At 47.6% G+C, this 272,595-nt stretch overlaps 22 protein-coding genes and 4 non-coding genes across 50 annotated transcripts in view; 18 read left to right on the forward strand and 8 right to left on the reverse strand.

Annotated features, from left to right (window-relative positions):
- Positions 1 to 294: 294 nt before the first annotated feature.
- GPR162 (G protein-coupled receptor 162) lies at positions 295 to 6,465 on the forward strand. 3 transcript variants are annotated; one of them, XM_033117789.1, is made up of 6 exons: positions 295 to 624; positions 1,663 to 1,854; positions 2,177 to 3,474; positions 4,421 to 4,610; positions 5,236 to 5,387; positions 5,690 to 6,465. In XM_033117789.1, the coding sequence occupies exons 3-6, from the start codon at positions 2,608 to 2,610 to the stop codon at positions 6,236 to 6,238; spliced, it is 1,758 nt and encodes a 585-aa protein (XP_032973680.1). In that variant the 5' UTR covers positions 295 to 624; positions 1,663 to 1,854; positions 2,177 to 2,607; the 3' UTR covers positions 6,239 to 6,465. The 3 variants fall into 3 exon arrangements, with proteins under 3 accessions (XP_032973680.1, XP_032973679.1, XP_032973681.1); XM_033117788.1 differs by lacking the exon at positions 1,663 to 1,854; XM_033117790.1 differs by lacking the exon at positions 1,663 to 1,854 and having other exon boundaries at positions 2,177 to 2,961.
- A 1,190-nt stretch (positions 6,466 to 7,655) lies between these two features.
- P3H3 (prolyl 3-hydroxylase 3) lies at positions 7,656 to 17,013 on the forward strand. The gene is made up of 15 exons (XM_033117804.1): positions 7,656 to 8,236; positions 9,158 to 9,310; positions 9,667 to 9,868; positions 9,952 to 10,083; positions 10,585 to 10,721; positions 11,441 to 11,530; positions 11,785 to 11,837; positions 11,972 to 12,039; positions 12,143 to 12,267; positions 14,702 to 14,803; positions 15,046 to 15,196; positions 15,434 to 15,551; positions 15,626 to 15,701; positions 16,514 to 16,654; positions 16,810 to 17,013. Exons 1-15 carry the CDS (start codon positions 7,739 to 7,741, stop codon positions 16,975 to 16,977), a joined length of 2,214 nt encoding a protein of 737 aa, XP_032973695.1. The 5' UTR covers positions 7,656 to 7,738; the 3' UTR covers positions 16,978 to 17,013.
- A 1,363-nt stretch (positions 17,014 to 18,376) lies between these two features.
- On the forward strand, positions 18,377 to 24,389 carry GNB3 (G protein subunit beta 3). Its single transcript, XM_033117796.1, has 10 exons — positions 18,377 to 18,518; positions 18,769 to 18,855; positions 19,118 to 19,156; positions 20,336 to 20,442; positions 20,521 to 20,584; positions 20,712 to 20,874; positions 20,978 to 21,044; positions 21,121 to 21,322; positions 22,705 to 22,921; positions 23,799 to 24,389. The coding sequence occupies exons 2-10, from the start codon at positions 18,799 to 18,801 to the stop codon at positions 23,903 to 23,905; spliced, it is 1,023 nt and encodes a 340-aa protein (XP_032973687.1). The 5' UTR covers positions 18,377 to 18,518; positions 18,769 to 18,798; the 3' UTR covers positions 23,906 to 24,389.
- A 1,029-nt stretch (positions 24,390 to 25,418) lies between these two features.
- On the reverse strand, positions 25,419 to 27,578 carry CDCA3 (cell division cycle associated 3). Its single transcript, XM_033117798.1, has 6 exons — positions 27,474 to 27,578; positions 27,096 to 27,271; positions 26,703 to 26,832; positions 26,140 to 26,436; positions 25,902 to 26,005; positions 25,419 to 25,776 (listed from the first exon to the last, which is right to left on the reverse strand). The coding sequence occupies exons 2-6, from the start codon at positions 27,213 to 27,215 to the stop codon at positions 25,621 to 25,623; spliced, it is 807 nt and encodes a 268-aa protein (XP_032973689.1). The 5' UTR covers positions 27,216 to 27,271; positions 27,474 to 27,578; the 3' UTR covers positions 25,419 to 25,620.
- Positions 27,579 to 27,736: 158 nt separating this feature from the next.
- On the forward strand, positions 27,737 to 41,843 carry USP5 (ubiquitin specific peptidase 5). Of its 2 annotated transcripts, none has more exons than XM_033117794.1 (20): positions 27,737 to 28,515; positions 31,287 to 31,412; positions 31,678 to 31,744; positions 31,920 to 32,053; positions 32,207 to 32,352; positions 32,609 to 32,793; positions 33,251 to 33,345; positions 34,068 to 34,261; positions 35,013 to 35,084; positions 35,395 to 35,482; positions 35,610 to 35,735; positions 36,223 to 36,376; positions 36,706 to 36,880; positions 37,522 to 37,610; positions 38,792 to 38,983; positions 39,477 to 39,620; positions 39,697 to 39,842; positions 40,049 to 40,202; positions 40,498 to 40,582; positions 41,185 to 41,843. In XM_033117794.1, the coding sequence occupies exons 1-20, from the start codon at positions 28,306 to 28,308 to the stop codon at positions 41,276 to 41,278; spliced, it is 2,676 nt and encodes an 891-aa protein (XP_032973685.1). In that variant the 5' UTR covers positions 27,737 to 28,305; the 3' UTR covers positions 41,279 to 41,843. The 2 variants fall into 2 exon arrangements, with proteins under 2 accessions (XP_032973685.1, XP_032973686.1); XM_033117795.1 differs by having other exon boundaries at positions 27,738 to 28,515; positions 38,792 to 38,914; positions 41,185 to 41,832.
- A 1,049-nt stretch (positions 41,844 to 42,892) lies between these two features.
- On the forward strand, positions 42,893 to 46,070 carry TPI1 (triosephosphate isomerase 1). The gene is made up of 7 exons (XM_033117797.1): positions 42,893 to 43,133; positions 44,270 to 44,393; positions 44,506 to 44,590; positions 44,665 to 44,797; positions 45,098 to 45,183; positions 45,490 to 45,577; positions 45,706 to 46,070. The coding sequence occupies exons 1-7, from the start codon at positions 42,908 to 42,910 to the stop codon at positions 45,819 to 45,821; spliced, it is 858 nt and encodes a 285-aa protein (XP_032973688.1). The 5' UTR covers positions 42,893 to 42,907; the 3' UTR covers positions 45,822 to 46,070.
- Positions 46,071 to 46,399: 329 nt separating this feature from the next.
- Positions 46,400 to 48,889, reverse strand: SPSB2 (splA/ryanodine receptor domain and SOCS box containing 2). Of its 4 annotated transcripts, none has more exons than XM_033117803.1 (3): positions 48,751 to 48,889; positions 47,736 to 48,488; positions 46,400 to 46,751 (listed from the first exon to the last, which is right to left on the reverse strand). In XM_033117803.1, exons 2-3 carry the CDS (start codon positions 48,397 to 48,399, stop codon positions 46,624 to 46,626), a joined length of 792 nt encoding a protein of 263 aa, XP_032973694.1. In that variant the 5' UTR covers positions 48,400 to 48,488; positions 48,751 to 48,889; the 3' UTR covers positions 46,400 to 46,623. The 4 variants fall into 4 exon arrangements, with proteins under 4 accessions (XP_032973694.1, XP_032973690.1, XP_032973693.1 ...); XM_033117801.1 differs by having other exon boundaries at positions 46,625 to 46,751; positions 47,545 to 48,488; XM_033117799.1 differs by having other exon boundaries at positions 46,400 to 48,488.
- A 4,891-nt stretch (positions 48,890 to 53,780) lies between these two features.
- LRRC23 (leucine rich repeat containing 23) lies at positions 53,781 to 63,620 on the forward strand. 6 transcript variants are annotated; one of them, XM_033116105.1, is made up of 8 exons: positions 57,657 to 57,737; positions 58,238 to 58,413; positions 58,499 to 58,608; positions 59,057 to 59,310; positions 59,931 to 60,061; positions 60,730 to 60,866; positions 62,442 to 62,739; positions 63,309 to 63,620. In XM_033116105.1, the coding sequence occupies exons 2-7, from the start codon at positions 58,288 to 58,290 to the stop codon at positions 62,707 to 62,709; spliced, it is 1,026 nt and encodes a 341-aa protein (XP_032971996.1). In that variant the 5' UTR covers positions 57,657 to 57,737; positions 58,238 to 58,287; the 3' UTR covers positions 62,710 to 62,739; positions 63,309 to 63,620. The 6 variants fall into 6 exon arrangements, with proteins under 6 accessions (XP_032972000.1, XP_032971996.1, XP_032971995.1 ...); XM_033116104.1 differs by having other exon boundaries at positions 57,659 to 57,786; XM_033116107.1 differs by having other exon boundaries at positions 57,686 to 57,766.
- Positions 63,621 to 63,893: 273 nt separating this feature from the next.
- Positions 63,894 to 71,509, forward strand: ENO2 (enolase 2). 3 transcript variants are annotated; one of them, XM_033116101.1, is made up of 13 exons: positions 63,894 to 64,019; positions 64,573 to 64,699; positions 65,114 to 65,213; positions 65,856 to 65,951; positions 66,106 to 66,164; positions 66,474 to 66,543; positions 67,019 to 67,152; positions 67,381 to 67,603; positions 68,520 to 68,717; positions 69,511 to 69,712; positions 69,980 to 70,088; positions 70,251 to 70,309; positions 70,606 to 71,509. In XM_033116101.1, exons 3-13 carry the CDS (start codon positions 65,129 to 65,131, stop codon positions 70,673 to 70,675), a joined length of 1,305 nt encoding a protein of 434 aa, XP_032971992.1. In that variant the 5' UTR covers positions 63,894 to 64,019; positions 64,573 to 64,699; positions 65,114 to 65,128; the 3' UTR covers positions 70,676 to 71,509. The 3 variants fall into 3 exon arrangements, with proteins under 3 accessions (XP_032971992.1, XP_032971993.1, XP_032971994.1); XM_033116102.1 differs by lacking the exon at positions 64,573 to 64,699 and having other exon boundaries at positions 63,906 to 64,019; XM_033116103.1 differs by lacking the exon at positions 63,894 to 64,019 and having other exon boundaries at positions 64,622 to 64,755.
- Positions 71,510 to 75,610: 4,101 nt separating this feature from the next.
- Positions 75,611 to 87,275, forward strand: ATN1 (atrophin 1). 2 transcript variants are annotated; one of them, XM_033116111.1, is made up of 10 exons: positions 75,611 to 75,794; positions 79,979 to 80,172; positions 80,330 to 80,467; positions 80,618 to 80,731; positions 81,439 to 83,480; positions 83,705 to 83,927; positions 84,293 to 84,989; positions 85,879 to 86,022; positions 86,354 to 86,534; positions 86,727 to 87,275. In XM_033116111.1, exons 2-10 carry the CDS (start codon positions 80,146 to 80,148, stop codon positions 86,758 to 86,760), a joined length of 3,600 nt encoding a protein of 1,199 aa, XP_032972002.1. In that variant the 5' UTR covers positions 75,611 to 75,794; positions 79,979 to 80,145; the 3' UTR covers positions 86,761 to 87,275. The 2 variants fall into 2 exon arrangements, with proteins under 2 accessions (XP_032972002.1, XP_032972003.1); XM_033116112.1 differs by having other exon boundaries at positions 81,442 to 83,480.
- An 814-nt stretch (positions 87,276 to 88,089) lies between these two features.
- LOC117029556 (U7 small nuclear RNA) lies at positions 88,090 to 88,152 on the forward strand. Its single transcript, XR_004424288.1, has one exon. It is a non-coding gene; the product is annotated as a U7 small nuclear RNA (small nuclear RNA).
- On the forward strand, positions 88,105 to 89,892 carry C10H12orf57 (chromosome 10 C12orf57 homolog). The gene is made up of 3 exons (XM_033117466.1): positions 88,105 to 88,456; positions 88,745 to 88,921; positions 89,662 to 89,892. Exons 1-3 carry the CDS (start codon positions 88,405 to 88,407, stop codon positions 89,811 to 89,813), a joined length of 381 nt encoding a protein of 126 aa, XP_032973357.1. The 5' UTR covers positions 88,105 to 88,404; the 3' UTR covers positions 89,814 to 89,892.
- A 409-nt stretch (positions 89,893 to 90,301) lies between these two features.
- Positions 90,302 to 105,116, forward strand: PTPN6 (protein tyrosine phosphatase non-receptor type 6). The gene is given in 19 exon segments (XM_033117635.1): positions 90,302 to 90,602; positions 95,241 to 95,363; positions 95,572 to 95,766; positions 98,437 to 98,495; positions 98,498 to 98,625; positions 98,782 to 98,882; positions 98,934 to 98,949; positions 98,981 to 99,094; positions 99,244 to 99,340; positions 99,733 to 99,812; positions 99,982 to 100,131; positions 101,209 to 101,340; positions 101,458 to 101,612; positions 103,581 to 103,649; positions 103,727 to 103,799; positions 103,801 to 103,902; positions 103,999 to 104,090; positions 104,504 to 104,645; positions 104,926 to 105,116. Coding segments are annotated over 18 exon segments (1,815 nt in total). The 5' UTR covers positions 90,302 to 90,588; the 3' UTR covers positions 104,619 to 104,645; positions 104,926 to 105,116.
- Positions 105,117 to 109,339: 4,223 nt separating this feature from the next.
- PHB2 (prohibitin 2) lies at positions 109,340 to 114,268 on the reverse strand. The gene is made up of 10 exons (XM_033117211.1): positions 113,934 to 114,268; positions 113,681 to 113,765; positions 113,295 to 113,374; positions 112,172 to 112,356; positions 111,591 to 111,720; positions 111,390 to 111,493; positions 110,885 to 110,962; positions 110,431 to 110,507; positions 109,894 to 109,899; positions 109,340 to 109,683 (listed from the first exon to the last, which is right to left on the reverse strand). The coding sequence occupies exons 1-10, from the start codon at positions 114,058 to 114,060 to the stop codon at positions 109,656 to 109,658; spliced, it is 900 nt and encodes a 299-aa protein (XP_032973102.1). The 5' UTR covers positions 114,061 to 114,268; the 3' UTR covers positions 109,340 to 109,655.
- On the reverse strand, positions 111,056 to 111,320 carry LOC117029510 (small nucleolar RNA U89). The gene has a single exon (XR_004424247.1). It is a non-coding gene; the product is annotated as a small nucleolar RNA U89 (small nucleolar RNA).
- Positions 114,269 to 114,282: 14 nt separating the features above from the next.
- Positions 114,283 to 119,830, forward strand: EMG1 (EMG1 N1-specific pseudouridine methyltransferase). The gene is made up of 6 exons (XM_033117212.1): positions 114,283 to 114,614; positions 118,078 to 118,179; positions 118,284 to 118,425; positions 118,757 to 118,815; positions 118,897 to 119,046; positions 119,564 to 119,830. The coding sequence occupies exons 1-6, from the start codon at positions 114,447 to 114,449 to the stop codon at positions 119,675 to 119,677; spliced, it is 735 nt and encodes a 244-aa protein (XP_032973103.1). The 5' UTR covers positions 114,283 to 114,446; the 3' UTR covers positions 119,678 to 119,830.
- Positions 119,831 to 120,030: 200 nt separating this feature from the next.
- On the reverse strand, positions 120,031 to 153,561 carry LPCAT3 (lysophosphatidylcholine acyltransferase 3). Its single transcript, XM_033117209.1, has 13 exons — positions 153,274 to 153,561; positions 125,949 to 126,056; positions 125,326 to 125,432; positions 124,685 to 124,778; positions 124,483 to 124,520; positions 123,890 to 124,068; positions 122,972 to 123,080; positions 122,144 to 122,230; positions 121,882 to 122,048; positions 121,167 to 121,314; positions 120,930 to 121,088; positions 120,689 to 120,817; positions 120,031 to 120,445 (listed from the first exon to the last, which is right to left on the reverse strand). Exons 1-12 carry the CDS (start codon positions 153,422 to 153,424, stop codon positions 120,701 to 120,703), a joined length of 1,464 nt encoding a protein of 487 aa, XP_032973100.1. The 5' UTR covers positions 153,425 to 153,561; the 3' UTR covers positions 120,031 to 120,445; positions 120,689 to 120,700.
- A 2,334-nt stretch (positions 153,562 to 155,895) lies between these two features.
- On the forward strand, positions 155,896 to 156,029 carry LOC117029482 (small nucleolar RNA SNORA42/SNORA80 family). Its single transcript, XR_004424222.1, has one exon. It is a non-coding gene; the product is annotated as a small nucleolar RNA SNORA42/SNORA80 family (small nucleolar RNA).
- A 282-nt stretch (positions 156,030 to 156,311) lies between these two features.
- On the forward strand, positions 156,312 to 156,415 carry LOC117029505 (small nucleolar RNA U13). The gene has a single exon (XR_004424243.1). It is a non-coding gene; the product is annotated as a small nucleolar RNA U13 (small nucleolar RNA).
- Positions 156,416 to 158,196: 1,781 nt separating this feature from the next.
- Positions 158,197 to 159,672, forward strand: LOC117027980 (integral membrane protein 2B). Its single transcript, XM_033116074.1, has one exon. It carries the CDS (start codon positions 158,386 to 158,388, stop codon positions 159,097 to 159,099), a length of 714 nt encoding a protein of 237 aa, XP_032971965.1. The 5' UTR covers positions 158,197 to 158,385; the 3' UTR covers positions 159,100 to 159,672.
- A 6,191-nt stretch (positions 159,673 to 165,863) lies between these two features.
- Positions 165,864 to 179,733, forward strand: C1S (complement C1s). Its single transcript, XM_033118125.1, has 12 exons — positions 165,864 to 166,036; positions 166,911 to 167,076; positions 167,307 to 167,514; positions 167,707 to 167,884; positions 168,743 to 168,868; positions 169,301 to 169,500; positions 169,704 to 169,857; positions 170,220 to 170,335; positions 170,733 to 170,811; positions 171,291 to 171,419; positions 177,417 to 177,491; positions 178,529 to 179,733. The coding sequence occupies exons 2-12, from the start codon at positions 167,054 to 167,056 to the stop codon at positions 179,320 to 179,322; spliced, it is 2,082 nt and encodes a 693-aa protein (XP_032974016.1). The 5' UTR covers positions 165,864 to 166,036; positions 166,911 to 167,053; the 3' UTR covers positions 179,323 to 179,733.
- An 8,972-nt stretch (positions 179,734 to 188,705) lies between these two features.
- Positions 188,706 to 197,573, reverse strand: C1R (complement C1r). 2 transcript variants are annotated; one of them, XM_033118284.1, is made up of 11 exons: positions 196,780 to 196,820; positions 196,480 to 196,729; positions 195,062 to 195,254; positions 194,597 to 194,743; positions 194,299 to 194,495; positions 193,869 to 194,016; positions 193,637 to 193,758; positions 191,877 to 191,955; positions 191,371 to 191,526; positions 190,033 to 190,107; positions 188,706 to 189,587 (listed from the first exon to the last, which is right to left on the reverse strand). In XM_033118284.1, the coding sequence occupies exons 1-11, from the start codon at positions 196,803 to 196,805 to the stop codon at positions 188,818 to 188,820; spliced, it is 2,163 nt and encodes a 720-aa protein (XP_032974175.1). In that variant the 5' UTR covers positions 196,806 to 196,820; the 3' UTR covers positions 188,706 to 188,817. The 2 variants fall into 2 exon arrangements, with proteins under 2 accessions (XP_032974175.1, XP_032974176.1); XM_033118285.1 differs by lacking the exon at positions 196,780 to 196,820 and adding an exon at positions 197,408 to 197,573 and having other exon boundaries at positions 188,818 to 189,587; positions 196,480 to 196,708.
- A 2,492-nt stretch (positions 197,574 to 200,065) lies between these two features.
- C1RL (complement C1r subcomponent like) lies at positions 200,066 to 211,059 on the reverse strand. 2 transcript variants are annotated; one of them, XM_033118196.1, is made up of 7 exons: positions 210,938 to 211,040; positions 210,574 to 210,716; positions 210,200 to 210,428; positions 205,159 to 205,348; positions 203,934 to 204,056; positions 203,717 to 203,791; positions 200,066 to 202,325 (listed from the first exon to the last, which is right to left on the reverse strand). In XM_033118196.1, the coding sequence occupies exons 2-7, from the start codon at positions 210,660 to 210,662 to the stop codon at positions 201,553 to 201,555; spliced, it is 1,479 nt and encodes a 492-aa protein (XP_032974087.1). In that variant the 5' UTR covers positions 210,663 to 210,716; positions 210,938 to 211,040; the 3' UTR covers positions 200,066 to 201,552. The 2 variants fall into 2 exon arrangements, with proteins under 2 accessions (XP_032974087.1, XP_032974088.1); XM_033118197.1 differs by lacking the exon at positions 210,574 to 210,716 and having other exon boundaries at positions 210,938 to 211,059.
- Positions 211,060 to 221,952: 10,893 nt separating this feature from the next.
- On the reverse strand, positions 221,953 to 225,887 carry RBP5 (retinol binding protein 5). The gene is made up of 4 exons (XM_033116242.1): positions 225,657 to 225,887; positions 225,190 to 225,368; positions 222,982 to 223,083; positions 221,953 to 222,535 (listed from the first exon to the last, which is right to left on the reverse strand). Exons 1-4 carry the CDS (start codon positions 225,727 to 225,729, stop codon positions 222,482 to 222,484), a joined length of 408 nt encoding a protein of 135 aa, XP_032972133.1. The 5' UTR covers positions 225,730 to 225,887; the 3' UTR covers positions 221,953 to 222,481.
- A 1,526-nt stretch (positions 225,888 to 227,413) lies between these two features.
- CLSTN3 (calsyntenin 3) lies at positions 227,414 to 254,014 on the forward strand. The gene is made up of 18 exons (XM_033117192.1): positions 227,414 to 227,788; positions 230,202 to 230,324; positions 230,772 to 230,967; positions 232,298 to 232,506; positions 232,773 to 232,922; positions 233,163 to 233,348; positions 233,800 to 234,081; positions 234,883 to 234,995; positions 238,128 to 238,290; positions 239,131 to 239,187; positions 240,086 to 240,243; positions 240,380 to 240,528; positions 244,900 to 245,126; positions 245,430 to 245,600; positions 246,432 to 246,577; positions 246,813 to 246,948; positions 252,592 to 252,794; positions 253,035 to 254,014. The coding sequence occupies exons 1-18, from the start codon at positions 227,725 to 227,727 to the stop codon at positions 253,173 to 253,175; spliced, it is 2,874 nt and encodes a 957-aa protein (XP_032973083.1). The 5' UTR covers positions 227,414 to 227,724; the 3' UTR covers positions 253,176 to 254,014.
- Positions 254,015 to 269,664: 15,650 nt separating this feature from the next.
- The window catches only part of PEX5 (peroxisomal biogenesis factor 5), a 17,737-nt gene continuing 14,806 nt past the window's right edge, over positions 269,665 to 272,595 (forward strand). For 2 of the 9 annotated variants that reach the window (XM_033116991.1, XM_033116994.1), the window contains exons 1-4: positions 269,670 to 271,154; positions 271,745 to 271,907; positions 272,243 to 272,278; positions 272,544 to 272,595. The exon at positions 272,544 to 272,595 is cut by the window's right edge and continues 81 nt beyond it. In XM_033116991.1, coding sequence (XP_032972882.1) covers positions 270,952 to 271,154; positions 271,745 to 271,907; positions 272,243 to 272,278; positions 272,544 to 272,595 — 454 coding nt within the window. In that variant the 5' untranslated portion in view covers positions 269,670 to 270,951. Of the gene's footprint in view, positions 271,204 to 271,299; positions 271,600 to 271,744; positions 271,908 to 272,242; positions 272,279 to 272,543 lie in introns of those variants that run through there. The other 7 variants (XM_033116998.1, XM_033116993.1, XM_033116995.1 and 4 more) reach the window with 7 other exon arrangements.

Raw genomic sequence — 272,595 nt, forward strand, 5'->3', positions numbered from 1 at the left:
GGTACCTGCACCCCACAAGCAGCCCAGCTTTAGTACCACTGCCCCGTTACTCCCCACAGCCTCCAGCACATGTCCCTCTGAGCTACACCCTAGACACAACCCTCACACAGATACACACAGTGACACACTGTGACACATGCTTCCTCCTCCCGGAACTGCTAGCTCTTCAGTCCCCAACACCACCAGCTGCCTCTTGGAGCTTGTGTTCGTGTTGAAAACGGGATGGGGTGGGGGTGGGACACGAACCATTTCACCAATGAAGCGGATTCCCCTCCATCCTCCTCACCCCCTCCCTCTCGGCGTCTTCCTTGCCCCTCCTCCTGCAAGTCACCACCGTCCAGTTCCACACCCTACACTCGTCCCCCTTCCCCCGAAAAGCTTTGCTTCGGTCCCAGACCCGGGGCTCACGGGAAAGAGGACTCAGGGAGACAGGGTCTGGGGAACCCCTCGGGGGCAAACACTGAGTGCGTGGCGGGCTGAGCGGAGAGGCTGGGACCTAGGGGAGGGAGGGAGGCCCCTAGTGGGGGAGGGGGAGGGAGGAGGAGCTGGAGCTGGCGGGCCGCGAGAGCCCTGCGAGCCGCGGCGGGAGTGCGGTCTCCAAGGCAGTGCTGGGCGCAGCCAGAGGTAAGCCGACCCTTGCCCGGTCCCCTCCCCTCTTTCCCCCGGCTGCCTCCTCTCCCCTCAGACCGGCCCCTCCTCCCCAGCCACCTGCTGTTTCTGCGCTGGAGAATCTGGTGGGCGGCAGGAGGGAGGAGCCGCCTGACCTTACCCCTTCACCCCGAAGGGCGAGGGACCCCTGTCCGCCATGGACTCCCCCAGATTCCCACTCCCACCTTCCTCTGATCTTTCTCTGCCCTTCACCTCCTTCTCTCTGTCCTTCACTTCCTTCCTGCCTCCCTCCCTCTCTCCCCATCTCTTTCTTCATGAGCCCACCGCTGGGCCTGAGTAGGGGTGGGTGGAAAGGGGTCCGAGGTTGTTGGGGAGGGAAGTGGGGGAGGCTCTCCTGACCAATTCCCTCCACCTCCCTCTGGCTGGCCATTGCCATGGCAACTAGGGTGTACTGGGCTCCGGAGAGAAGACAAAGGTGGGGGGTGGACTAGGACCTCTTGAGGAGGGCAAGGATCTGAGGTTCTTCCACAGGAAATAGAACCTCCTACTGCTGTGCCCCATTTTTACTCTCACTTACCCTAAAGCCATTATGCCCACCCTTACTGCCTCCACTCTCTTCAGAGTCGCACCTGATTTCCTCTTAGCCCCCTCCCCAGGGCTTACTGAAGCTCAGCTGTCATGAAATTCTGAACTATTCTCCTTCCCATCAGAGGGAAACTGAGGCTTGGGCAGAGGAGGAAATACCCGAGGTCTACCAGTGGGAGTCACTACCTTATTGAACATTGGGCTTTTCTTCTCAGCCTTGGTATTCCCTACTCCCTCCCCACCCCCAATCCTCTTCCCTCCAAAGCCTCCTCTCCAGAGGTCTCTAGGGTTTACTTATTTTTCGATCCTATCACTTTGCCCCCTCTTTCTTTCTCTTCTGCTAAAACTCTCCTCTTTCCCTCTAGTTCCCCTTCTTTCCATTTCTGGATGCTTCTGATGTCAACGGTTTCCCCACCTTCAGGTTCCTAGTATCCCCTCATCCCAGCCTCCTTTCTCCCATCTTCCCAGATCCCTAGTGAACTGGAGGGCAGTCACGCAGGCTCGGGGAAATGGGGCTGAGCACCAAGGCCATGGGACCAGGAGCCTGGAAGGTTGGGGAGAGTCTGTAACACTGTAGCCCAGTCTACTCTGAACCCTCAAGAAGAAACAAGTCAGATGTCTGCCATCAGTAGCTCTGAAGGGAGATTCAGGGGCATGAAGGTAGGGGTTGAACAGTACTGAGTAGGGTATATGAGAAGATGAAACCTGACAATGCCAGAAGGAGGTAAAAGGGCTGAAAAGGGATGGGAGATGGGAGGTCAGACTACCTTCTTCCTGGAGGTCTGGAAAATAGAGTTCTTATCTGTGTGGGGTATTTGAGCAGCCATCTGATTTAAGGCAGAATATTCTGAATGACCCCATGATCCCCAGTAATCAGTCATTTCTGCAGTTTCAAGAGAAGGGGAGCACAAGAAGCCAGTTGTAGACCAGTGTAGGCCCTACCTTCACCCTCTCCATTCCACATCTCATCTCTCTCTTGCAGTTTGTCCAGGTGGCTGAGCCTTACTCCCCATCCCTTGGGCATCCAGAAGATCCCTGACTGGTCAAGAACCAGAAGAAAAAGAGACCTGCAAGTCCTGGCATGGGGGCCAGAGCTCCTCAGCCAGCTTCATAGTTGGGAAAGCAGCCAGTTGGCCTCTCCTGTCACCTACAGGGATACTTCAGGAAGGGCCCCACCCAATATGGAGGCTGAGGACCACCTCTGCTGACTCCCAGTCTCCTCCCCTATCCTCTACACCTGACCTTAGCTGGGTCAGTCATGCAGTGCTGAGCAGTAGGGTGGGCCTAGGAGTGGCCGGCCTCACTACAGGGCAAGGATTGTGGGCAAGATGGAGGTGTGTGTGAGTGGGGCTCCTGGGTGAGACCTATCCCCCACCCCCAGGAGTTCAAGGGGGGTGGGGGGCTGAGGATAGGATGGCTCGGGGTGGCGCAGGGGCAGAGGAGGCCTCCCTGCGCTCAAACGCGTTGTCCTGGCTGGCCTGTGGGCTTCTGGCCCTGCTGGCCAATGCCTGGATCATCCTCAGCATCTCTGCCAAGCAGCAGAAGCACAAGCCACTGGAGTTGCTGCTGTGCTTCCTGGCGGGCACACACATACTCATGGCGGCTGTGCCGCTCACCACCTTTGCTGTGGTACAGCTTCGGCGTCAGGCTTCCTCCGACTATGACTGGAATGAGAGCATCTGCAAGGTCTTTGTGTCCACCTACTACACACTGGCCCTGGCCACCTGCTTCACAGTTGCCTCACTCTCCTACCATCGCATGTGGATGGTGCGTTGGCCCGTCAACTACCGTCTCAGCAATGCCAAGAAGCAGGCACTGCATGCTGTCATGGGCATCTGGATGGTCAGCTTCATTCTCTCCACACTGCCCTCCATTGGCTGGCACAACAATGGCGAGCGCTACTATGCCCGAGGCTGCCAGTTCATAGTCTCCAAGATTGGCCTGGGCTTTGGTGTCTGCTTCAGCCTCTTGTTACTTGGGGGCATTGTCATGGGGCTGGTCTGTGTGGCTATTACTTTCTACCAGACGCTGTGGGCCCGGCCCCGGAGGGCTCGGCAGTCCCGGAGAGCGGGGGGTGGGGGTGGCGCCAAGGGGTGTGGGCCAGGGGGTTTGGGTACCCGGCCAGCCTTTGAGGTGCCAGCCATTGTGGTGGAAGATGCCCGAGGGAAGCGCCGGTCCTCGCTGGATGGCTCCGAGTCAGCCAAGACATCCCTGCAGGTCACCAACTTGGTCAGCGCTATCGTCTTTCTCTATGACTCACTCACAGGGGTGCCCATCTTGGTGAGATTGGGGTCCTCCTCCTGTTCTTCCCAAACCAGGCCCCAGCACAATCATCTGACCTCCAACTCCATCAGCCATACAGCAGTTTCATCACCCATCTTCCTCTCCTCTATCCATCCCACTCTATTCATGAGCCCCATCTCTATCATCCATCTTCTACTGGGTTTCCCCGAAAATAAGACCTAGCTGGACAATCAGCTATTATGTGTCTTTTGGAGCAAAAATTAATATAAGACCCGGTCTTATATAATATAATATAATAGACCGGGTCTTATATAATACAAGACCGTGTCTTTATATATAATATAATACCAGGAATATAATATAATATGTAATATGATATATAAAATATAATAAATATAATATAATACCAGGTCTTATATTAATTTTTGCTCCAAAAGACGCATTAGAGCTGATTGTCCAGCTAGATCTTATTTTTGGGGAAACAGTAGTTCCCATTACTACCAGTTTCATCATGTTTTCCAGTTCCCACTACTCAACTCCATCACCCGTCCTTCAATCCCCACTACCTATCCTCCAGCTCCATCATCTACTCTGAGGCTCCACTATTCCGCCCCCCAGACCTATCATTTAGCTGCCAAGCTCCACTCTTCATTCTCTAATTCCCTCTGGATACCACAGGATCTCTGAGCACTCCCAGAGAGCTAACTTCACCACCCCAGCTTTTTGCATCCCATCTACGCTATATTCCTAAGTTTCTCTTGTCTTCAGGTTTACTGTATCACCGCTGCCCCTCTCCCTCTGGTACTCTCCCGACCTTCCCTGTCTTCTCTTCCAACTTTGCCTCTTTCATGATCCAATGTGATCCCAGCCTACCCTTCCTGACTTCTTGCCCACCACCTGCACTATGATAGTGGATCTGGGTTCAAGTGGGCCCCCTGGGCTCTGGGTACTGACCAGGCTCCATTCCTCGTCCTCCCACCAGGTGGTGAGCTTCTTCTCCCTTAAATCGGACTCGGCTCCCCCGTGGATGGTGCTGGCTGTGCTGTGGTGCTCCATGGCACAGACGCTGCTGCTGCCCTCCTTCATCTGGTCCTGTGAGCGCTACCGTGCTGACGTGCGCACCGTGTGGGAGCAGTGCGTGGCTATCATGTCCGAGGAGGATGGTGACGACGGTCAGAATGGGGACACAGCTTTTACTTTCCTGGGCAACGGCTCCCTTTTCTGCCCCTTTCTACCCGCCCTTCTCTGTGCGGGACGGGCTGCCCGGGAGTGCTCCCTACTGGACAGAACCTGCGCTGCCTGTGGGCTGACTCCTGGCTTCCTTGTCCCTAATCACACACCATGACATGCACCCACCGCTTCCTTCTGCACTGTGGTCTCCTTCCACGGGGTGACTGTTCCCCTCTGGAAGCCTGCATTACCTGGTGCCTAACACAACAGTCCAGCCTAACACAACCATAAAGGAAAGCTGTGGAACTGGGGAGGCTAACCTTTCTGAGAGAGACCTCAGCTATAGGGACAGCTCTTGGCTGGGTGGGGGTAGGAGTGGGGGTTGGGGGTGGGGCTGGGGGGGTGGGAAAGACTGTTTCAGTAATTATGTCTATGTATGACGCACTAGGGATTCAGCATTGAGCACAACAGACACTAGCCACTCGCATTTTCCTTTTGGAGCTTACAGACTAGTGGGAACAGAAGGATTCTTCAGGGAACTTATAAAGGGGGCAGGAGTTTTTAAAGGGGGGTGGGGAGGGGTGGGTGTTCCTTGCTTGTAATCACTCTGCCCCTTTTCTCTCCCAGATGGGGGCTGTGATGACTATGCAGATGGCCGAATGTGCAAAGTTCGATTTGATGCTAATGGAGCCACAGGACCAGGGGACCCCTCCCAGGTGAAACTGCTGCCTGGGAGGCACATGCTCTTTCCCCCTCTTGAGACGGTCCACTACTTACAGGTATGGGACTAAGAAATACACCTTCTAGAGTATCCCCTCACTACTCTTCTCCAGTCTCTGTTATCCACCCCAACACCGCATTGCCTAGCCCTGGCCTACAGAACACATAAGGGATACGGGAAAGAAAGGCATGGTAAGAGAGGCTCTCCTTCAGACCTCTGAAAACCAGGTTTGCCCATCAGAGGATGTTTTACAGAAGTTTAAGGGGGTCGAGCCATCTTGCAGGGTCCCCACTTTGGTCCCTGCCTCTACCCCCTTTGTCCCTGCAGCACCTCTGGGTCTACCTCTGCTTCTCTCCCCAGGTCCCTCTGTCTCGGCGTCTGTCCCATGATGAGACCAACATCTTCTCTACTTCTCGAGCGCCAACCTCCTTCCTGCATAAGTGGTCATCCTCTGATGACATCCGGGTCCTCCCTGCCCAAAGCCGGGCCCTGGGGGGCCCTCCTGAATATCTGGGACAAAGACAAAGGCTGGAGGATGAGGAAGATGATGAGGTTGAAGGTGGAGGGCTAGCCAGCCTTCGACAATTCCTGGAGGGTGGGATTCTGGGATCAGGTGGGGGGCCCCCACGGGGTCCTGGCTTCTTCCGGGAGGAAATCACCACCTTCATCGATGAGACACCTCTGCCTTCTCCAACTGCCTCACCAGGGCCCTCTCCTCGGAGGCTCAGGCCACTGGGCTTCTCACCCCGCCGACTCTCCCTTGGATCCCCTGATAGCAGAGCCATTGGACTTCCTTTGGGGCTAAGTGCAGGGAGACGCTGCTCCCTGACAGGAGGTGAGGGGAGTACAAGAGCTTGGGGAGGGTCCTGGGGCCCAGGTAACCCCATCTTCCCCCAGCTGACTCTGTGAGCCCAAGTGGGACTACTGGACTTAGAGGAAGGGGCCTGGATGGGTAACACCTCATTCTGGCCCTGAGCCTAGGACAGCTGCCTCCAGACTCTGGGGAGATAGGCGCTGGATCTGGGGCCCTGGGATCCTGGATCCCCTGCTGTCTCCTATCCAAGTGACCAGATGCCCTACTCACCTTCCATCACCCCTAGTAAAATGTATTAAAGTCTGAAGTATTACCATGGAAACCTCTGTGTCCAGTGTACTATGGTGGCAAAAGGGTATGATCAGAGTTTTGTGGGGGGTGGGGGTGGAGTGACTCATAGAGGACAAAATAGAGCAGGGACAGTGGACAGAGGCACAGAAATACCCACAGAGAAAGACAAAGTCAAACATGCAGACGTACATAGAACATACACAGAGAAGGGCTTTTAACGGCCTCTTATGCTGGGGGGCATTGGGAGTCACTTGAGTTTGCTGGTTTGGGGTGTGAAGAATCTTTATTCAGATTTGTGGAAGTAGTTTCTTTTTTCTTTTTTTCTTTTTTTAAGATTTTATTGGGGAAGGGAAACAGGACTTTATTGGGGAACAGTGTGTATTTCCAGGGCTTTTTCCAAGTCAAGTTGTCCTTTCAATCTTAGTTGTGGAGGGTGCAGCTCAGCTCCAGGTCCAGTTGCCATTATTAGTTGCAGGGGGCACAGCCCACCATCCCTTGCGGGAGTTGAACCAGCAACCTTGTGGTTGAGAGGATGTGCTCTAACCAACTGAACCATCCAACTGAGCCATCCCGGCGCTCAGCAGCAGCTCAGCTCAAGCAGCTCAGCTGTGTGCAATCTTAGTTGCAGGAGGCAGAGCCCACCATGTGGAGGTAGTTTTACTCTGTCCCCCCACTCCCCAGCTCTCCTCCTTCCCCCAAATCTGTGTAGGGCCCACTTTCTGGGCAGGAAAGGGTTTGGGCCTGATTTGGTGTCACAAGCCCGGAGTGTAATCTCCTCTATGATGCATTCCAAAGCTCTTTTGCCCTGTGTGTGTGTGTGTGTGTGTGTGTGTGTGTGTGTGTGTGTGGTCTGTGGGAAGCATCCACAATCCTATTCCTGGTCCTAAGAGTGAAAGGAAACACCACCACAGTGGTGAATCCCAGGGGCTGGAGTCAAGGGTCCGCGGAGGCTCCTCACACTGTCCTCTAACGCACCAGGCCCGCTCCAGTGCAGGCCTTTGCCCTCCTCACTCCGTGGTCTGTTTGTTGCTCTGCTTCTTGTCCCACACTGCAGCACTCGTTTTACAGACTTCTTTCTCCACTTTCTGCCAGGCTCCTTCTGACTTTTCTCTCATATTGTCCTCTCGTAGGGTTGGGTCTCGGCCCCATCAGCTCTCTTTGGCCCCGCTCATTCATTCCTTCTCCCTTCCTGTCCTCCCTCCTCTTCATCTCTCTTTCCTTTCTCCTCCCTCTCCCTGCCCCCTTTCCTCTCTCCCTCTCTGCTCCCTCATTTCCCTTCGGCAGCCGCGGCCGGTTCGGGCACAATGCTCCGGCTCCTGCACTTGCTGCTGCTCCTGCTGTTGCTGCCTCCCCCCGGCACTCCGGAGCCCCCCGGCCTGGCCGCGCTCTCCCCGGGAGCATACCCCCAGGCCCCTGACTTGCTCTACGCTGACGGACTGCGCGCCTACGCGGCGGGGGCCTGGGCGTCGGCGGTGGCGCTGCTGCGGGAGGCGCTGCGGAGCCAGGCTGAGCTGGGCCGCATGCGGCGGGACTGCGGGGTGCGTTGTACGGCGGAGCCGGGGGCCGCTCTCCCCGCCGCGCCCCTCGACGTTCCAGGGCCTGATTCCCGGCCCCGCCTGGCGCCCGGGGCCTGGGAGCCGCTGTTACTCCGCGCCGCGCTGCGCCGCGCCGAGTGTTTGAGCCACTGCGCCGTGCGAAGGTTGGGCCCCGGGGGCGCGGCGCGGCTCCGCGTGGGGAGCGCGCTGCGGGACGCCTTCCGCCGCCGGGAGCCCTACAACTACCTGCAGAGGGCCTACTACCAGGTGCGCCAGCCGCCGGGGCCGATTGCGGGGTCTTGCTCCGACCCACGTCACTGTCCTACTTGCGCTCCCCGGGAGAGGGCGGGATGCCAGCGCCAGGGCTCGGGTAGGGATGTGGAGGGCGGTCAACGGACCTCTCCTTAGGAGTAGGTCCTTCCAAAATCACATCCAGGATCTACTGAAGTCGCAGAAGGACAGCCTAAGGGAGAGTTCGAGCAAAGTTGGAATGGGGGGGAGGGTCGTGAAGCGGGATGGAAGTAGATCGAAAATGGAGGGAAGGGGCCTGGAATCTCAGTCGGTCTTACTGTGACTTCCTTGGGATGAAGCGGAGGGGTAGAGGTGAAGCCCACTGCTAGACGGGAAGTATGGAGAGGGAGTTAAGTGAACCTTTGCTTGGGGCAGCACCGAGCTTAGGGAAGTTAAGAGCAGTGGGGTCAGGCGGAGGGCCGGGTGTCAGGGAGTGGGGTGGGAGGACAGTGGACCCTGCGCAGCTACTAGGACGGTAGCTGTTGTCTACGTGGCTGTGGGTGTGCGGTGGGTGCTGGTCGCACACCTAAGCTCAGGGTCCTAGAGACCTGCGGGTTTTGCTGGTCACTCAGGTCTCCCCCACATTCCGCCTCACTTAGTCATCGCTTCCACTTTGTCTCTCAAACTGAGGCCCCTCTGCCCATGTCCCACTGACTGCAAAGTCTTCAGACCCCCTTTCCTTAGCTGCCAGACTCCTGAGAGTCCCAATATAGTGGTGTCTAGGGGCTCTGGAGGTTGGGAGGTGGGCAGTTCAGACTGACAAGTCTTCCAGGAGGCCCTGGGGCAGTCCCACGTGTGTGTCTCGGGTGGGGAGGCTGGTGAGGGGCAGAAGTCTGACAGAGGAAGTCAGTGCCATCACCTCAGGGCACTGACTTCCTCTTCCTTCCTGCTTCTCAGCTTAAGAAGTTGGACCTGGCAGCAGCTGCAGCTCACACCTTCTTTATAGCAAACCCCAAGCACCTGCAGATGCGGGAGGACATGGCTAAGTATAGACGGATGTCTGGGATTCGGCAGCAGAGCTTCCGGGACCTGGAGACACCCCCACACTGGGTGAGACCCTCAGCACGACCCCTGCCCCACCACCAGCCATTCACTAGCAGGATACACAGGACTTCCTGGACTGTGGCCCTGTGTATCTTGTGCATCAGGAGATATGGTTACTGTCCTCAGTGACCCTGGATGGAGAGTCCCTCTCTGGGACTTAGTTTTCTTCCTGAGGATCACTGAAGTCCCATGCTCTAACATTCTATTCTGACGCCCACTCCTGTCTTCCCCAAAGTGAAGTGGGACCTGGAGTGCATGCCCCAAATGAGACTAACACCCTTCCTCCTCTTTTTATCTCCCAATCTTGTTTGGAAACCCCTCCCCCAGGATCTCAGGTGACTGACCACTCTCCTCTCCAACAGGCAGCCTATGACTCGGGTCTGGAACTACTCGGGCGCCAGGAGGCAGGACTGGCACTGCCCAGGCTCGAGGAAGCCCTGCACGAGAGCCTGGCCCAGATGGAGAGCTGCCGGGCTGGCTGTGAGGGGCCTGAGGAGCAGCAAAGAGACGAAGAGGAGGAGGAAGGAACTGGGAACCACGGGGGTCTCTATGAGGCCATTGCAGGTAAGGAGCTGGGAGGTTGGCTGGTTCCTGGTGCCAGGAGGAGGAGCATGACAAGCTGAATGGCTCATGTGTGTCCTCCGCAGGGCACTGGATTCGGGTCCTGCAGTGCCGGCAGCGCTGTGTGGGGGACACAGCTACAAGGCCTGGACGCAGCTTCCCTGTCCCTGACTTCCTTCCCAGCCAGCTGAGGCGGCTGCATGAGGCCCATGCTCAGGGTCAGTTGGGGAAGAGTCAGATCTGGGGGGGTGGGGGGGTGATGGGTTGGAAACACGGAAAGTGAAGTTTTGTTTCTAATGGTATCCTGAGCCCTGTCTCTCCATCCCTCCCATCTGTCTCCAGATCTATTGTTGGTCAGGGCTCCAAGGGGACCATCACTTTCAGAGGACTAACTTGCTTTCCTGTGGCATCATTGTGGAAAGCTCAGGAGATGGGTCACAGGGCTCCTCTGTCCTTGCTGCTTCTCACTTTCCTTTATTCTCTCTTCTCTTCTTCCTCTTTGAACTCTGCCCATTCAGCTCATGTATGTTTGAGTAAGCTGTAGAAAGAAACACTGGAGGAGCACGTTTGCCAGGAGGAGGGGGTCTTTGGAGTTGGTTGCCATTGGGAGACCACCTTTTCTGGCTCTGCCTGTCCTACCTGTCATCACTGCCTCTGCCCAGGGAACATGGCTGTTCTCGGTCTGTGTGCCCCATCCTACCCTATTGCTCTATCTCCAGTGGGGAATTTGTCCCAGGCTATAGAAAATGTCCTGAGTGTCCTGCTGTTCTACCCGGAGGACGAGGAGGCCAAAGAAGCTCTCAACCAGTACCAGGCCCAGCTGGGGGAGCCAAGACCTGGCCTTGGGCCAAGAGAGGTAACTCCCCCACACACTTACCCTGTGAGGTAGCCCTAAATCAAAAAAATGTATCTGTAGTAACCTGGATCCTGCCCCCCATTCTGGCTTAAACACTCTACTGTGTTTCCCCAAAAAGAAGATCTAGCTGGACAATGAACTCTAATGCATCTTTTGGAGCAAAAATTAATATAAGATTTTTAAAATTAATATAAAATATTAATATATTACTATGAAATAAGAGCGGGTCTGTAATATAATATAATATAATATAATATAATATAATATAATATAAGATGATACGATAAGATAATATAATACCGGGTATTATATTAATTTTTGCTCCAAAAGCCGCGTTAGAGCTGATTGTCTAGCTAGGTTTTATTTTCAGGGGAACACGGTGGTCACCAGAGGCAACCCCAAGTCCAGTATTGACTTGTCTCCAACCCCTGCTCCCCACTTCAGACTGGACTTCTTAGTCCAGGCACCAGTCTTTCCCTGTTCCCTGAAACTCACCCCTGCCTGCTTCTGCCTCGTGCACACGTTTCTCCTCCACTTTGAGCCCAGATGTCTTGAAGCTGCTGAGGGAGGAAAGTTGAATGGAGAGGCGCAGTGAAGTGTTTCAGCAGCCTGTAGACTGTTCCCCAGAATCTGGGGCTGCCCTGCTGTCCTTCAGCCTTTACTTCCCTGCCCTACTTAACTTCTCCTTGTCTTACCCGCTGCTGTCTACCCCACCTCAGGACATCCGGCAATATGTCCTTCGATCCCTGGGGGAGAAGAGACAACTCTACTATGCCATGGAGCACCTGGGGACCAGCTTCAAGGATCCTGTGAGTAACTCCACTTCTCTCCATCCCACTTCTATGTATAAAGTGCTAAGAATAGCACCTGTCAAATAGTGCTACGTAAGTTGTTTTTTTTTTTGTTGTTGTTATATTATTACAGAGTTTGGTCCAGCTCCCAGGGGTTTTCCCACCTCTACCTTGCCCTGTGGAAATAGGAGAACCTTAATGTGGTAGTTTAGTCTAACATCAGGGTTTAGGGCTGGACTTGGTGGGTGATGGTGCTTTTCTTGACTGTTCAGGATCCCTGGACCCCAACAGCTTTCATCCCTGAGAGGCTTAGAGAAAAGCTCAGGTAGGAGATGCCTGTGGTGGGAGGGGCCTGGCCTGAGCTGGAAGGTGACAGAAAGGGTCCTGGGAGGCTGGGTCTGGGGAAGATGGATCTGGACTGGTCTGTACATCCAACTGAGCATATTTCTCACCCCTGAGAGAGGATCAAGAGCAGCGGCCTTGGGATCAGGAGCCTCCACAGCCGAAGCCCTTGACTGACTGGAAGGGTAAGTCCCTGGGAGAGCAGGAGACAGGGCCTGACAGCTGGGGCTACTGCTGGGCCTGCCTTTAGGGGCCCTCAATCCCCTCTGACTTGCCCCTTCCCTGCAGATGTCCTCCTCCTGGAGGGAGTAACCTTGACCCAGGATGCAAGACAGCTGAATGGGTCTGAGCGAGCAGTGTTGGATGGTCTGCTCACCCCAGCTGAGTGTGGGGTGCTGCTGCAGCTGGCCAAGGTAAGAAGACCTATGAGTTAAGTGGCATAGTTGGCTAGTAAGGGACCCTTAGGCACAGCTGCCTGCTCCCTTGCTCTTGGCCTGCCCCCTGGACTGCCCTCTCTGATTCTCCAGAGGGGACTTACCACTGCCTTACTGCTGTGGACAAATTCCTTTTTCTCTCAACTTAGAGGGTGTGGGGTGGACATTCTTTACAAAGGAATTTTGCTAGAAATTTATAGGAAGAACAAAACAAAAAAAATCATAAAGACATAAAGAAGTGTGAGTATGTAGGTGAGGATTCTTTGGAGTTTCATTATTGGCTTGGTGGATGGCTCAGCGGACACACAGGCTTCTTTTTCCATTCATTACATCCCCTCCTAGTTTGGGGTTGAATGATCCATATTCACCAGGTTGAGTCTGCCATTTTATGAAGCTTCAGTCCTCATTCTAGGCTAGTGTTCCTTCAACACACACTCTTTGAGTACCTGCTGTGTACTCGAAACTTCTAGATTTCAGGAAGAGGTAGATGAACACAGATCCTGCATTTGGGAACTCACTGTAGAGAGAAGGAATCAGACGTGGACACACATTATTAGAGTGGGTAGTAAGTTTGATAAAAGAAGTATGTCCTCCTCCAAATAGAAGCTCCAAAATGCAAAGTCCTCGAAGGCTTGGGTGGGGGGTAGCATTTGAGGTCAATCTTAAGGATGAGTTAACCAGGCAGAGAAGGGGAGGAGAGTCAGGCTATGAGGGGTATTCTGGGAATTGTAGTGGAGCACAGGGGTTAAGAGCATGGGTCAGCCCTACCAATGACTACCTGTGTGACCTTGGGCAATGTTTTTTAATGTCTCTGAGCCTAGTTTCCTCATCTATAAAATGGGCTAAATACAGTGGTTTTGTCGTAGGGTCATTGTGAGGATTAAATGAAGTAGAGCATAATTAGGTCTTGGAAGAGTATAGAAAGTGCTCAGTATTAGCTGTCACTATTATCATCAGGCTGTATGTTATCCAGAGGTGGTATAGGAGAGAGACCCAGAAGTAGAGGCACAGGAGAGATGGTGAAGGGCCTTCTGTACCCTACCAAGGAGTTTGGACTTTATTTGTAGATGGTGGACAGCTTATTGAAGGATTTAAGGAGGGGCTGACTTTCGTGTTCCTGTAGAACCTCCAAGTGTAGAGTCTGGAGTCACCAGCATACTGTAGGACTGGTAGATCCCTCTAGTGGTAGTGTGGAGAATACAATGAGAGAGGAAAGTAAGGGGGAGACCCTGGGGTGATGCAAAAGTGTCCTTATTTCAAGGGAGTGAAGAGAGGGGGACAGGTGAGAAATATTTAGAAAATCAAAGGTGGAGAAGTTAAGAACTAAATCTGTGTGGAAGATTATGAAAGAATTGCATCAAGGATAACTCCCAAGTATCAGACCTTTCTATTCCTTAATTGCATTAAACTCATTCTGGCCTCAGGACCTTTGCACTTGCTGTTTCTACTGGCTGGAACATTTTTTCTCTCAGATATTTAAGTGGCTCTTTTATATAATTTGATTTCAACTCAGATTGTCACCTTGTCAATTAGCTGCCTTCTAGCCCTTGCCTAGGCATTCTCAAGGTTGTAGCCCTGTTTTTATTTTTTTCATAACACTTATCTGAATTGATCTGGTTTGTTTATGTATTATCTGAAAATACAAACCCCATCAAAGCAGGGACCTTTTCATGTTCACAGTTTTGTCCCTAGTGCCTAGAACAGTGCCTGGCACATAGTAGGTGCTCAGTACAAATTTATTGAATGAATCAATACAAGAATAGAAGGTTAGATGGCTTGGGTCACATGGTGTCCTCTCACAGATGAGGTTTATATATGGGGTAACTAAGCAGTGACACTTTAACTGAGTTTCAAAAAGCAGACAGAAGAATAGGTGTCAGGACAGGGACATCCAAATACCAGGAGAGCCCCGGGTGATAATGGTCATGTAGGTAGTTGCGTTATTAGGACACTGCATCAAGGGTTTTCACGTTCTCCAAGAGTGTGTCAAGTGGGAAGATGTCAGAGAGAGATACCTCAGTTGGACCTAGCCGATCAAACTTCCTGCTGGGGTCCTGTTTCCAGAAAGACTCCTCTATTCTTGGCTCATCAGGGATGAATGATCAAGCCCTTCCTGCACCCCTTTTCCTGCTGTCCTTACACCCTCAGAGGTCCTTTCCCCACTGTAGAACATTCTCCAGAGTTCTGTGCACAGGCCCTTCAGCAAGTGGGATTCCGTATCTACCAGAGAGTGACAATATAGACATGAAGATAGTCATTCTCTGGGGAAGGGCAGCAGCTCAGGAAAAGGAGCCACCAGAGAACTCTGTTCCAGGAAATGGGAGGGTTGGAGGGAAGGTCTTGTAGCCCTGTGGGCAGTGAGGTGGGAGACAGTCCAGGGCCAAAGGCTACAGTCAACTCCTTCCCTATTTAGGATGCAGCTGAGGCTGGAGCCAGGTCTGGCTATCGGGGCCGCCGCTCCCCGCACACCCCCCACGAACACTTCGATGGGCTCACGGTGCTCAAGGCTGCACAGGTGAGAGAGGAGGCACCCATGCCCTGGTCTGATGGAGAAGAGGGCATGCAGGAGGCTGGATACCTGGGATTGAGTCCTTGAGTCCTCTGCCCAGGGTTGAGGAGGGGGTTCTAAGACCTGAGGGCCTGGGATGTTGTCATGGAGCCAGTTGGGACTGATGGACAGAACTGGCTGCTGAGAGACTCCAAACCCACCCTTTCATTGCCTCCTTCCTCTCTGGCCCTTCACTGCACTGCCTACAGTTGGCCCGGGCTGGGGCTGTGGGCACTCAGGGCGCTAAGCTGCTTCTGGAGGTGAGCGAACGTGTGCGGACCTTGACTCAGGCCTACTTCTCCCCGGAAAGGCCCCTGCATCTCTCCTTCACCCACCTGGTGTGCCGAAGTGCCATCGAAGGTAGCTGTCAAGACCCTACTGCTCCTCCCCAACCTCGGCCCCTATGGGTCACTGCACAACCTCAGCATCCCCAAACTGTGTGGGGTCATCCTCACTCCTGAAAGACTCTGACTCCCTTTCCCAAGTGGGGGCCTGGCCTTTCTGCCCAGCTGTGACCCCCGAGCTGCAGGGTGGGTGTGCATGGTGGTGGGTGGGCATGGGGCACGGAGGCATTCACCAGGACGCTTTGCTTCCCAGGGGAGCAAGAGCAGCGCATGGACCTGAGTCACCCAGTGCATGCCGACAATTGCATCCTGGACCCTGACACCGGAGAGTGCTGGCGGGAGCCCCCTGCCTACACCTATCGAGATTATAGGTGGGCAGCCCCTCCAGAGGTCAGGTAGGTGGGCCTGGGTTGGGATCTTACTGCCTCCTGTCTTCTTCTCCCAGTGGACTCCTCTACCTCAACGATGACTTCCAGGGTGGAGACTTGTTCTTCACAGAGCCCAACGCCCTCACTGTCAGGGTAAGTGGGGTGGGGGAGGGTAGGGGTTGGGATGAGGAGCCCAGCTGTAGGCTCAGGATTCAAAACAGAAGGTTCCCAGAGGCAAATGCAGGGAAATGGCTGGGGCCACCTTAACCCTTTCCTTTCCTGGCCTCCCCAACCCTCTCCATCGCTTGTTCAGGGGCTCTCCTAGCAGAGGTTGACTGTGCCCCCCAGGAGATCTCAAAGTGGCCCCTGCAGACCCTGCCTTCAGTGTTTGCCTCATCTCCTAAAAAAGGGTGGGTGAGCACAGGACCCGAAGTCCCTATTCCAGGTAGAAATTAGGGGTTAGAATTGGGTAGGAGGAGAGGAGCAGTGATTTCTCATTGTCTATTGCTCTGTCTTAACCAACCACCTCCGTCTCTGCTTATCACCATCAGCTACCTATAATGCAAGCCCTACTTGGGGTGGAAAAAAGTCCCCAAGATCCTTATCCCCAGTATCGAGAGTCTGGTCCTGAGCTCATTTTCTCAGATTGCTTCACACCCAGTTCAAAGGATAGACAGGAAAAGTCAAGGCATGGGGTTGAGGTGGGGAGTGGAACCAACAGAAAGCCCTTGATGGAGACATCTTCTCCCTTTGGCTCTAAATCTTCTGTCTTCAGTCTGGCATTTGTGTTTCCCAAGTGGAGGCCAATTTCCCATTTTCCCCAAGATGGTCCCTGAATTAAGGAGTGGGAAATGATGGACAAGAGAGCTGACCTTTCAGTGCCCCCTGCCCCATCCTGTTCTGAGAGTCAGGGCCAAGGTCTCTGAGGGCCTGCCCTTAGAGCCGAACCTGCCCTCATCCCTCAGGCTCAGGTTCGTCCTCGCTGCGGGCGCCTTGTGGCCTTCAGCTCTGGTGGGGAGAATCCCCACGGTGTGTGGGCCGTGACGCGGGGCCGGCGCTGTGCCCTGGCACTGTGGCACACATGGGCATCTGAGCACAAGGAGCAGGTGAGGAGGAGCAGGAATAGGAAGTGATGTCTCTCCTAGTGTATGAAGCGTGGACAGGCTGATGGGTGAGGGGCAGGAACTGAGATGACTCAGGGAGGGTCCTTGGGGCAGGGTGCATGCAGGGTATTGGGTCAGACCGACCTCCCACCTCCCAGGAGTGGACAGAAGCCAAAGAGCTGCTGCAGGAGCCAGAGGAAAAGGAGGACGAGGAAGAGGAAAAAGAAATGCCCAGCAGAGACCCTTCCCCAGAGCCTCCCAGCTACAGACTTCAGCGGGTCCAGGACAAATCTGAGAAACCGCCTCGGGTCCGAGAGGAGCTATGAGGGGCTAGCCAGCTCCTTGGGGATGTGGCCACTTGACTTATGAAGGGCTGCCTTGATGCCAGGGCCCACGAGAAGCCCCCCTGTGACAGAAGCAGAACAGTGAGGTCTCTGTCCCTGTACCCCTACTATTTTGGGGAACACAAGGGCCATCCAACCCTGGTCTCAGAGGACACTGCGCAGACCAGCCCAGAGCTCACCAGGTCTGGGGAGCCAGGCTTGGCCCCAGCTGATGGACCTCTGGCCCTAGGACTGACAGAAGACATGATGCCTCCCTGGAAAGAAATGGCAGGAGGTAGGGTCTGACTGCTTCAAATGAGGAGGATGAGGGAAGAATAATAACCCCACTGCCTTCTCCCAGCCTGTCAATAAAGAATGAGAAGATCCCTCAGCCAGGGCCTGTCAAGTGTGTCAGTTTCTGTGGCGGTTGGAGGTGGGAGTGGCTATGGCTGGCCTGGGAGGAGACAGGTGTCTTCTGGCCTCCCAGAGGCAGGGCCACTCAAGCCTGTGATTTGTCAGGGAAATCTCAGCCACCTGCTCCCCTCATGCAAATGAACCCAAACCCCTGACAGCTGCTCCTTGGGCCTCCCACTCTAAGCCCTATCTTCCCTCTGAGCTTGGCCGAGACTTAGGGCAGCCTGATCCTTCTGACTCTTGCCTTCACAGCCCCAGCAGGACTCCGTGAGTCATGGGGGCAAGGAGTGGGCCAAACCCCAGATGGGAGCAGGAGATTGGTTTGCCCTCTACTTACAATCCTTTCTCCATCCAGGGTAGGGGCAGGCCTGTGCATCCTTCTCTCTGAATCCCCTGTACCTCCCCTTCCTCCGTTCCCCCCCTCTCCCAGGATCAGACCCTGGGGCAGGTGGTTGGGGTTTGTTGGGAAGAAGGATTATCCAGATCAATCCCTTCTAATCTCCCTGTATTCACCAGAACCCTCTTCCCCCACCATCCTGAGCTAAGGGACAGTTTTGGGTATTGACTATGGGCCGTCTCTCACTCTCCTATTCTGGCTATTGGACCGGTTGCTAGGTAAGCCCTGACTGCCAAGATCATCGCCATTGGTGGGGGCCAGGGCCTGAGGGGGTGCTGCAGCTATAGTGGCTACTGCTCCCAAACCCCAACCCTTAATCCTCACAGCTTTGTTCTAATCCCATGGGGCCTGAGGCTCTTCTCTCTGCCTGCAGAGAGACTTAGCAGGGAAGCACCCCTTCTACCCCTCCTACTCCTAGGGCTTGTTGTGGGGGGCTGCTCCTCTATAGCCCCACACTCCTGCTCCTTCCCCTCCCCCAGGCTGGGCCCAAGTCTCTGGAAGCCACCCACCTCTCTCCCTGTCCCCTTCCTCCTCCCCTGCCAGCTGATTTCATTGGCCCTACCCTTCTCTGTCAGTGCCCTCTCCCCCGCCCTCCCCAGAGTGGGGCCAGGCCAGGCCAGCTCCTCTGGCAGCAGAGCCCGGGCAGGTGACAGGCTGGCCTCGCAGCTGAGGGAGTGAGGAGACGCCTGGGAATCAGAGCTGGAAACCTGGGAGAGGTCCAGTCAGAGTCCAAGTAAGAGGGAGCTGGCCTGGTTCTGTGTTCTGGGGTTGGGGTCTGCAGGGAGGGGTCGGGCAGCACTGGGGCTGGCTGCACAGGACTCCAAACTTGGAGGGGCTAGTGGGGGACATGGTGCAGTCCACCCAGTCATTTCCCTGTTGCTTGGAGTGGGCTCCAGCCCTCATGGCAAGTGTGATGTGGGGTGTGAAGGACAGAAGCATGGCCTGCTGGGGCTCCCCCTACACCTAACTCATGTTCCTGGCAGGAGCCGGGACGACCCCTCAACCTGTCAGCCATGGGGGAGATGGAGCAGCTGCGGCAGGAAGCGGAGCAGCTCAAGAAGCAGATTGCAGTAACCCCAGAACCTTCCCTCTGGGGACCCCAGAAAACTTGGAACTGGGGACATGAGGAAGTGTGGCCTGGGGGGAAGGAGGCTGGGTTCGCTCTTGAGTGACATCTTAGAGACCCCTGACCTGGAAGTGACCAGAGACTTTCTGAAATTGGATCTCATATTTGAGATGTCCCCAAATTGCAGAGCCCCAAGCCCACCTGCCTCAGAGGCCCGTGAACTCCCCCACCTCCCTTCCCTATCCTGATGTCTGCTTTTCCCCCAGGATGCCAGGAAAGCCTGTGCTGACATTACTCTGGCAGAGGTGAGACTCCTGTCCCCCTGAGGCGGGGTCTGAGGGGAGCAGAGGGGAGGGGAGCTCCCTGACCAGCCCAAGCTTTAGTACAGCATGTCCTTGGAATGAGGAATGACATTATTTCAACGAACAGTGAGATCTTCTCTGGACCAGGCACCATATTGGAGGCACCATACTGGCAGCTAAGGCCAAGATGCTCTCCTTATCCTTGTCCATAAAACAAGAGTGATTGCACTCCCTCACCTCGCAGGATGTAAATCACTTAGCTCTAGAGACCCCACAGTTGCTACTTGTCTAATACTGTACTTCATTAATTTTGAGATGCACATTTCTTCATATTTTGACATTTCTGAAATCAAGATGCATCAAACACTAGATGATGCCTTACAATTAAAATTGGCAGCATTTTTCTTAGTGATACATAGAAGAATGGTGCTTCTTAGAGTTGGTGGCATCTTAGATGGCATTAAATATTCTAGTAATAAGAGTAAGCATTTCCCAACACTTACCATGAGCTAGACACTGGGGCTAAGTTGCTTAAATACATAATTCCATTCAATTTTAATGACAACCCTATAAGGTAGGTGCTATAAACATTTGATAGATGAGGAAATAGGCTCAGAGAATAATTTGTAACTTGTCCAATATAACAAAGCAGGGAAATGGCAAGTGAAATCTATTGGTCCTGGAGCCTCAGCCTAAGTCTAGAAGCTGGATAGAGTTTAAGACACACAGGATCACAAATTTCAGGAGTTCAAGGTCATGGTGATATCTTGGGTACCAAGTTAAAGAGTTGGCCGTGTGGCAGAGAGTAATTGCAAGCTCCTAGGGGGTAGGAACAGTTGAATGCATCTCTTCCCAAGTTCGTGTTCGGTGACTTTACATTGGCATCTTGAAGTTGATTACGGTGGGAAAATTACAGCATAGAAATCACCCTCCCACCCCTCTCCATCCTCCCTCGTCCCCCACTGGAGAGGTGGTTGTTAAACACTTAACAACATGCCACTGGCCATGCATGTGGCTGTCTCCTACGTCAACCTAAGCCACTCCAGGGCAGGGACTTATTTCTCTAAGGGTGGGGCTTTACAGCCTGGCACAGAACTGAAACCTGTACAGATCGGTGGCTGGGACACTGCCATCTGGGCATGTACCGTGCTCACCTGATTTCTAATGCCCCCTTTTTGGCAGCTGGCATCTGGCCTAGAGGTTGTGGGACGAGTCCAGATGCGGACGCGACGGACATTAAGGGGACACCTGGCCAAGATCTATGCCATGCACTGGGCCACTGATTCCAAGTGAGGCTTGAGAGGAACCCAGAGGGAAGGGGTAGCAGGAAGAAGAGGCTTCGGTGACATGGGGTGTCCTCTCCCTAGGCTGCTGGTAAGTGCCTCGCAAGATGGGAAGCTGATTGTGTGGGACACCTACTCCACCAATAAGGTACCAGCACTGCCTCCCACTCCTCCATCACCCCGTCCTTCCTTGGGGGCTTTATGCCTGTCCACCTGCCCACCCCAGTTGGGAGCTCAGCCCGGGTCCTGCCTCTGCCCACCCTGCCCTTCTGCAGGTGCATGCCATCCCGCTGCGCTCCTCCTGGGTTATGACCTGTGCCTATGCCCCGTCAGGGAACTTTGTGGCATGTGGGGGGCTGGACAACATGTGTTCCATCTACAGCCTCAAATCCCGTGAGGGCAATGTCAAGGTTAGCAGGGAGCTCTCTGCTCACACAGGTGAGAAACCCCCTCTTCCCATTCTGTTCCGAGGGGCCCTGGGAAGCCCCTGGCCTGGTCGGTTGTGCCTTGGCAATGAGGGCACTGTCCTAATCACTCCCAGGTTATCTCTCCTGCTGCCGCTTCCTAGACGACAACAACATTGTGACGAGCTCAGGGGACACCACGTGGTGAGTGCTGGGTGCTGGGCTCCAGAGGCAGTTCTGTCCTGGCCTTTCTCTGTGACAGCCTCTCCTCATCCGGCAGTGCTCTGTGGGATATTGAGACCGGGCAGCAGAAGACTGTGTTTGTGGGACACACGGGGGACTGCATGAGCCTGGCTGTGTCTCCTGACTTCAAACTCTTCATTTCGGGGGCCTGTGATGCCAGCGCCAAGCTCTGGGATGTGCGGGAGGGGACCTGCCGGCAGACTTTCACTGGCCATGAGTCAGACATCAATGCTATCTGTGTGAGTCCCCTCTGTGTTCTAACTCCCAGGACCACCTCACCACCCCACCCTCCAACACACACATCCGTCACCCTCTCCCAGAGCTCTCCACTCATTTCTTTTTAACTTTCCACTTTGAAATTTCACCTAACAGAAAAGTTGTTAGAGTAATAAAAAGATTCCCATCTACCCTTTACCCATTCACTGTTAACATTTTATCACATTTGCTTTATCATTCTTTCTCTGTAGAGGGAGGGATGGAAGGATGGCTAGATAAACACATACACTTCGATGTTGATATAGATACATTTTGTTGGTATTTTTTTCCTTGGGTCTTTTGAGAGTAAATTGCAGACATCATGACACTTTACCCCTTAAATACTTTAGTGTATATTTCCTAAAAACAAGGCTATTCTCTTACATAGCTACAGTGTAATTTTTTTTTAAAGATCTCAATGTTTGTTTGTTTGCTTGTTTTTTAATTTTTTTATTGGGGAATATTGGGGAACAGTGTGTTTTTTCCAGGGCCCATCAACTCCAAGTAGTTGTCCTTCAATCTAGTTGTGGATGGCGCAGCTCAGCTCCAAGTCCAGTTGCTGTTTTCAATTTTAGTTGCAGGGGGCACAGCCCACCATCTCATGCAGGAATTAAACTGGCAACCTTGAGAGCTCGCGCTCTAACCAACTGAGCCATCTGGCCGCCCCTACAGTGTAATTCTTAAAACCAGGAAATTTAACATTGACACAGTACTATAGTCTACAGTTTATATTCACATCTCACCAATTATCTCAAAAATGTCCTTAATAGCAGTGTGTTTTGTTTTGTTTTTTTCTGCCAGGAACATGTATTGCATTTTTTGGCCACATCTTGGTTTCCTTTCAACTGGAACTGTTTTTCTACCATTCTTTGTCTTTCATGACATTGACATTTTTGAAGAGTACAAACCAATTTTCTGTAGACTTTGTATTTGAGTTGATCTGACATTTCCTCATGATGAGATTCAGGTTATGCATTTGTACGTGGCCCTGCTCCTACACACTCTGATCTAGCCGACTGTAGTAGGAAGAGTCTGGGACAACCTCCGCCTTTCTGGCCACGTGACCCTGAGCAACCTGTCTGCCCTCCCTCAGCCTTGTGGGAATAATGCATGCCGGTAACACTGGCATGAGGAGCAAGCGAAGGGTGTAGGGGAGCCACCGGTGTGCAGCTGATGCATGATAAACGTCAGCCCTGAAGAGCGATGCTGCAGCCATTTCCCACTGCAGGCCAGGGAAGGGACAGGCAGGGAGGGCTCAGCAAAGCAGCCTGCCCTGGCGCTACCAGGGCAAGAGTCAGGCAGAAGGCAGGTGAGGCAGCAGCTGCCCAGGTCTGAGTCCTGACCCTCTTGCCATCTGTGCCCTCAGTTCTTCCCCAATGGAGAGGCCATCTGCACGGGCTCGGATGATGCGTCCTGCCGTCTGTTTGACCTGCGGGCCGACCAGGAGCTGACTGCCTACTCCCACGAGAGCATCATCTGTGGCATCACGTCTGTGGCCTTCTCTCTCAGCGGCCGCCTGCTCTTCGCAGGCTATGATGACTTCAACTGCAATGTCTGGGACTCCATGAAGGGCGAGCGTGTGGGTAAGGGCCAGCCCCCCTCTACTGCCACCGCAACTGGAAGGACCCTCTGGCCAGCTCCCCTTGTTGGGATCCTCTTATAGCCATTCCCTAATTACTAGATAACTCTGAGCTCTACCCCTAGAATCCAGTCCCTCTTGGTTCTCAGTGTAGGACAATCTTCTCTCAAAGAAAAGTTGCTCTAAGGTGTCCTTCTCTACCACCCAATGGTAGGGCTGCTCCCTGCCAAAGGAGCTCCTTCAGGTTATCTCCAGATCTGAGGACCCTGAATGTTCAGTCAGGTCTGGCTTTCAGGGCCGTCTGCTGAAGGAAAGGGCAGGCTCATGGAACTCGGCAATGAGCAGAATCAAGATGCAAAGTTACCTGAGGCCCTGACCCCAGCCTAGGGGCTTATCTAGGACCAGCCTGGTGTGAAGTTGAATCAGATAGTGTGGCTTCTTCTCTTGGGAGAGGCCAGGTGCTGAATGAAGTTAACACAGGCTAGAGTCAGGATCCAAATTCTAATTTTGTGGCTTCCTTTCTGAGTGCCCTTGCGTAAGTCACTTCTCTCTGGGCCTCACTCTCTTCATTTAGAAGCAAAGGAACAGCATGACGGGGTTACCATCCCCATTTCCAGCGCTCATCAAGGTGCTCCCTGCTTTTCTCATAGCACACGGACATTTCCAACCTTTCCCTCCCTCCCCACCTCAGGTTGTTAACAGAGAGATTGGCCTCAAGAGAAACACCATTGCTTAGGGCTAATCCTCTTTTAGTCTTCCAGTCTCCACCAGGGGCTGAAGAGTTAAGCCCCGCTACCTTACCTAGGATTCCTGTGTGTGCACACACGCTCCCTGCCAAATCAGCACAGGGAGACCGGCTGACTCCTCTCCCTTTTCCTCAGGCATCCTCTCTGGCCATGACAACAGGGTCAGCTGCCTGGGGGTCACAGCTGATGGGATGGCGGTGGCCACTGGTTCCTGGGACAGCTTCCTCAAAATCTGGAACTGAGGAGGCTGCAGAAGGCCATGAAGACACTCAGCTGTGTCCTCCCATGCCCAATTTCTTTAAGATTCCTTTCAAGGCTTTCTCCTCTACACCCTAGCTCCTCTGCCATTCCCAGCAAGCTTTCTCCTTTGAGGACTGTGGGGAACATGGGGGTTGTGCCTTTGGGAGGCAGCATCAGGGACACAGGGGCAGAGAACGGCCCCATCTCCTCCCATTGCCTCCCCTCTCCATAGTCCTGACAGCTTCTCCCATAAAGAGAAGGACAGCTGACCCCTCCCAGCCCTTGGCAGGCCCAGTAGTCTTCTAGTGTAAGGCCCTAGGCCCTTGGATTTCTCCCCTAGAGCTACTACCTTTGTCCAGGGTGTAGCCCCGTGACTATGGCTCTGGCACCACCAGAGTCCTGGTCCCCTTCTCCTTCATGCTTTCTCCTTTTTCTACCTTCTTTTTCTCTCCTAAAGCACCTGCAATAAAGTAAATCTCCCTGGTATATCTGTGATGTTTGGCTTCCATCCTACTTCTGTTCCAAAAGGATTCATTTCCCACTTAAGTAATAAAGTATTATAGGCACAGTGATAAAGGTTGGGTACCAGACAGCTTGTGGGCAGAAAGTAGAGTGGAAGCAGAAGCCCAAGTCTTGTGGGGAAGACCTGAGCTGGGTCAGGAGAGAAGGTATTCACCACATGGCTGGGGAGCATGTGCACAGCAGTTCACTACAGCCTGCCTATGGTGCGTATGTGTGTGTTTGTACAAGAGGGTCATGTTGAGAAGGAATCAGATTATAAAAGGCCTTGAATGCCAGGCTACAGTCTAGAATTGATCCTAAGAGCAACGGGAACCATTAAAGAGTTTGAGCAGAGTAGTAATGTGATCAGCTACACTTCTCAGAAAGATGGGCCTAGCAGTAGTGTAGGTTGATGAAAAGGAGGGAGGGGAGACAGGAGGGAATGGAAGGAAACAGGTAGGAGGCAGGTGGCAAGACTTATAAGAGCAATAGGACAGACAAAGGGGACAAGGGGAGGGATGGGGAAGAGATTAAAGATGCAGAATCACTAGGGTTTAGTGACCAAGTGCATAGGTATGGGATATTAAGAGGGAAGGATTCAAAATGATGGCCAAGGTTTGGGTTTGGGCAACTGGGTGGATAATGCTATTATTCACAGGGATAAAGAAAAGGGGATGAGACATAGACTTTTGGGGGAAGATCACAAATTCAACTTTAGACAAACTGACTTTGAAGTGCCTGTGGGGCAGCTGGATAAAGGTCAGCGTTAGATAGAGAGACCTGGAAGTTACCAGAATATAGGTAATTAGTAGCTAATCCCCAGAAGTGAACACCTGGGAAGAGTGAGAGGAAAGAGCCAAGGACAGAGCCCTGGGCAACACCAGAATTTAAGGAAGGTGCCTATAAGAGGTTTGGAGATATTAGTACGGGGCACTCAGGCCAGGGAACATAAGCTCCCCAGGCTGCCTCTTATATATGGAGGACCTAGTACAAGCTTTAGGTATAACACTTAACATCATTTAAAACTACTTCCTTTAATATACAAGAAACATATAAGACACAAAGAAAGCCCAAGAAAGCTCTCAGTTCCAGAGTTGGTAGTTTAGGGTGGAGTCAAAGAAAATGAGCCTTTCCAGTGTCCCAGGGAAAGAAGGGGTGAGAGGACGTGGACTATCACTAGATCCCTGGTGAGCACAGGGCTGGGGCCGCACACAGCCTAGTTCTCTACCAAGGCAAAGTGCTGGTTTTCCTTGTCATGGTCCTGGCCTTGTTCCCATGCTCGTCCTCCAGTTCTCAGAAGTCGTCCAGTTCCCAGAATGGCCCCATCCTTTAGTTCCCTAACATTTTCACTCAGGGGAGAAGGTCGCTTACCCTGCAAAAGGCAGTGTGGAAGTTGGAGGGTGAGAGGTTCTTCAGGAGATGGAAGATCAGGTGAAAGGGCCTCCCACGCTCTATATCAGCTTTCCTAGTAATGGCTTTCACCCTCTCTCCCTTTACCTGTCGTGGTGTCAGAGACCCGGGGGAGTTGTCGTCCTGCAGGATGGTGAGGGGCGATCTCCCTAGCACCTTGCTGTTTGATTTCCGTCTATTGCACTTAGAACCTAGGGGGGTAAGGAGTTAAAGCAAAGAGCTAAAATTAGGGGCTTACAGTTTATTCCTCTTAAACGATCTGTGGACATTATCCCATAACATGATCCCAAGTCTCTTCCGTATACCTTGCCCTTAGATTCTGTACCTGAAGATCGGGGTGTCTCGGCGTCTCTCAAGGGCTTGTCTGAGCCCTGGCTGGCCATAGGGGTTTCTGAGGGCTGTCCTGTTTCCTCCTCAGAAAACACCTGCTTGGAGGGGAGTTCAGTCTGACTCCAAGGTGGCATCTGGTCCTCAAGGGAAAACTGGGTGCCCAGAGGCAAGTCCAGCTCAGAAGATGAAGGTACCTCTAGGTGCAGAACAGGCTCTGGGGGAAGGCTCGGTCTGGGGCCTTTGGTCTCAAGTACTTCACTCAGCTGTTTCACCAATGGGCTTGGGCAAGGCTCTAGAGGGAAGAAGTGAAGTGAGACAAATACTTCAGCAAGGAGGAAAAGATACAGGAGCCTTAGGATTCATGTCCTGATGTGTGAGGAGTTGGGAAGAGGGAAAACAAGGTGAGAGGGAACAAAGTGTAGGGAAAAGAGTAAGATGTGCTTAAAGCAAGAGGATGGAGGCCCCTTTAAGAAGGAGCCCTGAGAGGCTTGCTTCACTGACCCCACCCAAGGATGCTGGCTGACAGTCTTATCAGAATTCCCGGGGCCCAACACTTACCTCCATTGCTGGTCTTCATAGGTGTCCGTGCAATGCCAAGAGTAGGAGAGCGGGGATCTGAGCCCTGGGCCTGATTAGGACCCTCCAGCTGCTCCCCTGCTGATAAGTTTGGCTGTGGAGAGCTCTCCACCTGTCAAGATCAAAGGCTAGAAAAGTCTGGGCCCTGAATTTCCTTCCCTCCCAAGTCTCCACCCTTTGGCTGATGTTCCAGGGAGGAATTGCCAAGGCCTTCAGACATTCAACCTACCCTACTTAGTGAAATGAGAATGTGGAAAATAAAGCCTCAACGGAGGGGGGTGGGAGGCAAAGTGGGGGCTCTCTTAGAATCACATTAGGCAGAGGCCTAAGAATTCACACAGTTTCTCTGCCTAGCCCCCACCCGGCCCAGAGTACCTGGATGGGAGTGCGCTGGATGCCGGCCGTAGGTGAACGCGGGTCTGCCACTCTTGCCAGATGCTTGTTGTGCAGCGGAGGCCGCGCTGGAGTGACTGGCACGCTCTTGGCTGAGCCCATCTCAACCAGGAGGAATAGGGTGGGGCAGGGCCCGGCCCGGGGCAAGGAGGGGATGCCTGTGAGAAGTTACTCAGGTCTCAGTCCTCACCGCGACCAAGTCCGACCTGGGAATCCACACCACCCGATCTTCCCAGTTCCCAGCTGAGGAACCTCCTGGCCGCTGGGCCAGAGGCCTCTGCGGGAACGACTGGTGCAGCTGACTAGGCGGCTCATTCCGGGCCAGCCGAACTTATTCACTAGCTAATTCCAATCACTTACCAGGCTCCCACTCCACCTTTGGGTGCACAGCAGCTCGAGCCTCAACTACCGAAGCTGTTTCAAACCTCCCGCCACGCCCCCTGCCGTGACCCTATTGGCCGAGCCGACGCAGAATCCTATAGGCCCGCTATTAAGACCCGCCTCCAGTGTAGGAAGCCATTGGCCTGGGAGACGTCTATCATGGGAACCACAGGGCCAATGGGCAGCGGTTTGGCTTGCCCAGGGCTGACGCCTCCTCGATAAAGGGGACTTTTGTTCTGTATTGGGCTGCGCGTTGTCCATCATGAGATTTTGAGGAGTGCTAATCTTCGCTTTTGAGACCTTCAGTTTCAAAACCAACTGATTTTATTCAAAAAAAATAATGAATTATTATGCTACAATGTACAGATGCAGGCGGAGACGGAATTATGAAGATTTTTCTGAGGCGAGAGAAACAGTAATCCTGACTGGTTGACGGCATTATCAATCATTCGACTCTAACCCTCTCAAACTCCGCCTCATTGGATAACCCCTTTTCAAATACCAAGAATACAACTGCCCTTCTATTTTCGGATTGGACAAGTCCCCAGGAGTTTCTGAGATCAGTTTCTGCTCTTCAACAGAAGGCACGCGAAGGGGACTGTGGGGCCCCAGAGTACGAGCAGCGAAAACTCCGGGGTCCACCTCGCTGCTCTACAGGCGCCCTACCCTGGAAGAGTGGGATTGGTTCTTTAGACCATCGATTGCATTGGAAGCGCTTTTCATTGGCGTTAGTCAAGAGTAGGGCAGAAGGCGGAGCACTAGTAGGCCGACTCCGTCCAACTGCCATTCTCGCGCGTCTTCTCTGTAGCGCATGCACCTAACCAGTAGTGCTCATTGGACCGCAAGAGTAGGGGGTGGGGAACTAGGAACGGTGGGAGCCGCTGTGTGTGGAGGAGCTGCTGCCGGTGTCATGGCGGAGCTGAGTGAGGAGGCGCTGCTGTCAGTATTACCAACGATCCGGGTCCCTAAGGCTGGAGACCGGGTCCACAAAGACGAGTGCGCCTTCTCCTTCGACACGCCGGTAAGCCCATTCCCCACGCCCGCACGGAACACGACTTCCTTCCATCGCCCTGGTCATTCTGCCGGGGCCTGCAAAGCTTGGGCTACCGCCTCCTTGCGATGCACACTGGGACTTGTAGTCTTCCACGCTGTTCCCTGCCGTTGCTTTTAATTAGCTGGAGCTGTTGTGTGACTACCGCCCCCGGAAGACACCGCGTCCACCTCGCCCGCTCCCCGTCTCGTGGAGCATTATGGGGATTGTAGTCGTTCATTCCCCGCTGCCGTTCTAAGCTAGGGACACAACCCGATTGTTGGACTACATCCCCCAAATGGACGCCTGCGGAAGCCTGGGAGTTGGCCTTGCCTGCCGCGCATGGTTCTCCGGGTTTTGTAGTCTCGTATAGGAGGGATGGGGCGACCCCCCACTGTTCTGGGCCGGGGTTGGGTTGGAGAGTGGGTACTGCAGCTCCGAGGCGCCCAGTAGTCTGGAAGTGGCAGTGAAGAAGGCCAGTTCTGAGGAAAGCCGAGTTACAGAGCCTCCACCCATGGTTAATATAGACAGGGGGCGGGGAGGTGGGTCATTGGTTTTAGGGAGGGGAGAAAAGAGAGGAAAGCTCTAGTCGTTTCTCCTTTAAGATGAACTATGCCCGCGGCCCTCTCTTCTTTTCGTCCATCACAGAGCAAAGGGAACTCTTTTTAAAGTATTCCCAGAGAGACGGTTTCTTTTTTGGAGACTGCTAAGGCCCCTTTCCCATTCCGCTCCCACTCTTGACTAGTTAGACAAAGCCACCACCCACACCATACTTCACGTTTTGCTGGCTCCACCCGGTACCTCCCTTTCTGCAGTTCTGCCATCCTGTGTCACCCTCAAGCAGAGACAAGCCTCCAGCCAGGCCAGAGCCTGAACTGAGAGGGCAGCAGTTTGGTTGGGATCCGCCCCCCTCACCACCCCTCCCCTCAAGCCGTGGCTGGGCCCTGCCCAGGGTGTTCAGCCAAACCAGCTCATGGCCAGGAAAACTGCAAGTCAGAGTGGAAAGTCTTCATTAATGCATCTCCAGTGCTGAGTATAGCAGCATGATCTAAGGCCCTGTTCAGGATCATCACTGATTTGTGGTTTGCTTGGTTTGTAGGCTTTGATCTGGGCCTCAGACAATATGCTACTTCTCTGAGTCTGGCTTTGGCAGAACTAAAAGAGGATTGCTCTAAGCAGAGTTCCAGGGTTCCAGTCCTTGGTGAAACCAGCATCTTTTATTTCCAACAGAGGAGTTTAATCTCTGCAGAGCTTCCTGGTGCCTCCCAGGTTATCAGATACATGGCTTGGTGAAGCATCATCTTTCTCAGGAGGAAAAGGTTTTTCTTATTTACCAACCAAGTCAGTGGATCCCTCTTTACATTACTGTCTCCTGGTAACTACTTTGAATATCCAAAAGGGATTTTTGTAATCTTACTACACTTTTCTTCTCTCACCCCAACTCAAGAATTCTCCAGTGCCAGCGGAGTTGCTTTGCAAATCAACTTCCAGCATATTTGATTATCTTCAAATAGTGTTCATGGTAGAAAGAGAGCTTATATGATATGACTTCCCTGATGAGAAATGCTCTATTTGTTTATGAACATTGTTATTCACACTGCTCTAGGGAGTGGTACACAAACTATGGGACCAGGAACTGCCTTAGATGGTACCCTATTTTTAATATCACAGCAGAGAGTTTTTCAAGGCCACTGAGGCTTATTCCAGAAAGAAGATGCCTGATGTTCTCAGAACCTTGGATCTGAGGGAAGGCTCTGTTGTCTCCAGTTTCCTCCCCCACATTCTCCATCGTTTTATTCACAAAGGCACTGGTAGACTTGCTCAGTTTGGGGGAAGCCCATCCTCCCCCATCACCTGTGAATTAGGGTAGACACTTTCCCTGTTTTTTGTCTGGCTTATGTGTGTTCTAGCTGTCTCAGCAAGTATTGTTAGATTGTCTTAGAAAGGCTTTGAAGTTGGAGGTTGATGGGACTTCAGTAGGGATTTAGTTATTGGTTAGAGGGGAGGCAACAGGGTGGTGGCTGGAGAATGCCGGACCTCATGTCCCTGCCTTACTGGGTCCAAGTTTAGTTTAGCTGTGAACTACACGCAAAGCATTGTTTCTCTGGAGCCAGGCTTCAGCAGGGGAAGAGGGAGAAGACTCAGTGTGGACCAGGGTTTGAGTACCTAATAGAGTGTGGTAAAGGTCTGGGCTTGCTGGCAAGCTCGGGGGTTAGATGTACTGTTCAGGTGTTAGAATCTCTGTTTCTCCAGTCTAGTAGGTTTTCTGAATCCTGGAGATTGGGCAGGATTTGTCATGGTGTCCCTGGTTTAGGTTCAGTGTCTGACATGTAGGTGTTTCGTCTCTGAGGCAGAGACTATCCCCTCTGAATATAGTCTCTGGCATTGTAAGTCCTTGGCATTTTATCCCCATTTTCTTTCTGGATCTCTTGGCTCCAGAGATGAGGTAGACCAAGTTCTCTGCAATTGTTTGGAGGGCTCCAAAGCCCAAAGAAGGAGCGAGAAGGAAGAAGACTGGTGAGTGACGATAGGTGTCATTCAGCTCCTGGTGTCCTTGTTATTGTCAAAGTCATAGGAGGATGGGGAGAATCTTAGCCGTGAACTAGGTCCTAAGAGGCTAACTGACTTGCCACGGGCTACACAGTGTTAGACAACAGAACCTTTCTTCTGGAAACGAGCAGTTTCTGAGCCCAGGTCTTAGTTTCCTCACCTGGCCAGACTTCATCCTTCCCGTGTTTCCTCCCCTGCCTCCTGTCCTGCAGGAGTCTGAGGGAGGCCTCTACATCTGCATGAACACATTCCTGGGCTTTGGGAAACAGTATGTGGAGAGACATTTCAACAAGACGGGCCAGCGAGTGTACCTGCACCTCCGGCGGACCCGGCGCCCGGTAGGGAGGGACAGGGGCTGGGGCAAGGCCTGGGACATTCAGGCACAACCCACTCATCCCTCATTTTGAATATGTGTTCCATTCTGACCCCCCGTAGGCCTCAGTTTCCCCCCTCACCTATTTCTGTTGGTGTCATTAAAACCCAGCACATGTGGTTTTTAGCTCCATTCTCTTCTGAGATTCACCTACTCCATCCTGCCCATCCTCGCCCTTTGTCCTTTCCCTGGTGCTTCTTGCTGATCCTGCCCTTCCTGCCTCATTGCAGAAAGAGGAAGACACCACTACAGGCACTGGAGACCCCCCTCGAAAGAAGCCCACCAGGCTGGCTATTGGTGAGTACCACTGCAGTCCTGTTCTTCTCCCTGGGTGGGGCTTTCTTGCTCTCAGAGGTACTAGGAGAGCCCCAACCCATGGGCCTGCTCAGTGGCCCTCCAGCTGTAGAAGCGATGAAGTGAAGTGCTGTACCCGTGGTCGTTGTCCTATTCTCCTTCTTCCCTGTCTCTCCAGGTGTTGAAGGCGGGTTTGACCTCAGCGATGAGAAGTTTGAATATGATGAGGATGTGAAAATTGTCATTTTGCCGGATTACCTGGAGATTGCCCGGGATGGGTTGGGGGGACTGCCTGAGTTTGTCAGAGATCGGGTATGAATACCTTCCCCCGACAAAAGATTCTAGGGCAAGTGGGGCTGGAGCAGTGATGTCTTGGGCAAGCACTGAGAAAGCTGAAGACCAAGGACTAGAGGGGACTGTGGGGCTGGGGGTCGGCTACTGTCTCTGACCCTCTGCTTCCCCCAGGTGACCAGTGCGGTGGAGGCCCTACTGGCCGCCGACTCAGCCTCCCGCAAGCAGGAGGTGCAGGCCTGGGATGGGGAAGTACGGCAGGTGTCTAAGCATGCCTTCAGCGTCAAGCAGCTGGACAACCCTGCTCGAATCCCTCCCTGGTGAGGCCTAGCCCCTCCACCTTGGGGCACAACCCCCAGAGCAGGGGCAAAGAGGCCATCCTCCTCTGATGAGAGAGAGGGTCGGGAGCAGGACAAGGAGGAGACTTGGGGGAGAAGAACTAAGCAAGGGTGCATCCAGAGGAGAGGAGAAGAGAGAGATCTTGGGCTGGCTGGGGTGCCCACAGAGCCCCCTTTGTCTACCACTCCCAGGTACCCCTCACCCATATTTCAGCTCATTTTCTTCTCCCTGGGTTAGTGGCTGGAAGTGCTCCAAATGTGACATGAGAGAGAACCTGTGGCTCAACCTGACAGATGGCTCCATCCTCTGTGGCCGACGCTACTTTGATGGCAGTGGGGGCAACAACCACGCCGTGGAGCACTACAGGGAGACCGGCTACCCGTTAGCCGTCAAGCTGGGCACCATCACACCTGATGGAGCTGGTTGGTACTCCCACCCCGCCTCCACACTGCAATGTGTCTTAACTGTTACTTACTTTATATGACACGAATAATACATGAACACGTTCTCTTGATAAACAGTGAAAATACTGCAGATGAGACTAAATCTTCAATTAATTGCCCCAAACCCCAGTCTCCTTCCTAGAAGTTACCATCATTATCTGATTATTGAGCATCTTTCCCAACCCATCTGACCCTAGAACCTTATCCTATGGGGCAGAGTCACAATTAATTCCAACCCTCACCCTGTTTTTTACCCCATCCTCCCTGACAGCCAATCCCAGAAGGGTTTGTGACCTCACTGATGTTCAGGGGAACCAAGAGGGTTCTCTACAGGCTCATCCTTCTGTCCCAAGGCCCCTCAGGCCATGGGGTGGCATTGGCGGCCAGGCCAGTCCTGAGCCACCCCCTCTGACACTGCTCCTGCCTGCTGCCCTAGACGTGTACTCATATGATGAGGATGACATGGTCCTGGACCCCAACCTGGCTGAGCACCTGTCCCACTTTGGCATTGACATGCTGAAGATGCAGAAGGTGAGACCTGTTCAGCTTCACATCCTTCTCATTCCTGCCCCTGCCCCAGTTAGGCCCTTCTTTCTTGCCCAAGACTGAGGTAGTGTATTGAAGAGAGCTGCCACAATTATCCCAGTCCTCAAGACATGTGGGCTCTGAAGAACTTTCTAGAATCATTTATTCATCCATTAAATGCTCCTGAGTACCTACTATGTGCTCGTCACTGTGTGAATAAGTCAGGTGTGGTCCTTGCTTTCATCAACTCATATTCTAGATGGAAAGGCAGATGTTAATCATATACTCACACAAATAAGTGAATAACCACAAACTGTGAGGGGCGCTGAAAGAGACATGGAGGGCACTGCAGTGGTTTACAGCAGGGGACCTGGCCTAGTCCAGGGCATCAGGGAAGTTTCCCTGAGGCAGTGTTGCTTGAGTTGAAGACCTGAGGGGTAGGGCGGGGTAACTTTGGAATGGGAAAAACACTTCAGGTAGAGGGAATTGCATTCATTTCATTCCCTCCTTCAACCAGAGGCCTGATGACTCCCCGGCCTCTGGGACAATAGCTTGTGGCCTTCCAGAACTTGGACTGGACTGTATCCAGCATGCCTCGCCTGTTAGAGTCCATAATTCAACAAATTCTAGGCTCCAGCTGGGTATCATCCTAGACCCTGTGAGAGATCAATGTAAAAAATCCAGGGCCAAGTCTCTTACCCCCCGTCTGAAGTGTTCCTTCCCTGCAGACGGACAAGACGATGACCGAGTTGGAAATAGATATGAACCAGCGGATTGGCGAGTGGGAGCTGATCCAGGAATCTGCTGTGCAACTGAAGCCCCTGTTTGGGCCCGGCTACACGGGCATCCGAAACCTGGGTAACAGCTGCTACCTCAACTCGGTGGTCCAGGTGCTCTTCAGCATCCCTGACTTCCAGAGGAAGTGAGTGGTGCCCCCACTGCTGGCCCCTTGGCTCTATACCCCGAACATCCCCGCTCCTCTCCTAGTCGCCAGCCTGTAGGCACACTCCTTCAGCTGCCCTCAACACCTTTGTTCCAGCACAGTCTGTTCCTCTGACACTGTGGCTGGTGTGCTTTGTGCCCGGGGCGCAAGTTGTAGAATACACCACTGTCACCCAGTCATACCCACCTCACTGACAGAGCAGAACACCAAATCCCAGGGCTCTCTGAGGCCTCCTGACTGGCTCAAGGGTGAGCAGGTGGTCTTTATTTTAGGCCAGTGACATCAGATGAGCACCTAACATGGACATGTAGCACTTGGGGAGAGGGGAGGGCTTGGGACACTGAGATAGAAGAAAGGCAAATGCTTACCATAAATGACTTTATCGTCTGTTTGGGATGGACCTAATGCATACGTGAAAATTTAAAATGTATTGATAAGTTCTGTTCAGTAGTATATGAACTGTGTTTAGCTTTCTCCCGGGTGGTCTTCTCCCTTCCCTCTGGCTCTGTCTTAGGAAGGAGGCTGGGAAAGACTGCCTCAGTGCACTGCATGCTGACATAGTTGAGACGTGAGGAAGGGCAGGTTGCTGGAAAGAAATGGACTCCAAGGTTCAACCACATAATTCCCCACTCAGGGAGCCTTTTAACTGAGCTGGTAGATAATTACTCCCTTCCCTTTTCCTCTGAGCCCAGGCCAAAGCCCCTCCAACTCTCCTACTCTTGGCTTTTAGGTATGTGGATAAGCTGGAGAAGATCTTCCAGAATGCCCCAACGGACCCGACCCAGGACTTCAGCACCCAGGTGTATGTAGCCAGGTCCTGTGTACGAAGGCTGAGAGCCTCGCAGCCTGTATGTCTCCTCTCTGCTCCGTGACCACCTGACGTGGGCAGCAGTTTAGCCCATGGCCAGTTAGAAGCTTGCAGATGATTGCCTTCTGGGCATGCTGTCTGCCTTGAAATGGGTTCCTGTGGAACCTTAAGATTTTGCACAGTTTAGAGAGTTGTCTAAGGAGAGCCATGAGCAGGGGTTGAGTTGGGGAGGAAGAGGTACAGATCGACATCAGATTATCATTAGGTGACTAAAACTAAATGGTTCTCTTGGATGTGAACACAGGGCCAAGCTGGGCCACGGCCTTGTCTCCGGAGAGTATTCCAAGCCAGCATCGGAGTCGGGTGATGGGGAGCAGGTGTCAGAACCAAAGGTGAGCCTGGGTCTCTGTCCTTTTCAGGCTCTGGAATTATGGGGAAACTAAGGTGTGGGAGATGTATAAAAAGGCCACTTGGTGGTCTCTTAAGCACCAACTGAGCTGCTGCCCTGGCTCTGCCTAGGAAGTTCAAGATGGCATTGCCCCTCGGATGTTCAAGGCCCTCGTTGGCAAGGGTCACCCTGAGTTCTCCACCAACCGGCAGCAGGATGCCCAAGAGTTCTTTCTTCACCTCATCAACATGGTGGAGGTAAGGACTGAAGATGACAAGGGAGGGCGCTCTTCACACTCCTCCATCCACCTGTACTTTACTCCCTCTCCCTCTACCCCTTCTTGCCTTGTCAGCCCAACCTAGTCCCACCCCTGTACTGGGCAGTCTGCATGCCTTGCACCTTCCCTGTGGTAGCCATTGCACCCAAGGAGAATAGGAGAGCCAAGCAGAGATCCTTACACTTAGTGGGTTTGCTGCCTCATGAAAGATACACCCAAAGAAAATGCTGTGAGGATACTTACTGCTTATCAAGAGAACTCCAACACAGTCCCACGGCGCTGTGCCGGGCCAGAATCGGGGAGGGCGTGGGTAATTGGGGAAGGCTTCTACTCTGCCTTTGCATCTGCATGCTCTCAGCGGCAGTCTCCCTTCCCCTCCTCTCCCTCTCTGAACCCCAGGGACCCTTTTAGGCCCCCATTCCATTCCCTGGCTGCCCAGACTTCCCTACCCTGACTCTTTCCCATAGAGGAATTGCCGGAGCTCTGAAAATCCAAATGAAGTGTTTCGCTTCTTGGTGGAGGAAAAGATCAAGTGCCTGGCCACAGAGAAGGTGAAGTACACCCAGCGAGTGGACTACATCATGCAGCTGCCTGTGCCCATGGACGCGGCCCTTAACAAAGGTAGATGGCTCAGCCAGGCCTGGGTATGGGTGTAGCCCGGGCTGTGAGGAGCGCTGGGCACCTTCGAGGAGCAGAGCGCATGGTATGCTCTGCTCCCCCAGCCCGAGATCCGAAGCTTGACAGTGGGGGAAAGAGGATTAACCTTGCTCACAGCTTGTCAGCAGAGCTGTATTGAGAAAGAGAAGCAAGATCCTATGTGGATGAGCGGCACATGGGTTTGGAGAGGGTGGAGAAGCTGAAGTAGTCCAGGACACAAGCCAGTAATACCAGGATAAGGAGGGAAAGAGGCAGCATCCTCTGAAGGATCCACCTACCAATTCTGTCACCAGAGGAGCTTCTGGAGTATGAGGAGAAGAAGCGGCAAGCCGAAGAGGAGAAGCTGCCACTGCCAGAGCTGGTTCGGGCCCAGGTGCCCTTCAGCTCCTGCCTGGAGGCCTATGGGGCCCCCGAGCAGGTGGATGACTTCTGGAGCACAGCCCTGCAGGCCAAATCAGTAGCTGTCAAGTAAGTCCTATTGGTCTGGGCCGAAGGTTTCCGGCCTGTGTCGGGATAGTCCCAAAGATGCTATCTGCTGCTTTCCAGTTCTCTAGTCCCTTTTTTGGGGTGGAATCTCAGGGTTGCTTCAATTGAGGCTGGTAGTCTGGCCCTGGCGAAACCAAGAGGCCCTAGCAGGAGCAGACATGAATGATTACTACATGTTACCTTGTCCTGCCCCAACCACTCCATTTTGTCATGGGACAGGGTCACTTGTTAGTGCAGTGTCTCTCCATTCACTCCCTCAATCCTGACAGCATAGACATGCAGTATCAGTTGTGGACAGAATGTGGATTTCCAGCAAGTGGCCTGACTTTTTGCCTAACTGTTGTTGGCATCAATTAGAGTTGGATCTGTAAGAGTGCTTTGGGCTCAAGCGAATTCAGCCATCCTCCCCTTTGTTGCTCCTGCCAAGAAGACAGCCCTTCCCCTGGCTTCTGCTGCTCCTTGTCTGCATACACTCTGATGCCGGCTCAGGGCAAGATAAGAATATGGAATATCTTCTGGGCTGTTAGATCTTCTGCCCATAAGAGGCTGAACCCCAGGGAGGGGGTTTCAGGAGAGGAGAACCTTGGGATTGTCTGGGTACCAGGACATTCTCTCTTCCCTAGGACCACACGATTTGCCTCATTCCCTGACTACCTGGTCATCCAGATCAAGAAGTTCACCTTCGGCTTAGACTGGGTGCCCAAGAAACTGGGTATGGTGGCTGGGACAAGCGAGGGAGGTTAAGCAGAAAATGCTAGAAAAAGAAGGGGCCTTAACACATGTAAACTAATGTTTTTCTAACTTTCCTCTGAAAGGGGAAAACATTACCTTAGATGTTTCAAAATATGTCTAGTTTGGAAAGCACTGACTAAAACTATTAAGATTTCTTTAATTTTATAGTTATGATTTACAACCAAAAGTGATTTTCATAGTTTTACTTTTCTATTTAATAATTTTTTATTTTTCAATTACTGTTGCCATACAATATCATATTAGTTTCAGGTATACAGCATAATGATTAGACAGTTATATAACTTACAAAGTGATCACCCCTATAAATCTAGTACCCACCTGGCACCATACATAGCTATTACACTATTATTGACTATATTCCCTATGCTATGCTTTACATCCCCATGACTATTTTATAACTACCAATTTGTACTTCTTAATCCGTTCCCCTTTTTCACCCATCCCCCAGTCCCCTTCCCATCTTGCAACCGTCAAAATGTTTTCTGTATCTATGAGTTCATTTCTGTTTTGTTTGTTCATTTATTTTGCTTTTTAGATTACACATATAAGTGAAATCATATGGTATTTGTCTTTCACAGCCTGACTTATTTCACTTAGCATAATACCCTCTAGGTCCATCCATGTTGTTGCAGACGGCAAAATTTCATTCTTTTTTATGGCTGAGTAATGTTCCATTATATATATACCACTTCTTATTTATCCATTCATCCATTGATGGACACTTGGGTTGCTTAGTTTTATTTTTATAATCGGTAAGATGTTTTCATTTTGATAATCTTGAAATAATTAGCTCTCATGGGTCTTACAGGCCCCTGACAGCTTTGAGAACTGCTGGTTTAACTTCGTTTCCTAGATGAGACACACAGAAGTATAAAATCATTCTGTTGCACAAGTTGGAGGCCCCCTTGCCCAGAGCTCATTTATAGTAGATCTAGGACTAGAATCCAGGTCTCCTGACTCCCAGGCCCACAATTATTTTTATTACACTGGGGACCACTAATATTGGTACTCTCTGAACAGCTCCTTAGTACAGAGCAGTGCCAAGATATGGTGGAGGGGCTTAAGAGTCCCAAAGTTCTTTTTCAGGGAGGGCCTCAGGTTGCTGCTGAGGTAAGCCTTTACTTGACATTCCAACTACAGATGTGTCCATTGAGATGCCAGAGGAGCTAGACATCTCCCAGTTGAGGGGTACAGGGCTGCAGCCTGGAGAGGAGGAGCTGCCTGACATTGCCCCACCCCTGGTTACTCCGGATGAGCCCAAAGGTAGCCTTGGTTTCTATGGCAACGAAGACGAAGACTCCTTCTGCTCCCCTCACTTCTCCTCTCCGACATGTTAGTGACTCTTCTTCCTGCCTGTCTCTCTCCCTTGCTGATGGGGGTCTTCCCTGCCTGCCTCACCCCAACCCTGTCCTTTGTGTTTCTCCTGTCCTCCCTTTCAAATTTCCTGTGCTCTCTTGATGGACATGAGGACTTACTGGAACACTCCCAGCCACGTTCTCTGTGTGGTGGCAGTAGCACTGGCTAGTTGCCTCTCTGCCCTTGACCTCATTGGTTGGGGGCATGGGCTGGGTATCATACTCCAGAAACGGTCCATTCTGTGAAAGTGGGCAAGTAAGAGAATCCATGGGGGATCTTTAGCCTTAGTCCTGTGCCTTTAGGATACTGGCCCCACACTATGTTGTGTTGTCTGTCGTTTTAGTTCTAGGATAAGAAAAATGCATGGAATGGATGGTTGGGAGAGGTCTGGGGCTGGGCTGTGGGAGGGAGGAGGAGCAGAAAGTGGCCTCAGCAGTTAGTCACTGTGCCCTCACTTCTCCCACCACAGCCCCCATGTTGGATGAGTCTGTCATCATCCAGCTGGTGGAGATGGGCTTCCCTATGGATGCCTGCCGTAAAGCTGTCTATTACACGGGCAACAGTGGGGCTGAGGCTGCCATGAACTGGGTCATGTCACACATGGACGATCCAGGTATGCAGGGGTAGGTAGCGGGGCGGGGCGGGGCCACCACTCTCCCCTAAACACTTCAACCCCTTCACATCCGCAGATTTTGCAAACCCCCTCATCCTGCCTGGGTCCAGCGGGCCTGGCTCTACAAGTGCAGCTGCAGACCCCCCGCCTGAGGACTGCGTGACCACCATTGTTTCCATGGGCTTCTCCCGGGACCAAGCCCTCAAAGCTCTGCGGGCCACGGTAGGGACTGTCCCCAGCTCAGGACTGGGGCCTGTAGGGTCGAAGGGGGTGGGAGCGAGGTTCCATCTTTTGTAAGCAAGACCAAGGACAGCCAGTGTGGTATGGCCAAGGGTGGCCTCCACCTGTGACGAAGGAGCTCAGGCTTTCCCTGTTGACTTTCTTTCTCCTGAACACACTGGAAATGTCATACTTCCCTCCTCTCCAAGAACAATAGTTTAGAACGGGCTGTGGACTGGATCTTCAGTCACATTGACGACTTGGACGCAGAAGCTGCCATGGACATCTCCGAGGGCCGCTCAGCTGCCGACTCCATCTCTGAGTCTGTTCCAGTGGGACCTAAAGTCCGGGATGGTCCTGGAAGTGAGTGTCCCAGGGCAATAGGACAGGCCTGACGGGATCCCGCCAGTCTCCTACCCCAGATCCTCATTCCAAGGCAGCTCTGCTTCCCCTGGGGCAGAGCAGGTGGAAGCTTCCTTCCACTGACAGTACTGCCAAAGGTGGGATTCTAGGTGGTGGAGACAGACTTTTGACCCCATACATGCCCACATTCCCTGAAACGCATGTCAGGAGTTTGAGCTGTTAGACTATATTTGGTCTGTCATTCAAGGATCCCTTCTAATTATCTTTTCTGCTCTCCCCCTCTCTCCTTCCCTAGAGTATCAGCTCTTTGCCTTCATTAGTCATATGGGCACCTCTACCATGTGTGGTCACTACGTCTGCCACATCAAGAAGGAAGGCAGGTGAGGGGCCAGCAGTGTTCATTAGGAATGGGGGAGTGGTGGTGGAAATGAGTAGGGCCATCCTGGAAATCCTTAGAATGTTTGTGGAGAAGGTGAAAGAATGCCTGATGGCAGCCACACATACACCAAGGATGAGAGAATTCCTAACGGCAGAGATTGGCCAAGTACAGCCCGAGGGCTGGATCCGGCCATTGCTTCTATATGTAAAGTTTTAATGAGCATAGCCACACTTACTCAGTTAAATATTATCTGTGGCTGTTTTGACGCTGCAACTGGAAAGTTGAGTAGTTGTGTCAGAGACTGGATGACCTGCCAAACCTGAAAAATTTACTGTCTGGCCCTTTACAGAAAGTTTGCTGACCCCTGCCTTACAGGAATGGGTGGGGGTGGCTGTAAAGATACTGGAGGATCTGAAGACACTGAGTAGGGGAAATGCTTGTGAGTCACTCCATTCAGACAGGTAGCAGCTGGACTGTAGGTTTGAGGGCCTTTCCCCAGAATCACCAGGATCGACTCCAGGAGCTATGTCAGAGAAACCTAGTTGAAGCAGTGTGGATGGCCCAGTTTGTTCATCCTTTTTCACCTCTCTCCAACCTCCCCAGATGGGTGATCTACAATGACCAGAAAGTGTGTGCCTCTGAGAAGCCGCCCAAGGACCTGGGCTACATCTACTTCTACCAGAGAGTAGCCAGCTAAGAGCCTGTCTTTGACCCCTTACCACAGAGGGCAGGGGACAGACCACCTGGCATGAGGGAGAGGGGCTGGGGAATGGACTGCGGCACCCCTGCTCTGTATCCTTTTTCTTTTTGTCCCCAGCAGCAGGGAAGGAAGAAGCTAGAGGCCCTAGGAGAATGGCCAAGCCAAGTGGCGGGGCACTCAAGAGACCTTGGGGATAGAGCAGGAATGGGACTGGAGGGTGGCCGCCTGTCTGTGAGACTATGTTGCTTCCCGCCCCCCCAACCCCCAATCCTTAGTTCTCTGCTTCTCTAATCCTGCCAGCCCCTGGTGTGGAGGGGGCTTGTTTGTGTGTGTGTGTGGGTGTCGCTTTGTGCAGCCTGTTCCACAAGAGGGGGTGTCCCTGCTCCACTCCCCCTTTGTGTTTGCTCCCTGTGTGGTCTGGCCAGGAGGGATATGAGGGAAATGGGGACCCCCTTGGACCCCCTTGCCCTCCTGCCTAAGTCTTTTCCCCACCCTGTCTCTTCCCTGTCCTTCTCTGGAAAATGCCAAAATACATGATGTGAATAAAAGTACAATGGCTAAATTGTGTCATGGGTGTTGTTTTTTCTTCAAATTTTTCTCCCCCAAGTCATTGTCCTTCAACCTTAGTTGCAGGAGGCGCAGCCCACCATCCCATGCGGGAATTGAATCGGCAACCTTGTTAAGAGCTCATGCTCTACCCAACTGAGCAATCTGGCCACCTCATAAACTGTGTCATGTTTGTTACCTTGCTTACCTTCCTTGGGGCTTAGCAGGAGGTCCAGTGTCCAAAAACTCCCAGCCTTGCCCCCTCTGTAGGCAGTTCTCTACTTTTCAGTAGTTCTGGAGCTCTTGGGACATTGAGGGTGAGGTGAGGGCTGGGGGCTGTCAGATCAGGGGAAGTGGAGTGGGGGTGACAGCAAAGATGGGGGTGAAAAGCCCTTCTTTCCTGCCTCCTTCCCTCCCTCTCCTCCAGCAGTCACAAGCACTTCCAGCAGGGGGCCCAAGTGGGTGTTTCCCAAATATCCCTATTGTCTAGGGGGGCCTGAACCTGGTACCGGGCCCCAGGCCCTGCAGTCTCTTGACCAGCTGGAGCAGAGTGGGATACTCTTGGGGGAAGGGTTCTGAACTGTCTCTTAGCTGCACAGTTTCTGTGCCAATGTGGGCCGTCCCTCCCCCTCTGAACCCTGTCACTTGCCCAGTAACTGTGGGCTAGGCTTTCCCTGTGTGGGTCAAAGGTGCCTGCTCAGCAATCAGGGATGTAGCTACTCGGATGGGGGAAGGGGGTTCCTTTCCCCAGCGTTGGATTGATGCCCCTTAGAGCCCCCTCAGTCTTCTGAGCAATGTGGTATACGTCAAGCAGTTGGGAATGGTGGGGGCCGGCTGCTAGCTAGCTTTCCTGGGAACCACCTCTGGCCGTATGGAGGGCTGTAGTCGCGAAGTGGGGGGATTCTCCGAGAGCAGGGGCTCACAGTTCTCACATTCTCTCGAAAGTTCGGCAACAGGCTGAAGTGACTGAACCCCTACGCCCCTAGAACGTTGCTACAAGAAAGGGTAACAACAGAACGCTGCCACTTGAGCGGCGGGCGGGCCGGGGGGAAGGACTTGCCGGCAGGGGCCGGGCTAACCATGGCAAAGGACGGGGAGGAGGCGGAGTTCTACCTCACCGCACTCTATATAAGCGGGCAGTGGCCGCGGCTGCGCGGTGATACTGACCTTCAGGGTAGCGGCTCCAGCGCCATGGCGCCCTCCAGGAAGTTTTTCGTGGGGGGGAACTGGAAGATGAATGGGCGAAAGACGAGTCTGGGGGAACTCATCAGCACTCTGAACGCCGCCAAGTTGCCAGCCGACACCGGTAAGCCTTGTCGGGGAGGGATCTGGCTGGTGGGGGAGGGCGGGCGTGGCAGCGCCCTCTCCCGGGCCACCTGATGTCCTCGTAGACCTGGATGCAGGGCTGGGGACGAGGGCTGCTGGGGATCTGGACATTGACCCAGCAGCGCCGTGGCCCTGCAGCCGCGTACCTGGCGTGTGTCGAGGGGGAAAAGCAGGGCCACATTTTCTGGTGCCTTCGGAGAGTGGAGCGGGAAAGGACTTTTTGGGTCTTCGGGAGGAAGATGGCCCCGGGGCACGGACTGGGCTGCACCACGAGGAGTCCGGGGTGGAAGCGAAGGCTAGCCCCAGCCGGCTACGGGAGAGGCTGGCAACAGCCTCCAAGTGTGTGTGTATCGTGGGGGAGGCGGCTGAGTGGGCGTGCGGGCGACCAGCTACCTACCCCTGGGCCCGGCTCCGCGCGCTGCCGCACGTAGGCCGAGACTCCTCCCCGCGCTTTGCCAGCCGGTGGAGTGCCCCCCGCCACGCTGCTTTGGCCTCAGGAGCGCCCAGCTCTAATCCTTTCCCCGGGGCAGCCTGGAGGACTCCTGCCTTCCGTAGAAAGGGGCTGAGCTGTTGGGAATGAGTCATCCTACTCCTTCCAACCTGGAACCGGGAAAGTGCAGGGCCTCTGTAAGCTGGTGCTGTCCTCAGTCCTTCCATCCACCTAAATCACAGAACCACGGACTGGATCAAAAAGGCATCCTTTTTTATTCCCTAGAGACCCCAGTATAAACCCCAGGGGTTGGCCCCTTCTGCTTTTGCTAAAAATCCTTGCCTTGCCTGAGGGAGGTGGGGATGGGCTATTTTAGGGGGAGGCGGGGTTGGCCCCCAGAGAATGCTGAGTCTAGGAGGTACCCAGACCCAGAATAGCCCAGGGAAATCGGAGCCACAGCTTTGAAAAGAGCAGAGGGCAGGGTGAGGGCCATGGCCTCCCAGGGGCACTTGCAAGGGTCTAGGACTTGGGAACAGGCCCAGTCTGGGCTCAGTATGGACAAAAATCCTCTTGCTGGCGTGAAAAGAGAAGGAAAGTAGAACTAAGAAAGCTGGTGAAGGCTAGGGGGCTCCAGAGCACTGGATGGAGTTTGGAGAATGACGACTTCCTTGTGATCTCACCCTCAGAGGTTGTTTGTGCACCCCCCACTGCCTACATTGACTTCGCCCGGCAGAAGCTAGATCCCAAGATTGCTGTGGCTGCACAGAACTGCTACAAAGTGACTAATGGGGCCTTTACTGGGGAGATCAGGTGAGATGTAGGTGAGGCCCGGGGTGTGGGAACCCTGCCCTCACCTTCCTCATTGAGTGGAAAGCCACAGGTGGGCTCCCTGTGGAATTGTGGCTTCCATCTCTTTCTTTAGCCCTGGCATGATCAAAGACTGTGGAGCCACGTGGGTAGTGCTGGGGCACTCGGAGAGAAGGCACGTCTTTGGGGAGTCAGATGAGGTTAGTAACCTGGAGAGGAGGTAAGAGATGCCGTATTCCAAGAGTGGTGTCTCACCAAGTCTGTTCCTCAACAGCTGATTGGGCAGAAAGTGGCCCATGCCCTGGCTGAGGGACTTGGAGTGATCGCCTGCATTGGGGAGAAGCTAGATGAGAGAGAAGCTGGCATCACTGAGAAGGTCGTTTTCGAGCAAACCAAGGTCATCGCAGGTATCTCTGGAGAAAGGGATCTATAAGCCTAGCCAGGGCCACGGAGGCACAGAGGGTGAGGTCAGATGCCCTGCAGCCTGACTGATTCCCTTGCTGATACTGGAACAGAAAGGGGAAGGTGGGAACCCTTCCCTATCACCTATGCTCCTGCTCCATGGCTTTGATGCCTCTTGGAGTTCCTTCAACAGCCACCAGGGGGCAGAAGGCCATCCTTGTTCTTTAGTCCATGGGTATCTATCTACCTGGCCAAATAGCTCCTTCCTGTTCACCCTTCTTCCCTCTGTGATCTCTGTCCCACAGATAACGTGAAGGACTGGAACAAGGTGGTTCTGGCCTATGAGCCCGTGTGGGCCATTGGTACTGGCAAGACTGCAACACCCCAACAGGTAACAAATCCCAGGGGCCCCCCCTTATTCCTACCCTGCCTCAGCAGAACTGGCAACCACAGAGACCATCTGGGCCAGCCCCTCATTTTAAAGACAGGAGCCCCCAAGCCCAGAAAAGGAGAGTGATTTGTCCAACGACGTCCATTCTAGGGCCTGGGGGGTGATCGGAGCCCTGGTGTTACGGCTTGGATCCCAGGATTTCTGGGATTCCCTGAAACCACACTGCCTCTCTACGGGTGCCCAGGGATTTTTCCCCTTTGAGGGAAAGGCTGAAAGAGTCTTATTTAGTCTGGCTTCTTGTTCTAGGCCCAGGAGGTACACGAAAAGCTCCGGGGATGGCTTAAGTCCAACGTCTCTGATGCAGTGGCTCAGAGCACCCGCATCATTTATGGAGGTGAGTAGGTTTGGCTCTAGCCTGACGTGGGGTAGACAGAGAACTAGACTGATCCCTCAGACATGGAGGTGGGGATGGAGTATGCCCATCCCATCCCTGACCATTCCCCCTTTCTTTTCCCTTTCTAGGTTCTGTGACCGGGGCAACCTGCAAGGAGCTGGCAAGCCAGCCTGATGTGGATGGCTTCCTCGTGGGTGGTGCATCCCTCAAGCCTGAATTTGTGGACATCATCAATGCCAAATAATAAGCCCCATCCATCTCTGCTACCCTTCCTGCTATGCCAGGGACTACGTAGCTCAGAAGCCCCGTAACTGTACCCCGCTTCCCACACATGCTTCTGATGGTGTCATCTACCCCCTCTTGTGGCCTAATCCAAATTATACCTCTTCCTTTACCGTTTACACCTTATCCCATAATGGTTGGGACCAGGCCAATCCCTTCACTTATTGTAATGGTTGGAATAAAACATGTCACCAAGGTGGCTTCTCCTTGACTGAGAGGTAGAAGGGGTGGAGTTTGTTTGTGGGTCCCCTTAGTCCCCGGTAAAGGCAGGAGAAGCCACCCTTCTCTCCCATCTCGCACCATGGGGACAACAGCTTAGAGCCCTGTCGACCCCTCAGAGGCCAGGGGTGTTGTCCTTGCCCCTAGTGCCAATGCCTGTGTGTGTTGTGTATGTGATCAGTCCCACCTGGGGAGAGGGGAAATAAACACCTGGCACTAAGCCTTGTGATTCGTCCTTTACTCCTGTACTTTTCTCCACACCATCTCTTTCCTTTTTTGAGACGGCCACAGGACTCGTGCAAAAAAAATACCACGAACAGGTTTTTACGGTAGCACATCTCTTACTGTTTTTACTTGAAAAAAAGTCTGTGTACCAGGCCACCACAGTCTTAAATAAACAGCTCCCTCCACCCTCTGGGTAGCTTGGGTTGGGATAGGGGCCCAGCCTCACTGGCTTTAAGTAGCTGGTCTAGGCCAGCCGTGCCTCCTCCCTGGCCCCTGGGAGGGGTGGCATCAAGGCCCCATGCATCTGTGGTATCACAGGGTCACTGGTAGAGCAGATAGCGCTTCATGGCAGGGGGCAAGGGCAGAGCAGATACCTGGCCCAGCCGAGTAGCCCCCAGTGCTTGGCGCACGCACACGCGGCTCAGGTGCAGAAGGGAGTGTGGCTCCGCTGGGAGAGAGAAGGAGGGGAAGGTAAGTAGGGGTGCAGCCACCAGCCAGACATCCTCAGACTACAGGGTTCCCTTCTGCTTTCCTGTGCCAAGTCTGCTTGGTTGAGAGGGAGATCTAAGGCCCCCTGAAGTTCTGCATCTGCTCTTGGGGTGGGAGGCATCACATCCCCAGGCAGAGCTGGGGGTGATGCTCTAGCTAAGGCCCTCTAAGCAACTGTCCAAGGTGGCTCTGACGGGTAGAGCTGGCCCAGGCTTTGATTCCAGACAGGCCTTGGGGCTGGGGCTGATAAGCTGAAAGGATGGCCCTCCATTCTGTAACAGCTCATCATGGGTGATGGGAGAAGCATCCAGCCTCTGCTGAAGATTACAACTTCGGAGAACAGGTAACTTCAATCAGCTCCAAGCCTTGGCTGCATTAATTTCCCCAAGAAAACCCCGCCCCTGCAGCACCACCCAAACCTTGCCTCCACTGCTCTCCTCTGGCCACCGGCACCGGGCCTTAATGTCTCCTTCCTGGGAAGTCTACCTCTGAGGAAGTAAGTATGTGTCACAGGTCAGAGCCCAGGAAATCTGGTACACACCCTGGGTGGCTGGTACACACCCTGGGTGGCTGGCACTGCCAGTTCTCTTTCTTTTGGACTTGTACACCTAGCCTAGTACCCATTTAACCCTTTGCACCTCTGTTTCAGGGACTCATAGCTCCTCTAAAGCCCTAATCCCAGGAGTACCTCCCTCCACTCTTGAGGACTCACCACTTACTAGCAAGTTGATTTCCCAAGACCCACTTTTTACCTTTATTGCTGTTGGGAGGATTAAATTAGGTAACAGCTGTGAAGACCCTTAGCCATTCCTGGCACTGAATAGGGGTAGAAGGTCGGTCAGATGAGGGCTCGTTCCCTCTACGCTTGCAAAGATGTTGAGCTTCCAACCCAAACCACAGCCACCAGTAACAGAACACTTCCCACACCTGCCCCAGGCCTCACCTCTCCTTTCACCCAGGTAGCTGATGCGGACCTGGCACTGGCCCCAGACAGCGCTTACTGCTGGATAGAGGGTCCTGCCCTTCAGTCCCCGGAAGGCTGGCCCCAGGTAGGTTCCCCCAATAGCGTAGCCCAGAGTTCCCTCCTCCATGTCCAGAACCACCAGCAGCCTCTCCGGCACTTCCAGCTGTTCACCCTGAGGTCCGGCTGGATATTGAGGGGCACCGGGCCCCTTGCACTGATGGTACAGCTTCCCCCGCCCAATGTCCCAGCCCCATGACTCGCTGTTGCTGCCCAGCAGCGCCGCGTAGTGGTCAGCCTGCAGTGGGGCGAGGGCCGTGGCCACGCCCACCACAGCGTGGGTGCCCCTCTGCTCCTGGGGCCAGCTGATCTCCCAGGCGTGCAGGCCCCTCGAGTAGCCCCTCTTACCCCGGGCCCCATCAGTGCTCTGGGCCACGGGCCGCCGCTCAAAGCACAACCCCTCTTCCTTGACCTCGATGTTTTCTGAGCAGTCCTTGGGGTTCCACCCGTGGCGCCGTTGGGTCCCCAGGTCAGGAGGGGGAGCAGATAGCAGCTCCTCCAAGCCTTCCGGACAAGAGAGGTCGGGGCACAGGGCCTGTGAGGTAAGGGTGCCGTTGTTGCCCCCTGCCAGGGCCGTCTGGCCCATGGAGGTGAGGAGCTGGGGGACTCCCCGAAAGAGTCTTGCTGGGGCGTCTCGTCTCCCTTCTGCAAGTTGAGTTCCTGTTCGGTATTGACCTGGAGAGGAATTGGGAGAGAAGAGGGTGTGAAGTGCACGATCCTGGCGGAGGGGGCTCCTCACCCTGGCGCCTCATCCTTTCACCACGCGTTTGCCCACTGCCCCGCTCCTCCCTCTTCGTTCCCCCAAAGCTCCTCGGCCCATCACCTTGCCCTCACCCATCTGTCCCCGTCTCCCGAGATTCTCGCGAGTTCGTCCCCTTCGAGCCTCTCTAGGAGCCATCCCCTCGCCCTCCCCCTGCCCGCCTCACCGCTCCCGAACCTCGCTTGGCTCCCCAGGCCCGGAGGTCGCCGGGCCTCAAGAGGAGCCCGGCCGAAAGTCGCTACGCGCACCGGGCGCAGAACGCCAGGCGCAGAACGCCGGCCGCTTCCGTGTACAGCGCCGCCCCCAGGTCTCACCCAGGCCCGAGGCCCCGCCCCACGGGGGCCCTCTAGTTGCCGCCGCAGGTCGCGCTCCGCCCCGAGGCCACGCCCCCTCTGGGAGGCTCTCGCGGGCGGTTAACCCTTCTCTTACATCACTTTAGGATTCTTGGAGGTCTGTTCTCCACAGGCAAAACCTTTGAGCAGCTGGGCAATCAACTCCCGATCCCCTAAAGATGAGGGGCATAGGGTCAAAGGGGGGGGGGGGGATTGTGTTTCATTGTGCTGACCTCTATTTCCGTGGTCCTATGATTCTGGATCATTGTTTCTGGGCAGATTTCTTTCTGACCCAGTTTTGAGTCACCCGGTTCTAAGTCTGAGGTCCGAACACTTGTGTTTCGGTTCTGAGCGGTAGGTGTCATAGGTCGCCATGCTGTTCTAGTCTTCATCCTGGATGTCAATCCATTCCTGAGCTGTTGGTCTCATTTGGGAGAGTGTAGTGGTTAAACCTTGGTTGTGGGGGAAGCTATGCCACTAATTAGCTGTGTGACCTTGGAGAGGTTGCCAAACTTCTCTAAACCTGTTTTCTCTTGTGTAAAATGGGAATAATGGTGGTACTTACTCATAGGGTTGTAATGGAGTTGAAATAATCCAGGTAAAGCACTAAATGTGTACGCACTCACTAAGCATAGCTATTATGTTTATTTAATGTTTAGTAAGTGCCCACTCTATAAAGAGGCAATATAATATAATGGTGAAGGATGCCTACTGTGTATCCGGGCTGACTGGATGTGAATACCTGAAGGCCAGCATGCACATGACCTTGGGCAAATTTCTTAACGTCCCTGGTGCTCTTTCTTCCTCTGTAAAACGGAAATGCTGTTGGTATCTACTGCATACAGTGTCATGAAGATTCAGTAAGTTTTTTCTAAAGCACAGCTTCTGGTTCAAATGTAATCATTTGTGCTAAGCACTGAAGTTTAAGCAGTGAATCCTCAAGGAGGTTACAGGGACATTTATAAAAACAGTTTATCAAGTAGTAGATGAAATTATGGAGATATAAAGAAAATATATCGGGGGCCGGCCCGGTGGCTCAGGCGGTTAGAGCTCCATGCTCCTAACTCCGAAGGCTTCCGGTTCGATTCCCACATGGGCCAGTGGGCTCTCAACCACAAGGTTGCCAGTTCAATTCCTCGACTCCCACAAGGGATGGTGGGCTGTGCCCCCTGCAACTAGCAACGGCAACTGGACCTGGAACTGAGCTGCGCCCTCCACAACTAAGACTAAAAGGACAACAACTTGAAGCTGAACAGCACCCTCCACAACTAAGACTGAAAGGACAACAATTTGACTTGGAAAAAAAAAGTCCTGGAAGTACACACTGTTCCCCCAATAAAGTCCTGTTAAAAAAAAAAAAAAGTATATGGGAGTAAAAAGGATGGGACTCCTAACTAGGAAAGTGTCCTGGAGGAGATGACACTGGGTTGAATCTTAAAGAATGCCTAGTAATTGGCCTGAGAGGTGTTTTTGCAGGATGGGGTGAGGTTAGAGTTGCTGCATGTAGAACGTATTCCAGACAGAGCTGGCTTGAAAAAAAGCCAGGAGTGGTAGTTGGATCTGGGGAAGTTTGAAGTCTTCATTCAGGGTTGCTGCAGCAAGAAAGGAAGCAGGGACAAGCCTAGAGAAGTCAGAGCCAGATCATGAAAGCCTTGTAGGCCAAGTTAAAGAACACAAGTGTTAGCCTCTGGACAGGCCAGGAATGGGGAGAAGCAGGAGAGGAACATGGCCAGATACTTATTTTAGAAAAACCACCCTGACAGCAATGTTGAGGAGGCTTTGAGAGTAATAGGACATTAAAAATCAAGGCTGGTTCTAGCAGCTCAGGTGACAAGTGTCAAGAACCTGAAATAGGGCAGTAGAAATAAGGATGAAAAGAATTCAAGAAACACTGATGGAATTGCAAAGTTTGGTGACAGATTAGACGCTGAGGCCAGAGAAAGGAAAGAAAGGGAGGTTTCCAGTCTGGAAGTCTGTTGGAAGTTGGTGCCACTAATGAAGATGGAGATGACAGGAAGAGTAGCAATTGGGAGTAGGAGTAGGAGGGTGGGAGAGAGATGGTGAGTTCAGTTGAGGACATGTTTTTGAGGTAGCTGAGCAACAACTATATGGAACCATTTGAACACACTTGAAAATGGCAGGTCTGGAGAGGGAGAGGCCTTGGGCTAGAGATATAAATTTGGGAGGTGAGTCAGCCTTTATTCAAGAGTTGAAATATGAGAATCAATGAAGTGACTTGGAGACAGTATGTAGAGTGAGAAGAGGGTCAAGGAGGATACTGTGCAGCAGAAAATTCAGGTTTGATTACGTACAAAATTTTTTTGGTCATTGGCTACTTTGGTGAGACAACACATGTGGGTAGTGGGAGATGGGAATCCAGGCTGAAGGGGCTAAACTGGCACTTTCTGTGTGTTGGGCACTGTGCTACAAGCTTCACATTTTGGGGGGATAGAAAGTTGGGAGAGGTGAGGTGACAATTATTCTCATAGTCAAAATTACCCTTGAAAATCCCTTACTCCATCATTTAGGTACAACATATGTTAGTTTTGAGTAAAATACAATATGTGGCAGTATACATACAGTATATGTACAGTGAGATGCAGGGTAAAATTTTATACTATTTTAATTTTTAAAAAAAGGAGAAAGCATATTAAAAAGAAAGATGTGAACCTGAACACTTGTCATCCACACAACCTGGATATTCTTGCTAATGTGACAACAAAAATAATGACATCATGACTGTGGATAGTGGCCTGTGATGAGTATTAGTGCAGGATCTGTGTGATAACCAAATGGATGAAGGCTTAGGGAACAGAGAGTGAGACTATGCCACGGCTGACTCTAGTTCAGCTTGAAAAGTTGATCACACTTGCTCAGCAACTGGTTGTTTCATGCATGGTATTCACCAATTGTTGCCACTCGATCTTGAACTGCTCAAACATTTGTTGATAATAGCTCAAATATTCCATAATGTTACAAGTAATTTTAAAACTTTGTATTGATATATAACATATATAAAGTACACTAATCTTAAACTGCTCAATGAATTTTTACGTATTTATATGTTGTGTGACCACCATTTCCAGCATCAAGATCAGATATATTTCCAGCATCCCAGAAAGCTCCTTCTTGCCCTTTTCCTAACACTACACCCCTAAAAGTAACTACCATTTGACCTCCGTCAGTATAGATTATCTTTGCCTTTTCTTCTATTTCATATAAATAAAACCATTTAGTATCTATTCTTTTGTCTGGCTTATTTTTCTCAACATTATGTCTGTGAGAGTCATCTGTGTTGTTGCATGAAATAGTAGCTCATTATTTTCATTGTTTTACAGTATTCTATTATACGAATATACCACAATGTATTTATTCTACTGTTGATGGGCTCTGAGTTGTTTCCAGTTTTTAGCTATTATAGAGAAAGCTACTATGTATAGTATTATACAAGTCTTTTGGTGGACGTAGGCACTCAATTTTATTGGGTGCATACTTATGTGCAAAATTGCTGGGTTATAAAAACTTACCATGTATGCGAGTAGATTTAGCCACATGTAATTTTCAGGTTTCTCTCCATAAGAACACTTTTATTTAGAAATTAAATCTTTCAGGTATTTGGCAGCATGGAAAACTTCAACATATACATAAAGATTTGAACTGGTCTTCTCTTACTGTTCATCATATCTTTGTCTTCTGGGGATTTTATAACTTCTTCAAGTTTTTTATTAGTGTTTCTCTGTTGCTCTCAAGAAGCTCTTCAATTTCTTCCACAAGGCCACCACCATCCACTTGCTAGGCCACTTAAACAATGTTTCAGTTCTCTGTCAATGGAAAACCCTTAAAAATCCTAAACACATTCTTCCCAAAACATAGACTGTTTTAGGCTTGTTTTCGTGCCTGTTTAATATAAACGATGCAACTGGCAATACTGAAGAAATTTCAACTCTTTCAGCTCATTACCACATTAATATTAGGGTCAGTATTAATGGTTCTGGGAGGCAGGGAGGAGTCAGCCTCATGTATGTGGCTTTGAAACAGCAAATCATGCTTACATCAGCAGAGTGACAGATAGGGGTGATGTTGCGGGGAGGAAGACTTCGATGTCTTTATGATGACACTCATAAAGTGTGGGGTACCTTAGCATGGTACTGCTGTCTGCGATCAGCAACACTGAAGTCAAAGCCTTTCTTTTTGAGTTCCTACTCGACTTCTAGAATGGAGAACTGTAAAACCGAATCAGGAAAAGCACTGCAGTCCTACAGGAATTTGCATTTGATTTTTAGAGCACAAGTAGATTTAATTATTCGTTCATTCATTCATTCATTCATTCATTCATTCATTTTTACAGCATTGGAATCTGTATCCCTGTCAGACAGAACATGTCTGACTTTATTAAATACAGAGCTGCCCTGCCACCATGAGATAGGGAGGGAGAGATGGTCACAAGGTCATTAGTTGCTTTCATATCAGGGCCTGTGTCTCTAGTTTGGAAATATAAAAGCAATTGGGCTTTCCCCCCACCCCAGAAGATACCAGCTTCATTACATTCTGGAAGATAGCCCTTTGGTCATTAATTCCTTTCAGTAGCTCTGGGTGGGTTTTACTGCTTGCTCCTCCACAGATAACAGCTTCACCAACAGTTTGCATGTTTTTGAGGTTAAAGTGGTTTCTAAAACTCTTATGCCATCTCTGGCTGGTTTTGAAATCCTTCCATCTGAAGGCTGTCTTCACTGGCAGGAGGTTTGAACTATGACTTGAGACCAAGAGCCCTTCTTCTTCTTCTTCCTCTTTCTCTTCCTCTTCCTCCTCCTCCTCCTCCTCCTTCTTTTTTTTTTTTTTTTTGCTACATATTGCCATTTTTAGGCACAGATTTCTGGTTCATTTCTACCAGGCATAAATTTAGTGCTCTTTCAGTCTTCATTAAAGATTTATCACATGTACTTTGCTGTCAAAAGAGCAGTTATACGAAAACTTGACCTGGCTTCACAAATTTGTTGACTCGTCATTGTATATGTGAATTTCTTGAGATCATATTTATGTGCCACAATGGAGATGGACACACCACCTTTCCGTAAGTAAACTAGTTTATCTTCCCCCCAGCATGTTAAGGGATTACTGTTTCTTTGGTTGGGTGCCAAATGAAGTGATTTGCCTCCAGATGTTATACTGTCGTGTTCTACGGAAAAGAGACATCTTAACCCACTGTAATCTAGTTTTACAAACAAAACACTAGAATCACAAGACACACACACTGAAAGGCGCAGAACTGGTGCCAAGAGAACACAGTCCAGTCTCCCGTCGCACATTCGAATGGAATGATGGCTGGCGACCGTCTGCCCTATTTAATATGAGTATTGTTGAGTTCATGTTAAGTGTCTATGATGAAATGCCACCATATCTCATTTAAACCTTACAACAAAGATACCCCAATTTTTACAGATTCGTAAACTGAAGCTGGGAACGGTTAAACGAACTAATCCAAGACTCCAGAGCTGCTGGTAAATGGCAGCCTCAGGATTCAAAAACAAGATACTCTGTAAAACGCAAGGGCGGTGACGAGATGGCGACTGCAGAAAATGTCAGCCCCAGCAAGACGCCGCGACCCGCGCCGCCGCCTGGGGCGCTTATTAGGTAAGCGCGGCAGAGCACCAGCGGGCGGGGCCGCTGATTCACTGCGGGCGGCAGTCACGTGGGCGGGTGCCAAGGCCGCACGCGCGGTGGCCCCGGTGGCTCACGCGGCCCCCCTAGCGGCCGCACCCGTTGCTGGAGTCTTTTCCCAGCCCGCTCCACCCCCGGGCTGCGGCGGAGCTAGGCGCCCTCAACCTAGGGCCCTCCCCTGGACTGCGCTCCCACCCCGCCAACCTCCTTCCGGCGCCGGCGTTCACTTCTGGAATATTCTGCGCCAGAACAAAGGCCCCAGAGCGGAAACAGGGGATCTCTAAGCCTGCTGCTGTTGGGCAGCTCTATCCCCTGGTTCCAGAAAGGTGTACCGGGGACTGGTGTTTCTGCAAATCTTCTAATCGAGGCTTTCACCTGGAGTTTCTTTACGTTTAAAGGGCCTCCTTTCTCCATCCTTCAAAAAATTTTTCCTTTCTTCTCTATCTCCCATTCCTGCTTAATGCTATCAGGATAGTTATGTCTAGGGATCCTCCACAGGAGAGAATCTCTTTGTTCATCTTGGAGGAAGGAGGACGGAAGTAGTAAACACCCAGGTTATGTTAGGAATTGTGCAGTATTAAGGAGCACACCTATTACAATAACCACTCCTTAAACTGTGCCAACCTCACCTACATTGGTCAGTCATGGAAAGTCTTACTTGCCAAATCTAATACCCTTTCGTTTATTCTCGGTAATTTTTAAAATACTGACTCAACTTTTTAAAATTCTTCCAACTTTATATCCTTCAGGTCTTCTACTTCCTTCTAGTGAATCTTGAGAATATCTCACTGGCCTGTCCTTTGTTCATTTCTCATCAATCATTCTCAAAGTGGAGGGAGAAGGAAAGCACATTTGATCTATGAAGGGCAAATCCAAATTCAGGGGAGGGTGTCTCTCATTACTTTTAAAAAGCACATTTAATATTCAGCAAGTATTTATTGAGCACTTACTATGTGGCAAAGCACTATTCCAGGCAGTAGAATGCAGAGGGAAACTCAAGGTCTATTGGAGTTAGAAGAAACCAACATAGAAGTCCTTGACATCTAGAAAGGAACAAACGATTCACAAATTCATATATAAAGGCAAATTGTATTTATTACTGTCAAAGAAAAGCACGGAACTGTTAAGAGGGAATCCTAATTTGGATTAGAGGTCAAGAAAGACCTTTCTGAGGAGGTTTCATTTAAGCTGAGGCCTAGAGGATGAGCAGGAGTTGGTTAAGATTAGTTCCACACAGAAAAAAAGAGCATAAGTGAAAGACCTGAAGAGGGAGGGAGCTTGGTAGTAGGATCTGAAAAGAGGGTTATGTGGCCCAAGTGGGTCTCGAGCCTTATCGCTAAGGTCATGACAGACCTTGCTGGGCTTTGCTTATAAGCAATGCTGATGAGTAGGTATTTTATCCTAAGAGCAATGGGAAAGACTGAGGGGATATAAATAGGGGGTTCTCTTTACAATTGAAAAAGTTCACTGTGGCTACTCATGGAAGACAGTTGGATAAGAGAAAGAGTGCCATCAGGAAGATACTTAGGAGGCTACTCTAGTAGTTCCAGAGAGTGATGATAGTGGTTTGGGCCAGATATGTATCTCAGAAGATAGAAGTAAATGGAGCCAAGATATATATGGAGGCAGAACACTCTTGGTAATAGATTCAATGGGGGCCAGTGGGGAAAAGTGTCACTGAGGGAGAAAAAATGACAAGATGACACAGGGTTTCTGATTTGAACATCTGAATGGTGATATAGGGAGCACTGCAGAAAAGCAGAGTTAGGGAAAAAGATACAGAATTTGTTTTTGGATATGTTAAGTCTGAAATGTCTGTGAGTCATAGAGGCAGAGAAGTAGGAGGTTATATGTATAAACCTGGGGTTGAGAAGAGTTCTTGGTTGGAAATAGAAATTTGGGACTCAGTGGAATACACAGTGGTGAGCTGGAGCTGGCTAGTACAGGCTTGTGATAGCTGATTTGTAAATTTTTCATGAATTCTGTTAGTTGGTTGTTAAGCATAGCCAGTATTAAAAATTAAATTGTATAAATATAATTGAAGTACTCAAAACTCATCACTTTCTCATTATTTTACGACATTTTTGCATTAATTTGCTAGGACTGCCGTAACTAAATACTGGTAGTTTTAAAAACAGAAAGTTATTTTCTCACAGTTGTGGAGGCAAGACATCCAAGAGCAAGGTGTCAGTAAGTTTGGTTTCTTCTGAGGCCTCTGCCCTTAGTTTGCAGACAGCTGCCTTCTGTGTCCTCACAAGATCTTTTTCTCTGTGTACGTGCACCCATGTGCCTAAATTTCCCCTTCTTATACTGACAAGTCAGATAGGATTTGGGCTGATCCTAATGGCCTCATTTTAACATAATCATCTTTTTAAAGGCCCTATCTCCAAATACAGTCGTTCTGAGGTACTGGTGGGTTAGGGCTTTAACATATGAATTTTGCGAGGACACAATTCAGCCCATAATAATTTTACTATTATCTTTGCTTCTTGAAGTTATTTACCTCTATTGTATCTGTATGGTAATGATGGAAACACCATATTATGGGTTGCTAGCTTAAAGTCAGCCACGGTGGGAATATTTATAACAGAGAAATAAGCAAATGCTAAAAATTAAGGCTTTTATTCTGAGCTCCCTCCAATCCAAAGGTCTACCTGAAAATAACGATTGGGTGGGACCTATGCCGGATGGGGGTGGGGGGACGAAAACCAGACCACTTACCTTAGTATTTTTGTTCCTCTATTCCCACCTTTTACTTCAGGGGGTTAGTTTCTTTTGAATTCACAATACTTTGTATTGAGGATGTTCGTTCCCTTTAAGATCTCAGGTGATGTAATGGATAGCCCCTCCCCTCCCCTGTGCACAGTTCTAAGCCCCGCCCACTTTTTTATGCCCTCGGCCAATAGAAGCCCCTCATCCAAGTTTCTGGGACTGTGAAAGTGGATTTGTAACCTGTCGTAAACCGGTCCACTTCAGTTCATCGAGGCTCTTCCCTCAACGGTTGTCTACAGCGGACGTCAAGTGCCCCGCCCTCCCCCCTCCCCCCCCCCCCGCCCCGTTGCCATAACATCAGTACACAACGCCTCCTTCCCTCTTGCCCCTCTTCCAAAACAATCCTTCCCCTCTTGGTGCCAAGACCCTCTCCAGAATCGCTTCTAGTTGAACAGAACCAGAGTCTGTGCCCCTTTGCTAAGGAGGAGTGTGTAGGAGGATTAGAGACTGGGTCAGGCTGGTGTCCCGGAGGGGACAGGGAAATGGGGCTAAGCAGGTTGGAGAGTTAAAAGAAATGAGTGGAGCAGGGTTTAGGGATGAAAGGGGAGGGGAGGGGAAGAAAGGAGTCCGTAGGTGAGATTGGAGGAGAATATAGTTTAAGGTGGAGGTGGGAAGAACTGGAGAGCGGGGAATTCAGGAAGCGAGGAGACTGAACTGTTAGAGAGTCGGAACCACTGTGAAGGGCAGGAAAGGTCTCAGGAGTCTGCGAAAGCATCCTGAAGGGAGAGGGGTCCTTGATGGGAAGTATGAAGTGGAGGTTGGAAGTCAAAATGAGATGTTCACAGAGATGAGGAAGGGAGCACAGTTGGGAAGAGAGGAGGGGTGACAGGAGGGGTAGTACCCCACCATTGGAGGTGAGGGAGCTGAGGGTTGGCAGACGCTGAAGAAACCTTCTTTTTCAGGACAAGGACCCAGTTTGATCTGACTCCAGAGCCTTCTGCAGGGAAGAAAGATGTCAGATGAAGATGATCTGGAAGATTTTGAGCCAGACCAGGATGATCTGGAAAGGGAAGATGATGAGAAAGAGACAGAGGAGTGGGAGGATGACAGGAAAGAGGAGGAAGATTTCTCTGAGGAAGTGAGAGCATGGAAATGGAGGGGTCCTAGGGCCAAGGGATAGGGCTGGACTGGAAAGGGATGCCTGACACCACCTTCTCCTGCAGTGGATGCCCACTCCTTTGACAGAGGACATGATGAAGGAAGGGCTTTCTTTGCTCTGTAAGACGGGCAGTGGATTGGCCCATGCTTATGTCAAGCTGGAGGTTAAAGAGAGGTGCGTTTATGAGGGGCCAGAAGAGGACTGAGGCTGTAGGGCCCAATCTCCTTTCTCTCATTCCTGGGTATTTCCGCTGAGAGTTTGGATGTCTCTTATTCTGGGCCAGTGGGGAGGGAAAGATAGAATTTACTTTTTAGGAGCCCTGTGTCTCCCTGCATGCATCAGGGCTGGCCTGGGGATTACAGGCTGTGAGGGTGAGTGGGGGGGATTCCTGCTGGACTCTCTTACTCGTCCTTCAGAGTGTAAGGGATTGGCCCTTCACAGACACAAAGTCCCTGCCCACTGTTAAGAACCCATCTACCTTCTCTTCTCCCTCGTCACCCATCCCATCTGTCACCCATTCTTCTCCCCATTATAAGCCATCTCCATTTTGCCCTCTGCTTTAGCACCTCTGTCCATCCTTTCTGGATTCTTAACCTTAACCGTGGCCTCTGCCATCTCCTAGAGATTTGACAGACATCTACCTGCTGCGTTCCTACATCCATCTGCGCTACGTGGATGTGTCCGAGAACCACCTGACAGACTTGTCCCCACTCAATTACCTCATCCACCTGCTTTGGCTCAAGGCTGATGGCAACCGGCTGCGAAGTGCCCAGCTGAATGAACTACCCTACCTACAGATTGCCAGTTTTGCCTATAACCAGATCACTGACACTGAGGGCATCTCTCATCCTCGTCTGGGCAGCCTGAATCTCAAAGGTGGGTCCTTAGGATGGGCTACACAAGATTTTTTTCATTCCTAGCCTGGGGCCAACAGAAGTAGGCAGTGTGGTTCTTAGCTGTGCCACACAGCAGTTGGCATTCATTCATTCATTCAGATAGTCATTATGATTTGTTATGGCAGTTCCATGTGCTGCTGATAGAAAAGTGAACAAAGAAAGTCCCTATTCTTATGTAGCTTACATTCTAGATGGGGGAGACAGACAATGAACACAATAAATAAGGAAATTTATACAGTAAGTTAAAAAGGAGATGTGCTATGGAAAAATAGATTAGGGTAAAAGGATGGGAGGGGGACACAGGCAGCAATTTCAAACAGGTCGGCTAGGACAAGCATCATTGAGAAACTGACATTTGAGCAAAGACTTGAGGGAGGAGAGGCAGTTAGTCATGTGGGTTGCTGGGTAGACAAGTCCTTCAGACCCTGGACTATGAGACCACTTACCCCAGGGCCTGGAGGAGTTAAGTCTGGACTTGTCCCTCCTCATATTCAACTGGCATTAGAGGGAGAGGATGATGCAGAGGCTTCCAAAATCCAGGCTGTACTGCAGAACATTCGGAGTGGCCCTTTGAGCTCTTGACACCCTCCTGCTCCTCAGGGAACCACATCCGCATGGTGACAGGTCTGGACCCTCAAAAGCTGATCAGCCTTCACACACTGGAGCTTCGGGGGAACAAACTGGAAAGCACCATGGGAATCAACCTTCCTAAGCTGAAGAACCTCTTCCTGGTAGCTCACTGGGTCAGAGGGTGGTTGGTGAAGGGAAGAGGGCATTTTCCCGGGAGCCAGCATATTCTGGCTTCTAGTAGGCTCAGCTACTAACATTATCATCAGAATGATAATTGATGTAATTTATTGAGCCCTTACTTGATGCCAGATGCTGTGGCGAAGCCAAGTTAAAACAGACAAGGTGCTGACCACCTAGCAGGGCTGACAATACGTAATGTGTGGGTAATACAGACAGTTGGCTTTGATACAGGTAGCAATAACGTGCCACAACTGAGGTACAGACATGGAGCTAAGGAGGCCACTTAAATGGTTAGTTGTTTAGATTCTTGAGCTTCCTCATTCCAGGATGGTGCTGAAGTCATTTCTCCTCAGTGGAGCAGTGGGGCTCTTAGACCTGGGGGGTGGGTTGAGGCATTGCCTCCTTAATCAGAGGTGGCTTTGGTGGGATGAGCAGTCAGTAGGAGGTTACTGCTGACCTACCTCTGGGCTGGCAGCTTCTCCTGGACTTCTGTACTCTCTATACCGATCTCTATCCACCTCTACTCCCCTCCTGCACCCCTGCCTCTCTACCTCTTAAATTTCATCTTTTGCTGCGTCTGTATCTGACTTCTCTTCTGTTTCTGTCCCTCTCCCCTCTCCCAATGTACCTATTATATACTGGGGTCTAGGCCCAGAACATGTTGAAGAAGGTGGAAGGCTTGGAGAATCTAAGGAATCTCACTACCTTGCATCTTCGAGACAACCACATTGAAACTCTGAGTGGCTTCTCCAGGGAAATGCAATCACTGCAATACCTCAACCTGAGGTATGCACCCCCTCCTACCCCTGACCAGGAGCAGCTTTTGACCCTGTGTTCCTCCCTGGCCCCAACACCCCCATCCTAGCCCATGCCCAGATTCTCACCTCATCCTCCATCCTGATCCTTAACCCTCCTTTCCTTACATTCTTCTACATTAAGTCCTAATTACAGCACTAAGACCTTTATAGGCTGAGACCCCTGAATCCTTATTCATTCAATTCAGTTATTTAGAACATGCTATGTGCCAGGCCTTGTGCTGTTTCAGGAACATCTAAAGGAATCAGTGATGGCCCATGTTCTCAAGGGACTCAGTCTGGCTTCAACTTTCTTGGCCCTATCCTATATAAGTTTCTACTCCCCATCTTCATTTCCTGAGCCCCAATTCCCCTTCCCATTTCCCGCCTGTCTTTTCCTGAGCCCCACCTGTAAGGGATGGCCCCCTTACTGATATAAAACACAAAGTGTGCTCAGATGTGAGGAGAGAAGAGTATCTGAAAGGAAATCTCTAGATAGGAAAGCACTGGGGATCAGGGGATTTTCTTTCAGCACCTCTTGTCTGATGGAGGATTTTATGTGTGTTTCTTTAAGCAAAGATATAAGGAAATTGCCTCCTTAGTCAACAAGGCCAAATCCTCAAGTCTGGCAATAGAAACAGAATCTCTAAGTAGGGAGAGGTAGTTGAACCTTGAACCCCAATTCCTGCCCTGATTCCTGGAACAACCACTTGCTAATTAGCTCTGCCACACTGGTCTCATAGGGTGGAGGGAGTGCTGTTTTCCTGTTAATGGTCTAGACAGCGACAGTGGACCCTTCTCAGTGGCTGTTCACTGGGGATGTTTGGAAGTAAGTGGAATGGAGACACATTATCTTGATGACTGGGAGGTGTCTCAGGGGCCACAGATGCTAAACCTCCTGCAATGCACTGGACAGTCTTACACATAGTGCATGTAGTGCTCCCAGTAAGAAACACTGCATGAGGTTTAGCACCTCCACTGAGAGAAGACAGAAAAATTTAAACCTGATTTCACAAAGGCTTGAGGCAAGAACATGAAAACAAACACAGAAAACAGTACATACAATGAGGCACATTAGGAGATGAAGCTTGTTCTTCAGGCTCAGAGGCCTCAACCCATCCCTACCTCTAAGTTCCTTCCTGTGGGGAGCATCAACATAGCACCCACCACCATGAGTTTTGATCCCCTTTCATCTCCACTGGTCCAGATCCTATCTTCTAACCTCTGATTGTCACTGACACAGAGAAGTCTGACCCTGCAAGGGAGATTTCCCCGTGCTCCCCAACTACAAGACAAGGTTGTGACCCAGCTTTGCTGCTCCAAAAGGATAAATACGACACATTACGTAACAGAATATGGCACTTAGGGATTTCTTGAAGGGCAGAAGCAGGACAGGAGTAGATAGACTTGGACAACACCTCTGGCAATGCTTGGCAGGCCAATCCACAGAGGTAGTGTTTCTAGGGAAACCGGAGCCCATGGGAAATTCCCCCAGAGGTCCCATTCCTGGTAGCTGGCCTCCAGAGCCCATTATTCCCCAGTGAACCCCTCATGACTGCACTGGCAGGGGCAACATGATAACCAACCTGCGGGAGTTCACCAAGCTTCAGGACCTGCCCAAGCTTCGAGCCTTGGTGCTGCTGGACAACCCATGTACAGATGAGCATGACTACCGCCAGGAGGCCCTGGTGCAGATGGCACACCTGGAACGTCTGGACAAGGATTTCTACGAGGAGGAGGATCGGGCTGAGGCCCAGGAGATTCGTCAGAGGATGAAGGAGGAGGAGGAACAGGAGGCTGAGCCTGAGCCTGACTTGGAAGTGGACCAGCCATAGATCTAGCAGCAGTTCTAGCCTTCAATGATAGTAAGGGAAAGGGGAGCAAGGGCCTGCAGTTGAGGGGAGAGAGAAGTTGCTATAGGAGGGGGGGATAAGGCAAGGAGAGGGAAACAAGGGTGAGGAGTCAGGGGGTGTCTTAGGGTGCAGAGAAATGACCAGAAGGACCTGGGAGGAGCTGAGAAAGGCTTAGGAGACCCATCAAGAAGCCAGAAGAATAAGTGAAAAGAATTGGGGTGATAGGTAGAGATGTTGGTGTGGGGTGGGCAGGCACTCCTGACCTAGAGTGAAGATCAGCTAGAAGGGCCAGGTCTGGGGCCCGGTGGTGAGGGTGGTGGGGGAGGGAGGTTGGTGGTGGCTTACGAGGAATACAGCTGGGCCTAAGAGAGAAGGCAGAAGAGGAAGATCCTGCACTAAAAATCTGAAGCTAAAAATAACAGGACTCAGGGATGGGAGGAGAAAGAAGGGCAGGGTGTGGCAGAAAGAGACTGAGGAGATAAGCCCAGGGAAGTGTAGCAGCTGGGCACCTCAGATGGGCGCAGAGGTAGCAATCGGAAACAGTAAGGCCCAGAGGGTTTACTTCTGTCCTCTTCCTCCAGGGGATCAAAGACACTGGCCCCAAGACCTGAGAAGACTTCTTTAGGGATCATCCAGAGTCAGAGGATGCCTTCTATTGATCCAGACCTGGGGATTCATCACAGCCTACCTCCCAGGCTGTGGGTGGGCACCTGAGCAGCAGGGCAGGATGGCCAGGGGCCTGAGCTCTGCCTGGAGCCTAGCAACGAGGGCAGCCTTCAGGCAGGTCTGGTGGGAACCAGGCCTGGATGGACGGAGTTGGCTACGGAAGAGCTGCGGAGGCGGTCTGGGGTGTTGGGCACAGCTCGGTTTTCGAATAAAGAGAAATTTTGATACTCTTGTGTCTGACCGGGTTTGGAAGACACTGAATCTGTTACGGCCTCTCCTGACTGTGCAGGCCTCAGGACTCGTATTACCCGTTGAGGCTGTGCTTGTTACTTTCCAGGGGGTCGGGATGTGGGCAGGAGCGTGCGTGGGCGCTGGGGGGGCAGGTTCTGGGTGACCCACAGGCCCTCCCCTATCGGCCCCCCACCCGCACTCCTACGTGCACCTCCGCCCGCGGCTCCTGACTCATCGGGGGCTCCGGGTCACATGCGCCCGCTCGGCCCTATAGGCGCCGCCCCCCGCCCGCCGCCCGCCGCCCGGGAGCCGCAGCCGCCGCCACCGCCACCGCCACTCCCGCTCTCTGCGCCGCTGCCGCCGCCGCCTCTGCCACCGACACGGACAGCCCCGAGGTGAAGCCCCGACCCGGTCCCTGCTCTCCTCCGGCCGATCCCCTGGCCATGGCGCCCCGCTGGCTCCCCTGGCCCGCGGGCATCTCTTCCCCGGCCGCTGCGCACCTGCGCCTCTCCGGCACCCTCCTTCCCCGCCTTCCCGAACAGCTCCTCTCGGTTTCTGGCTGTTGCCCCCTCTTCATTTGGGCGCCAGTCCTCTCTGCACCTGTTTCTCTCTAGCCGCGCGCCCTTCTCCACCCTGGCCTGCCGCTCTCCCCATGCCCTTCTCCGCCTCGGGTTCTGTCGACGTTAAGTTTGGGGTCTCCTCGGGCTGTGCATTTTTATCCAGACACGTCCCCTTGGCTTTCCATCTGGGGAAATGTCTTCTCTCACCCTTCCGCAGCATCCCTGGACTTCCTCTGGACTCCCCTTTCCCCCACTCCGCCCCCACGTAGCCCCTCTCGGCTGCCCTGAGGTTGGAAGGGGAGGAGGGGAGAATTTGTCTAGGGGCAGAGGGAGGACCGACTCAGCCCCGCCTCCCCCCACTCCCGTCTCTCCTCCTCCTCCCTCCCAGTTGCTATCCCCGGAGACTGAGGGCCTTTCCCAGGACCCTCCCCCCAGACTTCTTTGCTGTACATCTCTCGGGAAGAGTGGGCTATACGTGTGGGAGCGAGACTGAGACCTTGGCGTGGAGGCTTTTGGTAGGGGGCCCCAACTACACAGACAACCCATCTTCTTCTTGGCTCCAAGGAGAAAGGCAAGCCTGGCAGCCATTCCTCTCTGAGGAGGTCTGGGGGAACCCCACTAGCCGGCTGCCGAAGCTGCCTCGGGGCGAGGGAACCACTGCCCGGCCCCTCCCCTCCTCACTGCGGTGTCCTTCCATCTTTTCGTTGGATCTTACCCCGCCCCTCACTGCAGTGACCTCCCCTTCCTCACTGCATTGACCTTCTCCTCTCCCCAAGGGGGGGGGTCCCTTTTGTAGGCTGCTCCTCCCCGCTCCCCACCCACTGCAGTAACCTCTTTCCCATCCTTCCTAGCCTCTGGCCCCTCCCACTGATCTCAGGCTCCACCCCTCTAAGCCTCTTACCTTCCTCCTTCCTTCGCTTCTACCCAAGGAGATCTCAGCCATCATGTCGATAGAGAAGATCTGGGCCCGGGAGATCCTGGACTCCCGTGGGAACCCCACGGTGGAGGTGGATCTCTACACTGCCAAAGGTGCTGGGCGGGCCTGGGCCTTCCCATAGCCCCTGTGCTGGGTTTGCCCTGGCCTGTGATGGGAGGCTTCCTTGATTCCCAGCAGGGTTGGGGTGGTGGGCCAGGCTCTCACAAGCCTGGATTGTGGGGGTTGGATCCTGTTGTCAAGGGTAGCCAGGATAGGCAGGTCTCCGTGTTTTAGTTTAGTGTATGACACATGTCCTGCCTCTGAATGTTTGTGTGTGCACTTGTGTATGTGTATATGAATGCATAGCTTCATTTCTCTGGGTTCCTATTGGTGCATATAGGACCTCAGCTGGGCAGATAAGGAGGCCACTGTTTGTGCATCTGCCCCCGTGTGTGTGTGTGTGTGTGTGTGTGTGTGTGTGTGTATTAGGGAGCAGTGTGTGTGTATATCAAAGAACAGTGTGTATGTGTGTGTCCTAGGGAGCAGTGCATGTGTGTGTATTAAAGAGTGCGTGTATGTGTGTGTGTATTAGGGAGCAGTGTGTGTGTGTGTGTGTGTGTGTGTGTGTGTACTAGGAGGCAGTGTGGGGAGAGGCTGCATGTGGCAGGCAGTTGTTTAGAGCTGGAAGGCTGAAGGGATCCCTGCTCCCTGTCGTGTCCTTCTTTCTTCCTCCTCACTCCATGTTCCTCTCCCAGGTCTTTTCCGCGCTGCGGTGCCCAGTGGAGCCTCCACTGGAATCTATGAGGCCCTGGAGCTAAGGGATGGGGACAAACAACGTTACTTAGGCAAAGGTGAGGCCTTCTCTCTTTTCCAAGCTCTCCCACCCCCCAGCTTTATACTCCTACCTCACACCAGTCACCAAGCCTCTTCCTGCATGCCTTCCTTTCCTTTTCCCTTCTGGCCCCTCCTGGCCTGACCCAGTCTAGCCTCTTTGCCTCTCCCCAGGTGTCCTGAAGGCAGTGGACCACATCAACACCACCATTGCACCAGCCCTCATCAGCTCAGTGAGGCCTGCTCTTTGCTGGGGGTGGCAGGACCAGGGTCCTGGAAGGAATCCTGGGTTAGGGGAGAAGGAAGAGGGGGGAGAAAGGCCCACCCCTTGGGAATCATGGTTACCAAGGGAAGGGTGGGGAGATGACGTCTTATAGCCACAGCTCCTCTGGGGGTTAGGTCCCCTGATCCAGACAGGCCGCTGTCACAGGAACCTGTTTGGACCCTCTTGGCTGGATGTGAGCCTGTGTGTGAAGGGGGGGCCCTGTGCCTTAGGGCCCAGCCTCCATCCTGGCCCTGCGTGATGGTGGCTGTGCCCGCAGGGTGTCTCTGTAGTGGAGCAGGAGAAGCTAGACAACCTGATGTTGGAGTTGGATGGGACTGAGAACAAATGTAAGCAGGGACCGGGAGAAAGTGGGGAGGCTGAGGGTGGGGACATGTGGAGCACAAAGAGAACTGAAGGGGCCGGCACTGTGGGGGCTTCCTGAGGAAGGACTGTCAGAGGACTAGCCCTTTTACCATATTCTCCTCAAAGCCAGAGCAGGAGGAGATGAGTTTCACTGCAGGGTGGGTGGGGGGAGTGACATTAGAGGAAGAAGCTCTTTGCAGCATAAAGAGGAGGGAATTGGCGCGAGATAGTCTGGTCTCCGGATGTTTAGAAATAAGCACAGTTTTCTGCCTTTTCCAGTCACCTCCTTCCCACCTCTACCTCCGCTGCTATTTCAGGAGAGAATGGATGAGATGTGGCAGGAGAGGAGAGGGAAGAGGGGGTCTCCTTGACTGGTTCCTTTGGGGAGTACAGGTGGAGGCAAGGGCTTGAAGGGGAAGTGGACATTTGTGCTCAGTGCCTTCCTCTGTGATCTTCCAGCCAAGTTTGGGGCCAATGCCATCCTGGGTGTGTCCCTGGCCGTGTGTAAGGCAGGGGCAGCCGAGCGGGAATTGCCCTTATATCGACACATTGCTCAGCTGGCGGGGAACTCAGACCTCATCCTGCCTGTGCCGGTGAGCACTGAGCCATGCCTGTGCCTCTCCCAGGGGTGGGGGCAGGGGGAGCATGAAACCTGGTGAAGACTGATGGGAGGAAAGGGGATTGGGGCAGCTAAAGAAAGGGATGGGGACATGGAGACTTGGAGTCTGGGAAGCCGGGAGAAGTTTGGGATTTTGGGTGAACACTCCCAAGGGCAGGAAGGAAATTCGTGCTCAGTTACTTTTCTGTCCCGTGGTTGCAAGGCCTTCAATGTGATCAATGGTGGCTCTCACGCTGGGAACAAGCTGGCCATGCAAGAGTTTATGATCCTCCCAGTGGGCGCTGAGAGCTTTCGGGATGCCATGCGACTTGGGGCGGAGGTCTACCACACGCTCAAGGGGGTCATCAAGGACAAATATGGCAAGGATGCCACCAATGTGGGAGATGAAGGCGGCTTTGCCCCCAATATCCTGGAGAACAGTGAAGGTGAGGCCAGGAGCCCCACTCCCACCGCTAAGTCTCACTCCATCCTGGGCCATCAGGAAGGGTCATGCACTTCACCAAGTCCTGAGGAGTATGGGTGGACGGGCCTTGACTCCTGCTAGCTCCAAGAGGTGCCAGTCCTCGGAGTGGGTTCCAGAGGGCCTGCCAAGTTCACATGCAGGCTTAGGAAGACAGTCCTTACCTGCACAGCCAGATCTGTTAGGAACTGGAAGTTCTCACTGGAGCCCCTGGGACTGCTGGGAAGCGGTCTGGGTCACCTATGGGATCCAGCCCAGCCTTTAACTCTGTAGGATTTTTGGTTTGATGAGATACACTAAACTCCAGGGAATCTATTTGAATCTATCCCATTCCCACCCCAGCTTCTTAGGCCTCGAGGATTCCTAACTTTTCTCTGCCCTGGGAGAAACTGTATAGTAAATAGAAATAATACCAGTAGTGGCTAAGAGTTAAGGTTTTGAGGCCAAACTGCCTGCATTTGAAGCTTGACTTGAGGGGTTACTGGCTGGTGATCTTCCTTACTTAATTTCTCCATGCTTCATCTTATCTGTAAAATGGGAATACTAATAACAGTGTCTGCCTCATAGCATCCTTGTGAGAATTAAATGAGATCATATATGTGAAGTGCTTTGGTGACATAGTTACTCCTCAATAAGTGACAACTATTAAAAAAAGCTATTAAAAATAATAAAAATAAAAAAACACTATTATTAACAGAATTCCATTCCTCTGCCTTCCTGGAAGATGACCTTCTCTCCCCAGACACGGGAATAACCCTGACAAGAACCTTAGCCAGACTCCTCCCCAGCAAGTCGTCCACCTCTGCTCTGAGTTTCTTCCTTCCCCTTATTCCTCCTTGCCCACCCTTCCTGCTAATAATCGCACTGTGTTTCATCCCCAGCCTTGGAGCTGGTGAAGGAAGCCATTGACAAGGCTGGCTACACGGAAAAGATTGTCATTGGCATGGATGTCGCTGCCTCGGAGTTTTATCGTCATGGCAAATATGACTTGGATTTCAAGTCTCCCGCTGAGCCCTCCCGATATATCACTGGGGACCAGCTGGGGTCCCTCTACCAGGACTTTGTCAGGGACTATCCTGGTGAGAGCAGGGCAGGGGGTGGGAGGGAATGAGAGAAACAGAGATGGCAAGGGGCAGGCAGGGATGTGTTGGGGCAACTCTGGACCTTATGGGTGCTCAGGTGCCAGGTGGAGATGTCCTAAGAAGAACCTGAGAACCAGGGATGGGGTGAAGAAGCCTCCTGCAGGCCTGAGCTTTGTGTGTAGTGTAAATGTGCAAGTACCTGTGATGAATTTGTTCCATCTGCTTTGGATCCTGATTAAAGGTCACGGGCTCTGAAGCTACTAGGATCATGGAGAAGGCTTTGGAAGAAACCAGGAATGGTGAGGGGGTGACCAGACCTAGCGGGGAACCAGCAAATTTCAGTATTTTTGATGGATAAAATTGTGGATGCTGAATGGAGCTGGAAGTGATATGTGAACAGAACAGAAGACCGATGAGGAACTGAATTACCTTCCCTAAGTCTACCAAGGGCTTTTACCCCTGGATGGAAGCAGTTGACTTCCATTTTCCTGAGACAGTGAAGAAAAATAGAGGATTTTGATTAGTAATGAGGAAGGGCTTCCTGGTAGTGAAAATAGGAAAATACAAAGATAGGTTGTGAGAAAGGTTCCAAACTCTTGTTTTTTTGGAAGGCTTTATGAAAGAATCAAGGTAAGAATCAGTTAGGGCAGGCTTATTTTGGCAGGGAGCAAGGATGAGCTGGTTCTGTTAGCCAGGGGATCTAGGCATTTCAGGGAACCAAAGGGGGTTGTCCCTGCCTGATGCAGAGCCCCAGGGAGGGTCAACAGCGCCCTCACCGCTCTCCCTGCAGTGGTCTCCATTGAGGACCCCTTTGACCAGGATGATTGGGCTGCCTGGTCGAAGTTCACGGCCAATGTAGGGATCCAGATTGTGGGTGATGACCTGACAGTGACCAACCCAAAGCGTATTGAGCGGGCAGTGGAGGAAAAGGCCTGCAACTGTCTGCTGCTCAAGGTCAACCAGATCGGTTCGGTCACTGAAGCCATCCAAGCGTGAGTGCCTCCTGGTTCTCTCCTGCCCAGTCCATTTCTCAGGACCCCTTTTGCAAAGGCTCTAAGCCTGATCTTGCCCACAAATGCTGAAGAGAGCAGGGAACCGAGAGTCACCTTCATAGCTCTCGGTTCTGCTCCCTCCATCCCTGATTATCTACTCCCCTCCCAGACAGCTTCCCTCCAGATGTTAACATAGACCAACGTTGGGGCTGGGAAGAGAGTACCCCATCTGAGGGGCTGGGGGTCAGTGCTGGTGTATGGATACAGGTGCAAGCTGGCCCAGGAGAATGGCTGGGGGGTCATGGTGAGTCATCGCTCAGGAGAGACTGAGGACACGTTCATCGCAGACCTGGTGGTGGGGCTGTGCACAGGCCAGGTGAGTGCAAGGGAGATCTTTGTAGAATTGGTGGGTTCTAGCTCAGGTGGGTCTCTCCTTCCGGGTGTTTGAGTGTGTCAGGGGACTTTCCAGGGAGTATAAGTTTCCTTTCAAGGAATGAAGGGGCAACCACTAAGCTGCTTATCTTTCGGGATGTTTCAGATCAAGACTGGTGCCCCGTGCCGTTCTGAGCGTCTGGCTAAGTATAACCAGCTCATGAGGTGAGGGAACCTGGGGAATGGGAGCCCAGGGCTCAGAGTATTAAAAGCTCTGTGTGCCCACCCTTCCATCTCCAGTGCCCAGGGCCTGGAGAACAGTAGATAACCCAGAAAAGATTTGGTTTTTAAAATGGGTTCACTGATGGATGGATCACATGGGTCCCGTGGGAGAGCCAGGGAATGCATGCTTGGGTCAGGACACAAGAACAGGTAGAATGAGGGCTTTGGAGCCTGAGGGCTTCCTGGAGAAAAATGGGATCCTCCTACTCCTCTGATGTTTCCTTTCTGGCCCATCTCAGAATTGAAGAAGAGTTGGGGGATGAAGCTCGCTTCGCCGGACACAATTTCCGCAATCCCAGTGTGCTGTGAGCCCTCTACTTGCTTGGAGGAGACTTGGACCTCCTCTCCCATCCTCCTGGAGGCCCTTCCTGTCCTGATCTGTGATATTTCATCCCAGACATCCTGGCTGACCTGCTGCACTGCTCCTGGGCTTGTCCCGTCCCTGCTGTCTCTGCTCTCCCTCTCTGGGTTCTACACTCTCCACTTCTTCCTTCCTATTCTTTCTCCTCAAAGACTGGCCCATGGGACTGAGGATTATAAAGGGGTCCATGGAAGAATGATCAGGGCCTGTGATGGGAACATCAGGCTTGGTGTTGAGGTGTTTAGAGAGGGGCCATGTGTCACTTGTGCTGGTTCCATGTGTTTTCTGTGTTGCATATCAGCCAGGCACTGCATGGTGCTGAGGTAGAGGGGCATGCTGACTGTGCGGTCGTGCCTGGCCTATTTATTTTATTTATTTATTTGTAATTCATCCTGTTATTTAATAATTTCCCCATAATTCCAGGGCCAAAAACTGGCCTGGCTGGAGGGGACTATGTGTCTGTATTTCATGTGGCTTTAGATTCCGAGATGGCGTGGGGAGGGAGGTTTTGCTGGAATGCAAAGGGTAACAGCAAAAGGGCCTTGCCGGCAGTTCCTTTGTGTGTACCAACCCTTCACTGACGCCTGGCTCCCCCCAGAAGTGGGGCTATGCACCTGGGGGCTCTTCCCTGAGAACTCTCCCCAGCCCTAGCTTCCCTGTTCTTCCTCCAGCTGCACCAGAGCAACATCTCACTCCCCCTTGCCATGTTCCACGGCTGCCACCACCTCTGTGGAGTTGAAATGAGCACCACCATTAAAATCACAGTGCATTATTGTGTCTGAGAAGTCTTGTAGTCCATATGAGGGGAGAAAAGATGGAGCACCAGGAAGGAAGTCGGTGAAACTGGCTAGCAGAGTTGGGGAGGGCACAAATGGAGGAAGACAAATAGAACAAATATGGGCAAGATGACATTGCCTACCCGACCCTGGCCAGGTGGGGTCCATGTTGCCCCTGCTTTTTCAGCCGCAAGCCTGGCCCCACGACCCAGGTGAATTAGGGATTTTAACCTGGGGTCCAAGAATTCCTAAAACTATCCAAAATTTTGTGTGTACGTGCATTTTTGGGAAAAGAAGTCCAAAGTTTTCAGATTCCTAAAGGGCCTTGACCAAAGAAGGGATAAAGCTGTGGACTGGAGTAGCTCCCATACTGGGCCTCTTCCAAACAAAATCCTGGCTGCTTCTGGGATGGGACAGAATTGTATGGCCATTACCCCCTGCAAAATGGGGAACTCGGGGTGTAGAGGAGGGCCTGAGGAAACAGTCCTCCAGTAAACTGGAGATTGAGGACCTGAAGTGCTCAACAGGACCCATGGGTGGATCAGCTGGTGAGCACGGTGCCTAAGTGTGGCTAGAGACCCACTACAACTCTTCAGCTCCTGTGGAGCCCCAGCATTGAGATGGGAACCCAGGAACCACCGGAGGGGGTGGGAAACCCCTCAGTGCTTTGGATTCAAGGGCACAGCCCACCTGTAGGGACTGTGGGGAGCTGTGGCCACTAGAGGGAGTCAGGTTCTGTAGGACATCATACTGCAGCCTGGCTAAGGGGGGTGGGAGGAATTTCAAGGTTGTTCCCCCTGTGGGCCTCCCACTCTGTTTCTTCTCTGAGTTCTGGTTCTGGGCTCCCTCTGCCATCCTGCCCGGCTCCAGGACTAGAAGAATTCTGCATGGGCAGCACCCACGTCTCTGCTCTTTTCCTTCCTGTGTTGCTGACACCTCAGTCATGTTCAGTTCAAAGAGCTTCTTGCCCCCTCTCCTCTGTGCCTCTTCATTTCAGTACAGGCATCTCATCTTTCCCTTCTCTCCTGTGTCTCCTGGCGCCCTTTCTGTTTCCCTTGGGCACACTGTATTTTCTTCTGTGCCTCTTGATTTTCTCTGGGGTCCATTATATCCATCTTCAGTAACTCCTGGACTGACCAGGCTGATTCTGGTTGGAACCACATTTCCTAACCTCTGCCCTTTCCCTCCTCCTTGCTAAGTCACCTTCTCCGACAACCATGCCTTCCCCCTCCTTACTCCCCCCCCCCCCCAGGTACTGGATGGATTGGGTTACAGCTAGCTCTGCCTGGGCTTCCAGGCCCCTCTCTCTACTTTCCCTTTGTGCCGTTGCCTGGAGACCAGTGGGTTGTGGGGGGCTGGGGCCAGAAAGGGAGCTGGGGTGAGGTATGGTGGTGTGTGTGTGTGTGTGTGTGTTTGATGCTCCCTGAGCCGAATTGTGAGCCTGGCCCTGAGGTAGGAGAGGAATTGGAGGAGGTAGGCCCTGGCTTCTCTTCTCTCTCTCATCTTCTCTTCCTCCCTATGCCTAAATTTTTCTTTTAGGCTTAGATATGTGACCATCCTAACTCATCCCTTTAGTAGTTAAAAAAAATGAGGGAGAAGAATTCAGCCTGGAAAGGAGTTGGGAAGGGCCTGGGCCAGGGCCCAGTGGGAGACTGAACTGAAAAGTGTAGAAAGAGAGGAAATGCAATAGGGAGGGGAGGAGGGGGGAGGAGGAGTCTTGGAACAAAGTTAGGGGTTGGGAGGAAGGGTACTGAGGGAGGAGGGGGCGGATAGGGAGCTGGCCTGTTCTGAAGGCCCTGAAGGATAAGGAAGGCGGGCATGGGTGGTAAAGTACCAACCAATTCTCAGACTAGAGTGGTGATTCCTTCCTTCCCAGGTTAAGGAAGTCTTCTTGTTCAGGGTCCCCAGTGCTTTAGAATCCATTTAGAGCTTTTGGGTATTCCTAGAACTTGGCTGAGCCTGGCCCAAAGAAATAATGAGCCAAAATCTACTGAGCTGCTACAGAGCTAATCTTTCCCAGAATGCTGATGGGATCTTGCTATTGAGGGCCCACTTTTGGCCTCTAGGTGGCCTGGCCCCAATATACCCTACCCCTACCTCAAATCTGGAGAGCTTTTGAGGGCTCCCAATCCAGACTCCAGCTCCAGCTCTTCCTATTTCCCAGCCTGCCTCCTTCCCATTCTCTGGCCTTCCCAATCTCGGCTGCCAAAAATCACCCAGTGTCTTGGTGTCCTTTGTCCTGGGAGATGTTGCTGCTTGGTGTGGGGCCAGGGAGCCAGCCCAGAAGAAGACACTGGTGGTAGACTGGTGGGGGTGCTGGCTTCAAGGTCGAAAACTGGGAATGGCTGGAAGACTGGCAGAGACAGAGGCTGCCACTGGCAGTGGGGGAGAAGGAAGAGCCTGGGTTGTGGTGGGGATAGTCTCCACATTAGAATGATTGGGATTGGGGAACCAGAGCACCTAGGGATTTGGCTCCGCATTGAGCCTAAACCCCACCCAACCCTTTGCCTGGGGGCCCAAAGTACCATCAGTGATGACTTCAAACAGATTTGAGAAGGAAAATGGAGACACCACAGAGAGGGGGCCTGAGGATGGTGTCCCACGCCTATAAATTAATCACTTACCTACAGGGGGCTTGCCCTCCCCCATTTCTATTATTCTCTTCTATTGCTTTGCCTTCCACTCTGTCTTCCAAATCACTGACCTTCCCCTTCCATATTGCCACCAAAGGCTTGTTTGTCTTACATTTCCTTCCAATTTTAACCCCCCCACCCCCACTCCATTCTATCTACTTGTCTTGCCAACTAAAATCCTCCTCCTCTGCTCTCTTGGAATCCCCCCACCCCAGAAGAAAGCCATCTCTGTCTTCCACCCTCCTCTCCTACCCACAATCCCAGCCCCCTTATAAAATGCAATGCATCTGACCCCACCTCTATCATCCCTTTTTAAGGTTCCTCCTGCTTTCCAGTCTCTCTCCAAGCTGACATCTCTGGACCTGTCTCTCTCCAGTTTACCTTCATCACTCCCAAATTCTTGTATTTCCTATTCTTTTCCCAGCACCAGTCACCCCCACACTCTCTTCCAGAAATCCCATCCTCCTATATATGTCTCCATTTTTTTCAATTTCTTCCCCTCCTATGATCCCAAACTTCCATCCTGTTTCTCTCATAATTGTCTCCCCAAACTATCCCCCTACATGTCTGCCACAGACCCTGTCACCTCAAGCTTCTTTCATCTCTCCTTGTCACACCTCATTGCCCCTAAAGCCCCCATGTAAAGCCATCTTTCCAATCTCACCCCATTACCCCAATCTCGGCCACATACCCACAAACTCCCACCTCACCTCTCCCACAGACCCTTTTGCCCCCTAACTTCTCCTGCCTCCCCCATATCTGCCCTTAAAACCCACAGCCCCTCCTATCTAGCCCTCTCCCGCTCCAGGCCAGCGGGCTCCCCACATTCCGCCTCCGCGAACCCCTCCCCGCGCCCCGGGCCCCCTCGGCCTTGGTCTCGGCCAACTCGCACAGCGCCTCCCCCTCTCCGATCCCCCTCTCTCCCCCCTCGCAGCTTGCCTGGCGCTCCCTCCCTCGCGTCTCCCTCCAGGCCCCTCTCTCCTCGTTCCTCCGCGCTCCCTCCTTCTCCCTCTTCCTCCCTTCTCCCATCCCCCTCTCCCAGGCTCCCTCCCTTCGCCGGCCGCTTTCCTGTGCGAGTCGCCGGACGCGCCGCCCAGCCCTTCGCAGCCCCGCGTCGGGCCGGGGCCTGGGGCCGGGACCCATTACTGGGGACCACTGGCCTCGGGGAGGGGCTAGCAGGGGGCGAGGGAGACGACCGCCCGGGAAGGGGCGGGGGCCGCGGGCGGAGGCCGCTTAAGGGGCCGGGAATCGCTCGAGTGCGGGCCGCGCGGGGCCGGCGCGGGCAGCGGGCGGGAGGCGGCGGGCAGAGGCGAGCGGAGGGCCGGCGGAGCCGCGGGGGCGAGTGGAGCGGCGCCGGCGGGCGGCGCGGCCCGTGCATTCCGGGCGGCCGGGGGGAGGTGGCGGGCCTTGGGAGGGGCTGAGCGAGAGCCGGGATCGGGATTTGTTCCGGGGCCGGCGGGCGATCGGGACCAGGTGGGGGGAGGAAGGGGGATGGGGCCTGCCCTCCGAGGGGGTCGAGGCCGCCGCCGCCGCCGTCGCGGCGGCGACTGAAGCCGGGAAGAGGAGAGGGGGGCGGGGAGCGGCCGCCGCCGCCCCCCGGAGGCACCGGAGCCCGGAATCGCGCTCGGAGCCAGCCAGTGGTCCGGAGCTACTAGCAGGTAAGATCTGCCGCCGCCCGGGCTTTGGGCTTCCCGGGGTTCGGGCCCGCGGCTCCCCACCCCCACCTTCTCTCTGTTGCCCCTCCCGCCGCCGCCGCCTCCATTTGTTATTTTCTCGATCCGGTCCCCCCACTGCGGGCACTGTCTGGCCTGAGGCTGGGGGCTCGGGGTGGGGCCCGACCCCAAAGAGGAATGGGGGCCAGGGCACCCAGAGGATCGGGCAGGTGGGGGTAGGTGGGAGGGTCTCAGGAGGAGGGCTGATGGGTCAAGAGGGTAGCTAGGACCCTGGGACCAAAGAGGAACACGGAGGGGGAGGATTGGCAGAGGAAAAACGGGGGATGCCCGCGAGGGAGCTTCGGGGCGAAAGCAAAAAGGAATGGAGAGATGGCAACGAGGTGGGGAATGAGGGCTCCAGGAAAAGCCCCAAAGGCCCAGAACCTGGGTTGCAGAGCCCAGGGTTGGGAGTGCTAGTTATGGAGGAAAGTGGGAAATGGGGAAGGGGTGTGGTAGATGGGAAGGGAGGGCTTGTAGCTGATGAGGGAAGAGAATGGAACCTGGGGAAACAGGCTGGGAAAGGGCCAAAGAGAGGTCCACCTTTGAGAAGACCCCAAGGTGTTCCCGGGTTGAAGTGGGAAGGCAATGCTTTTGTGACTCAGTTTTCCTTCCTCTACTCCAGGTCACCTCTGGTCTCTTTTTCCCCAATTTCAGACATAGTTACTTCTTGGAGAAGGAGTACACTGGGGCCCAGTAGTGTGGGTTCTCCTAAAACTAATGAGGAGGGAGGAACACTGAAGGGAGAGTTAAGGAGAAAGGGTTTCTGGGAGGGTGGAAACAGAGGAGAGAATTGGGTAATCTTATAGGCACTCCAGACAAGTTGTCACCTCCACGTTCAAACCCGCAGAGCACCCACTGACCCTCTAGCTGTGGTTTCCTGGGGGTGGGGGTGTCTTCATTGCTGTTTAGAGCTCAAAAGATTTCCATTTGTACATGGGTTTATTTCTATTGGGGTAGGTATTTTTAAGCTCTCTTCTCTGAGGGTACTGTAAGGAGGGTAGGAGTTGCTTTGGCAACTGGAGGGAGAGTGGCTGGCAGATGGACCCCTGGGATAGACTCTTGAGGGGCAGGTTCTGCCATTTCGTTACCATGGCAATGATCCAGTGGGATGTCCAATAGGTGGAGGTTCAGAATCTTGATTGGACCTCAGCCTTTGGCTATGTCCTTGGGACTCTTGTCTGGGTTCTGGAGGATGTTTCTGGTGCTGCTGGTGGATAGGTTACCTAGGGAGTCCACCCCTTCCCATCTAACAGTCTGTTGGACATAGATGTGTTACTTGCCTGTCATCATGTTTCTCCAAGTTCCTTCCCCAGGCATGGTGGGATCATGGAAATGCTCTATTCAAGTTATACCATGTTTTGGTAGTTCGTTCTGACTCTATCACCCTTATTATTAAGGGTCTTTTTATGTACAGTAGTCGTTTTGCTTCTTTGCACTGGTAGTCTTCCATTTTCTTAAACTTGAGTCTCCTTTTCCCAGTCAACCTTTTCTTCTTTCACCAGAGTGACCCCTTCCCTCAGCTAACCTTTGACCTATATCCCTGACCTTGTAGAATGGCTGGGCTTTCCAAGCCCATACCAGGTGAAGGAGGCCCAGGGGAGAGGGCTGTGGAACAGCTTGGTGCAATGGAAATGCTCTGGAGATCTGGGTCTAGTCCTGGCTGTACCTCTAACTGTGACCTTGGGCAAGTCACTCCTGTTTCTTTGATCCTCAGCTTCACTGTAAGATGAAGGGGTTATAGATGATTTCTAAGGCCCCTCTGACAATCCTGGATTCCTTGGAGGTTTAGGCCAGTGCATTGTTACCTGCTGGTCTGGGCTGCACTGTTATCTAGGAATCTCTTTGGACTGGTTGTTAGTCTGGCAGGTCCGGAATGATGAGGAAGGATGGGCCAATGATCCTGAAATTCACCCTTCAAGCCCTTCCCAGAAAAGCCTTGTGCTTCTATTGTATTCCCTCTGACATCCTTCTCATATTTCTCCCTTAATTTTTTTTCCTGTTCTTACTTAGAGACACTTTTCCTATTTCTTACTTTTCCACTTCCCCAATCTGGTCTTATCATTTTCCTTTTGCAGTAAGGCAATGAAGGTGAATGTGCTTAGTGTGTTGCCAGACACATAGTAGGTGCTCTATAAATGTTAGTTACAGTGACTGGCTACTAGGGCAAGATGGAGTGTAGCTCAGTTTGCTAGTGCTAAAACATGCCCCTGGTTCAGACACATAAATACAACCCTAACATCTTTGCTGCCCCTGCCCCTCCTTACCACAGGATTACCTACCCATTTATGACTGCTTTTTCTCCTTCAAAGCTACTCATTGCTTATTTTATCAGATTTCAGCTGATTAAAAAAGTTGGGTGGGGGAGGAGCACACTAGGATTGCTCAGGTACATTCCTGCATTTCTCTGACCTTTTGGATCCCCTAGCTCTAAGTGACTTGGTGAGCAGGTTCCGTGATGGGGAGGAGAGATGAGCAGCCTCCCTTAGAGGGGCTGGCAAAGACACACCAGTCACAAATCGTGCTTTTGTTAAGGTTGTTTCCCCTTTTGTTATTTGGATTTTGTTCTTTGGGTTGAGTTGACAGTGTTTTAAAATCAATCTACACAACAACTCAAACATGTGGTGATAGTTGTAGTTGAAGAAAAATGGCTGGTTTACTGGGCAGAGGATCAGTTGCAAGTTCGGAAGACCTGGGGCTCTGTCCCAGCTATTTTGTGACTGTAAGTAAATTCTTATTAAGTTTTCTGGAAAGGTTAGGCTTACCCCTCATTGCCTGTCTCAGTAGGGTTCAGTAAGCGTGAGTGAGAAGATACTACTTTGTATTTCTTACGGAAGATATGCTCTAAAATGTGGAAATGCCATTCATCTAGCCAGGCCTCCTAACTCAGAACAGGTGGGTAAGCTTACTCTGTTCCCACCATGGTCAGAAGCTCTTCATCCAAGACCTACAGAAGTTAGTGGATTTAAAGGTCATGAACAAGAACTGAACACCCATATACACATGACATCAGTGGGGCATATAAAAAGGAAGAAAACAGTAACAAGAACATGTTTGCTCTCAAAAGATCATATGGTCAATAGTATGGAAAGACATGATGCTTAGCAAGAAATACAAACAAGTGCAAATGAAAATAGTTGGTATAGATATATAGATAGGCTGTGAGGAGGTATGTGTCCCTGTCTAAGCCAAGTGGGAGGATAGGCTCACAAATTTATAAATTTGTATTGTGTGCTCACTGACAGTCACTGATTTCATTGGTAAAATGAAAGTCCTGCCTTTTCCTTTAGCCTTTGGGAACCGAAGGGGTCTTTATGAGGCTTTCAAAAATGAAGCTCTGCACTTTGGGGATACCTAGATTTGGTCTTGGGATTGGTAGGATTGTGTGCTTTGCATTGTAGAATGGGACATTCTTCTCCCACCTACTCTGATGGGAAAAAAGATTCTTTTCATATCTCTGAGACTGAGCTAGGCCTTCTGAGGATTCTCTAACTTCTGACGAGAGTATAGCATAGCAAAGTATAGAAGAAAGAACATGGACTTTAAAGTCAGGGAAATTACTTCATGACTTCATGGGCTTGATTCTGGTGCGGTCACTGGTTCATATATTCATCACATGAAGTTGGCAAGTCACAATCACAATCTTTGAGCCTCAGTTTCCTTACCTATATAATGGGAGTAATAAGAACACCTACTTTTCAGGGTTGGTTGTAAATACTAAATTGTGTATATGTAAGGGCTTGACAAAAAGAAGGTACTGAATAAATAAGTTAATATTTCAGCTGTATTTCTTTATGCTCTTTTGTGAGGCTCTCTGGAATTCGTGTGTGTACAGGTATTTCCTAGGGAATATGAAGGGTAAAATAGTGCTATCTCCTGAATTGGCGCTCATAGATACTTCTGAGTTAAATGCCTTCCCCAGAAATAAAAGACGTGACATTGTGAGCAGAGTCTCCTTCACTTGTAGATAGCTGGGTAGCCTGGGGGGAAGCCAGTGATGGCTTATGGGGCCTGTACCTCTTGGCCCAAAGGCCTAGGGCTGGGCCACTTGCTCAGCCCCTTGACAAGCACAGTAGTAACCTCCTCAGACTCTATTCCCCAATTTGGAGATACTTATGGTCTTTTTCTAACAGGCTTCACTGAAAACAGATCCTGCAAGTTCCAGCTGCCTACATTGCAAACTTGGAGATCCTGCTTCCTGCTTCCCAGGCCACAAACGTGGGGAACTTGGGGTGAAGCAGAGAAGTTTCTGTATTCAGCTGCCCAGGCAGAGGAGAATGGGGTCTCCACAGCCTGAAGAATGAAGACACGACAGAATAAAGACTCAGTGAGTAACAGCTTAAATGAGAGACATGAAAGATTAGGGGTAGGGTAGCTAGGAGGAAAGGCCTAGAGAGAACGAATAGAAATAAGACACATCATAAAGTTAGGTGCAATGTAAAAAAAGAAAAACTATATTATCTGTTCCCTTTCTTTTCCCTCAGATGTCAATGAGGAGTGGACGGAAGAAAGAGGCCCCTGGGCCCCGGGAAGAACTGAGATCAAGGGGCAGGGCCTCCCCTGGAGGGGTCAGCACGTCCAGCAGTGATGGCAAAGCCGAGAAGTCTAGGCAGACAGCCAAGGTATTCTGTCCTGAGATCCTCCCACAGGATGCCCAGGCACTGGGGCTGAGGATGTATGTGTGTGTACTGTGGGGGTAACTTCCTGTCTGGCAGAGGGTAATGGTGGAGGCTCGGAAGGTATAAGATAGGAATTCTCCTTCTCTCTAACAGAAGGCCCGAGTAGAGGAAGCCTCCACCCCAAAGGTCAGCAAGCAGGGCCGGAGTGAGGAGATCTCAGAGAGTGAAAGTGAGGAGACCAACGCACCAAAAAAGACCAAAACTGAGGTGAGAGACGCTTGCAGCCATCCTGACCCTTCTTCTGACCATTCTTTCCCCCACTTTTCCTTTCATTGAGGATTCCTACTTTAATTTTGCCTGGGATATGAGAGAAAAGTCACATCCTAGTGCTTATTAAAGTAGCCCTGTCTGTAATATGTCAGACAGATCTTTAGGGCTTTGGCCAGACCACTAGATGACCTGGCAGGGGGACTGGAAGAGTGTGGGGGATTTCTAGCCTTTCCTTTTGTAGGTCTTGATTTTCGAGAAGGGGCTGAGGAGGAGGTCAAGGGTGAGAAGTCTTAGTAGAAGGAACAGATAAATCCTAAGGAAAATGCAGAAGTGGCCTTTTTAAAAATGAAGGGTTTCTGGGATGTTAAAGGGGTAAAGGAGAGGAGGGTGGATATGAGCTGGTGGAAGACAGTGATTTGGGTTCATCTGGGAATGAGGAGAAGGTGCTTGAAATGGACACTTGAGGAAGGAATAGGGTTTTGCAAGGAGGGAAATAAGACTAGCTGCCAGGGAGCAGTTGAGAATGTGGGGAGAGTGGGGGAATCCCCAGATGGCAGGGGAATGGGCTTCAGCAAGAGTATTCATCACATTGTGACACAATAGTGTGCTATGAGGGGGAAATGATTTTGTGTAAGGGAGGCCCCAAATCTAGGGGAAGCAAGAAAGGTAAGGAAAAACGGAAAACAGCCCTCCCTTTTCTGTAGCAGGAGCTCCCTCGGCCACAGTCCCCCTCAGATCTGGACAGCTTAGATGGGCGGAGTCTCAATGATGATGGCAGCAGTGACCCCAGGGATATAGACCAGGACAACCGAAGCACATCCCCCAGCATCTACAGCCCTGGAAGTGTGGAGAATGACTCCGACTCATCTTCTGGCCTGTCCCAGGGCCCGGCCCGCACTTACCACCCACCTCCACTCTTTCCCCCATCCCCTCCACCGCCAGACAGCAACCCCCGACAGCCAGAGCCTGGCTTTGAACCCCATCCTTCTGTGACACCCACTGGATATCATGCTCCCATGGAGCCCCCCACATCTCGGATGTTCCAGGCTCCTCCTGGGGCCCCTCCCCCTCATTCACAGCTCTACCCTGGGGGTGCTGGTGGAGTTTTATCTGGACCTGCAATGGGTCCCAAGGGGGGAGGGCCTTCCTCTTCAGTAGGGGCCCCTAGTGGGGGTAAGCAGCACCCCCCACCCACCACCCCCATTTCAATATCAAGCTCTGGGGCTGGTGGTGCTCCTCCAACAAAGCCACCTAACACTCCACTGGGTGGTGGAAACCTACCCTCTGCTCCACCACCAGCCACCTTCCCCCATGTGACACCAAATCTGCCTCCCCCACCTGCTCTGAGACCCCTTAACAATGCATCAGCCTCCCCTCCTGGCCTGGGGGCCCAGCCACTACCTGGGCATCTGCCCTCTCCCCATGCCATGGGGCAGGGTATGGGTGGACTTCCTCCTGGCCCAGAGAAGGGCCCCACTCTTGCTCCCTCACCCCACCCGCTGCCCCCTGCTTCCTCTTCTGCCCCAGCCCCCCCAATGAGGTACCCTTATTCCTCCTCTAGTGGTAGCTCTGCAGTAGCCTCCTCTTCCAGTTCTTCTTCATCTTCATCTGCTTCCCAGTACCCAGCTTCCCAGGCATTGCCCAGTTATCCCCACTCCTTCCCTCCCCCAACAAGCCTCTCTGTCTCTAATCAGCCACCCAAGTATACTCAGCCTTCTCTCCCATCCCAGGCTGTGTGGAGCCAGGGTCCCCCCCCACCTCCTCCCTATGGCCGCCTCTTAGCCAACAGCAATCCCCATCCAGGCCCCTTCCCTCCTTCTACTGGAGGCCAATCCACTGCCCACCCACCAGCCCCAACACATCACCATCACCACCAGCAACAACAACAGCAGCAGCAGCAGCAGCAGCAGCAGCAGCAGCAGCAGCAGCAGCAGCAACAACAGCAGCAACAGCAGCAGCAGCATCATGGGAGCTCTGGGCCCCCTCCACCTGGAGCTTATCCCCATCCCCTGGAGAGCAGTTCCCACCATGCACACCCTTATGCCATGTCTCCTTCCCTGGGGTCTCTGAGGTCCTACCCACCAGGGCCAGCACACCTGCCCCCACCTCACAGCCAGGTGTCTTACAGTCAAGCAGGCCCCAATGGCCCCCCAGCCTCTTCCTCTTCTTCCAACTCCTCCTCCTCTTCTCAAGGGTCCTACCCATGCTCACACCCCACTCCTTCCCAGGGCCCCCAAGGGGCGCCCTACCCCTTCCCACCGGTGCCTCCGGTTACCACCTCTTCGGCTACACTTTCCACAGTCATTGCCACAGTGGCTTCCTCGCCAGCAGGCTACAAAACAGCCTCCCCACCTGGGCCCCCACCGTATGGGAAGAGAGCCCCGTCCCCAGGGTCCTACAAGACAGCCACCCCACCCGGATACAAGCCAGGGTCGCCATCCTCCTTCCGAACGGGGACCCCACCAGGCTACCGAGGCGCCTCGCCGCCCGCAGGCCCAGGGACCTTCAAGCCAGGCTCGCCCACCGTGGGGCCTGGGCCGCTGCCGCCTGCGGGGCCCTCAGGCCTGTCATCCCTGCCACCACCGCCTGCGGCCCCCACTTCGGGGCCGCCCCTGAGTGCCACGCAGATAAAACAGGAGCCGGCAGAGGAGTATGAAACCCCCGAGAGCCCAGTGCCCCCGGCCCGCAGCCCCTCGCCCCCTCCCAAGGTGGTAGACGTGCCCAGCCACGCCAGTCAGTCAGCCAGGTGAGTGGGGCAGGGGCGGACCTGAGCTGGGGAACAATGAACGGATGACGAAAAGAGGGAGTAGGCTCAGGGGTGGGGCTTGTGTTCGTGCGATACTTTGTAAAGTACTGCAGACCCTCGCCTAGTCCTCTAAACCTGCGGAGGCTGGCTTTGGGCCGGAGTCACCGCGGGGCCGTATGGGCAGCTCGCAGGGGCTGAGCGCGCACTGCTTCCGTACCCGGAAGGTTCAACAAACACCTGGACCGCGGTTTTAACTCGTGCGCGCGCAGCGACCTGTACTTCGTGCCGCTGGAGGGTTCCAAGCTGGCCAAGAAGCGGGCCGACCTGGTGGAGAAAGTGCGGCGCGAGGCGGAGCAGCGCGCGCGCGAAGAAAAGGAGCGGGAGCGCGAGCGGGAACGCGAGAAGGAGCGCGAGCGCGAGAAGGAGCGCGAGCTGGAACGGAGCGTGGTAAGTACGTCACCGTGTGCGCCGCCGGTCTGATTCTCTGCGCCGCGCAGGGAGGCTCGAGGGGCGGGGAGTCTTTGCACCACCTATCGGAGAGGAGGAAGCACTGCAGCCCAGGAAATGGAGACCAAAGGACACCATTGCATGCCTGGGTTGGGGGAAGGCCTGCTCAGGTCAGACTACCTGTGGATTGCGGGGAGAACCACTAGTCAGGAGAAGGGGGTTTGGGAGTTCCTGGTAGGCTGAGTTCCGATAAGAGGTGGCATTTTGCCGCTCAGCTGCTGAGGCAAATGAGCAGCTCGAGACCGGTTGGTCACCTCTTTCCAGAACTGCCTTTCTGACTCCGCTTTTCTTCCTGTACCTCACAGAAATTGGCACAGGAGGGCCGTGCTCCAGTGGAGTGCCCATCTCTCGGCCCAGTGCCCCATCGCCCTCCCTTTGAACCAGGCAGTGCTGTGGCTACAGTGCCCCCCTACCTGGGTCCCGACACTCCAGCCTTGCGCACTCTCAGTGAATATGCCCGGCCCCACGTCATGTCTCCTGGCAATCGCAACCATCCGTTTTACGTGCCCCTGGGGGCAGTGGACCCAGGGCTCCTGGGTTACAATGTCCCGGCCCTGTACAGCAGTGACCCAGCAGCCCGGGAGAGGGAGCGGGAAGCCCGTGAACGAGACCTCCGTGACCGCCTCAAGCCTGGCTTCGAGGTGAAGCCCAGTGAGCTGGAACCCCTACACGGGGTTCCTGGGCCAGGCCTGGATCCCTTCCCCCGACATGGTGGCCTGGCTCTGCAGCCTGGCCCACCTGGCCTGCATCCTTTCCCTTTTCATCCGAGCCTGGGGCCCCTGGAGAGAGAACGTCTGGCGCTGGCCGCTGGGCCAGCCCTGCGGCCTGACATGTCCTACGCGGAGCGTCTGGCAGCTGAGAGGCAGCACGCAGAAAGGGTGGCAGCCCTGGGCAATGACCCACTGGCCCGGCTGCAGATGCTCAATGTGACCCCCCATCACCACCAGCACTCCCACATCCACTCTCACCTGCATCTCCACCAGCAGGATGCCATCCATGCAGGTGAGATGACTTCTTCCTTCGTTGACCCCTTGAGGCCACCTTGTCCCCACCTTGAGAGCAAGGGATTGGGCGCTCCTCAAGCCAGGACTTCTCTAGTCTGGCATGAGCCTCTCTCCTGAGTGCTCCCCTGATCTTTGCCTCCCTGTCATCCCCCAGCCTATCTCCTAATGCCCCAGCCTTGCCACAGAGACTATTCTCCATACCCCCACCCCTCTCAGAGTAGCATCTACCACCCCTCTCAAGGTGGTACATGTGCTCAAGCTGTAAACCTTTGAAAGAGCACCATCTTTCTACCCTTACAGCCCCTTTCTGGCAGTCCGTCACATACCTGTTTTCTGGCTCTTTTGGATTCAACTCTGCTTGTGGCTTCTTGCCATCTTCTCTTCTCCCAGCTGGAGGTTCTTTCATGTCCCTCCCCATCTCTAGATCCTGTGTCTTTTCAGAAACAGCCTTGTAGCTTTGGTTGTGGGCATCGTAGGTGATAATGAGCTTTACTTACTGTCCCTTCACTATATTTCTTATTGCCCAATCTAGCCTTATAACCATATTCATTCCAGTCTCCTTTGTGCTTTCTCTGTCTTAGTGTCTGATCTCTTCCTATCTCATTTCCTAAACTTTCTATCCTCTTTAATCTCTAAGCAATCCATTTCTCTCTTTCCTTTTCCTTAGACCCCTCTGACAACTATAATCTGGCCTCCGCCATCCATATGTCCCTGCTCCAGTAGGTTCTTATGCAGTCCATCCCCAGCCCCTAGTTCTTCCATGTGCCTCCTCGTTCCACTCTGTTTGATTTTCCATCTCTCTTCCCAGGCTTGGATCCCTTCACCCACATGCATGGTTTTCCCCAAACCTGCTTTCTGGTGACACCTTCCTCTTCTCTACCCTCCAGCCTCTGCCTCGGTGCACCCTCTCATTGATCCCCTGGCCTCAGGGTCTCACCTTACCCGGATTCCCTACCCAGCTGGGACCCTCCCCAATCCCCTTCTTCCTCACCCTCTGCACGAGAACGAAGTTCTTCGTCACCAGCTCTTTGGTAAGGATGGAGGTTGGGGGTGGGGGAGGTCTAATGAGAGAAGGACAGAAAAGAGGAATTTGTGTGGTGGGATTGGCCTAGTTGGGTTTGGGTTGGGGTGAAATGCTGCCCAATGGGAGTAGAAGGGCTGAGGCCCTGCCCAAGAGAGGCACAGGTTTTAATGTCAGGCTGAGGTTTGAATCCTAACACCACAGCTAGCAACTTGCAAGATTAGCTGTTACCTAACGATTTTAGTCTCAGTTTCCTTTGTATGTAAAGTGACTATCTCCTTGCCCAGAGTAGGTATTCAGTACCCTATCAGTCATATGCTCCCTGCCCTTCCTGCCCATAGCTGCTCCTTACCGGGACCTGCCAGCTTCCCTCTCTGCCCCGATGTCAGCAGCTCACCAGCTGCAGGCCATGCACGCGCAGTCCGCTGAGCTGCAGCGCTTGGCACTGGAGCAGCAGCAGTGGCTGCACGCCCATCACCCACTGCACAGTGTGCCGCTACCTGCCCAGGAGGACTACTACAGGTATTACTGGGCTCCCCTAGGCTAGGAGTGAGGGGATGTGAGCTCTGCTAGGCTGGGCTGGGCTATGGGCATGGTACAACTGGGCGCTTGGCTCCTGGGGGCGGGAGCCCCTCCTCCACTATCCTCTGTGAGAGGGGCTAGGTCGGGCTCGACCTTAGTCTCATTTCTGTTCTGCACCCCGTCTCCCCCCAGTCACCTGAAGAAGGAAAGTGACAAGCCGCTGTAGAACCTGCAATCAAGAGAGCACCTATGGCCCCTGCATCTGGACCTTGTAGGCCTCCTTCCCAGCCTGCTACCCAGAACAAGGAGGGGTGCTGCTCAGTTGCAGGGCCTTGGCAGCTGGGCAAAGAGAGGAAAGAAGGGACAGATGGAAGGCCAAGGCTCCTGTGGTGTGTGGAGGTGGAGAGGTGGCAGGGGTGGGGGCAGAAAGCGCACAGAATCTTGGACCAGGTCCCTTTTCCTTGTCCCCCTGCTTTCTTCCTCACCCATGCCCAACTCCCATGGCCACCGCCCCTCCCCCACCCCGTTGGTGTGATTATTTCATCTGTTAGATGTGGCTGTTTTTGCGTAGCATTGTGTGCCACCCCAGCCCCTCCCCAGTCCCCGTGTGCGCGCCCCTTCTGCGATGTATGCCCCTTGCCCCTGCCCCACATTAATAATTTATATATATAAATATCTATATGATGCTCTTTAAAAAACATCCCAAACAAAACCAACCAAACAAAAACATCCTCATGATTCCCCAAGAAGATGGCTGTGACTCGTTATTTGCGGGCTGTGGGGGCGGAGTCTGCATGGGGCCTTGAGAGAAACCAGCAGGATGGGCCTTCTGAAGGAACTGGGTGGAAGGACGCTGGAGTGTTGGAGAGGGTACCACTGGAGCTAGTCCCCTCCTTCCAAGGCTGGGAAGTCAGGATGCTGGAGGTCTGGGACAGGCACGCCTCTGACAAGGTCAGGTCTAGGAAACTACTCAGACTTTTGAGGCGTTTCTTTCCACTGATTCCACAGCTAGGAGCCTCCAACCCTGAATCCTTTCCGTAGAATAGTTTTGAGACACGGTTATGAAGCGGAGGTGGAGGGGCCGTGGTGGTTTCAACAGATTAAAGCGATTAGAACCCAGGAGTCTTACCTACCCTAATGGTTTGAAGAGAGAGGTGACAAGTTCAAATGCCTAGAAGAGAAATTAGGAAGCGTTACGCTGCAGCACACACCATTATACAAAGCCCTTTTGGGAAAGCGAAGAGTGCCTTCAGCTCCAAGCTTTTGCTGTGAATCACTGTCTCCGTTCTTAAAAACAACAGTGTGACTGGCTTCTCTCAGCCAATGAGCATCGATCTCATTTGCATAAACTCGTATCAAACGTTCACAAACAAGAAATGAACGATATAAGTTCCTTAGAATACTGTTTTTTCTTGTGAAAGTTAGAGTGTGCCTCGTTGTTACATCTATAGGAATTAGAAACAAAACAACAACAACAAAAAAAAAAACCACTGAGCTCACCCTCACTAATAGTGGAGTTCATGGCTATTCCATATTCTCTCCAGGTTACTTTCTGCAGTGCTTACAGCTCTTTTTGAATTTGTCTAGTAGGTCTTCCGGTATTCACCGGAAGGCCCCCCCCGTTTTACAGTCTGTTTTTTAACAATAGAGTATAGATGTTGTGCGGGTGTTTCCGTTTTTATTTAGTTGAGAGGTGTAGACTTTGAGCGTCGCATAATTCTGAGGTCTTGCAGTGCTAGGTTTAGGGCTGCGTCGAAAAGCTTCCGGTTACGGCTGTTGCCCTACCCGCCTCGGTCTAGAGCTGTTTTGCAGAGGTTCCCCCTGTTGAGTGTGTTCTTGGTTTTGCTGCACGTGCAACTTTTGTTGCCCTATGGCGTCCGCCTCGGCCCAACCTGCGGCCCTGAGCGCCGAACAAGCCAAGGGTGAGAAGCTTCCCAGTCGCTGGGTGGGCTGCCTGCTGGAGGAGGGTGTGGGCGGAAGATACGGAGCACGAGATAACGCTGGCATCGCCGCGGAACGGGGCGGGAGGCAACCATCTTTCTCTCTCTTTTAAGAGGAGTCCCCCAGAGGAAGGTATTTGGGCCGTGTTTATCGGATTACTGCGACTTCAGTCCACTAATTCCCTGCCCTCTTCTTTGCACTGGGACCGCCGGCCATGCCCTGATGCCTAACCCGGGACGTTTTCACCCTGGGTTGCATCTGCCGCACAGTCGTCCTGGCCGAGGTGATCCAGGCGTTCTCAGCTCCGGAGAACGCCGTGCGCATGGACGAGGCTCGGGACAACGCGTGCAACGACATGGGCAAGATGCTGCAGTTCGTGCTGCCCGTGGCCACGCAGATTCAGCAGGAGGTTATAAAAGCCTATGGCTTCAGCTGCGACGGGGAAGGTGGGTCGGACGAGGGTCGAGGAGAGAGGGTGCTGAATCCTTTGGGTCCCTGAGCCGTCGTCCCCCTTCTCGCCACACGGCGGCAGCCACGATCTAACAGTATTGGCACTTAGAGCCCAGGGTCTACTTTGAACTTGTGCCAGGTGAAATCCTAAGTGCATTTTGTAGTTACCATTAATTATACTATTGTTTCATTTTATGATGAGGAAATTAAGTCCCCGAGGTCACAGCACAGCTGGACCTGAACCCTGTTCTGATAACTTTTAGTGAGACGTCTGCAATGCAGGGCAGTATGCTTCTGCAGCCCCTCTAAGCTGTTTCAGCTAACCTCTGTTTGAGGGCTGGCATTTAGTTTTCTTGATGAGATCATGGTGTTCCCCAAGGGTGTTTACTGATTCAGGTCAGTTGGCCCATGGCCCTCCTGTGTCCTGGTTATGGATGTGGGATCTCATGGGTGCTCATACTTTGGGTTCCTGTGACTAAATTGCTAAAATGGTTCATCTGATAGTGAGACGCACACAGCTTTAGGATATTTCCATTTACTGCATCCCAGTTAGTTGTGCCCAGTGTAGACCAGGAAGTGGTTGATCTGAACCCCAGAGGGCAGAAGCATGTCTTGTTTTGCAGACAGCTACCTGGCCAGAAGGGGAGCAGCCAGTGATGCGCAAGCTGTCCCCTGCTGCTGTCTTGGGCACCCCAATCCCCTAGGGGTGTGGGTTGACCTCCACTCCCCCTTACAGGTGTCCTTAAGTTTGCCCGCTTGGTCAAGTCTTACGAAGCCCAGGATCCCGAGATTGCCAGCCTGTCGGGCAAGCTGAAGGCGCTGTTCCTGCCTCCCATGACACTGCCACCCCATGGGCCTGCTTCAGGTGGTAGTGTGGCCGCCTCCTGAGGGTTGGCCTCCCCGTGACAATGCCCAGGAAAGGAAGACCTTGGAGTCCCAGAGGATAATAAACATGCCTGTGATTTAGTCTCAGCGTCAGTCTTTTGTGATTCTGACAACCCCACCGCCTGACCCCAGATTCCCTCTGCCATTCCAGCTGCATATCTCCTGGTCCAGATCCTTCCTGTGATCCTGCTGGACCCAGCCCTGCTCCAAGGCAGGGTGGGAGGGTGGGCAGCACTTCAACACCCTAGGTGGGTGATCCTGCACAGATGGCACCTTTACTGAAGAGTGGGGCTTCCTGGGCTTTTCCTGAGGCCCCTGGGTGGCTGTGGACTAAGAGGCTTCCCCATTGGTTGGTGTTCACTTGGCTGGGGTTACTTCCTGGTCTTTGCCTCACCGCCCTCCTGCACCCTGCCAGCCTGAGCTCCAGGTGGAGCTCCAGGTGGAGCTTCAGGTGGCTCCTCCCTTTCAAGGGAAGGAGGCCCTGGACAGACAGGCGGGCCCTGCACTCCCTCCCAATGGAGGAGTAGGGCTGGAGAGAGAAGCAGGCTGCTGTGGGCGGTCTGAGGCCAGCCCCGCCCCACCTGTCCTTTTTCCTGGGATCGTTAATCCAGAGGCTTGTCCCTGCTGTTCCATTGACCTGGCAGGCAACACTGTGGAAAAAGTGGCTGAGTTCCGAGCATTCTTCCTCACCTGGTTTGGGCCACTGCACAGCTGTGCTTTTGGCTCAGCCCCGCCTCTTGTGGCCCTCCGCCTGTGACTCCCCCATCTCTCTGGGGAGATGCTGTCCCGTGGGTAAGTCCCCTGCTCCATCTGGGTGCTATAGTCTCTTGTTAGTTTGGGAGGGAGGGGCATGTCTCATGCTCACTCCTGACAGGTGTGTGACCATGACTGCAATCTGTCGCTGCCCCCTGCTCTGGGTTTGCTTCCTGTCCCTACCCTTAAATTTTGAGGAACTCCAGTCTCATTCATGCTCCTTGTAGGGGGCTCCCTCCTTCTCTAGCATTTTCCCTCTGACAGATGTGTATTTATTCTCACCATTGCATTTCTCCACCCTCTGTTTCTCTGGTTCTGCTGTCTGCTTAGGACCTGTCCCCCTGGGTAGCTCACATCACCTGAAACATAACGTGTCTGAAAGGCAAACCTGAGAAAGCTTGCCTTCGTGCCACTTTCTTTCAGTTCTCCTTCACTCCCCCCCACCCCGCATCATTCATACAACAGATACATGGTGAGCATCAATTATGTGCCAGGTACTTTTAAAGATGCTGGCAATACTATATTGGACAGGGAGGACATGGTCCCTGCTCTCATAGAGCATTGTTTCAGTGGGAGGTGACAGACCATACAAAGAGCCCAATAAATAGGATAATTTCAGATTCTCAGAAGTGTTAACGCAGAAAATGAAACAGCTTCATGTGCTAGCAAGTGACTAGGGGTGCCAATGGCATCACTAGCATGGAGGGCTTTCCTGAGGAGTGGACCAGTAAGCTGAGACCTGGATGGTGAAGAAGAGCCAGCCTAGTGCCCCTAGGCAGAGGCAATGGTGAGTGCAGAGGCCCTGCTGTGGGAACAACCACCGAAGGACTGTGCCTGAAGCAGGGTGTACTGGTGGAGAGGGAGAAAGGGCCAGGTAGGACTTGTTGGACTTTGGATCTTATAATAAAGACCTGCTTGGAGTGTTGGTGACTTGGTCGGTTGGTGGCCCCTCAGTCCTGCAGGTTCTTGCTTCTCATATCTTCCCTTCTTTTCCATTTGCACTGCCTCCCCAGTGCACATGTTTTCACTGTCAGCCCCACTGAAAGGGTTCTTATCCAGGGTACTTATCTTATGCTCCCTGGTCCCTTACATACTCCTGCCATGGTCGTTTTCCTACCAGGTGGTTAGCAAAGCCTCTTCTGGTGCAGAATCTTTCCTTGGTTCCTAATCCTGGACTTGTAAGATCCTCTACAACAGGTCGCAGTATCTCAAAGCAACTTTGCGGCAGCCACACTGCTCTGCTCACACCCAGCACTGCTCAAGTGGGTCCTGCTATCTCAGTGCGGCCTCGCGGAAGCACCAGCCCTCTGGCTTTCACCCTGCAGGCCACGCCAGTGCCTGCCCACTCCCCTCACTGAAGCTTGCTCCAGCAGTGTGGTTGGTGTACGGGAAGGGGCAACAAGCTCTGGCATCAGACAGCCTTGGTTTGTCCACCTTCCCAGTCACTAGCTTGTGACCTTGGGCAAGTTATTTAACTTCTCTGAGCCTTAGATTTTGTGTCTAAACTTGGGCTAATAAGATCTACTAAATAGGATTGGCATGTGGATTAAATTTGTAATGTAAAACCTGTTGGCACTAAAACCCTACTACATACCAGCTTTTTGTATCAGTATTTGGGAAACATTGTTAAGCTTATTTATCAGGTACAGATGTTGAGGCTCGGGGAAGCTCAATAACTTTCTAGAGATTATTTTGCTTGGTTTGTTCTTCTAGACTCCCTGTCTTTCTGTTGATCTCCATCTCTACCTTTATCTCCCAGCTTCCCCAGTGAATAATTTTCTCTTCTGAATTATTAGGCACTTACTTGTGCAACTCTCAGCCTCCTTGAGCCTGTTTTCCTCCCTTAAAAAAATGGAGAAAATAACTCCTACATCACAGGGATGTCTGAGGCCCAGATGGGATTGTGTGTGTGCAAATGCTTGGCAAACGCCAGAGCACTTGTGCCAAGGTAAGGGAGGTGATTCTTATTTATTTTCCTGTTAAAGGACAGCAGAGATTGTACATCTTACCTTACTGTCTGTCTGTCTTCTGGCTTGTCAACCTTCAGAGAAATTCCTGCCTCATCAATGGGTCAGGAGTTTCTGGGTAACTAGCTAGTTTCTTCCCACCAAGTGGGTTTAAGCCCTGGGAAGAGAGTGGCCTGGGGCTGTGGTGCAGTGGGTGTTCAGTGTCAAGCATTGACCTGCAACTTCATATGTGATCAGGATGGTGTGTCCATGTGGCTATTTTCACTGGACCAGGTATGTGTGTAGATGGACATGGGTGATGAGGTACATGTAATGGGACTGTGTGTGCATAGGTGGATGCACGTGTGCACGTGCATCTATATATGAGAGGCCAGGGGTTTATGTGTAAGACCAGGAGCTGGATTTCTGACCATGTATGTGCATTGAAGAACTTGTTTATTAGACACGTACTTTGTGCAAGGCACTGTGCTAAGCTTTGGACATTCAGAGGCCAGCAAGGCCAGCAGTGGACGTCCTGTGGTGAGGCCGACTCTGCAGCTGCTTTTCATGCCCCTTGAGATGGGAAGGTGTTCGTGGTCCTTCAGTGTGACTGTCCAAGACTGAAGAGGTAGTCCGTGTTAGACCACGCAATAAACAGACCAGACAAGCCCCCCGGGGTATCAGAAAGGGGGGAGAAGAAGCCCTTTTTTGGCGGGGAGAAAATTGAGGTTTGATGTTTCAAAAAATGATACAGTAGTCATCAGAGGAAAACTAGACTTTTGTTGGGCTTTAACACTTTGTTGTTTATTTTTCCTTATTTTTTTAGTGAGGTACGGTACACATAATGTACATGAATGTTAAGCATACAGCCTCATGAAACGTCGCATTCATACACACCCATGTAAACACCACCCCCATCTAGATGTAGAGCGCTCCCAGCACCTCAGCACTTTCCTAGAAATTGCCATCGCCCGGTCTGTTTCTTTCTTTCTATAAAGGTAATACAAGCCCATACTACAACTATCAAAAAGGTACAAGGGAGAAGTCAGCATCCTTCCCAGCCCTCTCCTCCAGCCACTCAGCCTCCATTCCTAGGAAAAGTCACCAATCTGACTCTTGTGGGGCTTCTTTCCTCTTGTTTTGGGTGGGCGGTGTTTGTATTTGGAATTACACACAGACAGCATTATAAGCTTTTAGTGCCCTGTTTCCCCGAAAATAAGACCTAGCCAGACAATCAGCTCTAATGTGTCTTTTGGAGCAAAAATTGATACAAGACCCGGTATTATATTATATAAGACCCGGTCTTATATTATAGTAAAATAAGACCAGGTCTTATATTAATTTTTGCTCCAAAAGACACATTAGAGCTGATTGTCCAGCTAGATCTTATTTTCAGGGAAACACGGTGTTCAGGGCCTATCAAGATCAACCAGCCCTGAGAATATGAGCCGTGGCAGGGACCCCAGCCCCCAGGAGACAGGCCCTTGGCTGGAGTCCTGAGCTCGGGCCAATTCAGACCAGACCCACTTGGCAAGAAGCTATGACTCAGGCATGGGGTGGATGGACTCAAGGGAACTGGTGACTCTGCTTACCTGCTTCCCTTCCCCCATTCTGTTCCTGGGCTCCAACTACATGGTTAGGGCAGAGTGGAGGCAAAGGCCTGGGGACAAGAAGTAGAAAAGGTACAAGTTTGACAGGGCTGCACAGGGGTCATTTTGTCCATCTGTCTGCCCCAATGGCACCTCTTCAGATACGTCTGTCAGGAAGGCGAGGGCACCCCTCCCTTTGTAAGCATCTGCAGGGCTTGGCTATTAGGGACTCTCCCCCTACCACTGCAGCCCCAATGATAGAGGAGGCTCACCCTACCCCCACACCTCTGTTTTTTGAAGCCCTGGGGCAGGCATATGGTAGCTAAAAGCACAGGCTTTAGAACCAGACCATCGGGGTTTCATTGTGGCACTGCCACTTTACTGACTGGATGACCTTGGGCAAGTTCCCTACACTCCGAGCCTCAGCTTCCTTGTCTGTAAAATAGGGATACAGTACCTGCTTCATAGGGCTATTGTGAGGAGCACATCAGATAAGGCTTGTAAAGGCTGTTATAACATAGTGCATGGCATATAGTAAGACTCCATTAAATAATAGTTGTCACCATGACTATTATTAATTATTAGCTTGCACCAGGGAAGGCTGTGTGGAAACAGCTAGTGGAAGAGGAAGAGATGGGTTCACATGTATGAAGCATGATCTTTGCCTGGATGGTGCAAGGCACACGTGTCCTTATTTGTGGAGTGCCATGCTCCTCCAAGGCCTTTGATGGCAAACATGTGGGAAGTGGGCCCGCCGTCCCCACCCCCACTGCCACCCTGCTCTGCTTCTCTTCCCTCTGCTCTAAAATGAGAAGTACAGTGAGTTCCCCCAAGGGGTTGGCCGCGCCCCTTCCTGTCCCCGCCCTGCCGGCTACCCTAGGCCAGTGGAGTGGCAGCCCCAGAACTAGGACTGCAGGGGTGGTGAGGTGGCCTGGGCACTGAGGGCTGAGTTTGAGGCTTAGCCCCAGCATTCTCTGCCTGCCTGGACTCCCCGGCACCACCACCACCTCGATCCCTGCACCCGCTTCCTCTTGGGGAGCCCCCAGGATGGTGAGGTAAGGGCCTGGGACCCATGGTAATCAGGAGGCAAGGGGCCCCGGAGCCCACGCGACCTCTCCTCACCACCCTCCTGGGCCTCCCAGGTGGTTTCACCGAGACCTCAGTGGGCTGGATGCAGAGACGCTGCTCAAGGGCCGAGGTGTCCACGGGAGTTTCCTGGCTCGGCCTAGTCGCAAGAACCAGGGCGACTTCTCCCTCTCAGTCAGGTAGGTGGCCTTCAACTGCAGGGCCAGTATTTTGGCAACTCATTCCCGGTTCCCTCATGGCAGTGCCAACCCCCAGCTCCCAGCCCCAGCGTGTCCCCTCCCCCTGTCTCTGTCCACCCTATCCATGTGTGCCCCATATTCAAGACAGCAGCCCATCCCCTACCCATCCCCACCTCTACTCCTGCACCCTGGTCTCATCACCTTGCAGGGTGGGGGATCAGGTGACCCATATTCGGATCCAGAACTCAGGGGATTTCTACGACCTGTATGGAGGGGAGAAGTTTGCGACGCTGACAGAGCTGGTGGAGTACTACACACAGCAGCAGGGTGTCCTGCAGGACCGCGATGGCACCATCATTCACCTCAAGTACCCACTTAACTGCTCTGACCCTACCAGTGAGAGGTGAGGGCCTTCACATCCACCCCTAACTGGCAGTGCCTTCCCCATCCCGGCTCCTTCTCAGGGCTCCGTGGGCCTCTCTCCTCCATGGCTGTGTCTCATGGGACTCACCTCACACCCCTTTCCATTAACGCCCGAGGAAGCAAGAGAAGGTCACCTCACCCTTCTTCAGGGTCCCTGTCAGCTGGCAACCCAGGCCCTACTGGTGACAGGCTACTCCTTGTGGCTGTGTTTCTTGGCAGGCCAGCTCTGTTGTTAGAAAGCTTTTCTTCCTCCTATGGAACCGAATCTGCCTTCCTATAACTATTCCCTCCCCCAGGACAGGTTAACCCAGTGAGAGGTGGGTGCTTAGGAGGAGCACAGGGACTAAATCTATGAGGATACTTAATGCTTTACCTCAGAACCCAGTGGGGATGGGTCTTCCCATTGGGGTTCCGTCTCTGGTGACTTCCGTCTCTCCCATCTCCATCGCCGTCTGTGGTTTGGTCTTTGTCTGCATTTCTCTTGGTCTCTGTCCTCTTTCCCTAGTCAAGCCCTGTCTTTCATGGAGACCCTTCCTGGGTTTCTCCTCTCCAAATATTCTGGGTATGGCCTGCCTTTCTGCCTTTGTCTTAAACTCCTCCTAAAGGGCATCACTGTGTGATGTGGTCACATGTGTAAGGGCCTAGTACCTGGGCACAGGATAATACTCAAGGCATTTCCCTCCCATCCTTTTAGCTCCAAAGATGTGGCCCCAGAGCTGGGCTGGCCACTCTGCAGGTGGTCTCTGTAAAGCCTGGGTGGGAAGTGGGAGCACCTGAACACTCAGCATTACAGGTGGCTAATTGTAGTAGCTACATCTCAATGACAGCTTCTATTAAGGTGAAGGGCAGCAGAAAAACTCTAGGTTTTATTTTTTTTTCTCCACACTCCTGAGGCCAAGTCAACTTGCCCTTGTCCAGTATTTGTGTATTGATTGTTGAAATGATTCTGAACTTTAACTCTCTGTCAGTTTTCAGTCTTTCTAAAATGCATGCCTCCCAACTTGCATCAATATTTTAAAGTCACTGGTTAAAACTTAGAACTAGATGAGGTGAGGTAAATGCCCCACGGTCCCACCACTGGAGACCTCTCTCCAGTCATCTTCTAGGAGTGAAGCCCCAGCATTGATGACCTTGCTCATTGTTGCCCTCCTTACTAGTTTCTCACCCTTTCCCTACTCCTCACCTGTAACACGCATGGCGGTTTTGCTCCCAGACTCTCTTGAACTCCTCATGTCCTCTCTCCCCTCTTGCCCACAGCCAGGCTCTGACCTGCGGGAGAATGGATTGCCCAGACCATAGAGAAGCAATACGTTGTAGATGGAGCTGGGAGAGGGAAGGAGGAGCTAAGCAGACCCCCTGGGGAGGAGGCTGGCCTGGGTCCATATTGCTTGGGAGAAGCAGGAGAAGGGCAGAACTGGGACTAAGGGCAGTCATTCATAGAGGATCAAGACCAGGGAAGCTGACTCTAAGAGGCCCTTTTGGTTATGCGCGTCTGGACGCCTGGGCTCACCCCTGACCTTGGGAGTGTATGTGGGAGGCTCTTTCTCCAAACCTCTGTTGTGTCCCTGCCTTGTGTGCAGCCCTCCTCCTCCACAGGAATTTGCATTTGTCCCCTCCTTGGCTAGCTCTGTGCCTGTGGTCAGCCTGACATTTGCATGGAAACTTCCTCATCCTGGGGCCTGGGGGAAGAGGGTTAGCCCCTTCCCCATTGCCTGGGGACCCTGGCCTGTCCCTGAGTGGTGGGATGGGGTGGCCCAGGGGGCTCCTGGACAGGCCAGGAGACTCTGGAGGTCTCTGAGCTACAGTCTCCTCTGGGCTGGAGTGAGATGGGGCAGACAGAGGGGCCCCCTCCCTCCTTCCCCCATCCCTGCGGTTGGAAAATGCCCCCCCTCCAGAGGTCCCTGGGCTGAGGAAACCTCACAACCTCACTTCTCACTCTCTCCCCAGAAGGAGTTTTGTGTTTTTTCCATCACGTGGTTTCCTGTGGGGCTGGGCATTGTGGGGCTACAGTTTCCTCCTGGGAAGGGGGTGTGCTTCGGGGAAAGGTCCTAGTTCTGCTTTCTACTCCTTTGAGCCCCTTTGAGCCTCTCTGAACCCCAGACTCCCCTTTAGTGACATCATCCTGGGTACCCCCAGAACCTCCTAAACCACTCTCCCCAGCAGGGTATCTTTCTTCTCCGCCTCCCTGGGGGAGTTCTCCCTGTCATGCCTCCCTGGTGACTTCCGTCTCTCCCATCTCCATCGCCGTCTGTGGTTTGGTCTTTGTCTGCATTTCTCTTGGTCTCTGTCCTCTTTCCCTAGTCAAGCCCTGTCTTTCATGGAGACCCTTCCTGGGTTTCTCCTCTCCAAATATTCTGGGTATGGCCTGCCTTTCTGCCTTTGTCTTAAACTCCCAGAAGTGGACTTGGTTAGAATTCCTGAGGCTTGCTTCTTATCAGCTAGGGCCTTAGGCCAGTGCGCAATCACCATCCTCAGTTTCCTCATCTGTAAAATGAGGATGGTACTTTGTGTTTTGTGACTAATGGACCGAAATATGGTGGTGGGTTTGGAAGCATCTAGCACAGTGCCTGGCACATTGCAAGCACTGTTTCCTTGCTCAGTGCCTGCCCCTTGGCCCAGGACTCACCTTCCCTGCTGCTTCCTTTTCTAGGTGGTACCATGGTCACATGTCTGGGGGGCAGGCGGAGACACTGCTACAGGCCAAGGGTGAGCCTGGACATTTCTTGTACGTGAGAGTCTCAGCCAGCCGGGAGATTTTGTGCTGTCGGTGCTCAGTGATCAGCCCAAGGCTGGCCCAGGCTCCCCCCTCAGAGTCACCCACATCAAGGTCATGTGTGAGGTAAGGCAGCCGGCAGTAGGGAAGGCATCCTCCTGGGGTACCCGTCTGTGCCCGCAGCGGTGGGTCTGGGGAAGGTCAGCCAGTCTTTGGTCCAAGGCTGGGGGGTCAAGGGAGGGAGACAAACTCTGCAGGGTGGCCTGACTTGGTACCCCACAGGGTGGACGTTACACGGTGGGTGGCTCGGAGACCTTTGACAGCCTCACAGACCTGGTGGAGCATTTCAAGAAGACGGGGATTGAGGAGGCCTCAGGCGCCTTGTCTACTGCGGCAGGTGAGGGGTGTGCCTTGCAGTCCCTCAAACACATGAGCCTTTGAGATCTGGAAGTTGCTGACTTTTCGCCCTCACCCACCCAAGCCATACTACGCCACGCGGGTGAATGCGGCTGACATTGAAAACCGGGTCTTGGAACTGAACAAGAAGAAGGAGTCAGAGGACACAGCCAAGGCCGGCTTCTGGGAGGAGTTTGAGGTGCGTTATGGGGACCCAGCAAGGTAACTGGCGTGGGTCCCAGGCAGACCCATTCCCTCTCTCCCAACCCCTGATACTGATCTGCCCCACATCAACGACCCCCATGGATGCCCCTCTTGCGGGTGTCCATTGTCCCTCTTGCCCCTCAGAATCTGCAGAAGCTGGAGGTGAAGAACCTGCACCAGCGGCTGGAAGGGCAGCGGCCAGAGAATAAGAGCAAGAACCGTTATAAGAACATTCTCCCATGTGAGCACCTCATCCTAGCAGCCTCCATCCCTCCCACTCCGAGGCAGCATTCATCCATCTTGGAGACTCCCCTTCCCTCAGCCAACCTCCCCCAACTCACAGTACCTCTACCCCCATCTCAGGGAGGGTCCACCTCCGTACCCACACAACAACCGCTTCTCCTCCAAAAGGCCTCTACTCCTCCCGGCAGAGCCTCCCACACCCACCCTTACCACTCTCCTTCATCTAAACCCCGGCCCAGGCTGACCCCCATCCCTGCCCGTCCACAGTGCCCTGAGAACCTCACGGCTTCTCAGACAAGAATGGCCTGTGAGCTTAGAAGGGTCTGATCCAGTGGCTGGTGAGTTCCTGCTGACCCAGGCTCTTCTCACCTCCTCTCTGCTCACTCTCAGTCGACCACAGCCGAGTGATCCTGCAGGGACGTGACAGTAACATCCCTGGGTCTGACTATATCAACGCCAACTATGTCAAGGTGGGTGTTGCCCCTGGGAATGTCCCATCTCAGGGGTATACTGGGTCCAGAGATGTGTGGGCAAAGCCAAAGCTGATCACTTGGGTGGGACGAGGCTGGTGGGGATGAAGGGCATGTCCGGGCCAAGGAACTCACAATCCTGGTGTGTGTCTTCTGTACTTCCATCCAGAACCAGCTGCTAGGCCCTGATGAGAACTCTAAGACCTATATTGCGAGCCAGGGCTGCCTGGATGCCACAGTCAATGACTTCTGGCAGATGACATGGCAGGAGAACACCCGCGTCATCGTCATGACCACCCGAGAGGTGGAGAAAGGCGGGTAGGGCTGAGCCCCACGCTGCCCCCTGGTCCCCCCACCCCCTCCCCAGTACTCATTGTCCACCATCATTAAACAAAAGAAACCTTGGACACCAGGACAGAAAGGCACGCAAACCTTGTTAGGAAACCGAGGCACAGAGACGAAATCTCGGGTACACCCTGACTCACAGATCCCTCCTTCCAACCTTGGTTCTCCTGACCACCTCCAGACCAGGTTTTAAATGGGCCTTCTGCCTTAAAATGTCCTGAAGCAAACATTCCTCCTGCCCCTCCCCCACCTGTCCCCATCCAGGCAAGAGCCTCTCTTGTCCATCCACTCTGCCTCATAAATCTCTCTGGAGTTGGCCCCTCACCCTCACCCCTGCACTGTAGTACCCTATGTACTGGAGTCAAAGTGATTCTGTCCAAAGCATGCACTGCATCACGTTACTCCCTCACTGCAAACCCTTCAATGGCTCCCAGTTGCCTTTAGGAGAAAGTCAGAGGCTAAGACTTGGTACTCCAGGTCTGGTGGCTTCTCTACAACACTCACTGCCGCCAACGGGCCAGGCCTTTCAGGTTTCTATGCCTTTGCACAAGCTCATTTTCTGCTAGGAAATGACTTCCTCTCTCTGCACTATCTCTGCCTGACAGACTCCTCATTTATGAAGACCCAGTTCAAATGCTCCCTCCTCTGTGAAGCCATCTCTGATTTCCTCCATAACCTAGAGGAAGAATTAGCCTCTCCCTCCACTGTGCTCCTGAGCAGCTCCATGTTTTTCCTGTTCACTTATCTCTCTGTGAGCTCCTAGAAACACAAGGGCGCAGATTGCATCTAGTTTGTGTTTGTAATTCCAGCCTGGTTTGCACAGCTTCGGGTACAGTGTGTGTGTCAGACAATGTGTACTGAGTGACTTGTAAGGTTAGGTGGCTGGCTGGTCAGGTCTCACCACTAGATCCTGAGACTCTGACTTGGCCAGTTCATCCAACCGATGTTGACTGGGCTAGCACCAGGGACTCAGGACATAGATCAGGGCCTACAACGGCCTGCCCAGTGCCTGCTTCTGTGGCCCATTCTCTACCTCTACCCTCCCTTTCAGAACAAATGTGTCCCATACTGGCCAGAGGTGGGCTCTCAGCGAGTGTATGGATCCTACACTGTAACCAACTGTGGGGAACACGACACAGCCGAGTACAAACTCCGCACCTTACAGGTCTCCCCGCTGGACAATGTGAGTGTCCCCACCTCTGCCCCCTCCTGGGCCCTCCTTGGACCTGTCCTCTTGTCTGGTTGTTGGGATGGGGTGATGTGTGGAGCAGCGGTCATTGACTCTATGTACTTGGCCCAGGCGAACCTGGTGCGTGAGATCTGGCACTACCAGTACCTGAGCTGGCCCGACCATGGGGTCCCCAGTGAACCTGGGGGTGTCCTCAGCTTCCTAGACCAGATCAATCAGCGACAGGAAAGTCTGCCTCATGCAGGGCCCATCATCGTGCATTGCAGGTGAGAACAGTAATCATATATAGTAGCTGGCAAGTAAATACTATTAAGTACCATGCAATTGTATGCAATTTTACATAATAACTCGTTTACTGCCCCCCCCTTCCCCCAGCCTCCTCTGGGTTTCCTGATGGCTCCAGATCCATGGGTGGAACTTAGCTTGAACCCAACCCCACTGTCTGATCCTGTGCCTGGGGTGGCTTTCTCAGAGATCTCCCCGGATGTGTCATCTTGTCCAACCCTGCCAAATACAGATGAAGAAACAGGCCCAGCCACTTACCAGGTCACACCTGGTCAGGGAGAAAGCCTGAACTGGGCTCACAATTAGCCCTAGGTCCTGTCCTGGTCACCCCTGTTTTTCTTGCACGGGCCCACTCAGCCTGTTAATTCTCAGCCCCAACACCCTCCCTGTGGGTCTGTGTGGCTCCCTGTCCCTTCTCTTTTTCCATCTGTAGCCCTGGTTGGGGGGGTGCTTCTTCATTGCTGCTCCCAGTCTCCCCTTTCTAGCCAGGGCCCCCTGGGGCCATTACCCAGTTGGCCCCAGGGTAATGTATTCAGCAGGGCACATGCGTCACTAGCTCCAGTGGAGACCCTCATGTTCATGATCAGCATACCCCATTCCTGCTAAGGCAGAGAGATGGGGAATCAGCAGGGAAGCAGCAGAGTCCTGCAGATGGGCTGACCCAGCTGGCTTGGCCTGACTGGATGAGAGGCAGTGAGTACAGTGTCCGGGACAGAGGCTACTGGTTGAAATTCTAGCTCCTCCACTCACTCGCTGGGTGACCTTGTACAAATTACTTCACTTCTCTGACCCTCAGATCCGTTAAATCAGGATCTCACAGAGCTGTTGTGAGGATTAAATGAGACCCTATCTCTGTGTCGGAATACAGTAAATCCTCAAGAAATGGGAGCTGGTAGGGAAGGGGGAAATAGAAACCTGCGGTGTGCTCTTCCCTTCCAGCTCCCTCCATGTGACCCAGGCTGTGAGGGCCTTGACTTCCTTCTTCCCACCAGCAACTGCTTTTCCTGGGGCAGGGCTGGGTGGCTTTGAATCTGGAGGAGCCCCAATATGCTGTCTGAGGGGCTGTTTTGCTTCCAGGGGCAGGCAAGCCATCGCCAGAAACGACCCTCCTGCTGCCCCCCACCCCCACCCTCTCATCCACTTCTTGAAATCCCCATGGCCTTTATTTAGACGTTAGAGGAAGGAAGTGGGTGAGGGGGGTGGTATTTTTGACAATCTGGGTTTGAAATTAGCGCGACTCAGGGGTACCAGCCTGATAGGTCCAGCGAGAGGGCGGGACAGGGTCCCTGTGGGTTCCTGAGGTTCCTGGGGTCTGTTTGCCCAAAGGTGGTGGCAGAGGGTGGGGGAAGAAGGGAGACTTCCTGCTGCATTGCTCCTCCATGTCTCCTGACCCCAGTGTCCCCTGCACCCTACTGTCTCAGGGCTGTCCTTTCCCTGCCATCGTAGTCTGAAGAAAAAGGGAAATGAAGCCCTGAAGAAAGAAGCTCCAAATATAACTTTTGACTGAATGGCGGTAGGGAAGGTCTTGCTCAGGCCAACAATGTGGGAGAGGACTGGGGAGGCTGGCAGGACAGTGGTGGCTCTGAGAGTTCTGGATCCTTTGGGGTGGGCAGCAGCCACGGGCCAGAAATGAGGAGTTGAGACAGGAAGTGGAGGAGTGTGGTGCTGAAAGAAGGAGAGCGATGGTGGTGTGTGGGAGGGCCAGTGCCATAGCGCTTGAGAGCCAGGCCCTTTCCCACAAATCCCTTGGATAACATGATGAATGCAGGTACAGAGTTGGGCAGATTTCTGCCCCTTGCCAGCCTGCTTGCCCGGTGACCTGGGCACATTTCCTCATCTCGGGGGAGCCTCAGTATCTTATGCCATGACCATGCTGAGCTGGGTGCTGTGGCCCCCCTTCCTGGAGGAGGTGTAGACTGGCCTCTGATGGCTCCCCTTTCTCTCCCCAGCGCGGGCATTGGCCGCACAGGCACCATCATTGTCATCGACATGCTCATGGAGAACATCTCAACCAAGGGGTGAGGGTTACCTGTGGGGGACATAGGAGGGATGGGTGTGAGCTGCCCCTTGGTGTCCTCCGCTGCCTGGGCCGGAGGTCCAACTGCCATCCCTGCTCAGGGCTGGACTGTGACATTGACATCCAGAAGACGATCCAGATGGTGCGCGCCACAGCGCTCGGGCATGGTGCAGACGGAGGCGCAGTACAAGTTCATCTATGTGGCCATCGCTCAGTTCATTGAAACCACCAAGAAGAAGCTGGAGGTCATGCAGGTGTGTGCTAAGCAGGGCTGCTGGGGCTATGGGAGGCAGTGGGCATCACCTGGTCCTGCTGGGTCTGCTGCCTTCCCAACATACCTCTACCCACAGTCCCACAAGGGCCAGGAGTCGGAGTACGGGAATATCACCTACCCCCCAGCCATGAAGAATGCCCATGCCCAGGCCTCCCGCACCTCCTCGAAGTGAGTGACCCCTCCCTGCCTGCCACCTCCCATCATCCACCCGTTTTTCCTTCCCAGTCCGACCCTTCCTTTCCAGAGAGGACCAGTGTTGCCTTTGGGGTGGGGGTGGGGGTGGGGGTGCTGAGTTCAAGTTCAAGCTCGGTTCTTACTATCTGTGTTCACAAGTATTTCCTGAGTTTGCTCTGTGTGGGGCCTGTGCTAGGAACTGGTAGTAGACTGACGTATGAGATGGAGCCTCTGCTCCCAAGGAGTTTCTGGTCTAGTGTAAGGACAGTGACCAGGTCTCCTTGCTTTGCTGGCCTCAGTTTGCTCACCTGTGATGTGGAGTGGCGCAGAAGGGGCTGCTGGTTAACTCTGCACTGTCTCCTGGCCTGTGCCAACTGCCCACACATGCCTCCCCCCCCACCCCACAGACACAAGGAGGACGTGTATGAGAACCTGCAGAGTAAGAACAGGAGGGAGGAGAAGGTGAAGAAGCAGCGATCAGCGGACAAGGACAAGAGCAAGGGCTCCCTCAAAAGGAAGTGAGCTGGGCACCGTCTTCAGGTGGCCATGGTACGGCCCCTCTGCTCAGGGCTCTTCCCTGCCCTGTCCCTACTGTCCCCTGTCCCCTCTGCTCAGGGCTCTTCCCTGCCCTGTCCCTACTGTCCCCTGTCCCCTCTGCTCAGGGCTCTTCCCTGCCCTGTCCCCAGGACCCCCTGGCTCCAGTGCTTCCCCTGATGGATGGGTGGCTGCAGCCTCACCCTGCCCTTCCCAGCTGCCCCAGACTTGCTCTCATCCTGCACGCCTCAGGTTCCAGCCAACCCCTTATTCCCTTACTCCCTTCTCTCTGCAGCCTCAGCACTGATCCCTGTAGAGGTCTCCAGTGAATGCCAACAGCCTGAACCTAGGAAGCTGCCCGCCCAACTCTATTGTAATTTAAATGGTGTGTCCCCACCTCCCTCACCCTACTGTATATAGCCCAGCAAGACTCCAGAGGAGCCAGACCCTTCTATTCTTGTAAATAAAGCCCCTAGGATCACTGTGTGTGTGGGTCTCTAACTCTGTGTGGCCCGGAGGGTGGGGCCGAAGGAGATGGAGGGGGGAGGTGGGCAGGGAGTTTTATGTGGGGGCACACGAAAGCTCTGTCTTCATAGTCAGACAGACTGGTTCTGGGCTCTGCTTAACACGCTAGGTCTGAGATCGTGGGCCAGGTTCCTTGTCTCTTTCCTTTAAAGTGGAGGATCATCCTAACAGGGTGGTTGTGAAGATCATTGAGATAAGGGATGATGATCTCAAGGGCAACAATAATTCATTACATGCCTGCCATGTGTCAGGCACTGTTTAAGTGACTACACCTTTTCATTCAATCTGGGTGCCTGTATCATTCCCATTTTACAGTAGGGGAAACTGAGACACAGATAGATTGAATAATTTGCTAAAGGTCACAGGACTATTGAACAGTGAAGCTAAGATTTTAACTCAGGCCCCAGAACCCTCATGCCTGGAAATGCAGCTGGGGTCACCTGAGGGGGACAGAACCACACATTGGTGGTGCTGACTTCTAAGTCTAAGAGCTAAGAAGATGTATAAAAGACCTCCCAGGCGTTCCCTCCCCTCTCTGGGCTCCCGCTGCTCACAGGAGCATCCCGCTCCGCCCTTTGCTGAAGCCGTTTCTGCCCTTATGTTTCTGGTCAATTTTATGTTTGTCCCCCCCTTACCTGTGTCCAGAGTGGATGATCAGGGATTCTTTCTTCGTGTTAAGGCTTTATCTTAACTCCTGGGGAGTTAAGCCGATGAGAGTCCTACTGGGGACGGACTGGCTCCCCACTGCTGGGCAGGCTAAGAACACACTCATATTGCAACATTGACTTCAGTCATTCATTCAGCATATACTTTCTATAGTGAGTGTCCATTGTATCACAGGCACAGGAGTTGTGCTGGGGGCACGATGGTGAACAAGACAGTTCCTGTCCTTGTGGAACTTAGGAGTAGTAGGGGGCGACAGACGCAGAAGAAAGAAAGAAGACAGGAGAGAAGAAGAAGACAGAAGACAGAAAAAACAGTCCACAAGCATAAAATAAGTACAAACAGGTATTAAGAAGGATGCAAACAAACAAAACAAAGGGGCGGGGAGTGGGGGAGAGAGGGAGATAGAGAGAAAGGACAGAGAGAGAGAGAGAGAGAGAAGGACAGAGAGACAGAGATCAGATTGGGTAACACAATATCTGCCCGTAACTAAAGTGCCCTGGAAGGGGTGGGGCCATAATCTGTGTGCCTCAGGACCCCTTCCACCCCAGCTAGAGCTGCACAAAAGGAAGGTAGGCTCCACAGCCTCTAACTGCCCTTGTGCTAACTGCCTGTGGGCTGGAACTTGGACCCAGGGCATTGAGGTGGGTCCAGGAGCAGCTCTGCTCAACTTTGGTCCCTCTGGAGAACAGAGCATGGCCCCTGGCTGCTCCTCCCTGCAGGACAACTGTGAGGGCTGAGGCTGTGGGGGCTGAAGGAGAGCAGCTCAGTACTTTAACTGTCTGGGTCCGTGCTGATGCTCCTGGCCAGCCTGGGCCTTTCGGCAGTGGTGGGTACTCCAACACTAGGGTACAGGACAGGTAGGCACCATGCTGTGACCTGCCTGCCCTCCACAGGCAGGGATGCCCAAACAGGTAGTTCACTGGGCCTGGGCACAACCCAACACTACCAAGCTAACTCTGTTGCTGCCCTCAGGGATCTATGGTCCTCCATCTCTGGCCATGGGCAGGGTCAGAGGCCTCAAAGGAAGAAAGTAGCTGGGGGCAGGAGTGGCTGTGGGGAGACGCCAAGGAGGAAGGCAAATTAGCCCAAAGATAGCCCTTGGCTTTGTCTGTCTGGAGACCAGGTTCCCTAATGTAGGCCTGGAGGACGGAGGTGGCAGTAGGGCAGGGCAGAAAACACCACTGGAAAGGGTGGGAGGCCTAGTGGGGTGGCCAGGACTCAGAATAGGTGCCTGCGGCTGGTGCTGGGAGGCAAGGGGTTAAGGCAGTGGTGGGGGGTAGCCTATGGAAGGAGGACACACCTGTACGCAGGGGCGGCGGGCGGGGCCCAGGTGAGGAGCCTGCGCTGCCTGCCTGCGGAGAAGGAAGGAGGAAGAGTGGAGGCCAGGACAGGCCTCAGGCAGCAGGCTGTGGAATCCTGGCCTGACTCCCCTTCCTCTCCGCAGCACGTACTCTCTGGGGGGGCAGGCGGCCCGGTGACAGGTAAAGGCCACTGGGAGAGGGGTCTTGGGGCTCAGCTGGGGACTATAGAAGGGAGATGAGGGCCGGTGAATTGGTATGTATGTGGGGCAGAGACAGGCTGTGTAGGTGGTGGGGGAAGGGGTTCAGAGACAGAGAACAGGTGGGCAGGGGGTTTCTGAAGCCCTGCCTTGGCCTCAGTGGTTCAGCAGCTCAGGGTGGGGCTGGTGGCGGGCTGCAGGCCTCACCCGGAAGTGTCCCCAGGGACGCGGGTGCTGGGGGGATGGGAGCCAGCCTTCTGCAGCCTCTCCACAGGGAGCTTGGGTTGAGGACTGCCTGACCCGGAGCTGGGCAGGCTGGGTGGGGGCCCCCGTCTTACCCAGCAGTGTTTGGGTGCTGGTTGGGAGTCTCTAATACTGCCGGGTAATGATGGAGGCCCCTGTCCGTGTCACCGACATCCTTTACCTCAAGCCCCGAACCCCCAGCCAACTGCAGCCCCCCACCTGAACCTCCCCACACAACCTGGAATCCCCTTCATCTTGTGTGGAGGGGGCGGCAAAAGAGGTGGCTCTTGGTTGGCAGGCTGCCCACTGAAGGGACACAATGGTTCCGGTCCCCTCCCCCAACCCAGAGTGATTTGTCATCTGGTGGATCCAGAACCCACAGCCGACCTTGAGCTTGGGATATACTCTCAAAAGACTTCACCTGGCCCGCAGCCAGGGTCCCTGTAGCAACTGGTCAGCTCTAGCCCAGAGTTGCATGTCAGCCGGCTCTGGGTCCATCTTCCAGTACAGTGTTGGATGGTCTAATTGTGAAGCTCCTAACACTGTCTGGTAAAGATGGCCCCCGGGCCGGTTTCCTCGGCAGTGACCTTCAGGGAGCCCTGAAGACCATGGAGGCCTCCTGACCAACAATCTCTGACCTTTATCCCTCTGGATGGGGGTGTAAATCACTAGGAAAAGGGGAACAATGGGAGGAGACAAAATGGCTGCCTCTAGAGCTGCAGCAGCATGATTTGAAACATACTTGGCTCTCCAGGCACCTCTACTCTCTTCCCACCTGGGGAACATGAACGAAATAAAATGGAATGAAACTTGTGGTAGACTGATTAAGGTTACTTGACCCATTTTTTTGTCTGTAGATCTCATCTTAGGCTCCCAGCTCCTGAGGAGTGGGGCAGCCGTATCTACTTCATCTACCTGTCAAGCAGGGGAAAATTAATCTACTTTCTTCAAAAATCTAAGAAGCTGAACTCAGTCTCACCCTAGAAGACTCACCTCCCCTACTAAGCACTTTGTAATTCCTGTACATGCTTCTGCACCCAGTATTTATGGTTTCATATTTTCTTGCTCTCCCTATAAGGACAAGGGACGGGATACGGGTTGTAGTGGCATCAATTAGAGCAGTGGCTCCATTTCCCTGGTACTTGAGATTCAGAGAGTGCTGTCTTGGGAAGGAGATGAGGTGGCTTATATAGGGACTAAAAACAGGCACCTGTTAGGGGCCCAAGCTGTGGGAGTGAAGAGCCCATCTCCACACAAGTAGAGCCCTGTTTCACCTGTGAAACAGGCTCCTCACACCTGGTGACTGCGAAATCGGGTTAGTGTGGGTAGCCCATAGCAGGCAACATGAACCCACTGGGCTTTGGACACGTAAGTCCCTCAATAGGCACAAATGGTCTCCCCCACAGCTACACGGAACCGTTACCAAGGAAGCAGCTCATGTTGGGGTCATCACATTTTTGGTCTAGCTCAGCAAAGCCACAGCTGCTACAGCCTTAAAAAGGAGATGTTGGTAAACACAAGTGTGATGTGTAAAAACAGGTGGAGTGGAAAGTGCAGCTGGGCCTCAGGATCCAAGGGCCGTTTCTAGCTTGGCTCGTTTTGGATTACTGCTGGGCTTCCAGGGTGAGAGCAGCAGAGCCCAGGCCCTATTTTCTTAACTGCCCTGGCCAGAGTCTGTGCTCCTCCTGCTGGCAGAGATGAAGACCGACCAGGAGTGTTACGTGAGCAAACGCATGCGTGCTTCCCATAACCCAGTTCAGACACGGGAGACCTTGACTTCAGCTTAAGTAATAAAAATTTATTGAGAATTCCTGGGATGGTGGTTATCGCCTCCCAGCCGAGAGGGAGGAACCAACTCTGTAGGAAATCACTGAGAAATCAATCACACACTGTCCCAACAACCCTTGTCAACACTGGGAGGAAGTCATTCCCCTGAAAACGGGTCAGTCTTCATTCATCCAAAAAGGGTTGGTAGGACAGATCCAGAGGGGACCATCACATGATACCAGGGGCCGGGTGGGGGTGTGCTCCTCAAACATCAGGGAGAAACAGATCCACTTCTTCTCTGGTGGTTAAATTCTTGGTGACCAAGTTCATTTCTTAGCTTTGATGAGGCTGTCACTGCGGAAAGGCAACAGATAAGGAGACAGACAGATGACATTAGGAGACAAATGTAAGAGGCACAGCACCTTGGCCACTCCCTCCTCAACTACCCTCCTTCCAGATAACAGGTTAGTGTGGGGAGGTGAGAAAGGTTAGGTGGTGGGGGAGGAGGCAGGTACTGGGAGATGAGCTACAAGACCCCAAAGAAACGATGCATCAACAACTTACCTTCCCCTGCAGATACCAGGTCACCAAATGAACAGGAAACACAGAAAGAGAAGAAAAATGCAGAGGTGATGTGACAGTTCAGGCCCCACCCAGCTCTAAACTCTCCTTTGTTCCCAAGAGAAAAACACAAATTGGGTTGGAAGCCAGGAATCTCAGGCTCTGGAAAGGAAGAGACTGGTTCTCTTTGCCACTGCCATTTCTCACTTCTCCTTTCATAGCATCTTTCCACGCCCCCACAGCAGCAATTTTAGGGTTCCCAAGTAAGGATATTGAGTTTCATTTTCACCACTTTTCAGTTAGACAAAACTTTACAATTAAAGTGCTTCTTACATGAATAATCCTATTTGTTCTCATAAAATCAATCCTATGGGATTCAAGTTAGGCATATCAACCACCCACACTTTTTCATCTTTGGTTCAGACACATGGTGTCTTTCAATGGTGACAAGAGTAAGCTAGTAATAGGCTCTAGAGCCCAAGCGACTAGACTCCGATCCCATGTTCTGACACCCCACACTATGTAGGTCACATCTCTCACCGGGTGAAACTTTCATCCTGTAGGTTCAGCACAAGGTTGTCAGCAGTGAGATAGACACGATTCTGTGATGTGGCAATCTACAGAGTAGAAAACAAGACAGATGCTTGTATTAAGCAAAAAAGGCCTTGATTCCTATCCTTGCATTAAATCACCACTGATGGGGCACATGTGAGTTAGGAACAGGGATCCAACGATGACAATGACATGGTTCCTGCCCTCACACAAGGATCCAGAGCAGTGAGCAACTGTGATGTGTTAGAATTGTAACAGGTGTGAACAAAAGGTCAAGGGAACCCAGAGAAATCGTTTTTGTACGGGTGGAGGAGTGTCAGAGAAGCCAGTTTGAGTAGCAACCTGAAAGAGCACGATTCTAATTCCCTTGCTTCAATGTGCTTTAATTAAAAACACTCTAACTCTCCAAGCAGCCCTGGAGGGATACTGGGCTCATACTCACCGTCTTGGAGATGTTCTGGGCTGCCCGGATCTTGCGTAGCTTGATGTAGCCTGGGTTCTTGCTCAGTGCTTCTCCAAGGTGAGCAGGGTAGGGTTAAGGGTTCACACATGGCCAGGGCTCAATCACTGGCCCCATCTTTACCACTCCCCTGGCTCCAGCCCTCCTCTGGGCTGTCAGATCCAAGGTTGCGCTCAGGTGGCTCATGCCTAGTCTTATTTTGGTCCTCACCTGTGGGCCCCCCTGCAGGCAGCTGCCAGGAACTGGAGGCAACAGCAGGAATGCAGGCAAGGCCAGCAGTGCTATTGATCTGCCTTACAGTGAGGAGCCAAGCTCAAATACCCCACTAAGATTTCAGATCCCATTTGAAACCTCTACCCCCAGGGGAGCCAAGGATCAGAGAGCACAGAGTCGCATTCGCCTTAGTCTCATCAGCCGGCCCATGAGGGAGGACGGGGAAAGCAAGGTGCCTCAGAGGCAGGCTGAGATCTCTCCAGCAGAAGGATATCATCTTGGCAGCCTCGGCCTCACCCTCGGCCTGCACGATCTTCTGCCGCTGTTCCTGCTTTGCTTTTTCCACCAAGAATTGGGCCCGCTGGGCCTCCTGCTGGGCTGTGGTGGGAGCCAAGTCACAGATGTGAGGTGTTAGGGACCCCATCTCCCTTTCTACATTCTCAGAAACCCTCGTTCTACTCATCTGGGAACTCACCCACTTGTTTGGCTTCTACAGCAGCTGTGTATTCTCGGCTAAAGCTCAGCTCTGTGATGGCTACGTCATCCAGGATGAGGCTGAAGTCCTTGGCCCTCTCTGTCAGCTCTCGTCGGATCAACAGGGACACCTGGGGGTTGGGGGGAGGAGGGGAAGGGAAAGGTGGTTTGAGGGGACTGGAGAACTGAAAGGAAAGTGTTGCTGTGACCATCTGAATACCAGATCTTCTGAAAATGGCAGAAAACTCACTAACCCTTTTTTAATTCCTCACTAAAACATCTGAGTTGGAACATATTTGGTCCAATCTTTTCAGCAGGTCACACTGACTTCTAATCTTCTCCTCTCTCCAGCACCTCTAAACTTTGTTTTCTCCCATGCTTTCTAACACTGACTGCTAGCTATCAAGTTCCAATCTTGGCTCTCCTTGTCGCCCACAGTGGCCATTAGTATAGCTTTTAGATAGAAATGGAACCAGGGTCACAACCTTTTTCTAATAAGCTGCCTTTCCTAATACCCAGTGCTCTGGGCCTAGAAGGGAAATGCTGCCACTATGCAGATGGTAATCGGAGCTGGAGTCCAACCTGGGCCCGCTGTGTGATCAGTTGTGAGGCATTGAACTTGGCCACCACACTCTTGAGCACCTCGTTGACAATGGACGGCAAAACTCGCTCCTCGTAGTCTAGCCCTAGGCGCTGGTACATGCTGGGAAGCTCCATGGCGTTAGGTCGAGACAGCACTCGCAGGGAGATGTTCACCATCTGCAGGTCTAAGAGTGAGGTCAGCAGTGGCTGGTCAAGGCCATCGGGGCCTCATCTGATCTCTTAGCCAAGCACCCTTCCCCAAGCACCGTCTCCTCTTTGTGTTTCCCTCCATGCAATGTAGTGCAACCTGGAACTCCCCTGGGGCGTGGGGGCAGGGAAGTCAGGCCAGCAACATGTGACTTGGCACAGGCCAAATGCATCCTTGTCCACTGTGACGTTGTCTCTGCCCACAATCCCTCCACCAATAAAGCTGATCTGTCTTTCGGCCACTATTGTGTGCAATCTCTACTGTAGTTTCTATCATAATCATGTTTTCTTTACTAGACTATAAGGGCTTGAAGACAAGGATTTGTTTTATGAATGCTTTATTCCCAGGGACTACGGTTTAGGGAATGTTAAGTGACCTGCACTAAAAATAGTACAAAAAAAAGTATATTACAGGTGAGCTACTTGCCTCAGTGTGTACACGCCTGTGTGTGTGTGTGTGTGTAAGGAATCTGGGGAATCTCAAAGGCACAGCTTCTAGGTATGGTCTAGGAGGGAACAGATGCACCACTGAAGTTTCCCAGAACAGGGTGTACTAGTGGATATAATTAATAAGTCAAGCAGTTAAAAAATGGCTTTGATCTAGGCAGTGAATAAGACAAAGGACAAACAGTGCTCTCAGTGAGTTTACATTAGAGGAGGGGGCAGTTAATAAGAATATACAAACACATAAAAAATGTGAATGTGTAAACATATAAAAAAAATGGGCAAACAAAAGCGTGTCCAGATGTACTACTTTAACTCCAGAAGCAGGTACTTTTATTCCAGCTCTTTTGCAGATGTGGAAACCAAGGCCCAAGCGCTCTGACATGACCATCTGCCCCTAGGAGCTCTTGCCAGGTTCCCTGTTGACTTTAGGTAGCCCATCTGCTGGTAACTTCCAAGTGTCCAGACCTACCTTTGGAGCCTGTGGGGGAGGAAATTTTTCTGGGTCTGGCCCGAATGTCATAGATGATGGGATACTGGAACCAGGGTATCCTGGAAGAGAGGGAACAGGGATAGGTATTAGGAGACTGCAGTTTCACTAGTTTTGCCCAGTTTTCCTTCACCACGTGTTTCTTTGCCTGCCCCTCCTCTTAATGACCACAGACAAGGAGAAATTCTATTCTCCCTTTAGAGAACAACAGTTTATGCGTTGCTGGAGTTATGGGCAGCACCGACTGTCCTGGGTGATGGGGTGAGGAAGGGAAACAGTAGAATCCTGTTTAAAGTCCTACTACAGCCATTGGTGGGTTGGCGTTCAAGGGTGAAGGGTCAGGGTCAGTCCGCTTTGCCCGCCATTACCTGAAGTGAAGGCCCTCGGCGAGAACGGTGTCCTGCTGCACGCCACCAATCCGATTAAAGAAGATGGCTCTTTGTCCGCCTTCCACTGTGGGGATAGGGGTGGTAATCAGGCCAGGTCACTGCTCAGAGTACGTGCTAGCCCCTGGTGGGGCGGGGCGAGGGGTTAATCCCTTAGCGCGGGGACCAGGCGGGACAAAGTAGGGCGTCTGGGGAGGGACTAGAGGAGTCCAGGGTGCGGACGGAGGTTGCTCACCGGTGAACACGGACTCGCGGACCCCATAGGCCACGGCGCCGGCCCCCAGCAACAGCTTCAGCGCCGTGCCCATGCCCCGGGGCCCGGAGGGCAGCCGTCCCGCTAAGTCCTTCAAGTTCTGGGCCATGTCTGATCCCGAGGCCGGCGGCACCAAAAGTCAGGAGGGGGTGCCGGGCCGCCTCTACCCCACTCCAGTTTAGAAATCGCAACCTTCTCACGAGGGTCCGGGCCCCAGGTGCTCTCAGGAGAAAGGGCACCGGAAGTGCGCTCCCTTCTAAACCCTCCCCCAGCCCACGGCGGACCCAAACTTCGCGCACAGGAAATACGCATCGGGAGTCCCGCCCCTTTCTGAAACCCTGCCCTCCCAGAGAGGCTTCGGTAGTGCCAGACTGGAAGCTATCGCCGTTTCCAAGCGCCCATTTTCAGAATGGTAGCCGGAAGGAAGTTCGCAATTAGGGCGAGCGCGAGGTTTTAATTTAAGGATATTAGCACGATTTCCGGTTCGGTTGCAAGATGGCTGCGCCCAGTGGTGGATTTCAGCCTCGTGAGCGTCGCAGTGAGGACCAGGAACAGGACTGGGATGCTGTGGCGCCCAAGCGGCCCCGACTTGGGGCGGGAAGCAAGATGGGAGGCCATAGGCTCATTGTGGTGCTGGAAGGGGCCAGTCTGGAGACAGTCAAGGTAATGTGGGTCAAGAAAGTGAAGAATGTGTATATTGAAAGGATGGGACCTTGTGGAATGAGTGAGGGTGAGGGCCTCAGTGGGTGGAGAAAGCAGAGGTGTAACATGCTTTTGGAGGAACAGTGGCCTAGTTGACTGTCTCTTGGTTTAACATCTGGGTTGGCAGTACTCATTTTCTACTGCCCTTCTTGAATCCCATAGCAGCCTTCATGTCCTTGGTCACAGTTGATTTACCAGGATTTTGTGACACAAAGTAAACTAAGGGGAAGGGAGTTTTGTGCACCGCGGTGTCCCACATCATCCCACGATAATTTACAAGGAAAGGAGAAAGTAGCTTAGTCTGCCCCATCTTTTTATTCATAAGGACTTTGTGTTTTAATTCATTAAAAGGTGTTTACTGTCTTCTTCCTCCATATTACTATCCAATTTGGAACACTGTCTGGATCAGATTATCATTTAATAATTTTACATCTTTATTTTTACCTATCATTCGGCTCTTTCCCTGAATAATCCAGCAATTCCCTGTCTTAAGACTTTGCTGTCTCATTCTCTTTTGTTTCTCTTCCCGTGTAGAACTAAATTTGTAAAATGAGTAGGCCCAGAAGAAATAGCACTGGTTTAGAAGTTAGATCTGGATTTTAATCTATGTTCTTATACTTATTGTAAGTGTGTGATCTTGAGAAAACAAGTTTGTCCTCGGTTTGTAAAGTGGAAGTTAATACTTTAAAGGGGACTGTAATGAAAGTGCTTCAAAAATAGTACATTTCCATTGTAATCTACGGTGATTTTCTATCTTTACTTCCTTAATCACTATAAGCATTTTATTAAGTTTGCAATCTAGAAAACTTTAAAAAATGACCAGCTAATGAGGTTTCCTCTTTCGTTTTCTTCTGTAATTGATATTTCTAACCTAACTGTAGGTTCTTATAGCCATCCCTTATTTGCCTATTTTTCCAGCCTATTAACTCGGAATGTCACTTAACTTCAGTTCTTCCTCTGTTTCCTGGGGCTGATGGTAGTACCTACCTTACTCGGTTGTTGGGAGGATTAAAAAAGTTAGTATGTGTGAAGGGTTTAGAATAATGTCTGTCACTTGGAATTAGGTATTATTAGATATTATTATTGTTACTGTTTCCATGTTAACTATTAAAAAGTTGAAAAGGTCATGGCCAAATTAAAATTCCTAGAACATGTCCAGGAAGAATTTAAGCCAAGTTGTCATTAATGGCACTCCAAGGTGATAGAATTCATAGCTGGTTGAAATCTTCTGTTGCCTTGTGTCTTCCTGGTGCTGCTACCTCTTGCTTCTGCCAGCCTCACCTGGGCCTGCTCTTTCCATTTATTCTTTATGTATATTCTGGCCTCATTGGCCTTCTTTTAAGCTCTTTGAAAGCACTGAGTTCTCTTACACCTTAAGGCCATTGCAAATAATGTTCTCTAACTGGAAGCTCCCTTTACTCAGCTCTTTGCATCAATTCCTACTTAATGTTCATTTAACAATTATTGAATCTATTATGTTGCTCATTCTTCAATTAATAGGTTAAATGTTACTTCCTCATAGAAATGACTCCTTTCCTTCTATAAATCAGGTCCTTCTGTTATAATCCTTTAATGAACCATTTACTTTTCCTACGTAATGTTTATCACAATTTGAGTTAAGTATTCATGTGGTTGTTTCCACTAGAAGTTTGTCATTTCCACTAGAAGGCTCTATGAGGGCAGAGAATGAGGTTTTAAAAATTGTTATATCTCTAATACCTATTATAGAAAATGAATACACATGGTATTCATTCTGATTATTCCAATTAGTGGTTTTCAAGCTTACCGTGTTTCCCTGAAATTAAGACCGGGTCTTATATTAATTTTTGCTCCAAAAGATGCATTAGGGCTTATGTTCAGGAGATGTCATCCTGAAATTCATGCTAGGTCTTATTTTCTGGTTAGGTCTTATTTTTGGGGAAATAACGGGTAGTAACCACAACCCACCAGTGAACCCAGTCGCGCACTCACACACACACACACACACACACACACACACACCCACACACCATATGAAACCAAAAGTTTTATAAACCATCACTTACCATTACGCTACATGTGAAGTACTCAGATGTTTTCTAGTTTATTTTGTTAAAACCCTGGTTATTAAGTCACTAATGGGTTGTTGAGACTGGATTCAATAGATTCTTTTTCTTCTATAATTAAGAGTGTCCCATGGACTTAGTTCTTGGTCCTTTGTTCTTTTTCTGTGCTTACTCTCTGTGACATTCTTAGTATTTCAGTTATCCAATTAATTTCAAAGTCTACATGCCTGTTCTCCGAAATCTTTTGGAATCATATACCTTAAAATGTCAGATCTAGAAATGTTCTATTGAAACATAAAATCTTAGCCTTTCAAAACCTGTGTTTGTACTTAATGGTATGTTTTTAGACTTTTACTGGCCACCTTAATGCTTCTTAGGACTCCAGATTGCAATTTGCAATTTCTTTTAGCTGCTACAGATGGATCCAGCCAGATTTTTAGTATCAAGCTTTTACCTGGTATATTTTCCAGTATACAGAGTTGCTGGGATAATATCCCTCAGTCATTCTCATGCCTCTGTTACTCCAGAATTATTCTAGCTTTGTGCTGGATACTTGAGGATTCTGCAGTTTACAAAGCAGTTTCATATACAGAGGGTGCCAAAAAAAGTATATACATTTTAAGAAAGGAAAAAACTATTAAAATTGTAATATTCAATGTATACAGATAACAGAAGATGAATACAAGTCATGTATACACATTTTTTTGCCACCCCCAGTATAATCACTGCCTGTCAATGTCTCAGTTCCTACTTTTTCAGCATCATTTTCTTCACATTTCTGCCTTTTCTTTATTCCATCTGTACCTTTGCTGACACTCCTTAAGAAACCCTCTTTGTTTTACTCCTGAGAGTATTCCTTGATGAAACTACCTCTTGCATCATTAGAATTTTCACTTTTTCCCAGATTTGCAGCTTTTCAATTTGTTACAAGCAAACTGAGGGATGTCACCATTAATATTTTGTCTAGTATATACAGTGCTCCTGTGTTAAACAGGCATTCAGCCTTGCTTATTAACCTTACTGCTACCGGGTTCCAGAATCCCTCACCGGCTTTGCCTAATAGCCACAGGTTTTAAAATTAAATCCAGTTTAAAACGTGCAATCACAGGTTGGGCCATTTTCCCTTTTCCTTTTAAGATCAGATCAGTTATGGTGGGGGTGAGTGGGGATTGGGAGGGAGGGTAAACATAGTGATTCCCTGAAGGGCTTGCTGGGAACCACCCCCATAGCTTCAAATTCAGTAGATCTAGAGTGAGCCTGAGAATTTGACTAAAACATTTTCAGATGTTGCTACTGCTGGTGGTTTGGGGACCACACTTTGAGAACCGCTGGGCTAGGGAAAAGCAACTTATGTTGCTGTCATGTTCCCTCTTCTTTAGGTAGGGAAGACATATGAGCTACTAAACTGTGACAAGCACAAGTCTATGTTGTTGAAGAATGGACGGGACCCTGGGGAAGTGAGACCAGACATAGCTCACCAGGTAACTCCAGGGACAGAGCTCAGCACCCTGTTAGCCTTTCTATGGAAGGTAAAGCAGCTGCATGCTACTTCTCTTAACTGCACCTTGGTGTCTGCCTCCCTCAGAGTTTACTGATGCTCATGGACAGTCCCCTGAACCGAGCTGGCTTGCTGCAGGTTTATATCCACACACAGAAGAATGTGCTGATTGAAGTGAACCCCCAGACTCGGATTCCCAGAACCTTTGACCGCTTTTGTGGCCTCATGGGTGAGATCTTTAGGATTTAAAAGTTCAGAATGAACTTGGCAGAGGTGAAGAAAGGAGGAAGAGGGAACGTGATTGATCCCAGAACAAGGATTCTTCATTACTTTCCATGTGCAGGGGTAAAGCCTGCATGGGTTCCTGGCTGAGTGACAGAGAGTGAACCCATCAGTGCACAGCTAGTCTTATGCTGACAACTGCTTGTTCATAACATTTTAGTACAGTGGATGTAAAACGACACATGGAGCCCACCTTACCTATGGGTTTTTCTGGTTAGATTCTGGGCAGAAGTGGGGTCTCCACCTAGCTCTGAACTTTTTTTTTTTTCCCGCCCTAGTTCAGCTTTTACACAAGCTCAGTGTTCGAGCAGCTGATGGCCCCCAGAAGCTCTTGAAGGTGAGGTAATAAGTACTACCTACTGTTTGGAAGTAGGGTTCTGAGAATGTTTCTGGGGCTCATTTTTCTCTTTTTCTTTAGGTAATTAAGAATCCAGTGTCAGATCATTTCCCAGTTGGGTGTATGAAAATTGGCACTTCTTTTTCCATCCCAGCTGTCAGTGATGTACGAGAGTTGGTGCCCAGCAATGAGCCTATTGTTTTTGTGGTGGGGGCCTTCGCCCATGGCAAGGTAAGGTCTGGGCTCTTCAAGTCCGAGAGCAGTTAGCATTTTGATCCTTGTCCTTATAATTTGGAAAATAGAGACTAAGAACACAGCTGGAAGACAAATGGGGATTCCCTAACCTGTCTTAGGGCACATCCTTTAAGGACTGCTGGCATATTTGTCAATACCATGCTGTTATGATTATTTTTGCCCTGTAGCACAAGCTGAAGTCAAGGGAGTATGGTATCTCCAGCATTATTCTTTTTTCTTAGGTTTGCTTTGGCTATCCGGGGTCTTTTGTGGTTCCATACAAATCTGATGATTTTTTGGGTCTGTTTCTTTAAAAAATGCCATTGGGATTTTGATGGGGATTGCTGCTGGCATATTTGTAATAGTCAAAGCTAGGACCTTTTTCATCCTTTGTACAAATTTGATATTAAAACAGCACTGAGAAATACGAGCGCAGCCCAATTTCCCTGCCCCAAAGAAGGGACTGAGCCTGTTACAGAGTGACAGTCAGCTGACAGAACTGTTCTCTCTTCAGGTCAGTGTGGAGTATACAGAGAAGATGGTGTCCATCAGTAACTATCCCCTTTCTGCTGCCCTCACCTGCGCAAAACTTACCACAGCCTTTGAAGAAGTATGGAGGGTCATTTGACAGTTGGACCTTGCTCGGAAACACAGAGACTGTTGACATTGTAACGCTTGACTTTGTTTTCAACTTGTAGTCCTGCACCAAGACTATGGGGTTTGTGGATGCTGAGGCTGTATATTTGCTATTTGTTTATCCTATAAATAGTGTTCTTGTAAACCTGGTTGTTCTTTGGGATTCCTAAACTTAGTATTTAATGGTTTATACCATTTGTTCTCAGACTTCAGGAACAAGTGTTTGGTTCTGGGCTTTAGCTCCAAACTGGTGCAATTACTGTGCTCTAAAGGAGACAGTCCTGATAATTGGAGCCACGGCAAGCATGGAGATCTGTGAAAGAAAGCAGCCGGGAATGCTAGCAGTGAAAAACCAAACAAACAGAAGTGATTTTATCTGGTACAGTCCCAAGGTAGAAAAAGTGGAGCAGGCGAGGTCTTGTACCCCACCTCTCCCCTCCCCTCCTATGGGGAGTGGGGGTGGTAGCGGCACATATACAATCATAGTAAATTGGCAGAAGAAAAACAACAGATTCCTGGCTAGAGGGGGAGAGATAAGGCAACGTGCATGGGGGAGCCCAGAGGGGAGACATGGGTCCCTCTACTCCTCCCACAAGAGTTTCCCCTTTGGCCCAAATGAAGACTTGGCTGGCGGCAGAGGCACAGCTGGCAGTGCCATGTCTTCCCACTCCCTGGCTTCTATGTTCTCTGTGCTCTGGGGCAAAGGAGTGCTGTAAAAAGGGAGACAAGTTGTTTCTGCACCAGTCTTGCTCTAGGCCACCTGCAAGAGAAGAAATTGGATTGGAAGGCAGGTCAGAGTTACTCCTGGTCTCTGGTCTTAGCCCATCTAAGCTGCTTCCTGGCATGCTAAGTTAGAGTAGTTAGTGCCACATACTGTGTTTTCTATCAACCAGGCGACCTTGATATTCACCCCAAATTTCCAACACTATCTTTTTTCCCCTTAATCTATTGCTCTATTTTGAATCCTGTAAGTTTCAGGTTAGCTTTAGGAATGTTTACTTACCAGGGAAATAGATTATTCCATTTTCTTTAACTTTTCTTTCCTTGGCACCATTACTTTGTGAAGATAAGGCAATATGAATAGTAGGCTCAAGAAGACGACGTGGCCAAGAAAATAGATGGATTTATACACCTGTGGAGAGATACAGGCCACCAAGGTAGACAGAGGGCATGGGATATAATATCCCTGACTGCCTGAGGTATCAGTGATTCCCTCCTATCCTTGCAAGCAGGGCTTCACTTACCTTAAGCCATTTGTCCCATGTGAAGAGGCAGAAAGCAGTCATTGAGTAACCCATGAAGAGCCAATGGATGGTCTGCTGCACCAAATAGTAGAAGGGTTGTAGTATAGTAATGGAAGCCATGCTGCTCAGGGTTGGGCTGTCTCGAATTAGGCTGGCAGCCTGGGGAGGAAGGAGAGAGGTAGTCAGTGTCTTGCCCCTTCTCATATTCCCCTTTCACCCACCACCCTTAAGGCCTACCTTTCTTTCCACGATAACAATGAGGAATTCCATCTGGAAGCAGACCAGGTATCCTGAGTGTAGGCCGTGCCAGAGGGCCAAGAATAGCAATGAGAGACCCTGGGATAGTTCTTTATTTCCAAGGAACTTGAGTCGTTTGAAGAAGTAACTAGAGAAAAGGGTGGGTAAGGATGAGCCTCAAACCAGTTCTTGTACTCCCCCCATCCTGCCTCTGGGTTCTCAGTGCCCTTCGGAATGCTGTAGTGGTGGCGGGCTCCCACTTGGGGCTCCCTGGGGATCAGTTATATTGACGACTCAGAGACAAAATAGACCTGAGGCTTAGCTGGGTGAACTTGGGCAAGCTACTTAGTAAAACAGAATGACTAGTGCCCACTAAGTTGCAGTAAAAAGGACGGACTAGATATCTATTTGTGCTGCTTACACTCTTGTCATGGGACAAATAAATATGTTTATAAATAGGGCAGTGGAGAACATAAACCAGTGGCAGAACTGGGATTAAAACCCAGGACTCAAGGCACTTGTATATCTTGCTTTTGGGAATGATTTTTTGGGGGGTGCGGGAGTGGAGACACAAATAAGTGTGTGAGAATGATTGGCGGGTGTACCCAAAGTGGGAAAAGATGGACAGAAGTGATATAATACTTCCCTGCCCTCACATTTAGTTAAGTGGAAGGCAGAAGCTAGTAGGGTCCAGACCTCCCCTCCTGCTGCTTACCGGGCCACCCAGGCATTGGTGTTGATGTTGAAAGAGGCGATGGTGCCAGTGAAGCGGGGGGTTGTTTCAAAGAGCCACACCTTCATGTTAGCGCAGGCATCCCACTTGGCGTTTCCATTTTCATCAAAGTCATTGAAGCCCAGGCCCGTCAAAATGCATACTCCTTCCTGCGGGAAGGACCGACTCAGGGTTCTTGCCACTCTCCTCCCCATGTCCCCCACAGCTTGTTTAAATATGATCCTGTTTCATCTTTTCTACTTACTGTGACCAGCCAACAGGTGACGTATTTGTACAGTACAAACTTGCCCCAGATCAACATGTACATGCAGCGGAACCAGAAAAGGTGGTTCTTGAGAGCAGAAAGAACACACGTATTAGAAAGCCACCGAGGCCAGGCCAATCTCCCTAATGTTCCTCCTTCCCACACTTGTGGCTGACTACTTCATGGGTGCCTGACAGTCTGCTTAATTGCCTCTATAATAGGCTAAGAGGAATAAGCAGGGAGCCCAGTGAACACCCATTCACCTCCTTTTCCTTGGAGAGTCCCAGAAACAGCACTGTCCTTAAGTCTTCTAAAGCACTGAGCATCTGGGACACTTAAGTACTGGGGCTTTTATGTCTCCATGATCAATGTTAATTTAAGGAGACAACCTACCCAGAGTGTGTATGGAACTGTTGCAAGCCTTTCAGCTGGGCAAGAGCAAAAGCCAGCACTTCCCCCTCCCTTGAATTTGGAACTCCCTGGGAGCCCCCAATCTATCAAGAAAAGAAACAGGCTGGAGAGGACCAGAAGCTGCTATGCTCCAAGGAGTTACTGGGCTGTACCACAGCAAGCTAAGAGCTGCTCCTGGGAAAGGTAGGGGGTGCTGAAAGTGCACCTGGCACAGCCCTGTGCCCGCGAAGGTCGTTCAATGTTGGCTGATGAACATGTCCCGGCCCGGCTGGCACTGACATCAACTCACAGATCTAGAGCAAAACCAACATGCATTTGTAGATGGCATTACCCACTTCCTGGCTATCTAGGGATCCTTGCCTGGCCATTTTCTATCTTGGATGCAGTCACACTGCTGCTGCTTTAGTAGCCACTCACTTCGTAGTCTTCAGAGAGCAGATAGTTTTCTGTGATATGGGGGCTGAGCAGAACGTAGCCCACCAGGTAGACAAGGCCCAGACTCAGGCGCTTGAGAGCAGGTACGGTGCTGGAAAGGAACAAGGGGTGGGGGGGCGGTGTCACAACGTGCAGAGGCCACTCCCTTCACTCTTTGACCTTAGGTCACGGAGGGGAGTGTTTCGGAGTGCTGCTATCCATCTGGGATGGGACGAGGAGCTCTGCTGCCCGAAGTCTATACTCATTCTCAGGGAAAGAGCTCTATGTGGTTGGATATGAGGAATGGTGACTGCAAACCCCTGTGAGTTACAGGGAATGAAGGACAGCAGCAGGGAGCCGTATGTCTGAGTCTGTGGTGCTTCCCCTCAGGAATACTACTGATCCCACGTGTTCTCAGTCTACACTGGGACTTGAAAACCCAATGCCTAACAGATAATAATGACCAATTTTGAATCTCCTCCTTCCTCTCTTGTTTGAGTTGATGCTCAAATAGGCTGGATACGTTCTCAATGAAGGTAACTTTCAAATTTTCTACTGTGATACGTATTTATGTAAACTTCTATTTAACAATCTATTTTTTTAACTGAGAAAATGGATTTTAAAGGCAGGTACACGATTGGTTCAAGCAGAATCCTGTGGCAGAAAAGTGAGTTTTTATGTTTGTACTACCAGGTCGGAATGGATGCCTGGAAGCGACCTAAGATGAAAAGCGCCCACTGCCTGCAGTGAGCAGGTACAGAGTGCCCGTTAAGCAGTCCAGGGCCTGTGTGGCATGGGCCTGGGAGCCAGAGCCAAGCTGGAGAATGCAGCCGGGGCTGGCCTTCAAGAAAGTCACTTCAGAAGTGGCTTTATAGTGGGTTAGACACCTACACAGAGGTCTTGACCAGAAGGGGCAATTACCTGTTTGGTATCTTCCCTGGTATGTCAGTCAGCTGTCCCTGCACCAGCTTCATGTAGTGGTTCATTGAGAACTGGGGCCCTACCAAGAAGGCCCCATAGAAGTAGGAGAAACCAGCAACTTCCAGCAGGGAAGGGACACCCCGTATGGCATATTTCTGTTGCTCAGAGGACAAGGAATTCTATGCCGGGAAGAGAATGAATGGTTCAGGATAGCCTTGAATCTCCCCGTAAGAGCCAGTTTGCGTGTTCCCCACCCTGTGGCCCACTGAACTGGTTCTTCAAATAGTCATCTCTGAGGGGATGATATGGAGAAAAATAGTTGCTTCATGTGGAAACGAGTGTGTGTAGGGGTAGCTTAGCAACAGTCGGCTGCTGCTGTCTTTCCAAATGCCTTGCTGGCACTGATCTCTGGACTTTGTGCAAGAGCTGGATCTGGGCAAATTAGGTTTGCTGATCCTTGCTCAGTGCTATCTGATATGGAGATCACACAGGCTGCGGACAAGGGAGAGGCTCTGCCCCTGGCATTTGGGTTCAGTCTTTTGGTAACAACAGCCTTTCTCCTTCCTTAACCTCTGCGGAGGAATCCTACTTACCTGATTTTTCCCTCCGTCAAAGTAGTCAACAGCCAAACCTGAGCAGAGAGAGAAGGTGTGGGTAGAATAGAGAGGACACTGGGGATGTGGCCTGTGAACTGGGGGTAGCCAGAAGTGTCCGGGGAGAGAACAGAGTAAGTTTACGGTCAGATGGGGGAAGAGCCTTAGGTGTAAAAGGGGAAGGTAGTGACCCATCACTCACCAATCAGCTTCAAGGTCAGAACACAGTGTGGCATTGTCCACTTGATATCGTAGTTGCCAGTGGCTGTGCAATAATACCCAGCAAGAAGGTAAGCCTAGGAGAAGGGGAAGTATTTATTCCATTACTGCTATGATTTATTTTCTTCCTGCTCTGAAATCCCATATATTCTTTCAGTTTTCCTTTCTCCTGGTCTCATCATTAAAGGCTTTAAGAAGTTCCTTATAAATGGAGAAACTGAACCTGTAAAGGGAAGAGAATTGCTTAAGGTTTCTCAGCAAAATGTGGGTTAAACTGAGAATTTAGATGCTTAGATTCTGTAGCTCATTCTAAGTTGATTTTCTGCCTTGCCTTTAGTTGACTCCCCTCATGGACAGCTGGGCTAATCCTGGTCAGAATCAGAGAACCTTAACACACAGTCCTATACAAAGGGTTAGCTGGCACCCCTTCCTTGAGGCAGATGAAACACCTGGGGCCCGTGTAAAGTGACCCACCCAAAGTCATACTGCCAAGTGTTCTTGGGAGAAAGGATTAGAAATTAGATCTCCTAGTTCACTGTTTTTTGTACACCACAGCCCCCAACCTCCACCCACCCCCGAACTGCTGTCAGCTGTGACCTGCGCTGTCAAGGGAAAGACATTTACCATCTGGAAGATAAAGGTAGTGATGACGGCAGTGATGGTGCGGCCCATGAGTCGCAGGATGAGGAACTGCAGGACAATACAGAGCAGGGAGTGGTAGAGCTGGTTTCCTGGGAGCAGAACAGAGCAAATTTTAGCCTTTTTTTTGGGGAGAGCATTATCACCCTTCCTGAGACTTCTAAATGCAAAAAGGATATATAAAGAAAAAGCTTTGGTATTACGATTTTTTTTTTTTCAAAATAGCCTCATATTTTGGAGGAAGGAAATTTATTGTATAAATAGAAGGGATTGTGAGGCAGTTACTGTATTTCTCAATGTCTGAGCTCAGAGTCGCTCCTGAGGGGCTTGCTTGGATCTGTCATCCAGTTACAGCCACAGCAGACAGAAACTGATGCTTCTGTTGATGGGGTCCGGCAGGGGTAACCACTCTCAAAATGTTTTATCTGGGACGAGATTGTACATAAAAGGAGAATTTAAGCTGTGTTCCCGTCCATACAAACCCTTTCTTTGCAAGCAGAGCATTATAACTTCCCTATCCATCAAATTCTCTTCAGGAAATTTTGCTCAAGTCTGTTCCTTCTCAGGTTCCCTCAACTGCAGTGCCACTGCTAACTCAGTTTACTCACCAAAGTTAAAATAAGCAATTGAGATGCCTGTAAAGGCATGGAAGAGATGGATGAGGTAACTGTCCTTGTAGAAAAGGTAATGCCGGTAGAACAAAGCCAAGGGGTAACCTGAGGGGAAATCAGAAGAGGGTTACTTGTGCCTGGTGCTCTCCCAATTTTGTTTTGGAAATTTATCTGGCATGAAACTCAGCCCAGAGAGGAAAAAACATACATTATGTGGATATCAACAGAAAAGATGGTTAACAGTATCCCCAAGAATCAAGTCTCTTTGTAAATACACGTTTAAAATTGAAGATAGTAATTTTATATCGAGGCAATACAAGACTGGGTCCTAAGGCTAGGTTTCATTTATAGCCTCTTAAATATTGCTAGGAATTTTCTCTTGTGTTTTTCTTGAACAATATGAGGAACGGAGGGGTACCAACTATGCCCAGAAACACTATTTTATACTTTTAGGATCTATTATAATTTTACTCCATCCTGCTAGTAGAGTATGATCAAATTATTAAGACTATTAAGAGCATAAATATAAGTGAACACCAGGCTACAAAGTAGGATTGCTGACTGCATATAGAGTCACATAGCAGTTATAGGATGCATGTGGATACTCCTCACAGACTGAGGTCAGGACATCCACCAAGTTATAAATCCATTAGGTATACTGGAGAAATGTCTTCTACATCTGTGATTCCGAGTATGGTGCCAGGGCCATGACTGAACTATAGCAGGTCTCCTGATGGGCCATGAACTGATTATGCACGGCCTGTGAATTAAAAAGGGTCAATAAGACTTGGTATTCCTAAAATTACTGTGTTCCATAGCGTTACTACACACTCGCATTCAGTGTTCTACGAGGAAGTCTGGCTCATGCGCTTGACCACATTCCCACTGCAGTAGTGCATGGACGAAGAATTGGAATCTCTACTGCATTTTGGAAGGACACTTACCTATCCTACCATCGTAGTGGTCTTGATTTGGTCATCGTTTACAGTTGCTGTAATTCTTGCTTTTAAATTTTAAGTTGCAATATCGTTGCAACTTATCGTTGGCAATATAGTTGTAAATTTGAGAGCCATAAACAAAGCGCTCAATAATTTATTAAGTAAATGGATAATCATGTTGTATAATTGGCTTATGTCTTAGTCTTTTTTCCCATACTTTTTTAAACTTATGATCACAGCTTGTGTACTTATGTAACCTAGTTTTTCACATAACAGTGTATATACCATTTGATCTTCTTGGTGCCAGGATTAGTTGGTGTTCTTTGATTGCTGTCTTACAATGGACTAGGCTCTTTATCAAATTTACAGCTTCATGCAAGTAGTTAATTTTATAGATATCCTGTGGATTACTGGCTCATCTATTCATCAACAAATGTTTACTAAATGCCTATTATATGCCAGGTATTGTTTATAGAGCATATAAGGAGGGACAGGGTGGCATGTAATGGTTTATTTATTAATTAAAGAAAAAGTTGGATTTTTATCATGGGTAATGGTTTATTTTCTAGCTAGCAGAGATGAAGTGATATAGGATTACTAGCTCAAGGGAGAGGGAGACACCTGTGACCCTTTTACAGTCAGATGAATAAACAAAGAAATAGGATCAAGTCTCATACATATCACATACCAAATTTGGCAGGGACAGAACACCAGGTTATCAGCAAGTATTGCTAAGAACCAGAACCAGGTACTAGAAAGTATATAGAGTAAGATCTGACTGCCTTAAATCTTTTGCTTTTTTAATGTTTTAGGAATAGGCGTATAAATGAATAGAAACAATAAGTAGGGTAGAGCTTAATTATCTAGAGTACTCATAAATAGGCTCTGGATAGAGTCCCCTCTTTAAGCACTTTGCCCCTTAACCAATTGGAATCACCAAAACGCTGAACCATTTGGAATGCCTGAAATTTAAAAAACACAACACACTTTATTCTGCCTCCTTGAATACAATTTAAAAGTTTCTTGGTGATCTGGGTCATAATTATTCTAGAGTCAAGTCACAATGGCTTTATGACCTGTTGAGGTGTGTAAAACTATTTGACTCTAGAGGGGTTACACTGTCCTGCATTCTGTGTGCCTGTATCCATTTCTTAGGGCTTTTTGCCCCTTTCCTTCCCATGCAGGGATCAGTAGTCACTTCCTGAGCTTTCAGTTATTTTCCCTACCGTAGAAACCATACCTTCTTTTTAAAGGCATTAAAAAAAAAAAAAGATTTAAGACAAGAGCAAGGGTCTTGGGTGCTTTCCTGATAGACGGTGGTGTGTAGTCTGGTAACATCTGTTCTGGCCACTCAAGGCCCTTTGTGCTATCTCCTGTTTACTGGTGTATATGGGGGAGTGGAGGTTGTTGAGTTTCACACGGGTAGGTGAAGTATCACTGCACACTAGTAAACACATGGTAAGAAGATGGAGCAGTTGGCAGAGAAATACCAGGAATGCAGCAGGCCATTACGGTTACCAGGAACATTAAGATCATAACAGAGAGCAGCAAGGCCTGGGTTGAAGCAGCAAAGAGGAACAAGAAATGGTGCTGGGGTGAGTTGCTGTGACAACCCAGAGCTGATTTTGAGTGTGTAAACACCAAGCCTTATTCTTGGCTGCTGCTCAGCTCAGCAAGGCTTTGGAGGCTGGCTGCCCAGTCACCCCTTCAGGGACGTGCTGTTTTTTGGGAGGGGTTGTCCTACCCCAGTTTCAGAGTCTTAATGCTTTTTTTTTGTGGGAGCCAATGCTTAATATAGTGGCTACAGTTACTTGAAGAATCGTTAAAAAACAATGAAAGCACCTCCTGACCATTCTCCCCACCCGTCAGAGTCTGATTCAGCAGGTCAGAGTGATCTGATGTATAGCCAGGGTTAAGAAGCACCACCTTACTAAAATCCTAGTGCTGGGCAGCAGTACTTACTAGGTCCTGAGAATAAAATTCTGTCTTTCCTTTAATGGCACCAAACAAGCAGAGGTTTGTTTTATAAACCTGTCCTGGAAGTTTTTAAGAACTTGTTTGGCAGTACTGTAACTGTTTCTTCTGTTTGTTTAAAGGAGGGCCTTTAGAAACTTCTTAGCCGATGAAGGATGATGACCTAACCTGCCCTCTAAACCCAAGCATCTTCTATTAGAATGGGAGCATTCCAAGAGCAACATCTAGGGCATTCAAAATGCTGTGATCTTAAAGCAGACTGCTGGGATACATGGAATCCGGTCCTCTTCGGGGGTTCAGGTCGTCAAGCACACGGAGAGTATCCAGCTGTGTGTTAGCTAGTTGGTCACTGGACATCTACTCAGGTCCGATGCTGCTGAAGTCAGGGACTCAGACCTACCACAACCTAGTTGTTAGAAGAACTCCTTATTTTCTGTACAATAGTTGTGAAATTACTTACTGATCCTAGAGGTTCTGAGGTTTCATTTGAAGAAACAGAAATGGGCTGTTTTCATTCAAGTCTGATCAATTTCTTTGCCTTTCATCCTGTAAAGCAATTTTGGGGCTCTGTAGGAATAGGATATGACCCCATCTGATCGGTCAGTGGTTCATAAGACTCTGGTAAGAAGAAAATAGAGCATGTTTTGGCAAGGAGAGATGAGGGAGATGATGGAATTAGAACTGCTACAATTGAATGCTGGCTTAGCCAGATATTGGTACTAGTTTTACAAAAAAGAAAACCACCTCAAACACCATACAAAGAGTTGATATAATATCCATAACATATCGTAGCGGTTTTTAAACTTTGTGGTCTCAGGACTACTTCACTCTTAAAAATTACTAAGGACCTCAAACTTTTGTTAGTATGAATACTATCTATCAATGTCTACTGTATTAGAAAATAAACTAAGAAACTTAAAACATATTTAATTACTAATTCACTTAAAAAACCTATTATATGTTAATATAAATAACATACTTTTAATGAAAACAATTTTATTTTCCAAAACATATAAAACTAATTAAAAGAATGGCATTGTTCTACATTTTTACAAATTTCTGGTCTTTCTTTAGCTAAATAGAAGACAGCTGGGTACTCAAATTTGCTTCTGCATTTAATCTGTTGTAACATGTTGTTTTGGTTAAAATATAAAAAAATATAAAAAATCTGGCTTTACACATATATGTAATTGGAAAGAGACTCAATAGGCTTTTCAGGTAAGTTTGGATAGCCTTCTTTGATACTATTCCAAAACTTGACAGGTAGGTAGTTTCTTAAAGGTTAGTTGCAATGTGGGATCTGCAGCAACCATGTCAATGAACTTTTCATACTCTTACATTACAATCCAGTGGTTTCTCCTGGGCTTTGAATGGATCTGTTACCCAGACGTGGTTTTTGTAACATGCACTGGTCATTCAGAAAATACTGGTTCAATGAATTAGGCAGATCTTCCAAATACTGACATGCCATTAGAATACAGTACCAAAAAAATCCACATCTTTTAATACCACCATTGATTGTCAGCAGAAAAGTCTTTATGTATTGGGAAATTGTCAAGCTCATGGTAGTGGATACAAGATTTCCAAAATTCTGATTTTCACTTGAAAGCTTGAATTTTATCATTGACTACAAATACTGTCAGTTATTTTCCTTGAAGTGACAGGCCCATTTTGTACATTTTCAAGAAAATGCCAAATGCTCATGTCTAAATAACCAGTTTATTGGTCATTTTTTCTTTTCTTTTCTTTTTTTTTTAAATAAATTTTATTGGGGAACAGTGTGTTTCTCCAGGGCCCAACAGCTCCAAGTAGTTGTCCTGCCATCTAGTTGTGGAGGACACAGCTCATCTCCAAGTCCATTCGCCGTTTTCAATCTTTAGTTTAAGCGGGGGAGTGAAAGGGGGAAGCGCAGCCCACCATCCCATGCAGGAATTGAACCGGCAACCTTGTTGTTAAGAGTTCGCACTCTAACCAACTGAGCCATCTGGCCGCCCCCGGTCATTTTTTCAAGTAAAAATGGTGTTCCATGAAAAAAGAAGCTGTTATTTCAACATGCAAGTCAAGCAACCGTACAAGTGCTTTGCATTGGGACAGCCATTGTACTTCAGTATGCAGAAGTGCTTTGTGCATATTTCTCATTTCTTCAAACAGAATATTAAAAGACGTGCACTCAAGGGTTGAGATTTAATAAAATTCATAATATTTACTGCTTCATCAAGGACATTCTTAAGTGAAACTGGCTTGTTTTTTTGGCTGTGAGTACATGGCAGTGAAGAATGCAGTGACTGCTAGTGCACTTTGGTACCCTTGCCTTCATTCGTGCTAAGCCACCAGCAGTTTTACACATCATTGCTTCATCAGTGCAAATGCCAACAACATTGAAAAAGGCAAATAACATCTTCGTTATTACTATGAAAATAATTTTTATCCTACGAATCCCTGAGGGGTTCTCAGGGACCCCTAGGAGTGCATGGACTATACACGTTGAGAATTGCTGACTTATGGAATGATGTTTTACCTTAATCTACAGTCTTATAATGCCGAAATCCAAGTCTTTTCTTCCTCCCTACTTTCAACTGCCATGCTGTATTTTCATTTTTTTGGAAAGCTTTTCTTTCATTGGTTTTGAGACACACAGTCTCCCTATTCTTTTGCTTTTTCTATTGAGATATAATTCACATACCATAAAATCCACCACTTCAAAGTATAGAATTCAGTGGTTTTTAATATATTCACAAAGTTGTGCAACCATCTCCATTATCTAATTCCAGAATGTTTTCATGTCCTCAAAAGAATCTATACCTGTTGGCAGTCACTCTCCATTCTCTCCTAGACCCTGGCAACCATCAATCTACTTTCTGTCTCTATAGATTTGCCTATTCTGGGTATTTCATATATATGAAGTCATACAATATGTGGACCTTTTGTATTTGGGTCTTTCACTTAGCATAATGTTTTCAAGGTTCATTCACGTATAGCATATATCACTACTTCATTCTTTTTTATGGCTGAATAATATTCCAAAATGGACATACCACATTTTGTTTATTCACTCATCAGTTGATGGACATTTGGGTTGTTTCTACTTTTTGGGTATTATGAATAAGGCTGGTATGAACATTTGTGCACAAGTTTTTGTATGAACATATATGTGTTGAGTTCCCTTGGGTATATACCTAGGAGTGGGTCCCTTCGTTCTTTTATCCTCTAACCAGCACTTCTTGGTCAGTAGGGCAGACAGTTTTTAACTATTGTGGACCAATACTTTTGTAAAATACAAAGTCATGGGCTTGGACGATGAGACTTAAACTTCTATGAATATTCCGAAGTGTTTACTCTCACTTTCTGTGTTTCCTTTCACTGGTAAATGGTGGCCAACTACAATTTGTATAGATTGCACCAATCAACCTTTCTTTGTCTCTTTCACTGAAGACTTTTTTCTGGCTCCTAAATATGAATGATTTCTAGGATTCAATCTTGGCCTTTTATTATTCTCCCTATACTGCTGCTTTGGAAACTCCCATCTACTCTCATGTAACTCAATACGATATTTAGGCAAAAAACAAATCTATATCTTATAATCCTAATTTCTCAAGTTTTAGTTTCATATTTCCTACTTCCTGCCTGGACGTTTTTATTTTGCTATCTCATACTATTTTATACTCTGTAAAACTAAAACATGACTTTCCCGCTAAATCAGCCTTCTCTTGGCTGCTGCTGCTGTTTTTTTGTTTTGTTTTTTTTTAAATTAATGGTGTTAGCTTTCTCCAGGTCACACAACCATCTTCAAAAGCTTGAAGTTGTCTTTGTCTCTGCCCTTTTCTTACTTCCCTCTATTTAGTCATCAAACCCTGTTGATTGCTTCTTTCCAGTCTCTCTCACCACCACCATCACCATATCCCCTTTTTTCCTGTGCTACATTTGTATAAGGCCCTCAAGCATCTGACCCTTAAACTCTTGCAGTGGCCTCCTATTTGATCTCTGCCTGCAGCCTTACTCTCAGCAATCCTACACCAGAGTACTCTTCCTTCAACTTCTGCTCAGAAACCTTCAATGACTCCCAACTGACTACTCAACAGAGTACCAATTCCTAAGTCTATGATTCAAGGTCTATCTTCTAAACCACATTTCTAGTTAAAGCTTCCATTTCTCTGCTTCAGCTAAAACTGATCTTGTTTTTGCCCAAACATGTCTTGTGTTTTGTCTCCAGACTTTAGCTTATACCAATCCCTTTACATAGAATAACTTCTCCAACCACCCCTCAACCAAGGGAAATCCTACCCATTCTTCAAAACCCAGTTCAAATGTCTTTCTTTCTCTAAGGTTACCTTAGACCACAATGAACTCATGGTCTTGTGTATCATGGACTCACTCATGCCTTAAATGAATGGCACTTAGGACTAAGACACTCATTTGGCAAATCATTATAAACTACAATATGTCATTCCTTACATTTTTGTATTAAAATTTTCATATGCTCACAATCTGTTTTCCTGTAGGCCTCCCATGTCTTTGGATCTCCCATAGCATGATATGCTGTATACCTTTTTTTGATAGATTGACCAACAGTAATTGACACTTAATAGCTGTTTGATCTTGAGTGTCAGTTTTCCTCACCTGTGAAGTGGGGATATTACTAGTACCTGCCTCAGTGAGTTGTAAGGACTACAGGAAATAATGCATATAAAGTAATTAGCACAGTTCTTAAAATATTCTGTCAAAAAATCATACAAACACACAATGACATAAAGTTAGAGGGAGGTAAAGTAGGCCTTATCTGAGAAATTTTGGGTCAAGTAGGTATCAGAGCTTCTGAATCTAATCTTCATTCTGTGTGACAATCAACTGACTAAGAGATTTCCCTTTCATCTGCATTTCAAAAGAAGATTCATAGCACATTTTTTTCTTACAAGGGTACTGATTATGGCTTGCCAAGAGCACTTTTGCTAAAATGCAATGTACTATTAAATTAAGGCACTAGATGGTTAGAAGAACATGGACTTTGGAGTTAAGACAGATCTCAGTTTGAATCTTCGGTTCTGCTACCGTGTTTCCGCGAAAATAAGACCTATCTGGACAATCAGCTCTAATGTGTCTTTTGGAGCAAAAATTAATGTAAGACGTGGTTATTATATTTATATATTATATTGTATTTATTATATTATTTATATATTATAATATTAGACCTGGTCTTACAGTAAAATAAGACCGGGTCTTATATTAATTTTTGCTCCAAAAGATGCATTAGAGCTGATTGTCCAGCTAGGTCTTATTTTCGGGGAAACATGGTACTTACTAGCTGTCACATTAGGTTGGTTGATTAGTTAACATTTTTGGACCTCAGTTTCATCAGAGTATCTAGCTTAGGGTTCATATATTAAGACTGGTACATATTAGATGCTCAATAAATGTGAGATTGCTTCACCTCTGCTTTAACAGTGAAGTACCCAGTGATCTCATCCAGTCACATGGCTTTAAATACATACAATCTATTTGCTGATGTCTCCCAAATTTTTATCTCAAGCTTAGACTTCTTCCCTGAACTCCACACTTGTATAGCCTACTCGACACCAACTTGAATGCCTAACGAATATCTCAAATTTAACAGGTCCCAAACTGAACTGACATATGCCCTCACTACACCTGCTCCTCCCATAGCCTTCCCCATTTCAGCAAACAGCAACTTACCCTCCTGTTCACTCAGGACTGAAACCTTGCAATCATTCTGACCTCCTTTCCCTCCACTCTCAATGCAATCACTAAGCAAATCCTATATAGTCTACCTTCAAAATAAACCCAGAATCTGACCACTTCTTCTCCTGGTCCAAGACAACCCCATCTCTGGCCGTTATAGTTGCCTCCTGACTGATCTCCCTGCCTCTGCTCTTGCCTCCCTTCAGTCTATCCTTAACACAGCACCTAGAGGGATTCTATTACAACATAAGCCAGACCCTCTCCTTCCTCTACTCAAAACTCTTGGAAGGCCTCCACTTTCACTCAGCAAAAGCCAAAGTCCAACCAGAACTTAGAGATCTGTTCACCCCTCCTTCACCCCACTTTTCTCATACTCATCTCGTACTCTCTGCCTCCCACCATTCTGCCCCAGCCACAAAGCTCTTCCTGGAACATCAGGCAGATCCAGCATTGTAGCCTTCACATAATAGGTTCTTCACCTGGAATGCTCTTTCCAAAGATAAGCTCAAGTCCCTCCTGCACTTCAGGTCTTTACTAAAAAAGTCACCCTATCAGAGGGACCTTCCCTGAATATCCTATCTAAAATTGCACCCATTCCGCTCCCCCCACCAACCACACTTCCCCCCCCCAACCCTCCCCCCGCTGTCCTTTCCTCTCAGCACTTACTACTCTTTCACATACTATATATTTTACTTATTTATCAGTCTTTGAAAGCAGGGATTTTTGTCTATTTTTTTCCCCTGCTGCACCCCAGTGCCTACTACAGTTCTTGCTATAAAAAAGGTCTCAAAAATATTTGTTGAATGGATGAAAGAATGAAAGAATGAATAAACAAATACTCTGTACTCCAGGCAGTCAATGAATTATTTAATGGTGACAATTATGTGGTCAGCATTAGGCAAAAAGGGGGATATGGTAGAAATTGTAAGAGATGCTTTTAACTCTTAAGGAGCTTTTTAGATATAAAAGAAGTATCAAATAATGATGTTCTAAAAGTGCTAACTGCATGGAATAGCCAAGGTTGTAGAGGTTAGAGAGAGAGAAATCAATAACGCAGAGCAGTCAGGACAAACAGAGAAGAGAGAAGGAGAGGGCATTCCAAGGGAGGGAAATAATGTAGTCAAAGACACGGGGGTAGGAAAGAGCATGGAATAGTCACTTCAAGACTATTTCCTCCCAGGGAAAAAACAGTAACAAAAATGAACTGGGAGGTTTCAAAAAACAGCAGAGTCTGGGAAAAAATTAGTGAGGGATGATGGAAAAGGTCAAATTAAAGATGGTTAAGCTGCTGCAATGGTTTTCAAACTTTTCTGCTGGAATAGCCCCTGAAAGAATTCTGAAAAACCATATATGCCCTCTCACATTTTTAAGTTGGCATCTAACATTTATTAAGTTAAACAGTAAGTGATGTGTTTTGTTTTAAAAGGCATACTGAAGATGTGCTTTAAGTACATGTGGAAAATGTCTGTCGTGTAATCCAAATGGCAAACCAATTAGCTTGATCAGATGTGCTTTCTGTCGAAAGAGTTCTAACTTCATTTTTAAAATTCAAATAACTATGTTAATACTTCTTCCTAATGACAATGATCTTATTTCTGAATTCCACTTTTAAGATGAATAGACAAGGCAGAGGGTAGCCATCAGTTTGTCGCTGGATAAAATAAGGGGCTGCTTCTCTTTGCTTTACTTTTGTGGTGTCCTGTGGAATTTTTACACCCTGGGACAACCCACTGTGCCCTTTTTTCTTTTTTAAGGCTGGTGAAGCGTGACTGTAAGAGATTTTGTTAAGAACCTTCAGCTCAGTCTCAAGCATATCCATTTTAGAAAGGAATACAAGTGGAAGTTGAAAACCTATAAATGGATTCCCTTATCCATGCCCATGATGCCCTGGAAAGTCTCTGTGTATCCCTAGGGTACACAGAGACCTCAAGATTCCATGTCTCAGAGGTTAGAAAGAAGGTGGTGCCACTGACAGAGACACAAAGGTTGGAGGAGAGAGCTGGCGCTAGTGGTGGTGTTGCTGGTGATAGCGGAAGCCAGGAAAAAGATAAGCTCGCACAGGGACAGACCATAAAAGAATGGCAGGTCAAGGCTCAGTCTTGGAAAATGCCTGTATTTAAAGGAGTACAAGCAAAAGAAACAGATAAAACACAAAAACAAGGAGCTAAATCCGGATAGTATACATGTGAGAATGGAAGAAGGCTATTTCAGTAGGAAAGGAGTTTATCAATAATATCAAATGTTACAGAGCTCAAGGAGGGTGAGGAAGGGGACGATATCATTGAATTTCACAATGAAGCTATCAGTAACTGAAACGATGGAGCACAATGGAAATGGAGACCAGGAGATGAAGGGCAGCTAAGAAGGAAGTGAGTGGATAAACAGATGTAGGCTGGATATGAAGACTATTCATTCAAGAAGTTTGGCAGTAAGCAACTATTGGCCAGAGCGCATGACCACTGAGTGAGTGAAAAATCTCTAAGACAGAGAAGTTCTATCCATATATGCATGTTTTATGGAAGAAGAAAAGCAGTAGAGTAGAAAAGGACAGTATCTGTGTCACAGGAAGAAGGATTTACCTTAGAAAAGAGGAAAAAATCCTGGCTCTTCCCTCTGAGACTTTGGGCAAGGCAAAAAGAGGCTGGCCTAGAAACATGGAAGACAGATGAGGAAGTTGATGGGAAGACCCTCAGTCTCCTCAGTGAAATGGTTGATGTAGGTCATCTCTTGGAAGAATGACAGTGTGGGAGAAGCAGAGTGACATGGGATGGGTGGGGGAGGGAACACACAGCCCATCCCCAGAGAATCAACCGGAGGAGATACTCTCTCTTTGCAAAGGTTATCCAAAACAGAAGTGGGCAATTCCTCAGCTATGGATTCATTCTTCTTTCTTTAGAATTTGGTATTATATAGGAACATAGCAGAGAGCTCCGACTTTTGATTTAAAACATCACCATCAATTTATGTATATCATTGTTTAAATATGAGCTGCTCAAATTGAGGCAACTGACAGAAGCTGTAAGACAAATGTGGCATATTCACTTTACTAGAGGTTTTGCAGAAAAGAAAATTTAAGTAATTTAACTGGTAAGTAACTTAATTATATTAAAAGAAATAAATTACACAAAATGGAATGCAAAGTTGCCCTGTGTTTTAAAGATACAACATGAGCCTTCAAGACTTTCTGTCTTTTAACAGCCACTTTACGCTAAGTTCCCGGAGCCCTGAGAACACACATTTATTTCATCTCCAGCATAGCCTTTAGGATGCTCTGCCTGAAATCCGTATTTTTATCCTCTCTTCCAGATTCAGAGGAAGATGTCCCTCCCTTCTTTTTAAACATCTCCTCCTTCCCTTTGGTCCCAATCCTCTTACCCGTACCAGTCTTATTTGGGAACTTCCTGTATGCTTTTTTTTTTGCTAGCATCCTTATTCTTTTCTTCTCAATAACAACAATTATTATCATCAACATCAGCAACTAACCTTTACTGAACACTTACTAAGTGTCATGCATTAAACACTTTACACACATTCTCTTAATCCTCATAACTATATACGATAAATAATAAATATTATTGTCTTCATTTTATGAATAAGCAAACAAATCAAAACCGTTATCTAACCTGTGCTCATTAGCTAGTAATTGATGAAGTAATTGATTCTAATGCATTGTCTGACCTCTAAGTCCATGATTTACCCACCTAGCACATTATCTCCTTTACCTTTAGCCCTGCAAAGGCCCTCAGTGTTAACCTTCTAGCCCCTGCCCCCCCATTCTTGTCCCTTTGCTACTGCTCCTAGCTACTGTTCATTTTTACTTATTGCTTTTGCAGTCAATCTCCTAGAATCCTAGTCTAATTCATCACCTCTGTTTCTTGTCTATCCATTTCTTTCTTAGCCTTCAGCAATGTGGCGCAGGCCACCTTCCTAAACGTCACCAACCCTTCTTATAAGAACATCTGGTTTAGATGGTGAATGGGCTCCTTAAAGTCACTGAAATTAATCAAATTCAAAATTCACGCTTATACTTGGAGATACAGGATGGGGGATAGAGAATCTAAAAAAAAAAAAAGGCTATGTCTGTCACTGCTCTTAGGGATTGTTTACTGAAAAGATTAAGGCCACTCTATGGAATTTCTAGTTAAAAGAGATGGTTAGAAAAAACTGTTTGTCCTTATCTAATATGGATGTTGTAATTTTTCTAGACTACGGAATGTTACCATAGATAATGGGTATTTTGCTTTGGGCAATATTGGAAGGCCACATTCAGGATCTATCTGCTCCTTTAATCAAATTTCAGTTAAATTTCCCTAAGAATCACAGACGAGAATATAAAACAGAACTGCTTTTGGACATGGCTTATTTGTAGTTTTTTTTAATCAAATATTTCCACATGATAATTTTAACCTTATTATTTCTGCTCTGAAGATCTGCCACTCAACTTTTTCCCTATTCTTTCACCAAAGTGGAAAGTCCTTGTGCTAAAGAACTGTACAGAGAAAAGGAAGACAAATAGAAATAGAGAGGTAAGCCCTGCTTGACACTATCTATTTAAATGATAGGTAACTGATTAGGCACTTAATGCTTAGAACTTAGTTACTGATTGCTAAGCTGGAGCTGACACTTGTAGATTATGGACATTTAGGCAGCGATGAAGCTCACCTTTGGAATTTGTTCAGAACTAGTTCTTTGTTTCCGTTTAGCAGATTAAGCCTTGTTGATAGTTAAGGGCAGGCCAATACACCTTCCACATTCTGACAATCCTCTATAGCTAGAGCTGAATGGTTATTCATTGGGTATAGATTCTTAGAACTAAAGAAACCGTAGAAATCACTGACTCCAAACCCTTCATTAGATAGATGAAAAGCTAAGGCCCAAAGGGAATAACTGGTATACCCAAGATTAATAGAGCATAGCTCAAATTAGAATCCCTATCACTTGATTTCCATTCTGATACTCTTGCCACATGCCTTAGCACTTGGCAGTGACCTGTGAGTGTATCACTAATAACTAGCTGTGTGCTTCTAAAACTACAGCTGTATTATTCTTTGATTTCTCAATAACCATCTATATTCCAGCACCTGTTTATAGACACATACACACCCACGTTTATGTTTGCTTATTTTCCTATCTAAAAGTATTTAAAAACTTCATTTTAATGCTAAATATAGGTGTTCTCCCATACTTTCTTTGTTAATCTCATTCTTGGGGACTCCCTCTCCCTACCCTCATATAGCGCCGTAAGAATACAGCAGTTCATTTCTGAAGGTTACCTCCAACTGAGTATCTTAAATATTTTGGCAAATGTGGTACAAGATTCAGGGAAACTGGGACAAGTGATCAAAATGACCTGAGAATGAAAGAACGGAAGGGACATTTTAAAGGTAAACTAGTGGATGGCTGTTACTTGTAGGAAAGAAAAGGGTTGTTATGAAGGGTAAAAAATATTAGTTTAGTCATTTAACCCAATCAAATAACCTAAACCTGAACTGCCCCAAAGTCCTACTAAAAGTAATTCTTTAATTGCTCCATTTAAGCCAAGTGCTCTTAGTAAGCAAGGCCTTCTTACACTTAGTGCTACTGTAGTGACTGATATACACACACATTGACTGACTGGTGAAACCTGCTACAAAAACTGAAAAGTTAAGATACAACAAAAGACTGACTTTGATGCCACCAATCCCTTTTTTTGTCATGCCACAGGAATTAAACACTCATAGGTTCTTCCTAGCTTCTTAGCCCAGGAAAAAGTTAGTCACCCATCAGTGGCAAGCCCTCAAGAGTATTTCATATCTGATGAGATGGCAAAAGGGATGTAAGAACATTATCCTCATGTTACAGTATTTTTCTAAATTACTCGAGTTTGTTCAAATGGTCATAGTTATTTTGTTACTTTAGATAAATGTTTTTCCTAAACAATTCTACAAAAGTTTATAGACTGAAAGAATGTTAAAGCTAAATGAGGCTACTGACTGACATTTCTTCATTTTAGTGGAACAAAAACAGACGTCCAGACTGACTTTCGATGTGCTTTAAGACACTGAAATGCCTTTACTAGGCGTAAAATGACACCCCTAATGCCTGTATTCAGTGCATTTCATCACATTTTAATTTTTAAATTAGTAAACCACAAGGTGGCAACTTCTAGCCAGATTGTCAAGCACAGGCATACCTCATTTTATTGCACTATGCTTTATTGCACTTCACAGGTGTTGCGTTTTTTTACAAACTGAAGGGAAGACCCTCTACCAGCAAAAAAGATTATGACTTGCTTTATTCCAATACTCACTTTATTGTGGTGGTCTGGAACTGAACCTGCAATATCTCCAGAGTATGTCTGCAGAATATCCCTGGACTTAGGCATCAAGAGTAACCTAGTTTAGAAATTCAGTTCTATGGCTTGGACAAATTACTTAGATTCTTTGTACCTCAATTTTGTCATCTGTGAAACAGGGGAAATACTAGCCATCTCGCTGGCTGTTTTGCAGATTAAGAGACAATATTTATAAAAGCATCATGCATGTACTTCCTTTAGGCCACTCTAAAAATATTTATTCTATGTATGGGCAGGTATTTTATACAATCATATTTTATACAAGCATATCTGATTTCTTAAAATATAAGTATTCTTTCAACTGATTTTAAAATACAAAATCTCAGGCTCAAGCCTATAATCTAGCAGTGGAAAATTTTGACTTTTGCCCACCTCGATCTAACTGAACTAAATTAAGCCTATAGCAACTTTCAAAAGTAAAGGTCCGAGTTGCAACCAGCACTCCAAGGGAGCTGATTTGCCAAGAAGATACTGAAGTTTCAGTTTCCAGGCCTTTCATTTACATAGACCCCTTTTAAGGCCCTAGAGGGTAAGGTGGGAGTGGAGGTGGGAGCTAGCAACATATTCCTGTAAAACTTGTAAGGTATTTTTTTTTTTTCTTAAGGTATCCAAGACTATATGTACTGCAAATCTTGGATTATTTTAAAAAAATAATCAACACCACAACAAAACTAGGTAAATGCCAGAAAATTCTGCTACTCCCAGAATTCCCAGTGGAGAAAAGGTTCTTCTATTCCTATTGTGACTTGATCTGGCCTAGGGTTGCCCAAGGGTTGCCCTGTTACACTGCCAAGTGGCTAATTAACTGCTCTTTCTCCAACCCTCCAGCGTACTTGTTCAGATAATTTCTCTCATGTTTAGAGTTGCCAAATCTAATCTTTGTAAATACAAACAAGTTAGGTGAGACTTCTTTTTCTCAGCAGGTATTTCAGCAAATGAAATAATAAACTTTTACTTAGCTAAGATTCTAACAGGAGAAAAGATAACATCACACCGTCTGTCTTTATGAATTTGAATAGGTTGTAATTGTTGGGTTCTCTACCTCTGTGATCATACATAGTTCCTCTTTATTCTTTTTAACATGTACAATTCAGTGAATTTTAGTATATTCACAACGCTGTGCAACCATCCCCACTATCTAATGCCAGGATATTTCCACTACCCTCACAAGAAGCCCCATACCTCTTAGCAGTCACTCCCAATTCAACCCTCTTCTCATCCCCTGGCAATCTACTTTCAGTCCCTATGGATTTGCTTATTCTGGGCATTTCATATAAATGGAACCATATAATATGGCCATTTGTGTTTTTTTTTTCTTTCACATTTTCAAAGTTCATCCATGTGTAGCAGGTATCTGTACTTCATTCTTTTTATGGTCAAATAGTATTCCATTGTATGACTATAACATTTTATTTATTCATTCATCAGTTGGGGTACAACTGAGTTATTTCCACTTTTCAGCTAATATAATAATGCTATGAACATTTATGTACAAGTTTTTGTGGTGAGCATATGCTTTCAATTCTTTTGCATATACTGTACAACTAGGAGTGGAATTGCTGGGTTATACGTAACTGTTTAACTTTGAGAAACTGCTAACCTGTTTTCCACAGTGGCTGCACTATTTTACATTACTACTGGTAATGCACGAGGGTTCCATTTTCTCTACATCCTCACCAACACTTGTTTATTCCATTATTTTTTCAGGTATTATTAAAACTTTTTGTGTGCATATTAAAAAACTTGTGCATTCCAGTAATTAAAATCATTTGGGAAAAAAAAATGGCACTCTGATTAAACTGCATTTTACCTTGGACCAGCTTGGTTTTTACTCTAGATTTTACCATTATTACTCAGATTCTGCCTTCACCAACATGGAAGTTCTTTTCCTTCCTTGCCAGACAGGCAGGCAGATGGGAGAGGCAGGTTCAGGCTTCGTTGTCAGTAGTTCTTTGATGTGAAAAAGGGCAGCACAGTCATTTAAACTTGATCCAACCTCTTTGCATCGTACAAAGTTAAACAACTAAAAGAAGTAAAATAAAAGGCAGTGCTTGTGGAATGTACAGTGCATACTGGCGGTGCCTGCCTCATTACGATTCGCCTGCTTGCTTCTTCTGTTCAGTCATTTTTTTTTAATGGCAGTGGACTTTTCTTTTGTGTTTCTGTCTTCTTCAATTTTGACTTAGTGAATTCTCAATCTCAGTCTTTTCAGGTTTGTCAGACATGGTTGCAGAGGAAGCGGAGAGGTGCGCGAACCAGTGGAGTCTGATCTGCTCAGTGGCGGTCGCCAAGTCTATTCCATTGTTTTTTTGATTATAGCCATCGTAGTGGGTGTGAAGTAGCAAGGCATTGTGGTTTTGATTTGCATTTCCCCAATGACTAGTGATCTGAGCATCTTTTCATGTGCTTATTGGCCATTTGTATGTCTTCTGCAGACAAATGTCTATTCATATCCTCTGCCCATTTCTTAATTGGGCTATTTGTCTTTTTTATTGTTGAGTTATAAGAATTCTTGACATATTCTGGATACTAGACTCTTATCAGATACATGATTTGCAAATATTTTTCCATTCCGTGGGTTTTCTTTTCACTTTTTTTTTTTTTTTTAAATTCATTGGGGTGACAATTGTTAGTAAAATTACATAGATTTCAGGTGTACAATTCTGTAATACATCATCTATAAATCCCATTTGTGTTCACCACCCACAGTCAGTTCTCCTTCCATCACCATATATTTGCCTTTTCACTTTCTTAATAGTATCTTTTGATTCTATCAAAAACTTTTAATTTGGATGAAGTCCAATTTATCCTTGACCATCCAAGCTGGAAACAATCTACTTTCTGTATCAGCATCTCATATTACTTGAAGATTTGGGAAGAATTTTCAAAAATATTAAAAAATTAGATATTTTAGAATATGGTAAAAAATATACTTTAAAAATATAAAACAAGAGGGTAAGACTTGGAGAAATTTGGAGCTACTGGTGAGATGATTACTTGGGTGCCCATAATTGCTCTGTTAGGCTCTTAGTGTAAATAATATAAATACATGCTATCTAGGAGTTCCTATGTTTTGCTTTTGTTTCCTACTCTTTCAGAAGAACCAATGAAGAATTAAGAAGTGGAGTCAGATTACCCTTTAGCTAAAGAATGAGGATTTCTAGTAGCCTTTATGATTCAATATTTTTAGTCAGGGCCCCAATATATTTATTTGTACTCCAACTGTAACCAATCTTTCCCACTTTTGTCTGAGGTATATGCCATAAGAGCCTTAAGGCATACGATTCCAGTTGGCCTCTTCCTGCTGGCTTGCAAACAGCAGTTGTGTATTTATGGACAATAATCCAGAGTGGTGTCCAAGTCCATCTGAGTTTAGAATTGCTATCACAGCAGAAACTGAAAACCTCAAGAGCTATGAGCCATTTACCATGTCTATACGGATGCCACTTCTAATTAGAACATATACAAATATACAGTGATTAAAACTTTAACCTCCTGGGACCTCATATCCTCCTCAGATCTGTATGCAATATATGCACATGAATCCTCAATTCTTTTTATAGTGATTCTTAATTTCTTACAAAATTACTATTTTATATTAATAATTTTATATAGCAAGATATGACCATGTATGCTTTTCTTATGAAAATGCCATAGCAACATGAATACTTATACTAAAAAGCATCTTTAATTGACAAAAGCTTTTTATTTTTAATTAAACTTAGCCTTTGGTTAGAGAGGGTCACTTAAATAGTCTACTTGATGACCTCATGTGAATTAAGTATAAAACCTCAGTCTTATTTTCGGCCTAATCTTTTACTTACTTTCTGACAGACTGTCCCGACAGTTACAATGCAGTGACATTTCTATCAGAAGCCTCTGTTGCTAAGAATTATGGTCCATAGTTCTTAGACTCCTTCATTCAAAGTATCCAGAGTTTCATGAATCTCATTTACCTTAACAGCCACTGCTTGAATGGGGAGGAACTTAGAAATCGTCTGTTTTATTAGGCCAAAGGGAAATTCTTACTCACAAATTATTTATCCTTATTTTTCAGTGTCTTACTTGCCCATTTCTCGTTTTGAAAATAGGGAGAAATAAAGATGCATACAACATCTTTTGGGCTACACAAGTTAGATAGACTTTGAAGCAATGATTGCTTTACCAAGAGAACTCCAAGTGTTCCCTAAATCTCCTGGCCCCAGCCAAGCGCTGGGAAAATGTCAACACACACACACACACACACACACACACACACCCCACAGCCATACCTTAAAATGTGAAGCAATCAATTAGGAGAATTTTATATCGCTGAAGGTGGTTGATGCAAGACAGAAAAGGAAAGATGGAACTATTAGTCCAACAACTTTATGAAAAAAATACCTCTATATTTAACCTTCTCATCAAAAATGTGAAACAAACGGTGTAGGTAATGATAAGAGTTATGATAATAAAAATGATAATGACATAATATCATTATTATAATATTGATAATACGAGTAGTAATAATAATAATATTTGAAGAATAACGAGATGTTAGCAAATAGGAAGAACTAAGCTGTAAAGAATCCAAGAGCATTTTGTTTATTCTAAAGATCACAGGTATAATGACATTTCAAAGAGTTTAAGGTACTATCAGGACATCAAGTATTACAAAACAGATGCTTGAAGAATACAGTCACGCATTGCTTAATAATGGGGTTATGTTCTGAGAAATGCATTGTTAGGCGATTTCATCATTATGTAGACATCACAGAGTGCATTTACACAAACCTAGATGGTACACCTACCGCACACCTGTGCTATATGAGATAGCCTATTGCTCCTAGGCTACAAGCCTGTCCAGCATGTCACTGTACAAAACACATGATTAAATCAAAGCACAAGAGAAAATGATACAATCAACAGACATGGTAAACATGGGGTATATGAGGCTGCTGTCAGTGTTACACGACATATTGTTCTACAGAAAACTTTTATTTTTTTTTAGTAAGTAGAAAGAGTACATTTTAAAATAATAAAAATAGTATAGTAAATACAGAAGCCCGTTAACAGTCATTTATTACCATTATCAAGTATTATGTACTGTACCTAACAGTATGAGCTATACTTGTGTACAACTGGCAGTGCAGTAGGTTTATACCAGCGTCACCACAAACATGTGAGTAACCTGATGATGGCTATGACATCATTAGACAGTACGAATTTTTTAGCTTCATTACAATCTTATGGGACCACAGTTGTGTATGTGGTTAATCTCGACCGAAACATTCTTACGTGGTGCATGACTCTACACTAACCCAGTGATCCTCAAACTTCAGGGTAGTCAGTATAACCTGAAGGGCTTGTTAAAACATAGATCACTGGGCCCCATCTTCAGAATTTCTCATTCAGTAGGTCTGGGGTAGACCTGAGAATTTGCATTTCTAACAAGTTCCTAGAAGATGCTGATGTTGCTGGTCCCAAGACCACAATTTGAGTCTCCTTGTAAAGGAAGGAGATGAATACTTATCGAGGAAAGGCAGAGAATAATTATTTAAAACTACCTTGGGTCAAGCTTGGTCAACTATTTACACAGTTTATCTCATTTAGTGCTCACAGCATCCTAAATGACCAACGAAACGCTTCTCAAACTTTTCCAGAGCAGAGAATGAACACATCTGCACACAGGATGCAGTTCTCTAGAAATAAGAAATTTCTCTGATGACTATATTATTTTTAAAAAGCCATGTACATTTTGCATGGTTTCAAAATATTGCTGGTTATGAATTAAATATAATTAAAAACTTATTTATCCGATAAACTGCCTCTTAACCTTAATCCTTTAGTAAGACTGGTCTTTGGGAACATAAGGAAATGGACCGCTGAAGTTTATTTAGTAGTAATTCTTCTATGGTGAAACAGGTAGTAGATATTTAATCCAGAATTTGCACCTAGGCCTGCAGGTATCTAAAGACAATGCACATCCTACCACCTTACTCTGCACCCCCCCACACACACCTGAAAGGTCTATTGGGTTTTTCTCTACTATTCCTTTATGAGTCCTCTATTGTTCTAGCCAAACTGACCTACTTGCTGTTCCTCAGACTTGTCTTACTTTTCCTGGTCTCCACATATATGCTCATTATTCTCTGCAGCTGGAAAGCTCCTCCTTTTATCTCTACCTGACAAGAATCTTCCATACCCTTTAAGGTCCAGCTGAAATGCTATTTCCTTTTTAAAGACCAAATCCCATGTTTAAAATGCTGTTGGACTCAACACCTCCAGTGAGTTCCCATGGCTGCCCAGACAGATTTAATGTCAGTGGGTATGTAATTATTTTTGTTAGATTAGCTTGTGTATATAATCTCATGGGCCCTAATTTACACATGCCTCTGCAAAGAAATGAATCTATTTGACATTAAAGTTATACTGGCATTCAAAACATGAAATTTTGTGCAATGTAAGATACTGGAGTGCAGATAAGTGGTTGGAAAAATGTATTTAAAGGAAATCCCCAAACAGGAAGCTTTATCTTAGGATGTAATTTGTGGCTGTGGATTAGTATAAAGATAATGTCTACAAATGTAGAGTATACCTAGACTTTTAGAATTAGAAGAGGCCTTGAAAGTCATTTAAGATCACCTCTTTAGTTTACAGAATTCTTGGACCCTGCTTTGTATTATGGTCAGAAGTCCGATTTGTTTAGTTAATGTGTTTAATTTCCATCTAGCTTGGCTTTGATTTCTATATGGTAATTTCAGTGCTACCTGAAGAAAGCTTTTTGCATTGAATAATGGATTTAGTTCTGAAGGACCAGACCTAACTTTGGTCCAAAGGGAACTAAACTGCAGGACCTCCTTTGATTTTAAAGGTTGCAAACCCTAGTGATGCTAATTCTGAACCTCTGAGGAATGAATCCTGACCACCAAGAGCAATTTTTGATAAATCTAACAGCCAACCCATAGTCATGGCCAAGACTAGAAAACACTCATACTAAGTGGGGTGGCCATCTGCTCCATTTGGCCAGCTCTAGCTTTGGATGTAGAGAGGTATCGCATATGCTGATTATATCTTGGTTTAACCACACAGAGTGAAAAGAAAAAAGGATATTAAGGGCATTTATTTTTCTCAGCCCCACGTGCTCCTCCCAATCCTCAGAGAGGTAAAGAGCAACGACTCTAGAGTTGGGTAGAAATGGGTGTGACCTTAGGCAAGTTACTTACCCTTTGTAGGCCACTTTCCTATCTGCACAAGGGAGATGATAACATTACTGTAAATATCTCATGGGTAATTGGCAGCTTTAGGTGGGGTATCGTGGAGCAGTTTGAACAATGTCTGGTACGTAGCAAATCCTTAAGAAATATCAGTCATTGTTATTATCAACAACATATTCAATCAACATGAATCAGATTCCCCTCCTCTCAGTATAAGCTTTTCCATGGCATTTTATTCCCTCCCTAATTCAACTGTGATACCACCATGGACTCCTAAAACTGTATCTTTAGTGCAACTTCTTTCCTGAGCTCAAGATCAGGCTTCACAACTCTCAAGAAACCTAGAGGTACCCATGGAACCTAAAGAAAATCCAAAACTAGATCATTACCTGGCATAGAACACTCTTTAACCTTCCTCTTGACTTCTGCATTTGTTAAAGATACTGTCATCTTTCCAGCTACCCAGGCAGAAGTGCTGAGTTTTTTTTTTAAACTACTTGTTTACCCTCCATTTAATCAGTTGTCCAGTCATTCATTTATACATTGACTTATTCAACAAATATGTATTGTGCCTTTTCTATAGGCCAGGTACTGTGTTAAACTCTGTGTATGCTGTGGTGAACAAAACTTACATGGTTTCTCTCGTCATCTACAAATATATAATTACAAATTGGAATGTATACTTGGAAGGAAATTTCAGTCAGTATGAGAAAGTACAACAAAGGACATAATTTAAAATAAGAGTCAGGAAAGAACTCCCAGAGAAAGTGAAAATTTGAACGAGACCTGAAAGATGAAAGGAGTCTGTCAACTGAATTACAAGTGAAGAGCATTCCTGGCAGCGAGATGAGCAGGTACAAAGGCTCCGAGGTAGGAAAGGGCTTAATGTCTTTTCTGAGGAACTGAAAGGCCATGTGGCTAAAAGGTTGTGAACTTGCTTGAGATGAGGCTGGAACCGCAGACAGGGGCTTACCAGCCACGTATGGAAGCCCCTGAAGGGTTCTGAACAGGAGAGGCACAGGATCGGACCACTCTGGCTGCTTTTGGAGAATGGACTGGAGGGGGCAAGAACAGAATTAGAGACCAGTCAGGAGGTTACGCGGGTGGTTCTGGTGACAGATGGTCAGTGGCTTTGGTGATGGAGAAAAGTGGATGCATTTGAGACAATTTGGAGGGAATACTGGTAGGACTTGGTGACTGGAATGTGGGGAGAGAGTGAAAGGGAAGTGACAAGGCTGATTCTTAGGTTTCTGTCAGGAGTAGCTGTGTAGATAGCAGTGTTTACAGAATCTACCTCTCAAAAGATTTTGTATTCCGAAAATACCTCACATAAGATCCCCTCCTTTTCTCTCTTACTTCAGCCACTTTGCCAAGTCATTATAACTATTCAGATCTTGATCCTTCTCAGTAGTTTCCCTATCTCTTGTCTATGTCCACTTCAAATCATTCTGCACTCTATTATCTTATTAATACAGCTTCAGTCACATTATTCCCCTTTCAAATATCTCCAACGGCTCCCCATCACCTACTTCATTAAGTACAAACTCCTTACCTTGGCTTTCAAGGGTCCACAACCTACCTTTCCAGTTTTATTTTCTACCATTTCTCTACTTAAGTCCTGCTGTAGTAAAACTGGACTTTTTACGGTTCCTTGAACGTGTCACCACATATTACTACCTCAGTGCATTTGTTCATGCTATTCCTTTTGTCTTATCATCTCAATTTGCTGAAACCTTATTCAACTTTCAAAGTTCATTAAAGGTCCAATTTTTAAATCTCATAAAGTTTTGTAATTCTCTTGTGGCCCTCAGATGTCTGCCTTTTATTGTGGTCATTAGAGTATTTATCTCATGCCCATTCCCTACCCCCTAAGACTGTATGCAATACCTTTGAGTGCATCGCCCTGTTACTCATACTGCATCATTGCCCTTGCCCTTGCAGGGTCAAGCATAGTGCTTCACCCACTGTACATTTTATTGTATTTATTTGGAACAATTCATGTTATTATGCTAAGGAGTCATGAGACCTTGAGTTGTTGAAAGGAAGATGTTTTCCAGTAGCATTTGCCAGCACCAGGGCTCGTAGCAAAATTCATCTTTTACTAACCCCCCTGCAATCATACACAAGACAAACACACACACACCCCTTTAATAGAGTCTTACTGCTGTTCACAGTACTCCAATGGAGCAGTCCCCATAAGCTTACCCTTTCCTTGAAGTACAGAATATTAAAAGTTACAGCCTCTTACTCAAGACTTTTAAAAATATTTGTTGGAACCCATTAATGAATGGGTCATGAAATTTAGTGGGTCTTAAACAATACTTAAAAATAAAATAGAAAATAGCTAAACACACTGCCTATATAGAACGGATAAGTAATGTTCTCTGAAAGTTTTGTTTAAAATACATGTCTACACATATGTGTATACTGGGTCAGGATGTAAAACATATTTCTCACCATGGGTCCCAGTCAGAAAGGTTTGAAAGTTAGTACTTTAATGTTCTGCACCTCACCCCAAGATAAACACACAGAATTCAAACAGGGAAAGTAAGATACTAAGAAAATAATAATGAGACTATCTAATTCAAAGTTATTCACACTTTAAAATGTGAAATATCTGATGAACCTAACTCCTCCCTCAGGGTATCTGCATTTAGGTGTTTTTAACCCAAATTAACCTCAAAATTAGTAAAAAGTGAGCCAGAAATCATTTTGGACTACAAGCCTTCTTGGTACCTTTAGCAAGGATTTCCTCCAGTATCCCAGTTCCCCAAGAGAGCTGGGTTCAGGAACCAGGAACTCCATTGATTTGAAGGGCTACTGGTTTCTAGGTTACAACACACAGAAGTGATAATACTTTTGTAAGGGAAACATATTTACATCTAAAATGCACTCTTTCTTCCATGCACATGTCAGGCTTATCAATTTATATTTGCATGTATATATTTAACCTATACCTAAAAAGTACAATCCTCTATATCTACGTGGAAAAGCTATGCCTGATATGAGGCAACATGAAGCCCCAAGTTGATCTAAAAATGAGAAATACTATGAGTTACTGAAGGCAGTGGTACACGTGAGATAGGAACGGGATATGGGAAATGGTAGAATGGGCAAGGTAGCTCAGGAGTGTGGTAGATGTATTATACCAAGTGTTTATTACTTTGATGATTGGTGGTAATGAGAGGATGAGCATAGAAGGGTAGGATATGGAGAAAACACTTTCTTAGTCAGTTGTATGCCCCCTGAGAGAACATACTGTAGCAGTAGCCCACCAGGAGTGTACAGGCAGTATTTGATTGTCAGCATAAAAAGGATACATTTCAAGTCCTAATTTCACCCTGGCTCCAGTTAACAGGCTGCCCCTTGTTGCTACTTGTGTTACATTCTCAATTTAAAGTTGAGAAATCAACAGTGAGTTTCCTAACTAAAGAATGTAAACACTATTAATTGCCAATTACAATCCCAACAAATAACTGGGTCAGAAACAGGCTGAAGGAGTAGGAAGTTCAAAGCTAGTGTGGTGCAAATAACCCTAGATGGGGGTGCTGATAAATTTGGGTTAGATCTGGGCGATACTGAGGAAGGCACACAACCTAAGGTCCCTTCCACTTCTAAAATCTTACAGTTCTACAAGGGAGAGAAAAGGTGACTTTTATTTGGAAGAAAGGAAGATCATCTTGGTTTGATATTCAACAGGCAAACGGCCAATGATATTAGCCAAGGTTGTTTAAATATGAATTAATGCCTCTCCCATTATCTAGATAGGGTTAACACTCTTAAGGGATATTATATGTCAGTGTCTCTACTGACTACTGGATAAATTCCAAACTTCTTTCTGGCATTTAAGGTGTTCTACATCTGCCCAACTTTATCTCATTTGTATCTCATTCGTTGTATTGTTCAGATCTCTAACCCTCTGCTCGTGTCCCAGTCCTGTTTGCTTAATTCTTCCCCACCTCTACTCTCCTAGCTAAAGTCCCATAACCTTCATAAAACCTTCTAAGTACTCAAATATTTGTATATCAAATCCTGACCTTTGAATTCCTACAGGACTTTACAGCAATCTTATCAGGTAGGCGTTTATTGTTTTCATCTCATAGGTAAGAATATTGGAGTTCAAAGAAGTTAAGTGGCTTGCTCAGGGTCCCACAGTTTGTAAGCAGCATGCTGCTTCCATATTAAAAAAAGGCATGGAGGAAGGATGTAGTAAAAAAGCCTATATGCCTGAACACGGCACTGTAAACCTGAAGCTGAATAATACTGTATGTCAACTATAATTTTATATATATATAGTCACAGGATATGAAGTACAACATAGGGAATAGAGTCAATGGAATTGTAATAGATATATACAATAGCAGAGGAGCAATAGATTGGGGGAAAGGGGTTATCACTTTGTGAGAGGTGAAATGTCTATTACCTTGTTTTGTACACCTGAAACTAAAAAAAAAGCCTATAAACCAGTTATAATAGTTATCACACAGCTTGTTGTGACGTTTCCATCAGATACACCACATCCTTTGACCCACACAGGTGATGAATGCTTGGGGTAGCATGGATAGTTTTTAAGGGGGTTGTCAGTCCTGTTTCCCAAGCCCAGTATTAAAAGGACATTCTAGGGTAAATGACAGGTGGGTGGTTTAAGGGGGGAAAAAGCAATACGGTATAAAAAGAAAATATTAGAAATGGGACAGAAAACAAATGAAAGTCTACCATAAGCTGGCAATGCACAAAACAGAGACTCAGAATATGAGGCTGAGGAGGCCCACAGGGCAAAAACACAAGTCAGGGGGCCTCTCCTACCGATAAGCGCGCGTGAGGGCTGATATTAATAACAGACAGCAGTGCACATGGACAGAGAGTAGAACTCAAGAAAGAGACAAATACGGACAGGTCGTGGGGACACGGGGTAGATCATGGCACGGTGAGAGGATGGTGGCGCCAAATGAGAGGTCAGAAGGGTACAGCAGGAGTCGAAAAGAAAGGTGAAGAGGTTCAGAGGGCACAGCACCCCCAGACTCGAGAAAAGACTCGTCTTTTTCTCCATTGCTGGTTAGGGTGTTTTAGGATTCACATCTGCACCCCACAAAGCTCTTGTGGCTGGCTCCAGGAAAAGGAGGAGGTCACGTCCCCACTCCCCGGGGATTCTGCAAGGGGGCAGAGGGAGGAACCAGGGTCCTTACCCAGGAAGATGGAGATGATGAGCCGCAGCGCCTGTTCTGACGCGCCCAGGGACGCCGCCAACTTGTTAAGGCTCAGCTCCTCGAAACCCCAGCGCAGCACCCTCGCCAGCTCCGCCACCGTTCCCAAGTCCCCCTCAGCTGCGGACGCCATCTTAGCTCCGGGAGCCCCCCGGGGACCCCTCAGCTCAGCGAGCCCCGAATGTGGGCACAACGCTGTAGCTTCACCCCCAATTCCGGCCTGGGGCCCACCCACGGCGTGCGCATTGGCTGCAGGCCCGCCCAGTGGCTCCAGGCGCTCCCGATTATTGGTCGGCCCGATCATGGGGAGTGGCCTAAAGCAGCAAGGTAGGCAGAAGGCGGGGCGCAACGTTAGTAAGGCAAAGGTGACTCCTGCCGAGAATGAACGCGGGCCTGCCCGAGGGGGCGGGGCTTGGAATAGGGAACTAGAGTTATGATTGGAAAAGTCTAAAGCCCGCGGCAAGGTGATTGTACAACTCGGTTCTAACTGCTTAGGGGAGGAGTCAGTGAGGGCCAGTGTCCGGCCAGCTCATGCGCTGCCTTCCCATTGGCTGAGACGGAGCAGGCGAGAGTCGGAGCGGGGGGGCCCGTCCCCCCACCTCGAGGTTACTCTCGGACGCTGGCGCGCCGGGGTTACTGGGGCATGTAACGGAGAGGGCGGGAAATCCTGCTGCGGCTTCGCGAGCGACTCCTAACGGTATCTCCCGGAGGTTCTTAGATCGTTAGACGCGCTGCCTCCACTCGCAAAGGGTCTGCGGAGAGCTCAGCGCCCCAGAACACTTATTTGCCTGCTCTTTTTATTTCATGCACTCCCCTTTTCATAAGTTTCCTATATTAAAATGTTATCTTCCTTTAAGAGGCTATGAAATTAAGATATACCGGTTTGTTATAGTCATTTAAAATTAAACTACTTTTGTCATTATTTTAGTAATACAGGTTTATGATAAAAGTTCAAATAGTCGAGAAACTTACATAAAACAGAAAATAAAAGTCCTTTTTCCCCACTCTGCTTCCCCATCATCCTTATTTGCTACAGGTAACCACTGGTCGGATTACACTATGGAAAATGTGTTAAGCACTTAGTGCATTCCAGGGACTGTCCTGGGCTCTGGGGAATATAATGATGAGTCCAAAGCTACAAAGTGAGGAGGATGCACAGTCATACAATAGCATCATGCGTATGTAATTGCAAGCGAAGGTAAGTGAAGCAAGGAAGGAAAGGAGCAAGGTCCTATGACAATATGTAACACTAAGAATTTTTCGTAATAACTGGAATTTGTGGACATTCTTGTATAATTACAGCTTATACTTCTATAGCACTTTGTACTTTATAAAGCATTTATCCATATTATTTCACTTAACTTGGCTGTGAAACAGGATATTTACTATTGTGATGTCCTCTCACAGACACAGAGGCCTGGAGAAACTAAGGAACTCCCTAAGTTCCTTTCCCAGTAAGTGGCAGAGACAGAATTTAAGCCTAAGTCTGTAAAAGTTCACCTCCCTTCTCCTTTTGTGGACAAATTTTAAAAAATATGAAATATTCAGAAAAGTAGAGAATAAAATAACTTCCTCCAGGTTAAGAAACAAGCATCACATATACGATTGAGAAGCCTGGTATAACCCTTCTTCATGGCATTTTCCTCCTTCCCTTCTCAAAGGTCACCACTTTGTTGACTTTGTATTTGTCAATCCCTTGCCCATTTTTATACTTTACATACTGTGTATATCCAGAAGCAACATATAGTGTAGTTTTGCATGCTTTTAAACTTTATATTAATGGTATTATGAGTGTATCATTTTGCAACTTGTTTTTATTGAGATGTACTGTATTCATGTTTTTACATGTAGCTCTAATCTATTTAACTGTGATGTAACATTCCGTTGTATGATTATACCATGATTAGTTTTTCATGATCATGTTGAGGGATACTTGGATCATTTCCTATTCACTTACGTATGAGGTGTGATTAAACAATACGGTGAATATTTAAATTAAAAAAATTATTACAGTAAAAGACATATTGCCATGAATCCCCCTCAAAATACTCCCCCTTGCTTCAAATACACTTATCCCATCATTCTTGCCACTTTCTGAAGCAGTTCTGGAAGTCCTCTTTCGTGAGTGTCTTTAGTTGCGCTATCATGGCTGCCTCGATGTCCTGAATCATTTTGACTTTGGGGAAAAGCCAGAAATTGCATGGTGCCAGATCTGGTGAATAAGGTGAATGAGGACACACCATAATGATTTTATTTGACAGAAATTGTCGTATATCAGAAGTGAAGTGTGACACGGAGCGTTGTCATGATGGAGGATGATTTATGGCACACTTTGAAACACACCTTCTCTCAACTGTAGCTTCACTAAACTGACTGCACTGAACAAGTTGAAACTTGTCACACACTGTTACTAAGGTTCGATGCACCACTTCCCGTATTGCCTTTTGGTTGGATGGCACTCTGCAGCAGTATTCACTGTGATTTTTTTTTTTATCACAAGAAAGGCTCCATGTTACACATCGCTTCTGGTACGGCAATTTGTCACACACACTCAAAAAAATATTTCGGCACATTAGATCAAGTCTTAAAAACAGGTTCTACAATGCATGGGTTTGGATTTATGGCAGACCCGTCCCTGTGGGCCACTCATAGTGCCCCACGCCAGAGCAAACTGTGGCTCTGAACCATTGCCTAGCCTCTGCCTATAGGCTGTAGGCACTGAAGTGGGTTGCACAGTTGGAAAAAACAAAAACAATAATATTACAGTGTGTCCTCATCCACCTTATTAACCGGATTTGGCACTGTGCAACTTCTGGCTTTTCCCCAAAGTCAAAATGATTCAGGACATAACGGCAGCCATGATAGCACAACTAAAGACACTCATGAAAGAAGACTTCCAGAACTGCTTCAGAAAATGGCAAGAACTATGGGATAAATGTGTTTGAAGCGAGGGGGAGTATTTTGAGGGGGATTAATGGCAATGTGTCTTTTATGGTAATTTTTAAAAATTTAAACGTTCGATCCTTTTGTAGTTCTTAAGTGTGATGATTAGGTGTTCACGCTCTTGTGTGAGATGTGCCTCCCACAAACCTTGTTATGACATTGGCACATTACCCGTCTGATGTGGAAAAAAAAAAGAAAAAAAATTTAAACATTCACCATAGTTTTTTATCACACCTTGTATTTATTTTATTACAACATTGATGCAATGGATATTCTCCTTTAAGCAACAGCGAGAGTTTCTCTAGGACTGTGACTCCAAACTTAAAAAAAAAAAAAAAAATTAACTACGATCCACTGTGAGAAGTACATTGCTATCCAGTATACATATGTATTCATACACTAGACAACAAACACATATACTACTCACAGAGACATACACACATTGCACACTGCCATACTATGTATGTGTTCTCTGATAATTTCTATTCTATAGGCTAGGAGTGTCTTTTGTTTTAATGAGGTGACTCTGGGTGGGCTCCTGAATGAGGACTGGTCTCCAGAAAGACCAAACCATGATTAGAAACTTGAAATTTTCAGCTCTGTTCCCCATCTTTTGAGATGGGAGAGGACTGAAAATGGAGTTAATGATTGATCATGCCTATGTGATGAAGTTACATAGGTGACAGCCTGGGCTTGTGACTGGCATCTGAAGTGGGGTGAGGGCAGTCTTGTAGAACTGAACCATTAACCTGTGGAATGTGACACTATCTCTGAGTAGGTAGTATCAGAATTGAGTTGAATTATAAGACACCCAGCTGGTGTCTCAGAAAACTGCTTTGTGTGTGGAAAAACCTCCACACATTTGGTGACCAGAAGTGAAGTGTTTTGTGTGAATAGTAAAGGAGACTCACAGGAAAGAAAGACACAATAAGGAAGAACTGGATTTTTCCCTACATCGAACTAAAAAAGCTGAGTTTTCCCACCAGACAGTGGATATGTTAATTTGCTCAAGCAATGAAAGCACATCTGGTATAGCAGCTACAACTGGGGTCACTACCTGGTTATGCTTACAATAATTGACAATTTCACTGTCATTCTCCAAGATCCATCTGTCTTTTGCACAGGCCAAATATGTGAGTTGAATGCAGATGTGTTGGAAATCATCACTCCTGCACCTTTCAAGTCCTTGATGGTGGGTGGCCTTAATCTCTGAAATCCCTCCAGGAATTGGGTACTGCTTTTGGTTTTCTATTTTCCCAGGTAGAGGCAATTTTGGTGGCTCCCACTGGCCCTTCCCATCATAATAGTGCTCACTCCATAGGTTAGGGAGCCAATGTGGGTATTCTGCCAGCTGCTTAGTGTATTTATTCCAAGTACGTATTTGGAACTAAGGAAATAAACACAGAATGGGTTTGGGGACCCTGCTGGGCCCACTGTGCGAGCGATCTGAGCTCAAACTTCATTGATCACCTGACCTCTGTAAGCCCCTACTCTGACTGGTGGATCACAGTGAGGCTTTGAGTTCAGAGGCAGTGTCAAGTAGTCCCTGCGGATCTGATTATTTCTTTTTTCCCCAATACAGAGTTACCCTAGTAAAGGGCTGTAGGTCCCTTTGGGGATGGCTGGGAGAAAGATTAATAGTGTAAGTTTTTGACAGTGTACCAGGGTCTTCTTCAAGGGGACCTGGCTTTTTTTTTCATGCAAGGCTTCTGGCTCAAGTCTGGGAATTGACTGAGAGGCTGTGATTCTGTTTTTATGATTCAGGTTAGACATTTGTTCTTTTGGCCTAAAACTTTTCTGCTTATGAAAATCAAATGAGAATTTAGTAGGCTTCCTGTCTATTTCGCTTCTAGAAATTCCCTGATCAATTAGCCAATGCCATAGGTCTGTGAGAATCAGATATTCTGATTGCTGCTTTGACTCTGCTGTCCATTAGCCACCTTGCCTTTGGTGTTTGAAATCTGCCACTTGTGGAGGCTGCCGGAGAGGTGCCGCAGTAGCCGCCTCAGCAGCCCTAGAGTCAGCCCGTCATCCTTAGCCGCCGTTGAGCCGTGCCCGGAGCCCGGCCGAGGAGGCTGCAGTCGCAGCCAGAAGCCCGCAGCCCGCGCCTCGAGTCCGCCGCCGCGCTCCGAGGGCGCCCCAAGCCTCGCCATGGTGAAGGTGACGTTCAACTCGGCTCTGGCCCAGAAGGAGGCCAAGAAGGACGAACCCAAGAGCAGCGAGGAGGCTCTCATCATCCCCCCCGACGCCATCGCGGTGGACTGCAAGGACCCAGATGAAGTGGTACCAGTTGGCCAGAGAAGAGCCTGGTGTTGGTGCATGTTCTTTGGACTGGCATTTATGCTTGCAGGTGTCATTCTAGGAGGAGCATACCTGTACAAATATTTTGCACTTCAACCGGATGACGTGTACTACTGTGGAATAAAGTACATCAAAGATGATGTCATCTTAAATGAGCCTTCTGCAGATGCCCCTGCTGCTCAGTACCAGACGATTGAGGAAAATATTAAGATCTTTGAGGAAGATGAAGTTGAGTTCACTAGTGTGCCTGTCCCGGAGTTTGCAGATAGTGATCCTGCCAACATTGTTCATGACTTTAACAAGAAACTCATAGCCTATTTAGATCTTAACCTGGATAAGTGCTATGTGATTCCTCTGAACACTTCCATAGTTATGCCACCCAGAAACCTCCTGGAGTTACTTATTAACATAAAGGCTGGAACCTATTTGCCTCAGTCATACCTGATTCACGAACACATGGTTATCACTGATCGTATCGAAAATGTCGATCACTTGGGTTTCTTTATTTATCGACTGTGCCATGACAAGGAAACTTACAAACTGCAACGCAGAGAAACCATTTGAGGTATTCAGAAACGTGAAGTCAGCGATTGTGTTACAATTCGGCATTTTGAAAACAAATTTGCTGTGGAAACTGTAATTTGTTCTTGAACAGTTAAGAAACACATGGAGAAAAATTTAATATCACAGCATAACCCCACCCTTTATATTTGTGCAGTGATTATTTTTAAAAATCTTCTTTCATGTAAGTAGCAAACAGGTCTTCACTATCTTTTCATCTCATTAATGCAATTAAAACCATTTCCTTTAAACAATCTTTTCTTCTTTCCAAGTGTGGTGTCTTTTATCTTTGCATTAGTAGTTGTACAAAGTCATAGATAATAGTACACTTCACCATAGATCTTAGGAGTAGAGATTTTTATGTTTTGATTATGCATTTCCAAGAGGCGTGGTTATCTAAAGAGTAATCATATACATGCACACGTAAAAATGGACCACAGTGACTTATTTGTAGTTGTTAGTTGCCCTGCTTCTTAGTTGTTTAGAGCATTTGAGCACACATTTTAATTTTCCTCTAATTAAAATGTGCAGTATTTTTAGTGTCATATTTAACTATTTAGAGTATGGTTTCCACCTTAATAAAAAAAAAGAAAAAAAAAAAAGAAATCTGCCACTTGTCCCTGCCACCCCAGGATCCAATTATTCCCATTGCATTTAGGTTTCCCAATTTAGTGACTGCAGTTCCCACTGTAAGGCCTGGCCTTACAGAGAAAAGCCATCACAGAGCACTTCAAGGATGTTGGGTTCCCCACACAAATGTATTTCTAACAGTAGTGGTGAAAGATGTCTTCTGGCCCCTCCTAGTGTGGGTGAATAGGTCTTAAAGGACAAATCCCCTATAGCATTACATAGCATCTCCCTAACCCTTTGAATCCCTTCTACAACAAACCAAGGCAGGTCAGGTAATCTGGCTGATAAAACCACCTGCCTTTTCCTAAGAGGAGAAGACTTTGCCTGAAATAACCCACTCTTTTTCTTGTTCTTCCCTGTTTTTGCCTATAAAAGCCTTCCATTTTGTACAGCTTCTCGGAGTACCTTTCTATTTACTAGGTGGGATGCTGCCCAATTCCTGACTCATTCAGTAAAGCTAATTTTTAAATTTAAAAGCCACTTTTTATTTCACTTCATTGAATTTTTGTTCTTTAGCAGATGCTAATTGTAAGTCCAGATTGTTATCTGTGCTTCTGACCAACTGGCTATAAATCAGAGACTCCCACAACCCTTTCTTGGATTCGATTAATTTGCTAGAGAGACTCACAGAATGCAGAAAAACATTTACTTACATTTACCAGTTTATTATGAAGGATGTTACAAAAGATATAGATGAACATCCAGATGAAGAGGTATATAGAAGGAGGTCTGGAAGAATCCTGAGCACAGCAGCGTCTGTCCCCATGGAACTGGGTTGCACCATCCTTCCCAAATGTGGATGTGTTTACCAACCCAGAAGCTCATCATATCTCATTGTTCAAGAGTTTTTTTTTATCCTACTAGATTACTGGTTTATTATAAAAAAATATAACTTAGGTACAGCCAGATGAAAGAGATGCATAGGTATGTGGGAAGGGGGGTGGAGCTTCCATGCCCTCGCTGAAGACACTCTAACAGCGCCTCCACAGGTTCACTCACCTGGAAGCTCCTGTTCAAGAATTTTTTTATAGAACTTTAATTTCAAGGCCCACCCCCTTTCCCAGAAGTCAGTGGGAGGAGCTAAAAGTTTCAGCTCTCTAATCACTTGATCTTTCTGGTGATGGGCCCCATGCTGAGGCTATCTAGGAGTTCTACCCTAAGTCACCTCATCAGCCTAAGATCAAAAGAGGTTTCTCATGAATGACAAAAGACACGCCTAATTCTAAGGGTTTCAGGAGCTTTGTACCTGGAACTAAGGACAAAGAGTATTTATATTTCTTGTTATACCACACTCCTAAACCCCCATTTTATGTCAGACCTCCACTCTACTTCAAGGCTACAGAGACCAGGCAGATAATGTGAAAAAGGGAAGTGGATCCATTTTTCTTTTCATGATGGTGTCTTCAACAGAAACTTTTTTCATAATAATCTGGCAGGAATATTCTTTATTTCCATAAAGAAATAAGTTCTCTCCCAGTTTTCTTAATCTTGTAAACTTGTTTTGTTTTTGGATTCCCACTTTTGATATATACAGGGCAATAAACATAGTTCCCTTAACTCTTTCTCTAAGAAAAGTACAGTGACAAATTACAATTGTCTATTGACCTCAGAGACAGGGACAATAGGGAGTGGTAGAGACTATGGAAAACTTACGAGTATGCCTCATGTGGAACTGCAGGCTAGGTATTCTGTAATCTTCAAAAGAAGCTAGAAATATGGGTATCCAGCACAAACATCAAAAGATGTTTGTTGGATGAATGAATAAATTAGCATAGCAATATTGGAGGTTTCCGGCTGGCTGGTGGCTCAGGTGGTTGGAGCACCGGTTTGTTTCCCACATGGGCCAGTAAGCTGTGCCCTCTACAGCTAAGATTGTGAACAACGGCTCTTCCTGGAGCTGGGCTGCTTTGTGCTGCAGTGTGCTACCATAAGCGGCTGGTGGCCAGTGTGAGTGGCCGGCAGCCATCATGAGCGGCCGGCAGCTGGCGAGAGCTGCTGTGAGCTTCTGTGAGCCGCCTACCGACCATCTGCCTCAGCCTGGGGGAGCACAGGTTCATAATACCAGCATGGGCCAGGAAGCTGTGTCCTACACAACTAGACTGAGAAACAACGTCTTGAACTGGAGTGGGAGGGGGAGGAGAAAGAAGGGGGAGGAAAAGAATATTTTGACCTCCTTTTGTTTTATTTCTCAGTTTCTCTAGAAGTTGGACTGGAAAGAGGGATGCTATTATTCAGCCCCCTCAGGACCCTAACATTGTGAATATGATAGTTATGACTCTGAGGAACCCTAGTGATTATTTTCTAAAATATCCTATTCATGCTTAAGTAAATGTGTGTTAGTTACATTTAATATTAGCATGTAAGGTTCTAATTTCTGCTTTGTATATCAGCATTATCCTATTATCTTGGGTTCAGGTAACCCTGAGGGTGACAATAAGCACCGTCATTTTTATGAATTCCCACAATACGGAGCAGATTATGTAATGCAGCTCCTGCTCTTTCAAGGCTGTTATTTGTTGAACTTAAACAAAAAGTCAGCTAGCTATTCCTTCAACAAAAAGGGTTTATTCAGGAAAAAGAGAGAATTGCAATTGGGAACATATAGCCATGGCAAAGAAGAGGAAAGAAATTCTTTTATAGAAGGGAAGAGAAAATTAGGAGGGTTGTTATAAACAGAGTTCTTCTTGTAAGACATGAGAGCTTGCCCTACAGGACATATATATATATATATATATATATATATATATATATATGAAAGATTTTATTGGGGAAGGGGAACAGAACTTTATTGGGGAACAGTGCGTACTTCCAGGACTGTTTTCCAAGTCAAGTTGTTGTCCTTTCAATCTTAGTTGTGGAGGGCGCAGCTCAGCTCCAGGTCCAGTTGCTGTTGCTAGTTGCAGGGGGCGCAGCCCACCATCCGTTGGTGGGAGTGGAACCGGCAACCTTGTGGTTGAGAGGACGCACTCCAACCAACTGAGCAATTTGGGAGCTCAGCGGTAGCTCAGCTCAAGGTGCCGTGTTCAATCTTAGTTGCAGGGGGCGCTGCCCACCATCCCTTGTGGGACTCGAGGAATTGAAATGGCAACCTTGTGGTTGAGACCACTGGCCCATGTGGGAATCGAACCGGCAGCCTTCGGAGTTAGGAGCATGGAGCTCTAACCGCCTGAGCCACCAGGCCGGCCCTTTTTTTCCTTTTTCTTTTCTTTTCTTTTTTTTTTTTTATACACACTCTTGGTTTGAGATCTTGCTGAACTGGGAAAGGAGGCGGGGCCCAGAGATTCCATTACACGTGTGATTTATAGTCTCCTTAAGATTTAGAGAGAAAAGTAAAATATTTAACATGGATAGCAAATGTGAAGGAGAGAAGACAAAACACAAGCGAGGGTAAAGAATCACTAACTTTTCTTGCAAGTGTTGAATTCAGAAGCAAAAGAAGAAGGAACCCTGGACTATTTGGTGAGATGCTCTCTTTTTTCTCGTTACATACTGAAGCATCTGAAATTCTTAAGGAGTATGATGCTACAACTGCTGCTGTTGGTATTTGGAGATGAAGTTATTGGTTATTTATTAAGGGCTTACTAAGTATGCTAAATGCTTAGCATACATTATCTCATTTAATCATAGCCACAACAGGCCCTGACAATGCTAGCTGTGTCTGAGGTGGGTGATAGTATTCCCATATTACACATGATACAGCTGGAGTTTAGAGAGGTTAAGTAACTTTTCCTAGGCCATACAGCTAAAAGCAGCTAGTAAATGGTTTGAATTCACCTTGGCTCCTTCAATCAATCAATCATTTCTCAGATACTCACTGAGCATGTTGTATCAGCCATTGTTCTTAGTTGTAAGCAACAGAAACCAACTCTGGTAGATTTTAACAGAAGAGGAATTTATTGAAGGATCCTGGATTGCTCTCAGAAATGCCAGGAAAGCTGGAGAGCCCAGTGTGGAAGCTTCACAGCAGGAACAATGGTCATAATATGGCTGCCTCTGTTGCCACTGCCTTTGCTGTACCCTAGACACTTCAGCTTGTGATTCTCATCCACTGGGGCTGGACGCCAGACACTGCTTGCAAATACCACCTCCTCCTCCATCCTCAGGGCTGCAACCAACACTGTCTCCAGAGGTTCCATAGTCTCTGCTTCTTGGCATCACTACCTCTGGATTCAAAACTTAGGCAGTTGCCTCTGATAAATAGAGCTTGAGTGCATGGGCTTCTCCAGAGCTGCTAGAGTGGTGAGGGACACACTTTCTGCACTTGCATTTTTTCTCCTGGAAGGTGAACTATATTCCCAAGACTCATATAATGAGAAAGTCTCCAAATGTGGTAAAGACATTCAAATACTGGGCAGCCAAAGGGACAACAAATGATCGTCTGCCCATCTACTGTGTGAATGACACTGCTAGACATGGTGGGAATACAAAGGAGAATCAGGCCCAGAACGTGCCCTTAGAGACCTGATAGACTTATAATTCTCTTCCTTTTAGTGTTTACATTTATTTGGTACCATAGTTTGCAAAGCTCTTTCACTTCCATTGTTTCATCAGATCCTTCCGACTGCCATGTAAGGTAGGCAGAACTGATATTATCTCAATTTTATAGTTGAAGAAGCTAAGAAGTTAGGTAATGAGCCCAGAGTCTCTCCGCTGGTGAGTGTCACAGATAGGACTTGGACCTGTCCTCTGACTCCAGGCCTACTGCTGAGTCTACCAGAAGTAATGCATGTGCACAAATACCATGCTTCATGGATTCCGAGGCTCTTGGTTCCTCCATTTAACACTTCTGAAATCAGAATACATCTTATAATCAATGGTGTACCATAGTTTAATTGGCAGCATTTTTATTTCTAGCGGTTTGTAAAATAAGGGAGCATCTTCAGTTGATGAAGTTGTAGATTCGTTGGAGTGCAGTCACTAAGATAGGGCTGGAAAGTGATAAGAGACATGAAGGAGAGCTGGGAGATCATGGAAGGCCTTGTGAAGGACGGTACAGGCCCAGCATTCCTTGGTCCCGTATCTGCAACTCTAAATTCCAAAAGGCTCTGGAAACAAAGCTTTTGTTTATTTATTTATTTTCAAATTTGGCACCAAAATTGATTTGGCACCAAAACCTGACCTGATGTGAAATAATTTATAATTATAGGTAATTTATAAATATATAATTAAAACTAAATTACAATTTTGGTTATTCCTGTTACTATGAAGATCAATCTGTTTAGCTGAGAAATATTAATGTTTGATAATGATGTGTTATCCCAGCCTTTTGAGGGGATGGAGAGGAGGAGGTGTTATCTAATATTGGGTCCATGTACTGTACTGCTTTCTAAGATCTGTAAAATTCTGAATTTTGAAACATATCTGGACCTAAGGATTATGGATAAGGGATTCTGGATTGTAGCTGAACTGGGGCTTGATTGATGGATAGAATTTAGATTTTTTGGAGATATGAGGGGATTTTAAGAAGAGGGGAGGGGCTGGCCCGGTGGCTCAGGCGGTTGGAGCTCCGTGCTCCTAACTCCAAAGGTGGCCAACTAGCAACGGCAAATGGACCTGGAGCTGAACAGCACCCTCCACAACTAAGATTGAAAGGACAACAACTTGACTTGGAAAAAATGGCCTGGAAGTACACACTGTTCCCCAATAAAGTCCTGTTCCCCTTCCCCAATAAAATCTTAAAAAAAAGGAAGAGGGGAAAGCGTCATCTCATACCAGCTTGGGTCTAGATATAAGTCATTATCCAACTATTACATTTGCTTTAAAGACAGAGAAGACCTGTGTTTCTGTTAACTATTCTCCCTTAATTCATAATTCATACACGACTGGAGGGTTGGACTTTCTGGGTTTGGCTCCTCCCTCCCCCCAAGTATTCATCCCCTCCTTTTCCCACAAATCACCTGACTTCCCAGAAAACTCTGTAACACACCCTTTGGCTGAAAAAGAGCATTAGGCAATCGGTGAAATTCCCCATTCCTCCTTTCTCCCCCTGGAGCCCTCGATAGAGGAATCTCAGGGCCAGAGAGAAGCGTGCAGTTCTTGTTTCAAAAGCAGAGGGAGCTCCAAGGCTGAGTTATCTTCTCCCTATGTCGTGGTCTCCCAGCCCCCTCTTGTTTAGATCAGGGAATTTCAGACATGCACACTGGGGTAGAGAATCATATGAACAGAACCAGGACAGGGAGGCCAGCGGAGGTTCCTGAAGAGGGAGCGTCCAGGCCCTGTGCTTCTCTCGCTGTGAGCCGGCAGGGTCGCCTAGCATGCCCACTGGCAAGAGAGAGGGGACTGACACACTTGCTCCCATCAGCTTCTGAAGGTAAAACCTTAAAAATGAAGAGCAGAGCTTTGATGAAGAGAAAAAGAAAGGCATAAAACTTCACATGTGAAGGTTTCAGGCAAAGATGGAGGGCTGGAAAGAGTAGAATAAAGAGCAGGCAAAACATAGACAACCTATTTCTCTTAGGTTGACCCCATCCACCCTCATATCATCCCACTACCTACCACTGTTTTCAGACTTAGAAACATTTGGTAAGACTTTTCTAGGAACTGTGGGAAGATGTCTTTCTAGTAAAGGGGGGAAAAACCTGGAAAATTAATATAGAAAATTGAGGGAATACCTTTCCTTTCCTTTTCTGTTTCTTGTCATTCAGCTGTCCCTTTTCTCCTTCCTCACCCAACCCTGTCTCAGACCACTTCTCCCAAGGTAACTGCCTTACCCTAGTGAAAGAAGCTCTTTGCTCTATTAGTGGTCACTGGGAGTATCAACAAAAATATGTGCAATAGGAAACATAGTAAAAAGAGCTGATTTGAAGTGACAGGGGGATCATTGTCAAAAGAGGAGGGGGAAATGTCAGGTGGTTGGTCACGATGGAGAAAGACTCCTGAAAAACGTGAGTGGAAATGGGATATTGTTCTGTGAGGGCCAGAGAAAGACTGATAGAGTAGGGGTGGAGGTAGGGGGTGAGGGTGAGAGGGGAGGACAGAAGGAGGTAGAAAACCGGGAGAAAGTACTGATTTTTTTGGAGAAGAAGTGGGATAAGGTCTAGAGAAGCAATGGGAGAGGGATAAGATTTAGTTTTAGTATAGAAAATTAATTGAAGTAGAGCCAGGGAGGGTGTGAGAGGATAGGTGTCATATGGAGATGATTATTAATATGACTGTTTAAGCTGTGTGTTATTATTATTATGAAGGTGACACTGAACCCCAGGTGGCCCTCTACCACCAAAGCAGGTGCTTGTGTTTGTTAGACAAATAAGCCAGGCCTGGCACCCCTTTAGCTCCAAAGTCCAGAGGTGCAGAGAGCCAGGACCCAGAGACGTGCTGCTCACGAGGGATGGATAAATTGCCAGTGATGTGGTAAGTGACCATGAGTCTACAGAGGACTCCATTCTCTTCATCTTCTTAAGAAAACAGCTCAGTTTTTGAAGGCTGGGTTTTGGTTTGACCTCAGCCTTTTTTGCTTTATTCCAACCTAAGATTCTCTTCTATGTACTGTTGCCCTCCTCCCTGTGACAAATGCTGGAGCTCTGCACTGGTTTGTTGGTACTTGTGTCACCCACTTCTCCATTTGCCTTTTTTTTCCCCAGGTGCATTGTCCTGTTTTCCCTTTTGACATGGGTTTATGCGGAGCCTACTATGTATGGGGAGATCCTATCCCCTAACTATCCCCAGGCATACCCCAATGAGATAGAGAAATCTTGGGATATAGAAGTTCCTGAAGGGTACGGGATCCACCTCTACTTCACCCATCTGGACCTGGAGCTGTCAGAGAACTGCTCATATGACTCAGTGCAGGTATATTACAATAAGCACATACAGGATAGGGCTGGGGTGGTCAAATGAGAAGGATATAGTGCTGCAGGCATTCAGTGAACTAGAACCAAATAGTCCTAAGGTGGTATGTGTTCTATTCTCTCTGTCCCTTTTTCTCTGATCTTTGTATCAAAAGATTACTCTTTCCCAGCTTCTTTTTGACTCTTCTCTTAGATAATGTCAGGAGGCCTTGAAGAAGGGAAAATCTGTGGACAGAGGACCAGTAAGAATCCCAACTCCCCAATTGTGGAAGAGTTCCAAGTCCCATACAATAAACTCCAGGTGATCTTTAGGTCAGATTTCTCCAACGAAGAGCGTTTCACTGGGTTTGCTGCATACTATGTTGCCATAGGTAAGGTTCACCCTTCTCTATGTGATTCATCAATCCAGCTAAAAGATTAGAAGCAGGACAAACATTGAGAAATTCAGTGAATGAGGATTCTGTTTACAACTCTTATGAAGTGTTGACTTGGCTTGGTTCCCTCCATGAATAGTCTTTGTGAAATTCAAACATATGATCATATCTTAGTGGTGATGATAATGGTAACAACAGATAATAAATAGTAATTTATTGAAAAGCACTATAAGGTGGACACTCTATTAGAAATTTTATCTATATTAATTTAATCTTCACCTCAACTCTTCAAGGTAGGTATTGTTATCTCTATTTAAAGATAAGCAAAGTGAGGACTAGGAAAGTTAAACAACTTGCCAAGACTCACACAAGGAATGTATGGTATTCAAATTCATTCAATATACAGCAAAGAAACCTTCAAATTCTGCGTGCTTCTACACCTATCTCCAGCTTAAAATAAAGAACATCTCATAAAGCCAAACTATGATTTAGATTTGACAGAAGTGCCAATGTCATATAAAGTAATAAATGTACTAATTATCCCTCCCTGTAAAAGATATATCATTATGTTTAGCTTGCAGAGTGTTTTTTGGAGCTGAAATGCTGTGTTTGTTAGAAATGTCAAGGGTCTCTGGCATTGAGAGCTCCCTTATAGTTTTTCAATGACAGGGCACAACTCTGGCATCACATTTCAGGAAAGTAATAGAGAATAATACCACCCTGAAATGTGATTCATCGAAGGTCTTTAAGCAGGAGGCCTTTCTTACTTTTTTTTGCCCTTGTAGTTTTGGGTTTAACCTCATTCTTCCTTCTAGGTCTTTGTCCTTGACCTCAATCTTTCTTTACTTTTTGTAGATGTAAATGAGTGCACAGACTTTGCCGATGTCCCTTGTAGCCACTTCTGCAACAACTTCATTGGTGGTTACTTCTGCTCCTGCCCCCCAGAATACTTCCTCCATGATGATATGAAAAATTGTGGAGGTAAGCTTGGCACCAAGAGGGGTGCATGATTCCTGGGATTTGGAATGGCTTGAGGTTTCAGTACGGCATTTATCTACCTTTCCAATTTTGATTAGCCTCAGTTTTGATTTGTCATCAATTCTTAGTTACCCCTAAGCTGAGAGGGAGCCATAAGAGTGGAGGAAGACAAAGTTATAGGGTCAAGTTAATTAATTGGAAAAAGAGATAGAGGCCTGTGAAGAGTCTACCTGGGGCTGTTCATGACTATGAAAGGCTCTGTCATAAGCAATGTGATGGAAACCTAATAGACATAGGGTATGTCTACTAATATATATTGGGTGTGTAATTGCTGCATATGGGCTCCAGTCAGTTCATAAGAGGAGTCATAGACTAGGACAGGAACTTCTTTGCTTGAGCCAATATTTGATTCCCTTTTCTCTTTTTCTCTCTTAGTCAACTGCAGTGGGGATGTATTCACTGCACTGATTGGAGAGATCACAAGTCCCAATTATCCCAACACATACCCAGAGAACTCAAGGTGTGAATATCAGATCCTGTTAGAGGAAGGGTACCAAGTGGTGTTGACTGTTCGGAGAGAAGATTTTGATGTGGAACCAGCTGACTCAGAGGGCAACTGTGCTGACAGTTTACTTGTGCGTGATGAATGATTAGTTTTCCTTCCAACTCACACAGAGAGAGTTCTCCTTGAAGACAAATTCTCTCTCCTTCTGTCCCTTCTCCCCTGCGCTTGTCTTATTTTATATTATTTTTATTTATCTCGCTTACTTTTATCCTTTCCATTTTGCCTCTTGTAGTTCTTTCTCTCTTCTGATTTCATCATTTTGTGTTCTTTCAGTTTGTTGCAAAAGATGAGCAATTTGGTCCTTACTGTGGTAATGGATTCCCTGGGCCACTAAATATTGAAACCAAGAGTAATGTTCTTAATATCATCTTCCTAACTGACCAAACAACAGAAAGAAAGGGCTGGAAACTTCGTTATCATGGAGATCGTGAGTAATCTAAAAATTGCTCTTTGGTTGGTGGTACCAAAGTCCCTGGACAATGTAAAATCAAAACAAGTGGATTACTTTATGGAAAGGCATCTTGAGATACTCCCCTTTAAAGCAAGATCTAAGTCTGTCAGTGGTTGCTAGAAATGCATCAATGTCTAGGAATTCTTCAACTGGACTTGTGAGTGCAGGCAACTTGAGGATGGCTAGTTGACAATGCCATATTATTTTAGACATCCCCATATTGTAATATTTGGAATCAAGATTGAGGATGACTGATTTTACAAAGTGTGAGAATGATATGCATAGAACAGAGATTATCTACCTATTTGGTAAAAAAATTTTTTTCTGTCCTTTCCAAGCAATCCCGTGTCCTAAAGACGTCAGTGTCAATTCTGTTTGGGAGCCTGAGAAGGCAAAATATGTGTTCAAAGATGTGGTGAAGATAAACTGTTTGGATGGGTTTGAAGTTGTACAGGTAAAGTACCCTTAAGGACTTCTCCCTAGTCCTTAGGTCAGGATGAGCATACTGAAAACTTTACTAAATGTCCTTGTTTGAGCAAGATATAACACCTTCTCCATTAACAGAACAGCTCATGGTCTTAGTCCTCCCTTGTGAGTCATGGGGCTCCTTGGCCAGCTTGGCATTCTGTTTCTGCCTACAGTCTCCGTAGGGAAGGGGAGCTGATATGCTGGGGCAAAGTTGTCTTTTAGCCCCAACTCCTGGGGGCTTTGGGTAATTCTGTTAAGATGTTGCCAAGCTTTTTGTGGTGAGAATTCTTCCTTGATCCAAGGTGAGAGATTGATTCCATTTTTTGATTTTGATTCTCCATATCCCTTCATATAAATTAATGGTGATGTCTATCATTCTGCAGGGAAGTGTTGGCTCAACATCTTTCTATTCTACTTGTCAAAGCAATGGAAAGTGGAGTAATTCCAAACTAAAATGTCAACGTATGTATCTCTTTGAAATGGGACTCTTTTTTTTTTCTCCCAAAGGAGACTGAAAGATCAGCACATTAAGATTCAAATGCATGGTTTCCTCTTAGGCTTGTGAGAATGGGTTGGGTTTTTGTAGGGAAGCCAGTTATGGAGTCCCAGCCCTGATCTGGTCCCAGGCCAGCCTAGCAGCTTTCTTCTAAAAAAGGGGGCTGTGGGATTGGTAGAGTTAATAGCACCCTATCGGTCCATTCCTGGCTTCTGCAAGGGCTTTCAAGGGGATATCTGAATTGGCAAGACTCGGTGGGCTGGTAAGTTGAGTGATATCAGTTGGGGGGCATGGCCACAGAGAAGCTGGTATAGGGAGAATATTGATGTGGGGATGGGGAAGGAATGAGAGACATGGCTGGGAAGATGTAACTGGCCTAATGACTAATGACTTTCTGGGAGAAAGTGGTTATCCTGACCATCTCTCTTCTGCCTTCTTATTATAGCTGTGGACTGTGGCATTCCTGAATCCATTCAGAATGGTAAATTTGAAGAACCAGAACATACTTTATTTGGTTCTGTCACTCGATACACATGTGAGGAGCCACATTACTACATGCAAGTTGAAGAAAGTGGTAGGTTTCTTTGACTAGAGAAAAAAGAAAGGGTGAAAGTGTTAGAAGGGTGAATGGCACAATCTTTCTGGGTTGGAGAGAGTTTGGAGAGAAATGAAGGAGATGAGGTGGACTTTGTTCATCCTTTTGGCTTAGTCTAAAGATATCATTTTCATATGGGGGTAGGGTGGGTTCTATAGGATCATCGATAGTGAATCATAGCGGTCACCTAACTCAGTTTCACAATTATGGCAGGAATTCCCCCAACAATATCCATTTAAATGTGGTTATCCAGTGTTTGACCAATCATTTAATGTAGAATCCACAAGAGCAATGCTTCCAGCTTCAAGTCACCGTACTATGATGACTTCCTCTCCTCTCCTCTCCTCTCCTCTCCTCTCCTCTCCTCTCCTCTCCTCTCCTTTCCTTCCTTCCTTTCTTTTAAAAATTTTTATTAAAAATGTAGCTAACATACAATTTTATATTAGTTTCAGGAGTACATCATAATTATTCAACATTTATATACCTAAAGAAGTAATCACCATAAGTCCAGCAACCATCTGACACCGTACTATGCTATCACAATATTATTGACTATATTCCTGATGCTGTATATATGTTCCCATGAGTTGCTTGTTTCATACCTGAAATTTGGACCTCTTATTTCCCTTCACCGTTTCCCTGCTTTTTAAAATTTTTAATTACAATTGAAATTCAATATTATTTTACATTAATTTCAGGTGTACAGTACAGTGGTTAGACATTTATATAATTTAAGACATGATCCCCCTGACTAGTCTAGTACCCACCTGGAACTATACATAGTTATTACCATATCATTGATTATATTCCCTATGCTTTACATCCTGATGACTATTTTGTAACTACCAATTTATACTTCTTTTTTACCCTGTCCCACAACCCACTCCCATCTATCACCCGAGCAAATCTAGTACCCATCTGACACCATATGTAATTGTTACAATAGTCATATTGACTATATTCCTTATGCTATACCCTACATCCCTATAACTACTTTTTAGCAATCAATTTATATTTCTTAATCGCTTCCCCTTTTTTTCAGTCACACCCTCAACCCCCCTCCCATTTTTCAACTATCAGAATGTTTTCTGTATCTATGAGTTTGTCTATTTTGTTCTTTTTTTGTTTGTCTATTTTGTTCTTTAGATTCCACATGTAAGTAAAATCACATTGCATCTGTCTTTCTCTGTCTGACACTCCAGTCGCACAGTATCTTCCAGGTCCATCCATGCTGCTGCAGACGGCAAGAACACATTCCCTTCCATGGCTGAGCAATATTCCATTGTATATATGTACCACCTCCTCTTTATCCATTCTTTCATCATCGCCAAGCTGCCTCCACATCTTGGCAATTGTTTTCTGATTTTTTTAAATTAAAATTTATTGGGGTGACAATGATTAGTACAGCTACACAGGTTTCAGGTGTACAATTATAAACAATGCTGCAATGAACATGTGGATGCACAGGTCCCCTCAAAGTAGCGTTTGAGTTTCTTTGGATAAATACCCAGAAGTGGGATTACTGGGTTCTTCCTTGTCTCTTGTTATAGCCTTTGTTTTAAAGTCTATTTTTTTCTGGTATAAGTATTGCTATCTCAGCTTTTTGTTTGTTTGTTTGTTTCCATTTTTATGAAATTCCATCCCTTTACTTTCCATCAGTGTGTGACTTTCAATCTGAAGTGAGTTTCTTAAGCAGCATATGTAAGGGTTCTGTTTTTTCATCCACTCAGCCCTCATATGTCTTTCTTTTTTTTTAAATTTTTATTGGGGAATACTGGGAAACAGTGTGTTTTTCCAGGACCCATCAGCTCCAAGTTGTCATTGTTTTTTTTCAATCTAGTTGTGTAGGGTGCAGCTCAGCTCCAAGTCAAGCCATTGTTTTCACTCACCTTGTGGAGGGTGCAGCTCACTGGCCCATGTGGGAATCGAACTGGCGACATTGGTGTTATGAGCACTGCACTCTAACCAACTGAGCCAACCGGCTGCCCCATCTCCTATGTCTTTTGATTGGAACATTTAATCTATTTACATTGAAAGTAATTGTTGATAGATATGATGTCTGACAATTAAGTTTGTGAACTTGCTGCAACGATGTTGCTAACCTTTTTTGATATCAGAGGGATTATTCATTATGAATTTGTACCAACTTGACAAACAGTTAACCAAATTTACTATTTGGAAGTGCTGAAAAGGCTATGTGAAATAGTTAGACGAAAATGACCTGAACTTTTTGCCAACAATTCATGGTTCTTGCATCACAACAATGCACCAGCTCACATGGCACTGTCTGTGAGGGAGTTTTTAGTCAGTAAACAAATAACTGTATTGGAACACCCTCCCTACTCACCTGATTTGGCCCCCAATGACTTCTTTCTTTTTTTTTCTTTTTCCCCTTTCTTCTGCTCCCCCCCTCACTCTGGTTCAAGCCATTGTTTCTCAGTCTAGTTGTGTAGGACACAGCTCCCTGACCCATGCTGGTATTATGAGCCTGGCGCTCCCCTGGCTGAAACATTCGGTTGCCGGTCGATGGTCGGCCACTCACAGCAGCTCATGGCAGCTCTCGCTGGCTGCCAGACACACATGCTGGCTGCTGGCCACTCATGCTGGCCACCAGCCGCTCATGGCAGCACACAGTAGCTCAGGGCAGCCCACCACAGCTCACACAGACCTCCAGCTGCTCACGGCATCCCAGCTCTAGGGAGAGCCATTGTTCACAATCTTAGCTGTAGAGGGCACAGCTCACTGGCCCATGTGGGAATCGAACTGGCGACCTTGGCATTAGGAGCATGGTGCTCCAACTACCTGAGCCACTGGGCCAGCCCATGACTTCTTTCTTTACCTGAAGATAAAGGAACTATTGAAAGGAAAATATTTTGATGACATTCAGGACATGAAGGGTAATATGATGACAGCTCTGATGGCCATTCCAAAAAAAGAGTTCCAAAATTGCTTTGCAGGGTGGACTAGGGGCTGGCGTGGGTGCATAGCTTCCCAAGGGAAGTACTTCAAAGGTGACAATAGTGATATTCAGCAATGAGGTATGTAGTGCTTTTTCTAGGATGCGTTCATGAACTTAATTGTCCAATCTCCTACGTAGCTATTGCCATTTTATTAGTCATAATTTTGATACTTTTTCATCTTAAAGAAGTCTCTCTAACATTCCATTATCTTTTTCTTGTCTGGGAAGTTCTTTATCTGTTCTTCAATTTTAAATGATAGACTTGCTGGGTAAAGTACCTTTGGTTGTAGGTCTTTGCTTTACATCACATTGAATATTTTGTGCCAGTCCCTTCTGGCCTGCAAATTTTCTGAGAAATCAGCTGACAATCTTAGGGAGGCTACCTTATAAATTACTAGTTGCCTTTCTCATACTGCTTTTAGGATTCTCTCTTTGTCTTTAACCTTTGACATTTTAATTATAATGTGTCTTCTTGTGGACCTATTTGGGTTCATCTTGCTTGAGAGTCTCTGCACTTCCTGGGGTTGTATGTCTATTTCCTTCACCAGGCTAGGAAAGTTTTCAGTCATTATTTCTTCAAATACGTTCTCCAATCTCTTGCTTTCTCTCTTCTCCTTCTGGTACCCCTATGATTCATATGTTGTTATGCTTGATGTTGTCCCAGAGTCTCTTAAACTATCCTAATTTTTTTGGATTCTTTTTCCTGTTCTGATTGTCTTTGCTACCTTGTCTTCCAAATTGTTGATTCGATCCTCTGTTTCATTTAATTTGCTGGTGATTCCTTCTCATGCAGTCTTCATTTCAGTTATTGTATTCTTCACTTCTGACTCATTCCTTTTTATGGTTTTTATGTTTTTTTTTAATGTATTTATTTTTTCCATGTTATTTTTTATGCTTTCTATCTCTCTGTTGAAGTTTTCACTAAGTTTTTTGAGCATCCTTATAACCATTGTTTTGAACTCTGTTTCTGATAGGTTGCTTGCCATTTCATTTAGTTATTTTTTTCTGGAGTTTTCTTCTGTTCTTTCATTTGGGACATATTTCTTTGTTTTCTCATTTTGGCGACCTCTCTGTATTTGTCTCTATGTATTAGGTAGATTTGCTATGTCTCCTAGTGTTGGCTGGGTGGCCTTTTGTAGTAGGTGCCTGTGGGGCCCTGGCACAATCTCCCTTGTCACCTGCTCCAGGTGCTCCAGGAGTGTCCCTTGTTTGGGTTATATGTACTCTTCTGTTATAGTTGAGGCTTGCTTGCTATTGGCACATCAGGGGGTGGCATTGGCCCTCAGGCTGATTGGTTGTGGAGTGTGGCCACATTCACAGCTTAGGGGCTGCGGTCAGGAGGGCTTCCCTCTCTTAGTACGATTTGCTTCAGGAGGCTCTGGTGCCTGTTGAGACCGCCCTTTGTGTGTGCCACTGGTGGGGCTAACTAGGTGGTATTCTGTTGTAGTCTGAAGCCAACCTCCAAGTATGTTGGTTCTGGGGCCTCTTGGGAGAGGCTCCGGTGCAGGCCTGGGTCACCCACTGTCTGTGACCAGCTAGGGACTACCTGGTAGGAGCTACAAAGTGATCCGCAGTTGTTTGCTGCCTGAACTAAAAATTGGAGGCATGTGGGAGAGGCCATGCTGAGAACTGAGGACAACTGCCACCAGTATCAGGCCTGGGGTAGCTTTGCAAAAATCCAGGGCACCCCAAGTCCTGCTTCCACCTGATGATTCCCTTAAGGTTCAGCCACTGATAAAGCCTCATGTGGTATGTGAGTTGGGTGAGGCAGGGTCTCAGGGAGTCACTAGAGATGGAATAGTTGTGGTCACCAGGTATGTAAACTCTAGTTTGGTGCCAGTGCTGAGCCTGGAGCTACTTAGCAAAAGTCTCAGAGCACATTGAGGGCAGCCACTGTCCGCCTGGGGCCCACAGACTCTGATAGTTTTCCAAGAAAAAGTGCAATGTGGGCAGGGCTGGCTGCTCTCGAGAAAGTATCTCCAGCATTGGGGGAGTTGGGTGGCACAGGGTCCTAGTGGAGCTCACCAGACCAATTCAGATTTAGGTTTGGTCATGGGCATGGGGAGAGGGCTCAACACAGGAAAGATGGTGGTTGCGTGGGAGGAATGATCCCACACAGGGAAAATGGTGACTGTCCTCCAGCCCTTGCTATGAAACCACACACCTTAGTCTGCCCCTCGTATGCCTCCAACATCCCCCAAGTCACCGTCCCTCCACCGGAGCCCAGGGTGAATGCCTGGGCAGAGAGTCTGTGTGCGGGCCATTTAAGAGGACGTCTGGGTTTCCTGAAGCCTTCTGTCCCACCAGGATTGTTGAAATCCCCACTGTTTTTCACAGCCAGATGTTGTGGGGCTCCTCTGCCTGGCACCAGTACTCTGGGCTGGGGAGCCTGGTATGGGGTTGGAGTCCCTGTTTCTCTGGGAGAAACCTTCACACGGAGGTTTGGGACCAGCCCATTTCATATCTCTGCTCCTCCTACCAGTCTTGACATGGCTTCTTCTTTATAGCCTTAGTTATAAAACTTCTGTTCAGCCAGACTTCAAATGGTTCTCCAGGTTGATTGTTCTATAATTTAGTTACAATTTTAATTTGTTTACAGGAGGAAACACTACAGTGTTTTTCTACTCCGCCATCTTGGATCTCTCTCATTACTGGCTTTCTTGATGGAGAGGCATTGGTAGTGCTAGATGAAGGACTGGATGAGACACAATAGGTCCCACTTCATTGCTTTTAAATTTTTATTTTAATTAATTAATTTTATTTTCCCTCTTGAAGCACTTTCCCAATGTTTACCATAACCATCTTCCTTCTGCTTTGAAGACTGTTCCTTTCCCTCCCCAGGAAAGATAGAGGTCAGAGAGATGGTTTAGAAGATGTTCTCAAGATTCTTTTCTAATTGATTTGATTTGATCTCCTCCTCAAAGTCCCAGAGGAGCTGAGGCTCTGAATGAAAGGGGTAAATGGAAGAGAAAAGATGTGGTGATTGAGTGTGTCCTGTATTCCTTGTTTTATTCCAGGGGAGTATCACTGCGCTGGAAATGGGAGCTGGGTGAATGAGTTGCTGGGCACAGAGCTGCCAAAATGTGTTCCAGGTAATCAGGGCTCAGTCTTGGGTAGAGACCATAGCCACAGTTGCAGGTGAGTGGGGTCACCTTCTGAAAGTAGCTGTAATTATCTTGGGAAAGGACTTAAAAATCTGGGGCTATCAGAGTCTAGCTTAGTGAGGTGGAGACAATAAAAGAAATGAAGGGTTGCAGGCAGTTCAGAGTTGAGTAGAAGAAGGCTCTCAGGCAAAGCAAGGATAATAATCCTGATAGTAACAACAGTGTTACTGAGAGCTAATTAATTGCATTTATTATCTCATTCAAGTCCTTGCAACAACCTTACAAGTTAAGTATTATAAGTCCCACATACAGATTAGTGAATTGAGTGCAAGTTCATAGAGTTGGTAAGGGGCAGGGAAAGGCGTTGAACCCAGGTTTGTTCAACTCAGAGTCCATTCAGGCTGACTAGTGAGGGATTTAGGTAAGCCAACTTCATTTGAAATAAAATTCAGTTTTAGTTATACTGGGTAGTAGCAACGTGATTGAACCTGGAGCCAATCAATGGGGAGTGAGATGAAAGATGAAAGAAGAGAACCCTCTCTCTGCCTTACTTCCATAGATCATTAGGAGGGACTCAGCGACAATTAGGACTTCAGTAAAGAAGATGATAAGTGTTTGATCTGGGCCTCAGAAGAAGGTAGAATGTTTGTCTCCCCCACCATCTGTATGAAGAGTTTCCTAGTGTGGCCCCCAGTTGGGCCCCATGTGCCGAGCCTGGGGTGAGGTGTGACTCTAAAGGTGCCATGAGTCAAGCTGTCCACAGTGTGAGGCACTAGTACTTCACACATTGCCTTGGTTTACTCAGTTTCTCTCACAAGCCTGATGTAGCATTGGTAACATGGGATGTTTGCTCCTTATGTAAGTTCAGAATTAGTCAGGTATTGAAATGGTTGACCAAATACAGGGTTGACTATATTATGCTAGAGAACTCTGAAGCTCAGCAGGTTTTGGAATGGTTTTGCATTTGTAGGAGGCCAGTGATATATTTCCTGCTCCCTTACTACCTTGTTCTTGTTCCTTTCTAGTCTGTGGCACCCCCACTGAGACCTTTAAAGGAAAAGGGAGGATATTTGGAGGAGTCAAAGCAGATATAAAAAATTTTCCCTGGCAAGTCTTCTTTTTGAACCCACGGGCTGGTGGGGCTCTCATTGATGAGTACTGGGTGCTGACAGCTGCCCATGTTGTGGAGGCAAATCGAAACCCAGTCATGTATGTTGGAACTACCTCAGTGGTCACCTCAGAGCTGAGTAAGGCCCAGATGCTCACTGCTGAGCGTGTGATTATTCATCCTGGTTGGGAATTCCTGGATGACTCAAATACACGGAAGAATTTTGACAATGACATTGCGCTGGTGCGGCTGAAAAACCCAGTGAAGATGGGACCCACTGTCTCCCCTATCTGCCTGCCAGGCCCCTCTTCAAAATACGACCCCTCAGTGAGAGACCTGGGACTGATCTCAGGCTGGGGCAAAATGGAAAGAGTAGATCACGTTAGAGTGCTCAGAGGAGCAAAGATACCTATTGCTCCCTTATCAAAGTGCAAGGAAGTGAAGGGGAAAAATTCAAAAGTTGCTATAAATACCTACGTTTTCACTGATAACATGATCTGTGCTGGAGGAGAGAGGGGTGTTGATAGCTGTGATGGGGACAGTGGTGGGGCCCTTGCTATACAGGTTCCCGGTGAATCCAAATTCTATGTAGCTGGCCTGGTGTCCTGGGGCCCCGAATGTGGGACCTATGGGATCTACACACGAGTGAAGAACTACATTGACTGGATAATGAAGACTATGCAGGAAAATAGTACCCCCAGTATGGACTAATCTATACACATATCACCAGCCTTTCCAAGGCGGTAGAATCAATTTGTTGCTTTCCATTCTTCACAATATTCCCATCACTTCACCATGACTGAGTGAAGATATGGGATATATGCCTGGAGGTAGTGTTTTATCATAACATTGTGTTGGTCATTCAGTGTGGTCTGAATCTGTGAGTTCCTCTCTCCTGAATATATACTATGGATAACAACATGGGAAGGGCACTGCTATCTTGCACTATTCCACAGGGAGTCCCTTTTTCTAATGACTGCCTGCTGTTACAGTTCTGACTCTGAAATTTAATGTTCTGCATATCCTTGACTTTTTGTTTCCCCCTTACCCATTCAGAGTTCCATTTGCTTTATCATTCTCAATGTCTACTATCTACTTGTAATAAAGCATGTTTATAACCCAGTTCTGCCTGATTTGCCTTATTCCACATCAAGACCTCAGCACCATGGAAGGAGAGTGTGAGGAGAGGGCTGTTGTGTCATGGAAATTCATGTGTCTAGCAGCTAATATTTAATTCTCATGAAAACAGGGAATTCAGCTTTTTCCCTCTCTTCCAATTGAAATTTACTGTATATTGTGGATTAACAGGAACATTAGTCTTACAAGGTACTGTGTTCTGCTTTTGAAACTCATCAAACATACCTGAACCTCACTGAGAAATCACATACAACAGTTAGAATTGGCTGTATAAGATCTTCTTTAAGTATAAAAATTTGAGGTGTAAATTCCTTCAATAGGTCTCCTGAAAATTAATTTTCCTTTAGTACTCATTTGTATAATATAATATTATGACTTAATAAAAAAGAAAAAGAAAAGAAATTCAGCAGGCTTTCATCTGTTTTCCCGGTGGTTTTGGTTAATTGGTCAGTTAAGTAACAATGTCTTCTCTGGATTGAACTGCACCAAGATGTCATAGCTGAAAGTCCCAGTGAGGATGGACCCAAAGCCTCTCCTTTCTATTTTTTTTGTCAAGGTAATGGAAACTGCCCCAGAGAGCTTCTCTTCCCCCCAAAATGACTAGTGATAAAAAATAACCACACAACAGAGACTAGTATTTTTAAAACAGAGGATAGGATAGATATTTTAGGGTGTCAGTTGCTCTAACAGGGTGTCCAATGAAAGCTGTAGATTAAGAGTAAAAGTTCTGGAGGACTTTGGTTTGTTTGCTGTGACACGTGGCTTTCAGGACACCACTTTTACCAGAAGCCAAAAGGGATGTATTTGGGGCCTATCAAAAAAGGACTTTGATCTTCCATAGACCAAAAGGGCTAAATTCAACAGTTAACCTTAGACTGGAGCTTAACACATGATGAAGTAACCAGAACTCGAATCGAAAGATCTGAAGAACCAAAGGGGATTACAATAGGGAACATCTGGAAGAATTGAGTCAAATCAGCCAAGTAGCATAATGCCATTTACATTATTTCTTAACCGTATACCTTGTCACCACATTTCCCCACCTGCCTGTCATTACATGTGCAATGGAATTGACAGTGTACCTTCAACTACAGTATTTTGGGTAGGAGAAGGGAGATTCCTCTAGAGAAAAAAGAGTTGGAAAAATTTTAAGAACCATGCTTGTGATGTAGAAATGTTCCTTCTTATTTCTAATAATTGGAGTAAAAGAAAAAAGATTAACCTGGAATTTGATAAGTAACAGAAGAAGGAATTTCAGCCCTGCCAGAGAGAATCTTCAGTCTATTTGGGTTTTGCTGTTGTTGATAGGCTGAGGTATTGGTGAGAAAACCCCCTCAGTACTGCTGCTTTGTACAGTGGCGTGGGTGTGGTTTTGCATGGTTAACTATACCACAGTAACATTTCCTTGGATGAATGGCAGGGAGGGGTTCTAAATGAATCATCAGAGACTTCAGAGCCAGGAAGGGCTCATCACCAAAGCCTAGAAATTCATTCATTCACTGTGGCTTTAATTAAAGGGTATCACTCCATACCGCTTTGTAAGTCACTTGGGAACAACGTATGTCTGCTTTACCTGCAACTCAGGAGAGGATTTAACTTTTTGAAGCAGCTGAATGTCACATTTCTTTGGTCAGAAGAAAGTGGACTGGTAGATCAGCAACTCATGCCAGGGAGAAAAGAAGGTGCCCAGAGGCCAAGAGGACTTGGTGGGAAGGAGCCTTGTTGAAACTGAATTAGTCCAGAAGGGGCTAGCGAAATTTTGGGACTCTCTAAAGCTGCCTTTATTGTGATTCCTAGAATCAGAAATATATTCTGTAGAAATGGGACTTTATACTTTCTGCATATCTGTTCTATCTTAAAATTAAAAATATGACAAAACTATTTTTCAGCTTTATTGAGGTATAATTGACAAAATTTTAAGATATTTAAAGTGTACAATATGATGATTTGGTATACATATATATTGTAAAAGGATTCTTTTCATCAAGTTAGTTAATACTCCATCACCTGACATATTCATCTATGTTGTCACTAATGACAGGATTTCCTTCTTTTTAAAGACTGAACAATATCTCATTGTGTGTATGTATATCACATATCATAAAATATGATATATATACCTATACCTATACAGACATACACACACATGAGAATATATATATATATATATACACACACACATACACACATATATATATGTGTGTGTATATATATACACACACACACACATATATATACTGGAAGTGCCAAAAAATTGTATACAAGTGGACACTGGTCAACATTGCTTAAGCAGTAGTTCACCGTAATCAGAAGTGTCTGGATGCTGATGGTAACCACTTTGAGCACCTCTTGTAATTGCAGAAGTCAAATGTAATTTGTATTCATCTTTTGTTATCGACATATATTGAGTATTGCAATTTAATACAGTTTTCCTTTCTTAAAATGTGTATACATTTTTTGGGCACCATATATATGTACACATATATATATGTGTGTATATATATATATATATATATATATATATATATATATATATATGGCATTTTCTTGACCCATTCATCTGTTGACGGACACTTAGGTTGTTTCCATACCTTGTCTATTGTGAATAATGTCTATTGTCTATTGTCTATTGTGAATGTCTATTGTGAATAATGAACATGGGAGTATAGGTATCTCTTTGAGATAATAGTTTCATTTCCTTTGGATATATACCCAGAAGTGGGATTGCTGGATCATGGATTAAGTTCTGTTTTTAATTTCTTGAGAAAACTCCATACTGCTTTCCACAGTGGCTGTGCCAGTTTACATTACCAACGACACCATACAAGTGTTCCCTTTTCTCCACATCCTTGCCAGCATTTGTTATTTCTTGTCTTTTCGATAATAGCTATCCTAACACATGTTAGGTAATATTTCATTGGGTTTTGATTTGCATCTTTTTGATGATTAGTGATGCTGAGCACCTTTTCATGTACCTGTTGGCCATTTGTATGTCTTCTTTGGGAAAATGTCTATTCAGGCTCTTTGCCCATTTTTAAATTGGGTTATTTCCTTTTTCGCTATTGAGCTTTTTGAATTCCTTGTATATTTTGGATATCAATCCGTTACCAGATATGTGGTTTGCAAATATTTTCTCCCATCTGGTAGGTTGTCTTTTCATTTTGTTGATGGTTTCCTTTGCTGAGCAGAATCTTTTTTGCTCAGCTTGTTTTTGTTTTTGTAGTCTCACTTGTTTTTGTTTTTGTTGTCTTTGCTTTTGGTGTCAAATAAAAAATAAAGTCACTGCCAAGACCAATGTCAAGGAGCTTACCCCCTATATTTTCTTCTAGTTTTATGATTTCAGGTCTTACATTCAAGTCTTTAGGATTAACCACCCTTTTTAAAGTTAATTTTTCTGTATGGTCTAAGATAGGGATCTAGTTTAATTCTTTTACATGTGGCAAATCTAGTTTTTCCAGCAACATCTATTGAGTAGATTATTCTTTCCCAATTGTATATTTTTGGCTCCTTTCTGAAAAATTAATTTACCATATATGTGTAGGTTTATTTTTGGGCTCTCTATTCTGTTTCACTGATCTATGTGTCTGTTTTTATTCCAATACCATACTGTTTTGATTACCATAGCTTTGTAATATAGTTTGAAATCAGGAAGTGTGATGCTTCTAGCTTTGTTCTTTTTCAAGATTGCTTTGGCTATTCAGGGTTTTTTGTGATTCTACCAAATTTTAGGATTGTTTTTTCTATTTCTGTGAAAAATGCCATTGGAATTTCTATAGGGACTGTATCGAATCTATAGATAGCTTTAGGCAGCATGGACATTTTAACAATATTAACTCTTCCAATTCATGAGCATGGAATAGCTTTCCATTTATTTGTGTCTTCTTCATTTTCTTTCATCAATGTTTTATAGTTTTCAGTGTATAGATCTTTCACCTCTTTGGTTAAATTTATTCATTGGCAAATTATTCTTTTTGAGTCTATTGTAAATGGAATTGTTTTCTTAATTTCTCTTTCTGATAGTTTGTTGTTAATGTATAGAAACACAACTGATATTTGCATGTTAATTTTGTATCCTGAAACTTTACTGAATTCATTTATTAGTTCTAACAATCTGTTTTGGTGGCATCTTTACGGTTTTCTATATATATTACAATGTCATCCACAATAGTGTCAGTTTTACTTCTTTATTTTTCATATGGATGCCTTTTATTTCTTTTTCTTAGCTAATTGCTTTGGCTAGGACCTCTAGTACTATATTGAATAAAACTGGTGAGAGTGGGCATATTTGCTTTGTTCCTGTTCTTAGAGGAAAAGCTTTCAACTTTTCACTCTTTAGTATGTTAGCTGTGGCTTGTCATATGTGGCCTTTGTTATGTTGAGATATGTGACCTCTATATCCAGTTTGTTGAGAGTTTTTATCATGAAAGAATGTTGAATTTTGTCAAATCCTTTTACTGCATCTATTGAGATGATCACATGACTTTTATCCTTTATTATGTTAATGCGGTGTACACATTGATTTGTGGATATGGAACAATCCTTGCAGCCCTGGAATAAATCACACTTGATCATAGGGTATGATCCTTTTAATATACTGTTGAGTTTGGTTTGCTAATATTTTATTGAGGATGTTTTTGCGTCTATATTCATCAGGGATATTGACCTGTAATTTTCTTTCCTTATAGTGTCCTTGTCTGGCTTTGATATCAGGGTAATTCTGGCCTTGTAAAATGAGTTTGAAAGTATTCCCTCCTCTTCTATTTTTGGAAGAGTTTGAAAAGGATTGGCATTAATCTCCTTTAAATGTTTGGTAGAATTCACCAGTGAAGACATCTGCTTCTGGGCTTTTGTTTGTTGGGAGGTTTTTGACTACTGATTCAATCTCTTTGCTAGTAATTGTCCTGTTTAGACTGTGTATTTCTTCATGATTCAGTATTGGTATGTTGTATGTTTATAGAAATTTATCTGTTTCTTTTTAGGTTGTCCAGTTCATTGGCATATAATTGTTCATACCAGTCTTTTATAATCTGTTGTATTTGTGTGGTATTCATTGTAATGTCTCCTCTTTGATTTATAATTTTATGTATTTGAGTCCTCTCTCTTTTTCCCCCCCACCCATTCTGGTTCAAGCCGTTGTTTCTCAGTCTAGTTCTGTGTAGGACACAGCTCCCTGGCCCATGCTGGTATTATGAGCCTTGCACTCACCCCAGCTGATGCAGTCAGTTGCCAGTCGACGTCTGCCAGCCGCTCACGATGGCTGCCGGCCACTCACAGAGGCACACAGTAGCCCACGGTAAAACACAGCAGCCAGCTGCAGCACACAGCAGCCCACACCAACCTCTGGCTGCTCACGGCTTCCCAGCTCCAGGGAGAGCTGTTGTTCATAATCTTAGCTGTAGAGGGCGCAGCTCACTGGCCCATGTGGGAATCGAACCAGCCACCTTGGCGTTAGGAGCATGGTGCTCCAACCACCAGAGCCACCGGGCTGGCCCATGTCTCTCTTTTTTTATTGGTAAATCTAGCTAAAGGTTTTGTTTATTTTATTTTTTTCAAAAAAATCAGCTCTTAGTTTCAGTGATCTTTTCTATTACCTTTTTAGTCTCTATTTCATACATTTCTACTCTAATCTTTATTTTCTTCCTTCTACTAACTTTGGGCTTAGTTTATTCTTCCTTTTCTAGTTCCCTGAGGTGTAAAGTTAGGTTATTTATTTGAGATTTTTCTTGTTTGTTAATGTAAGCATTTATCACTATACATTTCCCTCTTAGAAGAACTGCTTTTGCTGCATCCCATAAGTTTTGGTATGTTGTATTTCCATTTTCATTTGTCTCAAGATATGTTTTGACTTCTCTTATAATTTCTTCTTTGACCCATTGATTCTTCAGGAGGATGTTGTTTAATCTCCACATACATGTGAATTTTCTAGTTTTCTTCTTGTAACTGATTTCTTGTTTTATACCACTGTGCTTGGAAAAGATACTTGATATGACTTCAACCTTCTTACATTTATTAAGACTTTTGTTTCATGACCTTACATATGATCCGTTCTGGAGAATGTTCCACATATGCTTTGAGAGGAATGTGCATTCTTTTGCATTTGGATGGAATGTTCTGTATGCATCTGCTAAGACCATCTGATCTAATGTGTCATTGAAGGCCAAAGTTTCCTTATTGATATTCTTTTTTTAAAAAAATTTTTATTGGGGAATATTGGAGAACAGTGTGTTTTTCCAGGGCCCATCATCTCCAAGTCATTGTCCTTCAATCTAGTTGTGGAGGGCGCAGCTCAACTCCAAGTCCAGTTGCTGTTTTCAATTTTCAGTTGTAGGGGACACAGCCCACATCCTCTGCAGGAATTGAACCGGCAACCTTGTTGTTAAGGGCTCATCCTGTAACCAACTGAGCTAACCGGCCACATCTTTGCTCACCTTTTTTGATATCAGAGGGATTATTCATTATGAATTTGTACCAACTGGACAAACAGTTAACCAAGTTTACTATTTGGAAGTGCTGAAAAGCTCTGTGAAAAAGTTAGATGATCTGAACTTTTTGCCAACAATTCATGGCTCTTGCATCACGACAATACTCAGCACTGTCTGTGAGGGAGTTTTTAGCTAGTAAACAATAAATGTTTTGGAACACCTTCCCTACTCACCTGATCTGGCCCCCAATGACTTCTTTTTTTACCCAAAGATAAATATTGAAAGGAAGACATTTTGATGACATTCAGGACTTCAAGGGTAATATGACGACAGCTTTATGGCCATTCAAGAAAAAAAGTTCCAAAATTGCTTTGAAGTGTGGACTAGGTGCTGGTGTTGGTGCATAGCTTCCCAAGGGGAGTACTTCAAAGGTGACCATAGTGATATTCAGTAATGAGGTATGTAGCATTTTTGCTAGGATGAGTTCGCGAACTTAATTGTCAGACTTTGTATATCCACTCTTAGTTTTTATGTAAGTGGTACGGTAGTATTTTATATACACTGTTCTGCTTGTTACTTTTTTCATTTATTTATCTTGGAAATTGACTGGCTATGTTGTATTCCATTATTTGGATGTTTCATAATTTACTTGAAACTTTGGTACCAGACCTTGCAGAATTCAGGATTTGAATACTTTGCTATTGTAAACAATGCTGCAGTAACTATTCTTACACACATGTCATTTATCTCATATGTGAGAGTATCTGTGGGAAAAGTTCCTAGAAGTGGAATTGCTGTCTCAAAGGCACATGCATTTGTAATTTTGATTACATGTTGCCAAATTGCTCTCTTTTAAGTTTGTACCAATTTATATTCCAAAAAGCAACACGAGTGACTATGTTCTCTGTGTCATCATCTACATAGTATATTATGCTTGACAGTCTTATAGGTAGAGGTCGTGTCTTAATTTAAATATTTTCCTAATGAGTTAAGTTAAGCCTCAAAGCCCAAAAGCAATTTGTATTTTCTTTTCTGTCAATTGTCTATTCTCATGGCAGTGGTTTTGTCCTTATTTTTCTACTCTAGTGCACTTGAAGGATAAAATACACGTAACTGTGGGGGAGGGGAATGGAAACCAGAAACATCAGGACAGTCACTGGACTGTCCTGGGTCACCTTTGATGATCACAATAAAGACAAATGACTTAGAATCTTAAATTTGCCAGGAACCTTAGACATAATATAATTCAATTTTTCAGTTTTAGCTTTTATGTTCACCACCTCCATCTCCTTCATCCACTCCACTCTCACCTCCATTAGAATCCTGGAGGTGCTTCACTTCTGAAAACATTTCTAACCACTAAGAAAATTGCAATCAACATATGCCCCTCAAATGTACTGCACACCATTGTGTATGGTTTTTTGTTTACTATATGAAAAGTTTTCCTGTCATTTCTACCTATACAAGTTCACACTCCTGCAATCCACAATACTGACATCTCAAGTACTCTTAAAAACTGAAAGTGTTTAAATAAGTTTGGCACCAAAATTTATTTAGTGGCAAAATCTGACCTGAGTTGATGGGTTGCAATTTAGAGTATTTATCTCACATTTCAAATGTTTTTCAGAAGAATTATTTGCTTTTACAGGATGCTGCTTTAGAGCCTGCTGGGGACATTACCTGGAAGTATATTACATTTCTGAAATTTGTAAAATCTTGGATATTGAAAGTCACTTGGCCCTGAGGACCAGATTAGGGATTGTGGACCTGCATATGAATTTAAAAACTCGTCTTTACTTGGTAAAGTTTTAATGCTACACTGGTCTTCTTAAATTCAGGCCTGCGTGTGTTGGCTTACATAAAGTTATTCAAACAAGTCAAGAAGAATCAGTTGTGCAATAACATCATGATAATGTTCTACTATAAATACTTACTATGCTTATCCCAAGTTTTGGGTCTTTCTCTGAACTTTACATGTATCTTAAGGAATATAAGTTATTTAGAAATATTGTTAATGATTCACTTTGGAAACAAAAATTTCACACCATTCCTATCTTGAGGAATATTTTGAAATTGGAGCTATTAAAAAATCTGTTATATTTGCAACTATGTATATGAGAAAATCAGGATTTTCTTCATATTGTATGACCAAAACAAAATACAGAAATAAATAATCTACAACCCTAATTGTAAATGTGTATTTTTTGCATAAATTTAATTGTGCTCATTGCCCTCTTAAGTAGATATTTTAAATATGGCCTCATTAAATATATATATATTTCCCCCCCCCAAATATTTTTATACTAATCAAATGCTGCTTTTAACTCATTTTACACACTGGAATTTCTCATAAAATTTTATTTGGAAAGAGTTTTATTCAATTACCCAATGGTATAAAAATAGAATAGGACAGTGATAACTAGAGATTGTAGAATACATCTTCTGCAATCCTTGGAGGAAAGAAAGGTGACCTTTGGGTTGTTTCAGGTGAAGAATATGGATGGGATTGTAGAAAAGAGAATTTATTTCACACAGTGTCTTTCTGCATCAGTGATTTTAATATGGATTCTTAGTGGTTATAAACAATGTCAGATAATTTTTTTATATATACACTGCTCTCTGGATTCTGACCAAGTAAATTCTGGGCTCAGCCCTCCTCCTCCATCTCTTTCTTGATCCAGTCCACGTAGTTGAGTAATTTGGTGTAGAAACCGTACCCCTTGCTACACCCGATGCCCCAGGATACAATGCCCGTGGCCACCCAGCGGTCATTGTTCCTATCCCTCACTGCAAAGACCCCTCCACTATCCCCCTGACACGCATCCTGCTTTAGAGTCGGGTCCCCAGCACAGAACATGCTTTGAGAAAACACGTCGTTCCTATTTTTACCCCGGAGCCACCTCTCACATGCCTCTCGCCTAGCTACCGGCAGACGGACAAACCTGAGGTCGTTTGCAATCCTCTCCTCCATTATCCCAAAACCACTGACATAGCCCATGAGACCCCTGTCATAGAAGGTCTCGTTGTCAGGGAGGCAGATAGGGAGGAGGTTGGGGCTTAGGGTGACACTATTTTCCAGTTCCAGAAGGGCGATGTCCCCCTCAAAATTGTGGGACTCATCCTGGCGGTAGTCTGGGTGGATGCTGACACGGCGGACAGGGTGGTTTCCTAGTTTTGTGATCTCTTCCACACTTATGTGGCCTAGGAAAACATCCACCGAGGCATTGGTTTGGGTGTTGTGTTCTTTGGGGTAAAGGGTGTGGGCAGCTGTGAGGATCCAGCGATCGCCCAGCAAGGCTCCGCCCCCTCGCCCATGGATGTTGGTGAATGCCTGCCAGGGGAAATTGCCCATCTTTGCTTGTTGCCCTCCAATGATGCGCTGCTTCTCTTCCACAGGGTGGACCGGTTTCCCACACACTGGAGAAGAGAGACAGCGAAAGCAAGGACAAGTCAGCTCTAGTCACCCCCTTTTCTCTCCTTTAGTCAGTTAGTTCCTCTTTCATCCCCTCTTACTGGCTCTTTCTCCTCCCATTCCATAAGCTCATCTCTGGCCTCTTTTCAGCTTCTTCTCCTTTGTTCTTGTTTATTTCTTCCTGGAGTTTTTCTTGCTGTTTTTATTCCCTAATTTCTCATCTGCTCAGTGAAAATGCTGGAATGTCAGGACTACACCCAGTTCTCTTGGTCTTTCTCTTCCTTTCTCCTGGAACATCTCCCCTCCTTTTCCCTTACTCCTTGTGTCTATTTTTGACTTCAAGCTGGAGTGTCTCTCCACTCACTTGGTCTCCATTCTCTGTGAAAGCTTTTTCTGAGGCCCTGCAAAGTGGAAAGTCACTGAGGATGGACCCAAAGGGTTTCTACTCACCTGGCAAACACCGAGGAATCTTCTCTCCTTCCTGTTCATTCTTCCAAATGCCCTGTGCTGTGCATGTATACATTCCTGAAGAAAAGGGGGCTATGATCAGATTGGGAGGTGGATGGCAGGAAAACCAGGTTGCAGAGGTCAATGATCACTGTGTATGTTGGACAGGGCTGGGGAGAATTGGAACCAGCATGGACAAGGATCAAATGAAAGGTTCAACTATTTCAGGATGGAGTATCAAAAGTGTTAAGAGGCTCCATTCAAATTTTTTTGTTTTAATGTTATGTGAAAATATCAGAATACTAGCTATATATGTTTGATGTGATCCCTATTTGTGAAAATAGACACAAAAACCTAGAACGAACATATTAAAATCTTATGCATGACTGTATCTTGGTAGTGGGATTGTAGATAAAAATGGTAACTACATTTTCTGACAATTGTGCTGACATATGCCATGCTGTTGCTAAGCACGTTATTTGCATTATCTCATTTAAGTGTCACGGTGACACTTGCAGGTATGCATTATTACCCCAATTTTGTAGGCAAGGAAACTGAGCTTAAATAATTTACACAAGGTCATATAACTTCTAAGTTCTAGAACTAAGATGCAAAGTGAGGTTTGCCTGACTTCAAAGCCCAGCTCTTAAATAATACCTATAATATATACACAACCTATAATAAGATATTTTTTCTTGCATGTTTTAAACCTAGAAAGCATGTGATTTATTGTATTTTAAAAAAGTCTTAAAGATACCCATAGATGCATTTGGGAGTCATGTAGTAAAACTAAATGCAAAAAACTACAACATAGCAGCCTGAAGAGGTACGTAGGGAGAATGTGGGGGGAAGTCCCACTGATATAGCTGTAGTGGTGATGATGGTTGTGGGCGTGTTGGTGATGGTCGTAATGATGGTAATTGTGCTGGTGTTGGTGTTGTTGGTAGTGATAATGACTTTTTGTTATTGGTAGTGGTGGTGATGGTGATGGTGCTTGTGGTGGTGGTGGTGATGTTGGAAGTGGGGGTGGTGGTGGTGATGGTTGTGATAATGGTGATGGTGGTGGGGGTGCCAATGGTGGTGGTGGCGGTGGTGGCGATGGTGATGGTGGTGGTGGTGGTAAGAGGGAGCTGACTCTATGAGATTCAAGTCTTTCTTTGTATCACTCAGGTGCCTCCTTCTTCAACCTTATTTAATGCCTCTTGGCACTGTACTATAGGCTCCTGAAGCCAGTGTCTTGGGCAGACCTTGATATACAGTCCTTAGGGATTCTATCAGAAGAAATCTCAGATGTCTCGAGCAGATGGAAGGGAGAAAACTGCCATTTGCATGGGTCCCTACCTCTCTCAGACTCGCTGCTACCATCTCTGGTCTTCATCTTGTAATACGGTTCCCGGCAGTAGTACTGGATGCGAGCCTGGTAGGTGTTCACCCCCTTTGTGGTGGTATAATTGAAGGCCCCATTAGGCAGGCTTCGAGGCTGCCCACAGTCCTTGACTGGGAGAGAACAGAAGGCCGTATGAGAGCTGACAATGACTGTACTGGAATTTCAGTGGGAGGAATATGAATTCACAGAACAGGCTGAGAACCTCAGGGAAATATGGTCAGTGAGGGGCACTTGCGATGGATGGGAAATGGATAGAGTGAAATTCAGTTCTTGGTAGAGACCATCAATCCAGATGAGATGAGGGCTGCCTCCTGAGATGGGCCGTAGGTTTCAAAGAACAAGTTAAGGATCTTTTGGAGAAAGGCTTAATACAGACCCACTCTTCCCTTCTCAGCCTAGGTCCCCAAGACTAGGGGGTGGAAAGTCCTCAGGGGCAGACACATCCTGAGTTGTGACTTACTCTTGCACCTGGGCATGGCACGATGCCATGTGCCATCATCCTGGCAGACAGCTGTGAAGGAGAGCAGTACCTGGTTCCCCTGTTTGAGCAGAGATAGACGTGCCATTAGTACAAGGAGGAATTACAGCTCGCTTCCTGCCCTTTCCCACACAGTAGGAAGTGCAAAGACAGCTCTCAAGCTCTCAGACCTCAGCACCCCTGTGGACGTGACTCTTTCGTCCTTCTCCCTAGACAGTCCTCTCAGACCAGAGTTACACATGGGAGCACTGAGTCATACAGCAGAAAGTCAGAGAAAGGGCTAAAACTGTCAGACCCAAGAAGCCTCTCTCTAGGTAGACTCTTGTCTATTTCCACTGAGGTCCAGTTGAACCCCACAATTTTAAACTGAAAAAATAACAAGTCTGTTCATGTGTTTTCTCTACATTGAAACAAAAGACTCTTCCCTGAAGTAGAGCCATGTTGCTCTCCCTGTGGAATGCCCTGCCAGTCTATGCCTGCATCACTTCATCTCTCCTAATTTGCAGTTTTCTTAAGGGAAAGGGTCTTTCCTAAAATACTGGTGCAGGCCAGCTACTCTCTAGGGTGCTTGAGATGCTGATGTGTGAAGTGCTGCTGCAACCGAGGAGATAGTGGGGACAAGGCAAGAAAATGGCACCCTATGAAATGAAAAGTCATTGGACAATATGAATGAGTTTTATTAAGATCAATAATCACCCCAAAGAGTTAGCCCTGGAAAAGATTGCAAAAGAATGTGTGTGAGAATTAGGATGTCTGAGCGAAATATAAATAATGTGAGATAAACTGTGTGACTTGCTTTAAATTCTATGATGTGAATGACAAGTACCAAGGTAAGGGTCGGGGTGGCCAGAAAGGGAGGGTTGTAACACAAGCAAAGAGTATGTGAGTCTGCAGTCTTCTGAGCCCAGGACACCCAGTTCTCAACCATCAAATGTAAATAAATTCCATGAAGGCTGTGTGATGTGCGTTTCTTTATACTGTACCTCCTGCATCTAAAATACTGCCTGAGAGTAAACACTGAAAACGTTTGTTAAATGAATTGACTACTACTTAAGGACGTTCCAAAGGTCTCTTCTCTCATTCTGATTAGGTCTTCCAAGTGGATCTATTTAACAAAGATAGGCTGTCCAGTCATGTGTCCCTGGCCAGGGGTAATTCCAATTGTATGTTTTTTCAAAATAGCATTTAAATTTACCAGCTTTTGTGAAATGGACCAATGAATAAAACCACATTCTTTCCTGAGTCTGCAATGAACAGGATGGTGGGTCCATGGTCAGACCACCAACGTACATAAAAGAGCCCCAAAACAAGAGGCAGGAGATTTGGTGCTGTTTCCTGCTGTACAAAATCACTGTGATATCAAGTGAATCACTCCTGGCGCTCCACTTCTGCCCCTGCCTTTTCAGCTCCTAATTCCACAATGAGTTGTTGGATTGGGTCATTAGTTCTTGAAATTGGCTATAATTAGAATCACCTGGGTTGCTTTAAACAGTCCTGATGCCCAGGTTGCACTCCATACTAGTGGAATCAGTCTCTAGCAGGGGACCCAGATATCAGTATTTTTTAGACTCTAAGAGTTTCCAATGTGCAGTCAAGTTTGAGAGTTGGTAGACCAGGTGACCCTTCCAACTCTAACATCTATGATTTCACCTGGGGCTGAACCTAAATCTGCTGTGGGCCAATCCATCTGAATTACTCCTGGAATGCTGGGCCAGCTCTCTCCCTCAGCCCTGGGCTCTTACCTCCACGAGCTGGTAGCCTTGTTTGCAGGTGACAATAAAGTAGTCACGGAACTGGTACTGAGGCTGCAGGTCCTGGATGATGGTGAACTCATCTAGAGTCTTGGGCTGGGGGCACTTGATGACTGTGGGGGAGACCGGAGGGTACATTTGTTTCAGAGCCACTTGCCTTCTTTCTCCCCACCTGATCCTGCCCCATTGCTGGCCAGTGAGGGAGGCCCTCAGGTAACCTTACTTTCAGTGGTGTAGTGTAGCTTCCAGCCCCGGCTGTCCCCTGAGTCGTCTGTGAAGAACAGCAGATCCACGGCATTGCTGATGGTATCAAGGGCAGCAGGACTTTGCTTCCCACAGAATTCACCAATGTTCCTCCCACTAGCATAGATCTGGTGAAGGAGGAGTGAGGGTCATCTCTCCATTGCAGATATTTTCCCACAGGGCCGAGGTGGTTGTGATGGGAATCCTGCTTTGTGTATGTTTTCAGCTGAAAGGGAAAAGGGGTCCACAGGACCCACTTCCTGTTGTGTGGGAGCTTGCCCAGCCCATGTGTGATGTTGGTCATTCTTGTCCCAATTGGCCAGACGAGCCAGCAGGCAGTAGGGATGAGAAGAGCCAAGTGGGGATGGGAAGGAGAGGGAAGGGTCTCTCTGGGGGTGGGATGGCTGTACCTGTAGCTGGTCATAGGGGCAGTGTACTTGCTGGTGGTCATCGATTTCGAAAGGCTCCAGAAACTTGAGGTGGATGGTATGGCCCCGCTCCACCCTGATGCTGTAGTTGCAGCGCAGGTCAGGCGGGTAGGGCTGGGGGTACTCCAGGCTGGACACGTAGCCCGATGGCTCTGTGTACAGCTCATTGCTGCACTTGACTGTGAGAGCAGAGCAAAGAGGAGGACACCAGGAGTCTCTCTGGCTGGCCCAGCAAGCCTTTGCTTAGCCTCTGCCTCCCTCCCACACCACCCGTCCTCACCCTGGCAAGAATGCCCATTCTTCTGAAGCTCATAGCCTGTACGGCAGGAACAGAAGTAGCCGCCAACATAGTTGTGACACAGGTGTTGGCACTTGGGCTGGATATTCTCCTCAACTGAGTTAAGCTGGGAAGCACATTCATCGAGGTCTGGAAGAGATTCCGGAAGGAAAGATTAAATTCTTACCGACTTCTGCAGTAGTGCTGGTCTCAGAGAGGTCACTCGTCAGAGGCCTAAAGACCAAGTCAGCTCCTGGCCACCTGGACCTGCAGGCTTCTCTAATGCTTTCTGGGTACTGCCCAATGGGGACAGGGCCCAGGTTGATAGGCCTTTTCTGGAAAAAGCTCTCTTGAGGGAAAAAACAAGGAAGGCCAGGTTTCCTGCTTCTTTGGATTCAAGATTCCCTTCCTCTGGTCCCCATTCTGTATGACTAAGGCCCGTAAAAAGGGCACCCGGGGACCACTCACCCACAGCTTGGTAGTAGGCCAGGAAGCCCTTGTAGAACATGACGGTGCCATTTTCCTCATTGGAGAAGTCCGTGTGGAAGGTCAGCAGCATCTTGTTCCCTTGGGACATAAATTCCTTCTTTCCTGGGGGGTTGCCCAGTGGAGAACCCAGTTGCCCACAGAACCTCCCCAGGGTTTTCTTATCAGCAGAAATCTGGTGGAAGAAGGAGAAGGGCTAGGAAGAAGGGCTGTTGAGACACATCCCATGTAGCAGGTCAGTGACTGTCCTCTTTCTCTTGTCCCGAGTGAATCATGCCCCATTGCTGGAATGGCCTCTGCCTGGACTCTACCTGCTGGGCTCTGGCTGTTGCAAACTTCTCCGGGTGACTTTCACCTGCCCACCTGAGTCTCTCATTGGCTAACTCTTTGCACATTCTCTTGTGCCTGCTATATCGCCCCTTCCCTATTTATGTTCCCCCAGCATGTTTCAGAGCTTTCTTCATTCCCACTCCCTCCCATACCTGTCTTCCATTGGAATCCTGGTTGTCTCTACCCAGGCTTTATCATTCCTTCATTCCTAGAGCATGGACTGGTCTGCTTTAATTTCTATCTTCTTATTCCACCTCACCTTATTCAAACTATTCACATTCAGCCATGCCTCCTGATATGTACAGCTGAATGTGAGCCTCTGGGGCCTGGCACCAGCCTTAGCATCAGCAAGCATTGCCAAGCAGAAGATGTTCTTTCCCTCCATCCCATTCCTCACTATCCTTGCCACCAAGACCCTTCCTCCCAACACTGCAAACTTCTCAAGTCCTCTGGGCTAGAGGTGTATCATTTTCATGTTATCCTCTCACAACCTCCAGGAGGTCTCCTAGGAAAAGTATTTATTAGACATGTGTAGGCTCTACTTGAATCCTGAATCTAGAATCTAATTTTTATTGGATGTAGAAAAATGGGACTGGGATAGTACCCTTGGTTTTTATAGAGCTGAAGGGACTGAGCCCATTGTCCCTGCTGAAGGCTATGCCTGAGCTACCACTACACACATTTCTCTTCCCCATGTTGCTGTGTTTTTGATGAGGCAGGCAATCATGGTGATATTTTCAATGGAAACAGGGAAATGGTTTCTTAAAGACTCCCAGCAAGGAAACAGATGGGAAAGGCTTTTCTGACTCCTGTGGACAGTACATTTCCTGAGAGTGGGACTGTACCTTCCCTCTTCTGTGTTTCTCTCCCAGAGCTCAGTGAGGGCCTCTAAAACCAGTGGACACCATCCATGGTATCACCTGACTCCCAGAATTCCACTCAGCCATCAGCTCTTACAGGGTTGGGGCTGTGTCCATGGATGGAAAGTGCTATCCAGGGTGATTAGAGCACAAGTCTTCAGATTCCAGAGATACCTAGCTCTCCCTTCCCCTCCCGACCTGACCTCCTACCTTGACATAGTCATAGAAACAGCCTTCAGAAGGCTCCAGGTCAAAATGCCAGAAGACGAGCTTCACCCTGTATCCCGTGGGGACTGTGATCACAGTGGTTGTCTCAAAGTTGTTGGGGTAAGGCTTGGGGTACAGAGGGGAAGTCACCTCCCCAAAGAGCTCCTGTGGGATGCGAATGGAGCCTCCCACCCTGCAGAACAGGACTGGCACCAGGATGTATAAAGGCCACCTGCCAAAAAGAAAGAGGGATCTGGGGGGCTGTTTGGACAGTGGCTGGGGCGGGGGATGGGATGGTCACACCGCTGGGCATTTTCCTCTCTGTCCATTCTAGACCTCACAGATGTTCTAGATGGGGGTGCGTAGAGTGGGGAGGCCTGTCTCTGCAGCTGCTGTGTTGGGTGTTCCTCCCCAGGGCAGTGTCCAGTCCAGAGGTCATCACACTGCCTTCACCTTTCTCCCCATCCTCCTCCCCTGCCCTGTCCCATCATTCCCCTCCCCTTCCCGGAATAAGGTTGGCTTGGGACCAGTTAATTGAGGGTGAGGGTTTTCAGTCATGGTTCTCTGAAAGGGTTCCCAAAGACTTAGCAAAGGCCTCTGGGAGAAATCGCCTATGAAGTATGGAGTGATGCACGGAGGACAGCCCCCCATCTTGCTGCTCCCCTGTTATGAGCTGGGAGGAAGAAGGGGATGTGTCCAAAACCTCATATGTCTGAGGTCTCCTTTAGTCCTAGGAGGAGGGATGGGGATTATGTTTTTGCGTGTGTGCATGCGTGTGCACGCGTGTACACACTGGAATAGACAAGGGATATGGGGAGGGGAAGGCTGTTTCTGTCTCCCCGAATAAATTTGGGAGCAGGCTGCCTCCCGTGCCCAGGGTTCTCCTCTCTGATTTCTCCCTCCCTCCTTGATCCCCATCAGCCTTACTCACATTTCTCAAGTCCTGCTTTTTCGGATTCTGGACTCTCCCGATAGCTCTCATCCACTCTGTATGGAGGGAGAGAGCAGTCATGCAGAGGAGGCAAGGGGGAGGGAGGGAATGACTGTGGAGCAGGAAGAGGGGACCATTCCCGGAGGAATGTTGTAGGGAATGAACTATTTGCATAAACAAAACCAAAAAAAAAAAAAAAAAATCTGTTTCCAGTTTAATTTAGTTTTGGTTTTGAATTCCCTAATCGTGGTGCCACCTGCTGGCTTACATGGGAAGGGCTAATAAGATGGGTCAGTTTTTAGGAACAGGAAAGCCTTTGGCTGGGGATCCAGATTTCTCGTTTTCTAAATCTGATCTGAATTCTCCCTTTCTTCAGGGATCTACCTAGGGACTGTTGCTATGTTTACAGGATTCCCACCCAAAGGGCAGCAAAAATCACAGCTGAGGGGATTCTCTTTTCTGATTGCCCTTTTCATTAACCTGATTCATCTTGTCCTTATGTCCTTAGTCACCCAGCAGCCCTGATCTAGGAACGACCAGGGTTTCAATGTCCAGGATAATGTATTAATAACAGGGGGTCGAGGAGGGCAGGGCAGCTGTGAAAGAAGTTTGGTCGCATTGGCGCCCTGCCCTACGTCACTCATGAATGACATTTAGGGTGACCCCAAAGCTGCAATAGAGTCAGTTTTAAGACCCTTCTTCCTCACCTCAATGAACTCAGGCCTGCCAATGAACTTGGCTTTTAGAGAAGTAAGGACAGCTGGGGAGGGGATAGAGACATCCTCTTTTCCTCAGCATCTGGTAAAGAGTTTGAGCCCTTGAGGGTCCCAATTGCCTAGGGCTAGGCAAACAGTGTGGTTATGGACCAAGAATGACTTGAGAGAAAGCCAGGCCCTTGGGAGGGAGGAGAGTTCTTGTGTCTGCTGTCTACCAGGCCATAGTATCCTGTTTTAAAGGTTTGCTCTTTGTGGGAGCCTATTTTCATCAACTCTCCATGGCTCAAATGACCTACGGCACTGTATTCCACAGGGAGGCTAAGGCTGCAGAGCAGGCGTCTGAGTTCTTAGGCCTCTGGAGTGTATCCTGCTTGTTTCCTGTATTAAATTAATTCCTCCATCCCTGCACGCACCCATCCACTCATTTATCATTAATGGGAGACCTATTTAATGTGCCAGGTACTTTCCTAGGCCATGGATTGCGAGGACTCACGAGGATGGGGCAGTTCCCCATTAGGCAGTGACCAAGTCATCACTGAATATAGTTAGAATGGAGGCACACGGAAGATGCAAAACCAACTAAGGTCTGGAGGGTTTCTCCAGCAGGCTTATATGACAGAGTTGAGGAATGAATCTGATGACAGGGCTGATCCATGACATGACCCATGACCTGACCCATGGCCTTGTCAGGTCAAGAGATAGTGGAGAAGGATAAGGACCAGATTAGGATACAAGAAAGAAGGGACACCTGTCTAGCAAATTGCACATTAGCATCCTGACTGCAGAGTGTGTGTGTTTGTGTGTGTGTTTATGGCGGGGAAAGGATTGCACAGGTAACAGGCAACAAAGAGGTGGTCCAAGAAAGTAAGTCTTAGCTGAAGTTCTCCCATCCGTCATTCTGAGTTCTGTCCTGGTATCATGCAACATGACTGGAAAGTGACAATCCTGGATCTTATTAGCTCAGTCCCAGCCCGACCTCCACTCTGCCCAACCATTCAAAATAACCTTTATCTTACACTAAGAATAGAAAGAAGAAACAGCCATATAAATATTGTTCAGACACTTGTTTTAAAACCAGTATTGGATATTGTTCAATATATATACCAACAGAGGGAAACCTACCATTACTTTAAGGGAGAAACTTTATTCCCCAGAATCAAATCCTAAGAGGAGTGAACAATGTCACAGACAATGTCTCCAATACTGGAGATATATATATATATATATATATATATATATATATATATATATATACACACACACACACACACACACACACACACGGTCAGACAATTAAATTTAGCAGCCATGATGCTGCTAAACTTTTTTGATATCAGAGGGATTATTCATTATGAATTTGTACCGACTGGACAAACAGTTAACCAAGTTTACTATTTGGAAGTGCTAAACGGCTGTGTGAAAAAGATGAAAATGACCTGAACTTTTCGCCAACAATTCATGGCTCTTGCATCATGACAATGCACCAGTTCACATGTGAGGTTTTTACAACTCCCTCTGTGAGGGAGTTTTTAGCCAGTAAACAAATAACTGTATTGGAACACCCTCCCTATTCACCTGATCTGGCTCCCAATGACTTCTTTTTTTACCCAAAGATAAAGGAAATATTGAAAGGAAGACATTTGGATGACATTTAGGACATCACGTGTAATACGACGACAGCTCTTATGGCCATTCCAGATAAAGAGTTCCAAAATTGCTTTGAGGGGTGGACTAGGTGCTGGCATCAGTGCATAGCTTCCCAAGGGGAGTACTTCGAAGGTGACCATAGTGATATTCAGCAATGAGGTGTATAGCACTTTTTCTAGGATGAGTTCAAGAACTTAATTATCCGACCTCGTGTGTGTGTGTGTGTTTAGTGTGTGTGTGTGTGTATGCTGTCAAAAAATGTATACACGTTTTAAGAAAGGAAAACTATTAAAATTGTAATACTCAATATATACTGATAACAAAAGATGAATACAAGTCACATTTGACTTCTGCAATTACAAGAGGGGCTCAAAGTGGTTACTATCAACATCCAGATATGCTGAACTACTGCTCGAGCAACGTTGACCAAATTGTCCACTTGTGTACAATTTTTTTGGCACCCCAGGATATATATATATCTAAATATATAAAGAGGTATATATTTTTTTGCCTTGGCAGGGAAAAATTCATATCATCTTTTCAATAAAAATAAAAAATAAATAAAATTAATACATGTTCATTAAACAAAATTTAGAAAATAGAGAGGAATAGGGGAAAATAAAACAGCCAGAATTATACCACTTAAAACAACCTCTGATGAATATTTTAGAATATTTTTAATAGTCTTCTGTACTATGTATAGGTTTAAAAAATAGAAGTAACCACATTTACATACACCTTTGAATCCTGTTATTTTTTCAAAGATAAATTTAACCTTTAACCATACAGCTAACTTGAATTTCAATACTAGCAAAACTAGTCTCTTCTCTGTCTTATAGTATTCATTTTCTAGTTCTAGCTGAACAACTGTATTTTATTTGTGCCTTTTACTATAAATCACCCCAGGTCCTTACTAAAAATTAAAGAGTTGGTCTTCTCAGGTGGAGCATAGCGCAGCATGTCTATCAGCACTGCGGGTGTCTGCAAATACTTCCAGCCCAGGGCTGGGCTCAGATGGGGGATCTGTGGGAGATGGGGCCCAGGAAAGTTTGAGACAGGTGTCCTCATCCTCGCCAAAGCAGGCATTCCCAGGGAGCAAGGATCTGGAAGGATGTGGGGATTGGGAAGCGGAAGTGGGCGATACAGCAAGTCTTGAGGACACCTGAGAAGTATCAAGGTGCACTGGAAAGCACATAGCCCTTGCAGTTCCTGATCAGCTGTGAGATTAGGCAAGTCACTTTAAGTCCTGGAGCTTCAGTTTCCTCATTTAAAAACGTGGATCATAATGCATCCTTTGCAAACTTGGTGTGAAGAGTCAATGAAATAACGTATACAAAAGATGTAACACAAAAATCAAGCTGTGACTGTAATTGCAGCTAGACGTTGTGGTAGGCAGTGAAGCCAATAGTTTGAATATTTGAAGATCAACTAAAGGGGCTTTGGAATGTTTCAGAAATGAAATGCAATTAAGACCACTTGCCCCATATACCACCTGAACAGGGGAATGAGAGGGTGGCTGTCTCCCAGGAGAGACAGAAGAAGCTGTGTCAGCAGATAAAGTTCAAAGGGCTTCCCCCAGCATTGAGCAAACTCAAGGGAAGGTAGAGGGTGAGGAGGAGGGGCTGGGGAATGCTCCTCCCATCTGGGGGTGGGGTCAGCTTTGAGCAGAGGAGGAGTTCTCTCCAGCCCAGCAACCCTCCTCACAGGGCGCAGTCCTCACTCTCAACCCTCTCCCCTCTGGGGCCTCCACAGTGCTGGTGTCACTGCCCAGCACCCGCAGGGTCAGTCCTTCCCATCCATCACTCTCTTGATCCAGTCCACGTAGTTGAACACTTTGGTGTAGAAACCGTACCCTTTGCCACACCCGATGCCCCAGGATACGATGCCCGTGGCCACCCAGTGACGGGCACCATCATCCCATACCACATAGACGCCACCACTGTCCCCCTGGCAGACACTCTGCTGCCATGTCTTATTCCCAACACAGAACATGTTGTCAGAAAACACCTCAGTCCTCTGTTTCTCTTGAAGCCAGGCCTCGCAGGCCTCCCTTGGGGCGACCGGCAGCCTTGAGTACTTCAACTCAGTAGTTAACCAGCCCATCTCCATGCCAAACCCACTGACATAGCCCATCAGGCCGCTGCGGTAGAGAGTCTCATTGTCAGGCAGACAGACGGGGAGGAGGTTGGGGCCGAGCCGGACACTGTGCTGGAGCTCCAGGAGGGCAATGTCCCCGTCGAAGTTGCGGGACTCGTTCTGATGGTAGTCGGCGTGCACAACCACACGGCGCACAGGGTGATTTCCCAGTTTTATTATCTCATCTATCTTGGTGTGGCCTAGGAACACATCCACACTTGGGTTCTTCCCGAGAAAGATGCTGTCCTTGGGATAGATGGTGTGGGCGGCAGTGAGAATCCATCTGTCACCTAGCAAGGCCCCTCCCGCACGGCCGTGAATATTGGTGAAGGCTTGCCAGGGGAAGTTGCCCAACTTAGCTTTGGAAGAACCTTGAGCCTCCTGGTTCGGGGTGATGGGGGTGACTGGCCGTCCACAGACTAAAGAAAGGCAAGGGTGAGAAATCAGCATGCATCAAGACACGTTTATTGAAGACCTACTTCTGCGAAATGCTCTCCCTCCTGCCTCAGCCATTTTAAGCCACTTTTTTAGACTCTTGGTGGGACCACCCCTATCCAAAATCACGCAGCAAGCAGAATTTGCCTTCAGTGCCTCTTGCCTCTGTTTTCTGTGTCATTTCTTCATTTTCAACATCTCCCATTATAAAGTGCCCTCCAACTCACTCCAAAGCCTACGTCAGGCTGCCGCTAGAGCATTCTGTGGATCAGGAGTAAAGTCTGAGAAATTTGTTCAGATTGGGTTAAAGGCAATGTTTTCACTCAAAAAAAAAGGGGGGTTTGTTTAAAAATGGTAGACTTGAACCCTCATAGGCTGCTGATGGGAATTTAAAATGGTGCAACCATTGTGGAAAACAGTTTGGCAATTCCTCAAAAAGTTAAACATATGTTATGACCCAGTGATTCCTCTCCCAAGAGAACTCAAAACATGTGTTCAAACAGAAACGTGTACACAAATGTTCATAGCAGTATTATCCATAAAAGGCAAAAAGTGGAAACAACAAAAATGTCCATCAACTGATGAATGAATAAACAAAATGTGGTATATCCAGAATTCATCGCTGAATAGAATTCAGCTATGAAAGGAATTAAGTACTGATACGTGTTACAGTGGATGAACCTTGGAGACATCCTAAATGAAAGAAGCCAGACACAAAAGGCCACATATTAGTAATGAAATGTCCAGAATAGGCAAATCCATAGAGACAGAAAGCACATTAGTGATTAGCCAGGGGATGGGGGCGGGTGGGGGGAGAGTTGAAGGTACTGGGTTTCTTTTTGGGGTGATGGAAACGTTCTGAAATTAGTGGTAATGGTTGCACAGAATTGTGAATACATTAAAAATTACTGAATTGTACACTTAAAATGGTGAACTTCATGTTATGTGAATTTTTTCTCAGTGAAAACATTTTTTTAAATTGGTGGACTTTCTGGCTTTGTGGCTCTAGGTAGGGAGATATTTTGGGGACAGAGAGCCTGTCTGTGTATCCTTAAGGCATACCATACCAAGAGAGAATTTTCTCTTATTTCAACTCTGCTCCTCTTCCTCCTTCACTTTCCCATCTGATTAACTTTCTTCATGCTTTTGCTTTCTCAGTTATCCTTTGATCCTGGAAGAATAAGGGACAAGCTACCTGCTGCTCCTTTTCTGGGCTTCTTTGTTCCCCTCCTCTGCCTCTCTCACGCCTTTATCTCCCCCTTTCTATTCTGAGGCTTTCCTTTAACCCCCTGTGTCCTGCTCCACAGGCCCCATGTACAGCTGAGGCTTTTTGGGAAAGTGGCCACAGTCACAGCACTGACAGGTCACTACTCACCAGGCACACAGTGAGGAACCTCTTGCCTGTCCTGTGTTTCTTTCCAGAGGCCCTGGGCTGTGCAGGTGAGAGTGTCTGAGGAGTGAAATGAGGGGAGGCAAAGAAATAGGCTCAGAATTGGGAGTTGGGGTTAAAAGAGTAGGAGCCCAAAGGGCCGCAGGTCTCTTGGTAGGAGTAAGGTAGATAGAAGGTGGTTCTCCAGCACGTGGGGACTCACCTGCTGGCATGGCCTGATAATAGGGCTCTCGGCAGTGGTTCTGGGCCTTGTCGGGGTTGTCTCCAGCGTGTGTGGTCTCAGAGCCCCCACTAACCTGGCTGATGGCTTGACTATGGTTCATACCTATAGGAAAAGAGTGCTCATTTGGACCTATAACAGAATTGCAAACTGGCAACCCTGGCACTGATTCTGTCCCATGGCCATATCTAATTTGACCTACACAGTCTTTTTTTTTATTTTAATTTGAATTATTTTCCACTGATCAGATTGTCAATGCTAAAAGAGTTTGAAAATAACTGTGATAAGGAGGCTATGGGGAAACAGGCATTTTCGTACATTAGTGGGAGTATAAATTAGCAAAACCTCTTTGGAGGGAGATTTAGCAATGTCAAAATTAAATCTATAAAAGTTTTTTTCACCTAGCATTTCTATTTCTAAGAATGTACCCTTATATGTCTGCTCCAAGATATATATATATATATACATACAAGGATATACATAACAGTACCATTTGAAGCAGCAAAATATCAATCAGTCCAGGATTGATTAAATATGTACATTATGATGTATCAATCAAAGGAATATTATATGGTCATTAAAAAGAATTAGGCAATGCCAAACATATATATATATATATGTTTAAGATATATCATTGAGTGAAAAATGCCAAGGTTAAAACATTGTAAATATTATGCAACACAACACACACACACACACACACACACACACACACTGACACACACACAATTTATATTTGAATGGAATAGAATGTCTTTGGAAGGATACACAAAAAATGGAGAACAGGATTGTTTCTGGACAAAGTAGCTAGGAACTAAGGGCCAGAGATCAGAGAAAGACGTAATTTTTACCATATATTTTTTGGGAAATTTTTATCATGTGCATGTATTATCTTTCAAAAATTCTGAGTAACCATTTAAAAATCTAGAATTTTACTTAAAATCTGGATTTTTGGTTTGTCTTGAAAAATGAGATGCTCTGCTAGCACTGGGCCAGCAAATTGGCACGGAAACAACTGCTGGAGCTGAGCAATGGTTGCCCTTTAACAGGGCTGCTCACAGCAGGGACCAGGAGCGGGCAGCGGTGGGGAAGGCCCAGGTGTCTCTGAGCCTCCAGCCTCAGCAGTCACTCAAGCTTCTGCTTGTCGCTTCAAGATACTGGGGCCCTGGCTATGGGCAAAGGATGCACCCCCAGGATGGATACTTACTCACGGCTTGGTAGAGGGCCAGGAAGCCCTTGTGTAGGCCGGTGGTCCTGTCCTCAGAGGAGTTGGGTGCACAGAAGGTCAGCTGCAAACTGCTCCCTGAGGACACAAATTCCCTCTGACCTGGGGGTCTGCCCAGAGGGGAGTCCTGCTGGCCACAAAACCGGTGTGGAGCCATCCCACTGGCTGTGATCTGAAAGGGGAGGGGAAGGGGCAGGCAGGTGTGGGGTGAATCTGCATCACAGGTGGCCACAGGGTCATGTCATGGGCATGGACTGCAGCCCATCTAGTAGGTCTGGCGCTAAGAAATCGTACCCTGTAGAACCTTGCTCAAGTAGCTTCCCGTTCCATTGTTGACTCCCAAGTTTCTTCCAGATGTGGCCAGATACCTAGCTTATTTCTTTAGCCTACTATAATTATCTCATAAAGCCCACCATATTTACCTTTATTCAAGAAGCTTCTTGTGAATAGTCCATAACATCGTAATAACGATATATGGTAACAGATACTTACTAGACTTATTGTGATGATCACTTTGTAAGGTATAAAAATGTTGAATCAATATATTGTATACCTGAAACTAATATAATACTATACGTCAATTGTAATTAAAAATAAAGTAATAAAAAAGAAGTTTCTTGGGAATCCCAGGGTTTCCCCCAATAGTCCCCTGGATTGTAAATTCTGAGAAGGCAGGAAATACATCTAGTTGGCTGACCACTGAGCTCCTGATGTTCAACATGGTGCCTATAGCACAACAGCTTTGCATCAATGAAAATACAGACGTAAGTCCCTTCCATCCGTCTTCCTCCACCCCCATCACCTTTCACTTCTTTGAGTAACTTCCTGTGGGTCAACATCTGTGAAGCAATGACCCTTTGCAAAGACTGAGCCCCTGGTATTCCGGGCCTTTCCTGTTCTCCTCCTTTTGGAATGTCCCTCCTCTTTCCCCATGAACTGTAAATGAAGCCCCCACAAGGTGTGGGAATCTAAGGACACAAATGTACACAGTCTGGATACACTGGCTACTGTTACTTAAGTTATACGTTCTTTAAGAGGTTGTTTCGGTTTCAGTCTCCTTCTGACTGTCTCACCCTCCTCAAATTCCTTCCTGTGGGTTCCCGGACCTAAGGAAGGACACCTTGGAAAGAATTCCCCTGGCCCACAATTCATGCTTAATCTCTATTCTGGGCACACATCTCCCTGCTCAGCTCATTTTATTTCTGATTTTCATATTGATCCCCATCCTGGGTTCTTGCTAGCTCTTCATCCCCTCATTTTCCCTAAGTCTCAAATTCTTTTAAGACTCCATCCAGCCCATCTCACGGTGATCACATTAACTGAGTAAAAGCTGGCATGAAGAAAATTTCCCACTCACCCCAAATGCCTTGCTTGAGCGCGTCCCAATATGTTCTTTCCCTCAGAACATCAACAAATGTAAGCCCCACATTTAAGAGGCTACCTCTTGAGATGGAAGCATTTTGCTGTCAGAAACTGTCCTTTACTGAACTACGTGGTTGTCAAACCATCCAGTTTTCTTTTTACCCGTCCTCAAGAATTTTTGGCTAAATAGAACCATTTAGGAGACTAACTAGCAAAGTAGAATGAACACATGACCGAGTGTCCTAAGGCCTCTGTTAAATTCCAGACTTTGCTCCTAATTCCCTGTGTGACATGAGAAGTTGCTTCATCGGCCCGGATCTTAGTTTCCTCTCTTGTAAAATGGTCTGTGAGTCCTCTTGCAGTCAGGACATCACGTCCTATGGCAGCATGAAGGGCAGTTTGTGCGTGGAAGAACAGGGGTAAAGATGAAACTAAATTTCTGCTCATTCAAAATTCATTCTGTTGTGTGTCCTACACACATGGCAAGCTTGGATTTCATTCATTTTTCTCATTTATTTCTTCAACAGTTATTACGTTCTACGTGTAAGACACTATGCTAGGTGCTGGTGATACAGACACGAACAAGACATGTTTCTGCTACTGAGCAGCCCACAGTCTGGCTGAGGATACTGACAAGTAAAACATAAACTAGCCTACAGTGTGTTGCATTCTGCATTCAGGTGTGTGTGTGTGTGTGTGTGTGTGTGTGTGTGTGTGTGTGTGCGTGTGTGTGTGTGTGACTTGCTCTGGCAGCAGAGAGGAAGAAAGAATCCTATTCCTGAGCCTGAACTTCCTCAATGACAAGGGAAGAGTCAGGCTGGGATTAAAATTGTCAATGACTAAGAACAAGGCTCATGTTAGGTGGTCAACAGACACAGGCTGAATTGAATAAAGTATAGTCTTGACTTCTGGTTATATCTGAAGCAATAAATAACATGCATTTATCTCCTCTCCCACCTCAAATCCCACTAATATGACAGCAAAGGGATAAAATGGAACACACTAACAAGGACAAAACAGGGAGAGAAGATGAGAGTAGATGAGAGATGTCAACAGCATTTTGGAAGGTGGAATGGAGATGGACAAGTGAGAACCTAAGTCTGCAAAGGTGGAAGCCAACATAAAGCTAGCAGGTTCTTATCACAGAACCCTGTAAAGTTTCAGGAATTGGGGTAACCAGGAACCTCTGAGGATGGGGATGACAGAAAGCCTATGTAGGGAGACCTCAGCACTGTGGGTCCCTGTGCATCCAGGTAACTCTCTCGGACTAACCATGGCAGGAGAACTGAGCATGAACCAGTGACACTGGACTTGGGACCCTCTGGCACACTTGACAGAGGAGGTGAAGGCCAGAACTAAAAACAGAGGGATTAGGTGAAAATCTACATATCAAACAGTGAGATATTTTATTCTGCTTGTTTCCCAGGATGTTGGCAACTCTGAGCAGGAGACCCAGAGGATTCCTCTCTGAGGTTGGCTGTTCCCCCCCAAAAATACTTCTGCATGCTGACATTTGTGGGGGACGCCCGACAGCACATCTGGGGCACCTTGTTGATAACCCTATTTTCAAACCTGTCCTTTCACAAATTTAAGCTATCCACACAGAGCATCCAATACCATTCTAGTACTTCACTCTTAAATATGAACGGACAGCCAAGAATTATCAGACATTGTAAGAGAGTCTCTAACTTGAAAAGCAGACACCAAAACAAATGAAGAGTAAAAAGGAACTTGGATGAAGTAAATATAGGGAACAGAAGAAACATTAAAAATAATCCCATTAGAGGGAAAAGAGTAGCTATTGTCTATGAAACAAGAACAATATTCTATAAAAAGACACATTTAGAAAATAAGAATGAGACTCTAGACATTAAAAAAATATATTAACAGGAAAAAAACATTAAAGTGGGTATTTAAAATGAGGAAATCTCCCAGAAAGTGGAACTAAAAGACAAAGAGATGAAAAACACAACAGAATGAATAACACAACTAGAGAATCAGTCCAGAACACACAACAGCTAAATTATCGGAGTTCCAGAAAGAGAAAATAGAGTAGACATCTGAAAATTATTTTAAAAAATAATAGAAAACTTCCCCAGAAATGAAGGCCTAGATTAAGAGTCTCTAGATTAAAAGAACCCTGTGCAATGAGTAAAAAACGACACATTTCAAGGCACATCATGATAAAAATTCAGAATACTGGTAATAAGGAAAATATTCCAGAAGCTCTAGAGAGAAAAAACTAGGGGTCAGGAATCATAATGTTATCAGATTTAACAACACTAGAGCTAGAAATCAATGTCATCAAAATTCTGGGAGAAAATGACTTCCAACCTACAATACAACCTAGATAAACTAGCCATTAACTGTGAGGGTAGATCCATTTAGGGTTATCTGAGAGCCTCTAAAATTTACTCCCACATACCTTTTCTGGAAGAGAAACTGCTTCTTCCTCCAAAATGAGGGAATAAACCAGGAAAGAGAATGATGGGATTCAGTTTCAATACAGGACAAGTAAAGGAAATCCCCAGAATGAGGGAGAAGGGAATTCCTAGGAAGTGTGGAGGCTTAGAAAGCACAGAATTCAGATTGAAGAAATAAATCATCAAGAGACCTTCAGGTAGGATGTCACCAATAAAAAGGAGGACTCAGAGATTGAGATTTGTACTTGAATATGTCTAGAGATTTGCTCTCTTGGTTAAGAGTTTGGGAAGATTAATTACAGAGAGAACTAAGCAAACCAAAGATCAGAACAAAAACAAACACAAAACTCCAAAGAACTCCATGTAATTATTGACTCCTGGGAAACCCAAAAGTTGGAGAAGAAAGAAACTATAATTATTGTACACCAGGTGCTCAGATGTAACTATTTTGAAGTCATAATAATGTACATAATGACTACAGATTTAATTCAAAATCATAGTATAGGGAAACTGGGAGGATGAGGGAGGGGAAACGGTGGTGGTGTAGGTCTAAGAGAGATAAAGCTAGTCTTTGTCTTTTATAGTTGGGAGTTAATAGATAATATGTAAAAAAATCCAGAATAAACATGTTATTGATACATATGAAAATAAAGGTACATGCATTGTAAATAATTGCCCCAGGGGAGTAGGGCGAGGATGGGGAGTAGGCTGCAGAGAGCTGTTTTTCATTATAAGCCTTATAATACTCTGATTTTTTAGAAAAGCTGTATGCACGTATTATTTTCACACAAATAAAACTTAAATCAAAAGTGTCCTTATTCTGAATAATGCCCTTGTCATAAGAAGTTTTGTGATAGCTCCTGTAAGGTAAACTTGAACAGTCACTGAATCTTGTTATTATTCATGCCCAGTTTCCTGCCCTGACAAAGCAGGCACTCAGCAAATGCTTGATAATGTATTTTTAAATGACTGATGTGTGAGCCCTTGCTCTTTATGTTAGGGTTTGGCAGTATTTGTGTGTCCCTTTGGGGCCAATATGGTAGCATGGGCAGGGACAGGGCCATTGTTGGAGGCACTGGGACAGACCCTCTCCTCCCTGGTAAGCTGGCCTGTTCCCCTGACTTGGGCTTCTCATCCATCCTCTGAGATTCAGGGCTTGGCCACCTCCCACTGCCTCTGGGCTCCAGGCCTGCAGACTCCCTCCCCGAAGTCCCTCCAGGACCCCCACCCCAGCTCACTGTGACAGAATCCCGCTCACAGTCCTGGGATGGCTCCAGGTCGAAGTCCTGGAAGATGAGCTTCACAGCAAAGCCTTCTGGAGCCTCAATGACAGTGGTGGTCTCTTGGCCTTTGAGGTACGGCTCTGGATACCTGGGCGATGTCAGTTGCTGGGGTAGCTGCTGGGCCAAGAGCACAGAGCCCTGCGTGGGGCAAGCCTGAAGGACTCCCCAGAGAAGCAACCACCACCTGTGAGTGGGGGGCAAGATAAGGACACACAGCTACGGCCAGAGTCCTGTAGGGTCTTGAGGAGTGGGGGCAGAAAATGCTAAGGGACTGAGAGGCTTGGCAAAGGCATCAGAAGCCTGGCACCTCTGTCTGCTCCTTCACAGACCTTTCCCACCCCAGTTCCTTCAGCCTCCTAGTCAGCCTGAGCTTCATGGTGAGTTTTCCGCCATTGTTTATCTCCCTGGAGGGTCTCATCCAAAGAAGGGGGGCTGCTTCCTGCTTCAGCAAATCCCAACCCCATCCTGGGATCTGAGGGAGCAATGGTGGTACAAATGAGGGGCAGTTAAAAGAGGAGCATTGAGCCTGACCACCCGCAGGAAAGGCTGCTAGAGGCTACGCAAATTCCAGTTCCCCTCTGCTTAAGTGTGTGTGTGTGTGTGTGTGTGTGTGTGTACATATGCCCCTGGGTCCCACCTTCCCTTCTTCCCACTCTTTTCCTCTCCTCCACGCCTCTCCAAGGGCACACTCACATCTTGCCTGGGCAGCTTGTGGAAAGGGGGCTTTCCCAGAGATAATTCCCCGCTCTGAGACCAGGCATCTGCAACTGGATATCTGGGACCTTCTAGAGGACTTGTCTCAGGCCGCGCAACAGTAGGTGGGGCTGGTGAAGGCCCTGTGGGGGAGGAGGGAGCAGTTACTGGAAATGAGTTAAGTAACTCTCTTCTGTTCCCTTTTTCTAATTATATGGGTTGAGCGCCACCTGCTGTCTGACTCGGGGATAGATCACCTACCATAACTAAAGAGGAAAAACATCTTCCAATACCAGTTTGGCCCTCAGAGATCAGGGGTGTGAGGGCACTGATTCTTGACTCTTTTGTAGTATTTACAAAATAGCAAATAGTAGGATGGGTCCTTGTGAGTTGTGGCTGTCACCTTTAATTGGCCATGCCTCACTCTCCCTGACTTTTCCACTCATTTATGTTACCAGCCTGCCTCTTGTAGAAATTGAAGTTTGTGACCCACGAACTTGAGTTTCTCTTACCCCTCTCCCTCTTCATCAAGCATGGCTGGGGCCCTCACTTAGGGATTTTTTGAATCCTGCCCACACCCCCTGGAAGCTGCTCATTCAGGGGGGTCAGGTTGGCACAGGGTGGGGGTCAGGCCCTGACTCAAGCTTCTTTTTAGGCAGATACCAGGGACCATGGCTGGGGCAGAAGCCACCTTTCTTGAACCCCCAGGAGAGACAGACCCATGGCTTGGTAGGGGACCAGGAAGTGGAGGCCAAAGGTTTTGTCCTCAAAATATATGGAAGTTCAGCGGCTGTCTGCTCCCCAGAACACGAACTCCATCTGACCAGGAGGCTGCTCAGTGGGGAGCCCTGCTGCCAGAAGCAGCTCAGAGCAGCAGGCCCTGGCAGGTGTGGGGTAAATCTACATCACTGGTGGTCACAGGGTCACGTCCTGGGTGTGGACTCCAGCCCCGTCTAGAAGTTCTGCACACGTCTGGGGCTCAGAGCCATAACTCATGGTACTTTGTCAGATAGTTTTACTTACCCTTTCTCTCCCCATTCTATGGTCCACAAAGTCTGTCATATGCTGAGAATGGCTCCTTAACCCTCCAATGCTCTTGGTCCACAATTCTTTCAAGAGACTCTCTGGGAACCCTTAGGGGCACTCCCAAATAATCCACTAGGCCAGCTCGTAGGCTCCATTAAGACAGGGACTACGGCTACTGGGCTCACCACCACTGATGGCTAATGTGGCACCTAACCCATAGATAGGATCATGAAATTCGTGTGGTTGAATCTTGAATGTATGGGTAGAAAGTCTCTTAGCTGGCTTCTTCCCTTCTCCTCCTCCATGCTAACCCTCTGATCCTCCTTCATCCAGCCCCACTGTCACTTTGCTAAGTACTTTTCTGCTACCATTCTTTGAGACCTGACTTTTCCCTTTCTCCCTTCTTCTGCACAATCCTCCCCGTCCCCACCTTCAACCTCACATAGGGGAATAAAACACATATGGTTGTAACACAGATACCTGATAACAGAGTAAAAAAAATCTAAAGATACAAAATACTCTTAAAAATGGTATACTTCTGGGCTGGCCTGGTGGCTCAGGCGGTTAGAGCTCCATGCTCCTAACTTCGAAGGCTGCCGGTTCGATTCCCACATGGGCTCTCAACCACAAGGTTGCCAGTTTAATTCCTCAAGTCCCGCAAGGGATGGTGGGCTCCGCCCCCTGCAACTAAGATTGAACACAGCACCTTGAGCTGAGCTGCCTCCCGGATGGCTCAGTTGGTTGGAGTGCATCCTCTCAACCACAAGGTTGCCGGTTCAACTCCCACAGGGGATGGTGGGCTGTGCCCCCTGCGGCTGGCAACGGCAACTGGACCTGGAGCTGAGCTGGGCCCTCCACAACTAAGACTGAAAGGACAACAACTTGAAGCTGAACGGCACCCTCCACAACTAAGATTGAAAGGACAACAACTTGACTTGGAAAACAGGCCTGGAAGTACACACTGTTCCCCAATAAAGTCCTGTTCCCCTTCCCCAATGAAAAAAAAAAAGAAAAGGTATACTTCTGTAATATTTTGTAATCCTGTAATAGCAATAAGCAGCTAATCCAGGCTCTCTGTGCGTCATCCCAAATGACCAGGCTCCTTCCCAAGCACCATTTCTCGGGGCTGCTCTCCATCTTAGAACCTCCTCCTTCCGTCTTTAGCACAAGGGTGAGTTTGGGGGGCAATCCTTCTCACCCTCATTCCATGAAATAATCTCTACTCAGGGTGCACACATCCTGCTCAGGTCCCTGGTAGTACGTTCTCCTCCTTCGCAATACTCTGCCTTTGTTTGTCCCTCACCTTCATCATTTTCCTCCCTTTCTCCAGGCCTTTGTGTCCTTGCTTTTACCTTCCTCCTTGATCCAAGCTTTAGCCCCGACTGCTTCCACTTCTCTGAGCGTCTTATTTCTCCATCTTCTTGGGGGAGCCTCTGACTTGAGAAGGCAGCTTCATATTGGACTTGGTAATTTTTATTGTCTCCCAAGTAACAGCGTCCCAATGGAGATGAGGACCTCAAATATCATTGTCAGAGCCTTTGTTTTCCTTATGATCACCCCAGGGAAGGGGTTCTACAGGCCAAGACAAATTCCAAATCCTCTCAAATTAACTGAATTCAGGGTTTTACTGCTTCCCTCTTTTCTCTTTCCTTTTTCTTTTTTTTTAAAAAAAGTTTTCTTCAATTGTAGTTGACATACGATATTATATTAGTTTCAGGAGTACAACATAGTGATTAGACCTTTATATATATTTGTATACCTTACAAAGTGATCACCCAATAAAATCTAGTACCCATCTGACACCAAACATAGTGGGTTACAATAATATTGACTATATTCATTATGCTGTACTTTACATCCCCATGACTATTTTTATAACTGGCAATTTATACTTTTTAACCCTTTTCACCTTTTTGCCCATCCCTCCAATCCCTCTCCCATCTGGCAACCATCAATTTGTTCTCTGTACCATCTTTCTTGGAGATGTTGTGGAGAAAAGGAAAAAGGCCTTAAAAGAAAACTCAGGGCAGGTAGGGAGACAACTGTTCTGATTTGCATGGTACTGAGGGCTTTCCTGGGATGTGAAGCTTTCTGTATTAAAACTGAGAAAGTTCTAGGTGAACCAGGACAGGTGGTCCCCCTAAAATGCCAGGGGTTAAAGTGCCAGGGGGTGGTCTGGTATGAAGATGGCAGGGCGTCAAGAGGGTGAAGAGGCAGTGACCATACCAGCAGCTGATACCTGGAACAGTCCAGGGCCTGGGCTCCGCTTTGGGAAACCTAACACTTTGAATATGAGGAACTGTCCTGGCCCCGCCTCAGTGGTGTAGCTGCAATGAGTGTTAGGGTCAGAGGAGAAGGCCTCCAGGGACTTGGGACTGGAGAAAGAGCCTGATGGTTTGTGTACAGCCCATGAGGGGCTGGTGCTGGGCAGCTGTGCCCCCTGTCCTGCTTTCAGGAGCACCTGCCCCATACTGGGACCTTCTCCCCGGTTGGCAGGACAACAGAAGTGGCTGTTGCTTTGCAGTGTGTAGCCTGGGCAGGTAAAGCAGAAGTAGCTATCAAAGCAATTATGGCAGAGATGCAGGCACTTCAGGGCTGGCAGTGCATGGCATGGCACACTGTCTCTGTCTGGGAGTGGGGAGAGGGAAGAATGATTTGATGGCTTGGACTATGGGAGGGGAGCAGGTCTGAGGGACAGCTAGCAACTCTTTTCTTAATTTTATCTTCACAAGAGGCTTTTGCTCAGCTTGATTTGTCTGGGGGCACAGGTAGGTGCTGGGATAGGCTTTGAGGGGTATAGCACTGAGCCTGCACCACCTCCCTGAGCTCCAAGCTCTCCATGTGAGCTGTTCTGTCAATGTGTGATGACTGGATCATAACTAGGTTATAAGCCATTGAGTGTTTCAGGTATTTCTACCCTTGTTCCCCTGAGCAATGAGTGCATGGGGCAGACTCCAGGCAGCAGAGCTAAGACTAAAAGAAGCTAAACTAAATTTGAGCTCTTGTTCATTTCAAGACAGTTTGCAGTTTGAGGTAAGCCAAGTTAACTGCCTACTTGAAAAAAAAAAACAGGCAATACTCTTTGAAGAAACATCACAGAATCCATCGTCTTTGTAATGTATCAATCATCACATCCAGTATACAATTCAAAATTACTCTGAATATAAAAAAATGGGAAAACACAAACCATGCTCAAGAGAAAAGACAACAGAGCCCATTCCCCAAGATGACACAGATGCTGGATTCAGTACCCAAGGATTTTAGCACAAAGATGCAAAGAAAAACATGCTCATATTAAAGAAAACAGATAGGAACATAAGCAGAGAAATAGAAACTTTAAAAAAGAACCAAAAATAAATTCTAGAACTGAAAAATGTAATACATGAAGTTTAAAAAATCACTGGAGGGGCTTAATAGAAGAATGGAGATGGCAGAGGAAATAGTCCATGATCTTGAAGATAGATACATAAAAATTATCCAATCTGAAATACAGAGGAAGTTTTTGAAAAAAATGAGCAGAAACTCAGGAACCTGTGGGACAATATAAAAATCTCTAATATATGTGTTTTCAGAGTCCCAGAAGGAGAGGAGAGAATGAGGCAAAAAAAATATTCAAAGAAATAATGGCTGGTAGTTTCCCAACTTTTGAGAAAGGCATCTATCTTCAGGTTCAAGAAACTCAGTAAACTCAAAGTAGAATTGAAAATAAACAAAATAGCACACAGAGACACACCATAGTCACACTGCTAAAAACCAAAGATAAAAAGAAAATGTTGAAAGCATCCAAAGAAAAAGAACACACTACGAACACAGAATAACATTTTCAATATCACTGCTTTGTCCTCAAAAATAATACACATCAGAAGGCAATGGAACAACATCGTTAAAACGCTGAAAGAAAAGTTATCAACTCAGAGTTGCTTTTCCAGTGAAAATTTTCTTCAAGAAAAAGATGAAATAAAACCATCTTCAGATAAAAAGAAAACTTAGAGAATGTGTAGTCAGCAGACCTGTACTATGAGAGATGCTAAAGTTCTTGAGGCTGAGGGAAAGGAATCCAGATGGAACAATAGAACCACAGGATGGATAAAGAGAAATGGTCAATTTGTAGGTAAATAAAAAATATTTTACATCTTGGGGCCGGCCCAGTGGCTCAGGCGGTTGGAGCTCCTTGTTCCTAACTCCGAAGGCTGCAGGTTCTATTCCCACATGGGCCAGTGGGCTCTCAATCACAAGGTTGCCAGTTCAACTCCTCGAGTCCCGCAAGGGGTGGTGGGCAGCGCCCCCTGCAACTAAGATTGAACACAGCACCTTGAGCTGACCTGCCACTGAGCTCCTGGATGGTTCAGTTGGTTGGAGTGAGTCCTCTCAACCACAAGGTTGCTGGTTTGATTCCTGCAAGGGATGGTGGGCTGCGCCCCCTGCAACTAGCAACAGCAACTGGACCTGGAGCTGAGCTGCACCCTCCTCAACTAAGACTGAAAGGACAACAACTTGAAGCTGAACGGTACCCTCCACAACTAAGATTGAAAGGACAACAACTTGACTTGGAAAAAAGTCCTGCAAGTACACACTGTTCCCCAATAAAGTCCTGTTCCCCTTCTCCAATAAAATCTTTTAAAAAAGTATATTACATCTTAATGTCTTTAAAATGCATATGTCTGTTTAAAGCAAAAATTATAACATTGTATTACAGGGTTTATAACATGTAAATGTAATATACATGAAAACTGTTACCAGGTTTCTTCATACAATAGTAAATGTAAGACTCCAAAATGAAGGACACAGTTCTCTCCAGAGCAGTGGTTTTCTACTTGTGGTCTTGGGAGCCCTGGGGACCCCTGAGATCCTTCCAAGGGGATTATGAGTCCAAAACTATTTTCATAACAATACTAAGATGTCATTTGCTCTTTTCTCTTTGTTTCTCTCATGAGTGTACCAGGGAGTGACCAAAGACTACGTGAGGTGTGACATCATCCCTTGACAACTAACAGAATTGTGTGCTTATGTATCCTTGTGTTTTAAAATTTTCTCAGTTTTAATTTTTGATACAGTAAATATGAATAGTTATACATAAACAAAAGCTCTTTGGGGTTCTCAATAATTTTTAAGGGTATAAAGTTTGAGAACAGCTGCCCCAGAGTGACCACTGAAAAAAAAATTTTTTTTTAAAGACAAAGAGGTATAGCTAAAGGCCAATATGTAAATCAAAATGAAATTCTAAACTCTAGACTGGTTTAATTTGAGGGAACTTGTTTCTAAAAGTGTGACCTATTAGCAATCATCCTGGTTTGTCTGGGACTGAGGCGTTTCTTGGGACATGGGGCTTTCAATTCTAAAGCTGGTTCAGTCCCAGGCAAACCCAGGGCTAGTTATTTCTAGCCCTTCAATCATCTATTTTGTTCCCCTTTTCCTCAGCTAAATGTGAGCCCCGAAAAAGCCAAGGCTACATGTGCTCTATGTGTGGGTCCCCAAATATAGGTAAAAGGAGCGAATAAAGGAAACAAGCTACAAAATTGTAAGTACAATGTGTTCGCAAAAATAGAAAACACAAGAAAAAACTAAAATAGCTGTGACTGTATTAGACTATAGGGCTATGTGAGATTTATAAAATGTCTCTGATTAGTGAAATTTCTGTAATGTTATGAAATCACTTTAATAATTATAAAATAAATGTATTTAAAATGATAATTGTGACTAGATGGCCCCTTCTAAGCCAGACAAGATTAAAAGGATGAAGCCATGGATCCTGAAAATGATACCTGGCTCCAGTGGCATCTTTAACTCGTGTGATTAATGGGGAAGAACTTTTTGTCCTTGGATGTGAGCTTAAGCCAGGCAGGATCCTTTCAACCTTGGGGAACTTATGTCCGAAGACAAATTCATGCCCTGCTGTCTCAACTCTCCCCTTCATCTCCAGTTCTTTTTATTTTTTTCTTTTTTTTTTTTTGCTTCTAGATTTTTTTTTTAATTTAATTTTTTTATTTAATTTATTGGAGTGACAATTGTTAGTAAAATTACATAGACTTCAGGTGTGCAATTCTGTATCACATCATCCATAAATCACACTGTGTGTTCACCACCCAGAGTCAGCTCCCCTTCCATCACCATACATTTGATCCCCCTCACTCTCATCCCCCACCCCCCAACCCCCTTACCCTCTGGTAACCACCAAATTACATTCCCCAGATTAATTTTCAAACCCGTGGCCATCCTGTGGTCACCAACTGCCCTCCAATCCCCTCACCCCATCTCCAGTTCTTACTTACACCTTCTGAGCCTGCTTTTACGGCCATTAAATTTTATTTCTCATTAACTGAAAAAGAACAAAGGGCAGAAGCTGGAAGAGGGGACAATCTTCAAAGTTCTGATGCGGGGATGGAGAGAAAGCAGAGGAAGTACATGGGTGTGAGTGCAGGAAGTCCATAAACACATTTTCAGAGTTTGGATTTTTATTTTACTTTTATTTTTGAAATTCCTGTTGGTGCTGCCATCTGCTGTCTTGCATGGGGAAAATCCCCCATAGCAGGGGTGGGGTGGGGATGGTGTGTCAGTCCAGATCAGGAAAGTTTGCCTGCAGCTTTCTCTGGACAGGAGGAAGTAAAGGGGACACCTGCCTATTTTTGAACTTCACTTTCTTTAGACTTCTAGAGGGGTAGATGAGGAGATGTGGATCCCTGCTGCTGGGTGCTCAAGACGGTGTCTGAGCTTAGGGCTGGGAGCCATACCATTTTGTGGCTGGTCAGGTTCTTTTTTTTTTTTTTTTGTAATCCTCGCTTTTAAGCTTAATACAGTGACATCCGTATTTATTTATTTAATACAGTATTTTTTATTTATTTAAATTTTTATTGGGGAACAGTGTATTTTTCCAGTACCCATCAGCTCCAAGTCAAGTCGTTTTTTTTTTCCCCCCCAATCTAGTTGTGGAGGGCGCAGCTCAGCTCCAAGTCAAGTCGTTGTTTTCAATCTAGTTGTGGAGGGTGCAGCTCACTGGCCCATGTGGGAATCAAGCTGGCGACCTGGGTGTCATGAGCACTGCGCTCTAAGCAACTGAGCCAACCTCTCGCCCCTGGTCAGGTTTTTACTGGTCTAAGTCACCCACCTCTCATCCTTTGCCAGCGTGGCAAAAATTGAGGCTATAGTGCTAGGATGAGGGTCATTTGTTATGAAATTCAAGGTTGAGAAAGTGTTATCTGTTGTTACATACTAAATCATTTGTACACTAAGCAGGTTAAAACAACAAATGTATTATTTCACATAGTGTTGGGAATCTAGAAGCAGCTGACAGGGGTGATTTTGGCTCAGAGTCTCTCACACGGCTTCAATCAAAGTGTTGGCCAGGGCTTCCATCGTCTGAAGGTTTGACTAGGGTTGGAGGATCTGCTTCCAAGATGGCTCGCTCACACAGCTGTGGGCAGGAGGCCTCAGTTTCTTGACACATTACCCTCTTCGTAGGATACTTGAGTGTCCTCATGACATGGCAGCTGGCCTTCCCCAGAGTAATATAAGATAAAAAGGACAAGGCTGAGGCCAAAAACATCTTGGATTCCTGATCAACTCTCTAAGATCTAAGACTCTGGTTTAAAAATTCAGTCATTCCTGAGATCCACGGCTCTGTGTGCCCCTGGAAGGGCTGGGGTGGGATCCACGCATCTCCCTACGGCTGTTGTCTCCTCCCCTCTTCTTCACTGGTGTCTCTGGTGACCATCTTTTTCATCTGAGGATGAATGGAGCAGCCTGATTTGAATGAAAATAGGGGTCTTGTCAGGGTGAGTATGCAGGTGGGAAAGTGTGTACGTGCGTGCATGCGTGTGTGTCTAGTGGGGAGTGGAATATCCTAGAAGGTGGCAGAGGGGGTAGGACTGAACTTTGTGGATCTCTGGCTCCCGCTTCAGTGAGCAGCGCCCCCTGCTGCCCACAGGGCAAACAGCCTCCCAAGCTCTGGACAGTCTCAGTAGATCCAGGCCCCCAGCCCCGTGCAGATGTCTCTGAAGCTGCTCAGTCCTCCTCTGGTTGCTTGTGTTCCTTTGGGGGTCTTCAGGCCTCTTGTTGGACTCTGGTTCCTGGATGGGTGGGGTCGAGTGGAGGAAGTGGACCTGCGGATGCTTTGGATGCTCATGTCACAGGAGTTTTGCGAGTTGAGGCCATTTTCACTTGAGCCTGACAGTCACCATGGAGGCCTCCAAGCTTCTGAGTCAGATCCTCTGGCAGACTCCAGTGAAGGACGCTGAACTGACATGAAGAGCACAGAGAACAGTCCTGTGGGGGAAGGCTTGGACATCAGAGTGGCTGGGACAGTGTGTTGTCCTGGTGACTTAGGCAATGGGTGAATACACATGGAGCATTGTCCTTCAGCTTCTCTGTACCTCGGAAAGGGACAAGGTAGGACCCAGCAGCCCTCAGAGCTTCTGCTGGGCAGCTCTGCTGAGAGGAGGGCTCTCCACTCCCCAATGGGGTCATCTGCAGAGAGGCTGAGCAGGGAATAAGCTATTCAGTTCCACTCTGAGTTCTCTTCTTGTTCTTTTCCAAATGCATTTCAGGGTGCATGGCAGAGTCAATGTTACAAGCCTAGTTCTTCTTGGCCAGAGCCCCAGTGACTGTCCTGAATGTGTAGAGGGCCTAGACTTTACAGGACAAGGGACAGGAGTGTTCATCTAATGAGCACAGGCCAAGGACTTTCCAACAATTCTCACTTCCCATCCCAGCCAGGCTCTGTCCTCACCCCACACTGAATCCTCTTTTCTCTGACTCTTGCCCCACAGGACTTTTATTCTGAAAGAACCAAGGCAGCTGGAGGTAGGGAGGTGCCAGAGGCTGGAGCTGGCTCTGACCCTGAACAGGCCCTATCCTTCTGGTTTGTTTTCCAGGGCAGTAATTCGGACGACCCTAAGGGAGGGGCCTTGCTGTCCTCAGTTCTCTCCTTTATCCTCTGTCCCTAGCCTTGGCCTTTAAGCAGAGGGTCGCTATAGCCAGGCCTACTGGTCTTCTTCCTACTGTTGTCTTCATACCCCCTGCCCTGCATCTTTCTAGCCCTTGGCATTGTATCCTCCATCTGCTTCCCTTTTCAGTCTTTTTGGCCTTCTTGCTGTCCTTTTCAAAGCAGACAGCAGACATGGAGGCCAGGTCACTATTTAGAAGTTTCCCAGCTTCCCCCAGCACTGGACAAAGGTCTCACCCAGTCCATTCCTTCTCCTCCAACATGTAGAATGAAAGTATAAGATAGCCAGGATGCATTCAGATACTGGTAAACTGAGCTCTGGGGGAAGGGAGGCGTGCCTTGGGCCTGGTTTTGTTGAGCATATGAGACTTTCTCCAAGAGAAGAACAAGTAGGGGCCAGCCCAGTGGCTCAGGTAGTTGGAGAGCTATGCTCCTAATGCCGAGGGTGCCGGTTCGATTCCCACATGGGCCAGTGAGCTGTGCCTTCTACAGCTAAGATTGTGAATAACAGCTCTCCCTGGAGAGCTGTGCTGAGTGGACCGCAGCCAGCGTGAGTGAGTGGCCACTGGCTGGCAGCACAAGGCTCATAATACCAGCATGGGCCAGGGAGCTGTGTCCTACACAACTAGACTGAGAAACAACGGCTTGAACCGGAGTGGGGAGGGGAGGCGGAAGAAAGGAAAAAAAAGACAAGGAAATGGACAAAAATACTGTACCAATAGCTCCTGTTTAAATTTTTTTTTTTTTTAAGATTTTTATTGGGGCAGGGGAACAGGACTTTATTGGGAAACAGTGTGTTTTTCCCAGGACCCATCAGCTCCAAGTCAAGTTGTTGTCCTTTCAATCTTAGTTGTGAAGGGCGCAGCTCAGCTCCAAGTCCAGTCGCTGTTGTCCAATCTTAGTTGCAGGGGGCGCAGCCCACCATCCCTTGAGGGAGTCGAATGGGCAACCTTGTGTTTGAGATCACCCGCTCTAACCAACTGAGACATCTGGCCACCCAGGAGCTCAGCAGGAGCTCAGTGGCAGCTCAGCTGCAGCTCATTGTCTTCATTCTAGTTGCAGAGGGTGCAGCTTGCTGGCCCATGTGGGAATCGAACCGGCAGCCCTGTTGCCCAGAGCTTGTGCTCTAACCAACTGAGCCACCCGTCCACCAGTCCGCCCCTCCTGTTTAAATTCTTGAACGCCAGTCACAGTTTTCCAAAAGGGTCCACCGGGATAGAATTTTTATTAACCCCCAAATACTCAGAGCTTAGTTCTTTCTTAGATGGAAAATAAGAGGCCAAATGAACAAAAGAGAGTTGACATCAGTTATTCTCAAGGGCCCTTACCCCTTTGCCTGTTTTTTTCATCCTGAAGGCCAGTCCTTGAACTGGATATGAGGTCACTATTGGGCAGTGGAGTGCAAAAAAGAAGGGACTTTGGCCTTGGGGGCTGCAATTATAGATTAACATAGGGAGGGGTGAGGAGGCACCCAGAGGGAGGGTGAAGTGGCCTGAGAAAGGGACTGCTGACCTGGGACAATCTGGGTTTGAAGGGATACAAGCAAGAGCTGTCTGGAGGGACCCTCAGCTCCTCTCCGGCTACTTGACCTTCCTGAAGACCTGCTCACACACTGCATCCCTCGCAGTCAGTTCCTGGGAACAGAATAGGGATGATGAGGGAAAAGAAGGTTCTTGCCAGCTGGAGCTCCTTTGTAAAGGTCCTTGACCTCCATTTAATCCTTCAGGATACATCAACTAGGGCATTTGATGTATGAGGAATTGTATCATTGTTCCAGACCCTCAACTTTTCACCCCAGAGGAAGGAAAGTACAGGTCAGGGAATGTGAAATGGCAAAGTCTCCAACTCTCCAGCTATGATTTATGGACATTCATTTGACTTGTAGCCAGGGCTCACCTTGACCACTCTATTTCTTCCTCTCTCCACTCCCCCCAGTGCTTTTGTTTCCCTTCCTTGTTTTCCTTCCTTGGAGAGGGGGTAGAGGTGGAGTAGTAGACTGCTCTGATCTGGGCAAAAGGATGAATCCCAGCTGGAGATCCCTCTTACAGACACACTCATTTACAGCCCTCAGCCAGCTTACCAGGTATAACTTCTCTCCCTCCAGCCAGTGCCTCCAGCCTCGGTTGGGCACCTCCCCTTTCTGCACACATACCAGCTGCTCCTCCTCCCAAGTTACTATGGTCTAAAGGGAAGACAGGAGTAAAGGAAGGCTGTGGGGGTGAGAGGGTAGGGGGAGGTCACCCACAATACATTCAACTCACTCTGGCTGGGCTGCCCGCTTTCCCACCACAGGAGATACTGTCTTGCTCCAGCCCCTTCATTCTGAGTGAGAAGGGCTGCTCTGATTTAACAGGACTCCCCTTCCCCACTCCTAAGGCCACTGAGGGGGGCCCACAGTTTTTCTACAGGGGCAGAGCAGGGATGAAGCAGGATAATGGGGTGAAATTGAGCAGCGGATGATGCAGAATGGAGAGTTTATCCTCTGGATACTTCTGGTTGACCTGCAGGGGCCTTTGGGAAAGAAGAGAGATTGATTGGGAGTCCCAATAGGCAATCTCTTTCCTCTCGTTTCTCAGTTTCAAGAACAGCTGGAGTGTCCCTGAGAATGAAGGATCAAGTTCCCTGAATCAGAGCTGGGTGGGCCTGGGCATTCCAGTCAACAGTTATTGAGGACTCTCATAGGATAGGCCCTGCTACCAAGGAGCTCAGAATCTTGATCAGAAAGAGAGCAGTAAATAGGTATTTATGATACCAGGCAAGATTGTGAGGGATAGGAGTGAAAAGGGAAGAGCCCAGTCTTCAAGGAAGTGAGGAGTTAATTAAATTGTAGATAACGGGAAATTTCTAGCAAGGAAAGTAACAACATAGAGGTAAGAAAGAAGAGCAAATAGTTCTGAGGTGCCCTAACCTAGTGTGTATGTGGGAAAGACCCTGGTGTGCCATGTGACGCATGTGGACCTTATCTGAATGTAGTAGATTGTCCCTGAAAGGGTTTAAGTCAGAAAGTGACATGGTCACTTTTACATGCAGAGTGGATTAGAGAAGGGTTAAGACTGAGAGCTAATTTCTGGCACCTGGTGAGAAACTAGGGCCTGAGTTAAGATGGTGATAGTGAGAAAGGCTAGGAAGGAACAGATGAGAGCCATGTGGAACAGCAATGTTCAGTAGATATATAATGGGTCTTAAATGCAAGCCACATATATAATTGAAAGACATCTAGTAGCCACATTAACAAAGTAAAAAACAACAAGTAAAATTAATTTTAATAATATATTTCATTCAACCTAAATTATCCAAAATATAATTTCAGCATGTAACCAATATAAAACTTTCCGAGCTGTTTTACATCCTTTTTTTGTATTGTCATAAAAATCTAGTGTGTATTTTATACTTATAATACATCTCACATTGGACTAGTTACATTTCAAGTGTTCAATAACTATATATGGTTAGTAGCTACTATATTGGACAGTGCATAAAAGTTATTAAGACCTCTTGACCAATTAGATGTGGTGCACATATTCATGCTTGTGTGTGCGCATTGTTGTTGGGAGTATAGAAATAAGGGGACATGAGATAATGACCATGACTCCCAGGTCTCCAGTCCTGCTGGTTATTCACAGTACTGGAGACAGTAAATACAAAAGCAGGACTAGGTTTGGGTAGAAAAACAGTGACTTTGGGTTTGACCTTGGGGAATGCAGATGTAAACATTTTGCAGGCAGTTGAAAACTTGACCCTGGAACTCAGGAGGTAGGTCTGGCTGGAGAATACATGTCAAGGGCAGCCAAAAGATGGTAGTGGAAAGCATGGGTGTATATGATTGGGCCGATGGATGATGTACAGACAAGAGAGACAGTCAAGAACGAAATACTAGGGAAAACCTCAGTTTAAAAGATTAATAGGGGAACTAGTGCCTGCAAAGGAGACCAAAAGGCACATGTAAGAAGCAGAAAGAAATGCAGGACAGTGGAGTTACAGAGGCTAAGGGAAAAGAGACTCTGTGGTGCCTAACAGGGTCAAAGGCAAGAGGTAAGCAAATGTTTGCTCGTTGGCTTGAGGGTGATCTGCTCTTTTTGCCCTTTTGTCTGGTGATAAGAGGGGGCAGGAAGAGACTAGGGGGAGGGGGATAGCACCAAGTGGCTGTTATCCTTGGGATTCCACAGCTTGCTGTGGTGGTCATTTCTCCTGGTTCTGGCAGGGTGAGATCACTTTGTTTTGCCCCAAATTGTTAAGAGGCACCTACCTGCTCATCCACATCCCCTCCCCCAAACCTGAGGAAAGGTACCTGACATTTTCGTCCATCCACCATGCGCAGATCCTCCTCAAACTCAACTCCCACTTCAAATTCCAGAACGTAGTTGCGGAAGGTGCTGAGGGTCTTCACTGTCATGTGATTGTCCTGATGGTCAATCTCCTTGTCTGGTTTGAGCAGCAGCGCTATCTTCCGTAGAGCCATGCTGATGTCTGTGGGGGTTATCTCTTAGCATGGGTCCTCTTAGCCGCCAGCCAAGAGCTCCCCCACCTGAAGCATCACCTTGGGGCTGTGAACTTGCCCTCAGCTGGGTCTAGACTGTGGCTTAACTCCCTCCTAGCAATGCCTCTGGCTTGAGGTGGATCCCGAGTCAGGTACCAGCTCCTCAGCATTTTCACATGGTCCAACCCCAGCACTTCCCCTTCTCAATGGGATGGAAAGGCAGGAAGGGAGAAGGAAAAAGGGGAATAAAAGGGATCTGGGAGGGGTAAGGCCATTACTTAGGGCTTGCAGGTAGTCCTCCATGTTCTTCTGCGAGACAAAGCGGTAATAGCCGGTGAGGTTGGGAGGCATTGTCCAGGCTGGCTAAGATGGAGATGAAGATTTCAGGAGAATCTAGGAGACCGGGTGAGGTGGGAGGGGTGTTGTCTGGCAGGTGGGGCTGAGAGACTCCAGGCAGGCCTCCACACACACAGAGACAGGCTTGTGTAAAGGTCTATGCTCGCAAGGGTTTTTATAGAGAGAGCTGGGGCCCTATTGCAATAAGAGCTCCTACCAGACTTCCTCCCTCCCCCCATGATGAGTTTGGGGTGGTGTCTGCAGCCTGAGAGGGGCAGGGACTTGGCAAGGTTGTGCCTGACCTAGGCTTTTCCTGAGGAAGGAACCTGGAGCGGGATCTGGGGCTGTCCGTCATCCAAGACTTGAGCCTTTCCAAAGGTCAGTTTTGGTTTCCAGCCAATTTCTGGCAGGCTTGGGAACCATCCCAGAGCCCCTGAGGGGCAGTCTGTTCTGGGAGGGAGATGGCCCCGCTGTGTGGAGTGGGGCTGTCTCATGCTCACCCAGGGATGAGTTCTGACAATATCGTGAAATCCTGGGGCTGAGTTAAGGATCCTGAAAGGTATGAGGGGGAGAAGGTGGAGAAAGAAGGGGGACAGCCAGCTGGCCAGGAGCCAAAGTGAAGAAAATCCTATAGGGCTGGTCCCCCGCAGCTCCTGGAAAGAGCTTTGCTGGCATTTCACTCTTTGTCTTATAAAGCCTTTAGGAAGGAGGTGGAGAAACTGCCCTTCCCAAGGACTGAGGGGGTTGTCAGCAGCCTGATGAGTGTTGAGTTCAAAGTCCAGAGCAGAAGGCAGGGAGGAGCGTGTTTGGCTATTATGGAGAATTTTACACCCTTTGGCTTGGGATCCAGGAATTTCCTTCTCTCTCTGGAGTCATTGATGATGCCATCACCCCCAGCCCCCAGCCCTGGGACTACCCGTGTTTACCAGTATTCCCATGTGTCCATCTCCCAACTACCGGCCGCGCCGCCCCTTCCCTCGCCCCCCCCACCCCCGCCCCGTCTCCCAAACATACCAACTTCCCTGGCTTCGGAATCAACTGGGTTGTTTACTCATGGCTTAAAGTGGGAAATTTCGGGAGAGAGAGGGAGAGAGGGTAGACAGTGGGAAAAATTCCACCCGGTGAACTGTCCCGACAGGTGCGTGTGTGTATGTACGCGCGAGCGCGCGCGCGCGCACACACACACACCTCTCACTTTTCCTCCAGTCCCAGAGCCCTTTCCACCGGTCTTACGACCATCCTTTGGTTTCCTCAGAGAGATCTGGGAACTGAAATGCTAGATTCTCTCGGGGTTCAGTTTTACTTCACAGTTCCCAGGAGGCACGCAGCAGGGATTTGCTGATGGAATGGGCTGTGTAAAGAGGTTAATGCAGAGTTGGGGGCGGGGGTGACGTGCATACTGTCCCTCCTCGCTTCCTTCAGGTCTCCGTTGATGTCTTCCTTCCTCACCCCCGGGCTTCTAGCTTCTCGATTCTCCCCATGTCGGTCTTAGTTCCCACCCCCTCTACAGCTTTCCAGCTTCCTCCCCAGACCCCGCAGTTCCCTAGCTCCCACAAATTGCATTCCGGGGAAAAAGCCCTAATCAGTACTCCCGCCCCAGCTCCCCAGTCCTATTGGCTCCCTGCCCCCCTGCAGCACCTGGCCCCCCCAGTCACCTGATTGGCCTGAGGCCCCATCAATCCTCGCTTGGCTGTGCTGACGTCATCCTGCAGTAGAGGGGATGGGGTGGGAATGAGAGAGCGAGAGCGAGGACGCCGGGCTGGAGAGCGAACGAGAAGCCAGTGCAAGCCCCCCACCTCAACCATCCAGGTTGGGGTCTGCCCAGGTCTGCTCTATGGACTAGTGTGAGCGGCAGGCTCCTTTCTGTCTCTGCTCTGCTGCCCGCTATCTTCCCTGCCCTCCTTGGAGAGCCTCTGCATCCCTCCCCCAAGGTGGAAGAGCCGGCTTCAGGCTCCCAGGGGAGAGCAATTACCTGGCCTTGCCCTGCCCTGCCCCGCACCACACCATACCATGACCTTCCTGCTGTTGCCCCTCTTGCTGGCCTCTTTATTCCCCTCCAGCTCCTGTAACAAAGGTGAGTGAGGTGAGGGGTGGGGGCACTGAAAAAGGGGTACCAGGCAGAGGGATGTGGGGTAGGAGTGGGCAGGAGCCATTGAGGCTCTCTGGCACATGACAGGTGTTGGTTCTTCCCACCATCCCCCTTCCTATTTGTTTTCTCAGATCTGCCCCTTCTCCTCTCCTTCGCATCCCCCTTGCTACGTCCTCCTGTCTGGTCCATCTCTACCCATGTGCTTCTTTTGCTCCCATTTGGTCCCCATTCCCATGCTGGGGTCTCTGTCTCCTCCTCCCCCAATTTCTCCCTTCTGGAGATATCTTAGGTCTCAGAAGGACTTGCCCTGAAGGGTGATATACATCTCTGGGTGGTTCTCCATTTTTACTGGGGTGTGCCTGCACTAAGGGCGTGCGGCAGATCCATCTGGTTCATCTCCATCCCATCCTGGGGAGGAACTGTTCCTTGAAGCTCAGCAATTCAGAGCACGTGTGTTTTGGTGTGTTCCTCTGCATCCATACCCTTATGCCTGGATGCAGCTGGGCTGTGGGTTACCAGAGCTGCCCTCTCTGGCAGACAGCAGATAAATTCAGCTGGGTGAGGCCATCAGAGGGACTGAGAGGGAGCGAGTGTGGGAGGGGTAGGGGAAGAGGACTCAGGTAGGTGGAGAAAGACAGGAAAGGGCAGAAGTGGGTGTGTGTGGGAGAGCTAAATGAGTGGTGAGAGGGAAAACTGAGAAAGAGAAGGGAGATGAGGCCTCGGTGGGGGAGAAGAAGGGGTTGGAAAAGGGTAAAGGTGGAGGCAGCGAAAGAGAGAAATGAAAGGGAAATCAGGAAAAACAGATGAGAAGAGTAGGAGGGGAAGAGACAGGGAGTCTCGGAATGAGTGAAAGGAGATGGACATAAGGAGAGGGTCAGTGGCCAAGAGGAGAGGAGCAGAGTCAGGGGTAAGCTGTGGAGAGGGTGGCCAGCGTTGGCCTTGATGTGCGCCTCCCCTCCATCGTCAATCTCTGACCTCAGCCTGGCTTCTCAGCCTCCTGCCACTTCCTGTGCTGCCTTCTGAGCACCATCTTGTGGTTTTCTCCTCTGTCACTAGAGAAGGGGGTGGTGGTGGTGGTCATCAGCAAGAAAGAGTCTGGCTTTCAGATACCAGAAGGCTTTTTGGGGTGGGGTTGGAGGAAAGAACGGAAATCAGGTTTTATTGCTCACTATGACATACTGGGGACAAACTGCCTTTCGTGACATTCTTTTAGATGATGTCTTCCTCTGCCCGTGTCCCACTGATGGGCCATCGTGAACGTGCTTTGGGAACCTGGGAGTTGGCATGATGGGATTAGATAGAGCAGGCAGTGGAGGTTGACGTTGAGGGGTGATGTAGAAGGGGAAGGGAACATGCTGCGTCTTCCCCCATAGCCTCTTACCAGGCTGGTGGGACATTAGTCCTGGGAGGAGACACAGTTGAGCTGAATCTGGTAAGAGATGGGGAGAGATTGGTCCTCGGAGGAGAAACAGTTGAGCTGAGTCTGGTAAGAGATGAGATCTGGAGGCTGAGTGAGTCCCACATCCATCCAGAATTGCCTGGTGGTTGAAGGGAAGTAGGCAAGAATCGGAACTAAGTCATGAATCTGTATAAAAAGTGGGGTTCAGGGAGTGTGGGGGTTGGTGGCCTTGATGAGGGGACATAGAAATGTGCTGGTTATGAGTGTGTTCTCTTGGCTGTCAGAGTGAGAAGCAGGGAGGGGATTTGTCGTGTTTCTAGGCCAGCTCGATAATCCCTTAGGATGTCGGCTCTGCTGGGTCCAGTTATTTGGCATTGATTCCTCTGTTCCATCCCTGCCCCTCTATGCCCCCCTCCCTCTGTTCTAAATATTTTCTTTTCTCTCATTTCTCCTCTTCTCTCTACTCTAGGAGAATGGCCTTAGGTTGGGGCTTGGCTGGGAGAAGTGCAGAGTGAAGGGATCAGGACTGAAATGGGGTGGTGCTGGAGAGGATAACAATGAGGATTCAGGAAACATCTAGATCTTTTCTTAATCTCAACTCTGCTCTTAATCTCTCCCTTCCCTTTCCCAGGGCCTTCTGATGGCCCTCCACTGCTTCCAGAATGCCCAGTCTTCATTCTCCAGCACTTGATTTCTCTAAAGAAAATTCTCCACACTCTGACCATGCTTCCCAGGGGACATTGGGCCCACCCCCCCTCCAGGGCACGCTGTTGCCATGGAAACTTTCCACCCTGCCATAGGAGAGGGCTGTGACCTCCCTCAGGTCCTCTGATTCCTTTAGTAGCTGCTTTCTTATCCTCAGTGCTTCCTCCTGCAGGGACTTCTCCAGAGTGTGGAAAGGGTGGTGCTACTGGAGTGTGTGTTTGTTTGGGTCAACAAGGGTTGTGTGAGAGTGGAGGCCCAGCTCATAGGTGCTTCTTGTCTCCCTGGGGGGGTCAGCCAACAAGCACAAGCCATGGATCGAGGCGGAGTACCAGGGCATCGTCATGGAGAACGACAACACGGTCCTGCTGAACCCTCCACTCTTCGCCTTGGACAAGGACGCCCCCCTGCGCTACGCAGGTAATTGGGGTTGGCGGATGGCAAGGCAAGTAAGATGGAGTAGGTGGTTGGGAGGGCAGAGGGCAGTGGAGGCGAGGGGAGGTCCTGGGAGGGAGAGCAGTGAGGACGTGGGGAAGAGGCCTTGGAAAGTGGAAGAAGTAGGCTCAAGGAGCGGAATGGGCTACGTTGAAGCTGGTGGTTGAGTAAAGGGAGCCAGAGAGAAAGACATGGGCAGACAGACAGGGGTAAACTTTTGCCAGATCTCAGACCTGGTGGCTCTGAGAGGCTGCTATTCACGAAGCTGGCATTGAAGCTGTATGTTCGATAATTATTGCTTTCACATGCACAAAGAAGGGACAGAGGTTTGGGAGGAGAGGTGGAGTGGGAACATGAGGCAGGGGAGCTGAGGCCAGAAGGAGATGCTGGAGGTGGTGCAGGAGCCTCACCCTTCCCTCCCTCCTTGGCCAGGTGAGATCTGTGGCTTCCGGCTCCATGGGTCTGGGGTGCCCTTTGAAGCTGTGATCCTGGATAAGGCAACAGGAGAAGGGCTGATCCGGGCCAAGGAGCCAGTGGACTGCGAGGCCCAGAAGGAGCACACCTTCACCATTCAGGCCTATGACTGCGGAGAGGGCCCTGATGGGGCCAACACCAAGAAGTCCCACAAGTGAGGAAGCCCTTGTCCCCTGCTCCCTGCTGCAGGGTCCTCCTTCCTCCTCCCAAGCCCCTAACCATCCTTTATCAGTGCAGTGATTGACTATGTACCCTTTCCTCTCTCTGTTTATAGGGACGGGGCCTTGTCCTCGTGGAGCTTTCAGTCAAGGAGACAGAAACATAGAGTAGAAATCAGTGGGATGTAATCCTGGCTCTGCCTTTTATGGTCTTGGGGAACGTACTTACTCAGCCTTTCTGGTCTCCTTTCCCTTATCAGTATAACGGGGATAATGATGACACCTACTTTGTTAGGTTGCTGTGAAGAAGAAAGGAGATGGTTTGTGTAAACAACATGCACCCCAGTGCCTGACAGATGGTAAAGGGTTCAATACATAGGAATTCCAATGATGAGGAGAATAAGGAGGAAGGGGAGGAGCACACTTAGCACACATCCAGATTCCTTCCTACTGCCCCCCAGTCTGTGTGCAGGGGACGCCACGCTCACACGATTATAGCATACACACACAGAGCTCTGGGTGAGGGTGGGCAGGAGGGGGCTACAGCGTGAAAGAGACTCCTTTGTCTGTTCCCAGCTAATTTCTCATTTGAGAATGGGAGAAAAATTGGCAGTCAGGATTCTTGGGCCCCTAAGAGGCACTAAAGATAAATCGCTCTTTGTGACTCAGTTTCCTATTTGGAGATAGGACCCTAGCCTCTGGACCCTGGGCAACTGGATCTTGGCTAGAGGAAGGGCTCAGCATGAAGGGCTTAGCCCCAGCTCTGCTTGCCCAGTGGGGACCTGAGCAAGGAGGTGTCACAGCTGACATGCACATGGCACACACGTGCACAGAAGTTAGCACTCATCCCCTGTGTATGCTCGTGTCAGATGACTTCTGGCTTTTGTACTAATGCCACTTCCCTTCCCATGGTTGGTTTTAACTTGGCTTTTACTCTGCATCTTCCTTGATTATCCCCTTGGATCTGACTGTTGTGAAGAAATGACCTGCTGGATACAAAACCCTGTCTAACCTCCGTCTTGGCATCCCAACCTCTAGCATTCTGTCCAGAAGCCATCAAAATCAATGTTGTGTTTCCTGGGGTTGTTCTGACCCCTCATAGCAGATACCCTTTCCTTGGTTGTGGTTCCCTTCCAGGCCCTCTCCTGGCAGTGCCTGGTGCCCTGAGGGGCAGCGAAGGGCATGCTTACTGCCCCAGGCTCAGGGACAGACTGCTTTCCTCCTGCTCTGATTCCCTGTCTGGATTCCTACATGTGCCTCTCTTGAATATCAAGTTTGAGGCTGGCTGACTTGTCCTCTCCCCTCCTCTCACTCTGGCACGTGCAGGGCGACCGTGCATGTGCGGGTCAACGACGTCAACGAGTTTGCCCCTGTGTTTGTGGAGCGGCTGTACCATGCTGCAGTGACTGAGGGCAAGCTGTATGACCGCATCCTGCGGGTGGAAGCCGTTGATGGCGACTGCTCCCCCCAGTACAGCCAGATCTGCTACTATGAGATCCTCACGCCCAACACCCCCTTCCTCATTGACAATGACGGTGAGTCCAGCCCCTGCCCACCCCAGCTTCCCAACCCTCGTGTCCCTCAGGACACCCCACAACTGAGCTCTCCACTTCTCCGGCCCTTCAGATCTTCATTCTGCACCCTCCTTCCCAGACCTGGTGCCTTTTCCCACATACCTTCTTCCTAGCTTCTTGCTGCCCAAGTCACCCGCTACCCAGTTAGCTCGCAATTCCTCCCCTTGTCTCCCGAGGCTTTCTCTAGCGCTCCTGACCTTTTCTGTCCTCCCCCACCCCCACTCCAGGGAACATTGAGAACACAGAGAAGCTGCAGTACAGTGGTGAGAGGCTCTACAAATTTACAGTGACGGCTTACGACTGCGGGAAGAAGAGGGCGGCAGATGACGCCCAGGTGGAGATCCAGGTGAAGCCCACCTGTAAACCCAGCTGGCAAGGTGAGGAGCCCCGCTCTGTGACCCATCTTGTGAATTATCTTTCACCTTGGTTCCTTTTGACAGTCATGGGGTCTAGGCTAGGAGTCAGGGGTGGGATATTTGGGGACTGACTTATAGCTGTTGACTCCACATGGCCATTTTTGTAGGAGCCTGAGACTGTCAGTGAAGTGGCAAGAGCAGAATAAAGAGGCTGCTTTACCTTTCTCTCTCTCCATTGCCCTCTTCCTCTCACTCATGTAGGCTGGAACAAAAGGATTGAATATGCACCAGGTGCCGGAAGCTTGGCTTTGTTCCCTAGTATACGCCTGGAGACCTGTGATGAACCTCTATGGAACATTCAGGCCACCATAGAGTTGCAGACCAGCCATGTGGCCAAGGGCTGTGACCGAGACAACTACTCAGAGCGGGCGCTGCGGAAACTCTGTGGTGTGTACCCCCTTACCCCCAGGCCTGTCCCTTCCCACCCAGCCTCTACCTGACCCTTCTCTGCCTCTTTCTTAATAATTTGCCTTATACCTTCTTCTGCCCATTCACAGGTGTATATGTCCACAGGGGTTGTGGCATGCAGTTAGCATGCAGTGGCCTAAAGAGCAAATAAAAATGTTATTGGCCAAGATGCATAATTGTAGCACAAGATAGTCACTAGCCACACTGTGGAACAATGATAGGGAGAGTTGAAGAGTTGGAGAATAAGTTAATCGGCGATCTATTCCTAAAAGAGAGGTCCATTTCTCTCTGGTCTTTGAAAGGCTGGAAGAAGCAGTGAGAGTAGGTGTAGGAAATCTTTTCCCATCAGTCACTATTTCCCTGCCTGCTTCTCATGTCCCTATCTGTTGCCACTCAGCTCTGACACTTGTGCCTTCTGGGGCTCCTGCAGGTGCTGCCACTGGGGAGGTAGATCTGTTGCCCATGCCTGGCCCCAATGCCAACTGGACGGCGGGACTCTCAGTGCACTACAGCCAAGACAGCAGCCTTATCTACTGGTTCAATGGCACCCAAGCTGTGCAGGTGCCCCTGGGTGGCACAGCTGGTCTGGGCTCTGGGCCCCAGGACAGCCTCAGTGACCACTTTACCCTGTCCTTCTGGATGAAGCATGGTGTGACTCCCAACAAGGGCAAGAAGGAAGAGGAAACCATCGTGTGTAACACTGTCCAGAATGGTGAGCCTTCCTCAGGGCGTTGGTCTGAGAGTGGGGAAACTGGCTTCCTGTACTGCTTCTCTTATTGTCCCGTCTGTGACTCTGAATGGGGCACTTCCTCCCTCTTCACTTGTAAGATGGCAGTGCTAGGTTTGATACTCCCTGAGATTCTGTGATTTACTCCCAACCTGACAAATTGAGGTCCTACTGCTCTCAGAGTGCAGTGGGACTGCTCACTTCCATTCTCACCTGCAGTTGCCTAGTTCCCCCTGCATCCCACCAGTGGACTGCCCCCTGAATTTACTCCCATGAAAACCCTTTCATTGTGGTGGAAAAGCCTGGGTAGTGGTGTGCCCCATTCTTTCTCCACCTCTACCCCACTTCCCCCATAAGGGCTAGCTGGCTCCATCCCTCAGTATGCCTCCTCCCTCCATTGTAGTGACACATTCCTCTGGGGATGAAGGGAGGTCCTCAGCCTTGATCTGCTGGTTCATTTCTTCTACTTCTCTGAGCTCATTTCTCTTGACCTGAAAAGGATTAATGAAGTGTGTGTTAACCAAAGGACCAATAAAGATCTAGGTGGGAGCAGGCTGGCTGGTGTCCCCTCTCAGCCACTCAGAGTGCTCAAGAATTCCTAGTTATCACCTGGACTGGACTGTGTGTATGTGGGAGGGGTGGGGGGAGAGAAGACTCCAGAGAATGTGGGAGTGAGAGAGTATGTGAGAGGATAAAGAGAATCCAGCATCCTCTCCCTCCTGGTTTTTGCACCTGTTCTTGCCCCAGGCCCTGTGTTTGACCCCCATCCCCATTCTCTTCCCTCAGAGGATGGCTTTTCTCACTACTCGCTGACCGTCCATGGCTGCAGAATTGCCTTCCTCTACTGGCCTCTGCTTGAGAGTGCCCGCCCAGTCAAGTTCCTCTGGAAGCTGGAGCAGGTGAGGCCAATGCCAGGCTCCCAGGAAAGATGGGTGGATGTAACTTACTTTCAGGGAAGGAGGGTCCTAGGGCAAGGATTGGTATTTTCTTGACTGTCCTGTGCTCCCTCTTTCGCCACTTTCAGCTCCTGACCATTATACCCCTAGGTTCTCTTGTTTTCTTTTTCCAAGACTTGTCTCCTGCAGAAAGCACTCCTGTATTAAAAGAAAATAGGGAACAAATTACCACTAACATCAACCCAACCAACCATCTTTTCTTTCCTTGTTTTATTTCATCTTCTTATGATCTAGAACCTTAACAGTACATATTCTTGACTCTGAAGCACTTAGCATATTGTAATCGAGAAAATAAGTGATTCTGACATATACAGATTGGGTCTGAGTCCTGCCAGGGGAATTTACTAGTCATGAGATCTTGGTTAATATGCCTAAACTTCAGTTTATTTATCTATTAAATGGGGATAATAAGAATTCTATATTCCAGGGTTGTTGTAGGATAATTGATATATTAATAACAGATCTTTATACAATCACCCCTACTTAACGATAGGTATACGTTCTGAAAAATGTGTCATGAGGGCAATTTTGCCATCAAACATCACAGAGTGCATTTATAGAAAGCTAGATGGTGTCGCCTATTACTCTTAGGCTTCAAGCCTATACAACATGTTACTGTGCAAAACAACACGAGAGTAAATCAAGCACAAGAGAAAATGATGTAATCAAGACAGGCGGTAACCACAAGATGTATGAAGCTGCTTGCTGCCAGTGTAACACAGGCAGTGATTAGTTTGTTTTACAGCAGACTGTTTTAAGTAGAAAGAGTACACTCTAAAATAACAATAAAAGGTATTGTATAGTAAATACATAAAGCAGTAACACAGTCATTTATTAGCAAGTATTATGTACTGTATGTAATAGTATGTCCTATACTCTTATATGACTGGCAGGATAGTAGGTTTGTTTATACGAGAATCACCATGAACATGTGAGTTATGTGTTGTACTATGATGTTATGGCAGCTATGAAGTCACTAGGTGATAGGTATTTTTCAGCTCCGTTATAATCTTATGGGACCACCATGGTATATATGGTAGGTTGTTGACCTAAATGTCATTATATGGTACATGACTGTAGACTGACAAGCACTCTATATATGTTAATTTTCATTATTAATATCCATGATTATGAGGGATAAATAAAAATGGACAAAAAAAGTAAACCCCTCTCTTGAGCCAACAGTTGAATTCTCCAAGCTGACCACAAGGACCAGTGGGGACTAATTTGAGTTTCCATCTCCTGTTTTTCTTGCAAGCTCTGGTGGAGTGGCTGAGTAAGCAAATGGCAGGAAAAAAGGCAAGAAGTGGAAGACAGAGAAAGGGAAATGAAGGGCCTAGAAAACCTACAAACTGGATAATTGAGGGCTGTCTACAAAAACTGCTGGTTTTTGTGGCATTCTTTTAAAGAGATAATCTGCCATTTGCTACTTCTTGATCTTTCCCCCACATTGCTAATATTACTCCTTCTATTTTCTTTTATTCACCCTTATTTATTCAACACATATTTATTAAATATCAGTTAAGTCCCTGTCTTTCTGCTAAGTTCTGGGGATGCAATGCAGTAAAGATGGAACAAAATCTTTGTCTTCATTAAGCTTACATTTTAGTTGGGGATAGATTTTTTTGAAAAGTAGACACATAAAAAGGATAAATTGTGATAAATATTGTGAAAGAACAAGTAAGGGACTGAGGTAGAGAATAGAGGAAGGCAAGGGTTGGGGAACTCACCTTATATTGGATGTTCAGGGAAGGGCTGACTGAGGTGAAATGTAAGCTTAGTCCTAAAGGATGGGAAATAACTGTGAGGAGAGGATGTTCCAGGTAGAGGGGAGAGCAGATGCAAAGGCCCTGAGGTAGGAAAGAGCTCAGCATGTTCCAAGCATGGAAAGAGGGCCAGTGAGGTTGAAATACAGTGAACAAGGTGGAAAGAATTCATATGAGGTTGGAGAGATCGGCAGTGACCAGGTTGTACGATAGATTTTGTCAGCTGGGGTTTGTTTAGATTTTTGTCCTATGAGAAATGGGAAGCCTTTTGAAGGGTTTAAGCCGGAATGTAACTTGATCAGATTTACATTTTAAGAAAATCTCTATGGCAACTAGAGAGGAATGTATTGAAGAGACATAAGAGTGTAAGTACACAGGCAAGGCTGTTACAACAGTATACATAAAGATGGTCGAGGACTTGACTGATGTGTGGCAATACAGATGGAGAGAATTACGCAGGAACTCACAGCTTTTAGTTCTGTTTGGACCTGGGATCAACAGCACACCCACTGACTGATTGGGTGGGTAGGGTGAGGGAAAGAGAAGGAGCCAGGATGTCACCTAGGCCATACACTGGAACAACTGGATGGATGGTGGAGCATTTATCCTGCCCGGGGAAAATGGAGGGGATTTGGAAGGGGTGTGAACTTCCATCTTACACATGTTAACCTTGAGATACCTGTGAGACATCCAAGTGGAGGGCCCAGCATAAAAAGGAGAGTTCTGGGCTAGAGATGTAGATACTGGAGTTACCGGCATAAATATGGTATCTGAGCCCACGGGAACACATGAGGTAAACTCTAGGAAGAGAAAAAAAGGGAGATGATCTACGTCGAGCTTTAAGGAATTCCAACATTTGGCAGTTGATAAGGCAGAGAACTCTCTATCCCTCATTCCTCTGATCCCCATCTTGACTGACCCCTGGAGAAACTTCAAAGGGTTTGTTTTAGTGGTTCCTGTTTGGTCACAAATTACTCTAGAGGTTCCAGTGCCATATATACATACATACATAATTTTTTTTGGGAAAATTAATTCACAAAATAGTGTGTTATTCCTCTTAGAAATGTTTATCGTTGTAAAGGTTTACCTGAAGAGTGGAATTTTAGGTACTAGGTTGGTTGCCTGATAGCTTTTGAGCAAGGGTGTTATTCCTTGAACTGGGTAGGCAGCAATTCACTAATAAGCTCTGCTGGTAGAACTGGGATATGAGGAACTGTCCCCTGCCTCCGAGGAGAAGGGGCAGTGCCTTGTGCCAGTTCTCTGAAGATGAAATAACTGAGGGGGTCTTGGCCCGACCCTACTCCTTCAGGTCTGCGATGATGAGTGGCACCACTATGCTTTGAACCTCGAGTTCCCCACAGTCACACTCTATGCTGACGGTATCTCCTTTGACCCTGCCCTCATCCATGACAATGGTCTCATCCACCCACCCAGAAGGGAACCTGCTCTCATGATTGGGGCCTGCTGGACTGGTAAGTCCCTGAGCTGCTCAGAGAAGACACTAAAAGTTGGAACCTCCAGTTGCTTAGGATTGGTGAAGGAGCAAGGGCAGCCTGACTTTATGCATCGCCTTGAAGTTGGGCAGGGTGACTCAGAAAGATCTCCAGTGGAAACTACAGCCCCTCATCATGTTTCCCGGAAAATAAGACCTAGCCAGACAATCAGCTCTAATGCATCTTTTGGAGCAAAAATTAATATAAGACCCGGTATTTTATATTATATTATATTATATTATATTATATTATATTATATTATATTATATTAAGACCCGGTCTTATTTTACTATGAGACCGGGTCTTATATTAATTTTTGCTCCAAAAGACGCGTTAGAGCTGATTATCCAGCTAGATCTTATTTTTGGGGAAACATGATATCTCCCACTTATTCAGCTAGTCCATTGCCTCTGACTTGGAGGAATTTCCTTCTCAGGCATCACAGAATCTTTCTGTAACTTCAGCCACTTTCCACTTTGTCCCATTACAGTGATGATGATTTCTACAGCCCATCCCCCTGCTGGAGGCTAGTAACCATTCAAAGAGTCACCAATCTTCCAACTTTTAAGCTATTTCTTTCAGTATGTGTGTATGTGTGTGTCTGTGTTACCAGCGCCCTTGTGTTGCCTCAGCAACATATTTGGGGGTTTGTCTATACAAGAGGCCTGAGAGATTGAGACATGACAAAAGGAGGGTTGAGACTCAGCTGAGAGGCTGCAAGTCCATGGGCAGGGTCAGAGCAGGGAAGATCTCCTCTTTCTCTCTGTCAATCTGTCCCCACAACCTCGAGCTCACTGCCACTTTTTTTTCTCTCTCCAGAAGAGAAGAACAAGGAGAAGGACAAGGCAGGAGACAACAGTACGGACACCACACAAGGTACTCTGTGTGTAAGAACTGGAGAACTAGAGAGTTCTCACCTTAACTTTCAGTTCTGTGCTCTCTTTTCCACACCAATTCCTATCCAGCTTTGTTATTTATTGCTTCCCATGCCGCCAGGGGTCAGAGAGAGAACTACTGAAAGGCAGGGTTTCCTTGGCATGGTAAGGCCAGATGGAGCTTGCTGGATTTTGGGTGTCCCTTCCTGCCTACAGAATGAAGTGAAGGTGTTCTCTTGCTGGAACGCAGAAGGCAGGCGTCAGTCACACAGCAGGGGAGGATCGGGGCCTCTGTGAAGCTCACACACATTCATCCTGGTCTCCTTGCATGCCACTGAAGATACCCTCTCTTGCAGACCCCTTTCCCTTGTTGTGTCTCCTCCTACCTACCTTTGGTCTTGCTTTCCTTCTTCCCTTTCTACCTCTCCTGGAAGCTTGTCTCGTTTCTGTTGCTTCCATTTTCCACCCTCTTCTCCCCCTGGTTTTATTCTGTCTTCTATCTTCTCTCTTTGCCTTCTCCTATTTCCCCCTTAGCCTCACTTCCCTCTCATCTCTCTCTGTCTCTCTGTCTCTGTCTCTGTCTCTCTCTCTCTCTCTATTTCTCTTTTCCTTTCCTTTCCTTTCCTTTCCTTTCCTTTCCTTTCCTTTCCTTACCTTTCCTTTCCTTTCCTTTCCTTTCCTTTCCTTACCTTTCCTTTCCTTTCCTTTCCTTTTCTTTCCTTTCCTTTCTTTCCCCCTCCCTCCCTCACTTCCTTCCTTTCTATCTCCTTGTCATTTTCATTCTCAAGACTCCTGCTCTTTCTCTCTTTTCCCTTTCTCTCAGCCCCCTTTTCTTGTTCCATCCCTCCTGTCCTCTCACCTCCTCTCACCTTCTGTCCACCCCTGTGTTCGTGCCCTAGGAGACCCCTTGCTGATCCACCACTACTTCCATGGCTACCTGGCTGGTTTCAGCGTGCGCTCAGGCCGCCTGGAGAGCCGCGAGGTCATCGAGTGCCTCTATGCATGTCGGGAGGGGCTGGACTATAGGGATTTTGAGAGCCTGGGCAAAGGCATGAAGGTATAGCCCCTTCCTCCAGCCTTTTCCTTCCGGGCATGCACCCTGTCCCCTGCCCGAGTCCCATCTCTCTACCTCTGCTCCTTTCCTCTCCTGCCGTTTGGGCCTGCTCTCAGCTGTGTCTGTGTCTGGGGCCCAGGTCCACGTGAACCCCTCGCAGTCCCTGCTCACCCTGGAGGGGGATGATGTGGAGACCTTCAACCATGCCCTGCAGCATGTGGCTTACATGAACACTCTGCGCTTTGCCACACCTGGCGTCAGGCCCTTGCGCCTCACCACTGCTGTCAAGTGAGTGTGGGGTGGGGTGGGCAAATCACAGAGCAGGGCCAGAATGTCAGAACCCCTTGGCCTTAGATGTCATATTAGGACTAGGCACACCTCCCTCATTTTATGGGTGGGAAGACTGGGCCCCTAGAGAGGACACTTGACCTGCTCAATTGATGTAGCACTGTTGGTAGAAGAGCCTGGACTAGACTCAGATTTCCCAGCAACTGATTCATTACTCTTTCCACTGAGGCACACTTCCAGGATTAGGGGTTTTTAATCTTCTCTCTACCTCTATGCTGATATATAAAGTGGGTCAGAGAGGGTAGTGGTTTGGGAGCCAGGAGAGCTGACATTAATTCTGACTCAATATTAATTGCCTGGAAGATATTGGGCAAATAGCTCTAGTTGCTTCACCTATTTTAATCTTGATTCATCAAGCTCTTGCAAGGTCAAATTGGATGATCTAAGTCTGGGGGTTGGCAACATGTGTCCCCAGGGCCAAATCTGGCCTCTGCCTGTTTTGGTAAATAAAGTGTTGTTAGAACACAGCCATACCTGTTCATTTGCATAGTTTTATGGCTGCTTTCCTGTAGTGATGGCAGGACTGGATAATTGGGACAGAGACTATTCACTGTCTGGCCCTTCACAGAAAAGTTTGCTGACCTTTGAATTCTAAGTGGAATGATTTTGAATTCTTTAAAAGAAAAATTGTTTAAAAGAAAAACATTACTTCAAGGTTTAAGTATATTAGGTATTTTAAAACAGATTAATTGAGAGGTAATGAAAGCATAATAGTTGCAAACAGAGTCTATTCCTGGCCTTTTAGCATTGAACAAATGCTGTAAAACAGGGATAACAAGAGAAACTAACTCGTGGAATTGTTATGGTAACTAAATGGTATAACCCAGATCAAATGCCTGGCAGAGTGCCTATCAGCAAATGTTGGCTCTTACATGAAGGCATTTTCACCCCTTATTATGGTTTATGGGACAGTTTTTAGGAGATACTGCCATCTAGTGGACAGATTACACAATGTAAGAGTCAGGATTCCTGAGTAAGCCTTCCCTTCGTCCCTACTCTGCCTCAGTTTCTCCATAAGCTATATGAACATAAACATCTCTGACTTGTCCCTATTCTGGGAAGGGTGGGTATATTTTATTTATTTATTTATTTATTTATTTACTTATTTATTTATTTACTTATTTATTTATGTATCTATCTATCTATCTATTTATTTATTTATTTTAAGGAGGGCGCAGCACACAGTGGCCCAGGCGGGGATCGAACTGGCAACCTTGGTGTTATCAGCACCATACTCTAACCAGCTGAGCTAACCGGCCACCTCGGGAGGGGTGGGTTTAGAGAGTAGAGGGTTCTGAGTGCTAGACAGTGACGGCATGGTTATCCGGTCTCACAGTTAGATGTGTGGAAGGCAGGGGCAGGGGCTTTCAGGAATTGGGCTGTTGGCCCATGGTGTGGTCATAGTGTGATCATGGTGTGGAACTGAAGGCTACAGGTAAAGGAGGTCACGTGGGTGCAGATCATAGCCGAGGACGTGCCCACCATGTTCTAGTCAGAACTCTGATTGTTAAAGTCTATCATCTGGTTGTGAAGGGCTTACTCCCGCTCAGTCTGCTCAGGACTGCATTAGGAGGGAGGGCTCTGTCTTTTAGCTTAGGGTAGAGCACTGCAAGGGGTGTCCCACAGGGGGAGGAGTTGATGTCATCTGAATCTCTCCTACCTGTCCTGCTCAGGGAAGAGGCTTATCCCAGGGCTGGGGACTGACTTGGGTTGCTTCGCACAGGGAAGTGGCCCTATTGTTTTCTTTCTGAGGTTAAGGAAGAGAGAGCTCTCATTTCTCTATTTCTAGGGTTACCATGTGGTAGGGCTACCCTAATACTTCCTAGAGGTTGTGGGAGAAAACGTAGAGGGTTGTGTGTATGCGAGTGAAACAGGGAGAGACAGATACCAATCAGCCCCTCCCTTTCTCTGATGCATATTCTTACCCGAGTCCACGTGGCTTCCCTAACTTCCGACGCCCAGTCCTTGGACCTCTGCCCATTTAAAGTCAGATTTATGCAACTCTTCAATCAATGCAGGTTTTACTTAAAGTTCTTTTTTTTTTTTTTTTTTAGTTTCTTTCTTGGAAAGCCCATCTACTTGTGGCATTAACCCCAGAACAGAGGCTACCACATCTTTTTCTCTAGTTTTGTCCTCTTTCCATAGCTCGCGAATTTCTATGTGCTTGCTATAACCTCTGTCTAGAAGTCCTGCCAGCACCTCAGGCAAATGAGCTAAAGCTGAAATAATGAACTTCAACGCCCAAACTAGCCCCTCCACCTGAATTCTCTATTTCTATAATGGTGTCTCTGTCCTTGCAATCACCCAGGCTTGAAAACTGAGTCATCTTGGATTCCTCCCTGTCTTTTGCCTCCATGTCACATTCGCTGCCAGGTCCTGCCACCTAGATCCTGCCACAGTGCCAGTGTCTGGAACCTGTCACTTCTTTTTCCATTTTTGCTGTTATGACGCCAACCCAGGCTCTTATTACCTCTCATCTGGCCTATTGCAATAGCCTCCTAACTTGTTGACCCATCTCTAGTATTCTAACTTCAGTTCACCCTCCACCCTGAGGCTAGGTTAGTGGTCTTAAGTAGAATTCTCTCCTCACATGTCTCTGATGAAGGAGACATCAGTGGCTTCGTCTTGCCAACTGCACAAAAATTGCACTCAAAGTATTCAACCACCTGGCTCTGTCTTTCCTGCCTTATGTTTCTCTACTCCCCTGAGTATACCTACCTCACCTTCTGCCTAGCGAAGCTGTCTCCTCCTTGAAAAGCTGGCTCAGTTGCTACTTTTCTTGATGGTTCTTACTGTCCCTTGCCAAATGGACCATTCCCATCGTAGCCAGAAAGAACCTCTGTCTCTCTGAACTTGCATGGGTTTTTGGTTTGTTACACTCACGTGTTGATGACCACGTTTGCCCTTGTTTTATGGTTTGTATGCCATATCTAATCTCTCAACCAGATCATTAGTGCCTTCAGGTTGGGGCCAGCCCCCTGTTGCCCTCTGCGTCACTTTGGATTGCTCATTGAAGTCGGAATCTCTGTTGGAGCCTGAGCTCCCAGGGTCAGCTGGGATTGTTTTCCAAGAGGCTTTGATCTGGGCCCCTCTGAATGACTGTGCAGATTGTCTTGGGCCCTATTCCTTATGGCACAGGGACTCAGCAAGCCATTGGCATTGGTCACCTTAGGGGCTCTGAGCTCATCGTATCTGCTGAGGTTACCCTTCTCCCTTTGGCTCCAACAGTCAAGCTGGGCATACTCAGGAATACTAGTAATCGTTCTCTCAGCAAAATCAGTTCAGTTAGCACAAGCAGCTGGACCATAGGTCCTGCTTCTGAATTAGCAGCTCCCTTGTGAAGACTGCTTATTCAAGGGGACACTTCTTTGTAAATGAATTTGACTCATGCAAACCCAAATGGTGGCTGTGGTGTAGTGGAAAGATCATGGACTTGGAATGAGAAGAATGGGTTTAAATTAAGCCTTGACTAGGCCACATATTTCTTATGTGGCCAGGATAGTTGACCTAAAATCTTTGGTTTCTTATCCCTGTTCTCCAGCATTGAAATAAAGTTAAATGAAGTAATATGGGCAAAATGCATCATAAACCAGCAGGTGCTATGAGAATCATTACTGATTAACAAAGGATGAGGCTAGAAGGGGTCCTGAGAGTGTGTTCCTGAATGGCTGGGCTGTTGATTGGTTCGGCCTGGCTGAGTTCTCTAGAGAGAGTTTGTCCCGGCACCAAGATCAGGGAGGCTGCATGGGAAGGTGGATGCAGGTCCACGATGGTCAGATAGCTCACCTACCAAAGTGTGTTTCTCTGGTATTAAAGGGAGTGAATGGAAGACACACCAATGAGGGGGACATCCTTTGATAGGCCCCACCCCCTTTTGTTGTTAAATATTTTTTGGCATATATTTGCCAGATATTGTACTAAACACACTTAAAAAAAAAAAAAACAACCCTGCTAGGTGAAGAACTGTGTGTGTGTATGCATTTTTGTAGGCTTAGTTTGTAAAATACAGTTTGATAGATGTTCCGTAATCTTGGGTAGGTCTTTGATGACATGATCACCCCTATAGGTCAGGGTTGCCTGACCTTCTGTTCCTGATCTTTCCTGCAGTGACATCCTCCCAGGAGAGTATATCGCCCCCTTCAGCTTTGCTACTGGGGGTGGTGGTGGTGCAGAGACACTATCCCCCTTTTCTCCCCTCACCCTCCCTGACATAGGGTGCTCTATGACATAAGCCCTGAGGGATGAAACAAATATAGATTATAAGGGAGAGGGAATTGGGGTCACAAATTCCCCTCTTTCCTTGTCATATAGGTGCTTCAGTGAAGAATCCTGCGTCTCCATCCCCGAAGTGGAGGGCTATGTGGTGGTGCTTCAGCCTGATGCCCCCCAGATCCTGCTGAGCGGCACTGCTCACTTTGCCCGCCCAGCTGTAGACTTCGAGGGATCTGAGGGGGTTCCTTTGTTCCCTGATCTTCAAATCACTTGCTCCATTTCTCACCAGGTGGAGGCCAAAAAGGATGAGAGTTGGCAGGGAACAGGTAAGGATGACCCCAGGCAGTGATATCATCTAGAGAAGGGGTACCTGCAGAACCAGACTGAGAGGGAAAACCTGGGGCTGGACGTGCGAGAGTCACTTCATTCTGCATTTGCTTGACTAGAACCACTTACCAACAGGAAGGAGAGCCAATAGGAGGCTCACGGGTGTACGGAAATTGTTGGGTAATGATGTTCTTGAAAATAAAGCTGGCTGCTCTGAGGGAATGACCCTGGAAGGGGAGGAAGAGTTGCCACGAGAGGGACCTTCAGTTCTGACCCAGATCCTGACTCTCTCTCTGATCCAGTGACAGACACACGCATGTCGGATGAGATCGTGCACAACCTAGATGGCTGTGAGATTTCTCTGGTGGGGGATGACCTAGACCCTGAGCGGGAAAGCCTGCTCTTGGACATGGCATCCTTGCAGCAGCGAGGGCTGGAGCTCACCAACACGTCTGCCTACCTCACCATTGCCGGTCAGTGGGGCCTACGAGCCTGTTCTCTTTTTTGTGTGTGTGCTCCTCCCCATGATCAAATACTGGAAAATCCAGAGGGTCCTCCTTCCAGGCCCAGTGATGTGGCCAAGTGCCATTTTGTACTTTCCTAGCCTGGAAGATCCTCTGGCTTCCAGACTGCTCCTAGAGCAGGTGTGCTGGAGTTTAGGCTCCACACGGTCCTTTCTCCCTGCTTCTCTCTACAGCCTGGCCCATCCCCACTCCTCCTTTGGCTCAGCCTTCTCTCACTAGCTCTCTAACCCTCTAGGTATTTGGTACCAGCCGTCTTCTCAATCTTCCATGTCACTAATCTTGTGTATACAGCATAGCTTTAAGTTAGGAGCTCATCTCTTAATGAATAGGGGCAATGATTTGGCAGCTTCCAAAGGAAGCCTGCTCTTCTCCGAAAGAACCTCCATAAGGGAGGGTGGGAAATAATGGGCATAACCAGTTCTCTCCTATTTCCGTTCCCTACCAGAGCCTCCCTGATGACTTCTGTATTCCCCCTCTCTCCATTTTCCTCCTGCTTGCCACCTCCCTTCTGTGTCACAGGGTGTCCTTATTTCCTTCTCTCCATCTCTACCCATAAGCCACAGAGCTATTAGAGAAGGGCAGAGCAGGAAACTCAGCCATCTCAGTCAGTCAGAGTTGGGTGTAGGGTGGAGAGGAGCATCTCTTCCTCTTAGAGCTTGGGTCTCACCCCTGTTGAAGGGTGGGACAAATGCGTTGTCGGCTGGTGGGAGTCTGGGCGAGAGAGTCCAGCCCTGGACATCTTTGTTGGCTCCTGCACTGAGCTGCTTCCTCGTGTCCCAGGGGTGGAGAGCATCACTGTGTATGAAGAGATCCTGAGGCAGGCTCGTTATCGGCTGAGGCATGGAGCTGCCCTCTATGCCAGGAAATTCCGGCTTTCCTGCTCGGAAATGAATGGTCGTTACTCCAGCAATGAATTCATCGTGGAGGTACCCAGAGAGTCTCCATCCTTCCACAGCCACCTCCCACTGGCGAGGAGCCATGGCAGAGTAGACTGTAGCCGATAGCTGGTGGGAATGGAAGTTGGGAAGCAGGGTGGACTCCTGGACCTGGTGGTGGATGGGGAAGAAGAAGTAGCTGTTAAAATGGTTAAAAGATGGCTCTAGAGAGGAGGATTTGGACCTGGGGAGGAGCACGAATGCTCACCAAGCCCTCTCTCCTTAGGTCAATGTACTGCACAGCATGAACCGGGTTGCCCACCCCAGCCACGTGCTCAGCTCTCAGCAGTTCCTGCACCGTGGTCACCAACCACCCCCTGAGATGGCTGGACACAGCCTGGTCAGCTCCCACCGAAACTCCAGTACGTAAGGCTTCTTGGGGCCAGATGGGGTGGGCAGGTGGCAGGAGACTGGGGTGGGCAGAGGTATCCTCCCCCTCCACACTGGGAGGAGAGGATGGGTGGAGCAGTGGGTTCTGTCCCCTGTGGTACCTGACTTAGTTGTTAACTGTGTTCCAGTTTCTTTCGTGTCTTGGATCATTAACTTTGCCTCGTGAACAACACGAGCCTTGTGTCGTGGCAGGGGGCGTTCCTGCCTGGAATCATGCAGTCAGTGTGGGGTTTAGGCAAAGGCTTTGGTGTCCCTGCTGCCCTCCTGCAACAATATCAAGTTAGCCCTGGACCTGGGTCCTCAGTAGTGAAGCCATCAAGTATTTATAAGCGTTTACTGTGTTCTAGCACTGTCCTAAAGTACTGTAAGGAATATAAAAGAATTATAGGATATAGTCCCTATCCTCAAGGAGGAAGTTGACGCTATTATTACATGTGGGATTATGTGCTATCTATAAAGTCATAAGACTATTTCTAAAACAAAATATGCAGATATGCAAAGTGTTACATCCAGATGGAGTGCTGCCCTTCAAAGCAATCTCATTTCCTGGCCTTGGCCCTTCACCAGTGACACAATTTTTTTATTCCCAAGTTAAGAGTTGCTTAATTGTAGAAAAAGTAGAAATAATAAGTATAAAGAAGAGAAATCAGCTATAATTCCATCACAGAGAAGAAACCATTGTTAATATGGTTTATTATGTGCCAGTTTTCTTCTATGCCTATTTATTTTCCTTTTTACAAAGTTGGGATCCAGCTCTTTTGTAACCTGAAATTTACAACTAATATTATTATTAAAAACTGCAAAATGATTCTGATGTTGCTGAAAATGATTTTTGGAATCCTTTTCAAGAATTGCTTTTGAAGCCAGCTTATGAGATACATTTATTCTATTTATTTATTTTTGGGACACAGCTTGCTTTTGGCCCTAGTTCAGTATCACCCAACTTCAGCACCCACTTTTGTCAGAGTTGGCGCTGGATGTCGTTTTACTTTGTTAAACATTAAACCCACTCTCAAAGGCCACAGATTTGTCACTTTTGAAAAAAGTCAAAAAAGTCAAAAGGCCTTGAGGAGTTTCAAGAATGCTTTCTTGGTGAAGGAGGTCCATGGTCACCAAACGCTGTTCTGAAACTACAGCACTCACTTCAATATGTGTAATAATAAGAGTAGCGAGGACATCAGTGTGTGCCAGACACCATACTCATGGGCTTTTACACATATTAACTCATTTAGTCATTACAAACAACAAATGAAACAGTTACTAGAATTATCCCCTTTGAAGGCAGGGAAATGGAGGCCCAGAGAGGTTAAGTAGCTTTTCTGAGCTCACACAGCTAGAAAGTGGTGGACTCAGGATTCAAATCCAAGCAGCAGGATTCTGGAACCTGTGCCCTAACCATTGCTTTCCATTCCCTCTCCATTTATGCTTGATGCTTTGAAAAAGTTATTAGTGTTAATACTTTAGAGTTGCACCCAATTTAGGGGAGCTCCTGAGGGATTCCCAGGGCTGTTTTGACTAAGGCTAGCTCTCTGGTGCCCCCAGGGACTCAGTCTGGCTTCCTCTCCTTAGGCAATGGCCACTACTACACTGCTCTTTGTGTTTCCTTTTCCCTGGGACTGGCTCCCTTCTTTCTTTTGCAGAGGTCTTTTTAAGTGTTTTACTGTGACTCCCTATAGCTGAGCAGATGGAAATAGGGACAAGGAGGGAGTACAAGGCATAACCAAATAGCAAAGCTTCCAACAGGCTTTGCTCGATCTTAAGTTGGTAGAGACATGTGAGTGAACTAAACCTGTTTTTTGTTAAATAGACCGTTGGGGCCAGCTTCTAGCTTCTCCTGATTCCCTAGCTCTTTCTCCAGTTCCTTCCCTGGGAATCATCCCACGAAACCTCATCTGGGTTGGATACTGGGTCCTGCTATACAGATTAGCCTCAGGGTAGATCTGGATTTCACTGCTGCTGGGCACGGTGATATTCTCAGTCTTTGTTCTCTCTGGTATGAGGTGCCAGGGGAGGCAGTCCCCCATTCTAAGTACTCAAGAGCTTCCTCTCCTCATCCTCATCCTCCCAGCTGCCTGGGGGTGCTCTGGTTTTGTAAGTGCTGCCCTCACTTCACCTCCCCTTCCACTGTTCTGAGCTGATGTCTCGGCCAACCACCCTTCTTCTGAGATCCCAGCTGAGAGCAGCATCCTGCTTTTGCTTTTTCCCTTATTTTATCGTGAGTAGTGTGCAGAGTGCCACGTTCACCTTAGGGCATTGGGGATTGACGTCTGTTGAGCTTACCAGGAGATCCACTTCATAAAACCTGGTCCATATGCCTCCTTAAGGTGGTCCTTCCCCTTCCCCTCCCAACCCCAAGAGTTGTGTTCCAGAATTATGGCCTTGCAATTTCAAATTCCCATGGTTAGAGATAACCATGGGGAAGCAGTAAGAGATACCATTTCCTCCAAAGGGACAGGAGGTTCATTTGTCTGAAGTGCCTCAGTGCCTCAGAAAAGAGAGATCAGTGTGAAATGGGGTAGTCAGGGGATGCTTTGTGGTGCATGTAGAGTTTGAACTTCGACCTTAAAGGTAGAAGGGATTTTGGATGGTCGTGAGAGAGAATGAGAATTTGAGAATTGGGGGTAGGTTGTTGGTATGGAATGATTATGGTTAAGGAGAATAAAGTCGTCTGAGAAGGGTGAGACAAAATGATGAAGGCAGTATTTATCTAGTCATCCCAAATTTTGGTGCACATCAGAAGCACCTGGGGAGCTATAAAACCTCTTGGTGCCAAGGTTACACCTCATACCAGTTCAATCAGAATGTCTGGGGGTGGGAACCAGGCATCAGTGGCTTTCAGAAATCCTTAGGTGGTTCCAATGTGCCGCAGAGCTCGGGAATAATTTCCCTACTTTGTTTCCTACCAGGCTTTGCAGAAGACCTACAGTGCAATAGGATAAAGGTAGAAAATGAATTAGGAAGTGAGGAGGAAAGACCAATGATGAAAGGAGAATAAGATGAAGCCAGGGAATAAAGTCAGTTCATAAAATACGTACTGAGAGGCTGTGCAGTTGCTAGAGTGGGCCAGAATTTTGACTGAGTTTCCTTGTAGCTAAAGCGAAAGGGAACCTGATCAGTTATGCAGGTCATTTGATAGGAGCCAACTAGGGTTTCAGGAGAAGCCCTAGGACAAGGGCAGAAACCAGTATCTCCCAAGGGTCTTCATAATGGTGGCACCATGCAGGGTTGTGGACAGGCCTTTCACCAGTGTCCTCACTGTTGGTTGAAACTAATTCACATGGGCCATTTGCTAAGATACCCTTTCATGTTGATTATGGAGGTCGTTCAAGGCCAGAAGTAACTGGTCAGATTTAATGCAGTAAGAAAGGTTGACTGTACTTCTTAAGCTCTTGATTTTTGTCTGTAGCTAATTTCAAAATACTTCCATTTCCCTGTCCTCCTGGCTCATTTTAAACTAATTAACCATGCTCGTTGGCCTGCAGATAGAGTGTCTGCATTTTGTCTTTCCTGTGGTCGTGTCTTATTCCTAGCAAGCAACTTTTTATTTCCTTCACCGGGGTTAGGGGCTCAGAGGGACAAATGCATTTGATTAAGGCACAAACCAGAAGCTTTGACTTGTCCTCTTCGTGCCCTACATCAAGTTCACCTTCTGTGGCCTCCATTCTGAGAGGGAGGTCTCCACTCCTTCAAGAGCCTGGGCTTAACCCAGGGGCATTCTACTGGTGGAATCACTACCCCCTGATCTTGCCCATTGACATGGAGACCTGGGAGGGGCTATGTCCTGCAGAAAGGTCATCTCTGGCCCCCTCTTCCCTCCTCCCCCATCCCCAGGCAGTTGAGAAATGCTAATTCAGCCAGGCCCATCTCTGCCCTGGAGCCAGTGCCCAGGGAGCAGAATCAGCCCTAGCTGTTGAGTGGCCCCAAGTGGGCTATGGGTCAGGTCAGGATGGGAACCAACTTGGCAGAGAGCCATCAGGGCGGCCTCACGGAGGTGTGAGGCTTGTGTGCCTGCTCAGGCAGGGCATTCTCCACATACCTGGTTGGCCCTGGCATGTGTGGCAGCATGCGTGCTGGCTGCCAGGGAGAAAAGGACTGTAGCAGGGTGTGTGGGGCTCCTGTGCTTTGTGCTTCTCTGTGCTTTGCTCTGTCTCTTGACATGTGAGTTTTAGAGGCTGTGGGTAAATTTGGGATTGGGAGATATATCTGTGATCTGGACCATAATGTGTGTGTGTGGAGAATACATGTAACAGTCCCACAGCAACGGGACTTCCCAGAGTCTGAGCCTCACGGAGTCTCTGTAGTCAGGTGAGCTACTGTGCATACAAACGGCAGGCTGGGGTGTGCACTATGTGGGGTGTAGTGACCCAGCTTCCTGTGAGGGCTCTAGGCCTGGGGATGCATATGTGGCATCTCTACCTCCACCTGCTGTCCCTGGGGCTGTGGGCTCTTCTGTTTTGCCTCCTCCTGCTTCTCCGAGGGCTGTTTGTGTGTGTGCAGGAGGGGGGTAGGGCTGTGCTCAGGGCTGCTCGCTCTGTGGCCCTCGCAGCACATGTCTGTGGCGTTTATGTCTTCCTTCAGGGGGTTGCCTGGTCTGCCCAGCTGGCAGGGAGCTGGGTGACGCTGCACCTATGGCTCTTCTCTGCCTTACTGGATGTCCTCAGACACATCCCATTGATCCTGCTGTGTGAGCAGGCCGCCAGGTGGCTGGTGCAGGCAGCTGTGTGGGCTAGCAGAGGCCTGGCTCGGGTGCAGGGTATGGTGAACTTTGTCCAGCTGTGTGCCCACACGTTCTTCCTGGGCATGTTCCTGTGCATGCATGTCTGCTTTGCCGCCATCAGCTCTAGGGTCCGTGTGAGAGTGCACATGCCCTTTAGTGTCTCACTGCCCTTCATGGTCCATGCTCCCCTGAGCCTGGGCCTTAAAGTGAGGCTGCAGGGCCACAGACATGACAGGGCCAAGGAGAAGGTGGGTGTACCTCGGGAGGAGATACGGGAGGAGCAGAAGCCTCAGATGTCCAGGAGCCCCAAGCCCACAAGGAGAAGGGAGGTGGCACCGAGCAGGAGTGAGCTCAGTCCAGGTGGGTAAGTGAAGGGGCTGCTCTTTGCCCCTTGGACCTGTCCCCAGCCTTGGGCATTCTCTCTTCCTGCACCATCAAGCCCCTGTGGCTGCCTCTTTCTTTCCCCCACTGGGCACTGGGCTCCTTGCTAAGCCGAGTGGTCCCTGGGGAAGACACAGGCAGGATGATGTAGGCACGTTCCAAACCTTGTCCTCTGCCCGCTGAGACTAGGGCTGCTCCTGACAGCATTGGGCCGGGAGCCCTTCTCCTCCCCTGCCCTTTCTCCCCACATCCCTCCCTCCCTCCGTCTGTCTCTCTGTCCCTTTGTCCCTAGCAGCAGCTGCTGCGCTGCCCCTTCCTTCCCGATGTCTGGTCTTTCCTGCTGGGGCTCTATTTATCTTCTAGCATCTACAGGGTGGTCCCCTTTTCTGGGCCATCAAGGATCCTATCTTCTCTTCCTCGGAGACTCCCTTTGCCCAGGACCCCTTGTCCGCTCCCTGTGCTGAGACCGCTCAGGTGGGCCTGGCCACGGTCTCCTTACTGCACATTCTCCCCACAGTGGTCCCCAGCGCAGCGACTCTCATCATCGTGGTGTGTGTGGGCTTCCTGGTGCTCATGGTCATCCTGGGCTTGGTACGAATCCACTCCCTTCACCGCCATGTCTCAGGGGCCGGTGGGCCCCCAGGGGCCTCCGGTGACCCCAAGGACCCTGACCTCTTCTGGGATGACTCAGCTCTCACCATTATCGTGAACCCAATGGAGGTGAGTGGCCCTGAGGAGTGGGGAGGTCTGCAGGGTCAAGATTCGGCTGGAACATACACAGCGAAGACCTCTGAGGAGCGGCTAGGCTCTGCGCACAAAACTCTGGGTTGAGTCGCCATGAGCAGGAAGGAGAAAGGTTTGTGTGGGGGAAGAGGTGGGTAAGGAGACGTGGGGAGTGTGGCCCATGGAGCGGCACTGGGGTGTGTGCAGGCTGCTCAGCCTCTCTTCCCCCTTCTGCAGTCCTACCAGAATCGGCAGGCCTGTGTGGTGGGGGCCGCTGGTGGCCAGCTGGAGGACGAGGACAGCAGTGACTCGGAGGCAGCTGACTCACCCAGCAGCGACGAGAGGCGCATCATTGAGACCCCCCCACATCGCTACTAGGGCCTCTACCCCGCCCCTGACAGAGAATTCTGCCCTGGTGAGACAGAGACACCCCTGGGAAAGAGAGAAGGACATTCTAAGAGAAGAGACACCAAGAGGGAGAGAATTTGAGTCATCCTTTCATCTCAAAATCCCAGTGAGCTCCACTGGAATCCGCTTGCCCCCCCGACCCCCTCCCCAGCCCACTTCCCTCTCATGCCTCTGGGCCCTTCTTCCGCTGGTGTAGAAGCCTTGGGCTGCCTTTTCCCACCCCCACAGCAGCCTTCCTCTTAGCTCACCCATGTCTCTGTCTCTCCCCGCACCAGCTATGCGCTGCATTGGGGGTAGGGTGTTAACAGCAATGAGAGCGGCCAGGGGTGGGATTGAAGGAACCCTCTACGCTGCCCTTTCCTCCTCTCCTGCTCATGAGGCCTTCCTCCCCCCAGCACCCTCTGAGGGGCCTTCCTGCTTCCCTTATGATCCCTCGCCTCTCTGTCCATTTCACTCTGGGGACCCCTGCTTCTTCACCGTGCCCACTTTCCTTCCTTTGTTCTCCTCTTTCCCCACCCGCCCTTGCCTGATGGCCTACAGGCCCTGGCCCACAGCCACAGTGTGACCTTGTTGTGGCTAGGTTGTCGGGGTGGCAGTGGCCATGGGAGCCCCAGTGTATTATATATAATGTATATTTTTTCATGTTGTCGTGAGTGCAGCCCCTGTATTCCGTGTGCAGCTCACAGCCTTGTGTGTGTGTGTGGCATTGTCATGTCCTGGGGTGGGGGTAATGGGTATGGGTATGGTGAGGGAGGGGACACACCCGAGGGTTTTCAAATAAAACAACCAGAAAAAAGCTCTGTGAGCTGCCTCCTGCCTGCCTGATCCCATGTGGGTGCTGTGTGGGTGTTGGGCCCTCGGTGGGTCTCAGGGCCCATTTGGGTCTCTGAGCAGGGCAGAGGTGAGGGGGTCAGGGCTGGTTGTCTTGGGTGCCAAGCCACAGGCAAGTAAGTCAGGGGCTGATGGCTCCCACTGCTTCTTTCCCCTCAAGACTCCCTGGAAAAGCATCGACGATTCAGGGGATGCTGCAGATGCCTGGGCTTTGTGGGGTTCCTGTCAGTCCCTTCCCATCTCTTGGAATATTCTGCCTGGAGCACATGGGCTCCCAGCCTGGGAGTCCAGGGGGAGAGGGCAGGCTACCCTGCTATTTGTAACAAGAGACAATGGGCTCTGAGACATGTTCCCTAGGTAGTAAGGGTCTATTTCAGAAGAGGGATCTGTAGTGGGAGTATCCTTCCTATGTCATCCCTGCTCCAGGAAATACCAGGGATCAAAGTCTTAATTCCTTTTTGTAGGATGAGGGAGTTTGAGTATCAGTAATGTTCTTTGGGGTTCTTGTTAACACAGGTGGGGTGGAGGTGGAGCTCACTGGCCTACCCTGTGCCCCATCCAGTGCCCAGTCTTATTTCTGCTGGGTGCCCCATCCTTACCCATGGCTTAACGACCAGCTGTGTATGGATGCCTCCGCATACATTTCCTGACCCCTATTTACAGCTTCCTATTGGGATGTCTACTCAGGCCTCCTGTGCCTCAAACGCAACCTTTGCCTGACTTCTACTCTAGTCTTGCTTAACTTTCCCTATTGCCTTTCACCCAGTTGCCTAAGTCAGAAACCTGGGAGTCAGTCTACATTTCTCCCTCTCCCTTAACTTCATGTCCAAATGATGATGAAACCGTGCAATTTTTGCCCCTCAAAATTTCTCAGATGTGTATATATTTCTCTTCCCCCTACTGCTGCTGCTGTCTGGATTGATTCACAGCCTCTTCAATACAAGCCTGGTCTGTTGCCAGGGCCTCCTACCTCCTGCCTACCTGTTCTCCTTGTCTCTGGTGTCTTGCTCCACTCCAGCTCAACTTTGGGTCTGAGTGACCTGTCTAAAGTGCAACTCTGGGTATACCATTCTCCTCTTAGAACCTTCTCTACCTCCCAGTCACTACCAGGGTCAAGTCCTGATGCCTTGTGAGGCCCCTTAACCCCGGTGTGTCAGGCCTTACCTCCCTCCCTGGCCCCTCTCTGCCACCACCCCTGCACACCTGGACTCCAGTCACATAAACCACTAATATTGCCCCACACTCACCCTGCTCTTTCCTGCCTCCGTGTCTGCATGTACTGTTCCCTCTGCCTGTTATGTCCTTTCCCCTTTGTGTGCTTATGTTCTAACTATTCTACTTATCTACTTACCTGTTCTACTCTGTTTGCAATCTTCTACTTATCACTATAGACCCAGTTTGAATGTTGCCTCTTTCAGGAAGTCTTCTGTGCTCTGGCATCTCTTATTCACTCCCCCATCACACTTCCTACTACACTATGGTACATGCCGTCTCTGCCACCAGCTTTGCTCTATCCTCAGCAACTCACACAGGACATGGTACACGATAGGGGTTCTGTAAATGATGAATGAGGTGATGTGTGTGGCTCTCATTTATTTGTAGGAGGGCAGAGGAGAACTGCTCTAGTGGCCCTCTGTCCTGGAAGGCTAGTGGCGGGGCCGCCTGGATGCCAAGCTGACATTGCCATGTCTGTGGCAATACTGTGTGGGAGACAGCTCTACCTGTTCAACCTGAGTCCCTGAGAGACTCAGGTGATGACTCAATAGGTAGAGCCTTCAGACATTGGAGAGCCTTAGCTCTCAGAGGGGTATGAGAGTTTTTTTAGTTTGTGGCCTTGAATTTCAGTGAGTTCACGTCCCTCTCCTGTCTCTTGCCGTCCCTTCTCATCCTGACCCACCCCAGCCTCAGAGACCATACCTTCCCGTGCAGAGGTGTTGAAGCCAAGTGCATCCCATTGTTTCTGTGTTTGCCCTTGGAGCCCTTGCACTGTGGCTGAGACTCGGGCGTTGAGTCTTTATTCACCTGAAGTTCAAGCCCAAGCCCTAGGGAGCAGGTGGGGGAGAGGGCGGGCAAGCTTGCCATAAACTCTGTCCCCCCACCCCTCCATGTACACACATCTGCAGTACAGAATGGCGAATGGCAGCGTAGTCTTTTTTAGCATCTGCCCAACCTCAGACGGACGTGCGGCCTTCCTGGATCATCTGTCCCTGGGAGCAAGCATCTTCTGAAATGCACCGTCCTACATTAGTTCCCTGGAGACTCTCCAGAATCAGAGCCACTGACCACTGATTATGTCTTATAGGTGTGACTTTTCCTGTTCCTAGTCTTCACCCTCAGTGTCTGACAACCCAGTCACAGTGTATGGTTACCGCTATCTCCCTATATGACAATTGGACAAGTAGATGAATCATGGGTGGGTGGAGGTGGTGTAAGTAGGAGACTGGAGGCCTGGAGAAGACCTTGAACTCCTTGTGCCACCATATACCCCATACTACCGTTTCCCCAAAAATAAGACCTAGCCGGACAATCAGCTCTAATGCGTCTTTTGGAGCAAAAAATAATATAAGACCCGGTATATACTATATTATACCCGGTCTTATATTATAGTAAAATAACACCGGGTCTTATATTAATTTTTGCTCCAAAAGACGCATTAGAGCTGATTGTCTGGCCAGGTCTTATTTTGAGGGAAACACTGTTCTTGCTTGCTGGCTCACCCTCCTCTCAATCTCAGTCTATCTCTCCATTCCCTCTCCCTTCTCCCTCTTCCTCTCCCCTTCCCTCTTCTTCCTCCCCACCCCACCCCACACACACTGGAAACAGGAATCAGGAGTGCAGCAAGATGCCAACTCTGATCATGCAGAGAGGACAGCAGGCACAAGTCCAAATGGGTTTTTATTTTGTTGCTTAAGATCTCCTGGAAGGATGTTCCCTAACCTCTCTCACAGAATCTGGCAAAGCCTTAGGGTGCCAAGCCTTGGGTAAGGTTTCGAATTTAACCATTCCCATTTAATTTGAAACAGCGAACACATCTCCTTTGGCCTAACTCCATTTTTTCCTTCTGCACTGGAGGGTTGCTTTCCTCTGAAGTCCACTCTGCATTGAAAATTAATTAGCTTCCTGAAAGGTACATGATGAAGAGCTATGCCCTGGGGAAAAGCCATGCTATAGAGGCAGATATGGTAACCACTAGTTCAAGAACAAAGTGTGTATTTCTTCCCATTATCAGACCTGAGACCTGAAAACTCACCTTTGTGCCTTCTGGGTGGTGGACACACATACACTGGTAGTGTGTAAACGTAGGAGGGCTCTGCCCACTTCAGGAGTCTTCATCCCACCTGCAACCTTCGGGCTGATGCACCAATCAGCAACAATTTGGAAACCTCCATTTCCCCACCCACCAACCCTCACCCGGTGGGCTTTGTGGGTGGGTCAAGAATGACATTTTTGCTCACAGTCTTCTAGGAGCTATGGAAGATCTCATAGTCCCTTCGATTTCAATCTCTAAAGTGTGGCCCCTGGGTCCCCCATACTTATCACATCTCAGGGCTCCTCTGGACTGTGTGTTGATCCGGTGAATCCCTCACATCTTGGGATGTTTAAGAGGGGTGTCTGAAGATGAGTTTGTGTGCACTGTGTTCCTCCGTGCACTGAGGGTATGTTCTCCTGGATTTCACCTCCTGAGAACATTTTCCTCACCCAGCATCCTTTGGGCAGGTCCCTGGTGGGCGGGCACCTCTGACAGACAGAGAGGAAGAGCTGGCACACTTATTTTCACAGTGCTGCTGTCACTGCATCTCCTGCAGTACCACACTGTCGCTCCCTTAAAATACCCACGTCCTACAGGAAAAGGACAGATGAGGTTTAAATTTAGCAACAGTGGGGAGGGGGTAACGGGGCAATAGAGACTCTGGGATGTGGTAGAGCTGGCTTTGTCAGAAGAGTTAGGAACCCCAAGATGCCTGGGTGAGGGTTTTAATCCACAAGGTTAAGGGACCGTCTGTCTCAAATATCCAATCTCAAAGACCTGACTCAAATTTCTCAGGTTCTCATCCCGGCTCTGCAGCCCTCTCTCATCTGTCCATCAAATGTGGTCTTTTCCCCTTAAACATGTGCAGTTGGGATTATGCTGCCATCTCCCCATAGGCTGCAGCGTGGCTGGCTCGGGTGGGGGGTGGGGGGTGGAGAGAAGGCTGGTAATGGACAAAAGCAACATTTGAGATTTTAAGATCGGCCTCTGAAGTGAGGGCAGTCTTCCTTCATTCCATGGTGCTATAGATAGGGAAAAGTGCAAAAGGCATGAAGCAGTGACAAGAGGGTAATACATCTTCCAGATGACAACTGGGCAAAGCCCCAGGGTACCAGGTGGACTTAAGCTGCTCTTGCTACCTTGTCCCCTGAAAGTTTATCAGTCCCCTTACAGACCACTAGGCCAAGGACCCTCTACCTCAGGCCTCTATTCTTGACATGCCATCTTGTTGCTTTGAGGAAATCCTAGGGCACAGAAGGCCCCTCTTGCCGGGGAGCAGGATGGAGGAGAGCTTTGCTGTCAGCTCTGCCTCTGTTCAAATCCCAGCAACAGAGTGTTTAGTCTTAGTCTTTTAACCACTCTAAGCTTTTGTTTGTCACCTAAAAGGGGCGGGGGTGGGGGGGTGGATTGCTTACTCAAAGGGTTGTGAAGCTTAAGTAACATAACTTTTTCTGAAGTAACTCAGAATCAGCATATTGCATGTTAGTTATCATTTTCATTAATTATCGGGAGATGGACAAAACCATCCCTAGCTTCATTGACAATGGGGGTCTTTAAAAAGCATGATGTTCTTGGGACGGCAGGATCCCTAGAGTTTCTTCCATCCAAAGCCCAGACAGCACAGGGTTGTGGTTTTGAACACATGCTTTGTGTCATGCTTTGGAGTCAGATACACTTGGGTTTTTTTTTTTTTTTTTCACTTTGGCAGTTTACAGTAGCTTATTGTGGCTAATGCCTATAGGAGAGTGACTATTTTTATGGTTACCAGGCTGTTTTAAATAGACACAGGGTTATTTTTTAATAGATAGGGGGCTTTAGCAACAGGAGCTGCTAGGGTCTTAGCAAGCAAGAGCTCACAGGCTTTTGGGTGCCCACTTCTATGACTGACCTTGAGCTAGATGGTTTCCACCCAATTAGTGCTTCCTGGATAGCTCTTTCTTTTTGATCTCAAATTAATGTTTGTGGCTTCTCATTTTGGCCTTTTATTTTTAAGTTAACAGGTGAATGAATAACATTTTGTACTTCTGTGTTTTCCAGCCAGGCTTTCAGAGCAACGTATGCATTCCTGAGCACGTGTGTGTGAGCTCTGTGCAGGCCCAACTAGGTCATGTCTGCTCAGCCTCTTAACTATCCTTGTGGACTGTATGGGAATGAAGTGTGGAGCAGTCACTATCATTAGGTTTGCCCACAAGTTCCCAAGAGTTACCTCTAACCATCTCAAGGTGGCTCTAGAATTGTAACTTTTAACATCCTTTGGTTAATAATGCAATTTTTGGCTATGAATTTGAATTTGGGAGACCCAGATGGTGACTTTAGCTATGGAGGAAGGTATATTTTTTTTTCCAGTGAAGAGATCAAAAGGAGTGGGGATCACTTATTATATAGGGAACATACCATTTTCTTAATATAAAGAAAAATTGAACTTACTGCAAACCCAAAGGCTCAATAAGGCAACTGTAAAGGCCCATGTCTGGAAGATTCTGACTCTAAGAATCGTGTTTGCTCAAAGTCAAGGAAGAACTGCTTAAAAACTACAACAACTAAACAACATAGAATTTGGTCTTACTCTTGGAATAGGAGAGGTAGAAATTCAAAGAAAAAAAATAAAAGGCACTGCTCAAGCTTATAAACATTATTAGAACACTTAAGACAAATCAAACATCTAAACATGGTAAATCAAGTAGTTAGATTTATAAGAGTTGCTTATGTTATAAGAAAGATTTTGCATATGAGGATTTTAAGTTTACCTTGTCAGACAATTGAAGTGCATGAGAAAAAAAATCAAATATATGAAGCATATAAATATGATCTAAAACAGTTATGGAAATGTTATGAACTCTGAAGATGAGACTAATTGTTAAGGAAATTTAAATTTGTTCAATTTGATTGATTTAAACATCAATCAAAGAAAAATGAAAGTAATTAAAAAAATTTATAAATAGTTTGCAAGATTTGTAAGTTGAATATAAAAGCTTAAACAAAACCAGATTTTATACTTATAATTTTAATAAATTAAGTATTAATTTAAAACCCAGGTAACTGGAAATAGTCTTTTCCACACACATTAGACATTGAAAATATTCATAATGTTGGGGTGTTTGTAGAGCTTGTATCACGTTGTTGGATCAGAAAGAGTGATGGAATCTAAAGAAATCTGAGATGGGGCAGACATGGCTCAGAGAAGACTGGAGATACCATAAGGGAGCTCTGGTCTAGGGTACAACTGAGCAGTGGCCCCTCAAAGCTACAGGAGAGTCCATGATAGAACAAATTGAAGGGGTTATGTTATTAAAGAATGAACTATGATAGATATGTGGAACTTATTTAATGGCATACTGGACTAGAAATCTAAAGAGCTGCAGAAGATTTAAAACCAATTCTTGTTATAATTTTTTAAAAGATTGTGAAATTATCAAAATGCACATGAATCAAGTTTTAATATATTGTATGATGGGTAGATGAGGCTGTCCATTGTACCATTTTTTCCTTTGAATTCTCAGGCATGGTTTGGCAGTGAAGAACTCTGTAACATTAACAAATTCAATGAAAGATAAATATATGGAAAAAAGGAAACAATTGAAGACTGAAGATTGGAAGATTGAAACAGCTATACCAACCTCTTGATGGAAAAACCCCTTCAGTGGAGTTTAATTTCATAGTCACCGGCATAGCCCGGACCCTAGTGACCAGAAGGGTGAACTGTTGTAGAGATCACCAGCTGTTCACCAAAGTTTGGTCCAGATCATTGTGGGCGTACACCTAAATTACATTTCCAAGCCTCCTCTTGCTGTTATGATGGCCAAATGACTAAGCATTCGCCAATGGAACGTGAAGATTATGCCACATCAAATCTCTTGATTGGAGAATCCACTGTCTCAGTGGAGTTTAATTTCATAATCATGGGCATAAGCTGACACCAAAACAAATACGACCCCATTACTCCTTTTCTGTAGTTACTTCTGTGTCTCCACGATGGGCTTTGGCTGCAATTACACGGTCTCTTATCTGCAAGTCTGAGATCCACAAAGCTCTGAAAACCAAAAGTGTTTTTAATAAGTCTTGTGCCAAAATTCATTTGGTGGCAAAATCTACCCTGAACAGGTGAGGTTGCTTATAGGCTTCAACTCAAAGCAAATATTCATGTATTTTATAGAAGAAGTATCAATGTGCTCAAGTCTAGGGTGCTGCCCCAAATCTGGCTGGGGAAGGTGTGTAATACATATATACTGGTATGTAATACATATACTATATTACCTTATTAAAATCCCCAAAGTTCTGAATACTGAAACACACTTGTCCCCAAGAGTTTTAGATAAGGGACTGTGGACCTGAGGAAATGTGGGTCTGGATCATATAATGTTTAGTCTTAGATTCTGGAAACACTATTTTGCTTGGGATAATCACTTTTGAATTAGAGACCCAGGCTATTTCTGTCTGGTGCCTCTGCCATTTTCAATACAGGATATCCAAGGCCACTATGTATGGCTGCTGCACCAAGCTGGAAAGAGTATGAGTCAGAGGATGGCACATATGGGGATTTCACAGGCCAGCCCTGGAAGTACTGTTTATCCTTCTGCTCAGGTTCCATTAGCTAATGTCCAATCATTTGGCCACTGTAACAGCTGAGGAGGCTGAGAAATGTAGTTTAGCTGTGTGCTCAGGAGGAATGAGGTTTAATAATCAACTGGCAGTCTTGATGACAGTCCATCTTTCTGGTATTTTTGGTGAAATATCTGTTTCACCTTTTTTCTCCACATAGATAATACATTCACCACCTTCCCAAAGATACACTGAGGTCCTATGCAGGCATTTCTGGATGGTGTATACTATTCTCCATGTGACTCCTCATGGTTTAGTGACTTATGAGCTAAAAAGACACGTTAGTAACAAGATTTGCTATGCCTGTATTAGAGTTCAACTTTTTTGTTTTTCAATTTGGGAATATTATAAGCAATGCTGCCATGGACACCCTTGCACCTGTGCACTAGCAGAGGCACAGGTGCAAGAGTTTCCCTAGGTAAGAGTGGATTGAGGTTTGGTCATGTACAACTTTACTACATAATGATAAACTGATTTCTGTTCAATAAATCAATTTATCTATCAATACATCAATTTATCTATCCTTGCTCCTTGCACCGAATAGCATGTTGTTTGTAAGTCTTGCTAGCCGGTAAAGCAAATGCTCTCACCTGTTCTTCCTCATGACTATCTTAACTATTATTGACTCCTTGCTCTATCAAGTGAATTTTACAATGAGTTTGTTTAATAAATTAAAAATTCTTATTGAGGATTAACAATCAATTTGGGGAATTTCCTATCTAAGAATACTCCTCTCTATTTAGATTTTCTTTAATGGCTTCTAATAAACTTTTAAGTTTCTCCATAAAACTCTAGCAAATCTGTTGGAATTAACTCTGGCATTTTATATTTTTGTTGCTATTGTAATTGTTACCTTTTTAAAAATTGTAGCTTGAGTTTTGCTAAAATATAAAAATAAAATTAATTTTTACTTGTTGATTTATTTCCAAAAATTTATTAAAGTTTATTATTAGTTCTACTAATTTATCTATATATGGTTTGGGAAGGTAGGAAGGGGAGAAGGAGTATGTAGACAATAACTCCCCTGTGAATAAGAAGTTTTTGTTTTTTGAATTCTTATAAAGTTGATTTCTTGAGTTCAGCTTCTCTCTTTGCCCAATCCTACTTTCTTTGCTCTCCCACAGATATTGATTCTGAAGGCACTTCCCTATAAACACTATATATGCAAATTTCTTTTCTTTCTTTTTTTTTTTTTTGGCAAATGCGCTATTCCAATTGATAATACAATTTTTTTTTAAAGATTTTTTTTTATTGGGGAAGGGGAACAGAACTTTATTGGGCAACAGTGTGTACTTCCAGGACTTTTTTCCAAGTCAAGTTGTCCTTTCAGTCTTAGTTGTGGAGGGTGCAGCTCAGCTCCAGGTCCAGTTGCCATTGCTAGTTGCAGGGGGCGGAGCCCACCATCCCTTGTGGGAGTTGAGGAATCGAACCGGCAACCTTGTGGTTGAGAGCCCACTGGCCCATATGGGAATCAAACAAGCAGCCTTCGGAGATAGGAGCACGGAGCTCCAACCGCCTGAGCCACTGGGCTGGCCCTCTTTTTTTTTTTTAATTAAAGATTATTGGGGTGACAATTGTTAGTAAAGTTACATAGATTTCAGGTGTACAATTCTGTATTACATCATCCATGTATCACATTGTGTGTTTACCACCCAGAGTCAGTTCTCCTCCATCATCACATATTTGATCCCCTTTACCCTCATCTACCACCCTCCTTACCCTCTGGTAACCACTAAATGATTGTCTGTGTCTATGAGTTTTTGTTTCTCATTTGTTTGTCTTGTTCTTTTGTTGTTTTTGGTTTATATATCACATATCAGTGAAATCATATGGCTCTCTACTTTTTCTGTCTGACTTATTTCACTTAGCATTATAATCTCAAGATCCATCCATGTCGTCACAAATGGTTCTATTTCATCTTTTCTGACCGCCGAATAGTATTCCATTGTGTATATATACCACAACTTTATCCATTCATCTATCGAAGGACATTTTGGTTGTTTCCATGTCTTGGCCACAGTAAATAAAGCTGCAATGAACATTGAAGCACACGTGTCTTTATGCATAAATATTTTCAGATTTTTTTGGTAGATACCCAAGAGAGGGATTGCTGGGTCATATGGTAATTCTATTTGTAATTTTTTGAGGAACCTGCACACTGCCTTCCATAATGGCTGCACCAGTCTGCATTCCCACCAACAGTGTATGAGGGTTCCTTTTTCTCCATAGCCTCTCCAACACTTGTTACTATTTGTCTTGTTGATGATAGCCAATCTAACCGGGGTGAGGTGATAGCTCATTGTGGTTTTTATTTGCATTTCTCTGATGATTAGTGATGTTGAGCATTTTTTCATATGTCTATTTGCCATTTGTATGTCCTCTTTGGAGAAATGTCTCTTCAGGTCCTCTGCCCATTTTTCAATTGGGTTGTTTGTTTTTCTGTTATTGAGTTGTATGAGTTCCTTGTATATTTTGGATATTAGCCCCTTATTGGAGGCACTGTTTGCAAAAATCTTCTCCCATTCAGGTGGTTGCCTCTTTATTTTGTTGATGGTTTCTTTTGCTGTGCAGAAGCTTTTAAGTTTGATATAGTCCCATTCATTTATTTAAGCTTTTACTTTCCTTGCCTTTGGAGTCAAGTTCATAAAATGCTCTTTGAAGATCCATAAGTTTAGTACCTATGTTTTCTTCTATGCAGTTTATTGTGTCAGGTCTTATGCTTTCTTATGCTTAAGTCTTTGATCCATTTTGAATTAATTTTGGTACATGGTGACAAATAGCAGTCCAGTTTCATTCTTTTGCACATGGCTTTCCAATTCTGCCAGCACCATTTATTGAAGAGGCTGTCTTTTCTCCATTGTATGTTTTTTGCTTCTTTGTCAAAAATTATCTGTCCATATTATGCATGCAAATTTCCATAGTAGAGTCTGCTTTCCAGAAAACTCAATGTCATGCAGGGGATCCTGCCGACTAAGCCAAGTGTCGTGCGGGGCGGCAGGCGGGGCCTCTGGTCCCGCTCCCTACACAAGAACGCAGGATATGGCTAGGCCAAAAAGGAACACCCACGGAGCCATAGGTAGGGAAGTCATACCACTATACTCTCACTGGCGACTGGGTTGGAGACACAGGAACCAGGAGCAACACAATTCTCAACCCTCACTGTGCCGCTTGCAGACTCAGCCACCATCTTCTTGCTAGCTCCCCCTTTTTTCTTTTTGCTAGCCTAGCCACAGCAGTTATATTCATGGCTAATGGCTCACTGGTTACAGCTGACGGCCAACTAGCCACAGCTGCTGGCCATTTGATCACAGTCGATGGCCATTTACTACCTGAGCCAGCACCTTTCTATGTGAGGCCGAGAGCCTGGAAACTGCTTTTTGGGGCTCTGTCCCCACACTCAACCTGTGACAAAAGAGTTATGTAAAGCAGTCTCATAATTAAAAACAAAAACAAACTTCCTTTTTTTATGATTATTTCTTTCTTGTTATTTTTTATTTTACCCCTTCTGCTCCCTTGACTAGGTTTGCCAGTAGTTTATTTTAATTTTTCAAAGAATCACATTTTTAATATAATTATTCACTTTGCTATTTACTAATTTTTAAAAAAATTTAAACACTTTATTTTTTTTGAAGCAGTTTTAGGTTTACAGAAAAATGAGCAGAAAGTACGGAGTTTACATATACCCTTTAACCTCCTCCCTCCAATATCCCCCATTATTAACATCTTGCTGTAGTGTGGTACATTTGGTACAGTTGATGAATCAACATGGATACTGTGGGGACAGAGCCAGGAGTGCAGTTTCCAGGCTCTCGGCCTCACATGGAAAGGTGCTGGCTCAGGTAATAAATGGCCATCAACTGTGATTGGATGGCCATCAGCTGTGACTAGTTGGCCGTCAGCTGTAACCAGTGAGCCATTGGCCACTAATATAACTGCCGTGGTTACGCTAGCAGCAAATGGGGGCTAGCAAGAAGATGGTGGCTGAGCTAGAAACAGCGGATTGCAGAGAGGTGGATGCGGCCAGCGAGAATATAGTGATATGAACCCCCTACTTATGGCTCCGTGGGTGTTCCTTTTTGGCCTCACCATATCCTGCGTTCTTATGTGGGGAGCAGGAGCAGAGACCCCGCAGGCCGCCCTGCATGACAGATATATTATTATTAACTAAAGTCCATAGTTTACATTACAGTTCACTCTTTGTGTTGTACATTGTGTGGGTTTTGACAAATGTGTACTGACACGTAGCCACCATTATAGTATCATACAGAATAGGTTCACTGTCTTAAAAGCCTCCTTGCCTAAAAATCTCCCACCAGATTTGGGAAATTTTCACCAATTATTTCTTCAAGAACTTTTTCAGCCCTGCCCTCTTTCTCTTCTCCTTCTGGGACTCTGATGGTACAAATATTAAATCTTTTGTTAGAGTCCCACAGGTCCCTGAGGCTCTGGTCTTTTTTTTTTCAGTCTGTTTTTTTTCTGTTGTTCAGACTGGGTAATTTCTATTGGCCTATCTTCTAGTTCACTGATTTTTTTCCTCTGTCCTATCCATTCTACATTTGAGCTCGTCCACTGAGCTTTACACTTTATTGTATCTTTCAGTTTTAAAATTTCCATTTGATTCTTCATAGCTTCTATTTCTTTGCTGAAGCTCTCTAAATTTCATGTTTCAACTGTGTTTGTAATTGCTTGTTGAAGTATTTTTATCATGTCTTCCTGAAAATAATTCTAATATCTCCATTCACTTGGTGTTGGTATCTATTGGTTGACAATCTTCATTCAGTTTGAGACCTTCCTGGTTCGTGGTATAAGGAGTGATTGTTTATTGAAATGTGCACACTTTTGCATTATATTATAGACCCTGGATCTAATTTAAGCCTTTATTTTAAGTAGCTTTTTTTTTTTTTAGATTTTTTTTTTTTTATTGGGGAATGGGGACAGGACTTTATTGGGGAACATTGTGTACTTCCAGGACTTTTTTCCAAGTCAAGTTGTTGTCCTTTCAATCTTAGTTGTGGAGGGTGCCATTCAGCTTCAAGTTGTTGTCCTTTCAGTCTTACTTGTGGGGGGTGCAGCTCAGCTCCAGGTCCAGTTACTGTTGCTAGTTGCAGGGGGCGCAGCCCACCATCCCTTGCGGGAGTCGAACTGGCAACCTTGGGGGAGAGGATGCGCTCCAACCAACTGAGCCATCTGAGCCATCTGGGAGGCAGCTCAGCTCAAGGTGCCGTGTTCAATCTTAGTTGCAGGTGGAACAGCCCACCATCCCTTGCGGGACTCGAGGAATTGAACTGGCAACCTTGTGGTTGAGAGCCCACTGGCCCATGTGGGAATCGAACCGGCAGCCTTCAGAGTTACGAGCATGGAGCTCTAACTGCCTGAGCCACCGGCCCGGCCCTTAGGTGGCTTTTTAAAGACACCATTCCTACAGGGAAAGAAGGGGCACCACATCATTACTGCCACGTGGAGGTAAAAGTCCAGGTTCCTCATTTGGCCTCCATTGATCCCTGAGGGGCTGGGGGCTTGTTACTGCTGGGCTGGGTAGGGGTGTTAGTTTCAGCTCCCCACAAGTGGTCTTCACTGACATTGCAGGGGGTTGGGGGAGAGCCTCGTTACTAGCCCTCGAGGATGAACTCCTTAATTCCCTAACACCACCCCAAGGTGGGTATTATAGAGTCTCACGCAGCCTCATGAGGGTGGAAGTCTAGGCTCCCCTCTAGGATTTTGCTGGTGTGGGGGTGTGAGTGTGGCCATAGTTTTTTATTTGGTGTTTGGCTGGAGCAGAGTAGTTATTACCTAGAAGTTTCTGTCTTTGTAGGCTATCCCCTTCCTGGTCTTTTGGCTAGAGAAAGAAGGCTTTTATTGGAGCTTTTTTTTGTTATGCTGTCCAGGTTGCTGACTTCTGTAGCATCCAGTTAGGGACATACGAGGCCAAAAGAAAGCCCATGGAACTTACTACCAGGTTATTTGAGGTCCCTAGCCAGTCTGCCTTCTTTTTCCTACCTTTCAGAATCTTATATTTGTTTTACATATAATGTCCAGAATTTTTAGTTGTATTTAGTGGGAGGAATAGAGCAAAGTATGTCATCTCCATCTTCCCGAAAGTAGAAGTCTTCCCACAAAACAAACACACACACACAAACGCATTACTTATCTGGGTATGCTGTAGATATTTGGTAATAAATTCTGAAAAGGGATCAAAACTACTCTTTTGGGGACATACTCCCAAATAAAAAAACTTCTTTCCTTCCTTCTTTATTTTTTTAAATTTATTGGGGTGACAGTTGTTCCCTCCCTCCCTCCCTCCCTTCCTTCCTTCCTTCGGTGGAAGGAGAGGCTCGAGGGGTTCCTGGTCAGATTTTTGGCAAGGGTGAAATATTCTGAAACTTCCTTGGATTTCTAAAGATGGTAACATGTCATGTCGCTACAAGCAGGGGTAAAAGGAATACATACTACAGTCTTTGTTGCAATCTGGGGGAATTCCCTGCTGTATGTCCAGGATGGAATCAAGTACTTTGTACCCAAATTTAGGTTGGAGGTGGTGGATCTACCTGGGTACACAGCTAGATTTCCTTACTATGAAAACTTTTAAAGCAAATTGAGTTGTCCAGGTATACCTTGATGGGTCCAGCTTTGGAATTTTCTGCATCTCACTACACACATTTATTGCTTTGCAAAGTTGTGTCTGCCAATGATGGCTACTGAAGCTGTAAGGAGAATGAGTAATCATAACCAACGAAGACCTTCCAAATGTGCAGGTGTGAAGCCTGTACCTTCATTTACAATTTCAAGAGCATGGACACTTCCATTACACTGCATCTTATGTTACTAAAAAACTTAAGCATCCAACCAGGTGGTTTCCCATTTCCAACTCCTCCCCTAACAAAAAGGAATACAGAATTCAACACTTACAAAGTAAAGAGATTTGTTGACTCAAGTGGAGTTGTGAAAGAAATTACTTGCATCTAAATACTAGGTAAAATTGTAACTTGTGAGTTGGCTATCATTATCAGTTGAAGGAATAGTCTTAGGGATCCATGATACAACAGACAGAAATCTAAAACAAGCTGAGTGTTCACTTGTGATTCACAGCATTACTTTGTAAATATGTACCTCCTCGGTCTTGTGTCTTGGTCTCAAATTTCTGACCTTTACTTGTACTGTGGTTCCAAATTTAACCCAGTAATCTTGATCTACCATGTCAATAAATTTGCTTTTTCAGAGGTGTGTAAATGACTTTATCAGTTAAAATATTTAATGTTTAAGAGAATCTGATGTATTAGCATTCAATTTGGGAAATAAAGCTTTAAACTTGAGATTTTAAGGGGGCCAAGATAATTTGATAAATGTTTATAAATCTGATTTATTAGATTTACAGGATTGAATAAGAGTATAGAGTTTGCCTGATAGTTTTGTTTACTTTGTCAAGCATTTTAAAATGTTTAAAAATATGTACATTATTAAATGCTACTTAGTTTAAAACATTTGAGGAAATTTAATTTTTAAAAAGGGAAAGTCCAGGATAATATGTAAGACCATGTACTCTGGAATCAGATTGTATAGGTCAGGGATCAGCAAACTGTGGCCTGCAGCTTGTCTTTGTACAGTCTGCAAGCTAAGAATGGTTTTGACATTTTTAAATGGTTGAAAAAACCAAAAGAATACTTTGAGACATGTGAAAATGATATAAAATTCAAATTTCAGTGTCCATAAAAAGTTTTATTGGGACATAGCTATACTCACTGTATTGTCTATGGCTGCTTTCATGCTACAACAGCAGAGTTGAGTTGTGACAGAGACTGCATGCTTTCAGTTAGACATTGCTTTCTCCAGGGAACCTCTTTTTGAAAGTATGCACTTCCCAGAGGGCATCCCTCCCTCCTTGTCATGGTTTAGTTTATTAGGTTCTAGTTATTTGCTTTACAATGGTAGCCTGGGAATAGTAAATGTGCAAGGGCTGAGATTTGTGTATCGGGGAAGAGTGGTATGGGGTTAGTTAGGGCCTCTGACAGATGGTGAAAAGTAAGGAAAAGAAGAAATTTTGCACTGTCTTCAGGTCCACTTTGCCATTCTGTTCCCCTGAGGTGTCAGAGCAGCTCCTCTACCTTCCCAGAAATAAGGTTAAACAGCCATGCTCTTCTGGTCACCCTGGGGCCTCCATCTTTTAAATCTGCAGTCAGCCTGAAAACAAGTCTGGCCCAGGGCGCTACCTGCTGTTCACCTGCCTTGTCTCCTGCACCCTTGGCTGGGTTGGAACTTTTGTCCTTTTGGCACTAACCCATTCTTGTTCATCTTCCAGCATCCTTGAGCACCTCCTGTCCTTCTTCATGACTTCAGGACTCCCTTGGTCTTGGAGCCCGGTGCGATTTCAGGGTTTCTTAGTGACCTGGAGGTTTGACACCGAGCCAATTCTGTGGCAGATGGTGGGGTCTGAGGCTTAATCCGTGATTAAAAATCATTTCTTGCATCATGTCTATGCTTTCCCAGTTTGGAGCAGTGAGAATAAGGCCACCATGGTGACCCTGACCAGTGGCGAGGGAGGAAGGAGGAAAGAGGACCCATTGTGCACCTTCCCTGTAGGTTATCAGCTGAAGCGTTCAGGATGTGTTGGATCCTATTTTTAGTCTCCGGAATTTGTCATCATCCAGTGCTATTTTCCCCATTACGCAAAAGTGGCAGAGGAATTGGGGGCAGGCTTCTGTCTCCAAGGAAACGATAGTGCTAGGGGCATACTGGAGGGGGTCAGGCCTGGAAGGCTGCGGAAGGCGCCGGATTTAGTCCTCACAACTCCTGCCTTGAGGCCTTTCTCTGAAACTGAGGCCTAGAAAGGGCAGGAAATCCCCTCGAGTCACAATGAGCCTGCCTCCAGGGAAGAGTCAGAATGAGCTGAAGCCAGGGTCCCGCGCCCTCGGCTTTCCCCAAAGCTCAGGAAGGCCCTCCTAGCTCCATTCTTTGAGCTTTCCATCAAACAAGTCCTGTAGTTCGTGCTTCTTTTAGGAGCTCTCAAGGTCGAGGTCCAAGACTTCCCCTTTAAGGCGCTCTTCCCCTTTAAGTCTCACCGCTCCTTTCGTCATGCTGCGTCTCATTCTTAAGGCTCCGCCCCTTAAAACAGCTTCCGCGAGGCGTCGACAGAGGCAAGGAGGTGACGGCCCCTTTAAGCCTGAGCCACGCCCCTGGCTCGCCGTCCTCTCCTTTCCTTTTCCCTTCCAGCCCGCACCTGGTGCTCCGGCAGGTCGTGCGGCGCGACGCGCGGCGTTGAGTGCAAGGCCGAGCGGGTGCGAGGACACGTTCCCGGTCTTCCCAGTCCTTTCGTAGTCCGCGCAGGTTCCGGGGGCGGGGCTGGAGCTGCGACTGGGGCGGGGAGATGGGGTGGTCCGGAGCGCGGGAGGGGTGGGCCCAGACTGGCGGAGCTGGGGGTGGGCTCAGGTGACTTAGGGGAGGAGATGGTCTCCTGTGGTACTCGCCAGGCGAGGGGGGTGTCGGGGATTGCTGTTACGGTTAGGCGGCGTTCCCTGTCTTCCCTGCCCGGCCAATGCCCCGGTACAGCCCAGTTGTGGAATTGCGGAATTGTTCCCCGTAGTCTCCTGGGGTTCAGGCTCCTCTGTGGAGGGCGGCTGCCGGCCAGTCCCACCGCCTGAGACTGCAGACCCAGGCCGAAAGCGGAGGCCTTTGAGAGTGGCGGCAGGAGAGCATCGATCCCCTCTCGGACTCTTGGCAGAGGTGGAGGCCACAGCAAAAGGCACAGGGGTGGAGGGTGGCCAGTGGCTAACAACCTGGGACAGACGTCTACGGATACGGGCTGGGTTGTGGGTTGGAGAAGAGTCTGACTATAGTACTTCAGTTCCAAACCTTCTCTGCCCATCAGAGAGCTGGTCGTCACCATGGCAATGCGGGAGCTGGTGGAGGCCGAATGCGGGGGTGCCAACCCGCTTATGAAGCTGGCCGGGCACTTCACCCAGGACAAGGCCCTTAGGCAGGAGGGATTAAGGCCTGGCCCCTGGCCCCCAGGAACTCCAGCCTCCGAGGCGGTGAGTGTTCTTGAGTGGAAAACCCAAGTGGTGGCTTGGGATGGAGGGTCCAGATGTATGTACACTTTGGAATAACTGCTCTCTCTCTATTGTGTTGCAAATAATAAGAGTTACAACTTAATGAGTGTTTACTAAGCAGTATACTAAGCACTGTACATCTTTACATTGATGAAGGTACCCGTTTTATAGATGAAGAAACTGAGGCTCAGAGAAGTTTTGTGACTTGCCCAAGGTTGTATAAATGGTAGAGCTGGAATTTTAACCCATGCTTAAGTGAGTTGTGTGTCTGGTCTTCACCACGGTACCATATTGTGTCCCTTTCTCTTCTGTCTTAGGTTTCAAAGCCTTTGGGGGTAGCCTCTGAAGATGAGGTAAATATACCAGTCTCTTCTGTTGCATTTTTCTTTTGCCCATTGTGTTTTTACTTTAAGCTTGGCTCACCCATATTTCAGTCTTTGGATTTTCCTGACCAAATGAAATTTGCCTTAGCCCTCCTGCTTGCTTTTTTTTAAAAAATGTCTTGAGTATTTCCAAATCTAGTTTCTGTGTTTCCCTTTCCTTGAATTTGACATTAGTATTCGCCATCCAATGGCCCTGTCTCTTGCTGGGTTCATTTCACCATCTCTCTTCTGACAGCTGGTGGCCGAATTCCTCCAGGACCAGAATGCACCACTTGTATCCCGTGCCC

This window comes from Rhinolophus ferrumequinum, chromosome 10 (genome assembly GCF_004115265.2).
Source record: "Rhinolophus ferrumequinum isolate MPI-CBG mRhiFer1 chromosome 10, mRhiFer1_v1.p, whole genome shotgun sequence".
Taxonomy (NCBI): Eukaryota; Metazoa; Chordata; class Mammalia; order Chiroptera; family Rhinolophidae; genus Rhinolophus; species Rhinolophus ferrumequinum.

Excerpts from the sequence above, each read along its gene's own strand:
- GPR162 (XM_033117789.1), top strand. The coding sequence starts at position 2,608 with ATGGCTCGGGGTGGCGCAGGGGCAGAGGAGGCCTCCCTGCGCTCAAAC. Across the intron at positions 3,475-4,420 it reads TCACAGGGGTGCCCATCTTG|GTGGTGAGCTTCTTCTCCCT; the intron begins GTGAGATTGGGG and ends TCCTCCCACCAG. Across the intron at positions 5,388-5,689 it reads AGACGGTCCACTACTTACAG|GTCCCTCTGTCTCGGCGTCT; the intron begins GTATGGGACTAA and ends TTCTCTCCCCAG.
- P3H3 (XM_033117804.1), top strand. The coding sequence starts at position 7,739 with ATGCTCCGGCTCCTGCACTTGCTGCTGCTCCTGCTGTTGCTGCCTCCC. Across the intron at positions 9,311-9,666 it reads TGGAGACACCCCCACACTGG|GCAGCCTATGACTCGGGTCT; the intron begins GTGAGACCCTCA and ends CCTCTCCAACAG. Across the intron at positions 15,197-15,433 it reads GTGCCGAAGTGCCATCGAAG|GGGAGCAAGAGCAGCGCATG; the intron begins GTAGCTGTCAAG and ends TTTGCTTCCCAG.
- GNB3 (XM_033117796.1), top strand. The coding sequence starts at position 18,799 with ATGGGGGAGATGGAGCAGCTGCGGCAGGAAGCGGAGCAGCTCAAGAAG. Across the intron at positions 20,875-20,977 it reads GGAGCTCTCTGCTCACACAG|GTTATCTCTCCTGCTGCCGC; the intron begins GTGAGAAACCCC and ends AATCACTCCCAG. Across the intron at positions 21,045-21,120 it reads AGCTCAGGGGACACCACGTG|TGCTCTGTGGGATATTGAGA; the intron begins GTGAGTGCTGGG and ends CTCATCCGGCAG.
- CDCA3 (XM_033117798.1), bottom strand. The coding sequence starts at position 27,215 with ATGGGCTCAGCCAAGAGCGTGCCAGTCACTCCAGCGCGGCCTCCGCTG. Across the intron at positions 26,437-26,702 it reads TATGAAGACCAGCAATGGAG|AGCCTTGCCCAAGCCCATTG; the intron begins GTAAGTGTTGGG and ends TCTTCCCTCTAG. Across the intron at positions 25,777-25,901 it reads GGTCTCTGACACCACGACAG|GGTAAGCGACCTTCTCCCCT; the intron begins GTAAAGGGAGAG and ends TGCCTTTTGCAG.
- USP5 (XM_033117794.1), top strand. The coding sequence starts at position 28,306 with ATGCACCTAACCAGTAGTGCTCATTGGACCGCAAGAGTAGGGGGTGGG. Across the intron at positions 32,054-32,206 it reads CTGAGTTTGTCAGAGATCGG|GTGACCAGTGCGGTGGAGGC; the intron begins GTATGAATACCT and ends TGCTTCCCCCAG. Across the intron at positions 35,736-36,222 it reads ACCTCATCAACATGGTGGAG|AGGAATTGCCGGAGCTCTGA; the intron begins GTAAGGACTGAA and ends TCTTTCCCATAG.
- TPI1 (XM_033117797.1), top strand. The coding sequence starts at position 42,908 with ATGGCAAAGGACGGGGAGGAGGCGGAGTTCTACCTCACCGCACTCTAT. Across the intron at positions 44,798-45,097 it reads GCAAACCAAGGTCATCGCAG|ATAACGTGAAGGACTGGAAC; the intron begins GTATCTCTGGAG and ends TCTGTCCCACAG. Across the intron at positions 45,578-45,705 it reads CACCCGCATCATTTATGGAG|GTTCTGTGACCGGGGCAACC; the intron begins GTGAGTAGGTTT and ends TTCCCTTTCTAG.
- SPSB2 (XM_033117799.1), bottom strand. The coding sequence starts at position 48,399 with ATGGGCCAGACGGCCCTGGCAGGGGGCAACAACGGCACCCTTACCTCA.
- LRRC23 (XM_033116105.1), top strand. The coding sequence starts at position 58,288 with ATGTCAGATGAAGATGATCTGGAAGATTTTGAGCCAGACCAGGATGAT. Across the intron at positions 58,609-59,056 it reads AAGCTGGAGGTTAAAGAGAG|AGATTTGACAGACATCTACC; the intron begins GTGCGTTTATGA and ends GCCATCTCCTAG. Across the intron at positions 59,311-59,930 it reads GGGCAGCCTGAATCTCAAAG|GGAACCACATCCGCATGGTG; the intron begins GTGGGTCCTTAG and ends CCTGCTCCTCAG.
- ENO2 (XM_033116101.1), top strand. The coding sequence starts at position 65,129 with ATGTCGATAGAGAAGATCTGGGCCCGGGAGATCCTGGACTCCCGTGGG. Across the intron at positions 67,153-67,380 it reads ACCTCATCCTGCCTGTGCCG|GCCTTCAATGTGATCAATGG; the intron begins GTGAGCACTGAG and ends CGTGGTTGCAAG. Across the intron at positions 67,604-68,519 it reads TATCCTGGAGAACAGTGAAG|CCTTGGAGCTGGTGAAGGAA; the intron begins GTGAGGCCAGGA and ends TTTCATCCCCAG.
- ATN1 (XM_033116111.1), top strand. The coding sequence starts at position 80,146 with ATGAAGACACGACAGAATAAAGACTCA. Across the intron at positions 80,468-80,617 it reads AGTCTAGGCAGACAGCCAAG|AAGGCCCGAGTAGAGGAAGC; the intron begins GTATTCTGTCCT and ends TCTCTCTAACAG. Across the intron at positions 80,732-81,438 it reads CAAAAAAGACCAAAACTGAG|CAGGAGCTCCCTCGGCCACA; the intron begins GTGAGAGACGCT and ends CCTTTTCTGTAG.
- C10H12orf57 (XM_033117466.1), top strand. The coding sequence starts at position 88,405 with ATGGCGTCCGCCTCGGCCCAACCTGCGGCCCTGAGCGCCGAACAAGCC. Across the intron at positions 88,457-88,744 it reads GAGCGCCGAACAAGCCAAGG|TCGTCCTGGCCGAGGTGATC; the intron begins GTGAGAAGCTTC and ends TCTGCCGCACAG. Across the intron at positions 88,922-89,661 it reads CTTCAGCTGCGACGGGGAAG|GTGTCCTTAAGTTTGCCCGC; the intron begins GTGGGTCGGACG and ends TCCCCCTTACAG.
- PHB2 (XM_033117211.1), bottom strand. The coding sequence starts at position 114,060 with ATGGCCCAGAACTTGAAGGACTTAGCGGGACGGCTGCCCTCCGGGCCC. Across the intron at positions 112,357-113,294 it reads CTCCCCCACAGGCTCCAAAG|ACCTGCAGATGGTGAACATC; the intron begins GTAGGTCTGGAC and ends CCTCACTCTTAG. Across the intron at positions 111,721-112,171 it reads TGATCACACAGCGGGCCCAG|GTGTCCCTGTTGATCCGACG; the intron begins GTTGGACTCCAG and ends CCCAACCCCCAG.
- EMG1 (XM_033117212.1), top strand. The coding sequence starts at position 114,447 with ATGGCTGCGCCCAGTGGTGGATTTCAGCCTCGTGAGCGTCGCAGTGAG. Across the intron at positions 118,426-118,756 it reads CCGCTTTTGTGGCCTCATGG|TTCAGCTTTTACACAAGCTC; the intron begins GTGAGATCTTTA and ends TTCCCGCCCTAG. Across the intron at positions 119,047-119,563 it reads GGGCCTTCGCCCATGGCAAG|GTCAGTGTGGAGTATACAGA; the intron begins GTAAGGTCTGGG and ends TTCTCTCTTCAG.
- LPCAT3 (XM_033117209.1), bottom strand. The coding sequence starts at position 153,424 with ATGGCGTCCGCAGCTGAGGGGGACTTGGGAACGGTGGCGGAGCTGGCG. Across the intron at positions 124,069-124,482 it reads TTGACGGAGGGAAAAATCAG|AATTCCTTGTCCTCTGAGCA; the intron begins GTAAGTAGGATT and ends TTCCCGGCATAG. Across the intron at positions 123,081-123,889 it reads CCAGGGAAGATACCAAACAG|CACCGTACCTGCTCTCAAGC; the intron begins GTAATTGCCCCT and ends GTTCCTTTCCAG.
- LOC117027980 (XM_033116074.1), top strand. The coding sequence starts at position 158,386 with ATGGTGAAGGTGACGTTCAACTCGGCTCTGGCCCAGAAGGAGGCCAAG.
- C1S (XM_033118125.1), top strand. The coding sequence starts at position 167,054 with ATGGATAAATTGCCAGTGATGTG. Across the intron at positions 170,336-170,732 it reads ATGGGTTTGAAGTTGTACAG|GGAAGTGTTGGCTCAACATC; the intron begins GTAAAGTACCCT and ends ATCATTCTGCAG. Across the intron at positions 171,420-177,416 it reads CATGCAAGTTGAAGAAAGTG|GGGAGTATCACTGCGCTGGA; the intron begins GTAGGTTTCTTT and ends GTTTTATTCCAG.
- C1R (XM_033118284.1), bottom strand. The coding sequence starts at position 196,805 with ATGGACAGAGAGGAAAATGCCCAGCG. Across the intron at positions 196,730-196,779 it reads AGAGAGGAAAATGCCCAGCG|ATCCCTCTTTCTTTTTGGCA; the intron begins GTGTGACCATCC and ends ACAGCCCCCCAG. Across the intron at positions 194,744-195,061 it reads GGCCTACTACCAAGCTGTGG|ACCTCGATGAATGTGCTTCC; the intron begins GTGAGTGGTCCC and ends AATCTCTTCCAG.
- C1RL (XM_033118196.1), bottom strand. The coding sequence starts at position 210,662 with ATGAGACCCTCCAGGGAGATAAACAATGGCGGAAAACTCACCATGAAG. Across the intron at positions 205,349-210,199 it reads GTGAGCGGGATTCTGTCACA|ATCACAGCCAGTGGGATGGC; the intron begins GTGAGCTGGGGT and ends CTCCCCTTTCAG. Across the intron at positions 204,057-205,158 it reads GGCCCTCTACCAAGCCGTGA|GTATGAACCATAGTCAAGCC; the intron begins GTAAGTATCCAT and ends CTTTTCCTATAG.
- RBP5 (XM_033116242.1), bottom strand. The coding sequence starts at position 225,729 with ATGCCTCCCAACCTCACCGGCTATTACCGCTTTGTCTCGCAGAAGAAC. Across the intron at positions 223,084-225,189 it reads TGGATGGACGAAAATGTCAG|ACCATAGTAACTTGGGAGGA; the intron begins GTACCTTTCCTC and ends TCTTCCCTTTAG. Across the intron at positions 222,536-222,981 it reads AGGGAGAGAAGTTATACCTG|GAACTGACTGCGAGGGATGC; the intron begins GTAAGCTGGCTG and ends TTCTGTTCCCAG.
- CLSTN3 (XM_033117192.1), top strand. The coding sequence starts at position 227,725 with ATGACCTTCCTGCTGTTGCCCCTCTTGCTGGCCTCTTTATTCCCCTCC. Across the intron at positions 227,789-230,201 it reads CTCCAGCTCCTGTAACAAAG|CCAACAAGCACAAGCCATGG; the intron begins GTGAGTGAGGTG and ends TGGGGGGGTCAG. Across the intron at positions 233,349-233,799 it reads GGCGCTGCGGAAACTCTGTG|GTGCTGCCACTGGGGAGGTA; the intron begins GTGTGTACCCCC and ends GGGCTCCTGCAG.